The sequence below is a fragment of the Microtus pennsylvanicus genome, chromosome 11 (genome assembly GCF_037038515.1).
Source record: "Microtus pennsylvanicus isolate mMicPen1 chromosome 11, mMicPen1.hap1, whole genome shotgun sequence".
NCBI classification, from domain to species: Eukaryota; Metazoa; Chordata; class Mammalia; order Rodentia; family Cricetidae; genus Microtus; species Microtus pennsylvanicus.
Window position 1 is genome coordinate 27,892,489 of NC_134589.1, and position 250,582 is coordinate 28,143,070.

Genomic DNA, 250,582 nt, shown 5'->3' on the forward strand with positions numbered 1-250,582 from the left:
CTTTTAGGAGGGAAGTCTGGTCGATGGGACCATATTTGGGCAGTGGAGGGACACTGTAGAGTTTCGGGTCCCCTATGAGGCTCTTTAACTGTGGCGCTCAGTGGAATAAGCAGGAGGAAACAGAGACAAGAAGGCAGAGTGACTTGTTCATAGTGAGAGGAAGAGAGTCCCAGGGCCCTGATGTACTGTCTAAGCGCTCCGTAGGGGACGGTGGGACAGCAGGGCCATAGACCCTGCCTCTGGTGCTGCGGAGTCTAAGTGAGAAGGTGGGAGAGACAAGAGCAGGGGAGGCTGCTGCTCAGCTGTGACTTCTAGACTTCAGGACGAGGCTGGTGTCCAGTGTCCTCGGGGAGCCTGCTGCGTTCTGATGATGCTGGCGCTGGCAGCGGTGTATCTGGCCCCAGGGAGACTTACTGCAAGTGTCTGGAACCCATAGCCTCTCTGACCCTCAAAAGAGGCACCTCTCTCCTGCAGTTCCCTGTGTGTCCCAGAGCCATACCCAAAGAAGGGATCCAGGCCAGGTCCTGCCCAGCCTAGAAGAGCCTTTTTCACCTATAGCGAAGGTTTTAAGAAAGGGCAAGGAGCTTCTATTTCCTAAGAGAAGAGAGGGCGGGGTTGAGAACTCCACGCCATCACTGAAGGACACTGAGCAAGAAACTTAACCATCAGGATGGCATGAGTCATGGTCATTTTCCAACCTGGTCAGGTGTCCAGGGAGGGACTGTCATCTCACTCTGTGCTTAGAGGCCTGAGGGCATTGGCTGAACCTGCTCTCATGCCGCAATGTCCAACAAATAGCCTCAGAGCCCAAGGGGCAGGTGCCCAGTGTCCAGCCACACCTGCTGGGTGCCACTGTACTTCACTTATAACAACAGGAGTCTAAACCTCACGGTTAGGTCCAGCTTGTTGTTCTGCTCCCACGGTAGAGACAGAAGTTCAGGGTACTGCCCACAGTGCTAGGCTGACAGAACAGAAACCACCTAGCCCACGAGACCAGGCTCACCAAGATCTGATTCCAGCCTCTGCCACCAACCTGCTCCCTCTGAACCCCTTCATGCCTAGCCCCAGAGAGTAGTAGGAACACGGAGGAGGGGGACATCATGTTCCCGATTTGTTGTTACTGTGTGTGCTACCCTGCAGCTGGCTTTATGGGATTCAAACTCAGGCCCTTATGCTTATGAGGCCAGCACTTTGGCAATGAGCCGTCTCCTCAGCCCTGGATTTGTTTGGTGTTGTTTTAGACAGAGTCTCTCAGTATAGCTCAAACTCACCTCAGATCTGCCTCAAACTCATGATTCTCCTGCCGCAGACTATCCGGTGCTGAGATTACAGGCATGTCATAGGGAGACCTGGGATTCAACCAATCACCTCTGTAAGGCTTCAGCCTGGTGTGGGGTGTCCCTTCTCCCCGGTAAAGCTCCCTGGACAAGGATGGGCCGTAGGACCTAACACCTCCCATCATCGTCTAGGCTTTGGTCAACGCCTGTTCTCACAGAAGGCATCTGAAATGAGCCCCTCACAAGGACTGATTTGGGGGCTCAGAAGCTATGAGTCCTGAGGGGATGGGTGGTTGAGAGACTATGGCAATCTCCGACCTGCTGTGTGAGATAGATCTCTCTTGAAATGCTGCTTTGTCTTTTCCTCTTTGCTGGCCTTACGCAATGGCCGGCAGTGAGCAGGTTCTCAAGCTGACCTGAGTGTGCAGGGCAGGGGGTACCAGGCAACCTGTGAAGGTCAACCTGGCTCCTCAATCCTGCTCCAGGACACAAAGAACGCAAGGCCACCCACAGCAAGGCCAGTCAGGCTTCCCGTTGTGGTAGAGCGCACTCCTCACCTTCTCAAGGCTGGGTGGCTCTCCTTCCCACTGGCCTGCTCTCCAAGCCTTTTCTTCCCTTCTAATCTATTCAGGCTTGGCTGACACTAGACCAGAATTGTCTCCACCACCCTTAAGCCAGGCACTGTGGCTTTGTTTACCCTCCTCCCTCCCTCTTCCTGAACCCCAGCCTCCTGGGACACTCTGCTCCATTGTCTGGCCAGCTGTTCCCTGGTCTGATGTCACCCTCTGGACAGTGGCGCCAGAAAGTCACCCAAGTGTTAGGACAAAAAAACCAGCTAGGGAAAGGGGACAGTGGTAACACGGCCTCGTGGCTGTTTCTGTCGGCTACGATCCCCAACTGCCCCATGGTGATAACGTGGGGCCAACAGAGTTCACTTTGTGGCAGTACCAACACCTTCTCCTGTGGTCTATGCTGAGCTGGAATGAGGCACAGTGCTGTTTCGTAGGTGGGAAGAATAAGGCAAGAGTAATAATTTTCTTAGCTGTGCGCCAAAGCACTGGGCAATTCCAGCACTCGGGAGCCAGAGGCAGGAGGAGTTCAAACTCAAAGCCAGATTTGACTTCTCAAAAACAAAGGTAAAACAACAACAACAACAAACAAAGAAAAACGGACTAGGGGGATGGCTCGGTACAAGCATGAAGACACGAGTTCGGATCCCTAGAATCTGTGTAAGAGGCTGGGGGAGGTAAGTTCAGGAGAAAACGGGGCACTTGCCGGGTCAGTCAGGTAGGCTGGATGTGTGAGTGCCAGGTTCAGTTAGAAGTCTTGTTCCAAAAATACGAAGGCAGAGAGATGGTTCAGAGAGTAAAAGGGTCTGCTGCCGTGCCTGAGTGCAATCCTTACGTGACACACGGCAGAAAGAACCTTTTCCCACAAGTTACACACACACACACACACACACACACACACACACACACACGCTCGCGCGCTGCGGCAATAAATAAATATGTAAAAAATAAGCACATAAATAAGTAATAATAAAATAAGCTGGGGGCTGACAGAGGAAGACACCTGACACCAACCTCCGGCCTCCACACGGGCAGGCACTGGCACCCATACCTGCATGCACACACAGGTACATATGCACACACAAGAAACTTTCCCAGGATCACCCAAGGGTTGTGCAGTGCTATGGAGAACTCTGAATGCTCGTTATGCTGTTTCTACTAGTGTACACACACACACACACACGCACGCACGCAGGCACGCACGCAGGCACGCACACATACACTCTGCCCTGCCTGGATGGGCAGTGAGGAGTGCAATCTTGAACCCAGATGCCCCCGCAGACTGTGCCTCCAGCCAGTCATTTGCAGGCGCATCACCCCAGAGCTGTTTACATCCTGGGCACGTGACCAGCTTCCATCACACATGACTGCAGTCATGGCCTAGATTCCTGAGCCAGACATTAGCCTCACACCGCCTCATCCTTCAGCAGGCAGCTCCTTGGGGGACGCCTCTGCTGTCCCTAGGCTGCTTCAGCCTCTTCTCCAAGCCTGGCCTCCCTCTATGCTGGTGCTGACCCAAATCAGAGTGATGACCAAGGGCTCCAGGAACACTGTGGCCCTGCTCAGAGCTCACAAGGGGGTTCGCTGGATGAACACAGGATCTGGGAGGAGGGCCTGTGGGGCCACCACATTTTGTGATCACCAGGGGCCAAGAAGGGTCCCTCTGGGGTACCATCCTGTGCACTTCCTCTTCTAATCCCACCTCCCCAAGGAGCCTGGGGCTCCCTTCTCCTCCTCTCTAGGGAATGTATGAGTAACGCAGGCAGGACCGTGGCAGGGCTCCTGGGTCCTATTCTTGGTAGCGCCCTCATTCTGGAATGTGCCCTGAGGTCAATGACATTGCTCTCCGTGTTAGGAGGAAGGAAGGAGAAGCTTCCAAAGGCACCTCCCAAGGAAGAGTGTGGGCAGGCAGGTGGGCAGGCTGGCCGGTCCTCTCCTCTCACATCTTAGGCTTTTCACTTCAAGGTCAGGTTGGAGTGTCTGTGTTCACACCCCAAGTTAACTCAGGACAGGGAACCCTGCCACCCAGATGTCTAACAATAAGCTCATTTGTATGAAGGGAATAACAGACTCTGTCCCGGTATGTACCAGTCCAGACTGGCCCAGAGGTGGGGCCTCTCCCTAGCACATCTCTGGGAAGGTACAGGGTACCCCAACACACCAATGCTATCTGCCTCTTCCAAGTCTTGAGAAAATTGCCAGCATCCTGGCAGGATGAAGCTGTAGCCATTTTGATTCTGTTTCCTGGTTTATGGAGAGTGACCTATGCGACTCTGTCAGCGAACAGCAGAAGATGGCTGGTGGCTGTCTTGTGCCCTTTGTGGGTGACAGGCAGGAAGCAGGACCTTCCTGAGAGGAGTAGCTACCACAGACAGGGACGGACACTTGAGTCCCCGTAATGCCGACTTTGTGTCCTTCGCATAGGCTGTCCGGCTCAACCCTCATAGTCTCCTATGGTTCATTTTCATTGTCAGCTTGCTTAGACGTGGAAGCACCCAGGAGACTCATCTCGGGGCCTATCTGGAGGGTGTTTCCAGAGAGATTTAACGGAAGAAGAAATACTCACCCTGAATGTGGGTGGCAACATCCCACGAGCTGGAATCCCAGACTAAACAAAAAAGGGGAAAAACGGCTCAGTTGGCACAGCGCTGATCTGCAAGTCTGAGGACCTTAATTCATTATCCAGACCCCCCCCACACACACACAAATCCAGGCATGATGATGTAAGCTTGGAAACCCAGCACTGAGGAGGTAAAGACGGTGGGATTCTTGGGGCTTGCTGGTCCTCTGATCAGTCTGTCTCCCAAAGCCTAACGCCAGAGCTTGGCATCTGGCTTTCATATGCACATGGTATGCGCATCATGTACGTACACACGCCACACACAAACGGGCACTGTGAGGAGGAGAAACCAGCTGAGCACCCATACTGATTTCCTTTTTGCTTCCTCACTGTAGGCGCCATGTGACCTGCCACCTTCCTCTCCCGCTGCCATGCCTTCCCTGACTGGTGAACCATGTTCCTTCAAATCCTGAGGCAGACGGAGCCCTTTCTCCCTCACGTTGTTTTTTTTTAAAATATTTATTTATTTATTATGTATGCAATATTCTGTCTGCATGTATACCTGAAGGCCAGAAGAGGGCACCAGACCTCATTACAGATGGTTGTGAGCCACCATGTGGTTGCTGGGAATTGAACTCAGGACCTTTAGAAGAGCAGGCAATGCTCTTAACCGCTGAACCATCTCTCCAGCCCCCCTCACGTTGCTTTGTGTCTCAAGTCGCTTTAGTTGGGTATTTTTTCCACAGTAAAGAGACGGAGTAGCTAATTTCCCAGCCCTCTTTAAGCTGTCACTATGTCATTACTTCGCCGTTTGCAGACCCCACCCTAACCCAGAGTCACCAGAAGGGAAAGGACAGAATGTTCTTGGATTGGCCAGCCCAAGACCAGGACATCCAGGACATCAGTGAGCAGCTATTCAATGGATGAACGGGTAAAGTAAGGTCCTCCATGCCTTATGGAGGGAGCAATGCCTCGCGGTGCCTTTCCCTTACTCTACACATGCTCAATTTGAGACACTAAATGTTAAAGGCAGCTTGCTTCAGGTCACAGGGTGAAGGAATGGAAGAGCTGACCCTCAGACCTGGGTTGACCTGGTGTTAGCTTTTCTCTTTCCAGTGTGCTACACATATTGGAGTCACTTTGCCTAGAGACTGAGGCCCTTGGGGGCTGGAGAGATGGCTCAGGGGTTAAGAGCACTGGCTGCTCCTCCCGAGGTCCTGAGTTCAATTCCCAGCAACCACATGGTGGCTCACAGTCACCTATAGTGAGATCTGGCGCCCTCTTCTGTCATAAAGGTGTATGTGCAGATAGGGCAGTCAAATAATAAATCTTCAAAGGAAAAAAAAACAATTTAGCATCATCATCTCATAAAAATTAAAGTAGTTCTATAGGAAAGATGTACACAAAGAAACAATCAAAATAGTCAGAGACTGAGGCCCTCAGTGGCAACTCCGCTCTCAACTCCGCTCTCCTAGCCGAGGCTTGTGTGAAGCCATGTTCTGCAGAACACACTGTATGAATGAACCCAAGCTGGGCAGTGGTGGCGCACGTCTTTAGTCCCAGCACTCAGGAGGCAGAGGCAGGCGGATCTCTGTGTCTACAGAGTGGTTCCAGCCTGGTCTACAGAGTGAGTTCCAGGACAGCCAGAGCTGTTACAGCCAGAGCCAGAAACCCTGTCTCAAAAAACTAAACTAAACTAAACTAAAATAAATTTAGAAAAGAATGAACTCAAAGGAAACACGGTTTAAAATGCAGTTTTTCGGTTGTATCAAGCACACCTCAACCCTGTGTTTTGGGTGAAACAGACAGAATCTTCCAGAGTGGTCTACCCAGAACAGCCCCATCTTGTGCTAAAAAGCAGAATGATTGTCTCTGGCAGAGGACTCACCAGGGGGTGAGAGGCAACGCTGATGCTCCTTCACGCTATGCTTTCATCCTGCCAAGGACACTAGGGGTTTCCATTTTTAGCCATTGCTGGTATGTGGTCTCATGGTCTTACTATATGGCCTCTCTAACCACTCACACTGTAGATAGGCCCCGACTTCAGCCTTGAGATCCTCATATCTTTTCTCCCAGAAAGCTTACAGGCAGGCCTTCACGCAAATGAGGTATCTAAAAAGGAAGAAAAGCCAGTACACACACACACATACACGCACATACACACACACACACACACGTATGTGTAGACACACACACAAAATGCTGTCGGGTGAAAGTGAATCTACCAAAGCGTGAGCTAATTGCAGCAGAGAGAGACTGCTGATTGGTAGGAACTAGAGACTCAGCCCTTCCATGGCCTGACACGGTGTCTGAGACATGTGACAACTGGCACCTCCCAAACGGGCTGTCGGCAGGCCGGTTCCTTGGCATACTTTCAGAGATACCCATGTCACGCTGTCATCTTGTTTCTCTTGGGGACGTCCTGACTAAAGGTCTAGGAATTGCTCTCTGTGTGGTCATTGCTATTGTAATTGTACCGTGTAAGTCTTTAAAGAGGGGCCAAGCCAGGCTTGGAGATACAGGCCTGTAATCACAGCTACTCATGAATCCAAAGCAGGGGAATTGTGTGTTCAAAGCCTGCCTCAGATAGAGTGAGTTTAAAGCCTGCTGGGACAGCTTAGCAAGATCCTGTCTCAATATAAAAAGAAAAAGGGGGCCAACAAGGTGACTCAGAGGGAAAAGGTGTTTGCTACCAGGCCTGATCTCCGGGCTCCACGCTAGAAGGGGAGAGATGGCATCTCACAGTAGTGCTCTGACGACTTCCACACAGGTTCTGTGACACACAAGTGTCCCTTCCAAAACAGATCAGAGTGCAATTAGAAACAAAGAAAACATGACAAAGGCTCCAGGCTCAATCCTCTGCCCCTGTCACGAATCCATCAGCAAAAAACATAAAGGAACAAGAGAGATGTTTTAGCTTTAGGGCCCTCAAGTTCCCTTGCTGCCCACAGTGGCTACCAAGGAGGAAAGGTCAAGATTGTGAAAGAGCATGAGATTCCGGACAGACTGCCTGGGCTGTGTGGTTGTGGGCCTCCCCAGGCCTTGGCATCTTCATCTGGAAATGGCATAATAATAGTAGCCGAGGTGCCCTCCGGAGGCTGACTGGCCTGGGGCCGGTTGCTCCGGTTGGTTGGGAATAATCGCTTCTGTGTGCTTCTGCCGACGGCTAGAACAAACCCAGAGAAGAGAATGGCCCTCTGTCCACAGCTACCTCAGAGAGCCAAAGGTCATCTCGTTTGTTGGCAGGGAAGGGTCCAGGAGAAGGGTGGCTGGAGAGAAGAAGGGGAGGGAGGAAGGGAGGGGAGAAAGAGAGGAAACGGAAAACCCTACCCCGTCCTGCCGTGTTCGCTGGGTTAAGCAGCCCAATAAGCAGAGAGGAGGTGACCACAAGAGTAGAGACGGGACCCTCTCAGCCTTTAGGGATCCCTTAGACTGTTTCTCCACCTTTCATTGCCAGCCCCAGTGTCTAGGATCAGGGAGCCTGGTTATCATTGACTGACTTCAAGGACCTTATCTCAGCACACAAGAAGCAATAGAATAAAGGTGGCTATAGCCTCTTAGCCCTGGTATGAGCAACAACAGAGTCAACATGATTGTTTACAGTCATCACAACCAACCATCCTGTTCTTACTAGGACACACTGCCGTCCTAAGAAGAGACACTAGTGTCTATGGATGAACAGAACCCAGCTCCAGGGATACACCAGGGTGACCCAGCTCTGTCCTGGGCCTCCTATGAGGCGGATCCCTTTGACCAGTTAAATACCTGGTGACAGGCTTGTTTCCATTACTGAGTGCTGAGAGCACTTACTGTGTGCTCCACGTGCATTATATCATTAAATGTCTGGAACCCGTGAGGTGGATGTTATTCACCTCCTCTTCATAGTCTCCCCATTTCGGAGACGATGAAGCATGCTCAGGGAGGTGGAATGAGTTGCCCAGGTCCCTGAGCAAGCAGAGCCCAAGCCTGGGTGGGCCCCCATGACTCTGAAGCCCGTACATTTAGCCACATGCATAATAACCTCCTCTGTAGATTGGGACTAGAGATGGATGACGCCCTCCTGCATTGGCTTCCTCCCTGACCATAGCCTTCCTTCCTAGGTTTCTCAGGAGAGGACACGTTCAAGGCCAGCTTGACCTCTCCTATGGATTTAAGCTATTCTGTGTCGAGAAAGAGGATATGCCTGGTATTTATATATCGAATATGCTCACCACGCCAGCCCTAACAAGTCACATTTTAATACTTCTCTAAGGAGAAAATAGAGGTCTGTCTGAGTAGCTACTGTGGAAGTGTTTGGGGTGCAACATCAGGTCTAGCCCCCTCAGCTTATAAGAGAGCACTGGGGGCAATGTGGCCTGGAGGCTTTTTCTAGCTCCTTGTACTACTATAGAACACTCTAACACGACCTTTGTGTTACCAGGGAGGCCAGAGCACTCGTCCCTGCTGGTAAGTCTGGCCGGAAACCTGGACCAGACACTTATACTTTCTATACCAAAGCAGGCTCTGTGTGGACAGAGCGGGGATGCTCTCTAAACATTCTCGGATATGTGGGAGAGTGTGGCTAGCTTCTGAAGGCATCACTTCCAAAAGTTATAGGAGGGGGAAGAGTTACAGTTTTATGTAAAACACTCCCTCCAATGTTTGTGGGGTTTTCAGTCTCACTACTTAGCCCAGGCCTTGTCAATCCTCTTTCCTCTTTCCAGGGCTGAGTTTACTTATAGACATGCCCTGCATGTCCAAACCATATTTTTTTTCTTGTCTTTCTCTTTTCTCTTTTCCTTTCTCTTTGATGGTGTCTCATATAACCCAGATTGGCCTTAATATCTTCAGGTAGCTAAACCAGGCAGTGGTGGCACACACCTTTAATCCCAGCATTTGAGAGGCAGCGTTTGTGAGTCCAGCCTGGTCTACAGAACTAGTTCCAGGACCACTAGGGCTGTTACATAGAGAAACCCTGTCTTGAAATCAAAAAACAAAACAAGAATCTTCACGTAGCTGAGGATGACCTTGAACTTCTGATCTCCTGCCTACGCGGTGCTGGATTTGCAGGTGTGTTACCAGGCCTGGCTTAATTGCTGGCGGCAGGAATCAAACCAAAGCTTCATTCGCTTAAGGTGAGCACTCTGCCATTCGTCTCTCTCCTTGGCCCTTAGCCTCATCTTTTGATTTATGCCCCAACTGGAAACTATTTCCGGCACCCAAACAGTCAAATTGGACAAAACAATTGAGTTTCGTAAAGATTTGCTTTCTACAGCAGGGGCCGGGCGTGGCAATGAGGGTCTCGATGACGGTGAGAGTAACCTTGGGGTGGGGGTGGGGGTCTGAGTTTGTGCACTGAACACTCCACTGAGGTGGACTTCTGGAAGTGGAACCTTGTGCCAACATTGACGTTCATTCAGAAGGTAGGAAATCAAGCGACCCCTAGAGGGAGCCTCTTGCCTGGGGCGGGTTTTTGGGCTCATCAAAGACTGAAACCTGTCTTGAAAGCTGGAATCAGCCTCAGCTCTTACACAACCTAATCCCTCCCTTGTTACTGCAGCTTCTGCCCTTGATCTTCCACCCAATTCCCTGTCCCACCTCTGCGTTTGCTGACTAAGGAAGTTCTAAACCATCTCTCACAGTGATTCCATACAAAGTGGGGAATGGGAGGGGGGGGGCGCTAAAATTTCCAAGTTCAAAAGCAGCTTCTTCAAGGAGCAACAGCAGAAATGTATGTTTTGATTACCTCCGCCTTTCCTCCAAGGGACAACAGGATGTATTCCTCCTACTGCCCACACGTCCAGGAGCCAAAGTCTTTTTCAGTTTCTCTTGTCCTTCCACTGGAGCCCGGCAATGGAGGGGACCCAGGCTTCCCTAGGGACTTCAGTGAACACTTGACCCCTTCTGTATGACTTGCTGGTGCCTAGCGTAGAGCTTCTCAAAGTCGCTGGTCTCTCCCAGTGTGGCCTGGGATAATGACTGGGATTGTGCACGAACTTCTGCTAGACAATGGTCTGTGTATGTCTAGCACCAGGAGGTCCTGACCCACAGGTGGCTGGGAATACATTTCTAGAGTAGAAGCACATCTCGCCTAAGCAAGAATTTAGGAACCAGAATGAAAGTCCGAGCCACGGAAAGGTGAAGTGGAGACTATCTTAGATGACCTTCTACCTAAGTAAAACAGGGGTTTTGCTTTTGTTTGTGAACTCTATTTGTTTTCTTTTTTGTTTGTTTGATGGTTTTGGTTTTTGAGACAGAGACTCATGCAGCTCAGGGGGAGGCCTCAAACTCTCCATGTAGCCAAAGATAATCTTGAAATTCTGATATTACTGCCCCCACCTCTCAAGTGCTAGGATTACAGGCATGTACCACCATGCCCAGTTTGTGTGTACTTTAAGGCTTCACACACTAGGTAGGCATTCTACCTCAGCTTAGACGGATCTTTTTATTTTATTTGGGTACGTGGGTATACGCATGTGTGTATGGTGTATATGTGTGTATACATCTGTGTGCTCCCACAGAAGCCAGAGGAGGAATTGAGGGGTCCTCCTGTAAAGCGTGGTTCATTATAAAGTTGACCTATTAGCTATTGGTGGTACATGCATTTGATCTCTACACTTGAGAAGCAGAAGCAGGTGGATCTCTGAGTTTGAGGCCAGCCTGGTCTACAGAGTGAGTTCCAGGACAGTCAGGGCTGCACAGAGAAACTATGTCTCAAAAAACCAAAAAAATAAATAAATAAAACACAAACAAAAAATAATTAGATGATAGATAGATAGATAGATTGATAGATAGATACACAGATGATAAAGTTGACCTATTGAAGGCAACCACTGGAAGAAAGGGTTGCTAAATAGAATCCCACAGTTCAAAGCCGACCTCTTATGAGTCTGTCACAAGCTCTTTGTCTCCATTTCTTCATCTGAAAGGGAGGAATGGTACAACTTCCAGAAGTGTGTTCTGATGGATGGTGGTGGCGCACGCCTTTAATCCTAGCACTCGGGAGGCAGAGGCAGGCGGATCTCTGTGAGTTCTAGGTCAGCCTGGTCTTCAAGAGCTAGTTCCAGGACAGGCTCCAAAGCTACAGAGAAACCCTGTCTCGAACAAACAAACAAACAACAAACAAAAAAACAACAAAAAGACAAAGACGTGTTCTATAGAGAGTGAAATGAGTTAAAATGCACAGGGGCTTAGAGCATCATCTAACACGGTCAGGATGGTGTAAACATTGACTGTTGTGTGTTCCTAGTCATTCCCTCTGGAATGTGACTGCGTCAAAATCAGCATTAACCGGGAACACAGAAAACTTCCTACCTTCCTTCAATTTGGGGGAGGAAGGAAGGGAGACACGCATAGCCATTAACAGCTTGTGTGCCTCAGACCCTCACAAAGCCCCCACTAAAGGATGCTGATCTCAAGGCAGTCTTCAGGTACCCTCTCATCGCTCCCAGACCTGGAGAGCAGAGACAGGACACGCACCTATCACTCAGCCTGGAAGATGCCCCGCCTCTCTTAGATAGAACCGGAAAGGCTGGGTGTGGCGGCACAAACCTGTGCTCTCAGCACTTAGGAGGTGGAGGCCGGAAAGTTAGGAGTTCAAAGCCAGCTTTGATGATCACATAGCGAATGTGAGGCCATTCTGCATCGAGGGGGGTGGCGGGGAGAAAGTAACCAAACAACACTAATCTCCTAGGAAAAACCCACTTATTCCTTCTTCCTTCACTTTATATCCAACCCTCTTCCCACCACACACACAGAAGCTTGCTTCTCTTCCCAAGATTTTGTGGAAGATTCGGAAAGACACAGTGTATCTCTGCTGTTCTCAGTCTTTGGTTAAGGAGCCCCTGGTGCCACCTTAGTTGCTAGAGAGGCTGTGGGGGTTTTAGCTGTATCAAGCTGTCGGGGAACGGTTCAGCATCCCCACGGCAGTTCCTGGAAACAGGAAGGAATCAGCAGAAAGTAAGTCACTGGGGGTCTACAGAACTCCAGAACAGTAAGTAGCTACAAAGGGGTAATGACTCTCTGGGGAAGAAGTAGGCAAATGGCAAGACATCTGTGGAAAATCAGGCGAGGAAGAGCAGGCACGCTCACTCCAGAATAAGGCGAATCCTTACTGGAGATGAAGAGATGGGTGGTAGAGGGTGGCAGGGGAAATCCACCTGAGCAACTTCTGCTTCGTTTCTATGTGAAGCGCAAAAGTAAAAGGTTATTTGTTCCCAGCAGGCCCAACTCATGCCACCGGGAATCTGGACCCTGTGCTAACATGGGTAATATATGTATGGGCTTGATTCCTCGTGTGTGTGTGTGTGTGTGTGTGTGTGTGTGTGTGTGTATTACAGCCGAGGCTGCTCTTGAAGGCCTGATCCTTCTGCTTCCCAAATCATGCCCAGCTCATATGATTCCATTTCTTAAGCCTTATTGGTAAAATAATGACAGTATTCCCTTCTGCCATCAACACAGAGACCAGGCTAGACCGCTGCATGGCTGCAATTGTCACACTCTGTGGTCTAAAGGAATTATGGGTTAATGTGTGTTATATATACATGCATGGTATGTGTATGTGTAATGTGGCATGTGTGTGTGCAGTGTATGTGCACGCGTATATGTACACATCTGTGTATGCAGAGGCTAAGTAGGTTATCGGGTGTCTAGATCGCTCCTTATCTTAACCTTGACGCAGAGTCTCTCACTAAACCTGGAGCTAGGGTTGTGGCCAGGAAGCCCCAGCGATCCTCTTGTCTCTGACTTCACAGTGCTGGGGATATAAGGTGTATGTGACCATGTCAGGCTTTTTACGTGGATTCTGGGATCCAAATGCAGGTCTTAAAGCTTATGCCACAAGGCTCTTCCCTATCAAAATGTATCTCCAGCCCTGTGTAATGGTTTGAGGTCAATGCAACCCACCCTTCACACTCCAAAAAGAGTCTATGACACTGATTTTCCAGCTCTCACAACAGCGGGAAGGAAAACAGTGACACGGAAGGGCATATGACAAGCCAGTGTGCAGAGACAGCGGCAATCTCACGGCTGGAAAGGTTCGGCTTTAAGATTCAGTGTTTACAATAAAAAAAATAAAACATAAAAGCAACGTCTCGCTCTTTTTATCTAAGTGACTTTTCCACAATTATTTCTGCAACCCTTGAGTGTATAGACAGAAGGGATGCGACCCACGGTATATGCCAAGGTTTGTCTAAAAATATTGTACACCTGTTCCGTGTTCTGCACACTGGCCATATTTTGTCAGTGAAGTAAGGACTCATAATGCCTGGAGGAATGTGTTTTTCCTTCCAAGCCCTCAATGTTTTTCCCTTCGGTAGAGCAAACCTCCTCCTCTTTCCCACCTGCATTAGAATCCAGCTCGAGCCATTCTCCAGCTGGCGTACCCATCACTAGCGCCATTTGTAACCACTCCTACCCGTGGCCTAGCGTTGTTTAAATTGGGACAACTACCATAATATTTTTTTTCACAACAACATAGACACTTTCTTTGATTTAGCAAACATCTTTGGCTTCTCCCACAAGGCACATCGTCTAATGTCCTGGTTTTAAATCCGCTTACCAACAAGAGTGTGCTGAACACTGGCTTCCCTCCGTGTCTCAAAACGAGGAGCATAGACTCTGTGATGTTGGCTACTCAGGTGTGGCCAGAACAGCACGTAGGGTGTCTCTGTAGAGTTCTCAATTCTCTGCAAATAACTGGCTGTACCATAAGATGCTGTTGTTAAGGAGACAGGCATGGTGGCCTCATGCCTACATAAGCCCAGCTTTTGGGAGGTGGGTAGAGGCAGAAAGCTCACCAGAAGTTCAAAGCCAACCCAGTCCACATAGTGAGTTCCAGGTCAGCCAGAGCTATGAAGTGACACTCTGTCTCGGAAACCCCAAAACCAAACCAGCCGACCAATAAGCAAACAAGACAGGCTTTCATTTGGTTTTCTGATTTCAAAAGGAAGCAAACACAGCTAAAATTATGGACTTTGTGGCTTCTAAAAAATACGAGCCTTTAAGTACACATGCTCTGTTAGTTCACCGACAGTTCTGCCTCTCCGCCCAGTCTCTTGCTGGCCTGTGACTCGATATGTGGCCCTTGAACCACATCAGTGGGCTTCAGTGGCCAAGTGCTGGGGTGCTAAGTTACAAGGACATGCCATCTGCAATCGGTTCACTGGCTTTTTTTTTTAATTTAGATAATGTATCATGTAATACAAATTGGCCTTAACCTTGCTAGGTAGCCAAGCAAGGTCAATGATGATCGTGAACTCCTGATCCTCCTGCCACCACCTCTCCAAAGTGCTTGGCTTGCAGGTAGGCACCAGCACGTCCAGCCGTTTCATTGACAGCTCTTCATGGTAAAGTGACGAGTTCTCATGCCCCTCTTTGCACAGCCACGTGTGCTAAGTGAGGCAATGTGATTAAGCGAAGAACCTATAACTTGAAGTAGCTTCCAGATATGAACTGCCTCCTCATTGTTTTCTCTGAAAGTTTGCTTAACTCTGAGATCATCTTACAGTTTCAACAGGGGATTCTCCTAAAATACAAAATCGTCTGCAAGCCCAGCACCCAAGAGATTGAAACAGGAGGAGTGTGATGGAGCCCAGCCTGTATGATATAGCCACACCTCAAATCTCAGCTGGTGAGATGGCCCAATGGGTAAAATAATGACATGGGTTAGATCTACCCACAGAAAGGTAGAAGGGGAGATCCAATTTCACCCAGCTGTCCTCTGACCTACACACACACACAATCACACAAACACCCACACCACATACACACCCACAAAACCACACAGCACACACACAGTCACACACACATCTCTCTCATACACACACCATCACACACCATCTCACACACACACCATCACACACACATGACATTAAAAAAACAATTTTAAAAACTAAACAAGGTGACAGGCATCTCTGCTAGGAAGGGAGATGGAAGCAAAGCCAGGACAATTGGCTGGAGGCTCGGAACAGCTAATGTGGACTTCTGCAGCAAGTACATTCAGCAAAGCAACAGAATTAAGAGAGACTCTGCCTCAAAAACAAAGTAGGGAACCTGCATGATGGCCCAGCAGGTAAAGGTACCTGAAGACCCGCATCATCCTGGGGCCCACATGGTAGAGAGAAATGACTCCTGTAAGTTGCCCTCCAACCTCCCCATGATTACCCACACACACAATTTTTTTTTAAATCAAGAAGTATATAAAAATCTTCAAATTCAAATATTGAGAAACAAGTAGGAGAAGCTTGTGGCTTACAAGTCAAATTCCATCAGTACAAAAATTAGTGGTCAAACCTAACCCCCCTCAAAAGCCTCTTTCAGAGTCCAGTCACGTGCTAACTAACCCTAAAATTTATAGTAGGGATCTTCGTATAACAGTTCAATTCATATATTTTAAAAGTGGCCTTTTCTTGTGTGTGTGCGTGTATGTGTATGCACACCCATGTGTACACACTCAAGCATGGCTATACAGCTAAACATGTTAAAAAAACTAATAGCAACACCAGAGGGTGTAGAAGAAGTTCATTCACGATCACTCATGCTTCTAAAATGTAGCCAGTTTCCATTTTAATTAAAATACTCTTGAAGGATTTTCCCCCAAGAATGAAACGAGAGCTTTCTGTTTCCTCATGCTTCAAAATAAAAATAATATTTATCACATCCTCCACCCCCACACACACTATACACATACAAATCATGTCTTACTAAGGTTTTTGCTTTCAGGAAGGTTTGCCTTTAGTAATAGTAATTAATAGCAATAGTAATTTACAAACAGATCACAGGTGCTACAAAGGTATTATTGAAGATTACTTCAGGAAGTCACTTTGCCTTTCCTTAGCACAGCTAAGGAATAAAAAAAGCCTCAGGATCAGTGGGTTTCAGAAGTAGCATCAAATTAAATGTTCAGCCTTAGCACAGGGAAATTGCCCAATGCTTCTGAAATGAGAGAAGTGGGACTCGGAAGATGGAGCAGTGGTTGGGTCCGTCCTGCTCTTGCCAAACATCACCGTCACCATAACCTCTGAGCATGGTGTTCCTGTCTGAATATAGTATCCCCAAAGTCCATCTGTTAAGAATCTTGGTCCCAATTGGCCAGCTTGATCTAATTGAGAGTTTCTGTGGGCCTTTACAAGGAGACAAGCGCCCAGTGTGATGGCGCACACCTTTAATCCCAGCACTCGGGAGGCAGAGGCTGGAGGATTCTGTAGGTTCAAGGCCAGCCTGGTCTATAGAATGAGTTCCAGGACAGCCAAAGATACACAGAGAAATCCTGTCTCGAAAACAAAGAAGTCCGGACAGTGGTGGTGCACACCTTTAATCCCAACATTCAGGATGCAGAGACAGGCGGATCTCTGTGAGTTTGAGGCCAGTTTGGTCTACAGAGCGAATTCTAGGAAGGCCCCACTGTCTCTAAAAACAAACAAACAAACGAGCAAACAACAAAAAGAGGCGGCATGCATTAGGAGGTCTGTAGCTGGACCCGGAAAAGGCTCATTGAACTTGACAAGTCATCTAACTCCTGATCTCCACTCCAACCCCAGCTCCCAAACGCCGGGATTACAGGCATGTGCCACCATGCCCAGCTAAACTGCTTCTCAGTTAATAGCATCAGTAATGAAAAACTGATCGACCCATGATTAAATGCCTTCCACTAGATCCATCATAGAAACACTAAAGTAAGAAATTTTACAAGTCATGCGTCTGGTATCTCGAAAATAGGTTTATTTCTCTTGACTTCAAACCACAATAGTGACTATCTGAGGGGATACAGTTTAAGATTTAAGGGCATGAACCCTGCCATGATCTGAATTTGCATCCCAAGGATGTCACTTACTGGCCATGAAATCCTAAACTAAGCTTTTTTGTGGCTGGGTCTCTTTCTCACCCCTACCCAATGTGATTTGCAAACTGGGTTAGAACTGTGCTTGGCACACAGAAAATGCTATGTAAGTGTTTAACTGGACCATTTATAAGGTTTTAAAATTGCCTTCAACAGACACCAGTGCATGGCTTTCCCAGGTGCATGAGTGATATCAGTTCTAGAGCTTTCCAAAAGAGGAGAAAGTTTTCCAAGTATACCACAGAAACTGAAGATATGTGATCTCAAGTGACCTCTCAGCACACTGAACAGTGAGTGCCATGGCTGTTACTCAGGTGACAATTTCATGGAGCTTTCAGCTGAGGCCATTTTCCTCATCTCTTACACACAGTGGAGAAACCCAGCTTGTGCAAAGGCATGCATTGCTGCAAGCCAAGAGCACAGAGAAAGCTGTCTTCGTTGTGGGTTTCGCAGCCAGGGATTATTTACCACCTACAAGTAGAAAATACTTGAAAACTTTTGTCTTTATTCAGTATGTATACTTCATTGTCCCTAAACAATATAGTGTAACAGATATTTATATAGTAATTGCAATATATTAGGCATTATACTCTAGAAATAATTTAAAGTATATGGGAAGGCGTGCATGGGGCATATGCAAGCCTCATACACTCTATATTAGGGATTTGAGCAGTCCTAGATTTTGAAATCTGTTGAGGTTTTAGAGTCAATCCCTCAGGGACACCAAGAGACAACTGTATAATTTATATTCCATGCCTATATTTTCTGTTTGTATATGGAACAGCCATGGAAGAAAGTCTCACCAGCACTTTACTTCATCCAAAGAAACATTTCATTTTCTATGTTACAGTGACTTTTTAATTTTTGTATTTTTACAAGACAGGGTTTTCTCTGTGTAGCCCTGGCTGTCCTGGAACTCGCTCTGTAGACCATATTGGCCTCTTACTCTGAGATCCGCCTGCCTCTGCCTCCTTAAGGCTTGAAGGTGTGTATCACTGCACCTGGCTCTCAGTGATTTATATAAGCCCTAAAGGTTACACTAAACCTCTCAATTAAGATGGGGGTAGCTAAGCATCTCTGCGATGGCATTAACATCAACACACATTCAGAAAAACATCTTCAACTTCAGGATTAGCTTTAGCTTTCCCTTCAAAAAGGAACTAACTTATCACAATAAATGAACATAGTTGTCAGGAAGCATTTGGAGACCACAGAAGGTCTGTGCTTTGTGTGGTGGTGCACACCTGTAATCCCAGCACTTGGGAGGCAGAGGCAGGAGGATGAGGGGCTCATCAGCTAGAGAATGAATTGGTGATCAGCCTGGGCTACTTAAGATCTAACTTCAGAAAACAGGATTTTGGAGAAGGAGCGCAGCAGCAGCCTCCATTTAACTCTGAAGCTATCATTTCCTCCTCCACAGTGGAAGGCAACCTGGAAAGCTTCTCACACACCAGGGTGGGGCGCTCAGTGGCTGCTACAAGATCTATAGTTACTGGAGCCAAAAAGATGGGGCAGACTTATGGAAATAACTTCTCCAACTGTAAGCCGAAATAGTTTTCACACAGAAGCCCTGAGGCTGATGACACAGTGAGAAGAAAGATCTGGGCTGAAGTTTTTCTAAATGTGCTAGACATAAGTTCCTTTAAGACAATTTCCATTCCTAATGAGGAAAAAAAAATACATGAAAATAGGGCCTTTGTTCATTCTCTTAAAAAAAAAAACAATAAACACTCCAAACTACTCAGACACTAAGCTCAAATCAGGTTTTCCTGAAACCAATCAAGATAAAATTTTGAATTAATCTTTCTCAAGCATAGATTCATATGAAGGTGCCAAGACGACTTTCCCTAAGAGTTGAATCATTCATGTCCAATCTCTACAAATTCTTTCGTCTGCGTTGTCAAGCTGCCTTACCCTGATGTTTTGGAAAGTTGCTAGCTCTAGCTTTTTAATTCCAAGGAAAGCTCTGATAACTTCACTGGCGTTTCCATCAACTGGTGTTTAAAGCTTTTAAATTACTGTTGCTATTCAAGCTGTGATCCCCAAAGCTAAGGCATTGGTGACCTGGTCACTGTGAGGCCCCATTCGCGTCTCTAATATTTCTTCATAGCCTCATTCCGTCCACCATGGGACAAAAGCCTCACCATGGAGCACAAGGAACAGTTTGGTTCTGTTATTTCAGTGCCTGTTGCCTTAAAACTTTTATTGCCCTCGACAGCTTGGGTGACAAAAGGCTTTTGTAGGCTTGGGTCTAAAACCTTCATTTCACTGGTAACCCAGACAGTGCTGACGCCTGACTAGAAAGGCAGGGCTGTTCTCCCCAGTTCAAGACAATTTTCTCACCAATATTCTACTAACATGTATCAGCAAACATTTAAACAAGGATATGCCCCGTCTTAAAGGTCTTGCTTTGTTGTAAAAGACAGGGTCTACATAGCTTCTGCCAGTCTGGAACTCAAGAGTCCTAGGTCTGCCTCAAGTGCTGGGATTAAAGGAGTTTTAAAGGTGTTTTGATCCATCAGTCAAACAAAAAATGAAAAATAAATAAGAAAAAAACTCATCAACAAGATTCTACAACTTTAGGCAGTATAAATAACTTAATTTGTAAAGCCCCCCTAACTAGATTGGATGCAATCTGCAAAAGACAAAACAGTATGTAAACATTTTCCTGGAAAGAGGAACATAAACATTAATATTCAGCAACTTTTTCAACTGTGGATGGTTCTAATCATAACCTCTCTAGCCACAGGCAATGGCTGAACATAAAGTAGTAGTAAACATCCATCTTAAGGGTAGGCCAGGAGAGCAGCTCTTTCTAGCATTTTTCTGAGCTCCCTCTCCATTTCAAATACTGTCAGGCTATGACTTCATCCATCCCATCACCTCTCTCCTACATGTATGACATTTTAAATAGAATTGCTATAGAGTAGGATTGACCAGCCTTAACATACCTGACGCTGGATGAAAGTGTGAGGAAGTCTACCTTGTGTAGGGTTTTATTTTTTTAAAAAAGGGTCTCATGTAGCCCAGGGTAGCCTTAAACTATGTATCCAAGGATGATCTCGAACTTTTGATCCTCCCACCACTACCCTGAAGGCTGGGAGTAGAGGCACGCATGTACCACTTACTGGATGCTGGGGATCAAACCCATGGCTTCTGCATGCTAGGCAAATGCTCTACCAAGCTACACCCCAGCTCCGGCAAAGCATCAGCAGAGCCCCAGCCTTCCACTATTCCTGTGACTCAAGTCAGATCTTCCTTCTTCGTGAGCATGTATGATCTAACTCCAGCCATACACTTCTAGCAAAGGTTTAAAACAAAGACCATGCGACAGGCATTTTTAATTTTAAAGAATTTTAATACAAACTTAATATAAACTATTTCAGTCCCTCTTAACATGTAAGACACTGACTCAAAATACTTTTATACCGTTTTTCAAGTATTGCACAATATAGGTACAAAATTAATATTTACGATTACATTTTCTTCCATAATATATAGCAAAAATCTTTAAACCTTTAACAGAAAATACATTTTTTTGAAAAAGCAAATATTCGTACATTTTAATTCCACCACTAAAGGAATATCCTGTACACAATTTCAGAATAGTTGATGTCTTTAAGATGGATATTTTACAATTTCAGTAAAAAAAATACAACATGGAGCTGCTGTCACAGATCACTGTAGTAAAAAGATAGAAATGCGGTACCGTGTCGTAGAAACAATATATATATCCTCTGATAGTTTACAAACTGTACTAAATTAAATTATACAATTAGAAAAGACCAATAAACCCACTTATTAGTGCCAATTTTTTATATAAAAAAATCAGCCATGTCCTTGCTATATCTTAAATACTGTAAGAGGCAATATCTGAGAGTATACTTTAAAATATACAGTCAGTATAAAATAACTTTGTGCTTGGTTGGCAAATGAAAAATGATGCATGTTTTATTTTGTAACCAAGCTTGAATGTATCCTTACTATAAGCTTTAAAAAAAAAAATCTCAAGGAGGCAAAAAAAAAAAAAATGAATTTCCCCCTTGGGCCGATGCATTTTAACTTGTACGATACATGTTCTCTCTTCTGTTTTTTTTTTTTTAGTTAGCCATAACAGGCTGGAATTGCTGGTTAGAATACTGCATGTTATTTAAGCTAAAATTCAAGCCATCTACGAAAGACTTCTCGTTGAGGCCTCCATAGGCCGCAAACACATCAAAGGCATTACTGTACTGGAGAGGACTGAGGTTAAGGGGGCTGTCACCTGGGAACATTCCATTGGTACTACTACCTTGACCCTGCATATTAGGAAAAATAAATTCCTTGGCATTGGGGGAAAGAGCAGAGGTTTGCTGCTGCTGCTGTGGAGGTGGGGGTGGAGGTGGCGGCTGGGCTGGCTGCTGCTGCGGTGGCTGCTGCGGAGGCTGCTGCTGGTTGCCCAGGCCCAGCCCATACAGAGAGTGCATGGAGGAAGAGATGGCTTTCTGCTTCAGGAGCTCGTTCACATTCAGGCCGAGGTTGATTGGAGAAGTGCGCGCTACCTTGCTGCTACGCCCGCTATTCTTCATTTTGGTAGAGCCGAACTTGGTGGCAGCAAAAGTGGCAGTGGTAAAGGTTAAAGGCTGAGTAGACCGGGGCATGAAGGTGGGGCTGACAGCCGCAGAGTGACCGAAGGGAGGCGAGGGCGAGCTGGACACCGAGGAGGCAGGGTCACTTATGGGCATGAAAACCTGGGCCTCTGGGTTAAAGCTGTTTTTGATCTCCTTGTCCAGCTCACATCCGTTTTCACCACTGTCATCCACGTAGAGCACCTTCACTGGTCCCTTCTCACCAATTTGGTAGGACACCTCAAACGGGTCGATCCAAACGCTAAGATCCTGTGGCAGATTGCCACGAACATCATCGATGTCCAAACCACTCTCTTTGGACGCTTGTTCGATCACGGGGTCCACTTTCTCCCCTACATGTATACATCTAAACCCTGATCCTTTGTATGGCTTTTCCGGATACCAATGCCCTTCATACTTCTTCTTAAGAAGTCTTTCAAGCTCTTCACCAAAAATGTTGACACGTCTCCTGGGAAGCTTATTGTACAAGTACGAAATAATAAAATTTAGTGCTACTTGGATTTCAAGCTGCATAGCTGCGTTGCCACAAAAGTTAGGTTTGTTTCAACTCCTCCACCAGAAAAATAAAATTTTTAAAAATCAGTTTGTGGCAGAGAAACAAATTCTCATTCAAAGTGCTGGTATTAGATTATTCTTCAACCTTTCGTGATCTTGTTCCTTTAAGAAAACAAAACAAAAGCAAACATGTCCAAATAAGATTAATGTAGTCGCTCCAAAGCTTTTTACCCAAAGCAATTTCACTTTTGAAAATGTCTGCTAGGCTAGAAAGCCTGGAAAATACCACTACAAAATAAAGGAACAGACAATAAAAAAAAATCACTAAGATTCGTTAACAGATTTACAGGTAAAATAGCATTTTGATCTATTACATACCGTTCTCCAGCAGAACTTAAGGCAACTCCAGATTGTGTATCCTTTCTTTACCTCAAGCGTCAGTGTTTACTAGGAGCTGTATACTGAATTCACCCACCCACATACACACTCCACTTTTAGAAGTTGGTCATTAGTTTCCTTGCTGTTCACCATTTTAGAAATGACTCTTGTATTTTAGTTCATTTTGGAAACTACATTTAAATCTGTTCTGTTAAATATTTGGGAATGTTATAAATTACAAAGATTATTTCCAATTTTCAAAGTACACGATGCTAAAATGAAAGGTACTAAATGAACTGTCACCTTGGTAAAGAATAGAAACCAAATTATCCCCTATAGTTTTAACCATGCCAAGGGCACGCACATACCTGCTCTTCCCAGAGCCTTTTTCTTTTTATTGTGTACTGTCCCCCCACACCCCTAATTCTGAAATTCCTCTCAGCTGCAAGAAAAACAAGCTGCTTAAAACTCAAAGATCTGTTGAAAGGGCAGGGTTCCTCAGTTTTATTCTAACTTAAACAAAAAGCAAACAAAAAAACTTCTATCCCTCTCTGGATAAAACAACAGCCCCTAGAGAGGTTCCTATGGTAAGGTCGACCTTTAAACGTTTGCTGGGTCAGCACTGGGTGGGGATAAGAAAAGATCAAGGACAAACAGAGGTATTTCCAAGGGAGAGCTATTCGTACACCGAGGTTGATCAAAAAGGGCATTTAAAACAATCAAGCTGGCGTTAATCCGTCTGTTCCATTTTCCATATTCTTGGTGACAAAGGGCAAAGAATCTTTCGTGTGGCCCCCAAACTACACTTTCCAAGCAGAAAGCCGAGCGCCGACAGGGAGAGCAGATTCAGCTGGATTGCTTAAAGGTGCAGGCGAGCCCAGCCAGGCTTGGGTGGAAGGTAGTTTTTAAAGCAACGCCTTAAGACAGGACTGTGAAGAATTACATAAACAGCCAGTTGGGTCTCATTAGATTTCTGCTCACAGCGCCGGGAGCCCGAGCGCTACGGCAGCAGAAACAGCCAGAGGAGGTGGAAGAGGAAGCCTACTAGCCTTGCTCGGGGAGGAGCAGCTCGGCCCCGGGAAATGGAGAGCAGGCTCTCCGGCGGCCGCCCCGGGAACGCGGCCCCCGGCACCGGCAGGTCTCGGCGCGGGCCGCCCTGCCCTCCCCTCCCCCGCCGTAACCTGACCCTGCCGTCCCCCCCCCCCACCCCCCTCTCCGCTCCCCGCTCGAGGCTCCTGGGACCCGGCCAGCATCCCAGAGCACCGGTCCCGGCCCGATCCCAGTACTCCGGCACCCCCTCCCCCGTGCCCGGGCGCCGCTCCCCACCCCGGGTGTTCCCTCCTCCGGGCCGCCCGCCGGCCGCCGAGCCTCGGGGCCGGGCTTCCCGGAGCCACTCCATTCCCTCGGGTCCCCGCGGCTGTCCCTCGGCACCCGGGCTCGCAGGGCGCTGCAGCCCCTCCCTCGACCCGTAGCCGCCGCCCCACCGTACTTACAGGCTGTTCCGGGGCTGCGGCCGCCGCCGAGCCGCGGCTGGGCGGGGGAGAAGGGGCGGCGGACGGGCGGGCGGGCGGGGGCGCGGGTGGGTCGGGAGCGGTGAGGCGGCCGGGTGCAAGACGTCGCCACCGCCGGACGCGCGACGGACGCTTCGGGCGGGCCTGGGAGCTCGCTGCTCTGGCTCTGGGGTGGAGGGGGACGACAGGCTCAGACGAGCGCGCTCGCTTCTCCACACAGCCCGGCGGCCCGGCCCTGCGTCCCCGTACAGCGCCCTCTGCGCGCCGGGCCAGAGCTTCGCTCCTTCTGCCGCGGCGCGCGCCCCGCCTCTCGTTTTATAGCCTCCTCCCCGCCCCCAGCCTCCGCGGGGGTGCGCGCCGCTCGCGTCACAGTCCCGCCCTCCCCACCCCTCACCCCGGGGCCGCGCCGACTCCGCCCCTGCCCTGCCCCCCGACGCCATTGGCCAAGTCCCGCCTGCCCACGTCCAGACGGCCGCCGATGGATGGCCACGCCCCCTGGGCACCGTTACGGCCAATGAGCCGACAATCCCGAGAGGCTGGGGGCGGGGTTAAGAGAGACCTTGGGACGGGATTGGAGGAGAGCTGTAGGGGTGGGGTGGCTGGACGGCGGGGCCTGAGCGGGGGAGGGGAGCGGAGCAGGTGGCGGCGCGGCGGGGGCCGGCCGCGAGGAGAGGCCGAGGCTTGGGGAGGGGAGGGAGGGCAGAACACGGAAAAGGCTGCTTCCGAGTGAGACCGTGGCCGAGGAAAACCCCACTCGTAGGCGAGCTGTCCTTGGGTCTCCAGCCCACGTCCGGGTGACCCGGACTCGTGCTCCCGATTCATTGAGTGTAAATCCCCGCAGAGTCTAGGCCAACTGCCACCCCGAGAGTGACAACTGCAGAACCTGGGGGCGGGGAAGGAAGGCCACCTCGCTGCACCTCCCGCCCAGGTGACAGTTTAACTGCCTTTGCAGTCCGTCGTCGTCCTCCTTCTCCCCACCCCCCGCCAGACCTCCCCGGGTCACCCAGCAGCAGCTTGGACTTGGAGGTGGCTTGAGATCGTAAGAATAAACGCCTTGTATCAAACGTCCCAGCTAGCGACACAATGCCAAACAGCCTATGTGACTGTGTGTGCGCCCACGCGTGCATTTTGAGGGCTTTTCACCCAGGCGCACAAAATAAACCCGGTGCCTTGCTGAGGAACCTTGAGAGAGTTTTCTGAACTGTGTACGGGTGTCTAGGGAGTGGGGACGCAAGGGACTCCAGGGGCGCGGATAGGCGCCGTTTCCACAACCTGCAGCCCAGAAATCCGAGTTACCTCGGGAGTGGAACGGGGCGTTCCTCTCGGCTAAAAATATTACTCACAGGTAGCAACGATGCCTGATTGGCCGCGCCGGACCATAGCGGCCAGGCGATTGGCTGTCTGGTATCCAGGAGACGGACGTCAAACTAGGACTGGGTAAAGGCGAGAGAAAGTCGAGGGGGAGCCAAGGAGAGGAGGGGGTGAAAGCGAAGCAGTGAATGAAACGCCCAAGGCCCGGCCTTCTCCTTCCCCGTCGGTCACTCGGGGCATGCTTCCTGGAAAAATAAAATAAAATAAAAAACAAAACGATCCCCGTGCTGCTGCCTTGCCCTTAACACGGCAGGGCGGGCATTTCTAAACCTGTGTCTAGAGGTTAAACCGCAGCTCACTGCCTGTGTAGACCATCTGTGCCACCCAGGGCACAAGTCCGCGTCTACGCGGCTTGCCAAGAGAGAGACTTTTCGTTTTATGGATGCAGAAGCCTGGATGTTGCCTTTTTTTGCACTCGGACCTGCTTGCGTGGGTTTCCACCTCCTCTTTTAGAAGGAACAGCTTTGAGAAAAGATATTTCTAAAGTCTCAAAGCGTGTGAGAAGGGGAGGGTGTATGGAATGGGCGAAGGGGTGGGGTGGGGACCGGTCAGGTGACCCATTTCTTGTTTATTGCACAGGTTCCTAAAACTTGGGCAGCGTCTTAAGAACATAGAAGTTTTACTCAGAAAGGCTTTTAATTCTGTTTTATATTTAGTATTTGGGCTTTCTAGTTGCAAACAGAATGGGATTAGATTTTGAAAGCATGACGAGCATTTAAAATTAAAGTGTCTTGCAGCAAAATATTTTTAATATAAGTTATTTGTCCATTGTTTTCTTCAGTTGCGTGGTTTTGCTCTTCTGAAGTAAACGTCAATTTGTCGCAGAAATCAGGCATTTTAAATCCTATGGTTAGTTGGGCACAGAAATTGTAAGAATCTAGGTAAAATATTTTGGGAATGGTGAACCAAAAGAAACACTTTATTTTTCATGTGCCCTAGAAGCATAATTTATTACCATTAAGCAAATAGCGTTACTGTACCAAACACTCAAAATTACAGGCACATGTGCTGGGCCATGTGTCTTGGTTTGTAATTTGGAAAATATATCACTATAATTAGGGAACATATTAGGCTTGGCGGAGATTGAAATGTCTAACTAAAAATAGATGAATCATAATTTTGTTAAGCTTATCTATACTTTTCAAGAATTCTCTAAAGGAAAGAAGCAGTTCTCTCTCTCTCTCTCTCTCTCTCTCTCTCTCTCTCTCTCTCTCTCTCTCTCTCTCTCTCTCCTGAATTTCTTTGATCTACGATCCCAGATAGAAAGTACTAAAGCACTTAGCTGTTATTGACTGGTTAAATATTAGTAACAATAGTTTAAAAATGCATGAGTTAGTGGGGCATAGTGACACACGCCTGTAAATCCCAGCATTCAGGTTGAGACAGAAGGATTACATGTTCAAAGCCAGCCTGGGCTACAAGGCAAGTTCCAGGCCAGCCTGAGCTGCATATCTCAAATAAAATAAAATAAAAACAGACAAAATTGTTATGGGTTAATTCCAGAACTCTTGAGGGTGTGGAGTTGGGGTATAAAAGGGTCTCACCCCAAAAGCCCAACTATAGTGCTTATACCACCACACTGAGTTTAAAATACATTTTATTCAAGTCTTGTACTCTAAAGGGTTCCTCAGCTAATCACTATTTAACATTCACTTTAGAATTCTACAGCAGTGTAGACTGCTAAATCATCACTTAAACATATGGATTTATAGAGATAAAAAAAATTGATCTCAGGCTCCAGGTAGTGCTGCAATCAAGAGAGTCTTCTTTGGACTGATGACTCATGCCTGTAAGGACAGGTAATCAGGAGGATCGAAGTTTAAGGCTTGTCTGGGTTACAAAGTGAGTTCAAGGTCAACTTGGTGAGACTGTCTCAAGAAGTAAAAAAGAGCTGGGGCTGTAGCTGAGTGGAATAAGCCATGACTCCAGCACTCCTGAGAGGCTGAGTCAGGAGGATAGCAAGTTTTAAGTCAGCCTGGGCTACATAGTAAGACCCTATCTCTACAACAAATAAGTAAAAAAATAATAATAATTGCACAACGTGTAGCTGGCAGAGTCTGTTTCCCCTTGCCTAGCATAGGCAAAGACCTACTAGACAATTCCTGGAATCCCGAAGTCAAGGGATGAAGTGCTCACTAGAAACACAGCCTCCCTTCCACATCCTCATCTCAAGGAATCCAGGAGGGGTGTGTGTCTTATAATAAAGATAATACTTGATTGGTAAATATTCAATATCGATCCAATATCATAAAGTACAGTGATTTAAAGTGTCCTGAACTGTACACACACACACACACACACACACACACACACACACACACACCTTATCCTTATTTCTGAGAGGAAACCATCCTAAATTTTCTAACTCTTATTCTGCTTCCCTGTAAACAGAAACATGATCACTAGCAAATGGCCCCTTCCCAGAATGTTTACTAAGGTCCATAGTACTTGAGAATTGACCGTTTTTTTTTTTTTTACCTCTAATGCGAAATAAGGCAAGTACAAATATGTTATTATTGTGACTTGTTTCTTCTTAAATAGTTGTGCAACACAAACCATAGATATAGGTTTTTAAATTAGTAAAAAAATTATATGCTGGGTGTGGTAGTGCACAACTCTAATCCTAGGAGAAACTGAGGCAGAAGGATTTTGAGTTCTAGGTCTGTCTTGGATACACAGTGAGATCCTGTCATAGACAAAGATTATATGCTATGGGCCAGGTCTGGTGGCTAGCGTCTATAAGGCTAGTACTTGGGAAGTAGGGGCAGGAGGATCAATAGTTCAAGGTAATCCTAAACTACATAGTAAATTAGAAGCCAGCCTGGGCCTCATGAAACTTTACCATATAATATATATAAAATATGGTAATATATATTATACCATAATATATATAATACCTCTAATATATATATCATATATTATGCTAGGCAAGGGGGTAGAAAGTCTGAGGGAGGTGAGGCATGCAGATCTCCAGCTGAAGGTCAGCTGGAAATACAAATTGAGAACCTATCTCAACAAACCCAAACTACAAAGCAATCATTGAGTTGTTGCCAACGAAACCAGTTCTTTCATAATTATTTCTCAAAGGTTGGCCATGGAGTGTCTGAGGAAACTTCAGTGCGGTTTTCTGCAGCTTCTCCCCGGGTTTGTAAAAGAGGGCCTGACCTTCTCCAGGACGAACTGGCACTAGGTGTAAGGTGTGACTTCTAGTGTAGCTAAGCAATACTAGAGGACTCGGAACAAACCTAATCATCTCTTATGCCAGGAATTCATGGAGGCAACTGAGACCAAGAGGAGAACGCCTCCAATCTAACCTGCCCCCTCCTGAATATCCTGATGAGCAAAAGTCTAAACCAATTCTCGAAGTGACTTTCCATTAGCACAAGGGGAGAATTTTTTTTGGTTTTTCAAGGCAGGGTTTCTCTGTGGCTTTGGAGCCTGTCCTGGAACTAGCTTTGTAGACCAGGCTGGTCTCGAACTCAGAGATCCGCCTGCCTCTGCCTCCCGAGTGCTGGTATTAAAGGCATGCGCCACCATCGCCCGGCACAAGGGGAGAATTTTGATTTTGGCAAGAGATGATAGCACAGATTCTAGGAGCAGTACTGTGTTGGCGACATTCTGAGTACAAAGAACATTTATTTAAAGTTCTCTAAGAGTGAATGTTATTAGAGTACTTAAAATACATCTTAAAGCTTGGGCTGCATATGTTATTATGTAGCCTGGCTTACTAAAATTATACACAACCAATTGTGGCAGACACCGGTGCAAGCTGAATGGATTCCCACGGCCCCTCCCCCTGCTAGTCTTCCTGACTGAAGCTAAGTGTATGCTCTCCCAGGCTTCACTGCAATTGGGGCAGCACGGAGACATAGCTTTGCCAATGTCATGCCAAAAGTCATCTGGGACAGATTGTGGGGGAGCATTTCTTTTCAAAGGGGTTTGCCCCAGTCACTATTACCACATAACAAGCTGTCCTAAAACCCCATCGCTCATGGTAGAAAGCACCCATTGTGCTGTGTCCATGGGCCTCGCCGGTCAGGAATTCAGGAGGCACGTGGGCATGTGTGGCTTGTCTCTGCTCTACAGTGACAAGAACCTCTTGACTGGGAAGACCCGGACACTCACAGAGAATCATCTGGAACTTTCTCCAAAGCCAGAAAGAGGTTTCATGTGTGCTGTCAAACGTGCTGGCCACATGGACTACTGAAGCCCTTGAACTGTGTGGCCCGAGTGGCTAAGAACTGGATTTTAATGTTTTTTTTTAATTTTAATTAAATTGAACTTTAAATAACCGTGAGTGGTCAGTGATTTCTAAGTCAGACTGCACAAGACTGGAGACGCCCAGGCTAACCCCTGGGCTGAGTCTAACCAGGCTCAGTTGGCGCTGTTGCTGCATGACCTCTATACTCCCTGCCAGGCCTGGGCTTTTCACGCCACAGCTGCTGGTTCTAAGAAGAAGTATCCCAAGAGGGAGTCTCTGAGGAGTCCACAAAAGAGAGCCTTGTGGAAGCCACGTGGCCTCCTATGACCCGGCTTCCTAAGGCAAAACACCACTAGCACCACACTGCGCAGATGGAAGTAACCACAGGCTAGATTCCCTGGGGGAGGGGCTAACTCACCTCTCCTGGGAACAGTAGCCGGGCATGGTGGTGTAAGGCTGTGATCTCAGTGGGAGGAAAGAGAATTCAAGACTAGCCTAGACTATATAATAAGACCTTGTCTCAAAACCTAAGACAGAGAGACACGGTTTGTGGTGTGTGTGTGTGTGTGTGTGTGTGCGTGTGTGTATGGCATACCTCAGTATTTCCCTGAAATACACAAGGACCTGGCTTGAATCCCTAACACTGATAAATAATAAAGAAATGAATAAATAAGCCATTAGAGCACTGTTGCCCTCTTCCTGTCTTTGAACATGAATCTGACTGCAAACCTCACCAGCTTTTCTCATAAACATGAAAAAGAAAATACAAGTTAGCCACAGAAATAGGACCTCTGACCAGCGCTAGTAACCGTCTAGGTCTGGTTTACTTTTTAAACTGTTTTAAGTGTTCTGAAACTCACAGTGAAACTATCGCCAGCAAAAAAAAAAAAAAAAGCAAAAACAAAACTAAAAGCAAATAGACAACAACAGAAGCAAAAAACCAAAGTTATCCCCAAGAGTAACTCATGTTTTCAAGGCATGAGGACCTGAACTCAATTCTCAGAAGATCAAGAATAACGCATCTGGGTGCGTGAGACGGCTTGGGGGGGGGGAGGCACTTTGCTGTGCAAGCCTGGTGACCTGCGTTGGATCCCTGGAATTCACATAGAGGTGAAGGAGAACCAATTTCACACGGGTGCACTTTTGACCTGGTATGAACGTCTGCATTGCCTCCTGTCCCAAAAAATAAATTTTTAAAAAAATTAATTCAGGCCTCAAACCTAGAAATCTTTGCTGTAGGAAATTTGGATCACGCACACAGGTAGAAGAGCAGAAGTTGAGGCTGGAGGATCACAAATTCAAGCTCTGTTTGGGTCACATAACAAATTCAAGGACAGCCCGAACTATACAATTAAGATTCTGTTGGGGCCGGGCGATGGTGGCGCACGCCTTTAATCCCAGCACTCGGGAGGCAGAGGCAGGCGGATCTCTGTGAGTTCGAGACCAGCCTGGTCTACAAGAGCTAGTTCCAGGACAGGCACCAAAAGCTACAGAGAAACCCTGCCTCGAAAAAACAAAACCAAAAAAAAAAAAAAAAAGATTCTGTTGGGGCTGGAGAGATAACTGAGCAGTGAGGAACACGGGCTGCTCTTCCAGAGGATCCAGGTTCAAATCCCAGCACCGATGTGGCAGCACTCAACTGTCTGAAACTGCAGTTCCAGGAATCTGACACCTTCTCATCAATGCACATAAAATAAAATGAAGTAAATTATTAAAAAGAGAAAAAAAGGACTCTGTCAAAAACTATAAATAAAAAAAGTGAGAAGAAGAGGGGTTGGGTGGGGGGACGTGGGGCATACTTTTAGTCCCAGCACTCTGGAGGCAGAGGTAGGCTGATTTCTGAGCTTGAGGCCAACCTGGTCTCCAGAGAGAGTTCCAGGACAGTCAGGGCGGTACACAGAGAAACCCTATCTCAAAACAAACAAACAAACAAAAAAATCAGACCAAACAAACAAAAACAAGAAGAAAAATCATTGTGAAGTAATAACCACAATCCTGCTCCATTCCTTTCTTTGAGACAGAGAGAGAGAGAGAGAGAGACAGAGACAGAGACAGAGACAGAGACAGAACCTGCATATACACATGCGGAAGCCAAAGGAGGACTTCAAGTGTCCTGCTCTATCAGGTTTCTGCCTTAGCCTTATCCTTTTGAGAATGTCTCTCTCACTGAACCCGGAACTAGGGTGGGAGCCAGCAAGCTCCAGTGGTCCTCCTGTCTCTGCCTCCCACAGTGTTGTAGCTACAGGTGTGCAAACAGCCGCTGGGTTCTTAACACAGTGCTGGCTGGGATCTGCTGAACTTGGGTCAGCTCCACAGCTGAGTGCCCCTGTGGTTCTCTCAGCACGACATCGTTCTTACTTTCTCCGATTCCGATCTTTTTTAAGGACTGCAGCTAGGTCCCTGTCGGTGGATTTTCAAGAATTCCTTTAACCACCGCTGTTGGGCATTTGTTGACATTCTATACTAAACATTTTTACATAGAAATTTAGCTACTTCTCTGGTTATTTCCTTGGGGAAATTAGGCAGCCAAGTTAACCTGGTCATGTCTGTGTAGTCTGTGTATGAGTGTGGGTGTATGAACACCCCAGCGTGCATGTGATGGTCATAGGACAGCTGTGTGGACTCGCCCCTCTTCTTTCATGAGCTTTAGGGACTGAACTCAGTGGTCAGGCTTTCCCAGCAAGCACTTGAGCCCCTGAGCCATCTCACTGGCCTTTCTTAGCTATGCCTCTTTTCTGAGTTTCTGCTAGGGATCTTGATGCTTTACAATTTGGTGATGGTATTGCAATTTGCAAACTAAAATACATGCCTGAACATGACCCCAATCCTAAATGTTGCTCTAAAATTTGCCCAAACATCTCACACCTGTGATTTGGGTGCCTCAGAGCTCCGATTCTAATCTGTTTATAACATTCCAGCTGACTCAAAGATGGTCAGGTGACGGTTTGGGTTGGTTGGTTTGGTGTTTTGAGACAAGGTCTCCCTACGATGCCCTGGCTGGCCTAAAATTCACTGTGTAGGCCAGGCTGATCTTGAGATCACCAAGATCTTCCTGCCTGTATACCCTGGGAGATATGATTGAAAATGTTCACTGCCTCACCAAGACAAGAAATTAGTTTTTAAATAAAGACAAACAGGCCGGGCAGTGGTGGCGCACGCCTTTAATCCCAGCACTCAGGAGGCAGAGGCAGGCGGATCTCTGGGAGTTTGAGGCCAGCCTGGTCTACAAGAGCTAGTTCCAGGACAGGCTCCAAAAGCTACAGAGAAACCCTGTCTCGAAAAACAAAAACAAAAACAAAAAAAAAAAGACAAACAAAAAACCTTCTAGGCTGGTGAGGTGGCTCAGCTGGTACAAGTGGATGCTGCCAAGCCTGGTGACCAGAGTTCAATGGCTGGGACCCACAGGGTGCAGGGAGAAAACTCACTCCTCCAAACTGTCCTTTGACCTCCACATGTGAGACACACACAGGTACACACTGGATCTTTTTTTTTTTTTTTTTAATGTTTTTGAAGTTCTAAGGATATTTAGTCAGGCCATTATCTCTTCGACTTTCCTGTCGCCTTTCAGGATGTTCCCTGGTGATGACTTGAGGTAACTCTTTTGTCCTTCCGGAGTTCACACCTGTTCTTGTATCAATATAAGATGTCCCCACGTGGCTTCCAGTTCCTTGCAGGGAAGCTCAGAGCAATACAATCTCGAAGTAACAAGGTTTGTGTGGGAGCCATTGCTCTTCCAGGTCTTAGCTGGGTGCAGCGGCTCCGAGCCTCAGCCGTCCTGGAGCAGAGTGAAGACATTGCTACCTTTGGAGCTGTGTGAGGGATAAGTGGGGAGGTGCCCAGAAAAACAATCTGTAAGCCGTAATATCTTCTCCTTTTCGGCCTCTTTTCTTCTCTCCCCCTTTCCTTCTCCTCCCCCTCTTCCTTCTTTGCTTCTTAGATCTGGCAGAAACCCAAGCTCCATTTGAGTCAGCTCAGGGAACAAGATAAGTGAAATTGCTTTTAAACTTCAAACAAGTATTGACATTGCCTTCAGTTGCACATAGTGACCCATGCCATTTCCATCTTCGAGCTGCTTCTCTGCTTCAGGCCTCTGCATCTTAGATTGTTCTTTAATTCAAAGTTTAACTGTGCTAGCGCCTGTGTTGGATCTCAAACATTTTTTTTGGGGGGGGGGAGTGAATCTTTTGTTTTTCTTGACCTTTGCACATGAGCTTTCTAGAGCCTTGCTGTCTATCAATATTGACTAGTTAGTGGCTTTGCTGTGTCACTGCCTAACCCAATGAAAAAACACAATATTGGGATAATATAAGTATCCCAGAGTGGCTGTGGTGCAGGGTTCAGAGGTAAGATTCTAGAGAGAATTTTCATCAATGCTCAAAGCCAGATTATTGAGGGCCTTATATTAGGACATTAAGAATTTGGTTTCTAAAAGATAGGAAACTCCTGGGGGGAGGTGTTTTTGTTGTTGTTGTTTAATAGGTGTGCTAGCTAATTTTATGTCAGCTTGACACAGGCTAAAGTCATTTAATCAGGCTGAACGGGGGAAGGAAGGAACATGCCTTTAATCCCAGTACCCTGGAAGCAGAGGCAGGAGGATGTCTGTGAGTTTGAGGCCAGTTTGGTTTACATAGCGAGTTCTAGGACAGTCAGAACTAAGCAGAGAGAAACCGTCTCAAAAAAAAAAAAAAGAAAAGAAAAGAAAAAGAAGAGAAAAGAGAAGAAAGCAGGCTGAGAAAGCCATAGGGAGCAAGCCAGTAAACTGCAGCCTTCCATGGCCTCTGAATCAGCTCCAGCCTCTAGGTTCTTGCCCTGTTTGAGTTCCTATCCTGACTTTCTTCAGTGGTAAAAGTGATATGAAAATATAAGTCAAATAAACCTTTTCCTTCCCAATTTTGCTTTGGTCATGGTGTTTCATCATAGCAATATAACCCCATCTAACACAGCAGAGAAATGATATTGTTGGACTTCTGTTTGGAGCGTGCTTAGCTCTGAACCCCAGAGATTAAGACAGCTCTTGGCACCTGGAATTTCTCTGTCAGTGACTGCTAAATTTATTTTTATCACTCACTAGAATGATCTTCAATTCCATGGGTGGTAGCGGCACATGCCTTTAATCCCAGCATTCACGAGGCAGAAGCTGGCAGATCTCTGAGTTTGAGGTCAGCTTGGTCTACAGAGTGAATTCTAGGACAGCCAGGGTCATGCAGAGAAACCTCTTATTATAAAATAAATCCACCCAAAACAAACAAACAAAAAGAATAATTTCAATTATTTGACTTATCAGGAAGTGAAATATTTCATATATCTTCTATTTTTACTGTTTTATTAGTTTTTTATCACTGTGTGTGTCCACACCCGTTCACATGCCACCGCACTTGTGTGGCCATCTTCTGCCACCAAGGGTTATGGAGATGGAGCCAACTCACCAGCCCATCTTCCCTTTTAATCTCTCTTTCTCTCTCCCTCTCCCTCTCCCTTCCCCCTCTTGTTGTTGTTGTTTTTCTACTCTTTAATCTTTGGGGGCCCAGCTCCCAAATAATCACATGGAGACTTTTTCTTTCTCAGGAATGCCCGACCATAGCTTGGCTTGTTTCTAGCCAGCCTTTCTTAGCTTAAATTATTCTGTCTGCCTTTTGCCTCTGAGCTTTTATCTTTCTCCAATCTCTGTATCTTTCTTTACTTCTTATTCTGTGACTCACTGTGTAGCTGGGTGACAGGTAATTTCTCTCCTGGTTCTTCCCATCTCAGAGTTACCCTCCTTTTTATTTTCTCTGCCTGGCAGCCTGCCTACCCTTTCTCCTGCCTAAATATTGACCGTTCAGCTCTTTATTAGACCAACCAGGTGTTTTAGACAAGCAAAGTAACACAGCTTCACAGAGTTAAACAAATGCAACATAAAAGAATGCAACACGTCATTGCATCATTAAAAAAATGTTCCACAGCATAAACAAATGGAACACATCTTAAACTAATATTCCACAACACATTTCTTGTTCTCTCTCTCTCTGTCTCTCTCTCTCTCTCTGTTTCTGTCTCTCTCTCTCTCTCTTGCCCCTGTGGGAGCAGTCACATTTATTATATTTAAGGAAGGAAGCAATTGGCCCTGCTTGGAGACCAGTTCTTCCCACCTTGGACCAGCAGGAAAAGAAACAGTTCTGCAGCATGGTATCAGACAAAAGCTTTGCCTTCTGGCTTTGATGTTACCAAAGCTCTGAAGGGTTGGTTCTTCCTAACTACCTCTTCTGTCACAATAAGTATTGGTTGGCTCAGGCAGGCAATAGTCACCCCCTTCCCAGAGCAGCTGACCTGAGTCTCCATCCTTGTGTTTCTGTTGGAGTTCTACACCTGGGTGAAAGACAAAACCATCAACTAGAAGTTACAGTGCACACCTGTAATCCCAGCACTTGGGAGGCAGAGGCAGAAGGATCAGAAGCTCAAGGTCAGCCTTGGCTACAAATGAATTTGAAGCTAGCCTAGACTATTTGAGATTCTGTCTCAAAAATACAAAAACAAAAAACCCAAAGCAGACAAAAAAAAGACAGCTAGGCACCGGCATTCTTCTGGCTACTGTGATAGCCTCAGGGTGACCACTGATCTGTTTAGATCAATGTGGGGGGTGTGCATGTAACTCTCTTGCTTTGAAGGATAGGGATAGAGCCTTTCGGGTGAACACAAGCCATTGTTGAGGTTTCCTGGACTATCTCAGACCCCGAGGAAAGACCCTGGCAAAATTGGGAGGAAGTCCCATTCTGGAAGAGCCTTCAAGCTTCGTGTGTGTGTGTGTGTGTGTGTGTGTGTGTGTGTGTGTCACGCTTCAGACAATAGTACTTGGGTTTTCATCATAGCCTGAATTCCTAAAGAAGCAGAGCCCAAGACAAAGGGCTCATCACTTCCTCCTTTACAGGGAGTGCAACCTGGGGGGGCAGCAGTGAGAGAGAGTTCTCAATGTGTCTAGCATGAAAAATGTCACATGACCTGCAGAATAACTCCAAGAAACTCAATAGGAACTAGCCAGGGATTCCGGAAGTTAAGACCAGAATGAGCAGAAGCAGCAGCAAGGCTATGTTCATTTCTGCCTCAGTACTGGAGGCTGAGACTGGAAGAGTGGAGTTCAAGGCCAGAGCGGTTACAAAGAATGGAGAGCAGGAGGGAGCAATGGGACAGAAATAACTGAAGGATGGAGGGGGATGGTGGCCATATTAGATAAAAAGTAAAGATTTGCTAACATAATTAAAAGATTTAATGGCTAAACTGGGCGGTGGTGATGCATGCCTTTAATCCCAGCACTCGGGAGGCAGAGGCAGGCGGATCTCTGTGAGTTCAAGACCAGCCTGGTCTACAAGAGCTAGTTCCAGGACAGGCTCCAAAAGCTACAGAGAAACCCTGTCTTGAAAAACCAAAAAAAAGGAAGAAAGAGCAGAACTAAGTTAAACCCTTAATTTGGGATGACAAAAGAAGGAGAATCAAAATAGACCTAATCACACAGTGCAGAAAAAATAATAAAGATAAAGGAGAAACTGATTTTTTCAAAGAAAAGAAAAAAAAGCTGGACTGCTGGTGTCTCAGTGGGTAAAGGCACTTGCCACCAAGCCTGGTGACATGAATTAAATTCCCAGGACCCACAGTGGCTGGAGAACCAACACTTACCAGGTATTCTCTGTCCTCTCCACCCCAAATAAATATAAAAGATTAACAAAGACAAAGCTCAGATATCTAAGCCAGAAGTTAGTTGTGAGCGTTGGGAATATAGCTATGTTGGTAGAGTACTCATCTAGAAGGCACAAAGCCCTGAACTTGATCCAGAGCTTGGCATAAACCAAAGGTGGTGTCACGTGAATACAATCCCAGCACTCTAGAGGTCGAGACAGGATGACTCAAAGTTCAAGGCGATCCTCAACCATTCTTTATTTTTAAGGAAAATCGGTTCAAATAAACCAGTTTAGAAATAAAAGCGTCATTACAGAAATAAAGATTATTATCACATTAGAGAATTGATTACAGTCAGGCAGTGGTGACACATGCCTTCATTCCTAGCACTCAGGAGGCAGAGGCAGGCGGATCTCTGTGAGTTCGAGACCAGCCTGGTCTACAAGAGCTAGTTCCAGGACAGGCTCCAAAGCTACAAAGAAACCTTGTCTCAAAAAAACAACAACAAAAAATCAAGTTAAACTTTACAATTTCATAAATTTAATAACTTCAAAATCATCTCCTGACTGCCTTAAGAAATGTCATTGAGCCACACTTGGTGGTAAGTGACTCTAACACTAGGAAGGTAGCGTCTCTGCAAGTTCAAGGGCAGCCTGGTCTACATATTGAATTCCAGGTCAGTCAGAGCTACTCTCAAAAACAACATAAAGGGCAGAAGAGGTGGCTCAGAGGGTAAAGACACCTGGGAGGAGCCTGGTGTGCTGAGAGCAATCCTGGACCAAACGTGAAGAATGAAAGAAAGCCCTGAAAACTGTCCTCTGACTTCCAAGTGCAATCTGTGCCACACATCTGACATGTGCCCTCCCACAAACAAATGCAAAAAGGAATACATTTTTGAGGAAAAAAATAACACATTAATAAACATGCAAAATAATGTTTAACTTTCCTAAAAACCCAGGAAATGCAAATAAAGATAATGAGACCAAAGACACTTATTTGCCAGGACTTAGTATTTTAAAATTGCTAGTTGCTAGTGTTGGCCGAAGGAACTGGGGAAGGGTTCATCCACAGGAATTCATAGAGCATGCGTGTAGGTAGCACAGTGGCAGACGGAAACTGATAGTAGTTTGTAAAAGAAGAAAATGTGCACACCGTGGGTAGATAAAACAGATTTTCCAAGATGCTTCAGAAATCATATAGAATTGTGAAGGAAATGGGGGCAGTTTAAACACCCACCAATGGAGGATCACCAGAAGATTTAATAATTAAAATGTGTGTGTGTGTGTGTGTGTGTGTGTGTGTGTGTGTGTGTGCGCGCGTGCACGTGTACAGCCAGTGGACAACTGTTGAAAGTTGGGTTTTTTGTACCCTGGGCTCCCTCTTCCCCAGGTTTGCTCAGCCAGTGCCTTTACTGCTGAGCTGGTGGTCCAGACTGGGGATTTGGATACATTTTATACTTTGTAGCTGTTGTTGAGTGGGAGCCTTCCAGATTGGAGAAGTTACTATGTAGCAGAGATCTCCTCCCGATTGTATCATCTTTCAGCCTCCCAAATGATTTTTTCACACCTGTAGAATCTGGCTGCCAGGGCAAGTTTGAGGCCACTGTGAGCTACCACATATTTTCGTCTAGGGCTATCAGGGTAATAGAGCAAGATTTGTCTCAAAAAGAGAGGAACGAAAACAGAAAAGGAAGACCTCCACTGTACAGACGATTTTACAAACGAAAGAACTGAAGCGCCATGGGGTATAACAAAAGATCTCTCTGTTGCTGGCTGGGGATCCCTGGGTTTTGAATCTCAACTGTTTAACATGGGAACCTTTGGCTTTAAACATGATCCCCAACTCATTCCTCCACAAGACTGTAATGTCCTGGGGAGACAGAAAGCTGCAGAAAAATAGAATAACCCCAGGTTTTGGTTTGTTGTGTAGGGAAAAGGTGGTTGCAATTCACGAGGGATAGGTTTTTGTTGTTGTTTGAGATGGGGTCTCATGTAGCCCAGGCTGGCCTCCAACTTCCTGCGTGGCTGAAAAAGACCTTGAAGTTCTGCTTCCCTCACTTCTCAAATGCTGTGCTTATAGGCATGCCTACAGCATCGTGCCCAGCTTCCATTGTTTCTACATTCCTTAAGTGTTTCACAATGAGCAGTTACCTTTTCAATTAAAAATAAAATATTAAGAGCCTGGAGAGATGGTTCAGTGGGAAAGGAATTTGTTGACAAGCCTGATGACCCAAGTTTGATCCTTAGCCTCACATGGCAGAATAAGAGAACTGACAAGCACAAGATTTCCTCTGACCTCTGGAGATGTGTCATTTTACACACACACACATACACACACATACACACGCACACACACGCGCACACACATGCACACACACACGCACCTGCACACACACACACACCATAAATAAATACAGTAGGATAAATAAGTTGGACATTGTGTTCCCTATGATCACTTATTCCATATAATCTACATATGGGCATAGTCCTTTTATTTGGGACGTCATTTGCATAAACATTTGCTTCCAAAGCTTCCTTTAGTTTAAGCTATTCTCTTTTACATAAATGAAAACAGAATGTCAGCTCCACCCCAGCCCAACCCCTGGCAGTTAACTTATCACTTTGGATGAGATCTGATTTTGGTATATTTTGAAACAATGTTTCTGTTTGTTTCAAGAATTCTGTAAGCAGATGGCTACAATGGCTTCATTCAACATTTATACTCCCCTTCTGCAGAGCAAACTCACCCTTCTGTGAGGTTCCCCCTCCTGCAAGTTCCCTCTCTGAGGTTCCCTTTTCTGCCAGGTTCCATTTCCGAGGTCCCCCTTCCTGCTACTATGCCTCTCTCCTACAAAGCTCCTCTTTCTGGTCTGCCCTCTGGGTGAGAAGACAGTGGCCCAGTGCTAGTGGGAAAGATACGGTCCTCAAGCCAAAACCCGAGGAACAAGTCAGGGCCCCCTCTTTTGCTCTCTGTGTCCCTATTTGTAGCCTTTCATGGGGTCCACTATTAGCGCTGTCACCTCGGGTCTGGCCCAGGTGTACTCTCTCCTTCCGGCTTCCCTCCTCATTCCTGCCCCGACTCTAACCCACTCTGCATCCCATAGATGGAAGGATGGGCCTATTAATAAAACAAACCCGATCTGTAGAGTCTCTGGAACCGAACGCTCGTGCTGACTCCTCTAGGTGCTCACAGAATAAGGACACGAATGAATGAATGCATGCAGAACAAAGGAATGAATGAGTGATCCCTCTGTATTATCAGGCTGACTGCGGTAGGAGCAGCAGTTGCTGCTGGAGAAGGCCTGGCCGAGAACTAGACTTTTCAGGGAGGGCATCACTCATGGGTTGGGGTAGGACAGGGCCCTTAACAGACTCAGAACCATTGTCCCAGGTCAGCCAACAGCCACAACTCTAAGGTCGTCAGGGCAGAGCAGGGAGACAGAGATAAGGCTATGGCCCTGGGTGAGCCCAGCCTGGGAAGGGCTCTGCATACCAAAAAGGGGTTGAACTTTAACCTGTAGGTCAGGGGGGAATCTGGGCCAGGCGCCGGGCAATCCTGCTCCCTCCACCCCTTGCCTGTCTCCACCCTTCTTCCTGCTTTCCTTTGTCCTGGAGAAGGATAATCCCCAAGCACCAGCTAAAGGTGGGCATGATGACTCAGTGGTCCCTTTTCCTGGCTCCTGCCCCAGATGGTCAAACAAGAAGCGAAGTCATAAAAAGAAAGAGGGAGACCCCGTCTCTGGTTTCTGTTATTTGGTTTTTAAGATGTGATCTTGCTGGTTAGCTCAAGTCAGAACTCAGGATCCTCCTGCCTCTACCTCCCTGGCATTAGGGTGACAAGGGCATAAACTCCACTACCAAGCTAAGTTTAAGTGTTCTCTCTCTCTCTCTCTCTCTCTCTCTCTCTCTCTCTCTCTCTCTCTTCCCTTCTTCCCTTTCTCCTTTCCTTTTCTTTCCTCTCCCTCTCTCTTTCTCAGCAGGGTCTCTCACCCAGACTGGCATTGACCTTCCTAGGTAGATGAGGATGACCTTGAACTCCTGACCTCCTGAGTGCCGAGCTCACAGGCTTGTCCTATCCAACCCACTTTTCTGTGGTACTGAGGATAGCAGGAGGGCTCCAGTCATGCTAGGCAAGTCCTCTCTCTCTCCCATAAATCACCTGCTTCTGAACCTGCTGCTGAGTAATGAGAGCTCAAGGTGGCACCAAGAGTCCAACCTCACCTTGACGTTAGCGGGGCCATGGATAAGAGCTGGACTTTCACTGCTGGCCCAAGGTAGGACTGTGGAAGCCTGGTGCTTGTTTGATCAGACCAGTAGGGCCCCTAGGCTTAGACTCTTGCCTTCCTGGTGGCTCTGTCATGCATCTTTCAATCTTTCACTCAAAACTTCAGGGACTATTGACTCCGGGGCTTCACATCCCGCTCTGGGGGATTGAATCTGGGGTTCTGATTCAGCTGCGTTTCTTGCGATCTAACTATGGACAAAGCTCTGCCCTAGGCTACTGGCTTGTGAGGATAGACCATCCGTGACCCCTGCTCTCAGGGCGCTGATGGTCTAGACAGGGGAGTGGGAACAAAGGGGAGCTTTCAGGGTGGAGGGCAAAGGGCTCTGATTCCACTGGAGTCCATGTGATGTTCAACTGCCTTTATAGAGATACCGCTGAGAGCACATGGCCGTTATGAGCAGTCCAATCCTGATGGCGGGTGTTGGCCACTTGGGAAGTTTTGTTGACCTCCCCTGGGATCGTGTCTTGGGCTGGAGAGTCCAACGTGATGTCATTCACGTGTCTGATACACTTAGTGCTGGCGACCATCTCTCTAATCATCCACCCAATCTGCAGAGTCTCTGGAACGGAACATGCATGCTGACTCCTCCAGGTGCTCACATCAAGCGGCTGCTTGAGCTTCACAAAAGTCCAAGGTGTTCAGGTTGTGAAAGGGCCGTGGTAGAAGCTGGAAGACCCTTGCAGGCTTCAGCTCCAAGGTGTGCCCAATACGATTTCTGCCACATTCTGTGGGTTTTTAAAGGCCACAAGGGAGCTGGAGAGGTGTTAAGAGTGTTGGCTGCTCTGCCAGAGGACCCAGGTTCAATGCCCAGCTCCCACGTAATGGTTTACGTAGTGCCAGTCCTGGGAGATCTGGCCTCTGCTGGTGCTGCAAGCACAAAGTACACAGACACCGATGTATAAGGCACACAGGCATAGATGCAGGCAAAATACTCATACACATTAAAAAAATAATATTTGAAAAGGCCATAAATCCAGGGCAGATTGCAGGAAGTGGCAAAGTAGACCCACCCTTCTGGCGGGGGAATTGCCACTTTCCACTGTGAAGGGGTGTAGACACAGGAGGCATAGTTCATATTGGATGGCTATTGTCCCTATTTCCACAGAGGTTAGAAGTTGTGACTATGAGGTGCTAGGCTCAGGATAGAGGAGCAGGAAACCCCTACTGGTTCTTTGATCTTGCCCAGGGCTCTGTTAACTTTCCTAACAGGGTCATAGCTGACAAATTCAGTCCCCTCAACAAGAGTCGAACAGTCTGGATACTGTTTAGCTGCCTACCCCGCTTGGAAATAGGGTCTCTCTACGCATCTCAGGCTGGCCTCCAGCTCACCATCCTCCTGTCCCCACTTCTCGAGCGCTGGGATTACAGGCCTGCACCGCCATGTCTGACGTCATCTACCCTCTCCAGCTGTATGGTTATGTGTTTCACAAGTCACAGCAGTGTGCTGGAAGAGACCATACGGAAGCAGAATGGAAGGGGTAGCCCTGGTTTGTGGGATTTGCCAATGGCTGTGGTGTAAATACTTCTCTCTCTGCCAAGTTCAAACTGAAGAGGATACACTGCCCGTGAACCAGGAGTTCAGAACTGTCATACACAATTGTCTTTCAGACCTCCACATCCTTTCCTTATGTCCAGTGAGAGGAAAGTGAATATATATATATATATATATATATATATATATATATATATATATATATATATATATAACTAAATGAAACTTCCCTGGACATGGTAATACAACCCTATTATCCCGTCTGCTTGGGAGGCTGAGATAAGAGGATCACAAGTTGCAGGCCACCCTAGGAAACGTAGCAAGACTCTCTACAGCTGGGGCGTTTAGCTCAGAGAGGCCCTGGGTTCAATAATAGATAATTAATGAAACCTTTATTGGTGGGAACCCACAGCCGTGTCTTGAGAACCGGGGAATCTGCACAGCTCGTCCACAGGTGTGGGAGCGGGGTAACTCTGCACAGACAGAATGATGGGCGTGTGTATGATCCGACAGTGGGAGGCAGGCTACTCCCCCAGCGTGTCGAGCTGGGGGAAGAGGAAGCTTTCTTGGCATGTTTCTCCACACTCTTCATCTCTGTACAGTGAATTACAGATCCTACATGTAGACTTATAATTAACTAAAACTAATAAAGGCGCATAGACTCATTGATCTTGACAGAGTGCCTGACTCGTGAAATCATAATCTCAGATACATTGGGGAGTTGGCCCTGGTTATGGGTACAGTCTAGGTCTAAGATGCAGGACTGTGGACTTTGAATTCAGGATCTCCCTATTCCCCACCCTACCCCACCCCCTTAGCTACCAGACTGCCCTGTCTCCTCTCAGCTTCCCATGGGTGGGGGGAGTGATGGCTCTCTCCATAAATGCCTGTGGGAGGCTGGAAAAACAACACCCTGTAGATCAGGCACGGAACAGAGGGCAAACCCTCACAGGAATGCAAGGTTGGCTGGTCACCAATGGCAACACACCAGACCTCCTGGGGACATACACTGCCCCCATGGCAGCTTTGCCACCGTCAGGGACACTTGGCAGGAAAAAAGGATTTTAGAATCCCTGTTCTCAGCAGCTGACGTGAGAGGTCGCCTGACCATCTGTTTCTGGTCTCTCTGCTTGGGAGCCTTCATCACTGGCACTAAACCAAAACATTAAAAATGATTTGGCGTAGAGGCTGGTGAGATAGTTCCATGGGTAAAAGTACCTGCCACAAGTCTAATGACCTGAGTTCAGACCCTGAGGACCCATGAGTTAGAGGGAGAAAGCCATCTCTCCAAAAGTTCTCTTATGAAAATCTCATATGCTCCTCCCTAAAATAAATTAATAGTAAAGAGCTAGAGAGAGGACTCAGTAGTTAAGAGCCCTGGCTGTTCTTCCAGAGGAACCAGATTCGGTTCCCAGCACCCATACAGTAGCTCAGAACCATCTGTTACTTCAGACCTAAAATCCTCCTTGGGCTTCCACTGATTCCAGATAGTTTCTCAAAAACCCAGTTTAAAGGATCAAACACGTGGTGCACACCTTTAACCCCAGCACTCAGGAGGCAGAGGCAGGTGAATCTCTGTGAGTCAGGCCAGCTTGGTTTATATGGAGAGTTCCAGGCCAGCCAGAATTAGTTGGTGGGACTCTTGTCTCGAAACCCCCCCCCTGCAAATAAAACTACATACACATAAAAATAATATTTTTAATGGCTTTAGAGCATTAAGTGTTTCTTTGATTGGTTCTTCCCTTTCTTGGGTATGTGTGCTTCTATTTACACAGCCTGGGCTCCAGCAAGGCCCCTCAGTGCAGTGGGAAGCAACCTTCAATAGTGAGGGAGGTATAGCCCAGGGCGATTTTCCTTGTCATGGGGGCAGGAGGTTGGGAAGGCCTAGTCTTAGTTGAGAGGGGTGTGGGAGGAAGGCCAGAGAACAGGGAACAGCAGATCAGTGTGCTGTATCTGTTTGTTTTTAATGTGTGTGTGTGTGTGTGTGTGTGTGTGTGTGTGTGTGTGTGTGTGACGTGTGTGTGTGTGTTTACCTGTACGGGTGCCATTTGAGTGCAGAGCCCATAGGAGCCAGAAGAGGAAGAATCCCCTGGAGCTGGAATTACAGTCAGTTGTCAGCTGCCATGTGGGTGATGGGACCTGAACCCAGGTTCTCAGCGAGAGCAGCCTGTGCTTTTAGCCTCTGTGCCTTCCGGCCTCATGTGGGTTTTTAAAAGTCAAAGCAGTTGAGATACTGAGCCTCCCTCGTCTGACAGAGTCCAAGACCCAATGATTCTCCCTGGATCCTCAGTGGGACTTGTTCATTTCTGACGCCCCCAGAGGGACCAAAGTGGCCGGAGAGCTGGAGGAGAAGCCAGCCCAGCCCTGCCACACAGTCTGACTTCTGCTGCCAGAGCCTGACTTCTCTCTAGGTCTGTGGGTGTGTGTGCCCAGGAATGTGCCACCCCAACTCTTTTGTCTTTGTGACTCTCTGGGTGCCTACCTCAGCAGTTTACCATGGCAAGTAGTGGCCTGATTGAAGGCCTCCTGTGCAAAGCTGTCTGCAAGCTGTGAAGGACCTTGGGGTGGGCATGGAGAGTTAGGGGTTCACAGGACATAAAAAACCCTAAGATGGCCAGGAGACAGCCCTGCCTTAGAGAGCATATTCACAGGTCTTGACAGACTTTCCTAGGTCTTTTACTTACTTAGCAGGTTGCCAGGGGCCATTATTACCTACAGGTGGTATTCCAACTTCAAACTCAACCCTCCCCTTCCTCTGTCTCCGGCTCCCACAGGGCCAGAAAAGAAGTACTAGGTCCCTATCACTGCGACTGCAAACTCTAACGTTTTGTATGCTTGGAAACAAAGTATGTTTTTGAAAGGCAGGGGAGAAGGCAAGATGTAGCTAAAAGTCACACTGGAGACAGAAAGTTCAGGTGTTGTCAGGCTGTAGTGGGGCATATCTTTAATTCTAGCACTCAGGAGGCAGAGGCAGGAGGATGTCTGAGTTCAAGGCCAGCCTGGTCTACAGAGCAAGTTTCAGGATAGGTTCCAAAGCTACACAGAGAAACCCTGTCTCAAGAAACAAAAGAACAAGCACTCAGGAGGCAGAGGCAGGCTGATCTCTGTGAGTTCGAGACCAGCCTGGTCTACAGAGCTAGTTCCAGGACAGGCTCCAAAACCACAGAGAAACCCTGTCTCGAAAAAAAAAAAAACAAAAAAAGAAACAAAACAACAAAGTGCAGGTGTCAGGCTCAATGGGCCAGAGGAAGGCTGTCAGAGAGGGACAGCCAATATGGCCCTGAACCAGAGTGGATACAAGTTAGGGCAGAAGCAAGAAAGTCATTCCCCTGCCGGGCGGTGGTGGCACAAGCCTTTAATCCCAGCACTCGGGAGGCAGAGGCAGGTGGATCTCTGTGAGTTCGAGACCAGCCTGGTCTACAAGAGCTAGTTCCAGGACAGGCTCCAAAACCACAGAGAAACCCTGTCTCAAAAAAAAAAAAAAAACCAAAAAAAAAAAAAGTCATTCCCCTGTGGGTGAGGGATTTCAAAGGTGCCAGAAGGGAAGTCAAGGGTGGCTTTGGTCAGTCCAAATACTGAGAGCAGACAGACACCCTGGACCCAGCTCCAGGGCCTGGACCATGTTCCATCCAACAAAGCAAAAAGCAGTTAGAGTCCCTGAGCCTGAAAGCACCCTGCTGTCTACCCTCCCGTCACCCCTGCAAGAGGACAGCATTTCTGTTCACCACCGGCAAACTGATCTTAAAGAGTAAAGAGCACATAAGGGGGGGGGGGTGTCAAAGTTCCTTTTGATGGCTTCCATCTTGAATGGTTCCTATTCTGAAGTCACGGTGTTTATTCTGGGTAATGTTGGATGGTCGGTGATGGTTGTTTGAATCACTCTATGTGAGTAAATTAGAACATTGCTTGGGGTTGATGAGATGGCTCGGTGGGTAAAGGCGCTTGCTGCTCAACTGATATCGTGAGTTCAAGCCCTGAAATCCACGTGGTAGATGGAGAGAAACAGTTCCTACAGATTGTCTTCTGATCTCTGTGTGCTTGCTAGGTGTGAACGGGCACACAGACACACATGCACACAGAATAAATAGATATAAGACATTAGAAAGATGCGGGGCCACAGATTTGTAGGTGGAAATATTAATAAAATATCAGACTCCACTCTGTTTACTTCTTTTGAGAAGTCAAAACCTGGTCCCTGGAGCCCAGCCTAGCTGTCATTAGCAGCAGTGCCGGATGGCATGCCCTTTGAGTAGAACCCTGCCCTTCATCTCTGCCAACGGGCACCTCCTCCCTTTTCTAACTTCCTGCTGCACATATCTTACTTATAGCCCAGATGCCCCTCCCAATCTGACCCGCCCCAAGCCATTCGCATGTGATAATGTCAGATCATGAGATTAGTCCCTGTCACAGGTAGAAGCTCAGGACTTCTTGTCCACGGGTGAAGGGGTCTCCGATTCAGACTCTCTGTCATTGCTGCTAAAGTCCCATTTTCCACCAGCGGCTGCCAGTCTGATCCATTGCTTCTGTTAAGTGTTGTGAAGGGAAACACACACACACACACACACACACACATACACACACACACACACACTCCACAGGCTTCAGCTAAGTAGGTAAAGCCTGATCTCACCTGGATCTGTCAGGCATCCCAGGTCCAGGATCTATTCCCACCAAGACCAATTGCTTATTGCATTCTTTCTTGGCCCCATGGGAGCAGCCAGGCTGCTTGTGGCTGAGAGTAGGCTCCTCTGGGTCCTATGTGTGAGAGCTGAGGAACATTAAGGCATGCATAGGTCTCAACGTCTAAAAAGCCCACAGTCACCGATATATGTGTGTTCCCAGTACTGTCTCCAGGGCCCAGCTGAGACTGTTATAATAAACCCGAAACAAGCCAGGCTCCACGCCTTATACCTGTAAGTCCAGCTACTCAGGAGGCTGTGGCAGAAGTTCCAGACCTTGTAAGTTCAAGGTCTGCCTGGAAGAATTAGCAAGATCTTGTCTCAAAATCAATTTTTTTAAGGGCTAGAGAGATGACTCGGTGGTTAAGAGTGCTAGCTGCCTTTGCAGAGGACCCAGGTTGAGATCCCAGCACCCACGTGGTAGTTTGTAGCCATCTATATAACTCCAGTTCCAGGGAATCTGATACCTTCACTGACTGCCACAGGCACCAGGCATGTACATGGTACAAACACACAAAATAGATAAACCTTTTTTAAATGTTATTTTTCTTGCTAGGTGGTGGCAGTGCACGTCTTTAATTCCTCTCCTGGGAGGCAGGCAGATCTCTGTGAGTTCAAGGCCAGCCTGATCTACAGAGCAAGATCCAGGACAGTCAGGGCTATTGTCAGAGAAGCTCTGTCTCGAAAACCAATAAATAAATAAATAAATAAATATTATTTTTCTCAAATATCAAGTTTGGGGCCCTCCTGTTTTTTGGGGGAGAGGGGGTTCGAGACAGGGTTTCTCTGCAGTTTTAGAGCCTGTCCTGGAACTAGCTCTAGTAGACCAGGCTGTCTTCAAACTTACAGAGATCTGCCTGTCTCTGTCTCCTGAGTGCTGGCATTAAAGGCGTGCGCCACCACCATCCGACTTGGGCCCCCATTTTAATACTGGGGCTGGGCTGAGCGTCTCACTCTAGCACTTCGGTCTGATGACGTCTACCAAGACAGAATGAGGTTTTCAGTACCAAGCTCTAACTCCTTCCCATGGGGTTAGCTCTTAGATCAGCTTGCAGATACCAGCCTTCGTCAATTGCTGTCTTCCCTGATCTTGTCTGCTAGGAAGCAGAGTCCAGCCTCAGACGCAGGTTGGTGGGTGTGTCTCCACTTCCCACTGCCCATTCCTTATCCAAGACTTGCACTGATTGCCTGACTGGACTCTTCCCAACATTGCCAGGCTTTGAATCTTTAACATGACTCCTGGAAGGAGAGCTTGCTGCCGGGCTCTGAGCCCAACACCAGCCCCCTGGTCTGTTCTTTCATTTTTGTGTGTTCCATACCTCCCGCAGGCCTCCTGCTCAGATCTTTCCTGGGTAAATACCTCATGTGGAAATCTTTGTTTTTTCTGGGTATCATGTTTCCCTAAATATGCTAAAGACCACAGACCTTTCTTTCTTTTTTTCAAGACATGATTTCTCTGTGTAGCACTGGCTGTCCTGGAACTCATTCTGTAGACCAGGCTGGTCTCAAACTCATAGAGATCCACCTGCCTCCCAAGTGCTGGGATTAAAGGTGCATGCCACCACCACCTAGCTAACCTTCTTTCCTCTTCAATACAAGGTCTCAGGGACTGGGGATTGACACAGAGATTAGTAACACTTGTTGCTCTTGCAGAAGACCCAGGTTCAATTCCCAGCACCCAAGGGCTGCTCACAAGCTCTGTTACCCCAGTCCCAGAAGATCTGAAGCCCTCTTCTGACCTGCCCTGGCACCAGGCACTAATATGGCACACAAATATGCACGCAGACGAAACACTCATATACATAAAACAAACAAAAAATAAATCTAAATACAAGGTCTCACTGTAATATAGTCCACACTGTTCTGGAACTTGCTGTGTAGCCCAAGCTAGCCTTGAGCTTGCTCTCCTCCTGTCTCAAGTACCTGGATCCGACCTAGTGTGGCAGCAAGCAACACATCCAGTGGAGCACGGGCTCCTGGGTCAGCCTCCCAGGTCCAAGTCCAGGCTCTGCAAGTGCAGCTGTGTGCGACTTCAGGCAAGCCCTTTAGTCTCCGCACATCCCTGTCTCTGTCCTCTGGTCTGGGCTTGAGGGGTTTTCGTAACAGCAGGCTTAGCGCCGATGGCGGAGGTGACACTGGTGTTCAGTGGCCTTTGAACAGGACCCAGAGCACACCCTGAACTCTGAAAATGTCAGCTGGACTTCAGAGGGGCAGCCACTGCTATGTTGCACTAATTAGTAGTGAAGGATGTTCTCCAAGGGGTTGAGGAACCCCTCGATTTCACAGTGAGCCCAGAATGGGAACAGAGAGCCTCTGCTCAGACGTCCAGCACTCCTGGTCCTTTGTTTGGCTGGCTTTGTTGTTGCTTTCTTGTTTGTTTGTTTTTGTTTTGAGCTTGCGTCTCCTTGCGTAACCCTGGCAGTCCTGGAACTTGATTTTCAGCCAAGGCTGACCTTGAATTTACAACCCTCCTACTTCAGCCTCCTGAGTAGCAGGAATCTCAGGCCCACACCTCCAGGCCTGTTTTCTTATTTTCACTTCTAAGAGGATTGCAGTTGGACTGAGCAGAAGGCCGCTCATTTCAATTCTCCCACAAGCATTACTGTGGGTAGGAGCAGAGCCGGCAGCCTCAGCCGCTGTCCATTTCCACCAGAGCCCTGCAGACCTGCAGAGACATTTGCTGCCGCTAAGCAGGGCCTCCTTATGCAGACAGTGAGCCAAGAAATGGAGGGGGACTATGGCTCTCCCGGGAATGATTGATGAGGCTGGCTGGTGTTATCTTCCCCATGGTACAGGCCCACAGCTTTATCAGGAAGCAGCTCAGCCGTGTGGTGCGGCTTTGTCGTGGGCGCGCCGATTAGGGTAAAACAATGCCGGTGACTCACTCCCAGGAAAAGGCTGTGATGGGTCATTAAACTGTCTTGGATCTCCTCTCAGTCCTACACCCCCAAGACGAAGGCTCTCGGTGTTTATCAGGTCTCAGCCACCCACCGGAAGGGCTTCTGCACTGGGCGCTTGTCTGTGTCCCTCTCGGTGTGCCTGGCTGGCCTGTCATCACCAGCTGTGATAAGTATGGATCCCCTGACGTGAGGCATTCCTCCCCTGCCTGGGTCCTCAGAGGGCAGAGTTGCTTCTCCTTGCCTCAGTTTCTCTCCTGCACACTGGATCTAGAAGTCTGAATTACCCTCTTAGTTTCTGGCCTGGTTCTTCTAATCCCTGTCCAATCTAAAATTCCTAGGTGGATTCTTGTACATTTTGATTGTTTAGTTCACTTTTTTCTCCCCTCTCTTAAGACAGGGTCTCGTGCCCAGGCTGGCCTCAAACTCACTATCTAGCTGAGAATAACCTTGAACTTCTGTCTCTGCTTTCAGTTCTGGGGTTGCAGGCCTGAGCCACTAAACTGACCCCATGTGGTACTGGATTTCTGATCCAGGGCCTCACGCATGCTGGGAAACACTACACCATCGGAGCCATAACCTGCCTCCTTATTCATTTTTAAACTATGTAACTAACTCGTGCTTGTTATACTTTTAAAAATACAAATTTCTTACAGTCTTGCCACCCAGAAATACTTTCAGCTGGTGTTTTGGGAGTGCAGTATCTTAGACTCATATTCTGTGCTCTTGGTAGCTGGGACATTCCTGATAGATGCCCCCAACCTGGTACCCTGGAGGTTTGCAGATGCTGCTTACTTTTCTTCTCTAAGCTGTGTATGTGTGTGTGGTGTGTGGTGGTGGCGGGGGGCATGGGCATGCCACAGCATTCATGAAGCAGGAATCAGTTCCCCTTCTACCATGTGAGTTGCTGGGATTGAACTCGGGTCATCAGGCTGGGTGAGAGATGCCTTTACCTGCTGAGCGTCTTGTCAACTCTGTCATGTTTTGAGACAGGGTGACAACTTGTTTGTTGCTTCCTATGCTAGGTTAGCTAGTGCAGAATTGTCTTGGGATGGTCCCGTGTCTGTCTTTCCATAGGAGTGTTGGGATTACAGTTGTATATGGCTTTACGTGGGTGCCTGAGGACCCAAATTGAGACATACCCTCCCCAGGCTTTCGTGGCAAGAACTTTACCCTGAGCCCTCTCCCCAGCCCTGCAGATACTGCTTCTCAATGAGCATCTACTACAGTAGAGGCTATGTTCGTCACATGTATGTGGCTAGAGATCACGGGTCACCTGCATGGCTTCTGCAAATCTCCAGGTTAGAACGTCTCAAGTGCTTTCTAGAATGGCCTTTTCTTGTGCTGGTCTCCTGTCTCATCTCTTTAAGCACCTCTCCTTGGTGCGAATGTGGCATGCAACCTGTAGAATCGGACCCACTCTTAAAGCCGAGAGGGATGGAGAAGCACGCACAGGGGCTTGCCTCTTAAACCTCCTGGCCTGTGTCCTACCCCAGGAAACCATATAAAAGGAGGCAACCCCATCCTGAGAGCTGTCCTCCTACGTCCTCACACACACCACGGCAAGTATATGTGGCACTGGCACACACACACACACACACACACACACACACGTTGTACACATACACAATAATCAATAAAATACATTTTTAAAATCTGTCATTGTTTCCCTATACTATGTACTACTTGAAGATAATAATTGTTTGGGGGATTTTGTTTGTTTGGTTTGGTTTGATTTTGCAATATAAGGTTTCTCTGTGTGGCCCTGGCTGTCCTGGAACTCACCCTCTAGACCAGGCTGGCCTCCAACACACAGAGATCCACCTGTCTCTGCTTTCTGAGTGCTGGGATTAAAGTGGGCACCACTAGGGGCCGTTGGCAATGGTTATGCTTTTAATTAACTCTGGTTTGCAGCTTTTTGTATTTGAGACAAGATCTCACTATTTATCTCTTGATAGTCAGGGACTCAATATTATAGAACAGGCTGGCCTTGACCTCACAGTGATCCACCTGTCTCTGCCGCCCGCGGGCTGGGACTAAAAGTGTGTGCCATAACTTTGGATTTTTCGGGTTTGTTTGTGTTGTTTCCCCAGCTTCTACCAAAATGTTTGGTTTACAATACTTACTTTTTTTTTTTTTTTTTTGGTTTTTTTTTTTTTTTTGGTTTTTTGAGACAGGGTTTCTCTGTGGTTTTGGAGCCTGTCCTGGAACTAGCTCTTTTAGACCAGGCTGGTCTCGAACTCACAGAGATCCGCCTGCCTCTGCCTCCCGAGTGCTGGGATTAAAGGCGTGCGCCACCACCGCCCGGCTACTTACTTTTTAAAAGATCTATTTTTCTTATTTTAATTGATGTGTCCGTAGGAGACACGTGCATGCAAGCACAGATGCCCATGGAGGCCAGGAGGAGCGCTGGACTCCCCAGAGCTAGAGTTCCAAGTGGCATGAGCCACCACACACAGGTGCACACTCTTAACGACTGAGCCAACTCCCCAGACCCCCAGTACTCATTTTAGCTCAAGAAATGAGAATGTCAGAACAGTTTGCTGCCCTTATCTAGGAGGTGGGTATTTTCTTCTTGCTGTTGTTGTTTCGCTTTTTGCTTTTTTGAGACAGGGTTTCTCTGTAGCTTTGGAGCCTGTCCTGGAACTCACTCTTGTAGACCAGGCTGGCCTCGAACTCACAGAGATCTGCCTGCCTCTGCCTCCCAAGCGCTGGGATTAAAGGCTTGGGCCACCACCGCCCGGCTGAGGTGGGTATTTTTATTAGACCTGGGCACACCATAGATTCCAGACGACTCAGACACTGTGCCTGCCCTGCCATCACAGTGCTTCACAGGATAGATGATGTCACCTCATCTGAGCCTGATGGCAGCCACGTGAGGCCACAATTCCTTCCATCTTGTAGCTCAGCATGACTAGGGAGCATATCAGGATCTCATGTGTTGTAAATAACAGGGCCAGAACTGGAGTGAAGGTCAACGTCATGGTCACTCTACAGAAGAGATTGGCATGCTAGTCTCTTATTTTTCAATTTAGATTTTTTTTTTTGAGACAAGGGTTTCTCTATGTAGCCCTGGCTATACTAGGACTTGGTCTATAGACCAGGCTGGCCTTGAACTCAGAGATCTACCTGCCTTTGCCTCCTGAGTGCTGGCTGGGTTTAAAGGCGTGCATTGCCATGCCTGGTTCAAGAGTCTTTTTAATTTTAAATTTCTCTCTCTGTGTGTGTATGTGTGTGTGTTTGTGTGTGTGTGTAAGAGAGAGACAGAGAGACAGAAAGACAGAGAAAGAGAAAGGCAGAGAGAGGAGGGCCCTACTGCCATGACACACATCACACTAGCGGGGCAAAGAACACCTTTCTCCCCTAGGCAGGGTCTCTCTTGTCTCTGGCCCTGTGCTGTGACCCAGTCCAGGGGTGTCAGGTTACGGATGTGGGTGCCATTGCACCTACCCTTTCCCATGGGTCCCGGGAGTGGAACTCAGGCTGTCAGGCTTGCCGGGGCAAATACCTTCACCTGTTGAGCCATCTCCCTGGCCCCAGCATTCCAGGGTCTTGAATTAGCTTTTTGGATATAGAAACTTGTTTGTACTTAAGGGGTGCTCTCACTGGCTCCCTTCATTGTTGGGTTCTCTGTAATTAAGCAGCTGAATAATCTAGGGTTCACCAACGTCTCATGGGGTCAATTGCCCTCCCTCCTTTCCAATGATACCCCACCCCAGTTGTTTTTGCATACCCGAACACTTTCTGCTCAACCTGAGAGGTCAGTTGCTTGTTACCCACGAACAAGACAGCATCCTGCCAGTCCCGGGTAATGGGTGCAAGGACATGTCCCGAGTGGAAACCTGCTGCGTCGCCTCTGCAGGCTCTCAGCCCCGCTCCACTCAGGACAGATTCACACAGGGCCTGCCGCTCACACTAATGAGGGCTGGTGACATCTGCCGAGGGCTTAAGCCGAGAGAGGTGCAGCTTTTTCTATTTTAGAAGGCGAATTAACTTAATCTCCCTCAGCCTCAGCGGAGTGACCGTTGCCTCAGTGGAGAGCCAAGTGGAGACAGAGAGGGTGGTTACTGTTCCAAGGCCACACAGCCCGCAGTGTAGTAGTAGTACGCCATCTCTGTCACCAGCACAAACAAAGCTCTTGGTCAGGTGAACGGATGTCAGCAGTGTATGACAGAGACACTTATGAAGCTCAGGTGCTCATGACGTGGAACAGGGACTGGCATGCCTCTGTGATGATGCTTCCATGTGCCAGGGACACACGCGAGGTGACAAGGAGCCGCTAAGGCCTCGGTGTCCCTTCTGGATTGAAACCTTGATTCCCCAACGTGGCTGTACTAGTGTGGGCCTGAGTGGGAAGACTTGGGGCTGCAGGTTGTTTATTAGTGTGGTAATGCTTGTCTCCTGGGAGTGGATTTACTTTCCGGGGAGTTTGGCGTGAGTTTCTCTCTCTCACTCACACCTACGTGCCCTTCAGCCGAATGAAGCCCTCACTAGACCCAGCTGGCCAATCTTGAACTTCCCAGAATCCAGAATTATGATCATGAATAAATCTTTTCTACGTAAATGATCCAGTTTTGGGTATTGTGCTGTAATGGCAGTATTGTATGCATGCATGCATGCTTCTTCCTCTGTTTAAAACATTTTTTTATATATTGATATATACTTACCATGTTGCAGTGTACATTTCTACCTCGGATCAAGATACTTATAGATTGTTTACATTTGGAGGTCATTGTTCTCATTTATTTCACAGTTGTTTATTGTCTTAGTCTTTAAGTTAGATAGGTATTAAGAATTATAGATCAATAGTTATCCATGTTTGTCATACTTATAGTTAGACTAGTCAGGTTCTTTAGATACATAGAGATTATATTCTGCATAGATAGATAATCTTCAACCACTTCAAAGAGCTTAGAGTTGAAGTGAGACACAATTGCTCCTGGCAGCACCGATCTATTCCCAAGAGAATGTTAAGCATTCTTGGAGCTTGTTTTCATCTTGGCAAAAACTGGCCTTTGGGCAAAGAAATGCCCATGCCTGTACCACGGACAAGGTACATGGTATCCAGAAATGGATAAGCAGGACTCTCATATCTTGCCAAAACAGGGTAAGACGGTTTTGAAATTTTTCTTGCCTTTGAAAATGGTCTGTCAGTTATTCTAGGCCTTAGCCAAAGTTGGTTGCTTCAGCGTTGCAAATGAGACTATCACTAACTGGACAACCTGAGTTCAAACCCCAGAATCCACAGTACTGAGTCCTGCAGGCTGTCCTCTAACACACACACACACACACACACACACACACACACACACACACACACACCATGACATACCCTCCCCCCAACGACACATACACATAAGATAATTTTTCTTTAAAGAAGAAGAATCAATTAGACTTAGGCAGGGCGAGCGAGGCAAGCCTATAATCCCAGCTGCTCCAGATGCCAAGACAGGAAGGTTGCATGGCAAAGGCTGGTCCAGTGGCAGACTGGGAGACTCTGTGGTTTTCAAAGGGGCGCTGTGCTGTTGGGAGTGTAGCCTGCTGTTAAAGCACTTGCCAGGCAAGCCCCAGGATCAAGGTTTTATCCCCCTAGCACCGCAAAAAAACAGAACAAAAAGATTCATCTGGATCTGAGAACCCTAAAGCTCCCTACTTGGGCCTGTGTGAGTGAGGGTGCCATAAACCAGGACAAGGGATAAAGGAAAGGGGGGCTCACTTGTCTCTCTATTTTTTTATTCGATAGGCACTCTTTGGGGAACCAGTGAACCCTAGGTACAGAGGATCTAGCAGTGACTCGGGAGGCCTGTCCACACAGGATAGGCAGAATAATGGGTGAGGCGGACGTGTAACACTGGGTGGGTGGACCACCTACGGAACCAGAGTCTGATGGTAACATATGACATCCGCCCTCCTTGGCATGACCAGCCTTGGGGGTGGCTGGTTTCCTCCAGTCTCTCTCTGGGTTTGTACAGCCTGGCTTCCCTGGGGAACAGGCCAAGAGCCTTGTGAGGACACTCGGTGTTGGCAGGACAGGAGCATCCCAGCGGATGAGCCATAGCGGTGCCCATTTGGAAAATCAGAGGGCTGGATGCCACCGGAATTCAATGGGAATTCTTGGTTAAAAGGGAGGACAGGCCTAGAGTTTACTGCTGGGAGGATCCGTGAAAGAGCAAGCCAGGACACGGGATGACAATTACTTCAGCCCCCAGAGGAGTGCACTGTTTTCTGGGGCTGTCATGTAGAGAGATATGAGGGTTCTGAGGGGTAGCTAAAGGTCAAAGATGGGACTATAGATCAAGTGAACACCTTTCTTCCACACCACAGGATGCCTGCCCGCCCACCAGGGACCCACATCACTTCATCCCCGTAGGTGGATTGCAAGGAACCAAGCCTGACTTTAATCATTCTATCAGGAGATGGGGGTGGGGCGGGAAGCCAAGGGCAGACAATAGGGCTAGTATGGGCAGGCTTGTCTTGCTCTCCCTATCTACTTTACCATCTATAGAGAGAAAAAAAGGAGACACCAGCTGGCCTTTGGCCGGGAACCCAAGAGGGGGAAGGTAATATTTGTAGTGGAGGTCAGAACCCTGGAGACAAGGCTTCAAGCCCTGAACCTTAATGAGCTTATGTGGGAAGCCAAGGACTCGTTTCTCCTCTTCTCTGATGTGGACCATCTAGGACATAAACTGCAGGGTTACTCCAACAGCTTCCCAGATGCTGACGATGCAAAGATCCAGAAGCTGCAGATCCTGTCTGACATCACTGGGGAAGTGGAGACCAGAGCTGGGATTGAGATCAGAGCCCAGGCTGGGCAGATCCAAGCCCAGGCTGAGGAGATCCGAGCCCAGGCTGAGGAGATCCGAGCCCAGGCTGAGGAGATCCGAGCCCAGGCTGAGGAGATCCGAGCCTAGGCTAAGCTGATCCGAGCCCAGGCTGAGGAGATCCGAGCCCAAGTTGAGCTGACCAGAGCACAAGCCAAGGAGAGTCAAGCTATGGATCAGAACGAAGTTCAGACCATAGAGAACCAAGACAAGGCCAAAGGAGACTGTGATAAATAGAAAAGCCAGGGTGAGCCCAGACCCAGAAGGTTTTGGGACAAATCCTGCTTGTCTTAAGTTGAAGCAAATTTGTACTGCCTTTGTTCAGTTACTTCAGTCACTCACAGCAATAAAACCCATCTTTCCTCTTTATTCAGATTCACGAGACGCATCCAAACAGGGGCAGGCAACAGTGTGGAGCCTGCCCCCTCCTAGTTCTTGCACAGAATGTCCTCAAGACCCTCTCATTTTGTTTGTTGTCTACTCTGACCCTCAGGCACCTGTGTCACCTGTTCCCTGTACGTCTATTCTGCTCCCTTGTCCCATGTTCCTTGATAAAAGTTGCTTTAAAGGAAAAAAGAAAGAACGAAAGAAAGACCAGGGTAAACAAAACTGGAAGGCTGTGGAAGTATGATGGGAGTCTTAGCCCAGTGCCTAGATGCCCAGCACAGCCCCTTCCAAATGTTTGAGTCATACAGACAAGGCCAGCCACAGCAAGGGAGAGAAGAAAAGATCACAAGGCAAGAAGGCAGTGTGGAAGGGTGGCCTTGTTTACGGTGCCTGGATCGTAGGCACCATTTCTGGTAGGGTCATTGACCCAGTGGCACAGATGGTGGAGCTGATCTCACCAAAAGGCAGAGGAGGCCAGGAGGAGGCTGGGCACGGGGATTGCCTGGCTGACATCTGCTTTCTGAACCCGAGGAACTTGAATTGTGACAGGAGATGACAACAGCCTGCTGACCCGCTGAAGGAAGACAGGTGCCACGGGTCAGCATCTTACAGATGCCGGAGCTGTGATCAGTGGCAGGCCCGTCCCTCTGCGGATCTTGCATTTGGTGGCCTTTGCATCATCCCTCAGTGGCTGTCTCTTCACTAACTTTAATTTGTTGTGGGTTGTTCTTCCGGAAGGGTGAAATCGGCTTATAAAGAAGACACATAGCAGGTTCAGAGATCTACAGCTGAGCTTTCTGTGAGAAGTGAGCCCCAGGCGCCAGAACCTTTGTTGAAGACACTTTTCTCTCCCAGGAGGTTTGTGGTCTTATTGACTAGAGGGACTCTGATGTCTCAGGAAGGACACTTCACAGTTTGGACCCACTCAGCGCAGGCAGCCTTGGTCTAGACAACAACCAGTGGAAACATTCCAGAGAGCTTTCGAGAGCAATGGGGGTTGTGAAATGGAGTCTACACATCTCAAGCATAGCCTATGCTCTGCTCTGCCCAGCTAGCCCAGGCTGGACAATGAATCCCTCTTCCCTTTGCCGGTTTTCTCTGCCTTCGTTACGAGTCCAGGAGTCTGTTTAGAATGATGCGGTTTCCTTCTGGATTCTTAAGTGGTCCTCCCAGCTGCCCTCCCACCCCCAAGTTGTCTATCTTACCGTCTAAGTGGCTTTCCTAAGGTGAGAAGGCCGCCCCTGCTTGGACGACTTTCAGGCCTCTTCAGGACCAACCAGATGTCCCTTAGCACAAGGCTTCTGCCCCTCCCCCTCAGCTGATTCTAGTGGTGTGCACCTGTATTCCCAGCACTGAGGAGGTTGAGGCCGGACTATCAGGAGTTCGAGGTCATCCTCCACCACATATCGAGTTTGAGGCGGCCTTGATTACATGAAAATAATTTAAGAAAAAACCAAACAAACAAAAGCAAATAAAGTCTTCTAAAATCTAGCTTGTCCTCTGCTCTGTGGTCCTGATCTTGGATCCCAAAATTCTCCCACGCTCAGCCAGTCCCTTGCGTCACACAGCCGCTACTCAGATGATTCATTTCTTGAATCAGTTTTCACGTGAGAAACTTCTATCCACCCTTTGGGGTCTAGTTAAATAAGCCCTTAGGGGTCCTCTGTGACTTTTTGAAACCCACCCTTTTTTCTTAGCCCTCCCACGGAGATCTGCACCCCTCCTTTTCCCTCTGCTCCTCTCTCTCCTGCCCTCATGGGCCACACAGCTAATCTTTGCCCTCTACTCTCTTCAATCCTGTGTGTCCATGTGGGGGCTCTGGGTTTGCAGATCTCTGCGAGCAGAGGTCCGTATCTCTGAGGTATTTTGTTCTTGGAGGCCTGGCCAAGACAAGGCCCATGTATAAGATGGTGTGCCAAATGTTCTAAATGATAAAGCTGGAACTGCATACATAGCTAAGTGTTTAAACCTGCCCTTTCCAAAAGAACATGCCTTTAATCCCAGCACTCGGGAGGCAAGTAGATTTCTGTGAGTTCTAGGCCAGCCTGGTCTACAAATTGAGTTACCAGACAGTTAGGGCTGTTACAGAGAAACCCTGTTTGGGAGTGGGATAGGACATAAAACAAACAAACAACCCCATGGGTTTGGAGATTTGGCTCAGTGGTTAAGAGCACTGACTGCTCTTCCAAAGAACTCAAGTTAATCCCCAGCACCCTCATGGCTCACAGCGGTAACTCCAGCTCCAGGGGATTCGACACCCTCCAGCTCCAGGGGATTCGACACCCTCACACAGATATACATGCAGGCCGGGCGATGGTGGCGCACGCCTTTAATCCCAGCACTCGGGAGGCAGAGGCAGGCGGATCTCTGTGAGTTCGAGACCAGCCTGGTCTACAAGAGCTAGTTCCAGGACAGGCTCCAATGCCACAGAGAAACCCTGTCTCGAAAACCCCCCCAAAAAAAAAAAAAAAAAAACCAAAAAAAAAAACCCAAAAAAACAGATATACATGCAGATAAAACACTAACGTATATAAAATTTTAAAAAATCATTAAGAGAAAGAAAACCCCACTCACCTTCAGACTGAGGCTCTATCCCAGAAAAAGAAGAAAGAAGAACGAAAAGGCAATTAGAAGTTGGACTTTTGGATCTTAAAATCCTCTCCATTAGAACCTCTTGTGAGGATGGGCCTGCCTTAGGGGGCTGCCATGTCTCTTGTGGGGTATTTATCACATGTATTAAGTGAGCAATTGAAATGTGGAGGATGCCAAGGAGGAGTTATGAAGAGTTTCGTCTAATTTTAACTCACATATTTGCTTTTATTTTATTTTATTTATTTATTTATTTTGAAACAGAGCCTCAGCCAGGCAGTGGCTTATGGGAGTCAAGGAAGCACAGCACTGTGCTGCACACCTGCAGAGGCAGGTGGATTTCTGAGCTTGAGACCAGCCTGGTCTACAGAGTGAGTTCTGGGGCAGCCAAGGTTACATAGAGGAACTACCTCTAAAATAAAATAAAATAAAATAAAATAAAATAAACAACAACAAAAGAAAAAAAGAAAAGCACAGAAGAGAAGAGAAAAGGAAGCAAGGTTTCCTGTTGCCCAGGCTGCCACAAATTCTTTGTCGTCAAGGACGACTTATCATTCCTGACCCTCCTGTCCTATCCCAACACTGGGATTACAAGCATTGCTGCCATGCCCTGCTAACGTGCACGCTTTAATGAAAACGCCCCATGCACTAAGTGAACTACACAGATTTACGTTGCCAACTGAGGAAAGGGTTAGCTAATGAGATGGCTAATAATACAGGGGTTTGTCTTGCTTGTTTCCTTGTTTTTATAGACACAGTCTCACTCTGTAGCCCTTGCTGGCCTGGAACTCACAGAGATCTACCTGCCCTGCCTCCTGAGTGCTGGAAATAAGGTATGTGTACCGTGCCTGGAACCAATCTTTGAATATAACAAATAGCATTTGTTTTGACAGTTCACAGGGCTATGCTGTCCCAGGCTTAGGTCCCAGTCAAACCTAACATCAGCTGTTTAAGACATGATCATGCTCTGTAATCCCAGTCCTTAGGAGACTGAGGCAGGAGGATCAAAATAAGCCAGAGGTTAGCCTGGGCTACATAATTAGATCCTGTCTCACACACACCAGAAAAGATAGCAGTAGAGTGTGCTGGGCCTGAAGGTCTGGCTGCAAGTGCTTCTGCTGTACTTTGAGGATGGTCCCTCATGAACACTTCTGCTGTACTTTGAGGATGGTCCCTCATGAACATTTCTGCTGTACTTTGAGGATGGTCCCTCATGAACACTTCTGCTGTACTTTGAGGATGGTCCCTCATGAACACTTCTGCTGTACTTTGAGGATGGTCCCTCACGGATACTTTTCCATGTTAGGGCGCACACTTTTGATTTTCTACTATTCAGTGAGTACCCTTCTAAAAGATGGAACTCAAGAGCAGCTGAGTGGGCTACTCCAGCCACAGGGATGGTATTGTTGTCCCAGGCAGGTGAGAATGTTTGCTTAGCTCTCTTGGGGGGGGGGGGGAGATAGAGAGAGAGAGAGAAAGAGAGAGAGAGACAGGGACAGACAGACAGACAGACAGACAGACACACACACACACACACAGAGAACACCCCAAGTCTTGGCAATGAAGAAAATATTGATTATTCTCAAAATAGGACATCTGTTAGCCTGACCCTAAAATCTCCTAAGATGGATTAGGATAGCATTCATACACATGTGTATGTGTTGTCTATGTATGTGATATGTATATAGGGTGTTGTGGTAAATAGGTGCATATGTGTGGTATGTGTATATGTGATATGGTGAATATGGTAAATGGGTGTGTATGTGGGATGTGTGTATGGCAAATGGGTATGTATGTTGGGCATGTGTGGTGTGTGGTATACGGTGTGTGTGTATGTGATGTGTGTGGTATATGGTGTGTATGTGGTGTGTGTGAATGTGGTGTGTATGGTGTTTGTATGTGATGTATATATGGGGTGTCTGTATATGTGGTGTGTTGGGGTATGGTGTGTGTGTATGTAGTATATATATGAAGTGTATGTTTATGTGGTGTGTGTGTGATGTCTGATGTGTGCATGGTGTGGTATCAGTGTGTATGTATGCGGTATGTGTGGTATGTATATGTGTGTGTGAAGTGTGGTGTGTGTGTATATGTGGAGTGTAAATGGGATATTGACGTATGTGGTTTAGTATACGTGTGTGTGGTGTGGTATGTTCGTGTATATGGGATGTGTGTTTATGTGGTGCGGTGTGTGTATATGAGGAGTGTGTGTGGTATGTGTGTGATGTGGTGTGTATGTGTGTGTGATGTGTGCACATGTGCTTTCATGCATGCATGCACGTGTTGAAGGTCTTACACAAGCTGAGCAGGTACGCAGCACAGCCCCTGTGCTTCCTTGATTCTCCCTGGTGCTGAAATTAAGGGGCCTTAACTCTTGTTCCAACAGCAACGTCCTTCTCCTACCTGCAATTTCCCACCTCTGAGCCATTGGCAGTGTGTCTGAACACACTTTGGGGGGAAAAAAAGGTTTTACTGATGGTGAGGTGGACCGATGGTCACACAGGGGAGCAAGAGCTGGGTGGGACACTGACGTCCCTAGTGCGAAGTTCTCCAGCTCCAGTGGGCAGCCTCAGTCACAGCCTGACTGGATGGAAAGGAGGCTGTGTGTCCTGGTTTTCTTTAGAGAGGGGCTGGGGGGACGGCAACGCTGAGCGGCGGCAACAGCTCTGTTTGAGAACACTCTCGGGGTGGTAAGAGCAAGCAAAGGGGAAGCGACGGCAGTTCCAGCCGACACTGTATCTGCTTAGACTCGGGTATAAATAGATGCTTACGCCATTTCTGCTGAGCCAGAAATGCTAACCTCATTCAGGGACTTTGAGTAGACAGAGAAATGTTCTCTGGTGAAGGAACGCTCCCCCACCCCCACTCTCACAACTGGAAGTACCTCACACCGCCTTACCAAAATGCCCAAAGGTCAGGACTTGGGTCAGGACACTTCAGCCACGGTCCCTTCACGCTCGTGTATTGTAAATGGTAATCACTTTGGAAAACGGTTGCCTAGCTTCTTAGGGAATGAAGCATCCATTCCAGCAGTGAGGAGGTGGAGGCAGGAGGGTGGACTTCCAGGCCAGCTGGAGCTACACAGCAAGACCTTGTCTCAAAACAAAAACAAAAACATGCAAACAACCAAGGACCGAGTGGTGATGGATAACGCCAAGGAAACCGCCTCCCAGACTCGACAGAACCGATTCCCATACGGACTCGCAGAGACAGCAGCAGCATTCACAAGACCCGCACAGGTTCAAGACAGACGGGTCACAGCACCGAGACAGGGAGGGGGAGACAGGCTCTCGCTGCTAACTTAGGAGCTACCCGCCAGCAGAGGGGACATCACTGGGTATATCAACCACACTCTGGGGCAAGGCCCGTGCCTGTGAGTAGGCGGCCAACACGAAACGAACTCAGTGGTATGTCTGCGGACTTTCTGGTTCACGTTGCTTTGTTTTCACATGTTTTATCCTATTGGTCTTTTGCCTGTTAGTGTTGCTTTTCACTTTTATGGAGTCTCTTTGTTTCTTTTTTTGTTTTTGTTTTTTTTTTTTTTGCTTTTTGTTTTTTTGAAAGAGAGAAAGAACATAAAGTTGGTGGGGAGGAGTTGAGGAAAGGGAAAAACCCTAAAAAATGTACTGTATGAAAAAAATTTAAGCACCCGGAAGGCAGAGGCAGGCAGATTTTTGTGAGTTCAAGGCCAGCCTGGTCTACAAGGGCTAGTTTCAGGACAGGCTCTAAAGCCACAGAGAAACCCTGTCTCGAAAAACAACAACAACAAAAAAAAAAACAACAAAAAAAAATTAATGGACAAGCGGTGGTGGCGTACACCTTTAATCCCGGCCCTGGGGAGGCAGAGGCAGGTGGATCTCTGTGAGTTTGGGGTCAACCTGGTCTTCAAAGTGAGTTCTAGAACAGTCCGGACTACGCAGAGAAACCCTGTCTTGAAAAAATATCAATCAATCAAACAAACAAACAAAAAAGCCGGGCCTTGGTGGTGCACACCTTTAATCCCAGCACTCAGGAGGGAGGCAGAGGCAGGAGGATCTCTGTGAGTTCGAAGCCAGCCTAGTCTACAAGAACTAGTTCCTGGACAGACTCCAAAGCTACAGAGAAACCCTGTCTCAAAACATCAAAAACAAAGTACTGTACCAAGGACTGTGTGTGGTATGAGGCTCTGGTTTGATCCTAAGAGAGAGAGAGAGAGAGACAGACAGAGACAGACAGAGACAACCAGAGAGACAGAACCACAAACATATCATACCATAGGATTTACCTGCCCTACTTTTGTTACTAACATAACAAGTACATGTGTGAAGGCTCATATGCAAAAATTCTTAGACATAAGCCGGGCGGTGGTGGCGCACGCCTTTTATCCCAGCACTCGGGAGGCAGAGGCAGGTGGATCTCTGTGAGTTCGAGACCAGCCTGGTCTACAAGAGCTAGTTCCAGGACAGGCTCCAAAACCACAGAGAAACCCTGTCTCGAAAAACAAAAACAAAACAAAACAAAATTCTTAGACATTTTGTTCACTACAAACCAGAAACAACCAGAACATCTAAACACAGGAGAAAGGATAACAAATATGACAGGACCCTACAGAGGAATAGTATTCTACCATTGAAGAACATCTGATATTTGCAATGCTGGGGCTAACTCTCAGGAGCACCATGGTGGATGCGAAACGTAGAAGCTGATCTGTCGTGAGCCTGGTTGCCTGGGGTGGGGGTGGGGACTTACTAAGGAGGGGGCATGAGGGAAGCTTGTAGGGTGCTGCAAAGGCTCTGCACCTTCATTCACATGGCATGACACCAACACATGTCTCTGTCATTGGTCAGCATGCCTCAAACGGATATACAAATATAAGTTAGACCTCAAGAAAGCAGATTCAATAAAGGTATCCCTAAGCAGGTGGTGGTAGCACATACCTGCAGCTCCAGAACTTGGGAGACTAAGCCTGAAGGATTGCCACAAGTTCAATGCCATCCTGGACTACATCGTGAATTCCAACCAACCAGAGAGCTTTCCTTCCCAAAAACCTGGGTGAGGGCAACAGAGCTGCCCCACAGCAGGGTGGCTCAGGCCAACACCTTTCCAGAAAACCCAATCAAAGACCAGGGACATCTCCCTCAAGGCTGGGCGATAATGCCAGGCTGGAAAAACAGGCAGCCTGGAAAAGGCCCCTCTCCACCCGGATCCTTCAAAGGCTGGAATTTCTGGCTGAACAAGAAGGCCTGGGCCAGTCCCCAGGGGCAGGTTCTCCTCAGCTCTGGGCAGTGTGCCCAGCCACCCCTCACACAGGTGGCAGCTCACTGCCTAAGCAAGACTGGAGTGCCTGGGGAAAGGTGCCCATAGTCCCGCTGGGACAGCAGAGGAGGCCGCAGAGAGAGGCAGCCCTCAGCCGCCCATCTTCAGTCAGTAGCTCTGGCTGACAAAGCAGCCTGCAGCGGACAGTAGCGAGACGCCAGCCTGTCCAGTCACTGAGACCTTAACTCTGAGTGTGACTGGCTTTGCAGCCTCCAGAGAGGGCCAGGAAGGCAGAGTCAGGCCGGGGCTGAGCTGTGTACTTTGAACTCTTGGCCCAGTGCTCTTTCCTCCACACAGCCAGGCTCCCAGGAGTTGGGCAGCACTGTTAGCAGAGCTGGTTCTGAAGAAAGAGAGGGAAAGCCCACAAGGAGGGGAAATGGGTGGGGAATATGAAGAAAACCCAGAAGGCGTGGCACGAGGCAGAGCTGACCCCAGGTGTGGGTCCCCCTGACCGTAGAGAGACCTGCAGAGGGCCCGGTAGAGTCTGGCCACAGGAGTCCTCGGGGTTCCCAGGAGCCCCTTCGGTCAGCTCTGGCTTTCACTCTGTGTAAGCACTGCCCCAGTCCCTGGTGTCACCTGCACCTGTTTTCCTGCCTTGCTCAATCTCTCCATTCACAGGCTGTGTGTTCCCAGGGGTCCCGCTTTCTTATCTCCCAGGCAGCTGTTGGCTACAAGCCTGAAAAATACAGAATTAGTTAACTCTTCCTTTTCCTCAGTCTTCAACACAGCCCAGAGCCAGGGCTCAGGACCTCTGGGGTCTGGCCCATTTTTGCTAGGGGGCCCCTGCCTAACTTTGTCACCTGCCTTACGTCTCATTAATAAAAAGAAACAATTTTCTATTTCTTTTTCTATACTGGGTATTGACCTGAGGGCCTTGAACTTGCTAGACAAGATCTCGAGTGAAGAGTTACATCCTCAGCCCTCTCCTTCGTTGTTGTTTTGTTTGTTTGCTAGCCTTGGAGATTGGGTCTTATGTAGCCTCGGCCAACCCCAAACTGGTTATGTACTGGAGGATGACTTTGAACTCCTGATTCTCCTGCCTCCAAATGCTGGTCTTGGAGAAATCACCCAACACACATCTCTTCAGCTCTCCCTTTGAGACAGGATCTCACTAAGTTGCCCAGTCAGGCTTTGAACATGAAATCCTTCTGCCTCAGCTTCCTGAGTATCCGGGATTATAGGCCTTATTATATTCTGCCTTTGGAACACACACACACACACACACACACACACATACACACACACACTCCACGTCAACATTTCAGGGCCATCAGGTAACTAACACTCATCTAATAATTATGAACTTGTAAGCTGGTTTGGTAGGAAAGCAATCTGGCTGAAGCTTCTGAACCAATTTTCATGGTCTGATTTCACATGAAACAGAATCCTGAATTAACAATCACTGAAGTGTATGTTTGCCACGTTCCCTGTTAAAATTCCAGGAAAGAACTTGACATTTCAGTTAAGCCTGCGTAGAGAAACGTTCCGTTTCTATTAGGTTCTTACAAAGATAAGAGCAGCTCCTCCTCCTCACCGCAGGCCTGGGGCGGGAAGTGGGGATTTAGGATTGGGTGGTCTTTGAGATCCCTCTTGGGCAGAGCCTGAAAGCTGAACTAGAATATAAAAGTGATCTCCTGAGTTGAGTGGAGTTAGCAGGCCCATTGGCTAGCACATCAGTCAACCATCAGGCCCAAGCTCGGACCTCCCGTCTCTGCTGCTGTATTAGAAAATGGCTTACCCAGATGATCCTGGCCCCCATCACCTCCAAGCCTCCATGCTCCTCATCTGCCAGCTCAGCCACGGTTAAGAAAAGATGAAGAGCTCATGACTGTAGGAGCAGAAAGGAACATAATCTGGGTGCTGGGGACTGAAGCCAGAGGGAAACAGACCGTACCGCCACTGGCGTGACGAGTGTAAAGCAAAGGTCCTTTAGTCCACCCTCAAGACATGCTTTCATTCCACAGGTGGGTAAACTGAGGCCCTAGAGTGTCAATTCCCTGCCATTCTCTCTCTTTGTTCCTTGACAACCCTAGGTCTCATTAACCAAAGCAAGCGTCCTAGGTAGGACAGGGCAAAGCTGGGTTTCTGGTCTGCTTTGCCTAGAAACTCCCAGGTCTGGGGTGTGTGTCCACTGAGTGGCCTGAGCAGCCTTTCCAATCTAATGCATCCTTTCCCTCTGGGTGGGGTCCCCAGCCTTGCATCTTGGCCACACATTCAGGCTGTGTGTCTGACCCAGGGATCAAACACACACACACACCACACACACATACACACACACCACACACACATACACACACATCACACACACCACACACACACACACACCACACACACACACACACCACACACACATACACACACACCACACACACATACACACACATCACACACACATACACACACACACACACACACACCACACACAAACACACACCACACATACACACACCACACGCACACACACCACACACACACACACACAAACACACACCACACATACACACACCACACACACAAACACACACCACACACACACAGCCCCTCAAAGGTGGGCTTCCAGGTCCTCAGAGTGATTCCTGTCACCTCCACCTAGCCAGTGCCACTTCATTTTCAGGCCACAGACCTCATAGCCTCCTGAACCTCAGGTCAGCCCTCACGTCCATTCATGAGCCGGAGCCAGAGGAGGCTCCATCACAGCCTCCTGGTTAACTTCAGTGTGTGGGAGTCAGAATAGGGAAGAAGCAGAGAATCACCCAAGTTCTAGCAGGAAGAAACGGGAGCACCTTTCCTCAGGCTGAGCCCTTCATTTCACGGGTGAAAAAAAAATTGAGACCCAGGAATAGAAAAGACCTTTCTTAAGGTCACCCAACAGTCAGAAGCAAGTAGTATGTTTGGGGGACAGTAATTCTCTCTTATGCCTTCTGGTCACCACATCGAAGCCACATGGAGCTCCTTCTACTAAACTTGTACACACACGTACATGCGCACACACACATATACACATGCACATGTACATTACATACACACGCGAGCATGCGTACACACACACACACACACACGTCACACTTCTGTACCTTTTTCTGTGCACCCACAGCCAGCTTCACCTCACCTGTCCCTGTCCCCACCGTCCCTGGTGCTGCCCAGACCCATCCCAGATGCCACCTCCTTCAAGCAAACCCTCTCTGCATGGTCCCCTTTGCACCACCCTTCACGTTGCCCAGGCTGGGTTAGTATTACCCTCGGATACCTCCTTCAGGAAGGCGGAGTTCAGATCTCCGAGAGCAGCCTAGTCTATGCCTAGCCTGTCTCGGATGTCCAGCAGGTATTTCTGGAAAGAATTATCATGTGTGTATACTGTCATTATGAATGGCCGGGATTGACAGGCTGTCGCTTGAGTCAGCCACCACGCTCAGCAGACTATTCTGACACCTGCGTCCGCACATCATAGCAAGCTGAGCACAGGCCCCATGTCACAGACAAGGAGAAAAGCAGCTGGCCCCTTGTGTCTGGGAGAGGGCAGCGTTAGTGCTGAGTGACCTCTGTGTTCCTGAAAGCCAGCTGAGAAGCACATCGGGGTGTCCCAGAGCCTGAGGATTACTCCCCTCCAGGCCCCTGTCTCATCCAGAGGCTGCCCTGCTGGTTTGCAGTCCCAGCGTGGCCAGGTGACAAGCAGTCTCTGCTGGCTACCTGCCACAGGAACACAAAGTACCTTTACACACAGTCTCTCTTTGTCCCCTGCTGGCGAGTGCAGAGAGGACAGGCCAAGGGCAAGGTGCTAAGGTGGCAGCTGCTTGTCTTGCCCGTGTAGCCTGCTCTCTTTCACTTGGGGCTTCCTACTGGCACCCCATCCCGAGGCTGCAGGCCGGACAGGGGGCGCAGGCCAGACAAGGTGTGTAACCCTCTCCTAACCCAGAAAAACACGCAAGAGGGGCTTAAGGCTTTGTGAGGAAAGTTGGGACAACCGTGGGGTTCTCCTTACTCATGAAGTCTGGGTTCCCTACAGCTAGTCTTCATAAGAATTTGAGAAGCTTTAATCTCGTGTCCCTTAATCAAGACTCATTGAAGCCAGTTGTTGATCCCAGCACTTCTGAAGCAGAGGCAGGTGGATCTATGTGAGTTGAAGGAGAGACTGATCTACACAGTGTGTTCTGAGCCAGTGACACAGTGAGACCCTATCCCCCACCCCCCCAAAAAAATGCCAGGTGGTGGTGGCACAGGCCTTTAATCCCAGCACTTGGAAAGTAGAGGCAGGCAGATCTCTGAGTTCGAGGCCAGCCTGGTTTACAAGAGCTAGTTCCAGGACAGCTAGGACTGTTACACAGAGGAACTCTGTCTAGAAAAGCCAAAAACAGGAGGAGGAGGAGGAGGAGGAGGAGAAGAAGAAGAAGAAGATTATTCATTGGGAGATGGGAGATAGGAGCTGGCTTGCTGTAGTCCCAGCATTCAGGAGGCTGAGGCAGAAGAATCGCTATGAGTTTCAGATGTGTATCTAAAGTCAACTGACAACCTTATCAGAGCCAGGATTGCATAGCGAGACTCCACCTCAAAACGAAATGAGACCAAAGGACTCATTGGAAAGCTAGGCTCCCTTGCCTCTTTTCTTCCCATGAGTCAAATCCTTGACCCAGATGCTTGGGCTACCAATGTGTCAACTCTGCCTCCACCCTTGTTCCCTGCTGAGAAGGGGACGGGAGCTCACCCCATGTATCTGACTGTCACTGACATCGGCTTGTTTGATTCTTGGGAGGATTCAAACACTTCTCCCCACTTCCTAGATGAAGACACCATGGCACACAGAAGACCGCACAGGCGCCCCAAGTGTGAGTGGCTGGCATTTGAACTTTGGTCCTGAATGCTGCAGAACCAATTTCCTTGGGATCCCTCTCTCCAATCTCTACAGCCCATGTCTCTCCAGGGAAACCCACAGCCCAACACCCCATTGTGCTCAACTGTCTGGCACTGGCGTGTCCCCAGAGTATGGAGAACATATGGTCAGGGGCCAGCCGGGGACATGGCAAGAGGCAGGCTACCCAGCTGTGGCTTCATCCTGATCTGTCACTGAGGGCCACACAGCCATCTGAACCCATCTGTTTTAGTTTGCCTGTCTTTGCTGGTTCTGAGCCAGGATCTCACACAGTCTGGGCTGGCCTTGAACTCACTTTAACTCAGGCCAGCCTCAGAGTCCTAAACATCCTTTTTCCACCTCCCAGGTACCGCGATTACAGGCATGAGCCACCACCTGTTGGAGTCATTCTTTGTGCGGTCGGTTTTGGGGTTTCCCCTCCATTCCTGGGGATTCTGATGAAAATTAGCCGCTCATCAGATCACAGGATTTTGCATAGCTGTGCAGGGCAGGCAGACAGTAAGAGCTTGTTGTTGGCCTGTGGTCTGGGGTGGGGATGTTGGGAAGGGCGGAGTGGTAATGATGAAGAAATGACACAGAAACCCACAGGAAACTTCATCAGAGACCCACGGAAGTAACACCACGAGAAGAGAAAAACTTCTCGATTTTGGCTGAGTAAAGACAACAATAATTACCAGCATTTATAGAAACGGCTTTGAGTCCCCACCTAACTCCCACGAAGCCCGGCCATGAGTAGGATCTCATTAGCTGTGTGTCGGATGAACTCAGATGTTTTACATGATGAAAACGGTGAACTCTCTGCACCGATGCTCATTCCTCCTTGTCTGTGCTTTCTGGAGTGCAGATGTCTCTTGACAACTTTTCCACAATTAAAAAGCGTATTCCCAGGCTAGTGTTGCTGTGAAATTCAGTTACCTTGAAATTGGCCAGGTTGCAGGGAGGGCTCCCCGGCTTCCGGGCATCTCACAGCTCTGGATACACAAAGGGCTAGAGACGGATCGGGTGTCAATCTTTAAAAGGCAAAACAAAAAACTTGGTACATTTTTTATTACTTGAGTATTATTTTTTGTGACACATGGGTGCACACACACACACATACACATCAATGTCTGCTAGGGAGGGGTACCTATTGTCTTATTTTTATTTTTGCTCCAGTACATTGAAATCCCCCAAATCATTACAACCTAGATTTTATTTCCCCCCAGAGAAGAAACAGTTGCTGCTGCTGCTGCTGCTGCTGCTGCTCACGCTAAGAACACGGCATTTTTCTCCTCATCCTCCGTGCTCCCCGCCCGTGCCTGCCCTACGTGGGAGAAATGGCCGGCTGATAGTGTCCAGCTGCTAGGGAGATGCAGATGAGCATCTCCAATAGGGAGATGCTGTGCCTTGCCAGCTCAGGGGAAGAAAATAATCGGCTGGAACAGCAAAGCCTGGGCAATGGAGCAAGGCAGAGAGGAGGGAGAAATCCCCCCAGTGTTGGCATCTCCCATGATGTCAAGGCAGAGTCACTATGCCAGGGAGACTTGAGCCCTCCGGCAGTTCCCTGCCTCTGCAGGGGCAGTCATATACGCCTTTCCTGGAAGAGAGCCCTGTACCCACAGAGGATCTACCCAAGACCAAATGGTGTGGAGGCCCAGGAGGACACCCAGCTTCAACATTCAGTTTTGAATGAAGAAAATATGGGCCAACAGTTTCCCCTCCCATATGCCTGAGAAGAAAACCTGGACGGTCTAGGAAAGGTCTCACATGACCCTGGTTCCCCAGGTCTGTGTAGGCCAAAGGCCAGAAGGTGAGGATTAAGGTGAGACCACCTCTTCCCCCAGCCTTCTGGCCACTGTAATAAGGCCTAGGGCGAGTCTGTTTATATAATGAAAACTACATATGTAATGGAGAGTTTGTTAATAGCTGTTATTTTTTTAAGTAAAAATAAAAACAGGTAAAATTATTTTTAGGGACTTTTGTTTCCCCAGGACAACCAATGCAAAAATAGTGAGCTCCTTTACATATTTATTTTGTATGAATCTTCCATACCTTGTGTGCACAATGTTGTCAGGCCAGGGCCGTAGGTCAGCGATAGGATACTTACGTAACATATGGGGAGTCTTGAGTCCAATCCTAGGAACCACAACAAATGATCAAATATTAAAACCATTCTCTCTGTATCCCTCAGCTTGCTAAGTCCTTTCCCAACACCAATGGCCCCATTTGGCTCAGGGCTGCCACACTGGACAGAACCCATCTAGAACTTTCCTTGTAGTCTGCCACTCCTCACAGAGGAGATTATTTGTCCTGATCTGACCTATTTGTCTTTGCCAGAAGCAGGATCAAGGCATCCCTTGGGCCTGGGTAACCACCGTCTTTCCTCGTTGGCCTGCAAGAAAGGTCAGAGCCTCAGGGCCTCAGAAAGCCCTGCCATTCTGCTGGCTGTGTGACTGAACCCCTGAGTGTAAACCACGGAGAGAGGTGCTGCAGGGCTGAGGGAAGAGGCCGGGACCTGTCCCAGTTCCTGTCCTATAGACAACTCACCCAGCAGGCCTGCAGTATGGACGGAAAGAGTAAGAACAATCCACACAGCCTCAGCACCAACTAACCCAGCCTGCCTGTCTGCCTTCCCCTTAACATGGTCTCAGAGTAGCCCAGGCTGACCTCAAACTCTCCCAGTAGCCAATGGTAACCTTGAACTCCTGACCCTCGCGGTTTCGCCTTCTTGGAAACCTGCTGGGACTACAGGCTGCGTGTCATGAAGCCCGGTTAATGCCGTGCTGGGGATCAAACCCAGGGCGGCACACTTGCTAAGCAAGCATTCTGCCCACTGAGGCACTGGCCAGCCCTGCGGCTCACATGTTTACCCATCCTTCTTAAACATGTAGAAGAACAATGGTAGGGCGCAGAGCCCTTTGAACCGCGGGTAAGAGAATGTAGGACCCAATCCCAAGGTCCAATTCTGTTGTCAATATTTAGAATTTTGACTGAAATAGCCCTAATGGGGATACAGCAAAGTGTTGCCATTTGTTTAAGCTTAGTAGCAGGTTTGTGGTTGTCTGATAGATTCCTCTGTACTTCGCTCTAGATCAGAGATACTTTACCATTTAAGTGTATTAATGTGATCCTGCCTCAGGCATGCAATTATTCTTTAAATGTAGCAAAATGTAATCACCCCCCATGCACACACATTTAATAAACCTTGCATCTCCCTACCGTTTGGGGGGTCCTGGAGAGGACCAGAGCCCAATAGTAAACACTGTGCCTTAGGGGATCAGAGATGAAGGGGTCAAGGCGAGTCTGGGTGGGGAGACTGTCCACAGCTCACCTGGCCAGGTACCGGCTGGTCAGGCCTGCCCCTGGTTCCCAGCCCCACAGCTGTCGACTCCAGGCTAAGGGAATCCGTTCTCTCTCCGCCTTGCTGGTCTTTGCCTTCTCACCTGGTGAACTGATCTGGGCTCATCCGGCCAAGTTTATAGGGTTCATCGCCCACACCCTTTTTATTTTAGACAGGAATTTCTATGATGCAGACTGGCCTAACACTTCCTATGTAGCCAAGGATGGCCTTGAACCTCTAGAGGACTATGCTGTCTTCCCCTCTGGAGTGCTGGGATTAAAGGCAAAGTAGCACTGGATTGATTCCCTGTAGCTTTATGTGGTGCTGGGTATCGAACCCAAGGCTTCCTGCATGCCAGGCAGTCACTTACCAGCTGGGCCACATCTAGCCCAACTCACCCCTTTTAAATGTGTGTTTCCCCTAAACCTTAATTCTGCTCCTTCGAGTCACTTCTCCCTGTACTACCCTGGAGGCCAGGGTCACTGCGCAGGGCAGGGCAGGGAGGGAAAGGGGTTGAGAGGCTGAGGGAGAACATTCATGCACCAGGTCCCACTGGGCTCTTTTACCCCAGCAAACAGGTCCTGTTGGTTTGACATTTGAAGAGTTTGGCACCAGTTCCCCTAGGTTGGTTAAATGGTAACTTGTCTTGGTGACAAGGAATGTGGCACCAGCTCGGACACAGTTCAGTGGCCCCAGCTCACGCTATGAGCACAGGTGGTATTTCTTTCTCATCTCGATTTATTTTGGCTCTCTTTTCTTTTGGTGTGTGTATGCTCGAGTGAGCGTGTGTGTGTGTGTGTGTGTGTGTGCGCGCGCGTGCACACGTGCACAAGCATGTGCTCATTCTCACACACGTGGAGGTCAATGGAAGATGTTTTGTGCCTGCTCCATCACTCTCAGCTTTTGTCCCCTTGGGCAGAGTCCCTCGTTGAGCCCAGCACTAGAGGCTTTCTATCTTTTTCTGTCTATCTATCTATCTATCTATCTATCTATCTATCTATCTATCTATCTATCTCTATCTATCTATCTATCTATCTATCTATCTATCTATCTATCTATCTATATCATCTCTCTATCATCTATTTATCATCTATCTAGCTATCTGTCATCTATCTAGCTATCTGTCATCTATCTATCTATCTATCATCTATCAATTTATCTATCTATTATCTATCTATCTGTCATCTATCTATCTATAATCTATCAATTTATCTATCTATCTATCTATCATCTATCTATCTATTATCGATCTATCTATTTATTATCTATCTATCTGTCATCTATCTATCTATCATCTATCAATTTATCTATCTATTTATCTATCTAATCTTTTTGGTTCTTCAAGACAGGGTTTCTCTGTGTAACATCCCTGGCTGTCCTGGAATTCATTTTTGTAGACCAGGCTGGACTTGAACTCACAGAGATCTACCTGCTTCTGCCTCCCGAGTGCTGGAATTAAAAGGCGTGCGCCACCACCATCCTCCCAGACATTTTTCAATTTTATTTATTTACTTTTAGTCCCCAGGCTTTCCTGGCAAAAAGGGGCACTTCTCTCCCCTGAGCCATCTCACCCGTCCCTTCTTTTCTTTATTTGAAGCAGTCTCAGTAAGTACCCAGGCTGCCCTGTGTAGCCCAGGCTGGCAATCCTCCTGCCTCTGGGGTTACAGGCGTGAGCCACCAGCATTCTGTATTCTGTCCCTCCCCCAGAGTTTCCCCTTTCGTTGCCTTCCTAGCCCAGTGAGGAAGAGCAAGGAAGACTGACCACTTAATGACAGAACACAAGCACCAAAGGCCTTGCCTTGTGTGATTTCTTAACTGAGAGCTGCTATGCCCATTTTACAGGAGGCACAACCGAGGCGGAGAGTTGTGAGGTCACTCTCTGAGTCATTCAGGCCTGGCTAAACATGACTGAGCCGGAAATTAAACAGTCTAGGGCAGAACCTGGGGCTTCCCCTGATGTTGGAGACAAGTTCTGGCTTCCAAAGAGCAAATGTTCTTGGTGGGGCCTGGGGTACAGTCACATGCCAAACAAGAGCCAAGTCTCCCCCTGTTCTGCACCCCAGGGCTTCATCACCTCCCACCCACTGTCCTAAGAGACAGGACATCCTTTAGTAGACAAAGGAAGACAATACGGGGGGGGAGGGGGGGCTTTGTGCCAAGTGTCACAGAAGGTCAGCCCCAGAGACATGTCTGGACACAAAACCCAAATTTCCTTTTTTTCTTTTTTATTTGTGGCTGGGCAGTGGTGGCGTATGCCTTTAATCCAAGCACTAAGGAGGCAGAGGCAGAGGCAGGCAGATCTCTGAGTCTGAGTCCAGCCTGGTCTACAGAGTGAGTTCCAGGATAGCCAGGGCTACACCAGGAAACCCTGTCTTGAAAACCATGCATATATCATGGGTGTGGGTACACACGTGCTCATATACAAATCTCAGTGTACACACACGGGTCTCAGTGTACACGCACGGGTCTCAGTGTACACGCACGGGTCTCAGTGTACACGCACGGGTCTCAGTGTACACGCACGGGTCTCAGTGTACACGCACGGGTCTCAGTGTACACGCACGGGTCTCAGTGTACACGCACGGGTCTCAGTGTACACGCACGGGTCTCAGTGTACACGCACGGGTCTCAGTGTACACGCACGGGTCTCAGTGTACACGCACGGGTCTCAGTGTACACGCACGGGTCTCAGTGTACACGCACAGGTCTCTGTACACGCACGGGTCTCAGTGTACACGCACGGGTCTCAGTGTACACGCACAGGTCTCTGTACACACACGGGTCTCAGTGTACACACATGGGTCTCAGTGTACACGCACGGGTCTCAGTGTACACGCACGGGTCTCAGTGTACACGCACGGGTCTCAGTGTACACGCACGGGTCTCAGTGTACACACATGGGTCTCAGTGTACACACACGGGTCTCAGTGTACACACATGGGTCTCAGTGTACACACACGGGTCTCAGTGTACACACACGGGTCTCAGTGTACACACACGGGTCTCAGTGTACACACATGGGTCTCAGTGTACACACACGGGTCTCAGTGTACACACACGGGTCTCAGTGTACACGCACGGGTCTCAGTGTACACACACGGGTCTCAGTGTACACACATGGGTCTCAGTGTACACACACGGGTCTCAGTGTACAACTCTGCGGACCCAGCTCTCTCCTTCCACCTTTATGTGGACTCAGGGCATTAAGCTCGGGTTGCCAGGCTTACATGGCAAGCATCTTACCTGCCGAACCACCTCTCTGACCCCACTCCTGTGTTTTTGAGGCAGGATGTCGTGCAGCCCTGGCTCTCCTGGAACTCGCTGTAGCTGAGGATGGCCCTGAGTTAGCTTTCTGATCCTCCTGCCTCCACCTCCTCAGGGCTTGGATAACATACTACATGGTGCTGAAAACTAAACCCAGGACTTCATGCGTGCTAAACCAGCGCTCAACCCAGGGCTTCACGCGCCTAGTCAAGCACTCTAGGGACGGTCTTACAATCCCCTTCTACCTCCTCTCCCATCCTCTCTCCTCTTTCTTTTTCTTCTTTTCTTTTCGGGAGGTGGGAGACAACACACACAGAGGATTTGTGGGAGTCCGAGGACAGCTTGCAGGAGTTGGTTCTCTGCTTCCACCATGTGGGGCTCAGGGTCCAAACTCGTTCCAAGGCTCCAGCTCCCCACGAATCCTTGCATCAACCTCTGTAGCAGGCACCTTGACTTGCTGAGCCAGCTCTCCAGTCCCTCCTTTCCTTTCCTTTCTCCTCCTTTCCCTTTCTCTCTTTTTCTTTTTTCTTCCTCGTCCCCATACATCTCAACCTGGACTCAAACTTGAGAGCTTCCCAGCTTGGTCTCTACTCTCCAGTGCTGCAGTTATAGGTGTGTGCTGCCATACTAGGCGTGAGATGCATTTTCTGAACTACAGAGCCACTTGGAGAGTAAGCAGCCTGTCTGGACCCACGGAGGATTGGTGTGCTCCGAGAATGAACAGCAGTCTTAGCCTTGCTGGCTGTGATCAAGCAGCCATTTCTCTGGTAGATACGTCCTGTCACCGCGTACCTTCCTGCCCGACCTCAGTTGGTGCCAGTCCTATAGTGAGGTGAAAGGGAGAAAGGCTGCCATGCCAGGTGAGCAGAGGACTTTATCCCTGGCACCTTGAGACTTAGAGATGAGGTGCTGACCACCCCCCACCCCCGTGACTCACTTTCCCTCAGAGACCCAGCTGTGACTCATTTTTCTTCTTGATTCCCTGACAACAATACTACCTTCCTCAGTGGGTCTTAAGAAGGAGCGTGTGAAAGAGCCCTGGGTGGGGCCTGGCACACACTGGGTACTCGGCAGCTCCGCCCGTGCCTCTCTGGGATTCTCTGTCAGCCTCAGAGGAGCAGGTGACCCAGGATTCCCCACGAGAGACAGGGCGTGCTCGTCTTTCCCCATGGGGCCCCTGGATGCCATGCTGGCTGGCGGTGTCTTTACTGAAGGATTTTCAGAGGCCAGTGGGAGGTGGATCCAGGGTCACGGGGAGGTTGAGCCAAGGACAGCTGCCCACAGCAGGCCGCAGCCTGGCCCTCACTATCCTGCGAGCTGATTTGGTTGCCATGTGAGACCTTGTTATGTAAATCAGCGCGGGGTAAGCTCACTCAAGCCTAAGAAATAGGAATTTCTCCACCCACCCCCACTCTGTGGTTTTTAACCAGCTCCAGGTGCGTGGCAAGGCCAGAGCAGGTGGCCTGAGAGAGAAATGTTGGGCTCTCCCCCAGATGTGTTCACAGCGAGGCTGCCGGGCCCCACACACCTGGAGCCACCTGTCTGAGGGTGGAGACACAAGGTCCATTACACTAAGAGTGGAGAGCCTCCCGCTGCCTTTGACCCAATTCCTCCCTCTCTGAGACAAAGGGAAAGAGTGGAGCTGACTTCCAGAGCCCAAGGCTTGACTACCATCTTTGCATGGGTTCAGTTAGTTCTGGAAGGCAGCCAACACTCCCTTCCGCTGAGAGAGAGTGAGTGTGGCTCAGGTGTGCAAAGTTTGCTTCTGGGGTCTTGGCAGGGACATTCCTGCACATGAGACTTCTAGTTTTACTGTCTTCCTATGACTGCTTCCTCCAGGGCACCCAGTGGTGACTCTGCCACCTCCAGGACCCTGGACTGGAGCCACCTTTATAGAACCGGTTTGAAACCAAACAATGCCAGATGAACCAGAGGTCTCCATGGGCCAAGAAGGGCAAAGGCTGAGGTACCAGGGCAGACCATGGTACCTATCGAGGGAGCTCATCCTTGCCTAACAGGGGGCTAGAAGATGACCAATGGGCTGTGAAGGACTGGAGAGCTGGTGTCTTTCCTCCCCCTGGAGGTAAAGAAGGGGCTCCCGTGTGGGTCGGGTGGAGGTAAAGAAGGGGCTCCCGTGTGGGTCGGGTGGAGGTAAAGAAGGGGCTCCCGTGTGGGTCGGGTGGAGGTAAAGAAGGGGCTCCCATGTGGGTTGGGGGGAGGGAAAGAAGGGGCTCCCGTGTGGGTCGGGGGGAGGGAAAGAAGGGGCTCCCGTGTGGGTCGGGGGGAGGGAAAGAAGGGGCTCCCGTGTGGGTCGGGGGGAGGGAAAGAAGGGGCTCCCGTGTGGGTCGGGGGGAGGTAAAGAAGGGGCTCCCGTGTGGGTCGGGGGGAGGGAAAGAAGGGGCTCCCGTGTGGGTCGGGGGGAGGTAAAGAAGGGGCTCCCGTGTGGGTCGGGGGGAGGGAAAGAAGGGGCTCCCGTGTGGGTCGGGGGGAGGGAAAGAAGGGGCTCCCGTGTGGGTCGGGGGGAGGAAGAACAGAACAACTGCAACATTCTGGATGTTTCTGTTGGGGCAGGGTGTTCTAGAGTAAATGGCTGCCTTCAACCCTAGGTATCCTCTCCCCCAGAGGGCCCTGAGGAGGGGGTGGCTCTGGGTAGAAACTGAGGAGAAAGGCAGAAAGGGGGTCAGGCCCAGGCTCAGTTGGTAGAGGGCTTGCCTAGCATTCATGAAGCCCTGGGTTCGAGTCCCAGCACTGCATACATTGGGTCTAGTGATTCAGCTGAAATCCCCATACTGGGGAGGTAGAAGAGGGAGGTCAGGAGTTCAAGGTCACTACCCTTGGCTACACAGTGAGTTCAAGGTCACCCTGAGCTCTAAATAAAACCAGAAAGGCAGCAACCTTACAGATCCTTACAGATGAACGATTTGAGGAGGTCCCAACCCCTATGAGGACAAATCTAAGGACAAAATCTGGTGGCAGGAGTGAACTGGTTGACAGACAGCTTGGTGGGCGTTTGAATCTATCTAGACTTGACCCCACCTACGTGACTGAGAACCTGGGGGCCCTCACCACCGTGTGTACTGAGGTAGGGAGGGATGGGGATCCTAGTCAGAATTTGGGATGGCGTATGGCCTAGGGAACCTTCTGGATATGCATGTGCAGAGGAAGCCGCTTGGCCTCTCTGCTCCCTTTGCCTGGCACACACCTCGGGCAGACTCCAGACTTGCTGACCTCAGAAAGCCCCGCCCCTCCATCCTGGTGCTTCTGACTACTTATTTCCTACCGAAGACTCAGGGTTTCGCCCACTATGGAGGGAGCAGAGGCGGCTCCCCCCAGGGGCCCACCCAAAGGCCACAGGGCACCCTTGTTCACATTCCTGTGCCCTGGTAGTGTAATGGATGCACTAGGACCCGGCACACCTTCCTTCTGGGTCTGGAACCAAAGGTGAAAAACCAGAAAAGCTCTGCGCCATCATCCAGCCCCTAAAGTCCTCCATCTTTGGCTCTCCACACCGCATTCCACCCCTTCTTCCCCCGTAACGAAGAGACAAGAAGAAGTCCATGGATAATTGTGACTTCTCCCCCACCAAGGGATAGACCACCGAGGAGCCCAGCAGTCAAGAGCCCAGTCTGCCATCCCATTTCCCTGGAAATCGGTTAAAGTTGCCAGCCCAAGAAAACGTCACGATGCCCCCTCCCCCACACCCTCAAGCCCCCCCCCCCCTGCCTCCTCTTCCTCCCCGCGCCTGCATAGTATGCACGGTTTTAATCCACCCTCACTTTAGCGCCCTTTGTAGGTGGGGAGACTGACGAGCTCTCCTGGTAAGCCAAGGGCAGGCCTGGGTTTGGAATCCTGGGCCGGCCCTCCTACTCCAGCCTCGCAGAGTCCTGGATGGCCTTTCTCCAGAGCTCTGCAGTGTGAACACCCAGGCGCCTCCATTCAGGGCCTGACTCTGTAGCCAGACGAGTCTAGTGATGTCATCGTTGCCATGGAAACCCTCCCCAGGCGTCAGGCAGGACCAACCTCCCCTGTGCAGTTTCCCTTTGTGTGGACTTTGCAATGCGTTGCCAAGGCAGTGAGGCCTGCTGGGTGAGTTGGCACAGGGCAGGGAAGGCAGACAAAACCCCACACTGCATCCCAGCAACCACACTCACAACATGAGAGAGGGGGGCTCCAGGCGGTGCTCCCCGGTCTGGGTGGGGTGTGCAATGAGGGGAGGAGTGGAGACCTGTTCAGAACCCCATTGAGTATTGCTAGTGGGGTCCTGCCACCTGGATCTGCTGGGCCTGGATCTTGTGAAAGGGGCAGACCTGCTTGGCAGGGGATTGGGAGGAATCGGTGGTTTGGCGGTTTGAGTATGCCGGTCATTCTGAGAAGCACATTAACTGTGATTGGCCGGCTGGGTTCTCAGACTCCTCACAGCCACTCTGGGGAAGGGGACAGAAGAAATGGGTGCCTTTTGTGCTTTGGGTTTTGTTTGGGGTGGTGGTTTGGGATTTGGGTGTCTTTGAAACACTGCATAGCTGAAGTTGAATTTGTAATCTCGCCTCCAGCGCGCTAGGGTTGCGAGTGTGCGCTGCTATCCCTGGCTTGTTTATTTGTTTGTATTTGTTAATGTTGATAAACCTCCTTTTGCAGTGGAAGACACCGAAGTGCACCACAACGCTCCAGCTTGCCCATGGTCACCAACTTGAGCCTAACACAGCTAGATTCAAAATGGGGGTGGAGGGTGGGGATTTTCAAGGTCCTACGCAGTGACTTCCTCAGTATGGATTGGTCCCACAGCCTGGAACCTGTTGCTTTTAAGGAACGAATACTACAGCACCTTTGTAGAGGGATCCTGCTGTCTACCCAAGCCCCAAACTACTGAGATCTAAACCAGCCTTTAGCCAAGGAAGAATCACAATCTGCCCCTCCCTCTTGACTGCCTACATAGGCTCCAAAAACTATTGGCCAGTAAGGACAGCCAGTGTCCTGGCCAAAGTCTACCAGGCCACCACCACCACCACAGCCTTCAAGCCACACCCTCTTTTGTCCTTCCTGCACCAGGGGCCTCTTCATTCCTTCCTCACTTAAAAGGTTCCTTGTTCCTTCCCTCTGACTGTGGCTAGGTGATCCTTGACTTAGAGCATCAGATTTCCCCTCCCCCTATGCCCCTGTTCTTAGAAGTCTTCAGGAAGAAACTTAATAACCTTTGCTGGCAAACTGGCCAAGCCTTCTGCTTACAGCTGAAGACCGTGGCCTTCCTGGGTCCACCCCAAGCCTTTCTGCTTTCTCGGTCACCTTCAGGCTTTAAGGCTACCTTCCTCTTAACTTCCCAGGGGGCCAAAGCTCTTCAATCTTGTGGGCTAGGCTACCTGTTCAGGCTGGGAGGAGACTGAGACCCTGGAAGACCTGCCGCCCTGCTGGGCCTCGCTCGGCTCCTCTTTCTCCACCTGTGTGACTCTGTTGAAGGTCAGCAAAGTCAAGTGACACAGGATGAGGGCTGAACTCACAGCAGGATGCCAGAAACGGTTGTGGGGTGATTGGTTCTGTGGCTCTCAGGCTGTCCTTGGTTCGCCGACAACTGGACAGCATCTGGCCTAGCCGTGCCCCACCTTGGCCCGTCATTCTTTCATGAAGTAGGGATTTGCTTTCATCTGTATTATGAAGGCTTCTTTTTTTTCCTTCCAAAGGTTCCAAATGAGCCAAAAAGGGTGAAGGGGAAGGTATGAAGACCAGAGAACTCATCAAGATATCCGCCCATAACAGCAGCGAGGGAAACACCTTCAGAGCTACTGGCAGCTGTGGTCAGCGCCAGTCCAGCCCCTGGCACTGGGACAAACACCTTTGTTCCATTTCCCAAACTTCCTGTACTTTAAGACTGTATTTTGGTAACAGAGAATCCCAAGGAATGCTAGCTTTCCTCTTAAGGACCCGAGGCTTCCAGCCTACAGGAAGGCAGGCTGGTGCGAAGGTCAGGTGACCATTAAGACCGATGGAAAGTGCCCCAGTAAGGAACCAGAGCTCAGAGGCCTGGCCCTGCACCCCCTGGAGACTCAGATCCCAGTGAGAAAGTCCAAGCTGATCAATAGGCCTCAGGGTGACGAAGGGGGAGCCTCACATAGGCCTTTGAACCACCTTTGGCACAGCAAGCCTGGGAAGCCCAGAGTGTCCACAAGGGGTGGAGTAGCCCTGTGAGCTGGCTTAGCTGGCACTCAGTTTAGTCATCTGGAAATGGGGACAGGATACCCCTTACACAGGCGACTGGGAGGGAGGATGTCTAGTTATTATTGTGGTTTTTTGGGTTTTTTTTTAAAGGGTCTTGTTACATAACCCGGATTAGCCTGGAACTCACTCTGCAGCCCAAGCTGGCATTGGGTTTTCAATTCTCCTGCCTCAGCCTGCTGAGATTATAGACATCCACCACCACATCTGGCTCTGTTAAGGGAATTAAATGACATCAGTGCCCTTAAGCCCCTAGCGGATCATGCCCTGCACAGACGGGGGGAGGGGGCAGAAAAAGCTGTGTAAAGTGAGATGACCACACAGCCCTGGCTCTTACTGACTGGGGAATCCACTCCACACCAACGGGACTGGCAAGATCTCCCGTGTCGGAGCTCTCTCTGATCCAAAGCTCTGGTATTGGAAGCCTGTGGCTTTCTGGGTTCTGGATTGTGAGGATCCCCTGGGGGCCCAAGCTGTGGAAACTGCCTCGATCTGTCCTGCCACAGCCAAGCAGCAGCCTGCGGGAGCGAGATGGATTATGGCTTTGTGGGGAATCAGATGTCTAAAAAGCCTGTGAAGGTCACAAGAGATCCATGTGGGCTGCAGTTTCCCTTCTAAATGTTAGCACTGACCTTAATAAAATAACACCTGTGCATGTCTATTGGGGACCCTTTTGTGGAATGATTTCTTCAAAGGGTTTAATGGTAGGAACCGGGGACCCTTTGGGTGACCCTAGGTGGCACCAGGCAGGTGGTACCATGTTATGTATTCTGACTAGCCGGATCTGCCCACAGAGGCATTCTCAGGTCCCTCCCAGTGGATCTATCTGAGCTTTGGTCCCATCTGAGGCAAGGGGTCTTGCCAGCAATAAGGAGAGAGCCTGTAGGAGGCAGAGGGTGTCCACGGGTCCTGGACTAGAATGGTAAGTATCTGCCTAAAGCTTTGTGTTTGGGATGAGGAGAGTGCTGTGTGGGGCATTTGCATAGCACCCCCTCCAGGGAAAGTCTGTGGTGGTCAGGGCATCTTGTCCTCACTTGCATTTGATTGCTTTTCTTCCAGACATGGTTTCTCTGTGTAGCCCTAACTGTCCTGGCACTCACTCTAGACCAGGCTGGCCTCAGAGACCCACCTGCCTCTGCCTCCATGGGCAGCTTTGTCTTTAACCAACCAGGAGCCAGGTCGGGTAGAGAGGGTCATGATTTGCCATTTAGCAAGACATGGAGCTGTGGCTTTCTTAGTCCTGATCCCACGGAGACTAAGCTGCAGCCCTGAGAGCTGGGCTCTCCGTAAAAGCAGGCTTCTCCAGGCACTGCCTCCTCTGATAGTCTCTCCGAGGAGCAGGTGGAATTTCTTCCCTCTGTAATTTGTCTTACTTGCTTTCAAATAGGGTCTTGCTATATGAAAAATGTAATGTTTCTGTTTATGGATATGGCTAAATTGCTCTCCAATAACAATACATTTATATCCATACCACCAAGGAACAGGGTCTCTTACCTGCCTGCAATTGTGTAGCCTGTCTCCTCGTCTCCAGCCCTGGGATGACAAACTGAAGTTACCGTGCCTGACACCTTTTTCCTCTCACACGCCTTCTGGGGACTGGATTATGGTTTTCATGCTTGCGAGGCAAACACTTTGCCAACTGAGCCATTTCCTCTGTTCACTCTTTTTACTTTCTGTTTTGCTTATTTATTATTATTTATTTATTTTGGTTCTGGAGACGTGCTCTTATGTAGCTCCCAGGCTAGCTTTGAACTCAGCTTTTTGGCTGAGAATGACCTTGAACGCTTGACCCTCTTTCTTTAGCTTTCCAAGTGGGATTACAAGCCTGTGACATCAGGCTTAACTATATTTTTTATTTTTTTTGCTTTTTTGAGATAGGGTTTCTCTGTATAACAGCCTTGACTGTCTTGGAACTCGCTCTGTAGAACAGGGTGGCCTTGAATTCACAGAGATCCACCTGCCTCTGCCTCCTGAGTGCTGGGATTAGGGGCATGTGCCACCACCGCCTGGCAACAGTGACATCTTTTAATGGACATACACACATATGAGAATTGATATTGTTTTTCCACTCACGTCAAAAAAATCTCTTGGTGGGGCTGGAGAGATGGCTCAAAGGTTAAGAGCTTTGCCTGCTCTTCCAAAAGTCCTGAGTTCAATTCCCAGCAACCACATGGTGGCTCACAACCATCTGTAATGAGGTCCAGTGTTTTCTTCTGGCCTGCAAGCATACACACGGAAAGAATATTGTATACATAATAAATAATAAATAAATATTTTAAAAAAGAAAACTTTAGGGAAATTATTAAAAAAAAATCTCTTGGTAAGTAAACGATGAAGCATAGAACCAAGGCAACAACCAAGATGTATTAAATCATCAGCATGATGTCACACGCTGCCCTTTAGATCTCTGGCTATGGGACAGGCTGCCTAGGATGAGCCACAATCATTCATAATCCCTGAAGCTGGCCACTCCCGTACAGGTCGCCACTGAGGCTAGCTTTGATAGAAACCAACACAGCAGTAGCCATTGCTCTAGAGGTTCTAAGAGGAAAGGGAAGGAGAGAAGAAGATGTTTAGCGAGCACCTGCTGAGTGCTAGCCTTGTGTGATGGGACTCGAGGCCTCAGACTGAAAGGAGAGCCTAGAATTGGATGGGGAGGCGTAGAGCCGTAACCCCAGTAAGGATTACCACTAACTTCAGGCCAGTCTGTCTACACAGCGAGTTTGAGGCTAGTCAGGCCTACTACATAGCAAGGTCCTGTGTTAAAAGATCAAGGAGAGGCAAGGGAGAGGAAGAGGGAGAAGAAGAAAAAAAATAAAGGAGAAGTGGGGGGCGGGGAGAAGCACAGTGGCCATATTTCCATTCTCAGATCAGGGAGAGCTTGAGCCCAGGAGACAAGGCTAGCCTGGGCAACACAAGGCTAGCCTGGGCAACCAGATCGGTTTCCTCCACCTCTGCCACGGAGCACTCAGAGGCAAGAGGAGCTTTCCCAGGCTGTGCCTGGAAGAGGGGGAAGGACACCGTGACCTTGTCCCAAGGAAAAGGAGAGGGGTGGTGGTGAGGTTATGTTTCATAGCTCTGAATTCAAGGGATGAACTCAAGGGTTTTCAACTGAAGACGTGAAAATGTCCTAACTTGGTTTTTTTCTGTTTGGGTTTGTTTGTTTGTTTGTTTGTTTGAGACAGGTTTCTCTGTCTCCAACTGTCCTTGAACTCGATTTGTAGACCAGGCTGGCCTCGAACTCACAGAGATCCACTTGCCTCTACTAATACCAAATGCTGGGATTAAAGGCGTGCAATACCACTGCCCAGCTCTAACTTGTATTTTTTTTTCTTTTTTTTTTTTGCTTCCTGACTCTTTGTAATGAATAGGCCAGAGTAAGATTTTTAATTTTTATTTCAAGAAGTGTCTAAGTTGAAGGTCTCTTATTTCACACCACTGGTCAGATGTCTGGTGTTCCTGGCATCACAGAGATGGTTGCTCAAATGGTACCAGCCTTACAACCTCCCAGAGGGCTGTCAAAACCCCAGATTGGCCCCACCCTGGGGATTCTGATTCAGTCAGTCTCTGGTGGGTGGAGACCTGGCATTTCTAACCAGCTACCCTGAGATGTGACGTTGGGACTCTTCTATGCCTTGGAATTACCTGTGTAAGAAGGCTGGTACTTAGCTCCTGCCCAGGCGTAATGAGTCTGGTGCAGCCGGAGCACCAGGATTTCTGGAGGTGCTGGCCAGCTTGGGAATGCTTGGGTTTACAGGAAGAGGCACAGATAAGATTAGGGTCCCTTGGGATTCACGGACAACCTCCTTGTTCTCTTCTACAGGAGCCTGCCAGACAGGGCATCTCAAAATGGAGGGATGCCTAGCCCAGCCATCTTTCCACACTGCGACTTGATCTTGTTTATTTATATGTCTAGAGATGGTCTCATGCCACCCAGGCTGGCCTAGAACTGTCTACGTAGCTAAAGATGACTCTGAACTCCTGATCTTTCTGCCTCTACCTCTCGAGTGCTAGGATTAGAGCTGCGAGCCACCTTGCCTGGTTTCTGCAGCTGTGTCTTTGAAACCAAGCCAGACTGTTAGATTGAGAGAGAGATGTGCGAACCTGCCCCTGTTCCAATCAGGCATCTTCCTGTGCAGGTGGTGGCTCTGGACACATTTTCCTTGTAAAGCGGCAGTTCTCACTATGTGGGTCGCGACCCCCACACAGGGTCGCACATCAGATATTTACATTACAATTCGTAACCGTAGCAAAACTACAGTTACGATGCAGCAATGAAATAATTTTATGGTTGGGGGGTCACCACAGCATGAGGAACTGACTGTATTAAAGGGTTCTCAGCCTGAGGAAGGTTGAGACAGTGCTGGAGAGATCTCTGTAAGCTGCAGCCAGGCATGGCCACCTCCTTCAGTTGCCGTTCACGTATCTCGTTGTCATGGTCCCTACCACTGCCTAGTGTAGCAACACCCCTTCCCTGCACTGGCCAGGATGGCTCTTGGTTTTAGCTGCTTTGTTCTGTGTGCATGTGTGATTTGTGCACATATAATTTATGATGTGCATGTACATATGGTACTCGTATGTGGTGTATGGGTACACACATGTATGCGTGTGTATGTGTTTGTGTATGGTATGTGCATGTGAGGTGTGTGGGGTTAGGGAAGGTAACGAGGTCATGCCCTGTCTTTAGGGAAGTGGCCCTCCATCATCTGTCATCTAACCTAGAGTCTGTCACTAACTTAAAGGGAGGAGTTGGGTAGCTAAGCTCTCTCTATGCCTCAGCTTCCCAGTGTGCAGGGTAAAAGGGTTGAACGTGCTGAGCTTAAGTATTTCCTTTTTTGGGGGGAAGGTCGAGGGTTAGAAGAAGGGTCCCAAGTCCTAGGCAGGAGACATCTGGGCCCTGGGTATGCTGAAGAGGAACTATGGCCTATGCCAGTTCTGACCACAGGCCTGTGACACTCCCCAGTTGCCCAGAGCTGGGCTCTGAGTCCCCACCCACAGGTTCAGACTCAGATTGTTCCTGTGCCCACTCTGGTGGCAGCATTGTGAGTCGTGGCAATGCCCTCAAATTTTGGAGCTCAGTGGGCCCAGTCCTGCAGCTTTGCATCTTCCTTGGCAGTCCAGTTCAGGCAGATAACCAACCCTCCTGGTCTCAGTGTTCCCATGTGTACAATGGGCTGGTAACAGGGCAGGCTGCCCCAGCAGAGCTACAGCCTGGAAGGCATTTCACACAGAGCCCCATGAGTTGAAGCCGCTTGGTGGGGGAGTAGCCAACAGTCACAGCAATGAAGAGGAGACATTAAGTCTTCATCTTGCCAATTCTCAGCCCAGCCCCGACATGCACATCTTGCTAACAAGGGCCCCATTACTGAAGTCCCAATGGAGCCCGGGTCCCTTAAAGTGGAAGTCTGACCTAAGCAGAGTTTACCGAACCAACGTGTGCCCCCGGATCAGGAAGCCCCCTGCCCCTTGCAGTGCCGTATACCCCGAGCCAGACCGAAGATCGTCCCCTGCTGGATAACCTTGGGCAAGTTCATTTCTCTGAGTTGTGGTAAAATGGGAATAGCTCCACAGGGCTCTAACTTAAGCTCCACACAGACAGTGTTCACTTTACCCATCAGGATTACAGCGTCTGGCACAGAGTCAGCGATGAGGACCCCAAGATGACACTGTGTCCCACCCGGTGGCCACTGTGCTCTCTTGGCTCTGACTCTGTGTACGTCTGTTTTGTTCCTGTGCTTTCTTGTGGCTTACCTGTTGGGACACACCCCAGGAAACTGAGACCAGGAGTTACCAGGCCTTTCGTCATCGCTCTTGGCTCCCACCCTCGCCTCCCTGGACAGTTGCAGCACCAGAGTCTGCCCCAGGGCCTGTCCCACATCCTCAACTGCTTCATCTGCCCAGACGATCTCAACAGTCACTACACTCAGTCACGCAGTCACCTCACCACCCATTGGCTCACTGTAAGGAGTGGCTGCTGTTGGATGCTCCTCCCCACGAGCCTGCCCGAGATCTCAGCACCTCCCTCTCATCAGGGCACTACGATGTTTCTTCCTGGACCACCTTAACGCTGCAGCAGCCAGCTCGCCCCAGCTGGACTCACACTGGCTTCTCCTTCAAGGCTTTCTAAGTGGCTGCTGCCCCAGCCATCCAACTCACTGGAGAAAGATACCCTAGGCTGAAAGTTGTGTATTACACCCCAGCCAGGCACCCACACTTGATAGTTCCCCAAATGGTCTTCACACCTTGTCCCTCCCAACCCCTGTTCACAGCCCCTTCTGGTTTCTCCCCTGCACTGGTCCACCTTCCTGTCACACTCCCCATGTGTGTCCCCCCCCCAATCTTCCTGCTGCTCCCAGGAGGTTCCATCCCCTGCCTGCACTGATGCCTCCCAATTGTTGCCAATCTAAGCCCGTGGCCGGTGCTCAAGGTTCCCATGGTTTGGGGTCCTGCCATCTACCCAGCCTCTTCTCCAGCTCCCATAAGGCCCCCTCCACGCCCTCTCTTCTGTTCTGTTCTCACCCTTCTAGCTTATTCCTTCCACTCGGTAAACCCTTACCTTTCAAAGCCAGACCAAGGTCACCTGCTTGGGGAAAGCCACCTACCCAGCCTAGATTACAGACTCTTCAGCCAGCTGCCTATTACCTGGGTGTGACTCCCTTGTTGAGCTTGTCGTGTTATTTTATAATTATTTGCTGTGTGTCGTGTTTCTCCATTAAATTATTGGTTTACTGGGGTCCCTGAGTCCACGCTTCCTCATTGCTGCGCCCCCTGCTCAAACACTTTTGCTCTGTGAAACAACTCCTTCACTTAGTGTCATTAGGATACTATCTCACTTTGTTGGTGGTCTTGGTCTTGTAGCTCTGGAATTTGGGGAAGCCAGGCGCTTCTCTCTTGGGGTCTACTATGGGCTGCCGTAACCCTGAGTGTAAAGTGGCTAGCGTCAGCTGGGCTTGTCACCAAAGTGCTGTGAGAGGCCCCTGTCCAGGCAATCTCAGAGCACTTGGACGTCTTACAAAGCCGGTTCCCAAACCCCAGCGGACCTCCTACAATAGCTAGAAGGAAGCTTTGGGACATGGTTTCTTTTTTCGTTTTGGTTTTTTGAGCTAGGGTTTCTCTGTGTAGCCCTGACTTTCTTGGAACTCACTCTGCAGCCCAGGCTGGCTTCTGCCTTCTGAGTGCTGGGATTAAAGGTGTGTACCACCTTTGACACGGTTTCATCTAGCCTCCCGATTCAAAGGGAGAGGTGTTATGGGGATATTTGTACACTGTGTGTAGATATATTGCTGTGATTGGTTTAATAAAGAGCTGAATGGCCAATAGCTAGGCAGGGGGTATAGGCAGGACTTCCAGGCAGAGAGAGGAAGTAGAAAGAGATAACGGAGGCACAGAGGAGATGCCAATGAGACATGGATAAAGTCGGACAAGCAGAATGAAAGGTAAAAAGCCACATGGCAAAACGTACATTAATAGAAATGGGTTAATTTAAATTATAAGAGCTAACTAGCTAAGAACAAGCCTAAGCTGTAGGCTGAGCTTTCATAATTAATACGAAATCTTTGTGTTGCTATTTGTGAGTTGGTGGCCCAAAGAAAAATCCGACTACAGAGAGGGAAAGAGATGCCAACTTGGATTAGTATTAAAAAATTTATAGGGAGCCGGGCGATGGTGGCGCACGCCTTTAATGCCAGCACTCGGGAGGCAGAGGCAGGTGGATCTCTGTGAGTTCGAGACCAGCCTGGTCTATAGAGCTAGTTCCAGGACAGGCTCCAAAGCCACAGAGAAACCCTGTCTCGAAAAAGCAAAAAAAAAAAAAATTTATAGGGGCTGGAGAGATGGCTCAGTGGTTAAGAGCATTGCCTGCTCTTCCAAAGGTCCCGAGTTCAATTCCCAGCAACCACATGGTGGCTCACAACCATCTGTAATAAGGTCTGGTGCCCTCTTCTGGCCTTTGGCATACACACAGATAGACTATTGTATACATAATAAATAATAAATAAATATTTTAAAAATTATAAAAACAAAACAAAAAAATTTATAGACACTCTTTGAACCCTTCCAGAGCTCCCAACATAGGTTTGGTTAGATTGATAGATCCCCAAGTTGCTTTCTCTGTTCCGTCCATGAAGTCCTAATTGTCCCCTCCTGCCTCTCCAGCATCCCTGAGGACTGTCAGGACAGAGTGACCTGGTGGCAGAGCCTCTGTGTCCTTTTGCCTGAAGGTCATTGGTGTGAGGAACTGTTATAAACCCCTCTCCCCTGGGGGATCTAGGTTCCTTATCTGGATAGCTGGGTCCCCTATTCTCCACCACCCTCCTACCTCTGAAGAATACCCCCATAATTCCTGCTTGATTTCAGAAAGGTAGAAGTGCTGTCTGGCCCCACCTGCCTCTCAAGCTTCCCTCTCTTTTGGTCTTTGCTTCTTGACTACAATACCAGAAACTCACGTGTTATCCAGAAGTAGGAAGGCTGGAGCCTGGAAGTTGGCCTCATAGAGGGATAGTGTGCTTGCCTAACATACATCACACACACACACACACACACACACACACACACACACACACACACACACGGAGCAGAACCTGAAGTCCCTCCTGACCTCTCTTTCAGGCCTTGTCTGAGGCTCCAAAAGTCCGGTGCGGGGGAGAGGGGGGTGGGGAGGACACGACACGGGACGTTGTTGGGGTATCTGTTCGAGGACCGCCCTGGGCCTGCTTTTCTATGTCTCTCCTGGCAGGCTTCGCTGGACAGGCATCTTTGTGTTGTCTCTGAACACCAAGGACAGTATGTATCCCTGCTGTTCTCAAACTGGCTTTTGTCAGTGCACCCTTCGGTCCTCGCTCCCTCCCCCATTCCTCTTTTCTGCTCTATAATATGCCTTACAATGACTGCCTCATGATGTACTATGCCAAACATTTTGGTGGATTCCAATGACTACTTATTTCGTGCAGTCTTGCTAAGGAAACCAAACCGTCAGGGCAGTAAGAATGGAGTGCCCTGGGCTCCCCGGGTCGCTCTCCTACTGGGTGTGCTGTCTGCCTGCAGCCCACTCGCACCCCGCCCCGTACCCCCTCCAGTCCTCTGTGAACGGTCGGGACCGAGGCCACTGGCTCCAGCAGGCTCGCAGCTACCGATTACGTAACTGAGCCCATGAACCCAAATTAAAAGAGGAAACCATCCTCCTGCCGCTCAACTCGCCTAATCCCTGCCTCTGCCCTGGGCCCCCTGCTCGCCTCCAAAGGTCTTGAGCGCGGTACAGATTTCTAATTTCGTTTGCTTATGCAACCAAAAATATGATGGCCGCGTTTCCCGGGGGTGATGGAGTCTGTACTCCCCGCTCCAGGAGCGCTAAAAACGGCAGCACCGAGGCGGGGGCGACGCGGGCGGAGCCGGGAGCCTGTAGACGGGCACCCGCGGTGCTCAGTGGTCTCCAGCTTGCTCTTGATTCCCACTGCCCGCTGACCCTTGCGGTGCGGGGATGCGGGACGCGGTGGGATGCATCTTTCACCCGCGTGTCCCACCCCCAACACCTGCTGGAAGACGTGTGTTACAACATGGTACATTTGGAAATAGGAGAAAAAGAAAAAAGGAAAGGAAATAGCACGCCTCTCAACAGGGGAGGGAGGTGTAGAATAGACAAGGAATACCGAGTCGCTGATTTAAAAGAAAGTAGGGGAGATTGAGATGCGCTGACGTGGATCCGATTTTTTTTTATTTTTTTTAAGCAAGCAGAGGAAATACAGAGAATATGATTGTATCTGTGTCTTTTTATTTAAATCTGTATACGGAGCAGGGAATGTGGCCCAGCTGCTAGAGTGCTGGGAGGCCTGGGTTTCATTCCTAGCACCACATAACCAAGGTAGTCGTCCACACCTGGAATCCCAGCTAGAGAAAGACGAGGAGGAGGAAGAAGAGGAGGAGGCAAGAGCATCACGCAGTCAGAGTGAGTTCGAGGCCAGCCTGGGCTACAAGAATGAGATTCTGTCTCAAAAGGAAAAAAGAATGGGGGGGCTACTAAGATAGGTCATCTAGTAACAAGCCCAGACTTGACCTCTGACCTGCACACAGTTCCTTTGGCACGCACATGTCCAACACCACCAATAAACGTAAAACATGTCATTTTTTTTTTTTTTACGTTTTATTTCAGTGGTGTGTGTGTATGCCAAAGCATTCATGGGGAAGTCAAAGGACAGCATTGGGAATCCAGTTCGCTAACGGCTGTCGAGAAGCTCCTGCTTGAGCCGTCTCCCCACCTGTAAACCCGGAAACCAAGTGAGGCATGCCTCTAGTCCCAGCAGCTGAGGCAGAAGCCTTGCAAGCTGAAGGCCTGCCTGAGCTGCCTAAGGATCAAGGGCAAGACCTTGTCTTAAAATTAAAACAAACAATCGAAACCAAAACACAAAAAAACCAAAAACTGCTTTAGTGGCAGAGCATTGTCTGGCATTCCCTGGCCTTGGGCTCCGTTCCCAGTGGTCCCTTCAAAAGAAGCGATAGTGAATTTTTTTTTTAAACAAGGTCTCTTTACATAGGATAGGCCTGACTGTCCAGCAGCTCACTTTGTAGACCAAGTTGGCTTTAGATCCACAGAGCGATCCATCTGCCTCCACCTCCTGAGTATTAAAGGTGTGTGCCATCATGCCCAAATGATATAATGAATTATTAACACGGTAAATTATCCTGTGGGAACTAAGATGAGGGGTGGTGAGGATGAAATAAATCGGTTTTACTCTTCGTATGATTTCCATCAAAGAGCCTGTGTTTGTATGGTGTTTGCATAATTTTAGAGATTTATTTTTACAGTTAAGGGAGAAGAGGGAGCACGGAGCTATCCCAACCTATTTATTCTCTGGAAGCAGTGGTTAGATTAAGAGTGGACTGGCAAAAAAAAAAAAAAAAGGGCGGGGGGAAAAAGAGTGGACTGGCTGATGCTGGGCATAGTGGCGTGTGCCTTTAGTCCCAGCACTTGGAAGGCTGGAGCAGGTGGATCTCTCTGAGTTCTAGGCCAGCCTGGTCTACAGAGAGAGTTCCAGGACAGCCAGGGCAACACAGAGAAACCCTGTCTCAAATAAATAAATAAATAATAATAATAGTGGATTTTCAGGAAGGCATGGGCTCTCCCTACCCCACCCCTACTCAAGGGGGTGTTCTAGGTCTCCTACCCATGAGGCTGCCTGGGTCCTGGGACTGGCTAGTATCTGACAGGACAGGTACAATGCTGAGGGGCAGAGGTTCAGTGTGGGGAGGGGCTTCCATCTCCCTCCTACATGCAGCTCTGGCTCTTGAAGCAAAAAGCCAGTGACATTTCCTCTTTGAGCCCAAGATATCACCTGCCCTGGCATCTTGGCAGGGCCAGTGGAAGGAGGTGCCACATCACTCCCTGCTTCTTGGAGGCTTGGGGTAGGCTCTCAATGGTGTCCTTGGTATGGCTCCCCAGGATATGGCCAGGGTTCCCTGCTGTCCCAGATGTAGGGAGCCAGGGGGAACTTCCCAAGCTAGAGGTCCCAATGGCTAAGCTGAGCCTGTCTACACAACAGTGACCAACTTGGGGACACAACCTCATTGTGGGGGGGCATGGGTCACTGGGCCATCTCCCATGACACCAGAGACTTCCCTATTCCACCAAAGTGTTATCATTTCAGATCTGGTTCTGGTATCAAATAATCCCTGGAAGTCCCTCGCTGAGCTAACTTCACCTGGTCTCTTCACGTCAGACCTTCTCGGGAGGCTTGCTCTTCCGCGGAACTTCCAAACACTGAGCTAGGGGTATGGGGGCATAGGCACACAGGTGCGAATTCTGGAAAACTTTGGGCGAGCATGAGTAATTCAAGCTATGAGAAAAGCAGAGGCCAGCTCACCTGTGCGATATGGAAGGGCCCAGTCATCCTGCCAAAAGGCTGTGGGGTGGGGCGGCAGGCTTGCCAGAGCAGGTGTGTGGGGCCACCGTGACTATGGGCATAGGCATACACGTGCCTATGCCTAGGCACATGCCCTAGGAGACCCACACTCAAGGTCACACGCAAGCAGATGCAAGCGGATCTGCAGGAGCATGCGCACGCATCTTGGGGAAGTCTCTCCCTCACAAAAACAGAAGAGCAGCCACGGCGCAGGCAACACACCCACACAAACCCACACACCATACAAGCTCACACCTGAAACGGCAAGGAGGCAAGTCACAAAGCCGTGCAAACGGACACACACACGGTCATAGTTTGGTGCCCAGGCAGGACATTGCATGCAACACCGACCTGTGCGCACTGGGGCTCCCTCCAGATGCTGGGGCAAGGGGACAAGTGTGGAAATTCAGATAACATGGCTGCATCCCCACAGCGTGTCTAACGCTATGAAGACAGGACCCTGGAGTGGGGATGCAATCTTGGTTCCTAGGGGAGCTGGGGGACTCAGGAGCACGTGGCACACTTTCCAGGGGCATTTGCCCTTTGATATTTTGATCCTCGTTATTCTCGGCGCTGGAATGTGGCACATTCACTGGGAAGTTTTCGTATTGCTACCACAAAGGGGGACGGGTGGTTGGATTAAGGGTATCCCTTGTTTGCCCCCATCACAGACACACCAGTGTTTCCTCCTCCAACACATCAAGTCCCGTAGGAGCCAGCAAAACAGGTGGGGTAGAGCACCTGGCCCGTGTAAGGCCCTGGGGTTCCGTCCTCCACGCTACAAACCAGACAGCAGCAGCTGAGAAACAGCTGACAGGCCTCTGGAGAGAAGGGCTGACTGCTCCCGGCCGACGCTCTGGCTGCCCTTTCTCAGCTCCTGGCGGGTAGGAGACAAGTCAGTGGATTTCCAAATCTATTTAATCCCTGGGTTCTGACGCACCTGGTTCACCACCAAGCAGGATCTAGTGCCCACAGATCTGATGTCAGAGGGAGGGAGTGGCCTCTGCCAGCCTTGGCATCACTCCAGCCCTCCTGCCCATGTGGCAGCCTGGCAGAGCGACACAGAGGGAGAGACGCCCCAAAGCCTGGGCCTCTTGAATCTCAACCATTTGCTGGCTGGCCAACATCAGCACAGGCTAGAAAATGACAGTGGAAACCAGTAACACGGAAAAGCCATCAGGAGCTAACAAAGAGAGCCGAGTACGGAGACATAATCTTGTGTTTATCTTACAACAATGGCGACGTATTTAGGCACAGAGGGCACTTGGAAAAGCTAACAGACTATCTGTGGAAAGTTATCATTCAACAAATATTTCTTGTCAGATTGGCTGAAGTTCTGGGCACACAGGACAGACAGAAACCCTTAGGGGGTTTAAATCCCAGAGAAGGTCCAGGTCATAGAATACGTGAGGTCAATGGACAGCAATTTAAATGGTGAAAAGGTATAAACAGGAAAATCCACGGAGGGGCATGGCAGCTTGGGTGACGTGATTTTCTTTGTAAATTTGTTTTAGGAATATGTTTTCTTTATAGTTGTGTGTGTATGAGGTTTGGGGGCATGCCGGTTCCTTGGTATGCCTCGGAAGGTCAGAGGGCAACACTGTCGAATTTATTGTTTCCTTCACCTTCCCAGGGGCTCCAGGGAAGGAACTAGCCTGGCAGGCTGTCGTAAATGCTTCGCCCTGGGAATCATCTAGCTTGCTCTTATTCAGCTTCTTTGAGACAGGCTTTCGCGCTGTAGCCCGAGGTGGCCTCAAGCTCATCTTCTGGCCTCTGCCTCTCGAGTGCTTGATTATTGGTATGTTCCACCATTCCCATCTCAGAGAGTGTGATTTACAAACGAACGAACAAAAAAACAGAATGTGCCTTTAGGGTAGTTATAGATTCATAGATAAAGAGGAACACAGTAAAGACTTCCCCATACCCCTCCCCATCATAGTTTCTCCATTGATGACATCTTTCATTTATCGTTATGGATATATATATATCAGGGTTTCTCTGTAGTTTTAGAGCCTGTCCTGGAACTAGTTCTGTAGACCAGACTGACCTCAAACTCACAGAGATCCGCCTGCCTCTGCCTCCCTAGTGCTGGGATTAAAGGTGTATGCTGCCACCACCTGACTGATATATTTATATATATCAGAGTCTATGTAGTTTAAGCTGGTCTCAAACTCACCATCCTCCTGCCTCAGCTTCTGAGTTAGGGTATAGTGTCACCACATCCAGCAGAAATTATTAGACACGGAAACTTCTAGAGTCCTTTCACCAGACCTTTGTTCTGCTAACCCCTTTCCGACCCAGGACCCTCCACACACCACATTCCATTCCATTGTCTCCCCTCTAGAGGCTTCTCTCGGCCAAAGCAGTTCTCACTTTGATGATTCTAGTTGTTTTGAGGGATCCCAGTCAGGTATTTTGTAGATGCCCTTAAACCAAAATTTGCCTGCTGGAAGCTGGGTGTGGCAGAACACCCCATAATTCCAGTATTTTAGAGGTGGAGGCAGGAGAGTCAGAAGTTCAAGGCTATCCTCAGTTACACAGTGAGTTCAAAGTCAGCCAGGGCTACACAAAACCCTGTCTCAAAATATCAAAAAAATACAATTAAAAAAATTTTTTGTCTGCTGTTTCTTCACACGACTAAACCAGGGTTGTGAGCCCTGGGGAGCCAGGTGACAAAGGGGCAGCGCCATTTTCTTCACACCTTGGTGCACAGTGTTGACCTCGACCCTGGCTGGTAAGGTCTGTGTGAGGAGCCCCTGACATTCCATGCCACGTGACCTCTGGGCTCTTCTCTCCCACTGATTGGTTATTCACTTACTGTCACAAGCTGGTGAATGCGTTTCACCTCTGGGTTATACAAGCCAGCCCTACCTGCTGTGCTGTGCAGCTGCTCCAGCACCGCTGGACACACCCACATTCGAGTGGCTCCTAACTTCGATCCTCCTTCCTTTCCGAGGCTTTGAGATACTCTGCTCACATCTTGCCTATTTCCCGTCCTAGTCTAAGAAGCAGCGTTTTCTCCAAGAAGCCATGGGTCCTCTCAGCACAGCACGGGTTAGAAAGCAAGATGTGGGCACTGCGAGCCATCAGCATGGAGGTCCAGAAGGAAGGAAGGCTGTCTGGAGAAGAACCCTCCTGAAGAACTGAAGAAGGTGGCACTTGGGGGGCGGGGCTCCAAGAGAGAACAGACAGTGCAAGGGCCCTGGGGCCGGTACATGGGTTCTGTCATCACAGAACAAAGCCAGTAGTAGCTGACCCAAATGAGTGGTATCGGAGATGAGGCAGGTAGAGGTGGGAAAAGGCCATCACAGAAGACTTCGGCTTTTCCTCTGAAGGACGGGGGACCAGGCAAATGGCATGATCTGACTCATTTCTTAATAAAATCAATCTGGCTGTGATGCCTGGAACTGAAGGAAAGGCGGAGAGCAGATGCTGCAGATGCTGCTATGACCAGCTGGGACCAGGTGTGAAGCATGGCTCCTGGGGGAGCTGGAGGGATGGCTCAGTGGTAAGAGCATGTACTGCTCTTTCAGACTTGAGTTCCGAAAGCAACCAGCAACCACATCTCCCAAGTGCCTGCCACTCCAGCTCTTGGCGGATCCAATGCCCCTGGCCACTTGGCACCTGCACATAATTAACATTAATCAAGAATTTTTTAAAAGAGGGGCCTCCATGTGAATACATGCTTTTTGTCATTATCTTCTCTTTTGAGACAGGTTGTTGCTCTGTAACCTTGACTAGCCTGGAATTCACGGTGTAGACCAGGCTGGCTTTGAATCTGATGACTGTTCTGCTTCTGCCGTCCAGGCGCTGGGATGAGAGGCGTGAGCCGCCACTCCGGGATCCTCTGAACCCACACATACTAAAGGCAGAGCCGAGGGCATTTGCTGCCAGAGACACCGGGTGAGCAATGAATGGATGACTCTGAGGGGTTTGCCTGGCTGTGTGGGAGGAGGTGGTTGTGGTTAGCCGGGCAGGGAGTCTTGTGAGCACACCAGGCAGTTTGGGGGGGCTGCCCTTCTGAGCACACCAGGCAGTTTGGGGGGCTGCCCTTGTGAACACACCAGGCAGTTTGGGGGTTGCCCCTCTGAGCATACCAGGCAGTTTGGGGGGCTGCCCTTCTGGGCACACAAGGCAGTTTGGGGGGCTGCCCTTCTGAACACACCAGGCTTAAAAGGCTGATCACTAACCCAAGTGGAGATAGTGAGTTGGCAGAGAGAGGTGAGGGGAGCTGGCCCAGGCTGAGCAGGAGAGAGCGGGGCTCAGGCTCTGTACCCCTGGTCCAGACATCGCTTTAGGCCTATAGCAGCTGCTCAGCCTGAGTCCAACCCAAGGAACCCACCTCAGCCACTAGGGCAGGGAAGTAGTCTGGAGGACAGCCAGTCCTGGACTGTGCTTCATACTCTGACAGGGTTTTGCGTGAACACTGGGTGCTCAGGCACGGGAATGTAGCGTACTAGGTCTTCCTTCCTAGGAAAAGATACGTCAGCGCAGGTCCTTCTACTGCTAAATGAAAAGATGAAGGGGTGAATGGATGAACAACTCTCTCTCCACTCCTAGGGCTCCCAGGATTGGCTCGGTTCTCCTCGAGTCTAAGAGACCAAAGCGGACTCATGTGTATGAAAGACAGGAAAGAAATTCCCCAGACCTCCGCCGATCACATCTCCTCCTAGGTCTGCAAGTCTACCCTGCTTCTCTACCCTCTGTAAGGCAGAAACCTCCATTATGGCACCACTTGCTTACAACCTGGGCCTTTGTTCTTCTTGTTTCCTGTGCCCCAGAACATCCAGAGAGGGTTCTTGCTAGAGAAACACATTGGTGGCTGCGTGTGGGGGCACAGAAGCTGATGCAGAAGGAGCAAAAGTTCCTTGCTGCCTAGCCTGCACAGCAAGTTCAAAGCCAGGCTGAGTAACTTAGTTGAGACTCTATACCTCATAGGCAGAGTGCCCACCTTGTATGTGTGAGGCCCCGGGTTCAATATCTAGCACTGTAATAAAAGATTAAGTAAAAAGCCCAGTCTCCCTTAAGCCCTTGGGACAGAGGCAAGGGCCTGTGAGGCCTCCTATCTAGGCAGTCTCCAGAGGGTTGATTCTCACCTCACCTCACTACAGTAGCCCCTGACGATGCTTACTGCCTCCCACACACCCCCTCTACACTCGCCCCTCCCCCAAATGCAACGAACTCTTCAGACCATCAGGTTAACCAGTGTTAAATCCTGAGGTGCTGCTGCCCAGAGGCCTGGCTCTGCCTTGAGTTGCAGGTGCTCAGTGAGCCCTGTGATCTGGAGCCCTGCAAGACGGAGGCTGCAGGGTACAAGGAGCCCTAATGGAGGTTATGGAGCACGCCGAGGGTGCCTAGAGGCTCTCTGGAAGATGCCATTGCTGGCCAGACGCTGGCCAGACTCTGGGCTGCCTGCTGGGGAAACAAGCTTTCTCTGTCCTGAGTTTGACCTACAAGCGAGAGTCAGGAAACAGCAAGGCTGGACTAGTTAGATACCTCTAAATGTATGATTTTTCCTTTCTTTTTTTGCATTTTTGTGCCTTCTACTAAGAAGAAGAAAAAAAGAAGCAAGCTCTCTTTTTAGAATGAAAACCAAAACCTAACATTGGGCTGTTCTGCGGCCACGCTGGTGAGAAGTCAGCACTCCCTGAATGATCTGAGCTAAAGAGACATGCCTGTCCTATGGATCCGAGGGCAGAGGCTGGAGTGGGCCCAGCGATGCTCGCCACTGTTGCCAGGGGCTGGAACCCACCCCAGTGTCCGTCAACAGTAAAACGGATGGCTAAATTATGAGAGTCTCACAGTGACGAGCTCCCAGCAAGACCAGGGACCTTGAGTGGCCTGGGACTGCTCAAGGCAACGTGGCTGGACCTCACAGGACACTGAGTGAAGCAAACACCACACTACACAGTAGGAACTGTGTAATGCCATGCCACACGGACGCTTGTTAAAAACTGACCACAGCCTATGGGGTGGCATGGGGCTCGCCCTGAGAGCTGTCAGTGGGCTGGCTCCATGGGGCTCACCTGTAAGAGTTGTCAGTGAGAGGAGTTTTTGATGAGCTTTTTCGGTGGTGGTGAGTGCTGACTTGAGGGGTCCAAGGTTTCATGTAGTCCAGGTAGCTCAAGCTCTATATGTAGTCAAGGATGACACTGAACTTCAGTCTTCTCCTTGTTATACTTCCCAAGTGCTAGGATTAAAGGCAAGCAAGCTCCATCAATGGTGCCAGAGATGGAACCCAGGGCTTCACAAGCTAGGCCAGGACTCTACCAACTGAGCTACACTCCTATCCCCGTATCCTCTGCCCCCTGCTGTGTTTTGGTCTGGGTACTGGCCACATGGCTATGTTCACCTTGGGCTAAGTCCCTCTCTGTACATTGTCTAACGGTTGGCCCGTGGGCTTTAATCCCACCCTCCGCCCCAAAGAAAGTTTTGTTTTTAAAAATAGAAGGCATACCTCCCCTACCCTGCGGGTCAAATCTTCCTCCCTTTTCCGCCCACGAGGAGGTAGGGAGTCATGCCTGCTTCCCTGGTGCATAGCCAGCTGACAGATTGCTGCCACTACAGCCTGTCCATTTAGCCTTCCAGAGTGAGATGGGGACTCTTGTTCCCATCTAGCTGAGAACACATGCCTCTGGGGTCAACTCCATATCAGATCAGGCCTCTGGAGGCTGGGCGGTCCCTCTCGGCTTTGACATTCTGGGCCTCCCTATCTCAGCTGGAGCAATCTGAGGACTGGCTTGGGAGAGTGAGATGCATGATCAGGTACCTGCGTTTGGGGATCGCATGCTAAGGACCTCCACCTTCTGGTCTCTTCTGACTGGCAGAGGTACCTTAATTTAGGATACAGGGAAGCCCAGGAAGCCTGGCTTGACCTTGTGTGCCACCCCCAAAGGTCAGCTCTCTGGGGTTCAAGTTCCCGTGGTGGCTGGGAGACCAGAAATCAATCCGACTGGTCCGCCAGGGAGGGGTGTGGATCCAGCGAGCTGCCCTCAGCAGCCTGGCACGGTTATTTATAACCGTGGGTCGCCTTACCTCCTGACCTTCAGCCCGGAGCAGCAGCGACCTGTGGCGATTAGCATCTCTCCCAGCGCCCACTGCGAACAAACACCCCTCTGTGAGGTCTCCAGGAGGAGGGCCTGCCGGAAGCAGGATGTTGACTGTGCGTGGCTCCTCAGGGTGGATCCAGTCCCGTGTGTGTGTGTGTGTGTGTGTGTGTGTGTGTGTGTGTGTGTGTGTGTGAAGGGGGAGGTGCATCTGTGGGAAGATGCTTCAGATACTCCTGTTGCCTCGCTTCCAGCCTTGCAAATGTTCTGGACTATTCTGGGCAGCAGCTTTATTTACAATATAGGACTCCCTAGCCTGGGTCTGCTCCTGCTCTGAGCCAGAGAGAATGAAGCTGGCAGTCCTGGTGTCTGGAGTAAGTTTGCAGATGCGACCCCCTGGTACCATACTGCATTGAAGCCAGGTCACAACCATCACACAGAACTCCCAGACTTCCCCTGGCTTTTCCTATTGGACCCCAGACCCCCACCAGTGGTCTGGGAGAGAGCTGGGCAGGGGACATCACCCAGTGTGGTCTTTCATTCAGCAGTTTTGTTGGGCCTCTACTAAGCGCCTCCCAGAAGTTACTGCCTGTGGGAGGTGGGTGGAAAGCCCACAGGGAAGCCTAAGGTTGGGCGGTGGCAGAAGGTGTGAGACTTGGAGAAGGACATCAAGATGGAGGAGGGGCAGGAGGGAGGGTGTCTGGGGAGGCAAGGCTGAGTAGCTGTCAAGGGCAGACAAGGCCAAGCTTAACATCACATTCTAAAGCCAGCGAAGGCTGTGGCTCAGGAGAAGGGCCTCCCCAGGATAACTTCCAATGACCTTGCCCCCAGCACAGAGGGTCAAAGTCTCACCCAGTGTCCCTCTGGGTGGTGGGCCTGAGAAGGCTGTGGAGAGGCCAGCTGAAGCTGGTTCTGCCCATCGAGAGGCTTGGGCGCACTGTGATTGGAGGAAGACTGGATACTGTTCTGAGACCCTGTCTCACTGGACTGCTTTGGCTGGCTTGGAGCTCTGCACGAGACCGGGCTGGCCTGTGCGGCCGAAGGGGAAGGGCAGCCACATCCAGCCTCTGGCGCGTCCCCGGCACTTAGCTCTCGCTGCCTGCGTCTGTGACCTAGTCACCTTCTAGACTAGAGGACCTGCGCTCTCCTCCCCACACCCTACCCTACCCCCACTACTTCCCACCCCTCCCCACATCCCTATCCCACCTCCACTACTCCACCCCTCCCCCACCCCTACCCTATTCCACTCCTGTCCCCCTCCTCACATTCCACCCCCACCCCCTCCCCACACCTCTACCCCACACCCACTATTCTGCCCCTACTGGCCTCCCCACACCCACTCCTCCACCCCCATCCCCCTCTGGCTCAGCCCACACGTGTCTTTTGATCTAGGGAAGTTCAAGGGGGACAGATCAGGGATAGACGCATGAGTGGCTGTGGCTGTGGCCAAGAAATCATTGCACAGTATAAAGAAATGGTCTGTGTGCTGGGCGCGCCCTTTGTGGGAGGTGCTGTGCATGGGGGGCTGAGTGTAGGATCTTTGCGGGAGGAGGGCCTCAAGAGAGTCTGGGTAAGAGTATGGGTGTGGGCTGGAGTTACAGGAATGTCTTGGCAGGTGAGGCTGGGGGCTTTGGGCCCTGCAAGGGCCTCTCCCTCATGACCAGTGTGGGGCAAGTGGGCCCTGACCAGTCAATGAACTCAGGGTCTGGAAGAGTCAGCGGCTTTTCCACCTTTTTTGCCAAATGGGATGTCAGCATTGGGGCGGGGCGGGGTGAGAGAGGGAAGGGGGATGCCGGCAGGCAGGCAGGCAGGCAGACCAGGCTGGGAAGGTGGCAATGACTTCATGACAGCTGGCTGCTGAGCAGTTGGCTGAGGGGGTGGGGAGCTGGAGCCTGACCGGGCCAGGAAACCTGCCCCCTTGGCCACTGGTCAAGGCCAAGGTTACTGTTCCTTTCCAGACAGGGATAGGCAGCCTGACTTCAGTTCCCTTTCTGGGGCCTCCTGACTGCACACCGGCCATCCTGGGTAAGGACACCTGTCCCCACTTTACAGATAAGGAAACTGAGGCTCACTAAAGTTGTGAGACTGGGGAGGGGTGGCAGACGTCCCCTACTGTGCCACTGAAGACTGAATGCCTATGTGTGTGAGCACCGGGCCTTCTCTGAAACACACCCAAAGGAGCTTCTTCTTGGGGAGTGCCTCCACTTTCTACTGGGGGCGGGCAATCAACAGCAGTGTCCCCCCTCCCTACCGCAGGCCAGAATGCTGTTTTCCAGCCAAGACTTCATTGAGTGCTGCCTCAGACCGGCTCCTCAGCAGGGCTGGTGGGACACCAGACCACAGACCTGGTGGGTGTGAACCTGGCCTTTGTACCCACAAGCTGAGATCAGCTTTGGGGGTGTTCTTTCTTCCCCCATTTACTAGTTTCCCATAAGAATAATAACTACCCTACATAACCTTTGTAGTTCATAAAGGGCTTTCACAGACATTGTCTGGTTCAGTGTTTACCCTCGCCTTGTCACAAGCAACTCATGCACCCATTTTATAGAATAAGAAACTGAAGTCAAAGAGGGAGGTTCTGGATGAGTCTCAGATCCCAGGGCCAGGAAGTAGCTGGTGCTCAGGCCTCTCTGACCCAGACATCTGCCTCAGCAGCACCTTTTCAGGGAGCTTGGCAGTCATGTGACTGAGACCCGGTCCTGCAGCCCACAGTGAGGAGTACAGCAGTCCTCAACACCTCCAGTGGGAATGTGTGAGCCTACTCCCTCCCCACTTGTCCTGTGTGGGGTGGGGAGAATGGCACAGGGAGGAGGCACAGTGAGACAAAGGTGACCCATGCTGAGAGAAGGCCCTGTGCTCAGGAGGGTCTCCCAGAACAGCACTGGCCCATGGTGGTATTAAGCTCTGGCCGAGGAGTGGACCAAGAGTCTGGCAGCAACAGCGCCTGGAGCCAGCTGCTGCCCTGTGCGACCCTGTCTGCAGCTGGAGGAGAAAGGACAGTACAGTGAGGTGTGGGGTTTCTCAAGTGGAGAGAGGATCCGGAAGCCACCTTCCTCAGTGGGACACTGTCAGTCCCTCCTCCGGCCGTGAGTGCACTCAGCAGAAAAGGGCGGTGCTGGTGGTAGAGCCCACTTGCTTTTTTAGAAATACTAGTGACCAGTGCAACTGCAAACACTGAGCACCAAAAGCCCCCCTTCCTTCCAGTGGCTCCTGGGAAACCTGTAATGGAGGAAGTTGTTTTATGTATGTGGCGGGGTGGTCACCCTTTTATTTTTCAGACAGTCTCATTTTCTGAGATAGCACTGGCTGGCCGGGATCTTGGGATCCTCCTGTCTTAGCCTCCCAAGTTTGGGCATTATAGGTGCATCCTGCATAAAGGGATCTGGTTTTTATTGAGGAATGGTACCTGATTAGTTAGAAAACTTCTAGGCCCTAAGGGATGGGGTTAGGATCATACCCCGCCTCACCCCTGCCACTGCAGAGAGTAGGCTTCCTTGGGGAACCTGAGCAAAAGGAACATTCTAGTAAGTGTACTGGTAATTCTGAGAAAAGTTTCAGGGCCAGTTCTCTATGCCATCTACCCTTGCCTCCTTTCTGACTGGGGGCTGGGAGGGAATGTTCCCTTAAACCTCTCAGCCCTCCTGGGTTGTGGCTGCCTCCCCCAGATAATCCAGACCCTGCAAGGAGACATCATGGGTACGGCTGGCTGGCTGCCCCTCTGAGAGGGCATGTCCGTAATGCCGAGGCCAAATATAGAGGGAACCAGACACCTCATGGACCCAGGGCCCAGGGAGCCCCAAGGACTCCACGGTGCATGCCCCACCCCCGGCTTTTCTGAGCCTTGCAACCACCACCACCCCCAGCCTGGGCAAGCAGCCAGGAGACTGGCATCCCCTTTTCTGGCCCCAGCTCACTTGGGTACATGTCCCAACAAGTCCAAGCACAGCAGGAGGCTGGCTCAAGGGGGTGGGGGCAAAGTTTGCGCTGGGCGTGAGCGTGGGGACACCTTTCTAAGCCCTTTTACAAGCGTACCTTCCCAGAGGGCTCTCAGTACCGGGAGACCAAGAAACCACTCTGCCTTCTGTTCTTTAACTTCCCCAGAAGACCAAGACCATAAAGTTGGGGTGCGGGAGACCAGAAAGCCAGGCCAAACCCCAATAAACTGCTGGCCAAATCGAACTGCAAATAATTAGTCCCAATTGCCTCCACCCTCCTCTCTGGGGAGGGACAAGTCAAAGGGCAGAGTTGCTGACGCAAATGTCAGGGGAGACATGTGGAGGCTTGAAACAGCTGGGCTCCTGCTCCCAGCGAGGTCACTGGAGCTCTGAACACTGTGTCCCCCAGGGTGGCTGGGAGAATTGTTCTCAGAGCCCTTGAGGTGAGGGGGCTCTGTGGCTTTTCCTTCCCAGTTCCAAGGTCATTAGAGCCAGATGGAGGAGGTTAATCAGACTCTTGGGGAAAGCCCTCTATCTCCTGTGAAGGAGATCCTGGCTCTAAACCCTCTTCTAGGTTGTCCGTCCGGTGGGCATGCCTCGGCAGCTCCACCAAGTCTTTGCAAAGTGGTGACCCCCAGCGGCCAGTGCATGACTTCAATTTGGGCCTAGGCGGCTACCATTCAAACACTGCAGCCTCAGCCCCAGGCCAGGGAACGTTGGACACAGCAAGAGTAGCTTGGGGATTTGGCTTTGGTCAGGGTTATTTACCAGGTCTTAATTTTTCCTCACTGAATTGTGGCTAGACCTCAGCTAAAATATCCCACTGTTAGCAGATCAGGGTCAGCATGTCTAAGGATGAACTCATCATCTCCTGGCCCCAATCCTGCTCCTCCTCCGGACTTCCCTGTTTCCATTAATAGCACTGCCACCACCCAGTCCCTGGAGCTCCAAACCTTGTCATCTTCAACCCCTCCTCTCTGGACTGGGCACCTGCCCTGCCCTTCCCTCCTCTGGTTAGTTGGTCTTTTGTAGAGCCGCTGGCGCGCTCAACAGCGCCACCCAGAGGCCAGGCCTGATCACATGACCCACCACCTGCTGACTTTGTGTCTTGGGGCAAGTCTCAGCCTTCTGGGCTATAAGCTAGCGAGAATAATCATTTTATAGGGTAATGTGTGACTCAACTGACAGAAAGGACCCCAAAGGCCCTATCATCTAAGTTCCCAGACAAGGGAGGATTTTATACATCATGTCCCCCAAAGCCTACACTTTACAAGGAAACAGGCCCAGAGAGCCAGGGTAGGAACTAACAGAGGTGTTAAACACTAAGTGTCTTGACAATACACTGCAGAGCTATCCACAGACCCCAAAGATTCCTGCTGATTCTAGTGTTTCTCCCTCCCCCACCCTTCCGTTCCAGAGCCCTGAACTGCCTCCGCGTTCACTAGGCCCATCCCCTGCCTTCAGGCACAGGTACACCTGGCAGGTGTTGAGGTCATTTAGCTACAGGAAATAATTCTGCGATGTGACAGTCACAGGCCACACACAGCAGTCTGAGTCAGGGCAACCCATCTGCAAGGTGCTAAGCGAGGGTGTGCACACAGCGGCCTGCCTGAGGGGCATGGCCTCAAGTCAGATGTCCAAACGGGTAGGGGTCTTCCCCTGTACTCCTATTGTCCCCGTCAACTCCTACACCAGTGTCCACGGAACTTTTAGAGTCAGGTGGCTGACCCAGCTTGCTGCTGTCCAGTTCTGGGTCCCCATGGGCAGAGGTTTCTTTCATTCACCTTGTGGATAAGGACCTGGATTACCCACGTTCCCTTCAAATGAATGGTAAGAGCCACATCCTGGGAAGAGGGTTAAAATCATTACCAGATTCCCAAAGGGGACTTTTACCCCTGAAGAGGCCACAGCAAGATCATCAGGTGGCACCTGGCGGTGGTGGCACATGCCTTTAATCCCAGCACTTGGGAGGGCAGAAGCAGATCTCTGTGAGTTCAAGGCCAGTCTGGTCTACAGAGTGAGGTCCAGGACAGGCGCCAAAGCTACACAGAGAAACCCTGTCTCATAAAACCAAAAAAAAAAATCAGGTGGCCTGCAGAGATGGCTCAGAAATTAAGAACACTGACTGCTCTTCCAGAGGACCTGGGTTCAATTCTCAGCACCTATATATGGCAGCTCATAACAGGGGACACAACACCCATGGCAATACACTAATAATAGTTATAATAATAATAGTAATGATAAAAGAGCATCAGGTGGAAAGGGGATGATGGGTCCTAGAGTCCTCAGTCACCTGTCTTCTAACACCCTGCTTCTGAAATGGATGCTTTTGTTCCCAGGGGCCATTTAGAGCACCTAGAGAGAGTTTCTGTTGTCGTTACTGGGGAGTGGGGACTGCTAGATGTTTTTAGTGGGTCAGGACAAAGACGTTGTTATGCAGCCTTTTAGTGCTCAGGTCAGACCAGGGCACAGGACGACCAGCTGATGGACACAGTCTTTGTAATGATCTCAATGTTCTTGTCCCCCTGCCCAGCCTGGGAAACTTTCTAGAATAGTCTTTGCTGACTTCTCCACTCTTTCAACAAGGACAAATAGGTCCTGGAAGGTCACTCACAATCCGGTTTCTTGAGCCTTGTGTCCACCGGATTTGCATGTAGTCCTTGCTGAATTCATGAGGGGAAAGATGAGGGCAGAGAAGAGCAAGATAGCTCTCTCAGCTCTCTTCAGAACCTACCTTCAACCCCAGGGGGAGATGGACTTGCAGAGAAGCAGAAGCAGCTTGGCAGGGCCAGGAAGCTTCTGCCACTCAGCCTAGTGGGTCACAGTTCTTCTTCAGCCTCTACAAACACCATTCCTATATAATAACTACTGCCTTCTCCCTGGGACTGGTTAGTGTTCCCAAATGGAACTTCTTCCCCTGACCCCTAGAGCTCTGCCGTTAGGGCTTCTCACATTATCCAAGTATCTGCTCAAGGTAACTGACAGCAAGAGACCCTGAGATTCCATCTGGCACTGATTACCTTATAGGGCAGAAGACACACAAACATGCCCACCCTCTGTCTCATCTTAACAGAGGACACAACTTTCCCCGTCATGGTGTCAAGCTATTGGATAGTGGCACTGGGCCTGGCTCTGGACCCCAACTGTACTCTGAGAAGCTCAGGCAGATGGATTTCCAGGAGATGCAGCAATGGTGGCAGAGTCTAGCCTGCAGGAAGGAGTCCTCTGAGTTCCTAAGTGGAGGTGAGGCCCTGAGGGATCGGGGCCACGGAAAAGCCACCACTTGCCTCAGGAGCTGCTGTGGGACAATTGTCTTCTATTAGTTTAATAAAGCACTGATTGGCCAGTAGCCAGGCAGGAAGTATAGGCAGGGTGAGCAGAACAGAAAAATTCTAGGAAGAGGAAAGGCTCAGTCTGAAGTCATCATCCAGACACAGAGGAAGCAAGATGAGAATGTCTTGCTGATAAAGGTACCAAGCCATGTGGCTAAACAGACAAGAATTATGGGTTAAGATGTAAGAATTAGTTGAAAAGAAAGCCTGAGCTACTAGGCCAACCAGTTTATAATTAATGTAGACCTCTGTGTGTTTCTTTGGGACTGAAAGGCTGTGGAACTGGGCAGGACAGAAATCTCAGCCAACAGCAGCCACCTCTTTTTGGGATCATGTTCATCTCCTGGAAATCCCTTCCTGCTCCACGGCAATCAATGTTTATCTTCCCTTCCACTATGTTGCCACTCTGGGGAGGGGAGGGGAGGGGCATGGCTGCCAGCCTGCCCCACTACCCAGCAGGTCACCCTCACCTTTTAGCATTTGTCTATCGTTTGAGCCCCAGAATTGGGGAGGAGCAGTGATGGCCTGGCCTTCCTGCCCAAAGGATATTTCTGGCATTCCTGTACTGGGCCAGGACGCCCCAAAGAAGGGCTGGGAATTTGACTGATGCTTGAAAAGGGTCTTTGCATGAACCCTCAACTCCCTGGCTAATGCAGCCCCTCCCCAGCTCTTTCCAAGGCAACTTTGCCTGCTCTTCCCTTTCTTTACCAGTGCTGTCTAGCCATGTCAGCTGGTGGGGTCTACACTGCAGTGCTGTGCACGATGCTACCTCCCTAGGAGCACTTCGGCTGGAGTTCGGGGCATTCGTGTCCACCCTTCTGGAGTAGAAGTGAATCCTTGGAAGTATTAAGCTCCCCAAGTTAGAGGCTGGCAGTCACCACTGCTGAGGTGCCCCATCCTTCAGGCCTGTGCCTGCTTTAGGTAGATGTGTGGCTCAGGCAAGCTCTCATTTGGCTGAACTGTGCCCAGACCTCAGGGAGGCTGCAAGTGCTTCACCTGCAGTTCCTGCTTACTCCACAGTCTCCACCCTCTGATCCTCTCCTGTGTCAGCATCCTGGATGGGGAGTATTGGTCAAGCTTGTCTCTCTCCATGGGTCTCATAGTCAGAACCTCACCTGTGCCAGCCTTCAGTGACATTTGCTTGTGTTTTTCCTTATACATAACTGACGCTAGTCACAGATGGTGGAGAGACCTGCCCCCCACTCCCCAAGCCTATATGTGCTGAGAATCCTGGGGCAGAAAGCTATCCTATGAACCCATCTGGCCCAGCATTGTTGTTTTAGAATGGAAATCAAGACTCAGAGAGAAAAGCACCAGGCTAAAGCAGTGGTCACACAGAACAGCTTGGGAGGGGGTTGTGAGCTTCCTGGTGGCAAGTGCAGTGGACTAGCAGGTCCCTGAGAGTAAGCAAGCCGAGGAGGGAGTGTAGAGAGGAGAGGGGTGTGCAGCCTTGGAGGTTTATTCTGGGCACACAGATGTTCTCCCTCTAATCCTTACCCCCTCCTTTCTTTTCCAGCAGCAGCTATAAAAGCCAGGAAATAGATGTGGATTGATGGCCTATAATGGGCTTAGTTAGTGCTGTGACCTGCTGAGTTATGTAAGTCCTATTTATTATTGGCTTGGATGAAGTGTCCATTGAAGCAACTCACTAAGCTGATTCCATGACATTTCCTTTAGCTTGCTCAGAGGCGGCAGCAGAAATTCCTCTGCAACTTCAAAGAACAGAAATTATGGTGTGGACGTTTTCAAAAACCCTTAGACCGATGTTTCTCTTACCCATCTCAAAACCTGCAACTTCAGCAGCAGTCCCAGTTTGTGTCTCCTGGACTTCTAGGCTATAGGCTGCCTTGGTGGAGCTGACAAGGTATTTTTCTGCCCCTAGTGAAGGGGTGAGGAGATCCAAGGCAGTGAGAAAGCACAGCAGCCTGGTGGGAAAGGCGCTGAACTAAGTCAAGAATTTCAGGTTCATCTCTGTTGTTGCTGCTCTTGGTGTTGATGCTTGCCCAGTTTCTTTCCATCTCCAAGACCCCCAGGAAATGTAAGTGCTCGAGAGCCCGAGTCAGAAAAGCATGCTTTTAGTGAAGAATGCTTTATGCGGCTGCTCCTAGTTCTTTGTGAAGAACCTTAGGTGGCTTCTCCAAGGAGGAAGCACAGATCCCCCCCCCCTCCCGCCTGCCTCCACAGATGCAGACTAAACCAGAGAGCATGGAAGGCCAGTAGCTGAAAATTCACTCCCAAACTTGGAACTCAAAGCACAGACCTTGTCTGGGATGAGCCAAAGGTAAAAGAAGGCAGGCTTGTTTGAGAAGGGCTGTAAGAAAAGAAACAAGCAGCTGCATGGAAGGACAGGTGTCTTGCTGATTGTTGAGTAATGCACGATCTCATGAGTTGTTGCAACAAAGAATCTCGAGACCATCACTGTGGTGCTGACAGGAAAACCCAGTTTCTGAACAGTTACTCCAGTTTGGGTTGTCTGCACCTGCGATGCCCTGCTAATACCTCCAAAGATTCAATTTTGGCCCAGTGGTGGTGGCACACACCTTTAATCCCGGCACTCGGAGGCAGGTGGATCACTGTGAGTTCGAGGCCAGCCTGGTCTACAGAGTGCCAGGACAGGCTCCAAAGCTACAGAGAAACCCTGTCTCGAAAAACACAAAAAGATGCAATTTGCCTTCTTGCTTGGGCAGAGTAACGCTAAGCTTTACATCCTATCAAAAGCACAGATGACTCCTGGACACCACTTCCCACTCCGTTGTGCATCTGATGTTACTGTTTTACTAAGCTCTGTGTCTGTTCTCTGCTCATTTATAAATGCTTAGCTTGGTTTTTTAATAAAGCATTATAAGCAACAGGTTATCAAGTATGCTTCAACGGTTATTGTCAACCTTACCACTATTTCCATGCTCCTGTCTGTCTTCATAGAAATTAAATTAGCTCTTAGATGTAAAACAGTCTTCCTGTGTTTCATTTTCAGGATCAATCTCCTTTTCCTTTGGAGGTGGAAGGCAACAAGAAAAGGTCTCTGACAGGGTCAAGGTACTGCTGCCTCTTTGGGAATCACCTAAATCTTAGGACCACAAAAGCCTTAGAACATTGATGAACAGATGGGAGTTCCTGCAGCCAAATGTCCTTATTTTTTTTATTAATTAATTATGTATACAATATTGTCTGTGTGTATGCTTGCAGGCCAGAAGAAGGCACCAGATCTCATTACAGATGTTTGTGAGCCACCATGTGGTTGTCGGGACCTTTGGAAGAGCAGGCAATGCTCTTTAACCACTGAGCCATCTCTCCAGCTCCTCAATGTTCTTATTTCAAGGGGACAACATTCAAGTGTTCAACCTCTGCTTTGAATGTACAGTCACAATACTTGATTACATGTCACCATTTCTGAGTCAGCTTTCCCTGTCAACTTATATTCCCTGAAGGTGTTTTACTGATCTACATACCTGACCTCTGGGACCCCCAAAAGCTAGCTTCTGAATGTCCTGCAGGGTTAAGGTGTGTTGCACTGTACACATTACCTTATTTGGCAAGTGAAGAATTATGGGGTGTTATAGCAAGGGCACACAGCAGTTCTATAACTATTAGAGGGTCATAAATGAGCAACCAGTGGACCAGGACTCCAACGCAGGTCTTATCCTACATGTGCAGAAGCCTCCATGTCTGGTTAGACTGGTTTCAGTATTTGCTGAGGTACCCTTTCATCTGTCAAACCTGTTTATCAAAAGGGAAGGTATTTTCAATGGCCAGGCCTCTAGATCACTGGGGTCAGTGATGCTCTCCACAGGGGTTCTCCATAGATCACTTGTGAATTTATGGGCACACACTTGGAAAGACTAGATGATATGAAAATGACCCTAGGTATGACAAGAAAAGCTAATGGGCCAGGCGGTGGTGGTGTTTGTCTTTAACCCCAGCACTTGAGAGGCAGAGGCCAGCCTGGTCTTTAGAGCGAGTTCTAGGATACTCAGGACTACAGAGAGAAGCACCAGACAAACAAACAAAAAAAGGCTAATAGCATCTTTCTACGAAAACTAAGAGAAATTGTCTTACCAAGCAAATACAGGCTCATGAGAGGAAATATCACTTACCCCTTTAAGGTGGCACTAAGTTTACAGTACCCTAATTTTCAACTGCCCCAGCCTGAATCAGAAAAGGAGGATTATGAAGCTGAGGTGGGGGTAACCTCGCAGTTACCACACAAAGACCATAACAGCCAGTGATGAATGAAGCTTTGTCTCCTGGGAAACAAGATGTTTGGGACTGCAGCTGGGCTGCTCTCATTCTTGTAAGTAAATGTTACCAGCCTGAAGATCAGAATCACCTGGGTAACTTGAGATGGGCAAAAGAAGGGAAAACCTTACTGTATGGTAGCTCCCAGAGCAAATCATGAACATAGCTCCCTCTTCTGGTCTGACTGAGAACTATAGTTTATGGCTGAGATTCCTGATCCCAGAGTCAGGGTATATATTGTCCTCCTATATTTTTAGGGCCTAAACTCAGATCATAACTGTTTTATCTTTGTGAGTGGAAGCTATTTTGTTGCTTTTAGCATGACAAAAAATAAAAAATCTCAGTTATTTGAATTCTGTGTCTTTTTGATAAATTTTTAATTCTAAATATTCCAATACCCCTTAACCTACTCCCAATGGATGACCTTGAACAAGTATATCAACACCGTCATTAAAATCTACACCGAGCTAGGCGGTGGTGGCACATGCCTTTAATTCCAGCAATTCAGAGTCACTGGCAGCCTGGTCTACAGAGTGAGGCCAGCCTGGTCTACAGCCAAGGCAGTTATACAGAGAAACTCTGTCTCAAAAAACAAAACAAAACAAACAAACAAAAAATCCACACTGCAACGTATCTCCTGACACTGGGTGTAATCAACTGCAGGAGGCTGAGGGCAGGTTTCACTCAGCACTCCTGTCAACTGAATGCCTTCCTGACCACTGCCACGTGTCATCTGTACCGTGTGAGTCAAACTGCTCACTTTTTAGCCAGTGCCAAAGAACAATCTTGGCTCTCAGAAATGACGTTTCATGGGACATATTATTGGACAATCTGATAAAAACCAAGTCTAGAGCCCCAAGAAAGAAAAAAACAAAGCACACTGAACCTCACACATGTTTCATATACATATTTATATATATTTCATGTACAAAGTTACATTCTGAATCCCAGGGATTCCGTAATAGAAATAAATACTGAAATAACTACATTGCTAATGAGCTTTTTACTCAGAGAAACAAAGCCTCGGCCTCTAAGAGACAGCATATGGGACACTCTAGAACCCAATCTTATGAGGCAAGTAAAGTTCTGATGTCTAGGACAAAAAGAAATTTAGGACATAAACAGTTAAAACATATTCAAATATTGAGAAATAAATGACAAAATTATTAATAAAACTTCATTTTTAAGAGAAAAAAAGACAATTAGTGTTACAGAATAGCACAACCCTGTTAGAAAAGCATTTATGATTTCAACATTTATTTCCTTCTCTTCCCATGCGTCCAAATGGGACACCATCAACCCCTTTCCTAACATGATCAATTAAGAAGAACCCTAAATCTGGTTGAGTCCTTTGGTAATAGTCATAATACTTACTAGGAAATAAATATCCATCTCCATGGCATTTGCAAGACACGCATTCTTTTTAGGTTAATATGAGGCATTTTGTTTTGTTGCAAAGGCTGCATGTTAAGTCTCTCTCAAATTCATGAGATGAACAATGCTACAACTGAGCCCATAGTGTAACCTTTCCACTCACACATTCCAGCTGAAGAGAGGTGTGCTGCGCCCTCTGTGCTGGAACGTTTTACACTCCCAGCAAGCTGCAACTTGTAAGAGATACATTATTATTTTATCAGTTTGGATCTACACCAGTTAGAGAAACATAGTCTCAATACTGACTTTCTAGAAAACAGTTTCCTTTAGCCTCCTAGAGATTTTAACCTGCATTCCTAGTGTCAGGTTGAGACATATGCTGCTGTTCTTTTTATAGACCAGCTATGACTGTGCATTGATAATTTCATATAGTTCACCTTCATATATAACCCAGATGTAACAAAATGAGAACTCTCAGTACTCTGTCTTCTTCCTTTAAGATTTTTACATGGGAGTCTGCCCAGAGGCACTCAACCGCCTCTGCCCAGTAGAGGCTATGACAGTTTATACTCCTTTACTGCCTGTGAACAGCTTACATTCTGGTATTTCTTCCAAAGATTACCCCCTTGACCAAAATAAACATCACAAGAATATATATGTTATGGGGGGGAAGAAGAGAAGCAAAACTATCAATACAAGCACAGCCCTTAAAACAAGCTGCACAGTGCATCTGTTCTCTCCGGTCCCTGAAGTGAGTCCACAGGACCACGGTGATTTGGGATCATTAGCTAAAATCACCACACACACCTACAACCTGTGAGTGAAGTCAACCCCACTAAGTTTCAAAGAAACAATTCTAACCAGGGTACCAACACATTTGCACGTTTCTTCTTCAGCTCCCGGTTTCCTGGTTTCCACTGGACCACACAAACATGTAAAGAGCTTCCGAACAATGATAAGGGTGTCTGACTCTAGGACACTGACTTTGTGGGATTAAAAGTTCCAGAAACTTTGGTGTCTCTTTATGAATTTTTTACAACATTTCCAATAAAGGCTAATAATGCTTTTTTAAGTATTTGCCTCAAATGACTCATATTTAAAATAAAGATATAGCAAACAAAGTGGAAAAGTGGTCAGCTCTGAAGAAAAAATAATATGTAGATCAAACATATTATCCTCTATACAGCTTTATCAAAACAGGTGTTTTTCTTTTAAAACATACAGGCCACAATTTTAAAGTGTGCCCAATGTGCTTATTGATACAAAAGCCTCCTAGGCACATTAAGTCTCATGTGTTTTAGGATCTAGCCTAACCACATATATGCAAAAAAAATCACTGGTATACTTTTTACAGATATCTCTGTGTCACAGTCTGGGGAAAAAGTTCCTTATAGTTCCTTGGTACTTAAGAATGCTTAGACAATTAGAGACTTGTGTTTGATATCTTGTCTATGAAGTGGTCTGGTCCTTCCAAGAAAACTGAAGAACCTGTTTCCTGTATGTTTTTATTTTTAAAATAGCACATAAAATTATGTTTAACTTTGTTTGTAGCAGTGGGTAAGAAATGGTAAATCATACATTTTAGGAATTTCAGGAATTTTCCTTGATAGAGGAAAAAACCGTATAGATCACGGTTTTTGAAAACTCAAAAGGTTATCAGTTAAAATTAGATTTAAACCTACGTTTTCAAATGGATACCACGAATGAAAAGATTAATGCTGACTTTGCTGGCTGTACAGCATTTCCCTTTGAAGATGCCATTTTAAGCCAACAAGGATGCAAACGCTGAAGCGTTATTTATACCAAGCAAACACTAGCTGCTTGGTAGTCTTATACAGAACAAAATAAATCAATTTTCCTAATCATTCTGCTGTCAGCTAATTGGGTTGACTCCACAGTCACCACAGTGTCCCCTCCTTAACAGTGTAAGAGCAGCCTAGTATCTGGCTAACAGGTACATTTTTTCCATGGAAAAACCTGAATCAACTACCACCATCCTCTAGGACAAGAGTACACAACACAACCTCCTTGGAGAACATCCTCCAGTACTGAAGTGCTCTCTACGCTTCCCAGAATAGTTCTTAAACTTCAAATAATACATTACTTAAATGTCAGTATGAAAAGGGGTGAAACCAATCTAAAAAATTAGAATATTCAGAGAAGCAGGCTTCATAAACTTTAGAGTTCTAGTGAGATAGGAACAAGAAATTTTATTTAAATAGTGTAACCTTAATTTCTTTAATATAAAACCCCACCAAATCTGATGAAAACAAAGTTTTATATACCATATAAACAAGATTTGTCAGAATTGAAAGTGAAAGTTAAAGTAATTTACAGTTAGCTTTTAGCCCTCTTGGGACATTTAGATAATCCTGATAATCCATCTGTTATTAGTGTGTCACTTCTATAATACACTGGGGAAAACTCTATGCTTTGTACTTCATGGTACAGTTTCATTTATTAAGTCTTTTCCATTAGTTCCATTATTAGTGACAGCTAAAAAGTGACCTTATCAATTAAGTGAGTGACATTAGACTGTGGCAGAGCAAACCACATCTGAATTGCTTTCTGTAATTCACCAGTTTGCAGAAAGTAAACATCCTTTGATTTGTTCATGATATACTGAAATTGCCTATTAACACTGGTGCAGTAAACTAGCTCGCTCCTCTGTATTGTTACCATAGGACAGATTTTGTAATATAAAGGTAGCAGGGGAAAAATGCTCAAATATTGTGTGGTGAAACGTCTTTCACAAAAAGAGCATTTAAATAAGGGGGGAGGGAAAATAAATCATGCAGAAGAGGCAGCTTCCTCGTCTCCGCCTGTCTCTTATGGACTCATTCATTGCCACACATCACTTGCCACACTATCAGGTGACTCCTTTCTGCTTTGGTGACCGAAGGTTCCAGTGGAAGATCCTCTCCCAGAAGTTCAGATTCTCCACCTTCATCACCTAATGGATCATAAAGAAACTGAAGTTAGCTTAGAAGCAGAAAATACAGAATGATGTGAGCTGGACTCACAGTAGCCTATGAAGATGATTTGTTTGACTTCTAGTGCAGAGAACACAGTAAAGAATACCAGGGGGCTAGAGAGGTGGCTAAAAGATTAAGAGCACTTGCTAGTCTTCTGGAGGACTAGCAAGTTTGGTTCCCAGCACCCATGTTGGGCAGCTCAAAACCATCTGCAACTATAATTCCTAGGGATCTGACTTCCTTTTCTAGCTTCAGAGGGCACGCATGCATGCAAAAATGAATAAATAAAAAGTAAAAGAGTCAGGGGCCAGTGAGATAGCTTAGTGGTAAAAACCTTTGCCACCACACGGTGGAAGGAGATAACCTACTCATGCAAACTGCCCTCTCATCTCCATATTATATATACGCTAAATGTAATAATGACAAAAAATACCAATATCTGAATCTTCACTCAAACCACTGCCTGATTTCTGAAATTCCTTTTGCCTTTCATTCATGAAAGCTAGTTCACAATACTATGCTGACAGTCACCACAATATGTCTGTTCACTATGATAACAGAAATGGGAGACAAAAAGAGCGAATGTAGCTAGTTCTGTGTTTGTCCAAAACAGATATTCTACTCTTGTTTATTTCAAATTAAGAAAGCTTAATAACTATGGAACATACTAAGACCAGGATGTTGTACTGATTCTTGGAGATCAGGGGTACAGTTCTCCAGCTGAGATACTGAGTACTGAACAGGCACTGCTGTTCCTCTCTATAAGCTTGCAGTAGTCAGCTCTGCTGTGCACAGCAACGTTATTCTGGTACAATCTAGCTGACAACTTGTTTAGTGGGATGAATTAATTCTTCAGCAGAATCCTAAAAATGTGCACACTAAGAAACAAAGACATTCCACTGATGTACTGGGATTTTGCAATGTTCCCATTTGATTTTCGCAAAAGAAAATGGCACCACTGACTAGAAATAGAGGAAGGGAGTAACTGAATATGTGCACTTTTCTATGCAAGCAATTTTCCTTTTCCCCTCCCCGCGATGACTTTTTCACAGCAAAGGCAACATGCTCAGGTCAAAAGTCAGATTCTCCAAAGGCCAGAAGAGGGCATCAGAGCCTATGGAACTGGAGAAAACCTCCATGTGGGTGTCAGGAATAAACGAAGGTTCTTTGGAAGAGCAGTCGGGGGTCTTAACTACAGAGCTGTTTCTCCAGGCCCACGTTTGTTTGCTTTTTAAAGATTTCTATGTATACAGTGTTCTGCCTGCATGTACATCTGCAGGCCAAAAGAGGGCACCATATCTCACTATAGATGGCTGAGAGCCACCAAGTGGTTACTGGGAATTGAACTCAAGACCTCTGGAAGTGCAATCAGCACTCTTAACCTCTGAGCCATCTCTAAGTTTGGATCTTAAATTTAAAAAGTTTACAATGAGCCATGTTTTGTGGAGTTTGCCTTTAATCCTGACACTCTGTAAGCAAAGATCGGCAAAACTTCAGTGAGTTCCAGGCCAGCCTAGTCTAGACAGTCAATTGCAAGCCAGCAGGGCTACAATGAAACCGTATTTCAAAAAACAACAGAAGCAAACTACAATGGTGAAGACTAAGTGGCTGAGACAAAGGCTTCTGGTTTCTTGCTTTCTGAGCTGTTTTGAAAACATAATATATCTTGTTCCCCAGGATCCCTAAATTGTTTAATTTAACCTAAGTCCTTATAGCTTTGATAAATTCCTTATTGTTAAAACACCATAAAATGAGGCAGTGGTGGTGGTGCACGCCTTTAATCCCAGCACTTGGGAGGTAGAGGCAGGTGGATCTCAGTGAGTTCACCATGGTCTACAAAGTTAGTTCTGAGACAGCCAGGACTGTTACACAGAGAAACACTGTCTTGAAACACAAACAAACAAATAAAAAACAACGAAAACACTATTAAAATGAATAAGAACAACAACATTGAATTCAAGGTGTTTCTGTTGTTATTGTTTTGTTCTTTTAGACAGTGGTTCACTCTGTACCCCTGATGTCCTAGAACTCACTATGCAGCCCATGCTCTACCTGCCTCTGCTTCCCAGGATGCGATAGTAAAGGTGTGTGTTACCATGTTTTGTTTTTAAAACCAATATATTGACTATTAAAGCTGGTGTTTGCTTAAAAACACACACACATGCACACACAACCCTCCCCCCCCAAAAAAACAACAAAGCAAAAACACCCAAGTGTATTTTCCAGGCTGGATTGCTAGAGCGGTTGCCAAACCTGGCTAAGCAATTTGTATGCTATTTTCAGAATCTGCAATGGAAAGCATTTAGCGGAGGTGGAAAACTGCAAAGATTTGACTAGAATATCTTCAGTATGATTCCAACTGCCACACAACACTCCGAGAAAAAGCTACAAAAATCACCCTAAGGCGAGTCCCTACAATTCCTTTCCATAAAACACTCCTGTGCCAGTGGTCAATTATTTTAAATGCTTTGAAACTCTGCTGTTCTTGCTGGCAGCAATCACTAAACTTTTCATTAATACCCTGGCTCCACAGAAGTACACTAAGAGCGTTTGACATTATATATTTATACTGACCACATGTAGCACACCGTCACTGATTAAGACACTACATTTTCTATCATGATAGACATCTTTATTACATTCTCTAAAAGCATTTAATAACTTGCGTTTGAGAAATCATTAAATTACTAAGACTTATTAGACTAGCCTTTCTTAGTGGTGGGCAAACATCTATTTTGACAGTACTTCTTTTTCCTTCTCTGTCTTCAGGCTGCATCCATTTAGGTAGTAGTGCTCTGTGTGAACACAGGACTCTCCACATCTACCAGCTAACAGTTCCTCATTGTGCTGCTTCTGTCTCAGTGGAGAGTGATCACCAGCGGACTCAAATATTCCCTTTTTCTAACGCATTTCCATATCTCGTCTTGAACCTAAATACCTTCTACCCAAACCTAACTGCATTGCTCCTTCATTTAAAGTCCTGCTTTAAATGAGCTTGAAGGATAAGCACAAACTTTACTTGGTACGGTGGTCTGAATGAAAATGGCCCCCATAAATTCATAGCCAGTAGTGTTGGAGGTGTGGCCTTGTTGGAGGGGGTGGGCTTGGAGGTTTCAGATGCTCAAGCCAGGCTCAGTGGTTTATTCTCTCTGCCTCTTGGCTCCTTGTTCAGCAGTGTCACATCTGTTCCCCACATGACAACAATGGACTAAACCTCTGAACTACAAGACAGTCCCAATTAAGTGCTGCTTCCTTTATAACAGCTGCCCTGCTCTTCACAGCAATAGAAACCCTACCTAAGGGATACTTAGGAAAATACTTTGTTTCTTTTTTCCTTCTTTCTGTCTAAATACCCACAAATATATACAGTATATGAAACTTTCCCTTAACTTATCTTCCTTTCGGCGGGGCGGTGGTGGCGCATGCCTTTAATCCCAGCACTCGGGAGGCAGAGGCAGGCGGATCTCTGTGAGTTCAAGACCAGCCTGGTCTACAGAGCTAGTTCCAGGACAGGCTCCAAAACCATAGAGAAACCCTGTCTCGAAAAACCAAAAAAAAACCCAAAAACCAAAAAAACAAAAACTTATCTTCCTTTCTAGAGAAATGTGTACTCTCTGCTCTCCTCTTTTTAAAATATTTTCTTCAACTAAGATGGTTTTACTTTTCTAGATCTTTAGTAAGATGGGGAAATGCTCAGTGTTAAAGCGTTTGTTTAAAATGTATAAAGTATTGGTTTCAATACCCAACACTGAAAAAAACCCAACGAACCTTACACAACAAGCAAATGAAACAAAATCACCTCAATTAAGTCATTTTTTAAAAAGCCAGGAGCTGCTAATCTTCACTCTTATCAGTTCCTGCCCCAATGCAACCCTTCAGGCTACCACTATTTGATACTGACTCAGTTCAAGCATTGCTTCTTCAATATTCTCACCATGGGAAGAGCTGACAACTCTCCACCAGAGCATTTGCAACATCTGAACTTGTTAACCACCTTCGCTCTGTACTGTTCTATAAAACCTATCAGAAGGAGGTGGCCGGTGTGGCACACGCCTTTAGTCCCAGTGCTTGGGAGGCAGAGGCAGGTGGATTCTGTGAGTTTGATTGGGTCCAGCCTAGTCTACATGAGCCAGCTTCAGGACAGCATAATAGAGACCTTGTCTCAAAATGACTAATAATCATCATCATCACCATCATCACCATCATCATCATCATCATCATTATCATCATCATCATCATCAAGAGGACTAGTGACTGATTTGTTTCCACATCTTAAGTTTAAGGCTGATAGGCACAAGGTGAGAAAGAGAACAAATAAACAATGTTTTATTAAGTATTTTTATTTCTTCCTTTTGTGGGTGAGAAAACAGATCCTGGGAGAGTAGATTTGTTCAAAGCCTCATGATTACAATTCTTCAGCTCTTCAGTCAAACCTTAATATATGGCCATTTGCAATTTATAATGGCTCTTTCAAATGAATACATCTGGTATGAAAGAAACACACACACATATACAGTATGTATATATAGACAGAAAAACATGTGATCCCTTTTCAAGTAAAATATTGAAAGAGAACTTAGAAGTCATTATCAGAGTGCTTTCTTATTCACTATGGGTGAAAACCCAACTCACAGAGCACAGTGGAAACTGACCTCCGAGAACCAAAGACTTACCCATCCGGAAGTCAATGTAGCCTTCTCCCCCGCTGATGACAAGCATAGACTTCAAGGGTGTCTGGCTACTGGGCTCCTGTGCAGATGACCCTGCTTTGTCAGCTGTTAGATCTGTTCCGCCATTGCCACTCTGTGGGTTAATGACCTGACCTATTTTGTACAGGAAGGGAACAGTGAATATTACTTATCACAGACACAAGTAGGGGATGTTATTTTTTTCTTTATCTTTTTGAAGTTAAACAAAAGACAAGGTTGACTCATGTAACTGCAGCACTAGGAAGGGTGTGGCAGGAGGACAGTCTTGAGTTTTAGTGTAGACTAACGAAATCTTGATTCAATAAAGTTAAGCTGGACAATGTCCTGATTGCGTTTAAGGGCTCAGGAAACAGATGCAGGATTATCTCTGTGAGTTGAAAGCCAGCCTGATCAATGTAGTGAGTTTGAGGACTTCCAAGGATGCAATAAAAGCCAGCCTCAAAAGTTAAAAAAAGGGGCTGGAGAGATGACTCAGTGGTTAAGAGCATTGCCTACTCTTCCAAAGATCCTGAGTTCAATTCTCGGCAACCACATGGTGGCTCACAACCATCTGTAATGAGGTCTGGTGCCCTCTTCTGGCCTGCAGACATACACACAGACAGAATATTGTATATATAACAAATAAATAAATATTTTTTTAAAAGTTAGAAAAATAAAAAGGTAAATATTTATTGGCACCCCCCACCCCGCTTGAGTATACAGTGTTAGGAATAGAGACTTTACATTAACAGAAAATCATTAAATGAAATTTTAAGAGACTAATTTAAAAATCTTGAGTAAACTAACTTCATAGTAAACAGGAACGGATGATCTTCAAAGTCCAATGTGAGACACATATATGGCAAGGCGGATGTTGAATTACCTGCTCCAAACTATATTGTTCTACTTTTTGATCTAAGGGGCAACAGAAAGTTTCCCTCCTAAAGGTATACATTTGGATTTAAGACATAAAATCTACACTTAAGCCTAGGAATTGACATATTTGTGGTAGTTTGAATGAAAAATGTTGCTTATAAGGTCAGGTTATTTGAACACGTTTCCCAGCTAGTGGCACTGTTTAGGAAGGTGGTGCAGTCTTGTTAGAGAAAGTACATCACTAGGGGAAGGAGAGTCCATAGCTTTGCTCTACTTTCAGCTTGTTCTCTCTGCTTCATGGCTGCAGCATGGTGACACACGCCTTCAATCCCAGCCTATTCTATACCACTTCAGGGCAGCTGAAACCCTGTCTCAAAAAAAGAAAGACAAGCTGAGATTTTCTCAGCTTCCTGCTGTCACATTGTCCCTACTGTTATGGTCCCTAACCCTCTAGAACTCTTTCTATAAGTTGTCTTGGTCACGGTATTTTCTTACAGCAATAGAAAAATAACATAATATAATATTTCAAATCTCTTTCAAATATATGCCCTTTACTTTACAGTTAATTTTTTTTTTTTTTTGGTGAGACAGGGTTTCTCTGTGTAGCCCTGGCTGTCCTGGAACTAGCTCTTGTAGATCAGGCTGACCTTGAACTCTTGAACTCACAGAGATCCACCTGCCTCTGCCTGGGATTAAAGGCAGGCGCCACCACCGCCTGGCGAAAAGTTTGTCTTTTTTTAACTTAAGAGTTTATATATATATATATATATATATATATATATATATATATATATATATATATATATATTTTTTTTTTTTTTTTGGTTTTTCGAGACAGGGTTTCTCTGTGGTTTTGGAGCCTGTCCTGGAACTAGCTCTTGTAGACCAGGCTGGTCTCGAACTCACAGAGATCCGCCTGCCTCTGCCTCCTGAGTGCTGGGATTAAAGGCGTGCGCCACCATCGCCCGGCTTTAACTTAAGAGTTTGCAAATGAAATTGCTGCTAAATATGCCATGTGTTCTAAAGTTCAAACTCTAAGGTAGAATGTTTGAGTATCCATTTGTTCTAAAGTTCAAATTCTAAGGTAGAACCTTTGATTATGAAATGGCAGGGGAGAGAGAAACCTTTACATATTATTCATGGTATGAACAAATGAACAATTTCCAAGACATTCCTCTTGGAGAACTTTGACTGTGGGCTGGGAAAGCTCAGAAGCAGAGTGCTTGCCTAGCATGTATGAGGGCCAATGTCCAATCCCCAGAATTGTGGGTAGTGTGTGTATGTGTGTGAGAGAGGGATAAAGAAAGCTTTGACCAAAGAAAGCCAGCCTACAAACCACAATCCCAGAGAATTTAGACAACAATGCGGACACTAAGAGAGACTTATATAGATATAATCTACATGGGAATTAGAAAAGTAGAAAAAGACAAGATCTCCTGAGTAAATTGGGAGCATGAGGACCTTGGGGGAGGACTGAAGGGGGGAGGGAAAAGACAGGGAGGGGAGCAGAGAAAAATGTAGAGCTCAATAAATATCAATAAAAAAATACAAAAAAAGAAATCTTTGAATGTGATATGCTTTTTTTTCAGTTTCAGAATCTGCTGTCCTTCAGTCAAATCTCAGACCACATGTCTTTGGGAACAAGCAGAACACAGTCATATGATGACTTTGACTAATATACTGTGACAATATATTACCACTGATTTTTTTCTTTCTTTTTTTTTGTTTTTGTTTTTTTGAGACAGGGTTTCTCTGTGGTTTTGGAGCCTGTCCTGGAACTAGCTCTTGTAGACCAGGCTGGTCTCGAACTCACAGAGATCCACCTGCCTCTGCCTCCCAAGTGCTGGGATTAAAGGCGTGCGCCACCACTGCCCGGCTACCACTGATTTTCAAAAGTAAGCAGTACCCCAAGATATCTGCTTTAGGGAGTAGGGAGAGATTGCTAAATCACTCCAAGTAACCTACTTTACTCCAATCACATCTCCATTACAGAACTTCCTTACATACTGTCCTGAAATTGTGGGTAACGATAGTTAGTGTTTGGAAGGGTGGTAAAACACAGGAAGACAGACACAATGACATGGATGCCTCGACGGAAAATCTAACTCACCTGGGACTGCCACAAAGAATTTCACAGCATCCCGGTGTCCATGGAAACAAAGCTGTGCATGTGCCATTGAACAGTAGGGTATAAACGTCCCTGGAGTCACTTTATCACTGTTTTCATCACCATAGACACGGATTACACTTCCAGGACGATTACCTGGAGCCCCTGAGGTTTTATTTGCTGCAACAGAAAAACCAAATACCAAGTATTTTCTTCTAGAAAACAGTACTGATGTAAGAGGTTACTGGTTAATTCTTATGATATTATCTAAGAGCTACAGCCAGTTGAGGTAACGTAAGTGCAGCAACGCCAGCTCAAGGCAAAGCTGGAAAGAGATACAGCATGCCAGTTATTTTTAAGTACTTCAGTAATGGAATAGGGGATTTTGCCAGTCTAGCAACAACTAAGCTTCTATCAACGTGAGGGAAACCATCATAGTAAACAAAACAGAATTGAATGGTAGTCAAATCTATTTAGTTTTGCTTTGTAGTCCTTATTAAAGGGAACTAGGCATTATATACTGAAGTGCATAAGTATGTTCTTAAATAAGATGTTTACAGTTTATCTTCTGATTTTTTTCGCCGTGGGAAAGGGTGGGGAAGCTTTGCTTTGAAGAACCCAGGCATTACCACAAAGAAGCTTGCATTTATGCCAGGCTGACAGTTTGCTGGAGTCCTATAGAATGGCCAGACTTACAAAATGCCCCTGCTTCCATGGGTAAGTGAATGAAAGAAACATAATCGGTAACAAGAGTAAACAATGTAGATTAATGACAGTTTAAGAGATGTTTCATGTTTTTATTGGAAGGAAAACCAAGTCTGAAAGAAAGTTTAGCTGCAACAAAAGATGATCAATAGACTAAGCTGCTGAGCAGTTGGTGGCTATGTAAGAAATGTTTAAAGTAAAACAAAACAAAACACCTGCTGCAATGCAGTGACTGCAAGTGGGTGACACTGGAAAACATTCAAGAGGGTGTTCTAGATAGGATAGGAGGAGATAGCCTCACAGTGGCTCCAGGAAGCCAGGAAGGAGAGTTTCCGGATCTGCACTTACCCCTCAGCCCCAGTAAACGTCCCTGGTGGAGGATTACGGCTAAAGTGAGAAAGGAGGAAAGGGGACATGGGGAGGTGCACGACAGGAAGGAGAAGCGTTACTGTGAGCTGCCACTCAGCTTCTTCTATGTGGCCCTACCGAATTACGGCAACCTGGCAGAACACCAGATAATGTAATGTGCTTGCCAAGGCCTCTACAAACGCCTCTACTCAAAAACAATCATTTATTATTTCATGAAGTCATTCCAGTATAACAGAAAAATGATGTGGAGTGCATACTAAAATTCTCTCTTAGTCTACCCAAAAGAAACCACCTTTAAATAATTATGCTAAGATACAACTCTCTCTTAAGGCAAGAAGATAATCCAGACATCTTAGAATGTCTTAAGTTTTAAGAAGGGCTCTGAATATGTAGACCTGTAACTAACTGTACAAAAACAAGGAGATAATGAGAACATAGATTCTTTAAGGGCTTCAAATCCACCTTCTGGTATTCTTTCTTCTCTTCCACTGAACAAGGGGATTTAATAATGTATTTGATGGACTTAAGGTGCTTTCTTCCCCCAAACTATTCCTTGCCCGTGCAGTTTGCAACACAAAAACATTTAATGGATGATCAGTGTAATGGAATGTCATATGCGGAACATACAAGCTCCAATTTTTTTTCTCCAAAATAATAAAGCACATTCCTTTCAAACAGACAACTTGTCTTCAGTATAAGGAAAGGCTCAGTGACCTCCTGAGACTTCCACAAGTTAAAAAAAATATCTCAAATACAACAAATGGGATAGCTGTAACTATTAGCCAGAGTGAGTTAAACTACAATGAATGGAATGTAGTGTTTCTGAATATTGGTATAATAAAGCTGAAGAGAAATGGACATTTTACTTTAAAGGTGAAATAGGGCTGACTCCTGACCTGAGAAGAAGAGCTTCCAAAGTGAGAATGCTGAAATATGGACACTGGTCCAGATACTTATAAGGTAATATTGTAGTTTGTAAACTGATTTCTGCATTGTCACAGATTTGCCAAATCTAAATAATTCCTTCAATTATGAATTATGGGCATCCCTATTTCTTGCAATTCTTTGACTTGTGACAGTTATTTTAAAATATACTTACTTTCTGTCAATGGGATGGAGATAATGACTCCGTTTCCTGTCCCCACCCACAAACGATTGCAAGACACCATAAGAGCTGTTATCCTCACAAAAGAAAAGCCCAATTTTCCAGTACCTGTAGGGGAAGGAGAAAAAGAATAGTTTATTGAGAAACTAGAAGGTTTCAGATTCCAAATTTCTAGGAGGCTCTGGCTTAAAAACAACAAAGAAAAAGTTTGCTGGAAAGGTGTACATTAAAGCAGACTCTTTTGTGTGCATGTGTATGACAACTAGGGTGGTTTTGAACGAACTATGTAGCCAAGGCCAACTCTGAACTTGTAATCCTTCTCCCTTTAACTCACAAATGGTGCAATTACAGGTGAGTGCTGGGGTTGTGGGAGGGAACCACTATGCTCAGCGCACAGCAAACTCTTATTTGGCTTTATTATTTGACAAGTCAAGGATAAAGGAAAAAGATGGCTGGCATTACTTTATCGACCAGAAAGAAGTACAAAGGAAATAATATATCAAAAAATACAGACCAAAATTTAATTAAGGGAGCTACAGACACAAATCAAACCCAACATAAGACAAAGCAAAGCAACAAGAACCCAAAACTTGGAGTATGCTAGATTAGGAAATCAAATGTCATTTTATAAACTGAAAATTAATTTATTTTAAATTTCTTTACATGCATTAAAAAAAAATCAACCTTTGCTAAAACATACCTTTTCTCTTGTTTATATACTTAGGCTCTAATCAGCTTAGAAGTATTAGAATATAATATAAAAATTTTAAAAGAATTTTTGCAATTGATTTCATTTTCAGAGATTAGAGAAGTATAATGATTAAATAAATAAAACATTTGAGACAAACATCAGTCATTCAAAGAACTAAGGTCCTGATCTTACAAATACTGAAGGAAGCAATCTTAACTCCCATTCAGCCTATGCTAGGAATCTTTAGAAAAAAAGTTTTTTAAAGATTAATTTTATTTTAGGCATGAGTGTTTTGCCTGCCTGTATATATGTACACCACTCCCATGCCTAATACTTGCTGAGGCCAGAAGAGGGTGTCCAAACCCCTAGGACCAGAGTTACAAATGTTTGATGAACTGCTATGTGAGTAGTACTGGGAACCAAACCTAGGTCCTCTGCAACAGCAGCAAATGCTCTTGACCACTGATTCATCTCTCCAGCTCTAAGCTAGGAATCTTTAACCAATAGTCAAAGTACAACTTTAAAATAAATTGTGCATCATTTTTTGTTGTTGTTTTTTTGAGACAGGGTTTCTCTGTGTAGAATTGGCTGTCCTGGAACTCACAGAGATCTGCCTGCCTTTGCCTCCCGAGTGCTGGCAAAGCCAGCCTGGTCTACAGAGCTAGTTCCAGGACAGGCTCCAAAACCACAGAGAAACCCTGTCTCGAAAAACCAAAAAAAAAACAAAAAAACAAAAAAACCCCCCCAAAAACTAAAAAACCAAAATCCATCAGAGAACAAGACCAGAGATTTTTCCTGCCTTTCCTGGGGTTTCATCTCTGGGGTAGAAACAATAAACAAAAGTCACATAATATGGGTGCAATCACACTAATGCTAAACCTATGAAGATGATAGGTTGGGTGTGGTGACACACACTTTTCATCCCAGCTCTTGAGAGGCAGAGGCAGGGAGATCTCTGTGACTTTCAGGCTAACCTGGGCTATACAGTGAGACCCTATCTCTCTCTTCTTGTTTTTTTTTTTTTAAAAAAAACAGAACCTAAATAAAGATTCCTCTTCAATGACACGAGAACCTGAGAGTATGTAAACAAAACCACAAAATACCTGTTAGGCCAAGGATACATAGAACATGTGAAGGCCCTGAAATGGGGAGGAATCTGTCAATGTGAGCAGAAGGATGTAGGCACTGAGATTAGTTTAGACCACGTAAAGTCTCCTGGTAAGATCTAAGTGTCAACTGGTCTAGAGGCTAGAGCAAAAGTACATCAAGATGAAATTTTACATTGTTTACTATGTAGAGAACAGATTAGTATACGAACAGGGAGACAAGTTAGGAAACAAACGTTATCAAAGGGAAAAAGGATAGTGACCTGGCCTAAGAGGATAGTGATCAAGACAAAGTAATTGACATAAGGCAGTTCCAAACTTGACAGAGTTCTACGTCATCAGAAATGGAAGGAATAAGGGGAAGACAAAACAAAAAATTTCTAGTGGAGAACATTGGAGCATCTGTCTGATACTTCCAGTGATGAACTTATTCAGTGATTTTCTCAGAGCATTAGAAGAGGATGGAGGTGTAAGTCAGTGGTAGCCCATCTGCTCAGCGTATACCACAATACTGCATAAAACAAAAACAGAGCATTTTCATTGATTTTCAAAAAGAAAACACTATGGAAGCTTACCTAACATTTTGCTTACATAAGGTTCAATGTCCACATCCTGGAGATGTTGGTATGTGTGTGCATGATAGAGACGGAGTGTGGAATCCAAACGAATGGAGACCCACACACCATCACCCACCCATGCAAGCTGCCGTACTTGGCTCTCCTTCCTGGGGTGTGCATCAAATGATTTCTAGAAGAGATGTTTAATAATGAAATTACTTTTGTTGTTGTTTTTTTAAGACAAGGCTCTGTGTAGCCCTGGCTGTCCTGGAACTCACTTTGTAGACCAGGCTGGCCTCAAATTCAGAATTCCGTCTGCCTCTGCCTCCTAAGTGCTGGGACTAAGCATGCACCATCACTGCCCAGCAAATGGAATTACTTTTGTCACACAGGAAGTCACTTTAAAAGTTCATCCGCCCAACAATCTGAAGACTGTTTATTAAAGGGCCTAAATTTGCTTATCTTCTATGACTGTTCTTCCCATTAGTTCTTCTACCATAGAATGTAACACACACATATATATTCAAATAAGAACAAAAGATCAAACAGTAGTTGTACATGGTGGCTGACACCTGCAATCCTAGCACTTGGAAGTATGAGACAGGAAAGCTGCTGTGAGATCAAGGTCAGAGTGAGATTGTTTCAATAGTGAGACAATAACAACAGAACCAAGTGCTGGGTTTCAGCACTATACAGGATGTTTCCTTATATAAACAATGCTGGCCATGTGCCAGTGTTTAGAAATGATGATTTCAGGATTTGGTTCTGCAGTGAGAAGTAAGATCCTATTGGTAACTAAATGAAAAGGAACCCACACTGTTGCATGAGGAACAGCAGTGAAAAATAAACACCAAATGTTTGGCAGAGGGGGTAGCTATTGAGACAAGGTGTTATTATGTGTAGCCTAGGTTAGTCTCTGATTTGTTGCCATCCTTTTACCTTAGCCTCCCAAGTGCTAGGATTAACAGGGGTGTGCTATCATGTCTAGCTTTAACTGTGAGATTTCTAAGGAAGAAAATGAGACACGGGGCAGGGAGAAATAGAAATTTCACCTCAAAACGTTCCTACTGTAATTTTTTAAATAATCAGAATAGATACATTATGACCAAAATTTAGATTATTTTTTAACAAAAATTTTCACTATAATGCTATTTTTCTTGGTTTGTGATATGAATGCAAATGAATCTGAATGTACATGGAATAGGCAAAGGGAACTAACTTAGGAATTCTCTCAACCAATCCTTATATAAGCAGACCTATTAAGAACTACATATTCGGGCTGGAGAGATGGATCAGTGGTTAAGAGCACTGACTGGTCTTCCAGAGGTATTGAGTTCAATTCCCAGCAACCACATGGTGGCTCACAACCATCTGTAATGAGATCTGGCGCCCTCTTTTGGCATGTGGGCATATATGCAGGCAGAATGTTGTATACATAATAAATAAATAAATCTTAAAACCAAACTACATATTTAGGCTGGCATGATATTGCACATCTTTAATTCCAGCACTCAGGAAGAAGAGGAAAGCAGATCTCTGAGTTCGAGGCCAGTCTGGTCTACATAGTAAGTTCCAGGACAGCTAGTGATATGTAGAAAAATACTCAAAAAACCAAAACCACATCAACAAAAAACATATATTCAAATAAAGCACATAACATATATAAAATACATAAACAGACACATATAAAACCTTTACATTTGAATCCTGTACTTAAAAACAAAATAAAACCAACAACAACCAAAAACAAGCCCCACCATTTCCTACCCTCATAGTCCATGAGGTAAAGTAACAGAAAACTAAGACATCCAAAACTGTATCTGAAAAGCCCCTTAAACAGTGATCTGGAAAGCAGTCTCTAAAGAAGCTGGAAATGATTATTTAATCCTGCAGTCTCTGGGAATACCAATTCAGTGTATATACAGAATGTAGATTAACTTGCCTCTATCTTCATAGCCTTTGGCTGAACCACATAGATTTTGTTCCTATAGCCACACCAGACTTTGTCATGTACCACAGTCATGCATCGTATGGAATGGTGAGGACGTCCAAGGTCTAAAAGGTGATAGTTTGACAAGTCCCACTGTCCATCTTGAAAACAGAAATAGATGATAGTTAGTCACAGCACTCATTAGTGATGCGGCGCTCTAGGACCATGGATTAAGTGTGCCTTTACCTGTACAAGTTACAAACTGGAAGAGAGCACAAGGAATGTCTGCTCCAACTTGCTACCTGCTAACTGGATTCCCTTTCAAGGGCGTTTTCAAAAGAGGTAATGTAGTTTGGTGTGGTGGCATACACCTTTAATCCTAGCACTGGGGAGGCAGAGGCAAGCAGATTTTTTTTGTGGTTCAAGGTTAGTGTGGTTTATATATTGGTCCAGGCTAACCAAGGTACTTAGTAAGACCTAGCTTAGAGAGACAGAGAGAGAGTGAGACACACACACACACAGAGACAGAGACAGAGACAAAGAGAGGAGAAAAAAAAAAAGCCAGGGCCGGGCAGTGGTAGTAACTGCCTTTAATCCCAGGCGGATCTCTGTGAGTCTGAGAGTCTGAGGTCAGTCTGGTTTACAGAGTGAATTCTAGGACAGACAAGACTGTTTCACAGAGAAACCCTGTCTCGAAAAACAACAAACAAGGTAGAATGGTACTATGACAAACTAGTTGTAGGTTATCTGAAAATAACAGTCTTTTTAGAATTAGAATGTATTTAGGGATTGGGGCATAACTTAGAAGTATAGTGCAAAATTTTTCTTAAATCAAGTAAACAAAAATTATTTTTTAAAATAGGATAAGGCTGTGTGTGATGGCCTTTTAATTCCAGCTTCCAGGAGGCAAAAAACAGGTGGATTTAAGACTAGCCTGATCTATATAGCAAGTTCTAGGCTAGCCAGGGCTACATAGTGAGACTCTATCTTTAAAAATCAAACAGAGGCAGGCGGATCTCTGTGAGTTCAAGACCAGCCTGGTCTACAGAGCTAGTTCCAGGACAGGATCCAAAGCCACAGAGAAACCCTGTCTCGAAAAACCAAAAAAAAAAAAAAAAAAAAAAAAAAAAAAAAAAAAAAAATCAAACAAAAAAAGAGATAAAAGAAAATTATCCTTGCCAAATGTTTTCTAATTAAGTATATGAAAAAAATTTTTGTTGGTAAGTGTGAGAAACTAAGCTTAGATTCCCAGAATCTATGTAAAACAGGAACTGGAAACAGGAGAATTTCTAGAAACTTGGAGGCCAGCTAGCCTGGCACACACATCAGTAAATAACAAAAGACCCTATCTAAAGCAAGGTAAGGAGATAACAACCAACACAAGGTTGGTCTGTCAAACACACACCACATGCATGCCCATATTCACATACATGAACATTTATGTACACATACCATAAACATGCACACAAAGATAATGTGTGTTTTTATGTATGTATGTATGTATGTATGTATGTATGTATGTATGTATGTATGTATGTGTTTGTGTGTGTGTGTAGACAGAAAATGTTAATTCTTTGCTCACTGTGATAAACACACTTGTCCATTAGGAATGCCTAGTGCATACCTCCACAGAGGCATCCATATATTTACTAATGTATATCACCAATATCCCACAACTTCATTCTCTTTTTAGGTATCATTTCTTTCAAAAATGGTAAGCCAATCTACTTAAAATGCTCTGCAAAGCAACATGTTGGTGTACAATGTTATAAAAACTCACCAACTCCTCTGTGGAAGATTGCAAGGGTGCCATCAGCTAGGGCCACTAGCACAATTCCTTTCACGTGTCTGCAAACAGGAAAACGAATTTCAGAACCTCCACTCAGGAGCACAGAATGGACCATGTGTTATTGAGCTGGTGCATAGTCTCTTAAAGGACCAGTTTGTGAGCATCTTGTTATGGAAACACGTCACAGAAACTAATGCACAGCATGTGGGTGTTTTGCTTTCTAGCTCAAGGCTCCTCCTCTCATTTTACCTTAACATAACTCTACAGACCAGATACACATCTTGACTGGAACTAACAGAGTCTGTCCTGTAGATTTAGGAACAAACTGTTGGAATTTTGCCAGTCAGCATATGAAAAAGGATTAGTAAACCAATGACCTCATCAATGTATTTCCAAACTATGAGGAATAGTCTGAAACAAATGCAGAACCACTAAAGTGAAGATTTAATCTGGAAAGTTTTCTACTTAAATGTTTTTTAGTCTTCTTTCCATTATTGAATGTCATCCTCAGTTTCTCTAGTTACACTGTTGTGGTGGTTTGAATGAGCTGTCTCCCATAGTCATGAGTATTTGAATACTTGGTACCCAGTTAATGGTGTTGTTTGAGTAAGTGTGGTCTTGTTGGAGGAAGTGTATCACTGGAGGCCAGCTTTCGGAGTTTAAACGACTTGCATCATTGTTAGTTTGCGCTCTCTACTTTCTACTTGCAGTCCAAGGTGTGAGCCCTCAGCATCCTGCTCTAGCCTGCTTGCTGCCATGCTTCCCTGTCATGATGAACTCATTTCTCTGGAACCATAAGCTCAAGTGAGCCCTTCCTTCTGTAAGTTGCCTTGGTCATGGTATTTTATCACAGTAATAGGAAAGTAACTAAGATAATGGTTAAACCAACAAGCAAATAAATCAAGCTTGCATACTGATTTATCATGAGAAACATGTTAACTTTAAAGTCTTAAAATTTATTTTACACCAAAATCAAATCTTTTAAAAGGAATAATTTTAAAAATAAGACTTACACAATACTGAGGATTGAGTCTTTAAGCTTAATTGAATGGAGACATTTCCTCCACTGGGCTACAGATGAATGGACATACAAACTGCAGAAATAAAGTCAGGATTGTTAAGGCATAGGGTATCATCAATGCTTCTATCTAACAATGATACCGGTACCCCCAAAAGGAAAAATCATTCAATTTTTAGGAAAAGGGTTTGATACTTTTGTATGAAAAGAGAAAGAACAAGGGGTAGGAAGAGGGAAGGGGGAGAAGGAGAGGGAAAGAGAGATAGAGACAAAGAGGAGGGAGGAAGGGAGGAGAGAGAACAAGTACCAAAGACAGAAGAACAGGCTATTTACACAAACAGAAACATACCAAAACCAAAAATGCTAGAATTACTATTGATACTTGAGTTAACTTTGGCTTCCCCCACACCTTAAGCATTTCTGCATAAAACCCTTTACATAAATAATCCAACATCTCCATTACACTGAACTTCTGAATGACAGAAGGATTCACATCAGACAGTGGTTGACTCTACACAGCCTGCAGGCTAAGCCAGAGTCCTAGGGAAAACATACATAAGTGACCCTGCTTAACCTTTGAAAATACTCTATTCTATAAGAGGCCCCACAGTATTAATAAGTGAATATCTGTGCACACGCCTTTAATCCTAGCACTTAGGAGGCAGAGGCAGGCAGATCTGAGTTCAAGGCCAGCCTCGTCTTATGGAGAGTGTTCCAGGACAGCCAGGTTACACAGAAAAAACCTGTGTAAAAGAGGCCCCCCCCTCCAAAAAAAAAAAGTGAACAAACCATGTAACATAGATCATTATTTTCTGAGCTTTCAAATCCTGATTTGTTCATTTTTAAAAAAGATTTTTAGAATTTTGTGTATTTGCCTGCAAGCATGTCTGTGCACCAGGTGTGTACTTGATAACTGTGAAGGCCTGGAACCAGCATTATAGACAGCTGCTGAGCTGTCATGTGAGTGCTAGGAACTGAACTTGATCTTCTGCAAGAGCAGCAAGCACTCTTAACCAATGAGCCATCTCTGAAGCCCCATTTTTTTTTTTATTTATTCTCTCTCCCTTTTTGTTGGTGAGCCAAGATTTTCTCTTTGTAGTCCTGGCTATCCAGGAACTCGCTTTGTACACCGGGCTGGCCTGGAACTCAGAGATCCATCTGCCTCTGTCTCCTGAGTGCTAGGATTAAAGGTGTGCACCATCACTGTCCAGCATAATTTATTCTTAATTCTATATCAGATTTAATTTTTATTTTTAGCTAGGATCTTGTTTTAGTCCAGGCTATCCTAAAATTTATGATCCTGTTTCAGCATTCTGTGTATTCTAGTATGGGCATGCACCACCAGTCTAACTCAGATTTAAAAATCTTATTTACCTTTTCTTTTAAGAATATTACATAAATAGAACATTCTGTGACAAAGAAAAATAATTTACCATTTAGAACTAATGGAAGTCTAGTTTATGAAAGTTGCAATAAAACTTCAAATTTTGTGTGTATAAAGTTTTTGTATTAATCTACACTTTATGTTTACTACATTTCATTTATCTTTTGTTTAGGGTTTTTGCTTTTGTGAAGAGGGTCTCACTTTGCTGCACAGCCAAGGTTATCGTGAAGGTTCCGTGGCCCAAAATAACCTTGAATTTGCAATCCTCCTCCCCAATCTCCCAAGTGCTGAGATTACAGGCCTGTACTATCCCGTCTGCCTCATTTCTTTATTTCAAATGCAGACGCAGAAGACTAAGGATATTGTAAAATTAGGATGCTAGTACTTACCAGCCATTTTGAGCTCCAAGCCACATGGTTGGTAAAAGACTACTCATTTTCTGAGCTTCTTCTCTCGCCAGGTCTTGCTCATTTGGCAATACTGATATCTGATCTTTGTACACATCTGAGTCATTACTGGGAAAGAAGCACAAAAGAAAAAACCTACCCTGAGTATACATATTAGCTTTAGTTTTCAGAATTGAACAGTTCTACATTTAAGCTTACCACAATGAACAAACACCAAGATTCCAGAAAAGCCAATGTTAAATGCTTACACATTAAGTAGCTCACAACTGGACCAGAAACACTAACAAGTTTTAGTGGAAGTTCATAGTGGAGAAAGGGGAATAAGATTTAATAATGTTACTCATCAGTTAATAGCCAAGACTTTAATTACAGCTCTCAAAAAGAAGAAAAGCCAGCCGGGCGATGGTGGCGCACGCCTTTAATCCCAGCACTCGGGAGGCAGAGGTAGGCGGATCTCTGTGAGTTCGAGACCAGCCTGGTCTACAGAGCTAGTTCCAGGACAGGCTCCAAAGCCACAGAGAAACCCTGTCTCGAAAAACCAAAAAAAAAAAAAAAAAAAAAAAAAAGAAGAAAAGCCAAAAACCAACCAAATAAAAGCACGATAGAAAAATTTATGGCTTTGTTATTAATTATTTTGAAGTTTATAATAGTTTCTTCTGGGGTGAGATACAGCAAATATGTTTATATTCCACTATAAATCCCTTCTTTTGGGTTGTCAGGGCATAAGTAGACAACAGAATTGAACTATCTAATTCAAATCGACTTCATCTGAAATTAATTGTAAGTGCTAATAAACACTCGGGAGGCAGAGGCAGGTAATCTCTGAGTTCGAGGCACGTCTGGTCTACAGAGTTCCAGTACAGCCAGGACAACACAAAGAAACCCTATTTCAAAAATCAAATCAAAACAAAACAAACAACAACAACAAACAACCAAGATATAAAACAACAAACAAACATAAATAGAAATGGATAGAAAAAATCTCCAAAGAAAATAAATAGGAGAGAATAAAACTCTCCAAAGTTACTGATTTGGGATGCATACCTTGATTGAAACACCGGGGAGAGGTCTTCTGGGATCTGAACTCCCAAAGGATCTGTAAACACATGCTCTGTGTACACACCAGGTTGAGAGATGTCCACAGCATCTTCAGTAGACCCTGCATTGCCCTCTGTGGCTTCAGTTGCTTCTTCTGCTGTAGGAACATTTTCGTCAACCTCACTATTTTCGGCTTCCATTTCTATAAAAACATAAACACTCTATGCTGAATGAGTTTTTCGACTCCAATACTTTCACCACATAAGCCTGTCTGGAACTCCACTCCACTGACCCCTCCTTGGCACTGCAGTGACATGAAGAACTAGTTCTCACATACAGCATCTTCTTTCTGGCTCTTTCACCCTGGCTACTTTAAGATTGACAAGTCTATAATGTGGCACTTTCAGGATAGGATCAGACTCTCCACACATGTACCTGGTGGCTTTTCTATCACTGGAGAAGCACCGTTGGTACTGGGGGAAGTGGCAGTTCCTGTCACTCCTTCTGTGGAACACCCAACCACTGTGATGCCTCCCAGTAAGCTGTCCATCTCGGCAGAACTGTTGCTTGTCATGCTTCCACACAAAGATGCTTTGTCTACCTGACCAGATTCAGAAAGTTCTTCTCCTGCAGGGTAGTCTGTTTCCCGAGCTCCTAAAAAAAGCAACTTTCTCTGAATACCCAGTAAACTAAGAAGTAGCTTTATTTATCCTATTAAAGCAACTCAAGGTATGAAATGCGAGGACACAGGAGAAACATACAGCTACTAGAATATACCAAGAAGGCAGTGTTAAATTTATTTAATCTTGATAAAATGAAAAAGTAAATTTAGAGGTAAAATAACATTTCAATTAGTTCATATTCCAATGACAAAAACGTTAAGAGATAATACCTTTTTTTTTTCCCTAAATTTTGCTTTGTGTGAGATAGGGCCGGCAACATGGTTAGAAGGTAAAAAGCATCCGCTGCACAAATCTGATGACCTAAGTTTGGACCCTGCAACCCACCAGTGAGAAGGTAAAACCTAGCCGGGCGGTGGTGGCGCACGCCTTTAATCCCAGCACTCGGGAGGCAGAGGCAGGCGGATCTCTGTGAGTTCGAGACCAGCCTGGTCTACAAGAGCTAGTTCCAGGTCAGGCTCCAAAACCACAGAGAAACCCTGTCTCGAAAAACCAAAAAAAAAAAAAAAAAGAAGAAGGTAAAACCTACTCCCAAAAGTTGTCCTCTGGTTTCTATATATGCACTGTGGTATGGGTGCACTCCTACACACAATAATACATTAATAATATTTATATTATGGGTTTATTAACATTAGACAACAATTAAAAGGTGTGTGATTTTTGGAGACAAGGCCTCACTTGATCTACATTGGCCTTGAACTCTATGTAGTCAAGCTGACCTTAGAGATCCTCCTGTCTCCACCTCCCAAAAGCTGGGATTACAGGTATACACCACCACACCTGGCTAAACCATAATAATACAAAATAGAAAAGATGATAGTGCAATGCTCAGTTGGCAAAGCACCTGCTGCACAAGCTGCTGCCCCAAATCTGATCCTGGTGGAAGAAAAGAATCAATGCTATAAAATCTTCTGACCTCTGTCCATGTGCCATGACTTATACAGTCTCTCTACACATCACACACATACACAATAAAAATATAATTTTTAAAGACTGAAAAGAGTCTTGTATTTCAGGAATTAGTAACAATTTATATAGCTGGGCGATGGTGGCGCACGCCTTTAATTCCAGCACTCAGGAGGCAGAGGCAGGTGGATCTCTGTGAGTTCAAGACCAGCCTGGTCTACAGAGCTAGTTCCAGGACAGGCTCCAAAGTCGCAGAGAAACCCTGTCTCGAAAAACCAAAAAAAACCCCAAAAAAACAAAAAACAATTTATACAGTAAGTAAAAAAGAAAACTAAACAGTGATCAAACAGTCAATATACAATGTAATCACTTAACAAATGGGACCAAAAAGTTAATGTAAATCATGCATCATATTCAACTTAATATCCTGGTTTCACTCCCCACAAACACAAAAACAGATTGACACAAATTAACTATTAACTATATCTATTAATTTATACTTTCATCTGAAAATTTTTCCTTTAAGGGGGAAGGGTTAGAGACAGAATTTTGCTGTATAGGGTCAGGCTGGCCTTCAATCAGTTTGCCTCTGCTTCACAAGGATTGGAATTATAGAAATGTGCCACAACACCTGGCCTTCCACCTGAAATGAATATCTAAGTAGAAAACATATCACTAGCTCCTATAGTTCTAGTTTTCTACCGACACTTCCAAATTCACAGTAGTTCTCATATTTTGGCAAAGGTTAAAATTGTAGCGAGCAATATCTTATCAATTGTGTGTGTGTGGAGGGGGGGGGTATCAAGACAGGGTTTCCCTAGCTGTGTCCTGGAATTAGCTCTGTAGACCAGGCTGGCCTCAAGCTCACAGAGATCTGCCTATCTTGAAAACAAAACAAACAAACAAAAAACATCTTAAGATTATCGTGATTACTACTTGAAAAATGTATACTTCTATATACTGTAATAAAAAATATAGTGGCTTAAAATACTAGCAACCACATGGTGGCTCACAACCATCTGTAATGAGGTCTGGTGCCCTCTTCTGGCCTGCAGGAATACACGCAGAATATTGTATACATAATAAATAAATAAATAAATAAATATTAAAAAATACTAGTAAGACAATAAAAAATAAACATTTACAATGGAAAACCACTTTCATTTCTATCACATCAAAAGATATTATGTTTTTTATTTATCTTTTTTTCCCCCCGAGAATATAGCCCTTCTCTATATACCCCTTGTTGTCCTAGAAGACCTGTAAACCAGCTTGGCCTCAGAGACCCATCTGCCTCTGCTTTTGAGTACTGGATTAAAGGCTTAAAGACACGTGCTACCACCACCTGGCTTTAAAGTTTATTTTAAAGTTGTTTTTTAAGAAGGAGATCAAAGATATCCTCATCCAGTATGATTGTACCCTGTTTGTAGTTGATCCTCATCACTGTGAATCCAGAAAGTTGGGAGGTCCTGATGCCCGTGCTTGATACCAGAAATCCTACCGAAAAGCCCAACTGGAGGATCAGGGTTTACCCTTGTAATAAACATCCTAGAGTTCTAATGTTTAAAAAAAAGTAAAAAATAAATAAAGTAGTTTTTTTTTAAATAATATAAAAGTTGTCAGTTAAGCCTTTTGTTTCTCTTTTGGAGACAGAATCTCACTATGTAGTTTAGGCTGACTCTGTCTCAATGTCATTTCTTTTATGGCTGACTAATATTTCTGAACTACTGTTTTAATTTTACATATCAATCCCAGAATTTTAGGTGGCCTTCCCATACTAATTAATCTAGGGATTTCATCAGCCTCTATCAACAAGATATCTTCTCATATTGCCATTTTTTTATATTCTTCACACTATCTTTCAATAGCTGAAGAACATATTGTTATTCAATGATTTCCGGTTTACTTTAAATCTCTTACTAGGACATAAAATCTGTAACAGCAAGCACATTAGCATAGGTCTATCGGCCGTATGTATCGGCCATTTCTCCCTGGGAGGAGGCAGACACTTGCTTTACCTGGGACACTCGCAATGCACAGAACATGAGAGTTGCAAGCAGTGAAACTGTCGAGGATGTTGCCAGGCTGAACAGCATCGATGATGATAACCTTTGTAGCTGAATGGGTGCTGGTACAGATCCACACTTGACTGGACAATTCTTCTTGATTTTTTAATTCTTTCTGCTGTTCCTGAGTAGGCAGAGGAAAATGTTTAAAATTATATGAATGTGAAAATATCCCTAAGACTGTGTTCTTAAACTAAAATGCACTATTATTCAAAATATATTCAGATTGTTTAGAAACTACAATTGTTTATCAGTATTACTACACTAAAACTTAGTTGTTAAGCAGATTGGTGATTAGAAAAAAGTCGGTATTTTCTTTGTGGTAGTAGTCATACCCATTTGGCAATATATTTGAATATATGTAAATAACACTTCAGTAAAATGAATGTTAAAGGAACATACGGGGAAAACAGCAAGTTCACAGTAATCTCCACTATAGGATGCCTCAAATAAGTTTTGTATTTAAGAGCTGAACTCCTACACTCATAAACCAGGAGGTCAAATATTAGTGCGCACTTACCTTGAGTTCTTGATCCAACTTATCTAAACTACTTTGAGATGCACTTCGCTGTTTACTGCCTTCAGTGTCCAGCCCAGCAACATCCTTGTAAAATACACTTGCTCCAACAACAGAGCCACCGTCTCTAGTCTTGCCACCAGATAAGTTCACTCCTACAGCACACCACAGCTTTTCAGAGGTAGGGTGGGAAAGAAAGGTATTATGTCACTTTTTATCTCTACACATAATAAGAAAATTTTCAACTTTTCTTAAAATGGGTGCTTTAATATACTCTAATGTTGTACATTGGGTGTACATTAGGAGAATGAGGAAGAGATAAAGGGTTCAAGGATAAAATAGGGAAGAAAAAAAAAGGAGTTCAAGGACATCCTGGATTATAATACAGAGATTCTGTCTCAAAATAAAAAAAATTACCAAGTTTTAAAATGAGCAACCATTTTACTAACAAAAGCACCGTTTAGGTTTTTTTTCTTTTTTTGGGGGGGGGGTCCACCTAGAGTTTAAGAAGTCTGTCCTTCAGTGTCACAATTAGCTTACCTTCATGGATGCATCTTTTTCATCCAGTGGTCTAAGATAAACAGGCACGGGTAGATTTTTCATCTTATTTTCCCCTTGACCATTGGCCACCTAATGGGGGAGGGAGGAGATACATATTTGCTCCTGAAATCAAGTTTAGCTTGATTCTGTCATTCTGAATAGAAAAATAAGCAAAATCTCAAGTAGCAACTACAGACAATAAGTAAACCAGTTCAACATGAGGCAGAAGTTCACAATCACACATTCGCACACCTAAGTATGTATTTGTACACAAAAAATGTTTAGTCATTTAGGAGTGTATAGATCTGGAGTATTTTATTTCTATTATAGGGCTCTAGAAAATAGCCTTAAAAAAAAAACCTATTCTCTGTATTTCTCTAAATGTGCCAAATCCAATAAAATGAGCAATTTATGATATTTTCAGTTCACATTTTCCAAGCATATGTCACTCAACCTGCATTTTCTGCTAGACGCTCTTATCACATTCCCAGGTTACCTGTTTGTATTTCTGAGGCAGACTCCAGCCAAAAGCTTGGACGCGACCATCTTCCTTCTGAACATGTGCCTTCACCTGCCGATACTGCTCTCTCTTTTGCTCTCTGCGGGAAGCTAAACTAGCCTCAGTTCTAAAAGAAGACATTTGTAGTTTTAATTAAGTGGATGAAACAAGACCTATAATCCCAGCATTTGAGTCGGCCACCCTGAGGTACATGACCCACACACACATACTCCGACACCAGGATTATACCAAAGCTGATCTTTCCAGGTTTGTGAAATCAGCCTTCTGTAGGTAGTAAGCATGTTGTATTAAATTATTAGTCACCAAAGTTATGAAATTTCATATGCTATATATGAAAGGGAAAAGTTCTGAAGTAATCTGGGATCTTCCTTTTCTTATTTGACAAATACTAAGAATTTTCTAATGCCAGATATTGTGCTATAGTATGCTTAGGCGGGTGATTAAGTCAAACTTTTAGATTCTACTCTTTCATTTTTTAAAATTTATTTATTTTAATTTTATATATTTTGAGTATTTTGTCTACAAGAATGTCTGTGTACCATATGAATGCCTGGTTTTCTCAGAGGCCAGTAGACAAGAGCCTTGGATTCCCTGGGATTAGAGTTTCACATCATTGCAAACCACTATGTGGATGCTGGGAACTAAATCCAGGTCCTTTGGAAGAACATCAGTGTGTTCTTAACCTCTGAGCCATCTCTTTAGCCCCTAGTCACTTATTTTAGAAGACAAAAAGGCCAACTGACTTAAGCAAGCTTTAAAAATATGGAGCGAAATATAAAAATGATTCTAAAATTAATTTCTCTTTCTTTTGGCCATTTATACTTTTGTGAGGTGACTTTCTGTATAAACCATAGTTTACAAAATTTACTGGTGTGTCAGACACTATACATAGTGTATAATTTTAACCTAACACGTTTGAAATAATTTTTCAGAGAGGAAAAAATGGGCCCTGAGAGATTAATTTGTTCACAGAGTCAGAAGGGAAAACCAAGTCCTTCTGACAACCAAAGGAAATGTTAAAACACTTAGGATTAAAGGCTTAAATTAAGTATTCAGTATATCTATTGATATTTATCAATACTGTTGTGTCAATAAAAATTCCTTTTCCTTATGAAAACTATGGAATGCAATTTTCTTTCTTTCTTTTTTTTTTTTTTTTGGTTTTTCGAGACAGGGTTTCTCTGTGGCTTTGGAGCCTGTCCTGGAACTAGCTCTGTAGACCAGGCTGGTCTCGAACTCACAGAGATCCACCTGCCTCTGCCTCCCAAGTGCTGGGATTAAAGGCGTGTGCCACCATCGTCCGGCCTGGAGTGCAATTTTCTTTCAAAATTGTATCACATCTTATTTAACATGGGTTTGTGTGTGTGTGCATGTGTTACTGTGTTCCTGGGAGGTCAGGGGACAACTTGTGGAAGGCAGTCCTCTCCTTCCAACACGGAGGTCTCAGGAATCAATCTCAATTAAGTGCAACTTCAATAAATACTGGCTACAAGTCTCATTCATTCATTCATTCATTCATTCATTCATTCTTTAATTTTGGGGCAAAGTCTTACCCTGTGGCCCATGATGTTTTCAAAAGTGCAATCCTCCTGCCTCAGTTTCCATAGGTTTAGGATTACATTGCTTAGCCCTACAGGTAATTTACTTAAAAGGCATCCACTCACATTACAGAAACCCATCCTTGTTTTTTCTTCTCCTCACAACTCCATCTCACAAAATAGTTTCCTTTGTTCTTTAAGACGGGATTTAACTCTGTAGCTGATGCTAGACTGAACTATCTATTCACATCAGGCTGGCCATGAATTAGGAATGATCCTCTTCTATCAGTATCCTGTGTACTGGGATTACCAGGCTAAACTATTATGTCTGGCTAGCAACAGTTTCTTTAGAGTTATTGGAAGCCCTGTGAAGTAAGTGGTGAAAGATTCTAACTATGAACTTACTCTGGGCATGACCATTGCTTGGAATACTTACTCCTCACTAAGGAAATCAAATGCCTTGGACTTATCGCCAGGGAGCTGAGATAGGGTGCTGCTCCTTTTCTTTACGGAGGGAGTCACGTGAGAAGTGGGTGCATTGTACTTCAGATTCACAGGAGGTTCAGGCTTCTTTGTTGCATTACTTGAAGAGCTAAAAAGTCGGCTGAAACTAACAAAACAAGCAAACAAAGACAATCCACAAGTATATCTATTATATGCACTGTTAAAACCAATCCCCGATTTTCTATAAATTTTTATGCTCAAGAAAACTTCAAAGACTTTACATGGCAGTGAGTTAGACAATAGCAAAACCAGTTTTATAGTTATACTTTAGCCTGAGCAGTCAGTCACAGCTAAACTTGGACATTCAGGGGAAAGAAACTATTGCTTAGAATGCCAGACACCTAATAAGCAAGTTCCATAATGAAAGAGATGCTCCTGCATATAGAAAGCTTCTACTGAACAAACACAATGCAAAGGTTCCCAGCTAGCTCCTACTGGGGACGATGTCATGGTGGTTGTTAAGCAGCAACGTAACGACTGTGATGACAGCAGAAGCTTAGTGTGCAGCACGTACAACAGTCACTTCACCAAGTCAACTCATATCATGAATTCTCTAAGTTCAATTTAAGTAACTATATTCATGTCCACAGTTTTAAAATATTTATGCTTCCAGTAAACAGACTAATCATAAAAGGGTAAGTTTTAACTTCAGTAAACACATAGTACTTCTGGTACAAACATAAAATAGCTTAACACACACAGACAAACCAAGCAGTACAAATACTAAATTTCTTATCTTTTCTTTGATGGGGATTCATGTGACTGTCAATTTTACAAATAATTCCCCACTATTTTATGTAAACTGACAGAAGATTCCACCAAATGCATAACCAACACAATGCAGCTTACGATAGACAACTTTGGGTCCTCAAGCACAGCCTTACCGAGTTGGCATGCTGTATATTAAAGAGAAGAACTTCTGTTTAGCTATTTCCTCCTAACTGGGAAAAGTCTTGAAGCATCACCTATGCTTACGGTCCTCAGTGTACTTACAACTGCCAGATGCTTGACCTTTTCTTTTCTTGCATGGCTGGATTTTCTCGTGATGCCCTAAATTTTAAAAGAAAGTATTATTATTATTATTATTATTATTATTATTATTTTATTACATAGGTGTTCTACTCTTTTCTCCAAAGAGCAAAAGACTGACAAAATTCATGGGATACACAGAGTCAACAATTAAATTTAGCAAACAGTTGCTTTGATCTTTCATGAAATCTAAATCTACTAAATCTAACACTGCTTAAAGCAATTACTAAACCTTCTTAAAAAGCTCAGACTCTTGGTGGCGCACGCCTTTAATCCCAGCACTCGGGAGGCAGAGGCAGGCGGATCTCTGTGAGTTCGAGACCAGCCTGGTCTACGAGAGCTAGTTCCAGGACAGGCTCCAAAACCACAGAGAAACCCTGTCTCAAAAAACCAAAAAAAAAAAAACCAAAAAAAAAAAAAAAAGCTCAGACTCTTGACAGGTTATCCCTATGTTTGGTAAATACCCAACAAGCCTCAATGTTGATGTAAAAAATGTTCTACATTTTTGTTGTTGTTAATAAATGAGGTCTCGCTATGTTGTATAGACTAGGTCTGAACTCTTGGTCACACACAGTCCCCTTTCAAGTGGCTAGACTACAGGAGCATACCACCATGACTAACAGTATGAAGGTATTTAAGATGGGTATAATGGCACATAACTCTAGTCCCAGAACTCAGGCGGCTGAGGCAGAAGGATCACAAGTTTGGGGCCAATTTGGAGCCAGAACTTCCCTCAAAAATAAAAAAAAGTAAGAAAAAAATTGAAAAGATATACTCTAGCTCCTTCTTTACAATACTGCTTTATAAATCCCTGTTCTTACCTGAAGTTTTCTTTCTTTTCTTTTTTTATCTGCACTCTTAACTCACAAAACAGCTTGCACCACACTGCAGGCCACATAATAAGTGAGCAGTGCTAAAAATTATGTAATTAGAAGGAAGTAATGGTTGGAAGTTAGATTTATAGACTAGTTTATAAATTTGATGTGATAATCCAAACTCAAGAATATGAGTAAATTAATGGGAAGTCAGGTGGCAAACTTTTCAAGAGCTAGATGCCAGCAATAGATGAGTTTTAAGAGCCAATAAAGGACAGCTATGTGTCCTCTCACAGGTGCTAGTTTGTTGGGTTTTTTTTTTTTTTTTTTTTTTTTTTGGTTTTTCGAGATAGGGTTTCTCTGTAGCTTTGAAGCCTGTCCTGGAACTAGCTCTTGTAGACCAGGCTGGCCTCGAACTCACTGGGATTAGCCTGCCTCTGCCTCCCAAGAGCTGGGATTAAAGACGTGCGCCACCACCGCCTGGCCTCACAGTTGCTAGTTTAAAAAGGAATTCAGCTTGAATGCAAAAGAGTAAATTACTAAAGGATAGAAGTGGGGAGAGTAAATAAAGAGAGGCCGCTAGATTTGATGATTGAACTGCACTGCATGCACACACTGGCACCAAACTCTATCAAATATAAACCATTAAAACATGTTAATGATAAAAACAAGGATCTAATTGGCTGAAAGATGCCAATAGAAGGTACATTTTGCATGAAGAAAAATGAGGGGGAAGTCAAGTGTATTTTATAAGAAGATAGTAAATAAAGATATTTTTTTCTATACTGCATGTTAAATTGACAGAAAAAGAATAATGTCAAGAATAATGTCAATTTTCATATTTTAAAAAAAGGTTAAGGTCCTGTACTATCTCAAAAGACACCTAGTCTTTGGGCTATATCTGATCTTGTCCTATGACTAATCTAAATATTAACTCAGAAAGTTTCTCTTAGTGAACAAATAAAATGGCATGAGCCCTCAGGCAGCACTCTAGTTGGCAACAAAGAGTGCAAGGATCTAAGGAAACAATAAGAAACATCAGGGAACTCATCATACGGACCGGATCATCTCTGTCCATCGAACAGCTTCTTGAAGCTCCATCAGCCTCTCTTTGTACTGGTTTCTCTCCATGAGAACTCGGGCCATTTCCACTCTAGTAAACCTCTTCCTCTGGGCTGTGGGAATGTCACTCTACAATGATAAGAGGAGGGCAAATCACCCTGAAGTGTATGTTTTGGTGTTAACCTCATACTGAGACCAAATCTTTAAATTATAAACATTTCTTTCAGTTTAATAAAGAAATGTTTTAACTTAATGACTTTAAAATGTCCTTATAAAATAAGGACACCACTCAAATTTTTATTTAGGACTAAAAAGAAGTAGGCAATTTAATTTCTGAATATAAATATTAATATTGGGCATGTAAAAGAATTATTAAAATTACAAATTTTCAGCTAATACCAAATAGAGAGATTTAATATGCCCTCATAAATTTTACTTGGAAACATTATTCTAACATTTTAAATTCATGGCCTGCGACATTCAGAAAACAGTTACGATTAGTTCCAAAAGAGGTTCATTTACTTCAAATATCAATCCATATATATATCCAGAAGTCAACATAAATAGTGAACCTATTATCTAGTTGCTAAGGAACCAGACTATAACAGCAAAAACAAAGAACAACAACGAACCACCAGTGGAAACACAAGATTAAGTCAGAATTATTGCTACAGGGAATAAGATATGAATATGGAAGCCATACAGAAGTAAGGCTCCAAAGCACATATCCAAGTTAACTTCCTTCTGCTGCTAATCTCTCAGTCTTCCTCTGCGGGAGCAGGTAGGTTTAATGATAGGCTTTTGTTTAGTTGAGAGGAGCATGTACATTTTAGATCAAGACTGAAATCTTGGAACATCTCAGCAGTCTTCCACCTTTGTCTTCCTGCCTCAGAATTTAGCCCACTCTTCAAACAAAAGCCATCCACAAATAACAAAAGGACTAAATTCTGCCTAGAGGCAAGTGGATCTCTGAGTTCGAGGCCAGCCTGGCCTACAAAGTGAGTTCCAGGACAGCCAGAACTACACAGAGAAACCCTGTCTCTAAAAATAAAACAAAACAAAAAAACAGAAATAAAGAAAGACCCAAATTCAGCAACACAGTAATAATAGTACTACTACATACATACTCTGGGAGGGGAGGGGGTCCAGAAGCCTTCATACCAAAGACTATAGTATAGTACTATAATGTTGTTTTCTTTTATTGGAGGGTGTTGATGTTGAGGTAAGCTCTCACTACATATGTAGAGCCTGTCTATCCTGGAACTCCCTATGTAGAATAGACTGAATTCAAAGTCACAAAAGACCTCCTGCTTTAAGTGTTGGGATTAAAGGGGTGTACTATTACACCTGGCTGCTTTTTGTTTTAAACAAGATCTCACTATGTGTAATATAGGCTAGTACAAGTGACCTCCCTACACATAGCCCAAACTTCCTACCACAGTCTTTTGACATGCTGGGATCATCAGTGTAGTAGTTTGAATGTAAACTGGCCCCTATAATATCATAGGAAGTGGCACTATTAGGGTATGTGGCTCTGTTGGAGTGGGTATGGCCTTGAAGAGTGACACTGTGGGGGCGGGCTTTGAAGTTTCCTATGCTCAGGATATCTCCTGTCACCTGCAAGATACAGTACTCTCAGCTCCAGCACCACATCTGCCTGCATGCCACCATGTTCCCTGTGGTGATGATGATAATGGACTGAACCCCTGAAACTGTAAACGAGCTACCCCAATTAAATGCTTTCTTTAGAAGAGTTGTCATGGTCATAATGTCTCATCACAGCAATAGAAAACCCTAAGACAACAAGCAAATACTGTACCTAGTTTATTACAATGCTTTTTTATAATTTATTTTTATTTTATGTTCATTGGTGTTTTGCCTGCATGTACGTCTGTGTGAGGGTGTCAGATCCTCTGGAACTGGAATTACAGACAGGTGTGAGCTGCTATGTGGGTGCTTTTAACCATTTCTTCATAATGCTTTTAACAACAGCATCATTTGTTGTGATAAAATATTTGTTATGAAATACCCAAATATTCACTACCAAGAAAACAGAAAAACTGTAGCGCATTCATATAATGGGATGCTAAGAATGAACTACAGCACTTATTACAACACAAGAGCATCTCAAAGTATACTTAAAAACCCCAGCAAATCTCCAAAATGGAATATAGTGTTTCTGTGGTACCAGGGATGAAACCCAGGCCTCAAGCATGCTAGCCAAGTGTTCTACCACAGAGTCAGGCCCTCTGTTCCTAAAGGTGGTTTGAAATAAAGCCAGCACCATACTTTGTAGAAATATACAGAAGTAGGTAATTTAATTTCCAAATACAAACATATTATTTTAATATTTTATTACAGAATTATGATGCTGGTTGTGGTGGTGCAGGCCTTTAATCCCAGAACTCAGGAGGCAAAAAGCGGGCAGATCTCTATGAGTTTAAAGATAGCCTGATCTACACAGTGAGTTCCAAGTCAAACAGGGGCTACAAAGTGAGAATCTTTCAAAAAGGAAAATTAGTGCATATTTTGGGGAGGAAATAAAAAAATTTAGCTGTCATTTACACAGACTTGTTATGCTATTTTAAGATCTTCATGGAAATGTCGACTATGTGTATGTCTCCTCGTTCCCTTCCAGTGCAATGATACAACAGTGACCAAAGGTAACTTAGGGGAGGAAAGAATTTACTGGGTTTATACTTCCGGGTCAGAGTCCAACAAGGGATTCAAAGGACAAACGTAAGCGGAACTTAAGCAGAAACCACGGAGAAATGTTACTTACTGGCTTGTTTTCTAGCCTATGCTTGGGGAGCTTTCCTATAGAGCCGAGAATCATCTGCCTAGGGATGGTTCTACCCATAATAGTATTTATTGGCTCTCCTATATCACTTAGCAATCAAGACAATCCCTACAGACCAGCCCAATGAAGACAATCATTCAAGTGAGACCTTTTTTTTGAAGTGATTAATTATAGTCAGCGGCAAGTTGACAGTTCATTAAAACTAGACAATTGTACACATTTATATGATGAAATTATTATTTTTTTTAGTTAAATGAGAAAGGATCATGGATTTCTCAGGGACATTTTTGGCAACATAACTTAGTGTGCCTACCTATGTGTCTTGTGTGTAATGTGTATCTATGTATGTGTCTACACACATAGATGCATATATTCTACAACATACATGTGGACAACTTGTGGGAGTCAGATCTTTCTACTATGTGGTCCTGTGGATTGAACTCAAGTCATCAGGCTTGGCAACAAATACCTTTACATGCTGAGCCATCTTTGCAAGTCCATCTAAAAAATTTAATTAATGACTTCTGCTGGATTCTAGGGATCAGGTACACATGTGGTATACATACATATGGACTGGCAAAAACTTATTTTGTGTGTGTGCATGTGTGTGTATAAACACATGTGTCATAGTATGTGTGATGTGTGTGATTAGAGGATTTTAAGTTTGAGACCTGTCTGGGCTACCTAACAAAACCTTACTTATTAAAATTAGAAACAATAGCATGCTAACACAGGTCAGAGCACTGAACCACTGAGGAAAAGCAAGCACACGGCTCTAGAAAAAACAGCATATAGATATCATATAGAAATGAGAGCCAGTTTATTCACGACCCGTAATACTAAATATTAGCAAGAAACTCCCAAATATCAAAAAAGCTGTAAGAAAAACACCCCAAATCATAAGCTTACATCATCATCGTCTTTTGCTTTTTGCCTTGCATCTTCAGCTTCTGCACGAGCTCTAGTAGGGGGACAAACAAAACAAAACATGTTACTAAATTAATCTTTAAAAATAATGAGAGAAAATGTAAACAGCTTTAGTTACCACTACAGAATTTTTTCTTTTTCTTTTTTTTTAAGATATATTTATTTATTATGTATTCAGTGTCTTGCCTGCATGTATCCCTGCAGGCCAGAAGAGGGCACTAAATCTCATCATTACAGATGGTTGTGAACACATGTGGTTGATGGGAATTGAACTCAGGACCTTTGGAAGAACAGGCAAAGCTCTTAACTACTGAGCCATCTCTCCAGTCCCAGGATTATTTTTTATTTTGCCCAAAGGTTAGCAGACTGCTGCCTTTAATTTGGAAAACATTATCATAGTACTTTTTTTTTAAAGATTTATTTATTTATTATGTATACAACATTCTGCCTCCATGCATGCCCACACACCAGAGGAGGGTGCCAGGTCTTATTACAGATGGTGTGAGTCACCATGTGACTGCTGGGAATTGAACTCAGGACCTCTGGAAGAGCACCCAGTGCTCTTAAAACCACTGAGCCACCTCTCCAGCCCCCATCATAGCACTTCTTAAAACAAAACAAAATCAGGTTGTACCAGGTGCGGTGGTGCACTGGTATAATCTGGGCATTTGGGAGGTTCAGACAGGAGGATCAGGAGTTCAAGGTCATTCTCAGTTACACAATAAGTTTAAAGCCAGCCTCGGCTATATATGACCCTGTCTCAAAAAATAAACTAAAAAGCTTTGTACCAAATAAAGTAGACTCTAAAAAGAAAAACAGAAAAAAAAAACTAAAAAAATACAAACCCAGCAAGGTTAGCCATGGCAGCATAGGCCTATAATCTTAGCTTCTTGGAGTCAGAGAACAGGTATTCAAGGCCATTCTCTGCTACACACAATGAATTAGAGGCCAGTCACCTCAAGAACAGGAAACAACAAGAGCAAATTAAGTAGAGGAAAATAATGAACTTTAACTTTAATTGAAGATTTAAGGTTTTTTTTGTTTGATTTCTAAAGATTTATTTCCTTGTATGTGAGCATATGAGTGTACACCAAGTAGTGTGTATCAGGCCGTAGTAAGGCGACTAAAGTGGATGCTGGGGACTGAACTCTGGTCCCCTGGAAAAGCAGCAAATGCTCTTAACCATTGGAGCAGTCTTTCCAGCCCCAATTTTTTTTTTTTAAGATTTACCCTATCCTTTGTTTATCTATTTATTTGAATATGTGTGGGGGTGAGGCAGATGTCTGCAGAGGTCAGAAAAGGGTGTTGGATCCCCTGAAGCTGGGCTTACAGACAATTGAGAGCTACTGGTGTGGGTGGTCTCTGGTTCTCTGCAAGAGCAAGCAACAAGTGCTTTTAACTGCTTAGTCATCTCTCAGTCCAAAGCAACAATTTTTGACACTAAGATGACTAGGAAAAAGGGAAAAAAAAAGCCAAAAAAAACCCCCCCTAAAAAACCATAAGACATTTGTGGCGGTGGTGGTGGTGGTGGTGCACGCCTTTAATCCTAACACTCGGGAGGCAGAGGCAGGTGGATCTCTGTGAGTTCAAGACCAGCCTGGTCTACAAGAGCTAGTTCCAGGACAGGCTCCAAAGCTACAGAGAAACCCTGTCTCGAAAAACAAACAAAACAACAATAACAACAACGACAAAAGGTACACAGGGAAACTCTGTATTGAAAAACAAACAAAAAACAAAAAAAACAAAACTAGGCCATTTTTGTTAAGGTACTGGTAAATAGAGAGACAGCTCATAGCAGAGATAAATGGCAGAGACACTTTACTTTCTCCAGGTAGCTCTTGGCCCTTCCTGGTTTGAATGAGCTCAAGGCCTCAGTCTCAGGGTTATACCTACAATCCTTTGTTGCACCCTGGCAAGGTGTTTGGTTTACAGCAGAAATGTGTCCTAGGGTAGGCAGCCATAGTAGTCCCACACACATAGATGGTAGCTTCAGTGTCAAAGGCTAGAAGTGTCTGGCTTCCAGCAACTGTTGAAACTTACTTCCTGAGCTCCTCCTCCAGCTCTTTGTTCTTTTCTTCTAGCTTCAGCTTGGCCTGTTTCACAGCCTCCAATTCTCCCTGCAGCACATCTTTCTCACAGGTCAGCTCATCCACTTTTGCTATTAAATCATTCTTTACTACATTCAAAGCATTTCTAAAAAAACACATATTTCAAATGTATCATTACAAATAACTTTTCTGTCTTTGAGACTAAAGTAACTGTCAATCATAAAACTGGACAACTGAGAACTTAACATTCTTCCTGATGGTTTTTTACAGACAAGTCCATAAAACAATAGCTTAATGTTTGCTCTTCATACTTACCAAGCTAATAGTTGATAAAACAAGACATACCACTAATAAATAAAATCAGCATTAAGAAATATTAAACCCAGCTAGGCAGTTGTGGCACATGCCTTTAATTCCAGCACTTGGGAGGCAGAGGCAGGCGGATATCTGTGATTCTGAGATCCCTGCAGTAGCCTTTAGTAACTACTGAGAAAGTAGTTTAAGTAGAAATAAACAAAGAAAAAAAGTGGAGATATAGTACATTCGGATATGTTGTGTGTGACCTCATTTACAGTTACTGGCATTCTGTGTGGATAGACATTACAAATTGACAAGTGGACCCTATCTGCTTCTTCACATGACAAAGAACCTGCCTGTCTATTTGCCTGAGGGACTTAAAACCCCACAAACTACCCAAGAATATACAAATATGAAGGAGAGATCTAAAGAAGTGTCTGCGCAGAAGCTAAAACCATTCATTACATTCATGCAGAAATATAAAATATTCAAAAGAGAATTGTGGTGTTATTTTGTTTTAACAAATAAAGCTTGCCTGAAGATCAGAGTGCAGAGCTAAGCCACTAGTTAGCCACAGAGGCCAGGCAGTGGTGAGGCACACCTTTAATCCCAGCACTCAGGAGAGAGAGGCAGACAGATCTCTTCGAGCTCAAGGCCAGCTAATACAGTCTAAAAGAGAAATAGAGCCTGGCAGTGGTGGCTCACATCTTTAATCCAAGTATTTGGGAGTCACATGCCTTTAATCCCAGCAGTAGGGAGGTGGAGACAGGAAGGAATGGGCCTGGGAGAAGAGAGGAATTAAAGTGGCAGGAGACAAGTGTGGAGATGCAGTCTGAGGATTAGTAGAAAAAGGATCACGCCTTTAGTCTGAGCATTGGTAGAGGTAAGAACTCTCAAGTGGCTGGCCACTTTGTTTCTCTGATCTTTCAACATTAATCCCTATATTTGACTACGAGTTTTTATTATTAAGAACAATTAGAACTTGTGATACAGAAAATAAAAAATTGGCACCTCTTAGAGGGAAAAATGAGTGTACAACACATCCAAAATATTAAAATGTGTATGGTGGAAAAGAAATAAAAATTACATTTCTACAGAAATAACATAGTAGCCAGGCAGTGGTGGTGCACGCCTTTAATCCCAGCACTTGGGAGGCAGAGGCAGGCGGATCTCTGAGTTTGAGGCAAGCCTGGTCTACAAGAGCGAGTTCCAGGACAGGCTCCAAAACTACAGAGAAACCCTGTCTCAAAAAAATAATAAATAAATAAATAGATTAATTAATTAATTAATTTCAGAGTAATAAAACCTATCAGGACAATGAAGGGTTCATTACCCATTTCTCTATGTATGCAGAGATGTTGAGAAGAGAATGAAATTGGGTAGGGAGACAGCACAATGTTGTGTTAGATTAACATAAAATCACTGACTTGGAAATAAGAAAATGTATTTCTTTTATTCCAAGTTAAACTTTCATACTTACTTGGTTTCCAGCAGCTGTGTATTCTCTAGTATGAGATTCTCCACTTCACGACCCATTCCTATCAAAAGAAAAATGATAAAACTTTGAAAATAAGTGTATCAAGAATTACATATAATGCCGGGCAGTTGTGGCACATGCCTTTAATCCCAACACTCGGGAGACAAAGGCAGGAGGATCTCTGTGAGCTTGAGGCCAGCCTGGTCTACAGAGCTAGTTCCAGGACAGCTAAGGCTATTACACAAAGAAACCCTGTCTCAAAACACCAGCCCACCCCCCCCCCCGCCCCCCCCAAAAAAACCCCACATAAGCTATGGTCCTAAGCTTTATTATTTTTAATCTTTCCTTTAATCGTATTTTGCCTGTCATTTATGTATTATTGAAAGGATTACAAATAGCTAGTCATCACAGAACAAAGCTGAGGAATTTATTGGCTCTTTGCTACTGTCACTTTTGTTTTTGAGATATAGCTTGCTCTGTTAGTTTGTTCAGACTGTCTTAATTTCCATTGCTCAAATGATCTTCCTTCCTCAACTTCCTAACAGCTGGTGTTACAGATGCAAGTCACCATCTCTGGGTTCTTCTTACCCAGTTCTTTATCTCTATCAATTACATTTTGTTTTGCATGGATAGGATTTAAGAAGGATCAAGACTTTCTGCCAGATTTTTGTTTTGTTTTGTTTTGAGACAAGGTTCTCTGTGTAACTTGGAACTTGGTTTGTAGAGCAGGCTGGCTTAGAACTCACAGAGATCCACCTACCTCTGTCCTGAATGCAAGGATCAAAGGCATGTGCTACCACCACCCCAGATGTTCTTAAAAAGTATCATTATTTAGGGAGAAAAATGAGCATTGATAGGATCAAAAATTATTTTTAAATCACAGCTGCTGTTGTAGGCTTCTGCCTAAGAAATTATGTTTGACTAATAGAGGATAAGCAGAAGTAAGACCAAAGATAGAACCCCAAGGCAGATGAAACCTTACCAAAGAAATTATGGTCTTAAAGCCCATGCATTCCATGTAAAGCAAAAACAAAGAACAAGAAATGTTTTATGTAAAAAACAGCATGAAAACATATCATTAATCTATAAAGTTCTATGCATGATATGAAAAACATCTGGACTCACATGCTAGGACTCAATGTATAATGATGTACAAAAGGCAGAAATAAAAGTGATTTCCTTCAATCACAAGGATGGTCTCTGATATACTCAAAAATGCTTCACCAATTCTTCCCCACAATAATTTGAATATAATTATAATGAAAACTCCAAATTAGCACAACTAAGTATTCTACAAAGTGCCACACATCAAATAATTTTCAGTTGCCACTTTATAGAATTGTGCTTAATATTTTAATGAGTACTATAAGATATGTAGAGTATTTAATGTAAGATTCGATATAGTCATCCTTCAGAAATTAAGCTATTTGCTTCTCATAAGAGATTGAAGAAATAAAACAGTTCATTGGAGAATGTTGGGAGAAAACAAAACAAAACACCCCAAACAAAACAAAGCAAAACACCCTCTGCTCACTCACCCCAAGATTCATGAGATAATGTTGGAGAATGACACACAGAAGAAGCAATATTTATAATACAAAAGGAAATATTTCTAAAGAATGTTATTTAAGGCGAAGGAGTTAACATATCTTTTTATTATTGGTGTTGCACACCTTTAATCACAGTACTTGGGAGGCAGAGGCAGGAGCATCTCTGTGAGTTTGTGGCCAGCCTGGTCTATAGAGTGAGTTCCAGGACAGCCAGTGCTACACAGAGAAACTCTGTCTCAAAAAAAAAAAAAAAAAAAAGTAAAATTCCTAATGACTTTTAAATCATTTAAAACAAAACCAGCCTGGGAATGCTAAAAATTTAATGCTGATATATGGATTCCTATTTTGTCTGTATTATAATTTTTCAAGTATTCTCAACTATCAGAAATAGTAGCACATTCAATCATTTTGTATTCATCACAAACTAGGGTGATGAACCTGAAAGCTTCCAAATTCCACCTCCAAAATGATGCCGAGATATTTTCCTTAATAACTAATGCTAATGTTTTAGTAAGAGTTCAGAGACACAAGAAACAATTCAGACTCTCTGAAAAAGTTTATACAGTAACTGTGACAAACTTGCAAACATTTAGAGCAGCATAAAAGCTAAATACAATTGTATGCAGAGAAAAATAAGTCAGGCAGGAAAAAAATAATAAAAAAGTATCAAATGAGAACAGCAGCCAAGAACACCTATCTTAAAAAGCAGTAATAATAAATTATTTAAAACATACACACCAGAATATTCCCCTGGGTAGGCATCCCAAGAGAAAAATGGACAAGAAACTCAATTAGATTGTTTTCAGAAAGCAAGAACTAAACCCACTTATTCTAAAACGAGAAAAATCTGACAAAGAAATTGAATCTATATAGTAAAACTATTAACTATATACAATAAAGTGTAAATATTATAAAAGGAAAAAATTGGGTATTCCTGAGGAATATACTTTATAATTCCAAAAGTTTCAATTAAACTTACACACAGTCAATAATGAACTCTCTTAAAATGTAGTGTATAAGCAGGATTATCCAAAACTTTTTATTTTGAAATGTATCAGTAAAACTAATTATAAGAAAAATACAACTTGAAGGAATCCTATCTCTATTTAGAATTGAAATATAAATATACACATAAATTTTAATTACATAAAAATAAGCAAAAATAAAAACAACAACAAAAAAACAAACAGAGAAAAACACCCCATTCTGCAGTTTTTATAACTGTCAAGCTAGATCCAGAGAAGTGCACATGGCATCGGGATGATCTGCAATTCCTTGACAATGCATATATCATTTTACCTAGTTGTATACATTATTACAAAGACAAACTCTCTTTAAAAATCCTCTTAAAGGACTCTCCATCTCAAAAGGAAAATCACAGATTTTGTAGTGAGGTAAAACTGTTGGGACTATTTCACATTCCCATTTACCCAAATGGTGTGCTGTGCTAAATCTGCAACAATGGTGAAGACACAGCTGTGTCTGACACAGTGAACTTACAGCCTGTCCAGGGAGACTGGCTCATAAACAACAGGGAAGTATGAGGAATGGCATAATGAACTTCAGTGCTATGGGTAGACACTTTAAGGATGACTACGCATAGAAGGTGAAAGCAGAATTCCTGGAAAACATACAACTTAAGTAGAGACAAGAAAATGAATACATGCAAGTATTTAGGCCAAACACATAGGAACTGAAGGTTGGCTGTGAGGGAAAAGTGAGGGGTCTAAGACGGACAGCTCAAAGAGGTTCACTTTCACTCAGAGACAGAAATACTGGAGAACTGCATGTTGAGTCTGTTTTTTACTCTGCTATGTCCCAGTATCTAGAATGGTTTGCTGGGCAGTGGTGGCACACACCTTTAATCCCAGCACTTGGGAGGCAGAGGCAGGCATTTCCCAGTGAGTTCGAGGCCAGCCTGGTCTACAAGAGCTAGTTCTAGGACAGCTAGGACTGTTACACAGGGAAACCCTGTCTCGAAAAACCAAAAGAATGATTGGTAGCACACAGCAGTATGTCATCATCACACAGTAATAGAAGAGCAGGACAAGAAATGGAAGGATGGTAACACTTAACTTTACGATTCATAGAAAGTAGAGTTTTTACTTTTAAAAAGGAAGGAACCAAAAATAAGCCAGGCATGGTGGTGCACACTTGCAATCCCAGCAGTAAGAACCTAAAACAAAAGGAATGCCAATAGTTCCAAAGACAATCAAGGCTCAGGGGCGGGTCTCTTAGTAAAAGATAGTGAAGTTGAAAATCCACAAGACTAATAAGAAGAGCATCCTGGGAGTTGGATGACCAGGTGTATACTTCCACATTATAGAGAGCAGACATAGAGAAAGAAATTGACAAAAGGGTCATCCAAAATAAGTTAAGAAATAAGATATTAATGAAAAGAAAGGAAAATGAACTCAGGCAGCGGGGCACACACCTTTAAACCTGGCACTCGTGGGGCAGAGAGTCAGGCAGATCTCAAGGATGGAGACAAGCCTGTTCTATAGAATGAATTCTAGGACAACCAGGGCTACACAGACCCAGCACTCGGGAGGCAGAGGCAGGCGGATCTCTGTGAGTTCGAGGCCAGCCTGGTCTACAAGAGCTAGTTCCAGGACAGGAACCAAAAGCTACAGAAAAACCCTGTCTCGAAAAAAAAAAAAAAACAAAACAAACGAACAAACAAAACAAACAAACAAAAAAAAACAGGGCTACACAGAGAAATTCTGTCTTGAAAAACAAACAGGAAAATAATTGGTATTATTTCTTTCAAAGATTAAATTTAAAGATCCTTTCAACAATTAAAGGAAACTTACTTCTAGAACAAAAGTTTGATAACAAAACTAGCAAAATAAATAACGAGAGATAAAGAAATAGACTGCACTTAACACCAACCCAGGTCTAATTAGGAGAAACCTTAGCTGGCACAAGTACACTCTACCGTATAAGCTTTATTATTGATCCCTGAATTACACAGAAACCATTGACCATCCTTTTAAAGGTGGAGTCTCACATGTCCTGAAGACAAACTTGAACTGTGATTTTTCTGTTTTTTCCTTCCAAATGCTGGTGTGTGCTATCACAGCAGGTTTAGCTGTGTGGGAGTGGAGCCCAGGACTTCCTGTTACTAGGAAAGCACTCTACTTACTGAGCTCCATCGCTGGCCCTTATTTACCATTCTTGACTCAAGTATTTATGTATCTGGAATGTTCTAAAGCTATACATGCCAATATCTGCAAAGCAGAAAAGAGTAGTTTAAAATAGTCCCTTATGTTCAATAGGGAAAGGAAACCAAAGGATTTTGCTTTTAATATGTAACTAATTTTCTGACTTTCAAAAAGTTAAATCTTTTAGATTTAACTAAAAGACCACCATTATTTTTACCTACTATATGGCTTAATATTTCACAGGAAAAGAAAGTTATAGTATCACTGACTTCAAGTTTTGTATTACTCACTACTAGGCTTTATAGGGCAATGTACACAGATCATCCTACTAAGTACTTCATTCAAAGAGCAGTAGAAATGACATAATGATAAGTGATTCTGGTGGTTGTTACACAATTCTAATATCAAAAACTTAAAATGCTGTATTCAGCAAGCATGAGTATATTCATCTCTCTGTTCACTGAGTGTGAATGCAACATCCTCAGCTGCCTCAGGCTCTCGCTCCTTTAACCTTCTTGCAATGACGGATTATAACATGAAACTAACACTTGACAAAGGCAGCTTCAAGAAGGAAGAATTTATTCTGGCTCCAAATTCACTGAATTAGTGCTCCCAGATCTGAAAAGAGAATCTTCTGCCACAAATGGTGGCGCATGCCTTTAATCCCAGCACTTCCTCCACAGGCAGAGAGGCAGGTGGTGAGTTTGAGGCCAGCCTGGTCTACAAAGCGAGTTCCAGGACAGCCAGTGTTACAAAGAGAAACCAATAAAAGAATAATTTTTTTTTTAAAAAGAGAGAGATGCTTCTAATAGTTGCAGAAGGGAAGGATCCTAAATTGTTACAATGATAAGGGTGGAGAGTTCAGCCCTAAGTGAAACAGCTATATCACCTCCTCTAAAGTTCTGGGAGCAAGAAGGAGAGGGGGACAAGAATGTAAGGGATGGAGAATAAGGTGATATGCTGCAAAAAGATGTCTCCTGGACAAGACGTGGCCATGCACTCATGAACTCACCGCAGCCATGGTGACCTGCATAAGACCTTCATAATGCTGGACCAGTGCTCCATCAAGGAGGGAGCAGGGCACATGAGACTCCACCCCTCCCTTGGAATGTTAATGGCTCCTGGGTGTAGGTGCCATTTTCATCAGTGGTATACCCACTGAAAAGTAGCATGTGCTCCCATCAACAGCCTCTCTCATACATGCTCATGTAAGCAACACACAAAGAACAGAAAAGCAGAAGGGGAGTTTCTTAGGATGAAGAGTTTAGCTGCAGAGAGGGACATGAGGAAGATGATGGAGTGGAAGTTGTCAAAATACATTATATATATGTAGGAAACTTTCAAAGAATAAGACGTTTTAGATTACAAAAAAGGGGTTGTACTCAAAATACAATGAATTTTACTAAGTGTAAATCTTAATATGTACTAAATTTTAAATTCTTCCTAGCATTTTTTGAATTTATCTTTAAATTTGCTGAGTTTTATTATATTTTTTATTGCATGTGTGCACAATTAGATGCCATGATGTGCCAATAAAACCAGAGGACCCCTTGCAGGAGCCCATTCTCTCCTTCCATCATATGAGTCCTGGAACTGAACTCAGGTCGTCAAACTTGCTGATGAGTGCCTTTACTCACTGAGCCACCTTGCCACCTCAATCAATTAAACTTTCAAAGAACTTTGCCATGTGACACTGAAAAAGAAGATATAAATTTAAATACAGTTTCCTCAAGAACTGCTCTTTCTGAGCCTTCCTTTGAAAAGCAATTCATTTAATTCTTCTAAAGTTTTCCTTAAGATTTTAATGTTGGGAGTCTATGTTTAACTATAAAGAGTTAAATGGGAGGGGGGGCTGGAGAGATGGCTCAGGGGTTAAGAGCATAGGCTGCTCTTCCAGAGGAAGAGTTCAATTCCCAGCAACCACTTGATGGCTCACAACCATCTGTAATGAGATCTGGTGCCATTTTCTGACTTGCAGGCATACATGCGGGCAGAACACTGTATACATAATAAATAAATCTCTAAAAACAAACAAACAAAAAAGAATTAAATCGGCAGACTTTTAAATCTTGATTAATATATATGTTTACATAGAACTTTTATGTGGGGAGATGGGGTTTAGGGTTATATCATCATTTATTATGTGTGTATGCGTGTACTGCCTGCACATTTATCAGTGTGTTATATGCATGCCTAATGCCCGTGGAGGCCAGAAAAGGGCACTGGATCCTGTGGAACTGAAGATACAGATAGCAATCCTGAGGTTCTAGAAGAGCAGTCATTGCTCTTAACAACTGAGTTATTTCTACAGTTCTATGGGGTTTATTTTTTGTTTGTTTGTTTGAGATAGGGTCTCACTGTATATCTCAGGTTGAACTACTCACAGAGATCTATCTGCCTCTGCCTCTGCCTCCTGGGGTATGTGGATTAAAGGTTTATACCACTACACTCTAACATTTTGAAGTAGAAGTCTTCCTATGTTGCCTGAGCTGGCCTTTCACAGTTCACTTCCCTCCACACTCTGAGGACTAGAATGGTAAGAATGTACCACTATGCCTGGCTGAACTTGTCATTTAAAATAAAAGCAAACAAAAAACCTTTACAATGTCAAGCACATAACTGGTAATCAATAAATTTAACATAAATTAATAAAAACAATTCACTCATTCCATATTTACCTGACAAGTATAGTCACTAGTATGATGACAGTAAAAGAAACCTTTATTGTTATTGAAGCTTAGTATCTACACAAAGCAAATGCCTGCAAATTCTATAGGTTTAAATTTCTACACAGTGTTAATCTACAAGGAAGGTATGATCCCTGGCTGTCTTAGAACTAACTCTGTAGATCTGGCTGGACGCAGATCTCCCTAGGCAGAGGATTAAAGGTGTGAACCACTAATCCATCTGAGAGAGGTCTTTTTCCAGTCAAACTTAACTGATGCACAGAAGAGGTTAGCTGGCTTTATTCCACAAATGCATCTACCTCCTACATTTACACAAAATGAAATATCAAGACAGAAAAAAAGGGTTAATCAATTTGGCAAAGATAATGCAGAAAATTTATAGTGGAAGAGTTGAATACAGTACTTCCCCACCCTCCAGTTATGTGCCCAACAAACAACACAACTTTTTTTTTTGGGGGGGGGAGGAGACGACCCAGCAGCAGTGGCTAGGAACTGGGCTACAACCCTAGCTTAACACAAGCTTTAAAATGACTGCATTTACTAGAGAGGTAAAAATTAATGCTCTAGGAATGTAAAAAAAGTTCAAGCCAAGTGTTATATTGCCTATTTAATTAAGCTCAACAAAACACAATGAAATTTATATAAGAACTATTTGCCCTACCAATCATACATGTACACACACATCGCATTTGTTCCTGATGTATAATATCTATTCTTAGAATACAGCAATTCAATAAGCTGTACGATTTAAATTAAAAATATAAATTTAAAAGCAAATTCAATTTTTATCATTTCTATATATAAAGGTGTTTTTAATACTTTTACAATATCAAATTATATGTTCTAAGAAATTCCGAAAGTACAATAACCTTGTGCCATCAGGCAATCAGGACATTTTAGATGAATTTTCAATCAAGCCATTAATGAGATTTATTTTTAAACATTATGGTACTTCTCCAGAGGAGCTGTCATACCTAGTAAATCTGCTCCTTCATCCACATCTCCAATGAGGCCTGAGCCAGCTGAAGACAGTTCTTCAAAGAGAGATTCTGTATTTCGATCAAAAGCTTTGTTCTCTATGCCTTTGGTGGGAGTGCTATGCAACAAAAACAATAAAGCCAAATCAACAAATTATAAAGACTTTTTGACAATGTATTTTAATGTAATGATTAAGCAGCAAAGGAATTTCTGACACTTTGCATTTACTATAACCAACATAGAAAGGTTTCTCAGTGGTTTCCTAAGGAACTCTCCCATGGAAGGAGAGTTATGCTCCTACTGTGAAGTCCTAGGAAACACAAAATAATGGTAGGTAGTTACTTGGGTCCGTATCACACACATTGCTTTATTTACAGCTACTCCAGAAAGCATATGCTACTATTACCCCAGTTTTATAAATAAGGAAACTAAAGAGCTTAAGGAACTTAACAAAATCATTCTGCAATTAGGAAGAAGAATTCAAATTAAGGCAATGTTGACTTATTTTATTTTTAAAGACAGGGTTTTACTTCATCCAGGTTGACCCCAATCTTGCTATATAACTGAGGGTGACCATGGGCTTTTGATCCTTCAGTGACAGGCTTATGTAACTAGCTTGACAAAAATTAAGACACTCTAAAGAGACTGTCTCCCACTCTGACTACTGAGACAATGGGCCTCAAGAAATGTGAATTTTCCTAGGAATTTCATGTCAGGAGAAGGAAAAGATACCAGCCAGCAGGACAACTTTTCTCCCTGAAAGGGTTCTCACACAGTGCTAACAACTTATCAGACCACCTTACAGGATGAGACTGAAGCCTAGACAGTGATGGGTCTATGATCTCACTTCAAGTCCACAAAGGTCGTCTTAGGAGTTCCCTGATCTCTCTGTTCCTCTCCCAATGTGGCCACATTGAATAAACCAATTCCGTCACCTGCCCTCTTTCTGGTTTCTACTTTTAGTTTGGCTTTTACCTGGCTTACTGAGGACGGGTCGGGGCCGGACAAGACTTGGGGCACAGACTGTGACCCAGAAGTTAGAGAACACTCACACCATCATTCTGGGTTGATACAGTGCTGAGTGGGGATCAATCCCAGGGTTTCACACCTGCGAGATAGCACTCTGCCAACTGAGTGATGGCCACAGCAGAACCAGTCATCTTAACTATGGTACAAGTTAGCATGGTTTTATGGCTTTTTCTTTTGTTTTTTTCTAAAAATGACACAAGAAGCCAGACATGGAGGGCTCATGCCTTTATTCTCAGCACCTAGCACTCAAGAGGCACAGGCACTGTGAGTTCCAGGTGAGCTTGGTCTACATACTGAGTGGCAGCCAGAGATACATAGTCAGACATGTCAAGAAAGAAAAGAGGAGGGGAAGAAGAAAATAAGGGGAGGGGAGGGAGAAAGAAAGGAGAAAAGTCCTGGAACTCATGGGCAGACCTAGGCTAGGAATACTGTTGGCTCTACCTCCCAAGTTCTGGGATTACAGGCATGCACTATGATGACCATAAGAGCGTCTGACATTTTGCTGCTGTTGCTTTTTTTAAGATTTATTTATTATTATGCACATAGTGTTCTGCCTACATGTATGTCTGTATGCCAGAAGAGAGCATCAGATCTCATTACAGATGGTTGTGATCCACCATGTGGTTGCTGGGAATCGAACTCAGGACCTCTAGAAGAGCAGCCAGTATTCTTAACCTCTCAGCCATCTCTCCAGCCCTATACAGTTTATGAAACATACATGTGTATAATACATAAAGTAAAAAATTTTTACTTTTTGGTTTAAAACATTAAAGGCTGGGCAAGTTGGCCCATGTCTTTAAACCTTTAAGCACAGAAGAGGCAGAGGCAGGCAGATCTCTCAGTTCAAGGCCAGCCTGGTCTAGAGAGTGAGTTACAGGACATTCAAGGCTACACAGAAAAAATGTGTCTCAAAAACAAAATAAAAAAAAAAAACAAAAGAAAAAAAGGGGCTGGAGAGATGGCTCAAAGGTTAAGAGCACTGGCTGATCTTCAGGAGGTTCTGAGTTCAATTCCCTGAGTTCAATTCCCAACAACCACATGGTGGTTCACAACCATCTGTAATGAGGTCTTGTGCCCTCTTCTGGCCTACGGGCATACAAGGAGGCTGAACACTGTGTACACAATAAATAAATAAATCTTTTAAAAAAACAGAATAGGTTTAAAACATTAAAACAGAACCTTATAAATCATAGAAACTCACTCTACAAAAGCTTCTTTTTTTTAAAAAATTGCAAAGTAGAGCCAGTGTTGGCACATGCCTTTAATCCCAGAACTCAGGAGGCAGAGGCAGGTAGATCTCTGAGTTCAAGGCCAGCCTGATCTACAGAGTAAGTTCGAGAACAACCAGAGCTATGCAGAAAAGCCATCTTGAAAAGCCAACGGGAGAAAAAAAGGTTGCAAAATAGCATTTCTTGTATTCCTCTCTAATAGCTCAAAATCCACCTAAAAGTAGATTGGCAAATGCAACTAAATATGAACAGACTTGTATAAGACAGAAAAGGAATTCTAGATTAGCAGTGGAAAATAAGGAACCAGAGCAGAAACCAAACCCACCCTCACTTAAGGAATACATGCTGTCAAAACTCCTGACACATGCTTTAAAATAAGAGCAACTGCAGAAACGGCATACAACATGCTATTGGGACTCATGAACAGAAGAAAAAGCTTCACAGCAAACAGTAGCAGACTTAGATGTGATCTTATAGGTCACTGAGACTCCCGGCTCCCTGAATAATGGAAACCAAGGCACATCCATACCAACTCAATGCTGGAGCTCCAGGTCAGGAGCTCACACATACCAGGCAAACATTCGACCACTAAGCTAACTGCAAGCCTTTGGAAGTCAAGTTTAAATGTTATGCAAGCAAGAAACCAGGATATCTGCCATTTACCTATGTATGTCTAAAAGCCACAGAGAAGCAGACATTTAAAAACTATTCTACCACAAAAGACAGAGCCCAAAACAAGGGGTGGGGAGAACACTCTAACAAAATAGAACTACTAGACAATGTAGCTAGTGGCAGCAATAACAGAAAAGAAAGACACCCACCAAAAAAGAAAAGACCACAAATTTCAGAATAAATACATCTATAAATGATATAAAGAGTATCTACCTGTAGAGACCTAACAACTAGCCCTAACCTGATGGCACTGTGTTTTTGCTTGCCCAGAAATAACTGTTCTATTCCAGTCATTGAAGTGCTCAAGCCTGAGTAATAATTTACACAGGTCGCCGTGACGACTAGAGAAACGTCACATGGAGCCAGGCATCCCTTAAGGGTTTTTCACCTTTTGCTCTAGAATGCCTGGCAATCCTTGGGGCCGGCAGGTGAAATAAGAATAGAATAATGGGCTGGGAGGTGGTGGTGCACGCCTTTAATCCTAGCACTCGGGAGGCAGAGGCAGGAAGATCCCTGAGTTCAAGGTCTGCTTGGTCTAAAGAGCACGTTACAGGACAGGTTCCAACGCAATAGAGAAACCCTTTCTCGAACTCCCCGCCCCAATGAAAGAATAATGGGCCATGAGGTATTAACAGCTGCCTTTGCTTCTGTAAATCCTGCCTAAGGATATGGGAAAGGGGATGAACGGTCTCTTTATTACTAGATAGCAGGAAAGTAAAAACAAGTGAGGAAGTAGAACAATTTTTCTGCCCAGCTGTGGGTTCCATAGATAACTGAACACTCACCTTTCTTATGGCCACCTTAAAACTCACCTTAACCCTCCCTCCTGCGTGGCATGCTGTATTGGCTCTAAGGCTGCTATCTTCGGCTAGTAGCATGAATAAATTAGTTCAGCAAATTTGAATTGAATCTAAGTCTCTGTGATTTCTCCCAGTGAATTCAAATGCCACAACATAGGAGCTCAAGAGATGGCTCACTGGTTAAAAGAAATCATTACTATTGCAGCAGACTGGGTTTTATTCCTAGTACCCACATGGTAGTTCAAAAGCATCTGTAATTCCAGTTCTAGTGGGTTAGATGGTCTCTTACCTCTGTGGGTACTAGGTATAAGTAGTGTACATACATACACGTTTAGGCAAAACATTCATACACATAAAATTTTTAAAAATATAAAGTAAAAGCAACTATTTAAGAAAAAAGAGAAAACTGTTTTTGTTGGTTTTTATTTGTTTGTTTTGTTTTTCGAGACAAGATTTCTCTGTGTAGCTTTGGAACCTGTCCTGCAACTCACTCTGTAGACCAGGCTGGCCTTGAACTCACAGAGATCCACCTGCCTCTGCCTCCCCAGTGCTGGGATTAAAGGCACATGCCACCACTGCCTGCCTGCAAACCATTTTTTTAAATCAATGAATTTTATTATAAGAAGTCAGTCGGAAATTAGACCTAAAAATTACAGGGAAAAGAATATGGTTCGGTTTCATATGTTCGATATTACCTAACAGGGTATTTAGGAATGGCGAAGAAACAAAATAAGAAAAAAATAGAGAACTATTGGAACTGAGAGATGAATTTTCAGGTGAAAAGACTTACTTCAAAGAAGAAAATACAAAGGACGACCCTGGTGTAGGAGGTCCTTTTGTTTGTGTGTTGCTTTCATTGGTTATCAATAAAGAAACTGCTTGGCCTGAAAGGGTAGAACTTAGGTAGGTGCAGAAGACAGAACTGAATTCTGGGAGGAAGGAAGCAGAATCAGGAAAGGGCCACCATGGAGCTGCTAAGTCAGACATGTTGAATCTTTCCCAGTAAGCCACAACCTTGTGGTGAACACAGATTAATAGAAATGGGTTAAAATCAAGATGTGAGTTATCCAATAGGAGGCTAGAGCTAATGGCCAAGCAGTGTTTTAATTAATACAGTTTCTGTGTGGTTATTTTAGCTGTAAGCTAGCCGGGCAGCAGGGATGAACAAAGGGCCTCCCTCTCCTTGCAACACGACTCCCTACAACCAAATACAGGTTCATAAAGTTTTTAAAAAGAAGAGAAAGCAGCTGGTCAGTGGTGGCACACACCTATAATCATAGCACTTGGGAGGTAGAGGCAGATGGATCTCTGTGAGTTCAAGGCCAACCTGGTCTACAGAGTAGGCTCCAGGACAGCCAAGGCTACACAGAGAAGCCCTTATCTCAAATAAATTAAAATGGAAGAGAAAGCTGAGTGTGGTAAAAGCCCAGTATTAGGAGGTAGAAGAAGATCAGGAGTTCAGGGACTCCCCGGTCAAGTGAGACCCTGCCTCAAAAAGTAAAACATAAAGAATGAAAATCTGTGTTTAAAAAGGGAAATTAAAAAGCTTTAAAAGGGGTGTGAGGATGAGTTCAGTGATAGAGTACCTGACCTAGCACGTATCAGGACCTAGGTTCAACCCTCAGTACTCGACAGAAGAAAAATATGTCAAGTGAATCTGAACTTGGTAGCATGTGTCTGCAATCCCAGAATTTAAGAGGCTAAGGTAGGAGGATCATCAGTGCAAAGCCAGTCAGGGTTATATTGCAAGACTCTGTCATAAAACCAACTCAACCAAACAGAACTCTGAGATAAGGAAGCAGTACCTTCACAATTTCCAAGCAAAGGGTTTTCTATCCTGCACTTGTGTATTTAGCCAAATTACCAAATTATGAAGGAAGTCTACATATGATATTTGTCGCATTTAACTTCAGTCCTCAAAAATTACTGCTCATGGACCCTTTAAAGATCCAAAAAGTTGGTAAGGAATAAACTCTGTAGAAATAAAGGCATATATCAAGAAGCAGATGACATGGGATACAGGAAATAAAGATGAAGATATTCCCAGGTATTACGGGCATATGGCAGCATGATAGGCCTCCAAGTGCCAAGAAGATAAAAAGTAATAATCAATGTGAGCCACTCAGTGTCCCTGAGTGTATGTGATACTTTGCCAGGTCTTTCAAGCAAGCCCCATCCACCCCTTCCTTTGCATTTCAGTGATTTTTAGTATCTCTGCCTGGTAATTAAAAATAACAGTCGATAATAGGTCACCATGTATAGCTGTATAGCGCATAACGAAGCCAAAAATGCACAAAAGACTCAAACTCATTACACACAAGTCTCTGCTTTTGAGGAACTCCTGCAGAGCCTGTGCTAGCACATAATAAAGAGCCTCGGTGTCCTGTTTCTCTGTAGAGAAGGCCTGAAACAGTAGGACTAGGTAAACAGCATGGTTACATGAGAAAGGAACTAGAAAGCAGAAGGGCAGAGTTGTGAAAACATCTGGATTTGGGGCCTGAGCACACTGAGGATCTTACACTTAGGAATGTTAGTGAAAAGTGCATGGAACACTATAAAAAGAAAATAAATTTAACAACTCAACATTTCACCAATCCCAGAAAAACATAAAGCATCAAAAGAAAGTTTATTTTATGGCTAAGATGTAATACTTGTACAGTCATACTAATATCAATAATAAATTCTAATTTAACTAAAATTAAGATACAATAAAATTTAGAGAATGAAAAGATGGATGGTCCTAAGTGTCATTTCTAGCCCTGTTGTAATAGAAAAGAATAGAGAAGCAAGTGATTTGAGCCTACATAATTCTTTTCTTTTTAGGGTTATTCTTATCCTGGAGTCCATGCATTTAACCATTACTTCATAGCACTCAATGCTTCGCAGGGATTAATAAATGATGCATGTTTATGGCTGTTGTGGTTCAAAAGAAAATGGTCCCCAAGGGGTTTGGCACTAATAGGAGGTATGGCCTTGTTGGAGCAGGTGTGGTCTTGTTAGAAGAAATGCTTCACTGAAGGCAGACTTTGAGTCTCATTTACGCACAAACCATGCCCAGTGAGACAGCTCGCTTCCTGTTGCCGACAAGATGTAGAACTCTTCAGCTCCAGCACCATGTCTGCCTGTAAGTTTCCATCATGATGATGGTCAAAATCTCTAAAACTATAAGCCACAATAAATGTTTTCTTTTTTTTTTCTTTTTCGAGACAGGGTTTCTCTGTAACTATGGAGCCTGTCCTGGAACTAGCTCTGTAGACCAGGCTGGTCTCGAACTCACAGAGATCCGCCTGCCTCTGCCTCCCGAGTGCTGGGATTAAAGGCGTGCGCCACCACCGCCCGGCAAACGTTTTCCTTTATAAGAGTTGTGATTGTGATGTCTCTTCACAGCAAAAGGAACCCTAACTAAGACAATGGCCATTATTCACTAAAGGAAAATCTGTTTAGGAAACTCAAAGCTCAATTCTAATCAATATATTTTGGAAAATTTTGTTTATAACAATATCTGGCCATTCTCCTGTTATGATTAAACAGCCTTCCCACATAAATTGAGACTACATTCCCTAGTAATGAAATCATTGCAGTTCTAAACAGAATACATTCCCTTCTTCTTCATTTGTGAGGGGAAAAAAAACAAAGTTTGATCAAATTTTTACTTCCTCTACTTCTCTTTCCTTAGGCTATAGGAATTACTTCTTGGCTCTTTCCTCCTTCATCTGCTATTGTGTGACTGTATTTCCTATAGAACCAGGTGACACCATGTTAGGTGACACCATGTTATTAAGGGGAGTTATGAGACTGATTAGGCCATAAGAGCTCCTCCCTTGGGGGCTGGAGAGATGGCTCAGAGGTTATGAGGTTAAGAGGCTGCTCTTCCAGAGGTCCTGAGTTCAATTCCCAGCAACCACACATGGTGGTTCATAACCATCTATAATGAGATCTGATGCCCTCTTCTGGCCTGCAGGCACACATGCAGGCAGGCAGAACGCTGTATACATATGAATGAATAAATAAATATTTTTTTAAAAAAAGAGCTCTCTCCCTTGTGAGACTGAGGTAAGGTCCCTTGGAAGAGATACTTTCCATACAACATTAAGTTAGTCTGTTCTTCTGCCTTCTACCAAAGGAAATTGTGTCCTCTCCTCCAAGGGATCCAGGAAGAAGGCATCACCTTGGAAACAAAGAGCAGCCCACATTGGGCAACTGAATCAGCAGAGCCTTAATCTTGGACTTCTTAGCTTGAGAATTATGAGAAAATAAATCTCTATTCCTTATACATGAATCAGTATTGCATCTATTGTTGCAGTAACATAGACAAAAATATCATCCTCCCTTATGTCCTAATTCCTAATGCTGCCAGATAAATTTACCCCAAAATTTTAAATACAAATGATATGCAGTTTCAAAGACAGAAACTGAATTTTACAGTACCAGTATTTCTTTAGCACAACATGAACAAAATCAGAATGCTAGTCAGAATGAGAAAAAAGATAGACACTTATCAAATGAGTGTTTAGTACCTTGAACCTTTATATCCACTGAGGTCTTTGTCCATATCCAATTCAGGAGTGGATTCAATGATTGCTTGAACTTCTGATTTCTCTTCATTTTCAGCAGAATCTAAGGGGGGAATATAATGAAATAAGTGCATATATTCTATATATTTATGAAAACTCTCTTCCCTTTATGGTTTTAAATACAACTACTTTAGAATAAACATTTTTTTGAAAGCTCTCAAGGTTGTGTTCTAGGAAACATGAAGTTAGAAAATCTCACATATTGAAATTACAGTTAATCTCCAGAACCAGAAAGTAACCAAAGCTAGTGTTTTCTTTTTTTTTTTTTTTTGTTTTTTTGTTTTTTGTTTTTTGAGACAGGGTTTCTCTGTGGCTTTGGGGCGAGCCTGTCCTGGAACTAGCTCTGTAGACCAGGCTGGTCTTGAACTCACAGAGATCCGCCTGCCTCTGCCTCCCGAGTGCTGGGATTAAAGGCGTGCGCCACCACTGCCCAGCCAAAGCTAGTGTTTTCATCTGTAGTTCTGGGACACATATCACAGGGACTGATACCATTCCTATTTAAAGGGGATGCCAACTGCCCACAATAGTAGTTCATGCCTGTAATCTCAGCATATTGGAAGTAGAGGCAGAAGGTACAGGACTTGAATGAAGGTCATGCCTGGTCACACATGATACTATCTCAAAAAAGTAAAAGAAATAAAGAGGGTCGTGGTACCGGCATGATTTGCACATGCCTGCAGTCCCAGATATTCAGAAGCTAAGGCATGAGAACCCCTTAGTTCAAAGCTACAACACAGTGAAGCTATATCATAAGCACACAAACCTATTTAAGGCAGGGTACACAACAGACTATCATATTAAAGGTGGAGGACTTTAAGCTCTCTTCTTAGTCACTAACATTTTTTTCTCAAAAACTTTGTATAAATATTACTTCTTTTAAACTTACAATTGAACATAAAAATGATCTATTTATTTCATATATTTAGAGCAGGTAATACGTCTAAGAGATATATTTTCTCATCCTTGCACTTTGTGAGCTGACTGAATATTTTGCTAGTAAAAACTTGGAGTCACTTACCGGTAGATACATTCCTAGTCTCTTGGGCAACCTGTACTTCTATGTGTTTGCTTATCTCTGACTTATTTGGTGTGTCTGTGCCTTTTACAGGTCCTTCATTATCTTCCTTTGAGGGAGTATCAGGAGGAATTGCTGACACATCGGAATTTGCTGTTGAAGCTGGAGTTGTAGCTTTAGATCCACCTTGACTAATATCAGAAAGTTCATCCTATAAATAAAAATAATAAAGAAGAAAATTTTAAATAAAGTAATTTATTCTAAAATACCTTGAACATGAGTTAAGAAATAAACCTGCCCAAAGTTGTATTTAAAAAAACAAAAACCACAGAATCACTGATTGTAGACTATCTATAAATAACTGGATAATAGTTAAATAAATCCTACAGAGCCAGTGAGGTAGGTGGCTTAATGCAGCAGTTCCTAACCAATGGGTTGTGACCCCTTTGGAAGACAAACAACCTTTTCACAGGGGTCACATATCAGATAGCCTACATATCAGATAACAGTAGCAAAATTACAGTTATGAAGTAGCAATGAAAATAATCGTATGGGCCTGGCGATGGAGGCACATGCCTTTAATCCCAGCACTCGGGAGGCAGAGGCAGGCGGATCTCTGTGAGTTCGAGACCAGCCTGGTCTACAAGAGCTAGTTCCAGGACAGGCTCCAAAACCACAGAGAAACCCTGTCTCGAAAAACCAAAAAAAAAAAAAAAAAAGAAAGAAAAGAAAAGAAAAGAAAAGAAAAGAAAATAATCGTATGGTTTGGGATCACCACAACATTAGAAACTGTATAAAAGGTTGCAGCATCAGGAAGGTTGAAAATCAGAGGTTTAGTGGATTTAAGTGCTTACAGTGTAAATAAGCCTGATGATATGAGTTCCACCTCTGGAACCCAAGCCAAGATAGAGAGACAGAACTGCTCCAAAGTTATCTGCTGCCCACTACATGCATACTGTGGCATGTGTGCACTCCCACACAAATATCATATACACTTAATAATAATAAATATAATTTACTTATTTTTTTTTTTTTTTGCTTTTTCGAGACAGGGTTTCTCTGTGGTTTTGGAGCCTGTCCTGGAACTAGCTCTTGTAGACCAGGCTGGTCTCGAACTCACAGAGATCCGCCTGTATCTGCCTCCCAAGTGCTGGGATTAAAGGCGTGCGCCACCATCGCCCAGCTACAATTTACTTTTTTATTGTTGTTTTTGAGACAGGGTTTCTCTGTATATCCCTGGCTGTCCTGGAACTTGCTCTGTAGACCAGGCTGGTCTCGAACTCAGAGATCCACCTGCCTCTGCTTCCTGAGTGCTGGAATTAAAAGTATATGCCACCGCTGGGCAGTGGTGGTGCACGCCTTTAATCCCAGCACTCAGGAGGCAGAGGCAGGTGGATCTCTGTGAGTTCGAGACCAGCCTGGTCTATAAGAGCTAGTTTCAGGACAGGCTCCAAAACCACAGAGAAACCCTGTCTCAAAAAAGCCAAAAAAAAAAAAAAAAAAAAGGGTATGTGCCACCACCATCACCTGACTATATAATTGATTTTTTTTAAAAAGAAAAAGCTTTAAATAAATAAATTAAAAATAAAAAAATAAAATCAGAAGCTTTTTATGAATGTAAAAAAAAGAAAAAGCTTTTTTTTTAGGTAAACATGAGATTTTTATAGAAAGAAAATTGGAGAATAAAAGATTGAGATTATTTGTAGGGTGTATATATCAGTGCTTGCTTAACACTTGTGACAAAGGCTTAATCCCTAGCACTATACACATAATTTGAGAGTATCAAAATAAGAGAATAAGCTATTTTTTAGTAAATCCATACAATAAAATACTTCACAGCATTTAAAAACTTCACTGCAAGGCTGGGCAGTGGAGGCACACACTTTTTAATACTGGCACTCAGGAGGCAGAGGAAGGTGGATCTCTGTGAGTTCAAGGCCAGCCTGGTCTACAAAGCAGGTGCCAGAACAGTCAAGACTATTAAACAGAGAAACCCTGTCTTGAAAAACCACCCCACACGCCCCACATCCCCACACCCCACAAATACCAAAACACTGTGTTGTAGTATCCAAGTATAGTAGCTCATGTCTGTAATCAAGGCACTTAGGAGACTGAGACAAAAGAACTGTTAAAAGTTTAAGTCTTTAAGAAAGGGGAGAGTGGAGAGGAAGAGGGAGACCCCTGTATGTAGGGGTGAGGTATAGCTTGGTGGTAGAGTGCTTGCCTAAGATGCATAATGTTCTCAAATCAATTCCCAGCAACACAAAAAACAAGGTTAAAAACAGGGGCTATGTGAAGTCTGAACGTTTGTTATTACTTGTATCATTTGGGGTGTATGTGTTTGCTTTGTTGCTTTGGTTTTTGGTTGTTTTTTGAGACATAGTTTCACTCTTATACTATATAATGCAGCTGTGCTAAATCTATGGGACTCAGACAGGCCTTTAACTTGAAACAGCCCTCCTAACTCAGCCACCAGAGTGCCAGTATTCTCAGTGTGGAGTACTACACCCAGCTCCAAAGTTTTTTTTTTTAAAAAAAAGCATGTAAAATGACTAAAAGTATCATATAATTTTTCTTATTATGATACCTTATCATTCAAGGAGACCTATGCTCTTAAATCTGAGTGGGAGCATTTTCAAAGGACCCTTGGCCTTCCAGACAGTGATGACAAAATTCCTACGAAAAGCAAAATAGTCCTTTGACTAGAAGCCAAAAATATGCTTGATGCAGCAGAGAGCCTCCTGCCTCTGTCTCATGGAATGCTGGGATTACAGGAAGAAGCTACCTTGTCCAACCCTAGAGTTTTGAGATGTTTTGTATGAATATGAACATGCCTAATAATACACATAAAAATCACACACTTAAAATCTGGGAGTTGGGATGGTGGCTTATACTTTTAATCACAGCACTAAAAAGCTAAGTTAGAAGGATAATGAGCTTAAGATCAGTTTGAGCTACACGGAAATCTTGCCTCAAAACTAAAAAAATAAGCTGGGTGGTGGCAGCGCAAGCCTTTAGTCCCAGCACTCAGGAGGCAGAGGCAGGTGGATCTCTGTGAGTTCAAGGCCACTGTGGTCTACCAAGTGAGTTCCAGACAGCCAAGAACAGTGAAGGCTACACAGAGACACCCTGTCTCGAAAAGCCAAAAGAAAAGAAAAAAAAAAGAAAAACAAAACAAAAAATTAAGAGGCCAACCTGTTCTACATAGCAAATCCCTGGCCAGCAAAGGCTACACAATGAGACGTTATCCCCAAAATAAACATACATACATACATACATACATACATACATACAGTAAATGTTATGCTCTTTTTATTTTGAAGTTAAAAAAATTGTGTCATTACTTTTGGTCTCATTTGGGGTATCCATAAAAGTAATCTGACCTCTGTAACATTTCCTACTGGATGTTTTTGTTATCAGGCTACTAAAAATCTAGAAACTAGAGGGATGACCTAGTGGTTAAGAGTCATAGCTGTTCTTCCAGAGGATCCAGGTTTAATTCCCAGCACCCACCTGGCAGCTAATAGCCATCTCTAATTCTAGCTCCAGGAGATCTAATGTACTTATCATGGCCTCCATGGGCTCCAGGCACACATATACTGAACAAACAGGAGGAGGAGGAAGAACTCTGTATAAGTATGTGCTAGTATTTGTGTATGTGTGCAGAGAACAACTTCAGGTGCCTTCCCTAGGCATTCTTCACAATTTTTTTAAGACTGGGTAGCTCATTGGTCTGGCATACATCAAATAAGCTAGTCCAGTTGGTCAGTGAGCCCAAGGGATGGATTTGTCTGCCTATGCCTCCCCAGCACTGGTATTACAAATACCCATCAGCTATCTCCCCAACCTGTCTGCTTTTCAGATTTAAAGTTTTAAAATAGATGAACGTAAACAATTAAGCGCTCCTATGAAATTCTCAACCGGAACACCTACCACTTTCTAATTTTATGCTGATATTACTCTCTCCCCAAATAAAACTCAGCCTTGAAAGCAACTGGTATAGACTCTTGGTTCACAACTCTACAGCACACAAGGTGCTGAGAGGATATAAATTTTTATAAAGGAGAAAAAAAAAGTTTGTTTAATGAGATTCCTACATGACTCTGTGACTTGGGTGGAGAGATAGCTCAGAGATTAAGAGCACTGGCTATTCTTCCAGAGGTCCTGAGTTCATTCCCAGCACCTACACAGTGGCTCACAACCATCATAATGAGATCTGGTGTTCTTTTTCGGTGTGCAGGCAAAACACTATATACATAGCAAACAAATCCTTAAAAAGGAGACTCTTCGTGGCAGTTCCTGAACAAAGTTCAGCCCTGAGTAGATCTGAAAAACTCTTAAGCTGGGGAAGTAGCCCTTGGTAAAAATGACACCCTGGGTTGTTTCCAAGGCTAGACAAGCTATGTATATACCCTGTATACTCTAAGCAAAGAATGTGTTGAAAGTTTCTTATCCAGAGTTGGATAAATGGAAAAGCTGAATTTTTCACAGAATACACTTACATGGTTTAAATTTCAAAATGCTTACTCTGAAGGAGGAGCAAGTTATAGTCACAGTAAAGCCCTGGCAACCACTGTAAATTATTTTCTTCTGTATTTCAGAAAATAACATCAATAGTCTTCCAAATTGAGCATGTGATATCTGGAGAATAGCAGTTTGAGAAAGTAACCAATAGTTAATCTCTTCACCATTCTCACCTCCTGCTCTACAGCCTTCAGAGGTTCAGGACTATGGCTGACCTGGGTAGAGGGAAAGATTATAAAAGAAGAAAAAAAGATATATGTATTTACTTGCTGTTAACAAATGTGTATTTTTGGTTTACACTATTTCTTAAGATATAGCTCCATCTATTACCTCCTCTTTAAAATGATGGTTTTGAAAGTCAGGTACAGCATCACTTGCCTGTAGTCCCAACTCTGGAAAGCTAAGGCAGAAGACTGAAGGCTGAATACTGGCTTGGGCTTACGGTAATTTCTGGGCCAGCCTTGGAACACAGCGAGTCCTTGTCTAGGGTGGAATGGCTTTCCAAGAAAAGATGCTTGCTGCCAAGACTGACAACCTGAGCTCAAGCCTCAGAAGCACATGGTAGGACAGAGTCAACTCCTGAAAGCTGCCCTCTGACTCCTCCATGCACATATGCACACACACAAGTGCTTTTCTTTAATGTAAAAGACATTAATACCTTATCTCAAGAAACAAAAATTAGAGTCAGGCAGTGGTGGTACAAGCCTTTTGTTCCAGCACAGGGAGGCAGAGGCAAGCCGATCTCTGAGTTAGAGAGCAGTCTTATTTATAGAGCGAGTTCCAGGGCAGCCAGGGTTACAGAAAGAAATCCTGTCTTGAAAAAAAAAATTACAAAAGAGAAAGTTTAGTGTTTCTTTGGCTCTGAACCACTACTGCTAAGATTCTAGTTTCATGATATCCTACCTCATATTTTATTATTACTATTATTATTGTGTTGTGTGGTGTATGGGTACGTATATACGACAGCATATGTACAGAGGTCAAAGGACATCTTTTTAGTTCTTTCCTCTCACTGTGTTGAGGCAGGATCTCTGATGTTTCTAGTGCTTCCCTGCATACTCCAGCCTAACTGAACCCCACGTTTCTGAACAATTATCTGTTATCTCCATTGTAGCATTGCTGGGATTGCAGGTGTTTTACATGAGAGCTAGGGATAACTACCTGCTGAGCCACCTCACTGCTTTTACCTTACATTTTTTGATGTGTTGCTGTTGACGGTGCCTTTACTACAACTCCATGAAACTCTTCCTAACACCTATGCCAGTCACAACATCCAACATAGCAAAAATTCCAATATGGCACCCTTGACAATGTTTACTATGCCCTTTCTTTTCCCTCATGTTACTGAAACTGTTAAATAACACCAAGGATCATTTTCCCTCAGCCAAAAAGCAAAAACAAACAAAAAGCAAACAGATTGTCTTCAATCTAAAGGAACCTTAATTAAACATTCTTGGTTTGAAAATTTATCAAACTCCCCCTTACCACCTGATTTAATTCTTTTATTTGTTTGTTTGTTTATTAAGTATACAGTGTTCTGCCTGTATGCTTGCCTGCAAAAAAAAAAGTCAGAAGAGGACACAAGATCTCATTACAGGTGGTTGTGAGTCTTCATGTGGTTGTTGGGAACTGAACTCAGGATCTTTGGAAGAGCAGGCAGTGTTCTTAACTGCTGAACCATTTCTCGAGCTCTAAACATTCTCTTTTTTGTTTTGGTTGTTTTTTGTTTTTTATTTGTTTGTTTTGCTTTTTTTTTCCCCCCAGACAGTGTTTCTTTGTACTTTTGGAGTCTGTCCTTGAACTCACTCTGTAGACCAGGCTGGCCTTGAACTCATAGAGATCAGCTATTAAAGGTGTGCACCACCACCAGAGGGCTCTGATTTAATTCTTAGGTAGGTGTGGAATAATTTATCTATAATCCTAACATTTAGAAGGTAGATGTAGAAGGATTAAGAGTTCAAGGGCAGTCTCTGTCACACAGGGAGTTGAAGACCAGTCTGGGCAACATGGGGACAGGTCTCAAAAAATAAAAGAGCTGGTAAGGGAAAGTTTAATTCTTATTTATATTATTTGCATTATTTATTGCTAGCCCCTACATTTAATTTTTTACACTAGAAACTGAACGATAAACATAAAAAAAATCACACATACCCATACTAAATATAAAAAAGTTGGCAAAATTTTATTAAAAAATTAAGCTTTGTAGAAAAAAAGCAAACAATTCTAGCTACCAGAGCAAAGCAAAACTCACTGAGGCCATATTAAGATTAGGGTTAACCATGCATGGTGGTGCAGGCCTTTAGTCCCAGTAGGAAGCAGCGGCAGGCAGATTCTTTGAGTCTGAGACCATCCTAATCTACCCACTAAATTCCAGATCAGTCAGGGGAAAATGACAACATTCTGTCTCAAAAAAAAAAAGTTTAACTTAAAAATAAAACAGAGGATAGAAAGGGAGGGGGAGGAAGGGAGGGGAGGAGAGATGCAGGTACTGTTAAATAAAAACAAACAAACAAAAAACCAAACATCATCTACCATAACCTAACTATGCCACTCATGGATATTCAAAAAATCCAAGTGCCCACAGAGACATCTGCACATCACTGTCTATTGCAGCTCTAATCATGATAGCTGTGGAGCCCAAAACAGAGGTGTTCAACAAGAGGGATAAGGGAATGTAGAGTATATTCAAAGAAAAAAAAGTAACAAAGGAATTGGAATATAGCTCAGTGGATAAAGTGTTCGCTATGCAAGTGTGAAGATCTGAGTGTGAATCTCAGAACCCATGGAAAGCAAGCCAGACAAGGTAGCAGTCTCTAACTCCAGTGCTCCTAAAGCAGAAGCAGGAGGATACCCAGGAGCTTGAAGACCAGCAATGAATAAAGATATAACAGAGTCCCTGTCTCAAGCAGAGAAGAGGTAAGGACTGACAGACATCTCCACTCTCACGCTGTAGCACACACACTTGTACTTACACACACAAAACATACATACATCTCATAACCCATAAAAAAGGTTTAAAAACTGAGAGGTGCTCTCTCTGCATTAATAAAGACTGTTAGGTGTGGTGGCACACACCTTTAATCTCAGCACTTAGAAGGCAGAAAGTGAGTGGATCTGAGTCCAAGGCCTGCCTGGCATACATAATAAATTCCAGACTGGCCAGAACAACTTGGTGACACTGCTTATCTAAAAATAAATAAATAAATACTATCAAGAAATAGTATTAGTGACTGAAGAGATTAAGAGCCCTGGTTGTGCCAGGCAGTGGTGGCACACGTCCTTAATCCCAGTACTCCAGAGACAGAGGCAGGCGGATCTCTGTGAGTTCAAGACCAGCCTGGTCTACAAGAGCTAGTTCCAGGACAAGCTCCAAAAAGGGGGAGGGGGCTGGTTGTTCTTCCAGAGGATCAGGATTAGGTTCCCAACACTCACATGTTGACTCACAACAGTCTACAACTCCAGAATTGTGGAATCCAATGCCCTCTTCTATAGACACCAGGCACACAAATAGTAGATATACACACAAGTAGGCAAAGCACTCATACATATAAAAAAATTAAAAACTATAAATATGTGCTATCAATATGTGCATGTAAAAGCTAAGGTCTGTCCTGGGCATGGTGACACAAACTTGTAATTGTAGCTACTCAGGAGGCTGAGGCAAGGCCCTCATTTATCCCTTATTTTGAGAGCTTGTTTTAATATTTAAATATCAGTGAATATTTAATTAACACCTATGTGTCTATGGCATAGAAGACACATATATAAGCTTTAAACACCATCATTTTCAAATACTGTTGTTTACTCAGGTTTTTATTAACTTTAATTCTCAATATATATCAGCATCTTGGTAACATACAATACAATAAATGTGCAACAGAAGCCAGGCCTGATGTCGTTATGTCTACAGTCCTGACACTTAGAAGGCTGAGATGGAGGTCTGCTTTAAATTTAAGGCCAGGCTGGACACACAGTGAGTTCTAAACCAGCCTGGGCTAGCGTGAGGTCTGTCTTCAAAACAAAAGGAAGTCAATGTCCACAAAGAAATAATTCTATCTTCTTTTCTGCAAGCAAAAGTTTAAATGGGTGACAAGACCAAGTCTATCCTTTTATGATTTGACACCATCGTGAGCTATGGGTTTTTTCTGAACCTATCAAATGGGGATACAGGTGTGGAAAAAAATATACAGACAAAAATTGTAACTATTAAAAATAAAGAGAAAGCGAAAGAAAAAAAGAAAAAATTGTAACTATAGGGCAAATTTCTTATGCTCTGTCACAAGCAAGAAGAATATGCAATCACAATGGATAATCCATTTTCTGCTAAAATTTCATTTTTATTTATTTCTGTTATAGTATAAAATTATCTCAAAAGTTTAAAAAATTTGCAATTTTAAATTTAAGATAATACATTTCCTAAGAAAAATAAGAAGCAGGAATAAGGTGCCACTACTATCAAGATTCAAGCTTGTGAGGACCATGACAACAGGAACAATTCCTAAACTTTACTAGCCACAGAGGACGACAGAAAAACTCTAAGCAAGAATGCTGGCTCTGTTTAGTTTTCTGCTCTGTATGCTAAGCACATCTCCTGAAGAACGCAGCACACACTGACCATTGCCTTTACATACCAGCTCCTGCCAACATGAGCCTCTCACAGTGATTCTATACAAGTAATTTCACACCATAATTTTGTAAAAAGACTCACCAAAACTTTTCTAAGTAGGTACAAATCCAGTCCTTTTAATAATTTTTAAATTGCCTTTTTCTCAGTTCTAAAAATCATATATACTGCCAACAATCAACATCCCAGAATACTATTCAAAGGGAAAACTGTTTGGGGAATATATACACACATATGGGAGGGGCAGTTACAAGCAAATATATTATCCTGTTTACTTTTCATGCTTATCTTTCAGACCTTGGTGGTTACTCACTACAGCACTGCTTATAATAACAAAAGCTAGGAAAAACTAAGGAAGACTGGAACTGCAGTTGAGAATGTAATTGATTCCCCCTTCCCCTGCCCACCTGCTAGAATTTGTATCCATTTTTCTTTTTCTTTCTTTCTTTCTTTCTTTCTTTCTTTCTTTCTTTTTTTTCCCCTGTGGTCAATTCTTCTACTGAATTCTAGGCACACACAAAACTAGTCTTTCCAGTTTGCTTTTCTTTCTACCCTGCCATCTCCACCTCCGTCTTTGTCTTCTCCCATCACTCTACTTTTCTTAAACAGGCCTTTTCCTTTTATGAGTCACATGCACTGCAACTCAAACTCCTTGAACCTACAGCCATAAATTTCCAAATTCAAGCCTCTTGCAGTCTCCTCACTGGCTAAGGCTCAGACACCTGATGCTGGCCATGTTAATGTTTCAGGAATTGACAAATAAGTTAGGCTGCCCTGCTTAAAGATATCTTTCCCTTACACTGTGGAGCTCTGACTCCATTGCTACACAGAAGATCTAACTTTGCTTGTTCTGTCCTCCCTAGCGACTGTAGGCCTGACCTGTGCAGAGAAAGGCAGGCAAGATAAAGTAGTGCTACACTGGAGCATAAATAAATTTATTTATTTATTATGTATACAATATTCTGTCTGTGTGTACGCCTGCTGGCCAGAAGAGGGCACCAGACCTCATTACAGATGGTTGCGAGCCACCATGTGGTTGCTGGGAATTGAACTCAGGACCTTCGGAAGAGCAGGCAATGCTCTTAACCTCTGAGCCATCTCTCCAGCCCCATAAATAAATTTTTAATTAAAAAAAAAGACATAAAGCCTGGCGGTGGTGGCGCACGCCTTTAATCCCAGCACTTGGGAGGCAGAGGCAGGCGGATCTCTGTGAGTTCGAGGCCAGCCTGGTCTACAAAGGGAGTTCCAGGACAGGCTCCAAAGCTACAGAGAAACCCTGCCTCGAAAAACCAAAAAGACATAAACCAGGCCTGTTGGCATACACTAATATAATAATTTCAGTTACTCTGCGGCTCAGGAAAGAATACCATCACAAGTTCAAGGCCAGCTGAAAATACAGCTGCATGAATTCAAAGCTAACCTGAGCAATTTAGTGAGACACTGCTTCAAAATAAATAGAAATATATCTCAGTAATAGAGGGCTTGCTTATCATGCTCCCAACCCAGAGTTGAAGATTGGAGAGATGGCTCAGTAGGCAGAAGTGCTTGCAGCACAGGCCTGAATACCTGAATTCTATTTCTAGAACCTATGGTGGAAGAAAGAACAATTTCCAAAAGTTGTCCTCTGACTTCCACAAATGTGCCTTAACAAATAGGTGCCCCACCAACAACAATAATACTAAAAATAAATAAATAAATTAGAATCTCTGGATATAGGGTCCCAAAAGTAATAATAATAAGACCCTAAGTTGATTCCCAAAACCACAAAAAAAACAAAAAATAAAAAAAAACACAAACAAAATCCTAATTAGGGCCACAAGTCACTGCACATTACACAGACTAAATGTAAAAGAAATTCTTGTCATTAGTATACTAACCAAGATTGTGCTGGCCAGTTTTATATCAACTTGACACAAGTTAGAGTCATCAGAAAGGAAGAAGTCTAAACTGAGAAAATGCCTTCATTAAAATGGGGCTATAAGTAAGCCTGAAGGGCATTTTCTTAATTAGTGATTGATGTTGGAGGGCTGGCCCATTGTGAGGTGGTACCAGCCCTGGGCTGGTAGTCCTGGATACTATAAGAAAGTAGGCTGAGCAAGCCAATGGAACAAGCAGAAAGTAGAACTCCTCCATGGCCTCTGAATCAGCTCCTGCCCCCAGGTTCCTGCCCTGACTTTCTTTTTTTTTTTAATTTATTTATTTATTATGTATACAATATTCTGTGTGTATGCCTGCAGGCCAGAAGAGGGCACCAGACCCCACCACAGATGGTTGTGAGCCACCATGTGGCCACCGGGAATTGAACTCAGGACCCTTGGAAGAGCAGGCAATGCTCTTAACCTCTCTTAACCTCTGAGCCATCTCTCCAGCCCCCCTGCCTTGACTTTCTATGATAATGTTCAACTATCCATAAATCAAATAAACCCTTTTCTCCCCAAGCTGCTTTGGTCATGGTGTTTCATCACAGCAACAGTGACTGTAATTAAGATAAAGATTTAACGGTATTTGGTTTTGTTCTCCTATATAACTTAAAATTAACTAGCAAAAACATAAAAACCTGAGAAGAGCTCATCTCAAGTTTTGTTTTTTGTTCTTTTTAAAATAACTTTCAATTCCAGGACAGGCTCCAAAGCCACAGAGAAACCCTGTCTCGAAAAACCAAAAAAAAAATAAAAAAATAAAATAAAATAACTTTCAAACTAAAATGTATATAGACTCTTATGTTTTCTAAATTTAGATTTTAGCCGGGCGATGGTGGCGCACGCCTTTAATCCCAGCACTCGGGAGGCAGAGGCAGGCGGATCTCTGTTAGTTCGAGTACAGCCTGGTCTACAGAGCTAGTTCCAGGACAGGGTCCAAAGCCACAGAGAAACCCTGTTTCAAAACAAAATAAAAAAATAAATAAATTTAGATTTTATGTGTGTGGGGTGGGATGAAATGTGAACTAGGATCATGTGGTGTGTAGAGGTCAGAGTATAATCAGAAGTTGGCTTTCTCCTTCTAACATGTGGATCCTGAGGATTAAATTCAGACTGTCAGGGTTGTTAGCAAGCACTTTCACCCAGTAAGCTATTTGGCCAGCCCTAAACTGTTATATTTTAATATTCTTTGGTTTTCTGCTATTTTATTTGGATAACAAAGCTTATTAAAATATAAACTGACAAAAATAAAGCTTACCTTCAGGCTGGTATGAGAACGTGGTTGACTTAATTCCTGAAATTTCCATTGCTCTGATCCTGGGGTCTCGCCTCCTTTCTGAGTATCAGGTGTAAGCAATCCATCTCCAGCAGGTAGCGGAAAAATTCCTAATGATATAGGCCGCTCTTTTCTATTAGAAGAGGGAGAAAATTAACATTCATTTTAGTTTTTTATTTGTCATGACTCTACGTTAGAAGTCTAGGCTATGAACAGACCTGAAATCCCAGCTACTTGGAAATGAGGCAGGAGGATTACAAGGTCAAGGTCTACCTGGGTCATAGACCACTTAGTCTTATTAGTTTGCAATCAGCTCTCCTAAACACTGTATGCACTCCTAAACAAATATATACCAAAGAGAAAGGGCAGCCTAAAAAGTTTACGTTAGTTCTAGAAATTAAAAAAGTGTCAAGAAACTGGACAGTGATTTTTGGTTAGCTCGTTTGGGGTTGTTTAGCAACAAAGTCTCAGTTATCAACCCAGTACTGGAGATCCTCCTGCTTTAGTCTACTCTGTAGGGATTACAGGCACACACCTGGATACCTGCCTCTGCCAGGAAGTTGGTGGTGATCTGGTCTGGTGATCATTGCAAAGAGCTGCTGAGTTTTAATAGTGTAGGTTAGGAGTCATGGGGAGCAGACAAAGGTAACTCTCCAATCCCTGTTCCTAGTCTTCCTGCTTCCTCAAATTAGTCACTGGATGTTTTTAGGGTAGGGTTTTTCTGCCTAGAGGAAAATGAATATACTCTGAAACAGGGATACTATTCAATAGTAAAAATTCAGAAGGTTTTTTTTTGTTTTTTATTGTTTTTTTTTTTTCATAAAAATTCTAGTTTTCAAACCAGGCAGTAGTGTCGTATGCCTTTAATCCCAGCATTCGGGAGGCAGAGGCAGGCAGAGTTTAAGGCCAGCCTGTTCTACAAGAGCTAGAACAGACTTGAAAGCTGCAGAGAAACCCTATCTTGAAAAACCAAAATAAATAAATAAATAATTCTAGTTTTCTGTAAATCATGCTATATTAGTTCCTTTAGGCAGAGTACGGAGAAGAAAACCATTGCTCTTTTCCAAAAGTCTTTTTTACTGCGAGTAGTGGCGCAGACGTGCAGCCCCAGCTGTTTGAAAGGTAGAGACAGGAAAAGGATCAGGAGTTCAAGGTCACCCTTTACCACAAAGCAAGAGAGAAGCCTGCCAGTTTTACATTAAACCCAGTCTCAAAAAAAAAAAAAAAAACAAACAAAAACCAAAAAACCCAAATCAAACCAAAACAACAAACAACAACAAAAACTCCCACAGGTCTGGAGTGATGGCTCCGTGGATAAAGGCAGTTAGTTGCCTCCAAGCCTGACAGCCTGAGTTCAATCTCTAGGACCCACATGGCAGGAGAGAACTAACTCTTACAGGTTGCCTTCTGACCTCCACCTATAAATTAATAAATGCCATCTTCAAACAAAACAAACATTAGTCAGATATTTTATAAGTGGAAAACAAAAAGAAGAATTTTTTTCCTAATGAATAGTATAGCACATATTACATGTTTTTATTTCCAAGCAGCAGAATTTGTTTCTTGAGACTTATTAGCTCTTACTTTAAACAACATCATTTTGGTTCCTTTGTCTTAAATCCCAACCCCGTTTTTTCTCATTAAATGATAGTAAGTTTTTAGTTTTATTTAACTTGAAAAAATGAAGTTACCAACCTGATGTCTATTCCCAATTTTGGAAAGCACATTTTGGGAACAGAAATTCCCAAACTACCTTTTGACTTTTTTTTTCTAATGAGCCTTCAGGCCTTAAGTAAAAAGTGAGTGGGGATTAATCAGTGTGTCTGATATAAAGCTAAGAAAACAGTATAGATTTCATAAGAATTCATCACATGGATTCTAACAAAAGTCAAACTACTAACTAGCCAGTCATTAGAATTATCTTCCCATATGAACTCCTTTTCATACATATGGAATACTGAACACATTTTTAAGCTGTTGAAGAGTCTTCTTTGAACCCAAGTTTTACTTCCCTATTTCATCTATGTAACCTAAAACACAAGTAAAATTGCCAACTCTCTATTTTGCTTTTATCAGCTTTTATGAGAAATAGATTCTTAGGAAGGGGACTTTTAGCCATCTGTCAAATGGGTCAATGACGCCATGGGTTTCTCTGCTCCAGCTCAGAAAAGTAGTTTCACCACATGCTCCTCTCTGTATCAGTCAGTCAGATAACTGACGGGGAAGACACACAGTTATATAAGTTTGATAGGATCCAACTCTCAAACAAAACTCTTGTGAGGAAAACACTAGTTTCAGACTTTGTTCGTGTACATTTTTGGTACTGTATGTATTAAACCCTGCGATAAAAGTCACAGAAATGTTAAAGAATGGAGAATTTGTAGAAAAATAGTAAGTGGCAGATTTAGATCCCTAAACGGAAACATCTGCTATCGCTGTCCAGCCATTTTAGTCACTAACAGAAGAAAAGCTGTCAAGCACCAGAATCTTTGTTATATTCTCTAACTAGTAGCTTTAGTTCCTTTACTGATTTTTAAGTTGGTTATTTAAATATTAGCTTATATGTAGATCTGACTTTGAAAACATTTATTTCAAATTGTCTCTTGGCTATAATCACAACAAAAACAACTGATTAGTAAGATCTATTTTACAGATCAAGGGACAGACAAAAGATCACATGCATTGAACAACTCACCACATGAGAAAACTGATTTACATTACTGATCTAGCCAACCAGGAAACTGGCACTGCTTTCTCAGATTTCAGAATAGGAAAATTGATGTTCCAAGACTTTATGTAATAGTAACTGGCAGGACTGAGATTAAAACCAATTCTATTAAAAATGTGAGACACACAAATGATTGTGAATTTGACTTACTTATATAATGGACCATGTATCTTGCAACTGTAATGAAGTGAAAAATAATAGCTCACTTGATTTTTAAATCAAGTCACTGAGGTAAATACTTAAGAGGAGGAAACTAAGAGATGAAACAAAATGCCAAAGGCCCAAGGGCTGCATACATGGAACAATGTAGCTCCAAGTTTAGCCACTTCATGGCAATGCCTTCTCCAACAGAGACTAAGCCTAAGACAGTCCCTTAATATTAGTCTTATATTGATATGATACATATTTTTGAGCTTACAGTTTTTTAATTTCCTTACTTCCTAAGTACACATAACTCGTACACAACTCTTTTGTGTACTAATACAGAATACAGAATAATGAGATTGTCCCTCACTTTTACACAGCAGGAAGGAGCCAAGCAGAAAACAGTAATCCCAGCACTGAGGGGAGTCTGTTCCTGTAGGGTGCAAGGCCAGCTGAGACTACATGACCAAAAAATAAATAAGAAAAGAAAAGAAAAGATCAAGTAGTTTTAGACCTTATAAGAAATCTAATTTCTGAATGTTAAAACTAAATGGGAGCTAGACTATGAATAAAAAAAACCATACAGAAGGAGCTACTTCTATTCTTCTTGCCTAAATCTGAATGAGGACTTAGGTATTTTTAAAATCACTTAAACACTAATGAATTATATTCTATGAACTTAAAACCATGGACACAATAGTAATCTGAACAAATCAGATACTTTGGGCTTAGGAGTTAGAAAACAAGAAAACAAATCCATAGACATTTAAGATGTGTTAGATGGTTCGTTCAGGGTGCAAGTAGAGTGAACAAGAGCAAAACTACTCAGGCTGATAACCACCCCACAAGCAGGCATTGGACATTTGTCACCCAGGAGTACAAAGAAAAGAAAAGCAACATCTGACCAAACAATAGTGAATAGGCTTTGTAAAGCTCTCGCTCCCACAACTTTAATGTGCAAACAACGAGGGAAAGGCAAAGGCAGTCTATTTTTATCTTAGGAATTTAGATTTGTTTTAGTTTAAAATATATTTTATGGTAGCAGGAAAATACCAGTTTCCATAAGCTGTTATTAAAAATTATAAAACTGATAGCAAACCTTTCACCAGGCAAAGGATAACTGAAACAAAATCAGCCTATATTCTGTGGCCAGCCATTTGCAACACCCACAATAAAAGCTATTTGTTCCTCAATGCTCAGAAGCTAAATCCAGAGCTATACAAATGTGGACCTGGTACTTGGCTCCTGCACTTCCTTGTTCTTTAACATTCAGACCACACTGACCTTGTATCTGTGTACAAGTACAACAGAAAATCCCTTTCTTTGGTCTAAAATTTCCAAACACAAAGCAGGGTTCCATTTAGGAACCTATAAAATAAGAACAGACATCCTAGCTTGAGGCCTTTTTCCATTTTCTGAATCTGCAACAGAAATGGTTACAAAGCAGACCCATCGTGCTAAGAATTAAAAAAGAAAAAAAAGAAAACCGGCAAAGCAGGAGCTTCCAAGAGAGACTGGAGTACCTGAGTATCCTTGGTAGGTTCTGCGTCAGCGCTGGCACGCCAGTAGAAATAGAAAAGTGCACAAGCAGCAAAACAGAGAGAGATACTAAGATAGCAGAATTAATGACCACCGCCCCGCCAACAAAGCCAAACACAAACAGCAGCATGCATCCAGGATTCATGGCGCTGTGCTGGCATGGTGAAACGTCCGAACCAGGAGGCCTACACGGGGGCCAACGGGGTATCTTTGTAGTGAGGATCTGTCATTCAGCTGCTGCCACAAAAACAATGCCATCAGCAGCAGCTTTCCACTCCATCCTGCAGCGGCTCCCAAGTGATGACGTCATTTCGCTCTCCCCACCTCATAACCATAGAGCTGCTTGAAGCTTTTATGCAGCAACCCAGAGGACAGCCAGCCTATTAACTACGTTCCTCTCCACTAAGAGTCTTGGCGTAGCTCATTGGCTACAATACCTAGAGATCTACATAATTTATTCACACGCCTACATCAAACAGATGGCTGGCTAATCCTTTCAAGCCTGCCTCTCTGCAACAGAAAGGACCAATTATATGGGAGAAATCAAAAATTTTCGGCATACCCACAAACTGGAAAATTTCAAACCTACTCTAATTTCCCACCAAGTATCAATAAATAACTAAAATCCTACAATATGTTGCTTGTAATTTATAAGGTTCATAATCTAACCTTTTAAATGGCATTTCTATTTTTGCATGCTATTCTTTCCCTTCGCATGCCAATCACAGTAGAGATATTCTGGGAACAGACCATTGTTTCCAGATTTAAAAAACAGGAAAAACAGAAATAAAAGATTGATTATCGATTTCACATTTTCTCAGGCAAAAATGTATAACAAAGCTTACCTAATTCTACTATGAGCTGTAGCCTCTAGTTGATCACTCCCTGAGAGCTGATGAAGTTTGGTTCTTTCTAAGTGTTCCATATAATTATGAATCATCTATTTTAAGAAAGAAAAAAATAGATACAAAATTTTAGGCTATCACCTAAAATAAAACAGAATTATAACAAAGGAAACATTTTGGTACAAAGTTCTTATTTACAAGATTACTCAATTTCACGTAAAAGAGTATTAAGGAATGAAAGAATTGCAATGGCAAAGGAATATGCAAATACTCACTCTTAAGATGCTGCAGTCAGTAAAAATAGCTAATATCTTCCTTTGCATTGCAAAAATGGTTTTGTACAATATGTGATATTATTAAATAATATTGGCATAAATAATACAAATTAGTACACAGGCACTGGTAGGTGGTTATAACAGACTGCTGATTAAAAGTAATAGCATTTGAGAAACCTGTTCACTTAAAATGGGAAACAAAGAAAATAATGTCAAACTTGAGAAAAAATTCTATATGTTTATCTTTCCACACTAAAAAGGAATCACTGGAGTGAAAATAAATTTCAATTTAATTTAATGGCAGTTTTTTGTTTTGTTTTTTGAGACAGGGTTTTTGTGTGTAGCTTTGAAGCCTGTCCTGGAACTTGCTCTATAGACCAGACTGGCCTTGAACTCACAGTCTCTGCCTCCCAAATGCTGAGATTAAAGGTGTGTGCCACCACAGCCTGGCAATGACAGTATTTTTAATTATTTCTGTAGATTTATAGTTGAAAGAATTACAAGGTACTTTCTCCTGTGCTAATTTAAGAACATCAGTATTTAATATAATCATCTATAATAATAGTAACAAATTAATAGAAATATCAGACTACTTTGATTCTGAGTCAGAAAAGGAGTCATATGATAGGAAAGCTAAATATGGATGTGAGTTCCATCCCTAGGACTCTCATGGTGGCAAAAAAGAAATGACTCTTACAAGTTGTCCTCTTATTTCCACATATAACACACACACACACACACACACAGGTTATTTTTAAAAACATTTTTAAAAAACACTAGTTCAAGTCAGGTGGATCTCTGTGAGTTTGAGGCCAGCCTGGTCTATAAGAGCTAGTTCCAGGACAGGGTCCAAAGCTAGAGAAACCCTGTCTCAAAAAAAACCGAACAAAACAAAAACAAAAAAACCCACAAAAAAACCAAAAAACAAACAACAACACACACACAAACCCCCCAAAAACAAACAAACAAACAAACTAAAAAAACTAGTTCAGGAGATGAAAAGGCTGAGTAACCTCCATGGGAACTCACATACACATACAAATAAAAACTTACAAAAAAAGAAAAAAAGGCTAGTCTAAATGAGAAATGTTAATAGTAAAAAAATATGAATACAGAATCACAAGGCTATTTACATCTTTTATTTTAAATGTATAGTTTTCTCTTCCATACCATTTCAAAAAGAATTTTTCATAAAAAAATTTTTGGTTGTATCAGCAAATCACAAATAGCTGCTCTCTTGTATCAAGAAGAAACTTCAAGAAAAAATTAAACTGAGACTAATATAGCAAAATGAATGCTGGGCCTAGTATATGTAAATAACATTGTCAAAAAGGTTTTAGAAAGCCTTGGTTGAGTCCTTAACACCCAGACAGTAATCATAATAGAGGTAATTTGTTCAAATAGGAGAATGTAAAGAATACAGATACTTCCTCCAGACTGCTTTATAGTAATTAATTTATTCAATAATATATAATAAAATATAAAGATAGAATCAATTTTACATCCGAATAGCTTACTATAGATTGGTTCTCTATTATCTTTTAAAATATTTAAAATTTAGAAAATGATACATTTGAAATCTTCAGATGACTGATTCCCGGGATGATACCCTGGATTTCCACATGGCCCAATGTAAAAATACAGATGAGACTAAAGCAGCCCTCACCAGGACAAAGGAACAACAAAACAGCAGCTATCATAGCAAATGCCAACTATTTTTACTTTAACTATTTTTAATTTAATTTTCACAATATAACAATTTTATAGATAAACCCTAGGTATAGGATAAAATAATTTGCTTAAGTTAAATATCTAGCTAATAACAGAACTGTTTTCTGTAGCTACTGGAGCAGTTAACGCTGCAGGGCCCATGTTGCATCTGTCCTTTCAGTTAACTCTCCAGGCAAGCAATGAGCTCATTGTCCTTTCCTCCTCGCTCCCACAAGAAAACCCCACGCACTAAAACATTTCTGTATATTTAAAACAAGCTATATCTCACAAACAAATAGAAGAAAAAGCTACACTGCACATAAAATTTTAATAATGATTCACAGTATGGTTATGATTTTAAAGGAGGGTGATAGGGGAAGGCCAGTACTTCAGATAAAAAAGAAACTTGAGAGTGGAATAAGGCTTTTTTAAGGCAAGGTGCAATTAAGTCTTCCAGTTTTAACTCTCTTCCATCTTAGATAAACTGTCAACTTATCAGGATGCAAATTAATTAGCATAGCTAGAGGTAAATTCTGTGACACCTGAAGTCATCGAGAAGAATTCCAACTATATTGTCTGAAAAACTGTTGCTTGAGATAGGTTAACAACTGTCCTTCGCTGAGATATCTTCACAGCAAAGGTGGACTCAGCACTAACAAAACCAAAAAGCAAAGCAACGGTGAAGTTTTCCAGAGCATGGGTTCTTTTAATTCTGGTTACCTTCAATCTTTCTACAAAGCTATTATCTTTAAACCAATGAGATTCTATGAGACACAGAGGCTCAGAAAGGCATGTACAGCATGTAACCTATAAGTCAAGCCAGGTGTGGGAGACACATCTGTAATGTAGTAGGTGGAAATGGGAGAATAATGAATAGTTTAAAGGTCCATCCTCAGCTACATAGCAAATCTGAGGCCAGTCTGAACAACGTGACACACATAAGACAACAACAAAGAGGCTGGAGAGATGGCTCTGTGGTTAAGAGCCCTGACTGCTCTTCCAGAGAACCTGGGTTTGGTTCCCAGCACCCACATGGCAGTTCACACACAGCCTTCAGTTCCAGGGGATCCGACACCATTCATCTTATGCTAAAGGGCCTTGTTGAATAGCCGGCCTGACCTAGACCTCACTACCCTACGTTAGTCTCCCAACCTCTGAAGTGCTAAGGTAGCTTATAAGCATAGACTACCACATGTAGCAAGGTATGCATTCTTTGAAGTAAATCCAGGAAAAAAAAATTAGTATTTGATTAAAGAATGGTCATTCACATTTTCAAAAAGAGCCAGAATATATTTCCCACTGTTAGCAGTAAACAATGTGCTTGAACAAAATACAATTAAAATAATTTTGTGTCTTTGAAAAATACTACCTTCTTTGGAAGTAACAATAAATACCCCTTTCTCTGGAGACTTCCAGAGATTACCTTTAAAAGGTACACTATGGGATTACAGAGCTATTTATTCTTGCTAATTGAAGAGGCTCTATAGAGCAGATGGATAAACAGAACATTTTAGGTTATAGTGAACAGACTCACATTTCAAAAGTAGACTTTTTTTGCATTACATAAGCCTACTTTGTGACAAATAAAATAGTCTGTCAGGGCAGAAGATAGAACCTCTTGTAACTGAAGGAGGGGATCCTATGAAAAAGCTGTCAATCAGCATGAGAAAGTTGTCTTATGAATGGACAGACCCAGATCACTGACTTAGTAACCAGCTTTTTCTTGAGACCATTTTTCTTCCAATAGTGTATATCTCTGAAGACATGGAAACAGACTGAAAATTTATACTCCCTTATGGGAAGTTGATGGCAGGTTTTTCATAGAAATGCATCTTTACATGGCAGTGGTGGCGCATGTGTTTAATCCCAGCACTTGAGGGGCAGAGACAAGTGGATCTCTGTGAGTTAGAGGCCAGCCTGGTCTACAGAGTGACTTCCTGGACAGGCTCCAAAGCCACAAGAGGAACCCTGTCTAGAAAAACAAAACAAAGCAAAACAAAACAAACAAACAAACAAACAAAACTGTTACATAACCTACTCTAATCTTTCCAAGGCTCTATGATCCTTTGTGGTCGCTCTTTTTCTTCTACTACTGTGTATCAACTCTGTGACAGTTTGTGTTCAGGTAGTAATACTTAACTCCAACCCCATGAGTGGGAAAGAAATTCTGCATTATTCAAAAGCAACGAAACTGAGTGTAATGTGATTTTATGGTGCTTCAAAGCAGCAACATTGGTCCCTTCCAGGGGCAGGATAGGTTACACAAGCAATGGGAGAAAAACAGGAACTGAAGACTACAGACAGAGTTGTGGGAATATCTCAATAATGTTGCTTAGCATGAGCAAGGCCCTGGGCTCAATCACCATCACCTAAATAAACAATAGATTAAAAACTGAATCAATCCCTGGAACTAGAGTTCCTGATGTTTGATTATGAGTCACTGTGATGGGTGATGAGAACTGATGTTCTTTGAAAGAGTATAGTGTGTGTTTATCTGCTGGGCCAACTCTAGTCCTATCATTCAAAACTTTAAGAGAAGTTTAGAAGATAGTAAAAAATGTAGTCATTATGTTTGGTTGTATGTAAAGATATAAGCCCTTATGAAAATAAGTATTTTCTGTTTTGTTACTTCTAAAATTAATCTTATTCTGTACATATTAATTATATAAAATAAGTTATTTATTTGTTAGAAAAAAAACCTAGAATCAAGCCGGGTGGTCCAAGTGGCACACATCTTTAATCCCAGGACTTAGAAAGCAGAGGCAGGAGGATCTCTGAGTTCAAGGCTAGCCTGGTAAACAACAAATTCTAGGACAGTCAGGGCTACACAAGAGAAACCTTGTTGTCAGATAACAACAAAAAACAAACTAAACAACAAAAAACCACCCTAGAATCAGATATAATATAAAACAGAATTAGTAAAGGGAAAATGGGCAGGAGTGGTGGCACTCATGTTTAATCGCAGTATTGGAGACAGGAACGTGGACAACTCTCTGAGTTCAAGGCCAGCCTGGTTTACAGAGTGTATTCCAGGTAAATCAGGGCTACAGAAAGGAGACACAGAAAGAGGGGAATGGGGAATGAAGGGATAGGAGAGAGGAGAGGGCTGTAAAATTCATTTTAGTATGTGAATTCCAGACTGGAACACACAGAAACAATCATTACGATGACAAGACAGAAATAAACACAACATATTAAAGACTGACAGACTCTTAAAATGAAGGGCTACAAGGGGATTATGTGATATAAATACTAATGTAAAATACTAGAGGAAGCACACACCTTTAATCCCATTACTCAGGAGGCAGAGGCAGGTGAATCACTGAATTTAAGGCCAACTTGGACTACAGAAGTGAGTTCCAGGACAGCCTATCTGAGAAACCTTGTCTCAAAATCAAAAAACAAAACAAAACAAAACAAAACTAAAGGAGGTTCAGCAGTTAAAAGTTTTGGCTGTTTTTCCAGATGACCTAGGTTCAGTTACCAGCATCCACATGGCAGCTAACAACCAGAGGATCTGATGCCCTCTTCTGGCCTCTGTAGGCACCACACTTATATGGTACACAGTCAAAAAATAAAAATATAGAAATTAGCATATAAAAAATCTCAAATGCCTGAAAATTAGAATCCCTTTAAACACATTCACAACACATTTAATGTGTTATAAATATGATATAAATCCTTTACAACTAGATTATATAAATGTAGAGAGCTAAACCAGTATTTTAGCAATGCAGCATTTTCCAAACTGGTAGCAAATCAATTTTCTCAGCATCATGCAAACTTTTTACTATATACACAAAGGTTTTACTAGGTAACCAAGGAACTCTCTTAAATAACTAAATTATTCTGTGGTATATAAATTTCCTACATGGAAATTTAATTCTAGATTTAAAAAGAATAAAAGTCAACTTTGGTAAATGCCATATGACAGCTAGTATTTTCTGGAGATGATGCCTATGAATTATTCTAATTTTCAAAGGAAAATGTAGACATATAAAGTCCATTTCTGTGCTCCAATATCAGCATAGTAAGAACACCCAGCACCCACCTCAGTATGTCTTTGATGTAGTGCATTATATTCCTTCTTCAGTTCTGCTTCTCTTTCTTCAAGTCTGCTAACTGCAATCAAGATACATATACTTAATCAAATACAAGAAATGTACTCTTAGAAGTCAGTCTTTAAAATGTTGTGTGCTATCCAGAATCCTTAGCAACTTTACAGCCCAGTACTCCATGTGAAATTCTGCACAAAGTGACCTCATTTCATCATCCTCACACACCATCTTCAGAGAAGAGTGTAAAACACCAGACTGGTTCTCTAACACATACGTGTCTATCACATCATCCTTAAAAAATGAATACCACACAAGTTTTAACCTTGTGTCAAATCCCAGATGGTTGATTTCAACCATTTTCAAGTATCAAGTTCTTTGTTCAGTACTAGCAGGATGTCAACACCTCACTCTTATTCTCTGCTTTGAGTCTTCTTGATTTCAGGGACTCATCTTCTTTTACTTAGCTCCCTCTGCTGGTGGATCTTGTGAAGTGCACTGATGTGGAGCAGGCTCACATTTTATACACCGTGTGCTTACATGTGAAGCACCAAATAAATATTAATGTGCTGCCCAATTTTGGGTTTGTATATATTTGCCTGCCAGAATTTGTTGGAATGTCTTAGAAATGCATCATTATTTAAAAGAACTCCAACTCTGTGTTGTGATTTTTTTTTTGTAACTCAAGTCTGTATGTCTCTGGCTCACTAAATTCACATTATGTTCCACAGTACTTGTGGAGTGCATTGTCTTACACCAAGCAGGTAATGATCACATCTCCTGTTCATTCTATAACATGGTCCAAAGCACTAGTAAGCTATTAATAATATATAGGCATTAGGATAACACCAGTGATATTGAAACCTTACAATCTGTGATGCTGCTCATTAAAAAAAAAAACAAAAAACAGGAAATTCACCCAAATTGTGGATATTTAGTAACAATTTCAAAGTATATATTTTTGAACAATTAATAGAAAAAAGTATAAGGGCATTTATTTATTCAATGGAGGCGACTCGGCAATTAAAAGCACTTGCTGCTCTTGCAGAGGACCCAGGTTCAGTTCTCAGCACCTACACCTGGCACTAAGTCCAGCTTCAAGAAATCTGATGCCCTAATGAGGGGTGAACTCAAAAGCTCGCGAGCTCTCTCTCTCTCTCTCTCTCTCTCTCTCTCTCTCTCTCTCTCTCTCTCACACACACACACACACACACACACACAATATATTAAATTTTTAAAAAGAAGTTAAACACTGCCTACTACTTATTAACTAAGCTTATTTAAAAGTTAAGGAAATCCCAAGACTAACAGACAAAACAATAATTTTTAATTACTCATTTGCATCAATTCATATTCTCTTTTATATTTTTTATTTTATTTTTTAAAAGAAAACCATCTTTTCTCATTTTATATGCCGAATTCATTTCCCATTCCTTCCCCTTTTCCTGCTCCCTCCATCTTCGTCCTCCTCCTAACCCCCACATCACCTCCTCAGAGAGGGTAAGGCTTCCCATGAGGAGTCAACAAAGTCTAGCACATTGCTTTTTCTTTTATATTTTTATTGCATTTATTTCTCTTCTGTGTGTAGTGGAAGGGGTGGCATGTATGCCACAATAGTGTGTACAGAGATCAGAGGACAACCTGCTGCAATTGGTTCTCTCCTTCCACCATGTGGGTTCCCTGGAACTGAACTCAACTCAGGCTTGGTAAGCAAGTGCCTTATCAAATAAGCCAACTCACCAGCCCTGTTAATCAGTATTTTCTAGATAATGTGCAATAAAAAAAAGAGTGAGATAGGTACTAAGGCTAAAATAAAAGCCAAATATCATTCATAAACTTCCATTTCAAATGTATTTGAAAGTAGAGCCCCATTATTTCGTCAACCCATAATTTTTATATTAAGACTACAATAACATCCTGCTTATAGTGTACGAGAACTGTCCTAAGAACCAGACATAAACTGATTTTATTCTCTCATAATGATGGAAGCATCAATATTACATTCAGTTTGGGGAGAAGAAGGATCTATAGCAATAAAGCTAACTTACTAACGGTCACAAAGGGGATTCTTTCCTAAGAAGAGTATAGGTACTATGCTATACTGCCTTTCAAGAAATGCTACTTTTAGACAAGCATGTTAGATCACACCTAGAATCCCAGCATTTGGGAGATGAGGCAGGACATGTATTGTGAGTTTGACATCAGCCTGGGTTACAGTGAATTCCGGGCCAAGCTGGGCTATATGCCCAGTCTTTTTTTTTTAATTTATTTATTACGTATACAATATTCTGTCTGTGTGTATGCCTGCAGGCCAGAATGTGGTTGCTGGGAATTGAACTCAGGACCTTTGGAAGAGCAGGCAATGCTCTTAACCTCTGAACCATCTCTCCAGCCCAAGCCCAGTCTTGACAAAAGCGAGAGAAATACCCCTTTTAATCTGTTTTGTATGATGGAACCTACTTTTAAGATTTCCTTGGGGGGTGGGGCTGGAGAAACGGCATCAACATAATGTCCACTAAAGTATAATATGTATATATTTTGATGCAATAGTATTCTTTTTACCCTGATACACTCGCAACAATGCCCAAAGGCATAAAAGTTGGTAGTCTATAAAAATGTTTAACAAAGTTAAACTGGAGTTACCCAATGCATCATTAGGAAGTTATGAAATGAAAGTCATATGACTGACAGAATATAATGCTTCACTATCTTAATGTCACATGACTCAGTAAGTTAACCTCTCTGGGTTTATTTCCTTGTTTAGCAATAAGAGTTCATATTAGAATTAAGTGAGTTAATATTTGCAAAGGACAAAGAATAGTGCTAGCATAAATGTATTCCTGAAACAAAAAACAGTAATTAAAGGAGCTTCTTAAAACGAATGTATTCTATCTGCAAATATCAATATAGTTGTGCCTACCAGGAAATGGACAAGTGCTAAAAATGTATCATATAAAATGATAAATAATACAAATAATAAATAATACAAAACTAGGCCAAGTTGGATGGTGGTGGCACGTGCCTTTGATCCCAGCACTTAAGAGGCAGAGGCAGTCAGATTTCTGAGTATAGGCCAGCTTGGTCTACATAGTTCCAGGACAGTCAGGGCTACCCAGAGAAATCCTATCTTGAAAAACCAAAATAAGTAAGTAAATTAGATAAAAAATAAAATAAAACCTATAACCAGGCATCATAGTATATGCCTTTAATTCTAGTACTTGGGAGGCAGAGGTAGGTGGATTGTCATGTGAGGCCAAAATGGTCTATGTAGTGGAGTTCCAGGCTAGCCAGGGCTACAGAGTGAGACCCTGTCTACAAACAGAAAAAAAAAAAAAGAAGAAGAAGAAGAAAGAAAGAAAAACAATATGAACAGTAATATGTTTACAAAACCAAAACAATTGTCCCTAATGCAGCTCTTTCCTATGATCTTAGGCAGAAGTCCTGCACCACCCCCCACACCCACCCCTGCTCTTTCCTTAGTTCCCTTCTTCCCCTTCCTCCACACAATTCCAACTGTTATGTCAAACTGAAATATCTTCCACAAGCTTGTAAGATGAATACTTGGTACCAAGCACAGCCACCGACTGATCTTCCAGATCCAGAAGGTCTGGGTTCAATTCCTAGCACCTATATGGCAGCTCACAACTGTAACTCCAAGATCTAACACTCTCACACAGATATACATGCAGATAAAACCCCAATGCACATAAAATAAAAATAAATAAAGTTCAAAAAATGCAGATTATCCCTACCATTCAGAGCTCTCTGGTCATTAGGATTATTTTGTTTCATTTATTTCCATGTGGCACCATTTTCTAATTTTTCTCTAAAACAACATATGAAGCTAGATAGGATACCAAACACCTGTAACCCTAGCTCTTAGAAAAGTGAGGCAAGACAGTTTGAAATCAATCTGGCCTCTATAGCAAAGAGATTGTTGACTGACTGACAGATAGGTAGGTGGATGAATTGATGAATGGATGGTTGGATAGGATGGATAGACACATTAGATTAGATAGAAGACAAACATGCATTCGTACATATGTATGTGTGTACAAGATAAATAAATAGGAGTTACGGAATACGGACGACTTGTCCCTCCTGTGTTAGTTTTCTCTGGAGACAGAATCTTACTATGCAGTCTTGGCTAACATTATATGTGTCAGGGTTTTTTTTTTATGTTGCTTTTGTTTCTTTTATTTGTTTTTGAGGCAGGGTCTTAGCTACTGTGTAGCCCAGGCTGGCCTCAAAACTCACAGTAATTCTCCTCAGTATCTTGAGTGCTAAGATTATAGGTGTGTACTGCATTCAGTGTTTCAACGGACTTTTTAAAACTGATATAAAACTGAGCCCTATCCCTTGCCCCAACACAAACACAACTTTTCCTCTATCATCACCCCTAGTAAGAATGGAACATTGTCTCTGATCTCTGTACTGATCTCATAGTTTTTTTTCATAATATCATATAGTCAGGATCATACAGTATATAGTATTTTCAAATTACTTTTTTTAAAAAAAATATTTATTTATTTATTTATTATACAATATTCTGTCTATGTGTATGCCTGCAGGCCAGAAGAGGGCACCAGATCTCATTACAGATGGTTGTGAGCCACCATGTGGTTGCTGGGAATTGAACTCAGGACCTTTGGAAGAGCAGGCAATGCTCTTAACCTCTGAGCCATCTCTCCCGCCCCCTCAAATTACTTTTTTCACTTAGTAGTATGTATTTTGCAGTACTGTAGCTGAAGTATATCCATTATATAGATTTCCATTATAGTTTATTTTTAGCAGTTATTTTCATAAGAGCGAAATGTCCACTAAGCTCAAAAGTTAATTTTTTTTAATTAAAATGAATTTTAATACACTTTTAACTAGGTTGGGCATGAAAGCACTTAGGAGACAAAGGTAGAAGAATCAAGAGTTCAAGACCATCCTCAGCTACTATCAAGTTTAAGGCCTTTCTGGGTTAAGTTTGATTCTGCCTTAAAAAAACAAATGAAAAAAAATAGTCTTCTCTTTCCCAAGTAACCTACAGAAAGAAGAATACATAGGTAGTTGCTAAACTTTAAATACATTCATTCCCTAGGCTCAGCACTTAACCAAAATCACCACCTAACAAAAGCTCCCTTTAATCCCAGCACTTGAAAGGCAGAGGCAGGCAGATCTCTGTGAGTTCAAGACCAGCCTGGTCTACAGCGCTAGTTCCAGGACAGGCTCCAAAGCCACAGAGAAACCCTATCTCGAAAAATCCAAAAAAAAAAAAAAAAGCGCTCCTAAGCTGAGGCAAAGGCCTCCTTTATAAACCAAAGTAGTTTCCTACAGCATAGCCCAATCTCTAGCTATGTGTTCTACCCCTATGCCTAACCTGTCCTAAACTGCCCACACCCAATCAATCCTCCCTTTCTGCTCTAGTCTTCCAGCTTGTAAGGTGTTACCAGAAACATTTAACTTCTAAATTTTACATAAATAACAAGTTATTATGCAGTCATGTGTCTTAACAATAGAGATATACTCTCAGAAATGCCTGACTATCCAATTTCATCACTGTGCAAAAATGTAAACTCACACAAACTCAGCTATGATTGTCAGGAGATAATAAAACTTCAGAGGATAAATGCAGTCTATCAGACTGAAACATTATTATACAATCTGTAGCCGTATAATTTTCATGGCTTGTATGTTACAGCAACCAAAGTTAAGTTTAAAATGTGCTTTCGTTTTTAAATATATATTAAAGTCCTCATAGAAGGTATTCCAGGCCATAGAGCCATGCTTTAGGGGTAGTTGTAGCTTTGTTACTGGGAGTACACCTCTGGCAGTTATTTTCTCTTCCTAATGCCTATAAAAAGTATCTAGTATCTAGACACAAACAGTTGATAATTCTCTGTGTTTCATGTTTTCTTTACCTCTACTATGATCTAAATGCCAATTTTACCTTCTTAGGCACATATACTACAAATAATTATCATACAATGATCATATAAATACATTAATTATGTACTATATACATATGCTTAGATAATATACAATGTACCGGGATTAATAATACAACTTCAGAAGCACTCACTCTTTTCTGAAAATACAATAACTCCATACAACAACATATCAAGTACAGATTACTCAAGGCCTAAGTAACAGTAAATGGTAAAACCACTTCTGAAAATATCTTTTAACACAAGGAAAGCCATCTCAAGAGCCCTGAGTGCCACTAAGAAATCAGTAAAGAAGAAAAAAACGGGGAGGGGACAGAAGAAAAGGGAAAGTAGGAAGAAAAACCCCATCTGGACAAGAGCTGTACACATCCCCCACAGCCTCAAGTACCATAAAATTAGCCAACACCTATGCTGCATTACATCTAGGATATAATAAAAAAATCATTTCTTCTTAATGACTGAATCCAAAATTTAAAAAGACGTCAGGAAAAACCTTAAACTCTTGAGATTATTATACTCATCATCAAGATTAGCTATAAACCTAGCATTCGCTGGAAATAAACAAGAATCTATTCATGATTATCTATCCCCAAACAACAGATGAGCAACGGGCCAGTTTTTAAGTGCTAATTTTCTGGGGGAAAAAACAAAATAAAATAGCTGGGTCTAAAGGGGAAAGGGGAAAGAAGCAAGAAACAGAACATCCAAAAAATAATCTAAAACTTCCCCTCTAATAAAAGCTGATGGAAATATTTTAGCTCATTTTGAATGAATGCTCTTTCTATTAGGCTTTCCAAAGAGCATGAGGATATGATTAAGGCAGGAAGAGCCACCTGCTGCTCTGCCGGCTCAAAATCAGAGCTTACCTCCTCAGATTGGTGGCCTTTGCCAAGTTTGGAACACCTTCCATCTCTGTTGTCTTCTGCCCCATCAGATTGCTGATAGGCCTATGGGGGGGAGAAAGAGAAACAGACCCGCTAGAATGCCACATCCAACTATTATTTGCCTTCTCAAAAGGAATCATTAGTTCTTACTGTTCATGAAGGCAGATAATCCAATTGTTACTGGACCTCAAAAAATTAACATTGGCCTTTCAGACTCTCCTTCAAGAATTTAGCATCAAAAGCCCAAAGAGTAAACAAGAACCAAGTGCTGACTTAGAAGCAAGCAATCTCAGACAACACATCAAAACAGTGATAGAAACCTGCCCTTGACCAAGGCCTTCACCACATCTGTCAGAAGATTTTCAGAAAGATATTACATGTCATTAATCAAAAAATGTTCAATGATATTTTTAAACTCTCATGAATCGATGATCCTTAAAACAGAAATGTGATAACTTCAAAAACTTCCAGTGTTAAGGACTTCTAACAATCTATGTCACTGCCTTCAAGATGTCTCCCATGCCACAACAGAAATCTGGCTTCTCTCCAATGTACAGTCTCAAAGAGGGGCCATGCTTTACCTCGGCATATATACCGAGTGCATTATCACCCATATGATCACAAAACACTTCCTCATAACATACCAAAACCAACAAAATGATTTCCTTAATTTAATCTTCTGAAATTATAGAAGACAGCTTGGTATCTGCCTTAACCATTCATCCCTTTATATATGTGAAGGGGAAAAAAATCAATTAATTTATTTCCCTGCTCTCTAAATGAACAGAAATCCTTTGATCTTTATTCTCTGATACCTTTAATCCTAGATATGATTATAAATTACACCTTTTAATATTCTCAGTAGAAAACACTAGACTATAAAAGTGGAAGAGCCCAAATACAGACAATAAAACATAAACCAGAGTAGAAGACAGTGTTATCAAATAATGCAGAAGCAGTAACTATTATCATTTGCATAACTTTTACTGTACTGATTTTCTGCTTTACCTTTGCTATACAGTCTTTTTCTTAAAGCCCTCAAAAAAGTTTATTAAATACACAGATTTCCAAACCTAAAAGAACTAAGTGAATTAAAAATAGCCTTCTGCACAATTAATTCCAAGTTCTTTCAATTAAGAAATATAATCCTGAAACTTCTAAAGTTACCTTTTTAAAAAGTGCATGTTTTCAACAAAACCACACATCAGTTACCTAACTCTGTCACTCTAAAATTATGTAGAAGAAACTTTTCTATTGATAAGATGAAACTAAAATGGGTAAGTTGACTTGTTCATTATTATCCAACATTTATTTCTTTTTATTGTAGTGCTAGAGATTGAAGCTGGAGTGTTACACTAGGCAGGCATTCTACCACCAAGCAATGTTCCTGCCCTCTCTTCAGAATATTAATATTTATGGTCAAGCATAGCAAAGGAGCTGATAAAGGTTTCATCAGCCTGAAGATTTAAGCTCCCTCCAATATTAACACAGGTACGAAAGCAGACCTAGTAAACTTCTTAAATCTATTTCTCTTTCCTTAGAGGGGTGCAATTATCAACTACTAACCATCTCATTGAAAGACCTGGCTTGGAAGGTCTGTTTGGAGCCATGTATTCTTTTAAAACACAGTGTGTTAATGACAATAGTAGTTTTACAGAGTCTCCAAATAATCGAGTGGCTACTGTTAAGACAAAGAAATACTTTCCTTCCAATAACAAAGTTTCAAGATGAAGGCTTAGAGTATCTTACTAGACTAAGATCATCAAATTGAAAAGGTAAATGAAGATCTCAGTGAGGTACAGAAAGTGTAGAAAGATCAAAACAGGTTGTAATACATGTTTTCAACATTTTCTATGGATTTTCAAGCTAAACATGGTAGCACAAGCCTTTAATCTCAACACTGGGGAGGCAGAAGTAGGTAGGTCTCTGTGAGTTCAAGACTAGCCTGGTCCATGTAGTGAGATCCCGTCTCTAAAATAAAGCTGGAGAGATGATTCACCAATTAGGAACACTGGCTGCTCTTGCAAAAGATACCTGGCTGCTCACAACCATCTATAACTCCAGTTCCAGGAGATTTGATACACTCTTCTGATCTCCTCTGGCACTAGGCACACAAGTTGTACATAGTCATATATGCAGGCAAAACATCCACCAACTCAGAATTAAAATTTAAAAAGCAAAACAAAACAAAGGATTTTCACTCAAAAGCAGCAAGGCAGAGTTAGAGTTTTCAAATAGCTTAAATCATTGTCATCTAAATCTTCATCTTCAACATCACAAAAGGCAATTAACACAGTACCTTGGGGAAAGGAATCTAAACTTAGGAGCAGAGTGGAGGGCAATCAGTTCCAGAGCAAGCAGCCTAACAAGAAGTTCTGTATCTGCTCTGAGTGGTGATACGTTGTTAACTAATGTCCCAAATCAGAAACTATGACAGCATGTGACTGTTATGAAGTACTAAAAATGTCCCTGCTCCTTGACAAGCTTCCTTAAACACATTCTAAGAAAATTATGGGGGCTGGAGAGATGGCTCAGTGGTTAAGAGCACTGCCTGTTCTTCCAAAGGTCCTGAGTTCAATTCCCAGCAACCGCATGGTGGCTCACAACCATCTGTAATGGGGTCTGGTGCCCTCTTCTGGCCTGCAGGAATACATACTGAGAATACTGTATACATAATAAATAAATACATCTTTAAAAAAAAAGAAAAAGAAAATTATGACAAGAGGGAAAACCAATGAAGTGAAACAGTATCTACTACAATATGCTTCATTTATTAGGGAAAAAAAATGTCCAAACAACCAACCAAGAAAGTAAGCAGTAGAGGAAGCTTTGGGTTTTGTTTGCTTTAGTCCTCCTGTAAAGTTCCCCAACCAGTGAATTCCTACTTTAAGCTGGGCAGTGGTGGTGCACGCCTTTAATCTCAGCACTCAGGAGTCAAAGGCAGGTGGATCTCTGTGTGTTTGAGGCCAGCCTGATCTAAAGAGTGAGTTCCAAGACAGGCTCCAAAGCTACAGAGAAACCCATTCTCAAAAAAACCAAAAAAAAAATTCCTACTTGATTGTTAGGCATTTTTTTTCTTTTTGTTTTTGAAACAGGGTTTCCTAGAGCCCAGGTGTTCAAGTATGCAGACATTTAAAGAATTGACTAGGGGCCAAGTGAAATGGCTTGGTGAGTAAAGGCACCTGCTTCACCAGCCTGATGACCTGAGTTCAATCCCTGGAGTCCAGAAGGTAGAAAGAGTAACAAATAACTCTTCCAAGTTTTCTGTGACCTCCACATGCATGATGTGGCACATACACATATACACAAAAACACACACATGCTAAATAAATGTTGTATTAAAAAAACTTTTAAACTGGGCAGTGGTGGCGCGCACCTTTAATCCTGGCACTTGGGAGGCAGAGGCGTGGTTCTCTGTGAGTTCAAGGCCAGCCTGGTCTACGAAGCAGTTCCGGGATAGCCAGGGCTGTTATAAAGAGAAACCCTGCCTCGAACCAACCCCACCCCCCAAAAAATAACAAAACAGCAACAACAACAACAAAAAAAAACCACTTTAAATAATTGATTAGGACTACCAAAATATCTCAGGGGGTAAAGACATTTGCTTCGTTAGCCTATAACCCTGAGTTAAGATCCTCAGATACCATGTAAAGGTACAGGAGAAAGAATCCATTTTACAGGGGCTGGAGAGATGGCTCAGAGGTTAAAGATCACTGGCTGCTCTTCCAGAGGTCCTGAGTTCAATTCCCAGCAACCACATGGTGGCTCACAACCATCTGTAATGAGATCTGGCGCCCTCTTCTGGCATGCGGGCATACATGGAGGCAGACACAATACATAATAAATAAATAAATCTTAAAAAAAGGAACCTATTCTACAAAGTTGCCCTCCTAACAATCATGTGTGTTGTTTGCCCAATAAATAAAAATTAAGATAGATATACGTACATATATATGTCATAAGCTGTAAAGAAGGCTGTTGAGATGGCTCAGCTAGTAGAGACAACTGCCGCCAGGCTGATGGCCTCACTTCAATTCCCTATCTATCCAAATAACTGATAAAAAAATTTAAGCTGTGAATACACTTTAATTCAGTTCCTGTTTATTTACTCTTTCTTGCTTTCATGTAGAAAAAACAAACTGCAACCAAAATTTCCCCTTTTAAAAAAAGAAAGTGGTTTTCAGAACAGAACTTGGACTTCTAATGACTATTTTTAAAAGAATACATGCCTTGAAACACACAAACCAGAACTGACACATTCAGTAATTTACAATTAGAGACTTTCCATTGTTTAGACACAAATGTAGAAATTGAAGTCAATGTGGTACTACACACCTCTAATCTCAGCATTCAGGAGACTGAGGCTGGAGGGATGGAAAGTTTAGGCCAGCACTGACTATATCTAAAGACCTGTGTAAATAAATAAGTGCTTGCCTTTGGAACTTGAATACCTGAGTTCAATTCCCAGAACTCAGGTGAAAATGCTGGACATAAAGGTATGTTTATAATTCCAGCACTGGGGAGGCAGGGACAGGCGGATCCTTGAGGCTCTCTGGCCAGTCATTTAATCTAATTGGTGAACTCTAAATCAATAACCCTGCCCCAAAGGAGAAGGATAGCGTTTCTGGAGCCTCCAGAGGTATGTGTAAGCATAAAGGGGAGGTGAAAAAAACTACCAGGTAGTGGCGGTGCATGGCCTTAATCCCAGCATTTGGGAGAAGAAGGAGGCAGGCAGATTTCTGTGAGTTCGAGGCCAGCCTGGTCTACAAGAGGACAGACTCCAAAGCTACAGAAAAACCCAGTCTCGAAAAACAAAACACAACAAAACAAAACAAAAGCAACTTGGAAAGGGTTTATTTGACTTAGTCATCTCAATCATAGTCTATCGCAAAGAGAAATCAGGATGGGAACTTGAGTCAGGAACCGAAGCAGAGACCATAGAGCAATGCTGCGTTCTGGCTTGCTCTCCAGGTTCACTCAGTCTGCTTTCTCACACAACCCAGAACAACCTGCCCAGGGGTGGCACTGTCCACACCAATCATTAATCAAGAAAATGCCCTATAGGTCTGCCTACAGGCCAATTTGATGATGACTTTTTTTTTCTCACTTGAGGTTCCCTAGATGACTCTAGTTTGTATCAAGCTAACAAAAAACTAGCCAGCACATTCCACCCCTAGTCAACTTGACAAACACATTACTACTAAATCATAACTTTCCCTTTCTTTTTTATCACCAAGATCCCATACTAATATCACAAATATAAAACAGTAATAAAATTTTCAAAGTTCCAGTCTTTAAAAAAAAAAAAGAAACACTTTAAAAGTTCAGACTAAAGCCAGGTGGTGGTGGTGCACGCCTTTAATTCCAGCACTCAGGAGGCAGAGGCAGGCGGATCTCTGTGAGTTCGAGGCCAGTCTGATCTACAGAGTGAGTTCCAGGACAGGCTCCAAAGCTACAGAGAAACCCTGTCTTGAGGGGGGAAAAAGTTCAGACTAAAATATCCAGTGTCTCTTAAAGTTCAAAGTCTCTCAACTTTGGGCCCCTGTAAAATCAAAAATAAGTTCCTATTCCAAGAGGGAAGAGCCAGGGAACAACCACAATCAAATAAAAGTAAAATAAAGATTCAGCAGAAAAAATTAAATCCTGTAACTCAATGACTGGCATCTGGGATTCACTCACAGTCTTCTGGGTTCCAAAGACTTTGGGAAGATCCACTTCTCTGGTTTTGCTATTCTCAGCACACACAGCTTGTCTGGAAGGCTCACGCTGGCTCCAAGTTACATCTGCTACTATCTTTTAATGTTTGTCCATTGTCCTGGAATCTACAATACGCTGGGGCCTTCACTATAGCTGCACACCTTCACTAATGGCCTCTCCTGGACTCTTTTTCAGGGACTCTAACCCTGCCACATAGTGTCAAGCCTCAGCCTCTCTCTACAACCCCTCCAATCTTTTCACACAACTGAGGCTGTACCTTCTTCAACAATGGCCTCTTGTGGCCTCTCTTCAGGGACTCCAACACTATCAAACAGGGACAAGCCTATGATCTCCATGATCCCCTTCATGCCTTCAAAATCAGTACTATGTGGGAAACTTACACATTACCAAGTTCAGCTGCCAACTTAACATACAGCCTTGTACCTATGGATCATCGCAGCTTCTGTGTGCTGATCATGAGGAAATACTTCCCAGAAGATTTCGCCTCAATGATGCTGATTTCTTCTTAGTCACAGCAGTTTTTTATTGTTGCAGACAATTTCAACTGTGCCAGTGAAACAAAGGTGTAGTTTTCAGTGGCGCTAGTTTCTTGTTAGTCACAGCTGATTCTTCAGCCCCAGCTAATCAGAAACCACATATTCGTTGTTTATTTTTCAAGACAGGGTTTCTTTGAATAGCCCTGGCTGTCCTGGAACTCACTCTGTAGACCAGGCTATCTTCGAACTAAAAGCACCTGTCTCCGCCTCCCAAGTGTTAGTTAGGACTAAAGGCATGCTCCACCACTGCCCAGCAAAACCAGATTCTCAATTCAAATATATCACACAAGCAGCTCTGGTGGAAAATTTGTGGTACTCCCAAACTTTTCTTGACACATCACAAACCAAGTCTCTATTGTCTGCATTGCTCTCAGCATTCTTTGGAGCCTGTCCTGGAACTAGCTCTTGTAGACCAGGCTAGGCTGGTCTCGAACTCACAGAGATCCGCCTGCCTCTGCCTCCCAAGTGCTGGGATTAAAGGCGTGCGCCACCACTGCCCGGCTGCTCTCAGCATTCTTATCCTCCAAATTCTATTAACAGTACATAAAGCTCTGAGCACTCAACATTCCAAACTTCTTCATGATCCTCCCCAAAACAACACAGCCAAGTCTGGCACTGCAATACCTCATAAGCCTTGTACTAGTTTGCTTTTTATTGCTATGACAAAACACCACAACAAAAGCAACTTGGAGGGAAAGGATTTATCTGAATTACTCAGCCCAATTACAGTCATCATGAAGGGAAGTCAGCGCAGGAACTCCAAGCAGAGGTCATGGAGGAATGCTGCTTACTGGCTTGCTCTCCATGGCTTCATCAGCTTATTTTGTTATATAACTCAGGGGTGGCAGAAATAGACATATACACAACAACAACAAAAAAAGAGTCAACAGTAATTCGTGGTCCACACCTACAGTTCCAGCACCCACAAAGTTGAAGTTAGTGCTCAAACTGTTGAGTGTGGTGGTAATGGAATATACCTGTAATCCCAGCACCTGAGAGGGGATGGAAGGAGGGAGCAGATTCCAAGATCAAGGCCAACTAGGGCTAGAATAGTGAAACCATGTCTCAAAGCAAGAAATAAAACTACTTTTAATATTTGTCAAAAAAATTCTTCCTTCCCTCTATAGAATATAATTAAAAGTCTTATAAAATCTTGGAATTAAAATGCAAACATGATAATGAATGCCTGAAGAAAGAAATGACAATGGATGGATTCCACAGTACATGACAATTCCAAAACGCCGAGTGTGATTCACCAAGCTAGAAAAGGAAACCTAGGACAATGAAAAGGTCAAAATTTAAGATACTCAAACTTTCTCCTATATTGAGTACTTAAGTATGTTTTAAGGCATAGGCAGGTGGATCTCCAGGCCAACCTGGTTTACAAAACAAGTTCCAGGACAGTCAAGCCATTACACAAAGAAATCCTGTCTTGAAAAACCAAACAACAAAGTATGTTTTGTTTATACTTATTAGAGAGGAGAAAAACAGTTTTGTTTTGTTTTTGTTTTTTGCTTTTAGTGATAAGATGGCTAATGTACCTAAAAGGGAAACCCACTGTGTCTACCTTTTTGTGGAAAAGCAACAGTTTCTCCTCTCAATGTGAGACAAATCATCAGACAAAAAAAATTTGATTTTAGAGGCTGGAAAGACTTTTCAGAGGTTAAGAGCACTTGCTGCCCTTGCAGAGGACCAAGGTTGGTTTCCAGTATACACATGGTGGCAGTTAATCTGACATTCTCCCTCAGGCACCAGGCACAAAAGTGGTGCATATACATATTATCATAATATTTTTAATTTAATGCAATCTTAAGCATTTTATAATTTTTGCTCGAATTTCTTATAACAGAAACAGACAACTTGATGTCTAAAAGAATTTTAGATAAGCAATTCTCCCCCCCCCCTTTTGTTTTTTGGTTTCTTTGTTTTTCAAGACAGAGTTTCTCTGTGTAGTCCAGGCTATCCTGGAACTCACTCGGTAGACCAGGCTGGCCTCTAACCCACAGAGATCCTCCTGCCTCTGCATCCCCAGACTGAGATTAAAGGCATGCGCCACCACTACAGAGCAACTCGCAATTTTTTTTCCATTAAATGTTTTTTTTCTACTGAAAACTTGATACTTTGTACAAATGAAGAAAAAAATCATTAAGATAATGAAATTTTGCTTGGTTCTGCTATGTCTTTACTGTGTAGTTCTAGAATACTATATAATTCCTGATGTAGAGGTATAATCAATTTAGGATTAAAATATTATCTTCTAAAGCCGGGCGGTGGTGGCGCACGCCTTTAATCCCAGCACTCGGGAGGCAGAGGCAGGCGGATCTCTGTGAGTTCGAGACCAGCCTGGTCTACAAGAGCTAGTTCCCGGACAGGCTCCAAAACCACAGAGAAACCCTGTCTCGAAAAACCAAAAAAAAAATAAAATAAAAATAAAAAAAATATTATCTTCTAAAATTAAGTTGTCTTGAACATGGTGGTTCACAGCTGTATTAATACCCAGGCTGAAAGAACTGCTTTGAGTTCAAGGCCAGCATGGACTACATGAAACCTGGGCTACAAAGTAATGACTGTCTCAAAAATAAAACTGCCAAATTTTCTTGAGTACAAAATGTTCAACTCTTAAAGTGTACCAAACTCTACAGCCACAAACTGTTCTTCCAGATGTGTGGTTCACAGTTTGGTTCCAGTGTGTACCAGAGCCCACCACAAGTTCTCTTAAGTGCTCAGCCATCTATAACAGAGCCTACAGCAGAATCAGAAACCAATGACTTTTTAATTAATCAAGGGAGGCTGCCCAACTCTTACGTATCATCAAGCCTAAAAATACGAAGTCATGGAATATAACTCATTATTTGCTCAAGTTAGGTTTTGAAACAAAATCTCTGTTGGAAATCCATAATATCTGCTAAACAGTCCTGTGAATTTTGGGATTCTAGTGTTTGAGCTCCAAATTCTTACTGCTTTGCATTTAGCTCAGTTAGGCCCTTCTAGAGATCTAGAGCGTGCACTTAGTTCCATTCTCACATATACTTCACCTTCTGTTGTTAAAAGTTATCCACAACAACGGCAGTTTCTTAACAGCAGGTATCACAGCTGGGTATGGAGGCACACACTTATAATCTAGCACTATGAAGGAAGATGTTGCAATCAGACTGACTACATATATAATGAGACCCGTCTCAGAAAAACACAACAACAGGTGTTGGCATAAAGCCTTAATGAGTATATGAGAAACATAATATGAAATGGTACATGGGCTGGCAATATGGCTCATTGGTGCTTGTCACCAAGCCTGATAACCCAAGTTTGATCCCCAGGACCCACATGGTAGAAAAAGTAATTCTCCCAGGTTGGATATCTACATGGACACCATGCCATGTGTGCCCTGCCCCCCAAATAATTTAAATTTAAAGAAAAAAGGGATCGTGAAGTTTCTTGCCACTTCTTCTTATAATTTCTATCATTCCTTTTTATAAATTTCAGTTTTAAATTTGTCCATTTTCACTAGAAAAAGGCAAAATTACCCATGAAAATTGAAATAATTTAAAAAGTCATAAATAGCATGAAATTGCATTTAAAATGAATCTAAGGGGCTGAAGAGATGGTTCAGCAATTAAGAGCACTTGCTGCTCTGGCCAGAATTGGGTTCCTAGTATGTTTGGATTACTATTATTTACAACTATTCCTATTCCAATTCTAAGAGATTTTCTGCCCTCTTCTGACCTACAAGGACATCAGGTGTGACACAATACACATATCTACATGCAAGCAGGAAAATACTCACACACACAAAAATAAAGAAATCTAGAGTTTTTTTAAAATATTTTTTTAAAATGAGATGGGCGGTGGTGGCACATGCCTTTAATCCCAGCACTCAAGAGGCAGAGGTAGGCGAATCTCTGTATGAGGTCAGTCTAGTAGTCTACAGAGCAACCCTGTCTCAAAAAACCAAAAATATTGTTAAAAAAAAAAAAGAATCTGAAAAAAGAACATTTGTTACCCCAAATTACCTTTACTTTTTCAACAAAAAAGGAACTAAAGAAATTTCAGTTATTTTTTTATACATACTTCAAGGTTAGTTTCTCTTATACAGACAGTAAACTTCAAAGCAATACAGAAACAATGGAACTGTGTGTACTTCATCACCTTCAGCAAAACTCCACATATGGGTATCTGCATAACAAGACAGCAGAATACTAACTACAAACAGGCGGACAGCACAACTGAAAAAGTAAGTCTAGCAGGTATCTCTGACTCAGCTTTTTCTACATATATTGATGTCATATGAGACGGGAAGAAAAAGGAATTAATACCAGCACCCAGATCTCACACTTGATTCTGTGATGACAACTCCAAGCACATATTTGGTACCCTTGTCAAATGTCAGGGGAGTCACTCACTGTAGTAGTCCACTCTTAAATATTTATGAGGAGAAAAGCATTTTACTTACTCTGGTCAGCATAGTTTTTTGCTTTAAGTTCAAGTTGTCTTGTTTGAGATTCTAGAGATTCCACTCGGGTTTGTAAATCCTTTTTTTCCTGTTCTTGAGAGTCTTCAAATTCAATGAATTTCTAATAAAGAACAACAACATACATTTTCAGTATTCAAATATCTTATATTTTCCAACACCTGTATTTCAAAGATAACTATTAGGGGCTGGAGAGATGGTTCAAGGTTAAAAGCACTGGTTGTTCTTCCGGAGGACCCCATTCCAATTCTAGTTCCCACATGGCAGCTAACATTCTTCTGTAACTTTAGTCCCAGGGGATTCAAAGGCACCAGGTACGTATGTGGTGCACACACACGCATGCAAAAATCCCAACATGAAAACAACAACAAACAAGAGCTGGCAATATGACTCAATAAAGCCATCTACCACCAAGCCTGACAACCTGAATTTGATTCCCGGAACCTCATGGTAGGAGGAGAAAATTAACTCCTGAAATTTGTCCTTTGACCTGTGCATGTAAACTATCACACACAAAATAAATTTTAAAAAAATTATAAAATTATACAGCTGGAGAGATGGCTCAGAAGTTAAGAGCACTGGCTCTTCTTGCTGAGGTCCTGAGTTCAATTCCCAGCAACCACATGGTGGTTCACAACCATTCATAATGAGATCTGGTGCCTCTTCTGGCCTGCAGACATATATATAGACAGAACACTGTACATTAAAAAAATCTTTAAAAAATAATGCCGGGCGATGGTGGCGCACACCTTTAATCCCAGCACTTGGGAGGCAGAGGCAGGCGGATCTCTGTGAGTTTGAGACCAGCCTGGTCTACAGAGCTACAGGCTCCAAAGCCACAGAGAAACCCTGTCTCAAAAAACCAAAAAAAAAAAAAAAAAGAAGAAGAAAAAATAATAACAATTGTACTTGTGTGTATGCATAAAGCAGTATCTAAGATAGCTCAAAAATCATGAATTCAATTGATTTGAAACTTTTCTAAAAATTATACCAAAGTAAAAATATAACAATTTATTTAGTAAGGTGCTATCATTTCACAAAGCAGACATCCAAAGGAAATACACATATCCCACTACAACTAAGTCTTTTAGTAGTCTTGTAATTCAATGAGTTGACAACAAATCTTTAATTCATAGTATATACAGAAGATACAAAAATAACAGAATAATTCATATTTGCTAAGTGAATGTTAAACAAGAGATATTGGGGTTGGGGTGTAGCTCAATGGTGTTGTGCTTGCCTAACATATGGGAGGTAGGGGTTCTACTTCCAGCACTGCAAAATAAATAAATATGAAAGATCAACAATAAGCAATTTTGTGGATTTATCTAATGATGTAGGTTTACATTCAAAAAAGAACCTGGGCTAGAAATAACACTACCAATCAAATATAATTTAAGAAAAGATTAGTTAAATGAAATCACTAAATCTCATTCTCCTTAACTGTTACATCAGCAGTGTCTGACAACCAGTTTCTTCCTTCTGTTTGGCTTTCCTTGTTTCCCTTCTATCTTCTGGTTGCTCTTTCTTGGTAGTCTTTACTGGTTACTTCTCAATTTCTTCACACTTAAGTGCTCTATCCTTGGACACATTTTCTGTTCCATTTGTTTGTTATAATTTTTAAAACTCACATAAGTTCTTGTACATGTGTCATTGCATGTGTGTTGAAGGTTGGAGAACAATGTTGTGGAGTTTCTTCTCTCCTTCCACCTTTAGATGGGTTTTAGGGCTGGAACCCAGGACTCCAGCTTGCATTGTTGAGAAGCAATGCCTTTATCCACTAAGCTATCTTAATAGCCCTGTAAATTGTTTTTTGAAGTGGGACCTTACTAATGTTGCCCAGGTGGCCTAAAGCTCACAATCCTCCTGCTTCAGCCTCCCTCCCAAGCAGGTGGGATTACAGTGTGTGCCATAGCAACTGGCTTCCTCCTTGTTCATGGTGTAGCTGTGTGTGTATGCATGCATGCACACACACATATGTGTGTATGAGCACACACATATGTTCATGTGTAAAGGCAGGTGCATCTATGGAAGTCAGAGGACAACTTCAGGTATTGGTTCAGGACAATGTTTTGTTGTTGTTCATTACTGTTTGGTGACAGGCTAGCTGACCCATCAGCCTCAAGGGATTCTTTTGTGTATGAACCTGTCTCACTATAGGAACATTGGTATTCCTATACTATCCAACCTGTACTGTCTTACCTAATTTTATGTGGGCTCTTGGGATTCAAACTCAGGTCCTTATACTTGTGCAGCAAGCTCTTTACCACTTAGCCATCTCCCTGCCCCTCCTTGTTTACTCTTTTCTTTGGTAAGCTCATCTATCTATCTATCTATCTATCTATCTATCTATCTATCTATCTATCTATCTATCTATCTATCTATCTATCTATCTATGTGTGCAGTGTTCTGCCTGCATGCCAGAGAAGAGTACCAGATCTCATTACAGATGGCTGTGAGTCACTCTGTGGTTGCTGGGAATTGAACTCAGCACCTCTAGAAGAGTAGCCAGTGCCCTTAAGCTCTGAGCCATCTCTCCAGTCAGAGCTCATCTAGTTACATTGCTTTAAATTATAACTATATGCTGACAGCTTCTAAATTTCTATATTACAAACCTAAACTTCAAATGTGTATGTTTACAGCCTATTTACATGGCAACATCGTTTAGATTCTAATAAACACACCTTAAACTTAGTGTGTTAAAACCTACCTGATCCTCTCTTGATTTCTGGTCCATTAAGTGACTGTATTCATGCCTAAAATTTTAGGGTCAACTTTGACACTTCTCTTTCCTTAATAGTTCTTATCAGATCTATCGGCAAATCTGTCTCGTATGTGACCCCTTTCCATGTTCTCCATTACAAGCCTGATCTGTGGCATCTTTATCTACTGTATGAATTATTGCTCTAACATAGACCTCCTGAATGGTCTCTTCACTTTCTCCCTGATCCTCTACAATGCAGAATAGTGAAGTGCATCCTTTCAAAGCAAGTCAGACTTTCTCTTCTGCTCAAAACCTGATGGTTTAAATATCTACCACACCCCTTACAATGGGCCTCTTGGAACCCACACAACCTTTTCCCCACCATCTTCCTACTTGTTTGATATCAAGCTCCTTGTGAGTGTCTGTAGTATTCTGAAGCTTAGTAGTATTGTTTCCTGCTATTTGGAATTCTCCTTCCCAGATAACCAAAAGCTTGCTCCCTCTTTACTGCCCTTCATGCCTTTGTTCAGACATCACCTTCTTACTGAAACCTTCCTCATCTTCCTATTTACCCTCCTTACTCTTCTTCAGACCAATTATTCCCAAACCCCATACTAAATATTTTAATATTTTACCTTATGTACATTAAATAGTAATATGTGCCTGCCCTTGCCACAATGTGGGTTCCATAAAGGCACTGTTGTACGCACTGATATAACATCAGTGAGAAAAGTAATGACAGCATACATCAGGTTCCAAAATGTTTGTTAAGCAAATCAGTAACAAAAGTTGCAGAGTAAAAACTGAAATTTACATAGAAAATGTTATAAATTACAAAGAGAAATTTTATGGTTTACTAGCTGAGGAGTATAGCTCAATGGTAGAGTACTTTCCACAGAACCAACCAAAAACAAATCAAAAACCAAAGAACCACAAACATGAAAAGAGGAAAATTAAGTTTCACTAAATACACTCTTATTTCCACTAGTCCCTTCCTTTCTTCAAGTACTCCCCTTCTGTTTCCATGCCACATGATATGTATGCGGTTAAGTTCATGTTCTGCTGGATATTCTAAGTTTCTTACTCCCATTCTTACCTTCCCTGACTTCCTCATCTCCTCTCCTCCAGATCTCTTCCTTTTCCCTCATAGTCCCCTTAGAGTTTCATCTCAGAGAGCTATACATATGTACATATTCACATTTAAATCTAGATTTCACAAATGAGAGAAAACTTGAGATATTTATTTCTGTGACTCTGCTTATTTCACTTACCATGATCTTCAGTTCCACATTTCCTGAAAATGACATAATTTCATTCTTCTCTATGGCCAAATAAAACTATATTTTACGTGCACTCACACAAACACACACACACACACATTTTCTTATCTTTTCATCTACCGACTTGTTCCATAGCTTGGTTATTATAAGTGGTACAACTAGCATAACAATAAACATTCATTAGATTTAAAGTGATTTTTGTTTGTTTGTTTTTTGAAACAAGGTTTCTCTGTAGCTTTGGACCCTGTCTTGGAACTCCCTCTGTAGACCAGGCTGTCCTTGAACTCACAGAGATCTCCCTGCCTCTGCCTTCCAGGTGCTCAGATTAAAGGCTTGTGCCACCACCACACAGCCTAAAGTGCCATTTTTAATCCTTTACTAAATTTATTAATCCTTACACATTTTCTTTTCTCTTATTCTCTATTTTGTTTGAGGCAAGACCCCACTATGCAGCCCTTGATGACACAGAACTACTATATAGTGCAAGCTGGCCTCACACTTGAGGTAGGTCTATTGATTCAGCCTTACAAGTGCCTGGACTGTAAACACAAGCTACCACACCTAACTCAAGCTTTTTTTTTTTTCTGGTTTTTCGAGGCAGGGTTTCTATGTGGTTTTGGAGCCTGTCCTGGAACTAGCTCTTGTAGACCAGGCTGGTCTCGAACTCCCAGAGATCCGCCTGCCTCTGCCTCCCAAGTGCTGGGATTAAAGGTGTGCGCCACCACCGCCCGGCTAACTCAAGCTTTTTTAATCACATAAGAAACAGCGTTTTCTGTCTACACACAATGTCCTCCTATGAGAAAATTTCTCTCCTTGTTTCATGGTAATTCTCTTCAGTCCATGTAATCTGATTGATAGTGATTCCATCTCCCTAGGGAAAGATGAACCAGACTACCCAAAGTCCTTTCTGGAACATTGGTCAATTATTAGGGAAAATACAACCTGTTTTTCAAACATTATTATTGTTGTCATAATTACTGGTGTGTGTGTGTGTGTGCGTGTGCGTGTGCGTGTGCGTGTGCGTGTGCGTGTGTGTGTGTGTGTGTGAGAGAGAGAGAGAGAGAGAGAGAGAGAGAGAGAGAGAGAGAGAGAGGAGAGAGATACGTATGGAAGAGGGAGCTCACATATGTCACAGAATGCAGAGGCCAGAGAAATTTGTGAAATCAATTCTTTCTTTCTACCTTTTCCTAGATTACAGAGATCAAATTCAAATTGAAAACTTTATTGCAAGCTGGGCAGTGGTGGTGCACACCTTTAATCCCAGAACTCGAGAGGCAGAGACAGGCGGATCTCTGTTGAGTTCAGGACCAGTCTGGTCTACAAGAGCTAGTTCCATGATAGTCTCCAAAGTTACAGAGAAAACCAAAAGAAAAAGAGAAAAAAGAAAAAGAAAAGCTTATTGCAGCAAGTGATGAGCCATCTCACCAGCCCTATAGTTCTTATAATTTGTATATAACATCATTTTGTCAAAAATAAAATAGGATTTTAGAAGCTTCCTTCAAATTCAAGTTGTTATATGCCACCATAGCTGGAAGCCAGAGACATCTTAAAAAAGAAACAACTCTAAATAGATACTTATGTTTAAGGACCTTTGTAACTGATTTAATATGACTTACCATGTTTCTAATGGCATGATTTTCTGAAGTTGGACACCCTGAAATATACTTGGCTCCTAGCATCAGAACAATCATGGTGAGGTTAGAGAATTGACAAAATCATGGTGAGAAGGAAGCAGTTTTTCTATTTACTACTAAATGACTAATGACTACCTCTGGAAATTCTGGCTTTCCACCCCCAGCATAAGAGTTTGCTCAACACCTACAATATGCTAAAGCATAAAACCTCTCCCCATTCTTCTCTGCCTCTATCTCTCTCATACACTCTTTTAAGCAAGACAGGCAGACAATAAGGGCCGGTGAATGGGAATCTTCTATATGTAAAATAAATACATCTTCACTAGACACCCTTTTCCATCTTAACAGCTACCAGGCCAGCAACAATATTGATGTAACTTTAGACAGAAGACTCCTGGAATCAACCAGACACTGCCAAAAAAAAAAAAGTGGACAATACCAACTTATGTCAGGATCTAAAGAAGAATCAGCTTTGTGATGAAGCAAAATGCTCTGTGTCCAGATGGCTCATAGGGACTGTTTTGCCCTTAATGTTCTACAGAAAAACAAATGAATTCTCTTTGAAAAGGCAAAATCCCAAAGTTTAAAAAGAAAAAATCCTTAGAGGCTGCTGTTCTCTGGTGTAAGATACAGGAGGCCAGCAAAGGTTGGAAAGCCCTTTAAATAGTACATTGAGTATAGCAATTGTCTAAAAACTAGCACCACTAAATAACAGGCTTACTTGCTGCCAGACAGCCTCCAAGACAAAACACCCTTACTTAGTCTGTAGAGCAGGGGGAAGAAATTATTTCCATTTTTAGTTAATTCCACACAAGCATGAAATATATCATATACAACAAAAAGGAGAATCTCAGCGTATCAAAACCCATCTCAGAGAAGTGGGGAGGTAGTGAGCAAAGTGCTGATCGCATAAACCTGAGGACCTGTGTTCAGATGCTCAGAACTCACAAGAACACCAAGTGCAGTAATTGAGACAAGTGATACTCAGAGCTCACTGGTCAGACAGTCTAGACCAATCAGTGAGCTTCAAATTCAGTGAGAAAGTCCTCAAAAGACAAGTCAGAATTTATATTGCTTCAACTAATGTATAACACTTTTCCCCCAACAAAGAGTTTCTGGGTTTTGGTGTGTGTGTGTGTGTGTGTGTGTGTGTGTGTGTGTGTGTGTGTGTGTGTTAAATATATATTATGTATACAGTGTTCTGTCTGCATGCATACCTGCAGGCCAGAAGAGAGCGCCAGATCTCATTACAGATGGTCACCATGTGGTTGTTGGGAATTGAACTCAGGACCTCTGGAAGAGCAGTCAGACTGAGCCATCTTTCCAGCCTGTATGTTTGTTTTTATACTGGGGAATTTTAAAAAATGTTTTAGTAAGATTTTTGCTTCAATATCTTTAGGAAAAAAATCCTAAACTCTGGTAGTATAAACAAACAAAAAAGGTGGAGAATGAAGAGGAAGACAGCAACCTCTGACATCAGAGGCCACCAGCCTCTTGACCTACACACACACACACACACACACACACACACACACACACACACACACACGTAAAAAAGGGGGACAACGACTACATGTTAAAGAAACTTTAAGCCGGGCAGTGGTGGCGCACACCTTTAATTCCAGCACTCGGGAGGCAGAGGCAACCGGATCTCTGGGAGTTCGAGGCCAGCCTGGTCTACAAGAGCTAGTTCCAGGATGGGCACCAAAGCTACAGAGAAACCCTGTCTCGAAAAACCAAAAAAAAAGAAAGAAAGAAAGAAAGAAAGAAAGAAAGAAAGAAAGAAAGAAAGAAAGAAACTTTAAAAGAATAATTATATAGGTCACTGTTTTGGACTGAAATATCAAACTATACATAATTACATTTATTGGACAACTGGGGAAATGTATGGATCCAGGCATGGTGGTTGGGTTGTCCGAATGAAGATGGTCCTCACAGGCTCCTATATTTGAATGCTTTGTCATTGGGAGTGGAACTGTTTGGAAAAGGATTACAAGGTTTAGGAGGTATGGTCTTGCTGGCAGAAATGTATCAAAAGTGTGGACTTTGGAGTTTCAAAACCCCATGTCAGGCTCAAACTCTCTCTTCTCTCTCTCTCTTTCCAGCGAGTTCTCAGCTACTGCTCCAGTGCCATGTGTGTGGCCATGCTACCCACCTGATGAAAATGGATTAACCCTCTGAAATGGTATCAAGTCCCCTATTAAATGTTTTCCAACAAAAAAAAGTTGCCTTGGTCATGGCATCTCTTCACAGCAAAAGAAGAGTGACTAAGAAAGTAGCTATTACCTGTAATCCCAGCACTACGGAAGCTGAGCCTGAAGGATTCTCGTGTGTTTGAAGCCAGTTTAGGCTGCATAGTGAGGGTTTTTTTTAATATTTATTGATTTATTATGTATACAATATTCTGTCTGTATGCGTGAAGGCCAGAAGAGGGCACCAGACCTCATCACAGATGGTTGTGAGCCACCATGTGGTTGCTGGGAATTGAACTCAGGACCTTTGGAAGAGCAGGCAGATGCTCTTAACCTGTGAGCCATCTCTCCAGCCCCCTGCATAGTGAGTTTTAAGTTAACATTGACTATTGACTTAGACCTTGTCTCAAAAACAAAAACAAAAACCAACAGCATATGGGTTGTGCCTAGTGCGAAAGGCCTATACTTTCAGTTGCCGAAGAGTGTGAGACAAGAAGAATACAAGTTCAAGTAAACCTTGTTTTGTGCTACACAGTGAATTCAAGGCCAGACAGGGCCATTTACTGAGAATTTGTCTAAAACTAGGAAAAAAAGAAAAAGAAAAAGGTACTTGGGAAATACCTTAGTGGCAGACTGTTTGCCTACCATTCAAGGCCCTGGACTGAGCCCAGGTACATAGTCAAAACCAAACAATAACACTCTACTATTAACAATAATCATTTCTTGTCTAACTTGTAGGCCTGATAAATGGTACAAGTTATTGTTTTTATACCTAGAGATATACCAATACGTAGTCTTTGGTAAACTTTTATAGTGGAGTTGAACTTACCTATTATCCCAGCACTAGGGAATTTGAGGCCAACAAGAGTTACATAATGAGACACTGTCTCAAAAAATTATAGTGGAGATATAAAATATAGTGAGTAGAGGCCCACATGAGGGAATATTAATTTGATGTTAAATTGCTGAAGTTACCAGGTGATGACACGTGCCTATAATTTTAGAATTGGGAGGTAGTGACAGTCGGATCTCTGAGTTCCAGGTCAGCCTGATCTACAACCTGGGCACACAGAGAAATCCTAATCCAAACCAAAGCAAAATAAAAAGCCTGTTGAAGTCAGTCAGATGTGTTGGCACATGCCTTTATCCCAGTACTTTGGCCAGGCAGTGGTGGTGCACAATCCCGTACTGCAGAGGCATAGGTAGGCGATCTCTGTGAGTTCAAGGACAGCCTAGTCTACAGAGTGAGTTTCAGAATAGACAGGGCCGCTTAGAGAAACCCTGTCTTGAAAAATAAACAAACCCAAACAAAAAATCCCAGCACTCTGAAGGCAGAGGCAAGTAGATTTCTGAGTTCAAGGACAACCTGGTCTATAAAGTGAGTTCCAGGACAGTTGAAGCTACTTGGTGAGACCCTGTTTAAAAAACAAAACAAAAAGCCGGGCGGTGGTGGCGCACGCCTTTAATCCCAGCACTTGGGAGGCAGAGGCAGGCGGATCTCTGTGAGTTCGAGACCAGCCTGGTCTACAAGAGCTAGTTCCAGGACAGGCTCCAAAACCACAGAGAAACCCTGTCTCGAAAAATCAAAAAAAAAAAAAAAAAAAAAACCAAAACGAAACAAAATAAAGAAAGATAATTAATGGTTATCAAACACTTGAAAACAAGAGAGACCAAAACTATTAGAAGAGTGGGAAGGGAATTCTGAGGAAAACAGACAAAGCAGGGACAAATGAAAACTATAATTAATATAGTCAAAGACAGGGAAAAGTCACTGCTCCCACAGAACCAGAACATTCTGTAGGCTATTTTTAAAAGAGGGAGGGGAAGAGAAAACAAGAATAAGGAGCTCTCAAAAATCTAAAATACAAAGAAGAACCAAACACTTTTTCTTTCTTAAAAACTATACCTTAGAGTAACCAGTTAGTAACAAGAAATACACCTTTATAAGAAAGCCTAGCTATGATGTGCTGAAGGAAAGTAAGTTAGGATAGCACCATTTCCCAATCCTCAATAAACTAACAGGAAATAACTTAGTTACTATTCAATTTTCTGGCTGTCTCATAAACATTTTTACAATCAGTACTTTAAACCAGATTTTCCAATCTCTTTCACCTGAAATGGAAATTCCATGCCAGGCCAGGCTTGGTGGTGAATGTCTTTAATCCCAGTACACAGGGGGCAGAGGCAGGTGAATCTTTATGCATCCAGAACAAGTTCCAGAACAGTCAGGGCTACACAGAAAAACTGTCTGAAGCAACCACAAAGAAATAGAAATCTTCTTTGACAAGCAATGTAGCCATATCTAATTAAGTTTTCACACCATATTCTAAAACCTAGAATCCAGCTTCTTTTGGAAGCTCTTATGAATACAAATAAATGTTATTACAGAAATAATTGTGGAATATAATATAATGATAAAGAAAATAGCTTTCATTATCAGAGAAATGGAGTCAGGCATGGTAGTACATGTCAGTAATCCCAACACTTAGGAAGTAGAGGGTCACCACAGTTACAAGCCAACTTGGACTACATACGTAAAGACTATTTTGTTTGTTTAAAAAATGGGGGAGGGGGATTGCTGGACAGATGGTCCAGTGGTTAAGGTGCTGGTTGCTTTTCCTGAAGACTCAATATTCAATTTCCAGAATTCACATGGCAGCTCACAACTGCCTGGACCTCCGTTCCCAGGATATCCGATGCCTTCTACAAGCCTCCACAAGTACTGCAAACTCATGGTGCACAGATAAAAGAACAAGCAAAAAAATAAAAATAAAAATAAAATCTAAAAAACAAACAAGCAAACAAAAAAGGGATAGGACCAGTGAAACGGCTCAGTGGGAAAAGGCACTTGCCAACAAGCATAATCACCTGAGCTCAATTCCCAGGACTAACGCCATGGAAGACGAGAACCAATTTCTTCAAGTTGCCCTCTAACTTCCACGTGGGATGTGCCATGTGGTTAGTAACAGTCAGAGAAGCAAATGAAAGAGAAGTGATACTTAGAGACACGTGATTTGGCTGTATTGAGATAAAAGGGCCAGTGTGATGCTCAGTGGGTAAAGGAGCTTTCTGTCTCTGGAAGCCGCATGACCGACTCCCCCAAGCTGTCCTCATCTCCACACACAAGTCTTGCACTCGCACATGTGCGCGCACACAATAAAATGTAATAAATAGCAAATAAAAAAACAAAACCCACAGAAAAAGGACAGTAATATTTTGAAATGATAAATCCATAATGGTAGCATTTTGTCCTATTTAAATATTTCTTCATAACTGGAGAGAGGGCTCAGCAGTTAAGGGTACTTGATTGCAGCCAGGTGCTGGTAGTACATGCCTTTAATCCCAGCTCTCTGGAGGCAGACACAAGCAGATCTGAGTCTGAGGCCAGTCTAGTCTACAGAGTGAATTCCAGGTAGCTAGGGCTACAAGGAGAAACCCTGTCTCAAACAACCTAAAAAACCTTTACCGAAAAAAAAAAAATGCTGGAGAGATGGCTCAGAGGTTAAGAACATTGCTTCCAAAGGTCCTGAGTTCAATTCCCAACAACCACATGGTGGCTCACAACCATCTATAATAAGATCTGGTGCCCTCTTCTGGTGTGCAGGCAAACATGCAGACAGAACACTATATACATAATAAAAATCTAAAAAAAAAAAAAAAAAGACTTGGTTGCTCTGGTAGAGAACACAGGTTCAATTCCAAGCACCTATATGGTGATTCACAACACTCTGTAACTCTAGCCCCAGGAGATCCAGTGCCCTCTTCTGACCTCAGTTTTTCTGTCTATAAATAAGTCAAAAGATGAACTTTTTGGAAGTTTGGAAGTTTTAGCTTCACTTGGTAGCGACAGTAAGGGACAAAAATTTGAATGCACAAAGAAAACTTTAAATGCTTAGGCTTAGTAACTTGACCTTTAAATATTTATCCATTTAACCAAAAAGACACTTATTTAGTGCCCACTGACTCCCCAGTTTGGTGGAAAAATAAAAGCACTAGGTTAGTCTGATATGATAGGTGAGGTGCTAAGAGAAGGGAAAGACACTTCATTGTGGGAAGATATGAAACCACCATAACCCATAGTTGGGACCTAAAAGGCAATCCAGAATTGCATCCTACAACAAATACAATCAATCAGTCAATAGGTAGAGTTGGGATGGAACAGTAACTCAGCAGCTAAGCCTGCCAACTTGAGTTCAATCCTAGGAAGTCAAAAGATGTTACTTTGGGTAAGAAGTTATATGCTTTTATTTCCACAAGAAATGAGAGGCTGTGGATTCATTCCAGGTTGATATGGATCAGGTTTGATTGGAAAGACCCCCTGAAAATCCTGGCTACAGACATAAAGAAATAAACTAGAAAAACCACAAAACATATAATGTATATTTTACCTGCTCAAAAGTAAGCCAAAAATGACCTTTGACTAACTTGTATTCAACATAGTCTATACTTATACTAATACAGATATTATGTTACTGCTAAAAGTTTATGTATTTTCAGAGCAAGGGGACCAAACACCAATGAAAACAAATGGCCCAGGTGATCCAGTATCTCAAAATGCCTCTGTTCTGCATTCAAAACAGCTTCTAGGCTGCTGAGATGGTCCAGCCTCACAAACTACTCCAGCCAAGATTTAACCATTATCCTGAATTTTCTCAGGGCCCCCCAAAGATGCCAATGCCCACAGACAACAGGAAGTAGTGTAGAAAATGACACCACATTCCCAAAAGATGGTTTATGTGTATTTGAAATCACTTAAGGGGGTTTGGTTACAAATTGTAATTGGTCTTAGCAAAACAAACAAACAAACAAACAGCTAAACAAAAGATATAAATTCAAAGATCTCTTTCCAAAGGAAAAAGGGGGATATGATATAGGAATGATAGGGAAAAAGGTAGATTATTGAATATACTTTAATCCAGAAAACAACTATTAATATCAAAATATTTTATGTTGGTATGGATTTGGACTTATTAATACAAATTTAAAGTTATTTTTATACTGTCTGTATGTTTCTACTCTTGTTTGAGGTATTGTACCTGTATACCTTGTACCTATGAAGCTCATTTAATTATTCAATGTGAACTTTTAGTCCTTGAAAGCTATTTAGGATAATATAGAAATATGGGTTAATAGTCACCTATAACTATCAAGCGTACAGTCATGTTAGTTATGTTTTCTAGATCACACAGAGATATATTTTAGATATATAATCTTCAAACACTTCAAAGACCTACTGAATATGGAATTTAAAATGTAATAACATACGACTTTTCTTGACAGTGAGATATGTTTGCTCCTGGCAACACCAATTTACTTCCGAGAAAATTATGGGCACTGAAGAACATCAATATAGATTTTGCTTTCTTTATAGCAAAAGCTAGTCATTTGGGGGGAAAAACTGCCCTTGCTTCAATTGCTGATAGTACACAGTCCAAACTGGACCAGCAGGATGCAAAAAAAAAAAAGTAACTGCCAAAATTTGGCAAGACAAGGTAGAACAGTCCTTCAAAATTCCCTGTTTCTCAGAAAAGTCTGTCAAATATACTAGGCCAGTAGGCCAATGATGGATGACCCAATGTTACAGAACTCTGGATGACTATCCAGGCAGTCAGATATCCCTGACATGAGGTAACATTTCGTCCTTCTGGAGTCTTTGATAGAGTTGAAGACTAGATAGTCAAAGTTTTCCTTAGTTATGATAATAGGGTAAATTAGGTATAAAACTTGAGATAAAGATAACACAGAGAAGCCCTGTCTCGAACCCCCCAAAAAACAATGATAAGATAAATAATATTTTCTCAAGTTTTGCCAAATACAAATGGACTGGATATTGTAACTGTAATTTTTACTTGATAAATTTGTTGTATATAATTTTACTATGTTAAAGTTAAAACCTTCCTTTTTAACTATACAAAAGAGGGGAAATGCTGTGGAACAATCTTTGTACACTGTTAATATATATTGCCTTCACTGTTTATAAAAAGCTGATTGGCTGATGGGTAGGCAGTATTTTTAGGGCAGAAAGAATGCCTGAAAGAAGGAGGGTGGAGTCAGAGGATTCACCAGCCAAACTCAGAGAGGAAACAGGAAGTGTGAGATGAAAGAGAGGTAAAGCCACATGGCAAAATGTAGAATATAAATGGGTTAATTTAAGTTGTAAGAGCTAGTTAGGCTGGGCACTGGTGGCACGTGCCTTTAATCCCAGCACTTGGGAGGCAGAGGCAGGAGGATCTCTGTGATTTCAAGGCCAGCCTGGTCTACAAGAGCTAGTTCCTGGACAGGCACCAAAGCTACACAGAAAAACTCTGTCTCAAAAAAACAAAAAAAAATTTTTTTTTGATTTTTCGAGACAGGGTTTCTATGTAGCTTTGGTGCCCGTCCCGTAACTAGCTCTTGTAGACCAGGCTGGCCTCAAACTCCCCGAGATCCGCCTGCCTCTGCCTCCCGAGTGCTGGGATTAAAGGCGTGCGCCACCACCGCCCGGCCTAAAACAAAAATTTTTTTAAAAATTAAAAGCTAGTTAGTAATAAGCCTGAGCTATTGGACAAGCATTTATAATTAATCATAAGTCCCTGAGTGATTATTTGGAAGTGGGCTAGCAGAAAAGAGCTAATCAGTAGTCCCAATGAAAAACGCTGCTTACAAGTAGTCTGGGATACATAAGATCCTAAAAAGTAAAGGCCAGTGAAATGGGTGAAAAATGCTTGCAGCATAGGGCAGTGGTCCCAAGCACTTGGGAGGCAGAGGCAGGTGGATCTCTGTGAGTTCAAGGCAGTCTATCTACAAAGTGAGTTCCAGATCAGCCAGGACTGTCACACAGAGAAACTCTGTCTCTAAAAACCGAAGAAAAAAAAACTTGCTGCCAAGCCTAATGACCCTGGTTTGATTCCATAATCCTTGGAACCAACTGGGCAAATCCAAGGTCTACACCACCATGGCTGGCAGAAAGGTTTTTTTGGGTTTTGTTGTTGTTGTTGTTGTTCGTTTGTTTGTTTTTCAAGACAGGGTTTCTCTGTAGCTTTGGAGCCTGTCCTGTCCTGGTAGATAATGGGTGGAGCTATAAAGATGACTGTGCAGTTAAAAGTGCTTGCTGCACAATCATGAAGAGTCAAGTTCAAATCCTAGCACCCACATAACAAGCAAGGTGTCACACCTATGACTGTAATTACCGCTAAGAAATTCAAGACAGAAAATCACTGGGGCTTGCTGGCTCTAGCCTAGTTGAGAAAATACGCCGCAGGTTTCCCTTACAAGAATAGGCAGAGCCAGGTGGTGGTGGTGCACGCCTTTAAGCCTTTAATCCCAGCACTCAGGAGGCAGAGGCAGGAAGATCTCTGTGAGTTCGAGGCCAGCCTGATTTACAAGAGCTAGTTTCAGGACAGGCTCTAAAGCTACAGAGAAACCCTGTCTCAAAAAACCCAAAAAAAAAAAAAAAGAATAGGCAGAAATTAGTAGAGAACACTGAAGACCTTGTTCTAGCCTCCCCGTGCAGCATATACAGGCGCATGCACTCACACATACTGACAAACAAAAACCAAGCCTGAAATGGTGGCATGGTACATGTTTATAATACTAGAAACTTGGGAGGTAGAAGCAGGAAGATCGTTAATTCAAGATTATTCTTGACTTCTAGGGTAGCCTGGACTACACAAAGCTGTTTTCCAGAAGTGAAAGGAAGCATTCCAAAAAGAATAAAGAGGTTAGCACCAAAGTTGATTCTTTGAAAAGAGAGGGACCGACCCTTTGTTCCACTGAAGATACAAAACAGCATTTTATTATACTTATATGAAGCAGAGCTCAGGTTTAATAAAGATTTTTTAACACATACTTAAGATGAGGATTAAGAGAAAAAAGTATCTGAGAAAGTAAGATACACCCAAAAGTATAGATGTAGGCTTCCCTAAGATTGAGTCATAGTGATGGTGGTGCATGCCTTTAATCCCAGCACTCAGGAGACGGATGTAGGCAGATCTCTATGAGTTTGAGGTCAGCCTGGTCTACAGAGTGAGTTCCAGGACAGCCAGGGGTACACAGAGAAATCCTGTCTTGAAAAACCAAACCAACCAAAAGAAACAAACAAAAAAAGAGTTCAAACTTTGGATCCAGGCTCTTCAAGATTCACCCATATAGAGTATTTTATTTTTTAAATTTATACATTTTATTTTTATGTGTATATATGTTCCTGAGTGTATGTATGTGTAGCACATGCATGCATGAGCTAGAGGATGTCATAAGAGATCATATCCTCCAGAACTGGAGTTACAGGCCAATGTGAGCAGCCATGTAGGTGCTAGAAATCTATCTGACTCACAGAATTTAGAATCACCTGAGGGATAGGCCTCCAGGAATACTGTGAATGATTATTTTGACTACATTGTTAATTGATGTTGGAAGACCCACTTTACTGTGGGCAAGAACATTCCCTAGGCAAGGCTCCTGGACTATATAAAATAGAGCAAGCTGAAACTTATAAGCATGCATTCATCCATCTGATTCTGACTGTGGGATCACTGTAACCAGCCTGCTGCAGGCTCCTGCTACCTTGACTTCCTTGACATGACGGACTAATAGCCCTTTTAGGTTGCTTTTTCTTTTCTTTTAATGATTTATGTGTATAAATATTTTGCCTGCATGTTATGTGTGTACACCATATGTGTGAACTTGTTGCCCATGGAGGTCAGAAAAGGGCATCCGATCCCCTGAAACGAGTTACAGATTTGTGTGCCACTATGTGGGTGATGGGAATCAAACCTGAGTCCCATGTTGAGCCATATCTTCAGTCCCCCTTAGGTTGCTTTTACCAGAATGGTTTATCACAAAAACAAGAAAAGAAACAGGCATTCAGGTTCACTGAAACTATAAATGAATGAATGAATGAATGAATAAATAAATAAATAAATAAATAAAGTGAAAGCAACTAGAATGATATCTAGCATCAACCTCTGACATCTTTGCAGGCACACACATGTGAACACACACCCTAATGAACATAGAAACCACACATATACATGTTTAAATTAAAAACAGCCATGTGGTGATGGTGCATGCCTTTAATCCCAGCACTTGGGAGGCAGAGGGAAGTGGATCTGTCAGTTTGAGGCCAGCCTGTTATACAGAGTGAGTTCCAGGACAGCGAGAGCTACATAATGAGACCCTGTCTGGAAAAATGAAATAAACAAGCAAAAAGTTAAAAACATTTTTTTAAAGCTTTTTTGTTTTGTTTTTGAGACAGGGTCTTACTAAGTACCTATGGCTAGCCTAGAAGTCACTATGTAGACCAAGAGGTCTTTCTCTGACTGCAGAGTGCTGGGATTAAAGGCATGTACTACCATACCTTGCTCAGAATTTTTGTTTTTTAATAATGACTAATAAAGGCCTGGGGTGGTGGTGCATGCCTTTAATCCCAGCATTTAGGAGGCAGAGGCAGGCAGATCTCTGTGAGTTCAAGGCCGGCCTGGTCTAAGTCTACAGAGTGAGTTCCAGGGCAGCCTAAGATACACTGAGAAACCCTGTACCAAAAATAAATTAAAAATAAATAAAAATAGCCCAGCAGTAGTGGCACACGCCTTTAATCCCAACACTCGGGAGGCAGAGGCAGGTGGATCTCTGTGAGTTCGAGTCCAACCTGGTCTCCTTAGAGAAACCCTCTCTCAAGAAACAGAAAACCAACCAAACAAGAAAAGCCCAGACTGAGGCTAGTGAGATAACTTAGCTGGTAAAGGCACTTGTCTCCAAGCCCGATAGCCTAAAGAGTATTTTGGGTTTTTTAAAGATGTATTTATTTGTTTAGTTTAATTAAAATAATTTTTAGAGTTTTTGATTTATGTATATTGGTGTTTTGTCTGCATATATGCACATGAGGTACCTGCAGAGGCCAGAAAAAGGTGTCAGATCCCTGGGGCTGGAACATTGTTGCAAGCTGCCATGTGGGTGCTGGGATAAGACTGGGGTCATCCAGAAAAGCAACCAATGCGCTATCTCTCCAATTCCTAAGAATTATTTCTGTTTTATTACGTGTATGTATGTTTGCTTGTGGGTATGTGCATGTGACCGCAGGTGCCCACAGAGCCTTTAGGCCTCAGATCCCCCTTGTCAGATGTGAGCTGCCTAACAGGGGTTCTGAGAACAGAACTTGGGTCCTCTGCAAGAGCAGTACCAGCCCTTAACTGCTGAACCATCTCTTCAGCCCCTTATAACCCAAGTTTGATCCCCAAGACAAAAATGGTAGACTGGAAAAACTGACCTCTCACCTCTGCACATGAGCCTTGGTAAACATCCACCCATCCTCAAGCATGCTCACATAAATAAACAGTATATGTTTGAAAAATGAGCCAGACACGGTAATACACTCCTATAATTCCAGAACCCAGAAAGCTAAGACACAATTGTCAGTTCTAGACCAGGCTTGGAAACAGACCAGTTCCTATATGTATATATACATATACATATACATATATATATATAATAAAGAAAAGAAAGCAAATAAATGGACTCACAAGGCTCACACAGTACATAACAGATAAGAAAGTCTCATGAAAAAGTGAAATTTAAACTGAGCATGTAGTTGACTGACAGAAACTAGCTGGGAATGATAGTACAAGCTTATAACCTCAAGACTTGGAAGGCGGAGGCAAGAAGATTTCAAGTTCAAGGCTAATGTAGACAAGAACAAGTTTACATGTAGAAAGAAAGCACAGGTCAGGACAAAAGGAAGAAGGCAGGGATGAAGGAAAAGAAAAAAGAAAAGGGAGAGAGAAAAGGAGAGAGGAAGGGAAGAGCTAGCCAGGTCAGGCTCTGAGGGGAAGACATTGTATGACAAGGATATAACATGAGCAAAAGCATCTGCTGTGCCTGGGTTAGAGAAAGATGCCTGGCAGAGAACCCAGAGGGAAGAGTGGCAGATGAAAGGCTGTATTAGCATTTGAAGCTGGCACAAATATATCTAAACCCTGCCTCTGTGTATTTTGTTTGCTGTTATTTGGTGCTAGTGTTTAACTTTTCTAACGCCGGGGATTGAACCCAGTTCGAATAGGCAGGCACTCTACCACTGAGCTATGTTCCAGTTCCTAAAACAGCTCCAAAGGAGTCACTGAAACAACAAACTAACCATGCACACAATTCAAATAAAAGCAAAAACAGTGGAGTATATTCAAATTAAGTACAACCATTATGAGAGATTACATTTCTGCCTCCTTCCTGGCAATTTCTGCAGGCAAGACATTACAGTACCTCCCAGACTCCTTAACATCCTCTTCATTTCCATACCTCCCCAAATTTCCACAAAGAGCCAGAATTTACTTTACACTCTAGAGATGGACAATCATCATGCTTGCAAATTACTTTGGCTGTCAATACCCTCCATGGAGCACTTCTGTTATAAGAGCATGCTCTTAATCTCTGAGTTAAAGGCATTGAGCATTCAGGGAGAGAATTAAAGAATCCACTCTGTACATTGGCCTGGAAGAGTAAACTTCTAGGAACAGGCAAAACAGCTTATCATCTTACATGAGTGCTGGTGATGAAGTAGTTTTATGTTTGTGGTTTGGGAAGCGGTTCAACTAAAATTTCATCAATATTCTCAATTCAAAGGCTTTTTATGGAGATTTGAAATATGTAACTTAAAAAGTATAAATTTTAAAGAAACTCAGTGAATAGCCTATTTTAAGGTCATTTACTTAAGAAATTAAATGTAAATAGAGTCTAGTACTTTTATTTTCTGATTCTGCATCCTGTGACAGATGGTTTTCTGGCATTTTACCTGTTTACACGGATGACAGGAGTTTAAGACCGATGAGAACACTTCGCTTTACCAGAGGTGATGGGCACATTGGGCCAGCTCTTAACCTCTGCGTATATGTGGCCCCACTCTCTTCCAATTGCATCCACACCGTGGCAAAGGCCTATTTCAGCACCAACAAGTGGCAAGCCACTTCAAAGCCCTTGATCTGTTTTATAAAGAGAGCTGAGAAACTAACAGAAATTGTGATCTCATCTTTTTTTTCAACCCTTCCCTACCTGTATATTTTGGACACACTCTTGAAATAAAGTCAATTTAAAAAAAAAAGTCAATTTTGTTAGGCAAATTCAATGTCATTCTTTTAAGACAGGGGGACTGCAAAATCGAGTAGAGAGCACCACTATAATTGGAATTTCTTAAAAAAATAATAATTGTTTGCCTGAAGAGATGCATACGACAAAAACTTTTAGAAGGTGCTGCCTACTTAATACTAGGAAATGAGCTGGCAGACAAATCTCACATCCTCCAAACGTGTCACGAATTTTCGAAAAACAACACGTGGTCCCTTCAATAATTAGTTTCCTTCAATCAACATATATTTAGCTAGGTGTACTAGATGTCTTGGAAGCAAAACAAGGAGGGTATTTTGACTGCCAAAGAAAAGTTCCTTAGAAACAATGCCAAGGCACTCAACCCGAAGGCTAAAATCCTTAACTTGCTCAAAAAGCCAGAGGATCATTTACAGCCCAGTGTTCCAAAAGGCTCACATTCAGGTGAGAGGACAAAGGTCACTGCTCAGGTGTTCGAGCTAAGAGCCAGCCAAGTGCACTTGTAAACTGCAGTATGCAAAGCAAACGCAGACAGAAGTGTTGCAACACGCACCCACACCTCCTCAACCCCGCCCCCCAGTCGTCTTTATAAATAGAGGAGGCTGTCTGTGAGGGAACTGTCCAAGGTTACCACCTGATACGAAGGGAATGCCTCGGTGAGGAGCATTCGTAAAGAAAACGAGCGTACTTTATGTTCTTACAGGGCACTGCTATTCGACATCTAAGCGGCTGACAAAGTGTTAAGCAAGGTACATGAGGCATAAAAATAAGACTTCCTTCTCAAGAGGCTTTAAATGTCAAGAAGCAACTGACCGAAAGAGGGAGATCTCTAACTTCCCAACGCAGCAGCCCCCTGGAAAGGTACCGGAGGCAGAGGAACTCACAGGCAGGACGGTACTGCCCCCCTCCTCAATGCTAAAAGTTTAAACCGGCACCCGACAGGCCTACGGTGGTCGGAAACTTCCCTAAACAAGAAGCAACCAGACGCCCGCAAGTCTCCGCCCTCGGGCAGCCCCAGGTGCCCTCCTGCCAGGGTGTCGCTTCCTCCCCGGGCCTTCTCTGCCACTTCACCCCTCTCCAGGACACTCGCTGGCCTGCCTGGGCTTCCAGTGCCGGCCGGGGTCCCGGAGTCCCAACAGGCTGGGGTGCATCTCCCGGGGCCCTGGCCTCAGGCCTGCCCTTCGGAGGCCACCCCGGCGCGCCCAGCGTCCACAGCCGGGCCGCGACCCCCGCCCCCGCCGCCGATGGCCCTCACCTCCTCGGCGTGCTTGCGCAGCGCCTTCTCCCGCTCGTACTGGGTGATGAGCTGCTCGTTGTCGTCCCGCAGCAGTTCCAGCTCCACCTGGTGCTCCTGGTCCTGCGCGAACACCGAGTCCAGGTTCTCCAGCACGGCCACCACCAGTGGCATCAGCTCCTTGACCACCTCCTCATCGTAGCGCCCGATAAGCCGCTCGAACTCACGGTAGATGGAGCCGGCCAGGCCGGACACCCGCTCTGACATCACGGCCCCGGAGCCGCCGGGCTCCTCCTGGTACACCACACCGTCCTCCAGCTCCATGGTGGCAGGCGGGCGGTCCCGGGCGTCGCCGGCTGAGGGGCGGCACGGGCCCGCACGGGACGGGCACGGCGGAGGCTGGGGCTGGGCCCCGCGGGATGGGGGCCGGGGCCCGGGCCGAGGAGGGGAGGGGTGGGGTAAGCGCACTCACCCCAACCGCCGCTGCACCAACTGCCGGGGCGGCCCGGCCGCGCGCGCTCCGCGTCACCCGTGGGGCGGGGCCGGCGCCGCGTCGCCCCGGTGGGCGGGGCCCCCGCGGGAGGCCAGGCGCGGCCGGGGGCGGGGCCTTGCAGCTGCGTGCGCCGGCTGTGACGCCAACACCCTGCGCCGCGCGGATTTGAGGTGCGAGGTGGACGGAGTGACTGCGGGAGGGTGGGTTGGCTGGGCCCTCCCTAAGGAAAGGGAGGGGCTCTGGAGGGTGACAACTCTTTGCCGACGAGAAGGCGAGCGTCCTCTTCGCCTCCCTACAGCTCACGCAGCGCCTTCAAGATGCGCCAGACGTTTGGCCCCTGTTTCACAGACAAAGAAACTAGGCCCAGGCTGTGGGTTAGTCAAGGTCACGCAGCTAGAGCAGGAAAGAGCCTGGACTGCAACCACTTCCTACGGAGAATTCCAGACTCAGAGAAGAAGGAAAACAATCGCAGTTAAGAGAAAGGACTGTCTAAAGGATAAGGCTGCCTCGAGTAATCTCTCATACTGTTTAGGGTTAGAGAGGAGTAGGGATAGCTTTAACCAGAAGTGCAAAGCATCTGGAGAAGCGAAAGTGAGTGTCACTTACAGCATTTTTCCAAACACTGGGTGTCTCTGCTCCCCGCCCACGAAAGGCATTTCTAGGCTGCAGCCAACCACCCCACCCCCTCTCTGATCTTGAAAGGAGGCGGAGCCAGTAAGTGAGAAGAAGGGAAGCTAGGAGGATATGGGGTGGAGTCAGTGGTGGGAATAGATCCCGTGATACGTGAGGTCACTCCGCTTGGGAGTGCGTCATTTATGGGGAATGCCACAACACCCAAGCCCTGGGCAGACTGAGTCAAAGAACACTTCCCTGTATTCTCATTTCCCATCCTCAAGTTGGCCGGAAGGCACTCCTAAAAGCGCCTTCTCTTTGCCATAGGTGACTCAGAAATACACCAGTGACTCCCACTCATCTAAAAATAAGGGAAGTTATTGGGGAGAAAATCGGCCACCTCCTGGGGTTCTAAATACCCTCAATTTAGTGTCTAGAGGATCCAGAAAGTCCCCAAAGCCTCCTACTTTTTTTTTTTTTTTTTGGTTTTTCGAGACAGGGTTTCTCTGTGGCTTTGGAGCCTGTCCTGGAACTAGCTCTGTAGACCAGGCTGGTCTCGAACTCACAGAGATCCGCCTGCCTCTGCCTCCCGAGTGCTGGGATTAAAGGCGTGCGCCACCATCGCCCTGCTAGCCTCCTACTTTTTTGATCTTCCCAGAAACCACCAAAAGTGCTGTGGAGGTTGAACAAGGGCCAATCTATAAACGCAAAAAGAAAAAGATGAAAACTGGGATCAGGACTAACTTTGTGTCTGTTTTGCCCATTTCTCTCACCACCGCTACACTACCCCTTAGTTTGAGGTCTCCCTATCTCACCCTTACCCTGTGTGTATATCCAGGTTATAAGAATGCTGCCCAGTTAGGTGAGTGTGAACCCAAAATAGCCTATCTCTCTTTTTTTTTTCAAACTTTTATGTGGGTCTTGAGGAAGGTTGTTTCCTAATTTTCTGAGAAATCGCCACACTGACATCCAAAGGGGTTGTACCAGCTTGCATTCCCACCAACAATGCAGAAGTGTTCCCTTTTCCCCACAACCTCTCCAGAATAAGTTATCATCAGTTGGCCACTCTTATAGGTGTAAGATGGAATCTCAGAGTTGTTTTAATTTGCATTTCTCTGATGACTAAGGATGTTGAACATTTCCTTAAGTGTCTTTCAGTCATTTTAGATTCCTCTGTTAAGAGTTCTATGTTTAGGTCTGTACTCCATTTTTTTTTATTGGATTACGTGTTCTTTTCGTGACCAATTTCTTGAGTTCTTTGTATATTTTGGAGATCAGACCTCTGTCTGATGTGGGGTTAGTGAAGATCTTTTCCCATTCTGTAGTCTATCGTTTTGTCTTGTTGACTGTGTCCTTTGCTTTACAGAAGCTTTTCAGTTTCAGGAGGTCCCATTTATTAATTATTTCTCTCAGTGTCTGTGCTGCTGGGGTTATATTTAGGAAGTGGTCTCTAGTGCCAATGAGTTCAAGTGTATTTCCCACTTTCTCTGCTATAAGGTTCAGTGTGGCTAGCTTTATGTTGAGGTCCTTTGATCCATTTGGACTTGAGTTTTGTGCATGGTGATAGATATGGATCTATTTTCATTCTTCTACATGTTAATATTTAGTTATGCCAGTACCACTTGTTAAATATGCTTTCTTTTTTCCATTTGATGTTTTTTGCTTCTTTGTCAAAAATCAGGTGTTCGAAGATGTGTGGATTGATATCCGGATCTTCTGTTCAGTTCCATTTGTCCTCCTGTCTGTTCTTATGCCAATACCAGGCTGTTTTCAGACTATAGCTCTGTAGTAGAGTTTGAAGTCAGGGATTGTGATGCCCGAAGTTCTTTTTTTTTTTTCTTTTTTTTTTTTTCTCTGAAGCTGAGGACCGAACCCAGGGCCTTGTGCTTGCTAGGCAAGCGCTCTACCACTGAGCTAAATCCCCAACCCCCCGAAGTTCTTTTATTGTACAGGATTGTTTTGGCTATCCTGAGTTTTTTGCTTTTCCATATGAAGTTGAGTACCATTCTTTCGAAGTCTTTGAAGAATTTTGCTGGGATTTTGTAGGAGGATCTTCTTTCTATGTGTTGCTTTCATTGGTCAAATAAAGAAACTGCCTTGACTTTTTGATAGGGCAGAATTTAGATAGGTGAAGTAGACCGAACAGAATGTTGGGAAGAAGGGAAATATGGCAGACGCCATGGCTCTCTTCTCCGAGACGAAAGCTGGTTAGACTCATGCCAGTAAAGCCACAGTCAAGTGTCAATACACATTAATAAAAATGGGTTAATTTCCTTTCTAGTTTCGCCTTCAAGTGGAAATGAATGCTACAGCATTTTGGAGGAAAGAAACTTTGTTTTGGCCGGGCGGTGGTGGCGCACGCCTTTAATCCCAGCACTCGGGAGGCAGAAACAGGCGGATCTCTGTGAGTTCGAGACCAGCCTGGTCTACAAGAGCTAGTGCCAGGACTGGCTCCAAAACCACAGAGAAACCCTGTCTTGAAAAACCAAAAAAAAAAAACTTTGTTTTGAATTTGCAGGGACTCACAGCTAAGAGTTTGCCTTGAGTCTCACAGTAGACTTTGAACTTGGGTGTTTGAATAATAGTAAAACTGTTAAGGGGCTGGAGAAATGGCTTAGTGGTTAAGACCTGTGTAATGTTCTTGCAGAGGACCAGAGTTCAGTTCCCAGTACCCCTGTGTGGCTTACAACTGTCAGTATATCTAGCTCCAAAGTGATCCAGTGCCCTCTTCTGACCTCCAAGGACATGCACATCACACACACACATACACACACACACACACACACACACACACACACACACACACACACATGCAGAGATAAAGATAAAAATAAATTTTTGAACCTTATAGAAGAGAACTTGGGAAGTACACTTGAATGCATTGGCACAGGAAACCACTTCCTAAATATAACCCCAGCAGCACAGACACACAGTTCGGACTGGTTCTGCTTGAACTGGTCTTAACCGGTTTGAACCGGTCTCAACTGGGCTCAACCGGTTTGAACCAGTCTGAACCGGCTTGAACCAGTCTGAACCAGTTTGAACTGGTTAGGATTGGTCTGAACCAGTTCGAGCCGGCCTTGACTGGTCTTAGTAGGTCTAAACCGGTTTTGAACGGGTCCCAACCAATCTGAACCGGCTTGAGCTGGCCTCAACCGGTCTGAACTGGCTTAAACCGGTCTGAACCAGCTTCGACTGTTCTGAACCAGTTTGAACCGGTCTGAACTGGTCTCGGCCAGCTTGACCCAGTCTTGACCGGTTTGAACCGGTCTCAACCGGCTTGAACGGGTCTCAACCAGTCTTAGCCAGTCTAAACCGGTCTCAACCAGCCTCGACTGGTCTCAACTGGTCTGAACCGCTTTGAACCGGTCTCGACCAGTGTGAACCGGTCTCAGCCGGCTTGAACTGGCTCTGAGCCGATTTTGGCCGGTTTGAACCGGTATTGACCGGTCTTAACCGATTTGAACCGGTCTCAGCCGGTCTGAGCTGGTCTGAACCGTTTTGGGCCGGCCTGAACCAGCCCGGACTGGTTTTGAGCCGGTCTGAATGGGCTTGAACCGGTTTCGACCAGTTTGAACCGGTCTGGGCTGGGTTGAGCAGGTCTCAGCTGGTTTGAACCGGCCTCAACTGGCTTGAACCGGTTTGAACTGGTCTCGGCGGGCTTGATCCAGTCTGAACCAGCTAGAACCGGTCTGAACTAGTCTCGGCCAGTATGAACTGGTGTCAACTGGTCTAAACTGGTCTGAACCGGTTTGAGTCAGTCCGAACTGGTTTGAGACAGTCTTAACCGGTCTGAACCGGTCCAAACTGGTTTTGAACTGGACTGAACTGGCTTGAACCGGTTTTATGTGAATGAATGTGTTGCCTGCATGCATGTCTGAATACTACAAGCCTGCAGTGCCAGAAGAGGGTGTCACACAGCTGGAACTGGAGTTTTAGGTGGTCATGAGCACCATGTATGTTCTGGGGATGGATGGAAGGATGGATACATGGGGGAGAGAGAACTGGAAAGGTAGCATAATGGTGCTTACTTAGCATACACCAGGCCATAGGTTGAATTGCCAGAAGTACAATATATAAATAAAACTATATATTTAGAGACAATAGTTCCAGTGGAACACATAACCTGGTGTAAGAGAGTTGAAATAAAATGGTTTTGAAGTTAAGAACTTTGTAGTCTCATATGGAATGTCATTACGAACAACTTAGGTTGGTGGGAACCAACTAATGTTTACTGAGCACCTACTCAGTGCCAGTCACCACAGCAAAGACTAGAGAGACGTAATTTCTTCGTTTGTAGAATACTGGGGTTTTTTTAAAATAAATTATTTTCATGTGCATTGGTGCTTGCCTGCATGTATGTATGTCTGTGTGAGGATGTTGGACCCTGGAGTTACAGACAGTTGTGAATTGCCATGTGGGTGCTGGGAATTGAACCCAGGTCATCTGGAAGAGCAGTCAGTGCTTTAACTGCTGAGCCATCTCTCAGGCCCTGAATATTGGGATTTGTTAAAGACTGAAGTTTTCAATTGGGTGTGTTGGTGCATACCTTTATTTCCAGCATTCAGGAAGCAGAGGCATTCAGATCTCTGTGAGATAGAGGCTAATCTGGTCAACAAATCAAGTTTCAGAACAGCCAGGCTGTCACACAAAGAAACCCCTGTCTTTTTTTCTTTTTTAAATATTTATTCATTCATTTATTTATTTATTATGTATACAATATTCTGTCTGTGTGTATGTCTGCAGGCCAGAAGAGGGCACCAGACCTCATTCCAGATGGTTGTAAGCCACCATGTGGTTGCTGGGAATTGAACTCAGGACCTTTGGAAGAGCAGGCAATGCTCTTAACCACTGAGCCATCTCTCCAGCCCCTAGAAACCCCTGTCTTGAAAAGAAAATCATCCTAAAATTCTGATTCTATGGCTCAGTGAGTAAAGATGTTGCTGCCAAACTTGGTGCTGTGTATTCGGTTCCCAGCACCCACATGGAAGCAATGAGGCTACTCCTATAAGTTGTCTTCTGACCTCTGCAAACACACACACTAAATGTAACTTAAAAATTAAAATTATAGGGGGCTGGAGAGATGGCTCAGAGGTTAAGAGCATTGCCTGCTCTTCCAAAGGTCCTGAGTTCAATTCCCAGCAATCACATGGTGGCTCACAACCATCTGTAATGGGGTCTGGTGCCCTCTTCTGGTCTGCTGGCATACACGCAGATAGAATATTGTATACATAATAAATAAATTAATATTTAAAAAATTAAAATTATAGCTAGGCAGTGGTGTCACATGCCTTTAATCCTAGCACTTGGGAGGCAGAGGCAGGCGGATCTCTGTGAGTTCGAAACCAGCCTGGTCTAGGACAGACAAGTTTTAGGACAAAGTTCTAGACAAAGCAAGTTCTAGGACAGACAAAGCTGGTTCTGGCCAGGTGCAGTGGCACAGGAGTATATTCTCAGTCTTTGGGAATTTGAGGCAGGAGGATCAAAAGTTCAAGGCTAGCTTTAGCTATATAGCGAGCTCCAGGTCAGCTTGGGCTACATGAGACTGCACCAAAAATAAATGAATGAATGAATGAATGAATGAATGAATGGTTTTCATTGGTCTGTGGTTTTATAAGAGAAGGACAGCATCTGATGATGTGACTTTGACTATGGGAGGAGGATGAAGGAGTTGATGACTTGGAAAATGCTGAGGAAGAGGAGGGTTGGCTCAGAAGGATATTGAAACACCCCAGCTTCCCCGCTACTCCATACATGCTCAAATACGAGCGAGCTAGGATGCCCAGCACTCCAGACTATAATTTTTGTCCCTGCGATGGTGGAGCTGGTCAAGGGGACAGACCCTTTTTTCATGGCCATGATAGAACACCACACCTGAAAGATATCCACCACCCTGTGCGTGCCTGCCAGATGGGAACTGGATGATCTCACCATCCACTGAGAGGAGCTGCTGGACTGCAGCAGGATGTTGCAGCTGTCTATGTCCACTTCCTACCTTTTACTAGTAGACTTCACCCTTCACTTCCTCTATCAATAAGTAAATAAATAAGTAAGCTAGTTGTCATAGTACACATCTTTGTTTCAGTGCTGCAGAGGCAGAGCCAGGGGGATCTCTGAATTCCAGACCAGACTGGACTATGAATGAAGAATGAGGACATGATCTCTCCTATGTAGGGTTGAGGTTTTATTGTAGATATGAGGGAGAAAAGCAGAGGCATCTGGAAGGGTCCAGACTGAACCAGGCAGTGAGAGGAGGGGCCTGAGAGTGGTAGAGGAAGAGAAGAAAGAAGGGACAGGTGGACCAAGAGAGCACCCAGTGGCCAAGAGCAAGCCAAGAGACCAAAAAGGGTACAAAATCAAAATGACTGGGTTATATAGAACTCAGAGAAGCTGGGGGCAGGAAAGTGAAGTTCACCCTGGAGTTGCAGAAGTTTAGGGTAGGGAGAGGGAGAAGAGTGCTAGGAGGAGCCACAGGTGCTAAGACGTGTCCCAGGTTTCTTAGAGACAGAAGAGACTACATATAGAGTACCAGACCTGCCAGGACTGCACAGTGAGAACCTGTCTCATAACAAATAAAACATGAAAAAATGTTGTAAATAAAGATAAAATGTGCTATTAAGATGAATCAGTACATCAACACTCTTGCCAAGGAAACCTAAAGACATGACTTGGTTGACTTGGGAAAGTTGTCCTCCGACCTCCCCATGTGTGCAGTGCACACACATGCCCGAGTCACACAGAGTCAATGTACATCATACACAACACACACAGACACACAGATTAATAATAAATAAAATCCTGACTCTGCTTTTAGTAGTAGTAACAGGAGCCTGGTAGTCAGTTCCTAATTATGTTATTATTCCCAGAACTCCACGTCTAATCCCCATGGCTGAGATTATCAAGGAAAAACAGGTCACAGTGGAATTTGGAGTGTTTACTTTTGATTCCTAAAGGGAAGGAAATTCCATTCCAAGAGATTCCTTGCTCTTGCAAAATTAGTGGAGACAGTTAAGGCAAGTAGTTGGGGGAGGGACCGGGAATTGATGAGGGAAGGAAGGGAGGAGTTTCTTCCTAAGGCCACAGTTATAATCAGGGGAAGGCTGGAATTATCAGTCCAGTTGTGCAGCCAGCCTCGTGGAGCTGATACGGTTATTTCTATCTGACTCTCTGTTCCTTGTTTCACACACTTGTGTTCCCACCTAGGGGAGGGAGAAAGTCACTGAAAGAGGAAGAGAGCTCCCAGGGCTCAGGTCTGCTGGGATGGCTGTATGCAAAGCCAAGTGACTCATCCCTCGATGCGAACTACAACATGTTTGCAGAGGAAGTTTGGCTATGGAACGTCAGGCTCCTGAAGAGTGTCAGAATATTTTTGAGAGTGCCCCGTGATCTTTTCTTTTGAAAGGCTTGTTGCTGTTGTTGGCGGTGCTATAGGGCCAGCCCAGGGCCTGGGACCAGCTAGGTAAGCACCACTATACTACACCTGTACTGCCAGCAGTCTTTAAACAGGTATCACGAGGGGTGACCTTCAGGTTCATTCTTGTTAAGATTTTAACTTTTGCGGGGCAGAGTTGTTCACACCTGTAATTCGGGCACTCCAGAGGTCGAGGTGGAAGATTATTTCACATGAGAGGCCAGCCTAGGCTACACAGTGATTTCAGAACAGCCTAGGCTCAGAGCTACAGAGTAAGATCCTGTTTGGGGGAGGTGGGGAGAAAGAAAGAAAGAACACTAGTAGGCTAGCCAGAACCTGTCCTCGGGTTGCCACATCACTGTGGGGGTGGGGGAGATGACTATATATGAAATCACTCTACAGACTGTAAAGTGCAGTTACAAAGGTTAGGATCCCACACAAACAGCCGACCTAAACTAGTGGGAGCTCACTGTCTCTGGACTGACAGCAGCGGAACCTGACCTGCTAGGTTCCAAATTAGGCCCTCTAAACGCAGGTGACAGTAGTGTGGCCTGGGCAGTCTGTGGGGTCACTGGCAGCAGGACCAGGATTTATCCCTAGTGCTTGAACTGACTTTTTGGAGTCCATTCTCTTTCGAGGGATACCTTGCTCAGCCTCAAACTGATATGCCAGACTTTGTTGACTCCCCATGGGAAGCCTTACCCTCTCTGAGGAGTGGATGGGGGGGGGAGATGGTGGGGAGCAGCAGGAGGGGAGGGAGTGGGAACATGGATTGGTATGTAAAATGAAAAAAGATTGCTTTAAATATATATATATATATATATATATATATATATATATAAAACTTTAAAAAAAACAACAAAGATTAGTATCAACTTCTACCCCTCAGAAAAGTAAAAATAAATAAATAAATGGAATCTAAGACAAGGTCAATCTATAAGCAGAAACAGGATATGAGCAAACTGAATCACAATACCTTGCTGTTGAAAACATTTTCTATTTAAGGTATCCAGCTTCTCTGAAAGAAAAAGAAAACAACAGAGAAAAAGAGGGGCTATTTGGAACAGGGGTGGCATCTGGTCCTAAGGGAAATAGTCCACAGAGCCTTGGTGACCTTTGTCACTTTTCCTCCACATAGTCATGTATGAAAATGACTCAGCTTGTCTGACACCGGTGGCTTATTTTTAGTAGGGAGAGCAGAGCCAGATGAAAACCTAAGCGTCGTATGCATTTGCCAAACACCAGCCCCACACATCAGAAGCAGGGAACAAATACTCATTTATCCATTTCGGTTTCACAAGGGGCAGCAGAGTCTGAAGCTCCTGCCCTCTGCATTTGCTCTTTTGTTTCCCAGAGGGCCAGTAACTCCCAGCAGGATGGTCTACTCCTTGCTTTGTGAGACATATCAGCCTCAGGAGCTTTGTCAGCCTGCACTGAGGTGCACAGAAGAGCATCCTTTCACAATGGAGGGACCAGTCATAGCTTATGGTCATGTAGAAACCAGGGTCTTGAACTAGTGACTCTCAGCTCAGCACCCCATTACACTTCTGCTTCAAGTTCCCAAGTCGAAGGCCAAGCCAAGTGGCTCATCAGGTAAAAGTGCTACACTAGACATCGTGGCCGTGTGGCACACTGCCAGGCAGTGTGGCAGATACTTTAATTGCAGCAATCGGTAGGCAGAGGCAGGTCGATCTCCCTGCGTTTGAGGCCAGCCTGCTCTCCATAGCAAGTTCCAGACTGTCAGGGCTATATAAAGAGACCCTGACTCAAAAAGAAAGAAGTGCTTATCAGGCAAGCCCAATCACACACACACACACACACACACACACCACATGTCACACGTATATGTGCACACGCGCTTTCAAGTTTCTAAGTCAAAACCAAACAATAGCCCGCTGAACATAAATAAGCACATGGGTCTGAACAAGGAGGATGTGTGGCCACAGACATCCCTTCTAATGCAACAGAATTTTATATCTAAGGAAAGAGCAAGTTCACCCGGGGGCACAGGCTTGTGAGGTTAGTCATGTGGGTAACTGAAGCGGGAGGATCAAGACTCTGAGGTCAACCTGGTCTAAATAAGCGAATTGTAAGCCGGCTTGAGCTTTATATGAAGGTTGTGCCTCAAAGCAATGAAGAAAAAAGGGGGAAGAGAAAAAGAAAGGTAAGAATTGTTTAAAAATGGTCAACGGAGCTTGAGAAATACTGGGCCCTAGTGACTACAGCTGTCAATGGGTAGCATAAACAGCACAAGTCAAGAATATGGCCCCAGTCTATCGCCATGCACAAAACTCAAGTCCAAATGGATTAAAGACCTCAATATCAGTCCGAACACACTGAACCTGATAGAAGAGGAAGTGGGAAGTACTCTACAACACATGGGAACAGGAGACCACTTCCTACGTATAACCCCAGCAGCACAGACATTAAGGGCCTCATTGAATAAATGGGACCTCCTGAGACTGAGAAGCTTCTGTAAATCAAAGGACACTGTCACTAAGACACAAAGGCAACCCACTGACTGGGAGAAGATCTTCACCAACCCCACAACTGACAAAGGTCTGATCTCCAAAATATATAAGAAACTAGACCTTAAAAATCTAATCAACCCAATTATAAAATGGGGCACTGAGCTGAACAGAGAATTCTCAACAGAAGAAGTTCAAATGGCCAAAAGACACTTAAGGTCATGCTCAACTTCCTTAGCGATCAGGGAAATGCAAATCAAGACAACTTTAAGATACCATCTTACACCTGTCAGAATGGCTAAAATAAAAAACACCAATGATAGCCTTTGCTGGAGAGGTTGTGGAGAAAGGGGTACACTCATCCATTGCTGGTGGGAATGCAAACTTGTGCAACCACTTTGGAAAGCAGTGTGGCGGTTTCTCAGGAAATTCGCGATCAACCTACCCCTGGACCCAGCAATACCACTCTTGGGAATATACCCAAGAGAGGCCTTATCATACAACAAAAGTATATGCTCAACTATGTTCATAGCAGTATTGTTTGTAATAGCCAGAACCTGGAAACAACCTAGATGCCCTTCAATGGAAGAATGGATGAAGAAAGTATGGAATATATACATATTAGAGTACTACTCAGCAGTAAAAAACAAGGATTTCTTGAATTTTGCATACAAATGGATGGAAATAGAAAACACTATCCTGAGTGAGGTAAGCCAGACCCAAAAAGAGGAACATGGGATGTACTCACTCATATTTGGTTTCTAGCCATAAACAAAGGACATTGGGCCTATAATTAGTGATCCTAGAGAAGCTAAATAAGGAGAACCCAAAGAAAAACATATAGGCATCCTCCTGAATATTAACCTTCATCAGGTGATGAAAGGAGACAGAGACAGAGACCCAATTTGGAGCACCGGACAGAAATCTCAACGTCCAAATCAGGAGCAGAAGGAGAGAGAGCACGAGCAAGGAACTCAGGACCGCGAGGGGTGCACCCACACACTGAGACAATGGGGATGTTCTATCGGGAACTCACCAAGGCCAGCTGGCCTGGGTCTGAAAAAACCTGGTATAAAACCGGACTCGCTGAACATAGCAGACAATGAGAACTACTGAGAACTCAAGAACAATGGCAATGGGTTTTTTATCCTACTGCACGTACTGGCTTTGTGGGAGCCTAGGCAGTTTGGATGCTCACCTTACTAGACCTGGATGGAGGTGGGTGGTCCTTGGACTTCCCACTGGGCAGGGAACCCTGATAGCTCTATGGGCTGACAAGGGAGGGGAACTTGATTGGGAGAGGGGGAGGGAAATGGGAGGAGGTGGCGGGGAAGAGACAGAAATCTTTAATAAATAAATAAACGGGAAAAAAAAGAATATGGCCCCAGGAAACATAAAATGGGAGTTGGAATAGGTAAAATTTAAGACCTTATTTATTCCCTAAAATCCAAGTGCAGCGGCTCATACCTGTAATCTCTGCATTTGAGAGGCAGCGGCAGGAGGACCACCCAAAGTTTCAGACCATCAGGGTCTATGTAGTGAGTTTCAGGCCAGGCCAGTCAGAACTACATAATGAGATCCTCTCTTTAAAAATGTCCACCCGGGAGGCAGAGGCATGCGAATCTCTGTGAGTTCAAGGCCAACCTGGTCTACAAAAGCTAGTTCCAGGATAGGCTCCAAAGCTACAAAGAAACCCTGTCTCAAAAAACAAACAAAAACAAAAACAAAAAAATCTTGGGAGCTAGGTAGTGATGGCACATGGATTTAATCCCAGCACTTGGTAGGCAGAGGCAGGTGGATCTCTGTGAGTTCAGGCCCAGCCTAGTATGCAGGACAAATTTCAGGGCAGGCTCCATAGCTACTAGAAAACACTATCTTGAAAAATAAATAAATAAATAATAAAAAGTCTTGGGTACCAGGATAGCACATGACTTTGATCCCAGCACTCGGGAGGCAGAAGCAAGCAGATCTCCATGAATTTGAGGCCAGCCTGGTGGTCTACATAGTGAGTACCAGACCAGTCAAGATTTAATCCCCAGCACCTACTAGGAGGCTCACGACCGTCTGATGCAACACCCCCCTCCCTCTTCTGTGGATGTGGACACTGCATAGTCATACAGGCAAGCAAAACATCCACACAAATGAAAATAAAGAAATGTTTAGAAGAAAAGAGAAGCAACTTTGATGGGAAGTCCAAAGCTCACTACAACAAATACCTTTCTGCACTAAAGTAGACCTTCCCCCTCATTTGGCAGTGAAGAAGCTGAAATTAAAAAAAAAAAACAAAAAAAACCCTCCTCATTTGGCTAAAAATCTTGAAAAGCCAAGAAAAAAGACTTGTTTCCTAAATCTATTACCTTAGAATTCTAAGGATTTCAAAATATTTTCTTCAAGCTAACCACTTTCACTATTTTCCCTAAACATACATACATACATTCATATAGGTTTGTTTGGTTTTGTGTTTTTGAGACAGGGTTTCACAGGCTGGCTTGGAACTCAGAGATTCGCCCTTCCTCTGTCTCCCAAGCGCTGAGATTAAAGGCATGTGCCACCATCACCTGGCCTACTTTTCCTAATTTTTTGTTTTGTTTTGTTTTTGAGACAGGGTTTCTCTGTAGCTTTGGAACCTGTCCTGGAACTAGCTCTTGTAGACCAGGCTGGCCTTGAACCCAAAGAGATCTATCTGCCTCTGCCTCCCAAGTGCTGGGATTGAAGGCATGCACCACCACTGTCTGGCCTTTTCCTAATTTTAATATTCTATTCCCATGGGGCCTTTATTCCCAAAGACTAACTGACTATTTAGCACCATGAGAGACCCCAGTCTCTTATGCAGTATGTCACACTGACCCATGCATTCCCCTATCACTTCTCTTGTGGACCTAACCTTCAATATACTGACCCTGTGGTGGTTTGAAAGAAAATGGCCCCCAAAGGGAGTGGCACCATTAGAAGGTGTGGCCTTGTTGGAGGAAGTGTATCACTGTGGGGGCCAGCTTCGAGGTCTCTTTTGTTCACATGTCCCTTAGTGTGACAGTCAGTGGACTTCCTGTCGCCTACAAGATGTAGCACTCTCAGCTCCAGCTCCACATCTGCCCGTATGCTGCCATGCTCCCCCCTGGTGGTGATGATGATGATGGGCTGAACCTCTGAAACTGTAAGTGAAACACCCCAATTAAATATTTTTTTTAGAAGAGTGTTTGTGGTCAGCCGGGTAGTGGGGGCACACGCCTTTTAATCTCAGCACTTGGGAGGCAGAGAATTCAAGCCCAGCCTGGTCTACAAAGTGTGTTCCAAAGCTACAGAGAAAACCTGTCTCAGAGAGAGAGAGAGAGAGAGAGAGAGAGAGAGAGAGAGAGAGAGAGAGAGAGATAGATGAGGGAGGGAGGGAGGGAGGGAGGGAGAGAGAGAGAGAGAGAAAGAGAGAGAGAGAGAGAGAGAGAGAGAAAGTTGCTGTGGCCATTGTATCTCTTCAGAGCAATAGGAAACCCTAAGATAGACTTCAAGCAATTATTAAAGAAAAAAAAAGCAATATCTACAAGCAAATTCTTGCTATCTGCTTTATGTGTTCTCTTTGGCACACACAAACTCAGAAGGATATTTTTGTTTTGCTAACTGTATATATGGTTACAATAATTAATTTAAAAGTGGCCATGGTTATACATGCTTATACTTCCAGTACTTTTGAGGTAGAGACAAGAGGATTGACCTAAATTCAAGGCCAGTGTTTCAGAATATTTGACCACACTGTGAAGATGTATTGCTGTTTTAACTCAC

General features: G+C 44.1%; 2 protein-coding genes and 1 long non-coding RNA gene across 10 annotated transcripts; all 3 read right to left on the reverse strand.

Moving 5' to 3' along the window:
* Positions 1-20,560: 20,560 nt before the first annotated feature.
* Tob1 (transducer of ERBB2, 1) lies at positions 20,561-24,520 on the reverse strand. The gene is made up of 2 exons (XM_075991085.1): positions 24,218-24,520; positions 20,561-22,508 (listed from the first exon to the last, which is right to left on the reverse strand). Exon 2 carries the CDS (start codon positions 22,362-22,364, stop codon positions 21,324-21,326), a length of 1,041 nt encoding a protein of 346 aa, XP_075847200.1. The 5' UTR covers positions 22,365-22,508; positions 24,218-24,520; the 3' UTR covers positions 20,561-21,323.
* Positions 24,521-93,492: 68,972 nt separating this feature from the next.
* Positions 93,493-102,602, reverse strand: LOC142860188 (uncharacterized). The gene is made up of 3 exons (XR_012912309.1): positions 102,477-102,602; positions 101,468-101,620; positions 93,493-99,065 (listed from the first exon to the last, which is right to left on the reverse strand). It is a non-coding gene; the product is annotated as an uncharacterized LOC142860188 (long non-coding RNA).
* A 12,280-nt stretch (positions 102,603-114,882) lies between these two features.
* Spag9 (sperm associated antigen 9) lies at positions 114,883-236,292 on the reverse strand. 8 transcript variants are annotated; one of them, XM_075991104.1, is made up of 31 exons: positions 235,846-236,292; positions 214,697-214,817; positions 197,169-197,239; positions 191,133-191,227; positions 185,859-186,009; positions 178,231-178,272; positions 173,537-173,744; positions 172,462-172,561; positions 164,211-164,332; positions 155,839-155,896; positions 154,054-154,206; positions 151,996-152,047; positions 148,285-148,415; positions 146,374-146,430; positions 145,313-145,486; positions 143,315-143,444; positions 142,819-142,908; positions 142,282-142,449; positions 141,714-141,885; positions 138,545-138,763; positions 138,116-138,311; positions 137,054-137,179; positions 135,276-135,356; positions 134,254-134,321; positions 132,486-132,634; positions 130,562-130,733; positions 128,184-128,297; positions 127,064-127,102; positions 126,014-126,190; positions 123,013-123,162; positions 114,883-118,317 (listed from the first exon to the last, which is right to left on the reverse strand). In XM_075991104.1, exons 1-31 carry the CDS (start codon positions 236,146-236,148, stop codon positions 118,202-118,204), a joined length of 4,005 nt encoding a protein of 1,334 aa, XP_075847219.1. In that variant the 5' UTR covers positions 236,149-236,292; the 3' UTR covers positions 114,883-118,201. The 8 variants fall into 8 exon arrangements, with proteins under 8 accessions (XP_075847219.1, XP_075847222.1, XP_075847221.1 ...); XM_075991107.1 differs by lacking the exon at positions 178,231-178,272 and having other exon boundaries at positions 235,846-236,291; XM_075991106.1 differs by lacking the exon at positions 127,064-127,102 and having other exon boundaries at positions 235,846-236,291.
* Between the last annotated feature and the right edge of the window lie 14,290 nt (positions 236,293-250,582).

What these genes read in the sequence shown, in the direction of transcription:
- Spag9 (XM_075991104.1), bottom strand. Translation starts at nt 236,148, where the DNA reads ATGGAGCTGGAGGACGGTGTGGTGTACCAGGAGGAGCCCGGCGGCTCC. An exon ending in TGCGCAAGCACGCCGAGGAG is followed by an intron (nt 214,818 to 235,845) that starts GTGAGGGCCATC and finishes GTTCTTTATTAG; the next exon opens with AAATTCATTGAATTTGAAGA. An exon ending in AGTTGGATCAAGAACTCAAG is followed by an intron (nt 141,886 to 142,281) that starts GTAAGTGCGCAC and finishes CTGCCTACTCAG; the next exon opens with GAACAGCAGAAAGAATTAAA.
- Tob1 (XM_075991085.1), bottom strand. Translation starts at nt 22,364, where the DNA reads ATGCAGCTTGAAATCCAAGTAGCACTAAATTTTATTATTTCGTACTTG.